Raw genomic sequence first — 281,436 nt, forward strand, 5'->3', positions numbered from 1 at the left:
CCACCAGATCCCCCTTCCAAATGTGGCCATAGATGTGAGCTGATGGAAGGTTGCAGATTTCACAGTGGTAGAGTTATTTCCACACAGTCAAAGGCTTTGGCATAGTAAATAAAGCAGAAGTAGATGCTTTTCTGGAACTCTTGCTTTTTTGATAATCCAACAGATTTTGGCAATTTGATCTCTGGTTCCTCTGCCTTTTCTAAATCCAGCTTGAACATCTGGAAGTTCATGGTTCACATACTGTTGAAGCCTGGCTTGGAGAATTTTAAGCATTACTTTACTAGCATGTGAGATGAGCACAATTGTGCGGTAGTTTGAGCATTCTTTGGCATTGCCTCGCTTTGGGATTGGAATGAAAACTGACCTTTTCCAGTCCTGTGGCCACTGCTGAGTTTTCCAAGTTTGCTGACATATTGCGTGCAGCTTTTTCACAGCATCATCTTTTAGGATTTGATATAGCTCAGCTGGAATTCCACCACCTCCACTAGCTTTGTTTATAGAGATGCTTTCCAAGGCCCACTTGACTTCTCATTCCAGGATGTCTGGCTCTAGGTGAGTGATCACACCATCGTGATTATCTGGGTCATGAAGATCTTTTTTTGTACAGTTCTTCTGTGTATTCTTGCCACTTCTTAATATCTTCTGCTTTTGTTAGGTCCATACCATTTCTGTCCTTTATTGTGCCCATCTTTGTCTGAAATGTTCCCTTAGTATCTCTAATTTTCTTAAATAGATCTCTAGTCTTTCCCATTTTATTGTTTTCCTCTATTTCTTTGCATTGATCACTGAGGAAGGCTTTTTTATCTCTCCTTGCTATTCTTTGGAACTCTGCATTCAAATGGGTGTATCTTTCCTTTTCTCCTTTGCCTTTCACTTCTCTTCTTTTCGTAGCTGTTTGTAAGGCCTCCTCAGACAACCATTTTGCCTTTTTGCATTTATTTTTCTTGGGAATAGTCTTGATCACTGCTTGCTGTACAATGTCATAAATCTCCATCCATAGTTCTTCAGGCACTCTGTCTATCAGATCTAATCCCTTGAATCTATTTGTCACTTCCACTGTATAATCATAAGGGATTTGATTTAGGTCATACCTGCATGATCTAGTGGTTTTCCCCACTTTCTTCAATTTAAGTCTGAATTTGGCAGTAAGGGTTCATGATCTGAGCCACAGTCAGCTCCCAGTCTTGTTTTTGCTGACTGTATAGAGCTTCTCCATCTTTGGCTGCAAAGAATATCATCAATCCGATTTCAGTATTGACCATCTGGTGATGTCCACGTGTAGTCTTCTCTTGTGTTGTTGGAAGAGGGCGTTTGTTATGTCACCTCACATAGTTGGCCATCTGTATACCTTCTTTTGAGAAATGTCTATTCAAATCCTTTGTTGTTCAGTCGCTCATTCACGTCTGCCTCTTTGCGACCCCACAGACTGCAGCACACCACGCTTCCCTGTCCTTCTCTATCTCTCAGAGTTTGCACAAACTCATGTCCATTGAGTTGGTGATGCCATCCAACCATCTCAAGCTCTGTCATCCCCTACTTCTCCTGCCTTCAGTCTTTACCAACGTCAGGATCTTTTTCAAAGAGTTGGCTCTTTGCATCAGGTGGCCAAAGTATTGGAGTTTCAGCTTCAGCATCAGTCCTTTCAATGAATATTCAGGGTTGATTTCTTTTAGGATTGACAGGTTTGATCTCCTTGCAGTCCAAGGGACTCTCAAGAGTCTTCTCCAGCACCATAGTTCAAAGGCATCAATTCTTCAGCCCTCAGATTTTTTCCTGTCCAGCTCTCACACCCATACATGACTACTGGAAAAACCATAACCTTGACTATATGAACCTTTACCCATTCAGATTCAGATCCTTTACCCATTTTTCAATAAGCTTATCTGCTTTTTTGTTATTGAGTTGCATGAGTTCCTTGTATATTTTGGATATTAATTAACCCCTTATCAGATATGTGATTTGTAAATATTTTCTCCTATCCTATAGTTTCCTTTTCATTTTGTTGATTGTATCCCAGGAGAGTACTCCCAAATTGATAAGCTCTCCTTTATCTGACTTCACGTTCCACACCCTTCATCCAGCATCCCATCCACACCCCATCATCTGAGAACTGGCTTCCTTCTGTTCTTCTGCTTCTGCCAGCACGCATTGGCTAGGTCCTACAACATATGGTTGCATTGCTCCCTTATTCAGACCAGCACTTCGCCAGCTATGTTATGTTGTGACTTAATCCTAGCTACTGATCTCTTGGCCAGGAGGGGAGGTTGGACCAAGGCTTCTGCATCGTGCCCAAATGAGGAAATTGTTAGCCCTTAACAGGGGGATGAGACCACAATAGTAAAGAAAAGTGAATCCTCCACTGTCAAGATGGATGTGAAAAGTAAAAGAAATGCAATATATGTGGAGAAAACCATATTTTCAAAAAGATACTTGCACTCCAATGTTAATTGCAGCACTATTTACAATGGCCAAGACATGGAAGCAAACTAAATGTCCATCCACAGAGAGGTGCGTTTTAGATTCCACATATAAATGACAGCCATAATACTCAGCCATAAACAAGAATGAAATAATGCCATTTACAACCACATAAATGGACTTAGAGATTATCATATTAAGTGGAGTAAGAAAGAGCAAGGCAAATACCATATGATGTAACTTATATGTGGAATCGAATATATGACAAAAATGAACATATCTACAAAACAAAAACAAACTCACAGACCTAGAGAACAGACTTGTCGTTGCCATGAAGTGAGGGCAGATGGATTAGGAATGTGGGATTAGCAGATGCAAACTATTAAGTATGAAACAGACAAACACAGCTCAGTTCAGTCACTCAGTTGTGTCCGACTCTTTGCAACCCCATGAATCACAGCATGCCAGGCCTCCCGGAGTTTACCCAAGCTCGTGTCCATCGAGTTGGTGATGCCATCCAACCATCTCATCCTCTGGCATCCCCTTCTCCTCCTGCCCCCAATCCCTCCCAGCAGCAGGATCTTTTCCAGTGTGTCAACTCTTCGCATGAGGTGGCCAAAGTATTGGAGTTTCAGCTTCAACATCAGCCCTTCCAATGAATACCCAGGACTGATCTTCTTTTGGATGGACTGGTTGGATCTCCTTGCAGTCCAAGGGACTCTTAAGAGTCTTCTCCAACACCACAGTTCAAAAGCATCAATTCTTCAGTGCTCAGCTTTCTTCACAGTCCAACTCTCACATCCATACATGACAACTGGAAAAACCATAGCCTTGACTAGACGAACATTAGTTGGCAAAGTAATGTCTCTGCTTTTGAATATGCTATCTAGGTTGGTCATAACTTTCCTTCCGAGGAGTAAGCGTCTTTTAATTTCATGGCTGCAGTCACCATCTGCAGTGATTTTGGAGCCCAAAAAAATAAAGTCTGACACTGTTTCCCCTGTTTCCCCATCTATTTCCCATGAAGTGATGGGACCAGATGCCATGATCTTCGTTTTCTGAATGTTGAGCTTTAAGCCAACTTTTTCACTCTCCTCTTTCACTTTCATCAAGAGGCTTTTTAGTTCTTCTTCACTTTCTGCCATAAGGGTGGTGTCATCTGCATATCTGAGGTTATTGATATTTCTCCCAGCAATATCCTACTATATAGCAGAGGGAACTTTGCTGTACAGCCAAAATTAACACATATACTATACTTCAATAAAATTAATTTTTTTAAGTAAAAGAAATGTGAAAACTAAATGCTAGTTTTAGATCAAAAGCAGAAAACATAAAATACAAACCAATCTCAAAAGAGAATCAATAAAAAATATTCACATTAAAGCGTATACAAACAAATCTAAATGCATAATAGCAAATTCTGAGTCCAGCCTTGTACCAAAAATGTAATAAAAGATTTTAATGCATTCCACCTTAATTAAAGTCAAAATTATAGCTTCTTTGGTGATACAGTACAGTGTGCAAAAGAAAACAGGCATAAAAATAAGGTTGTGGGGGCTAATCTATGGTGTGCCTTCCTGAATTTCAAGAGAATGCTGAAGCCTGCCAAGGAAGAAAGTCCAGGCACCAAGGTAAAAACAACTCCATGGGAATGTTCTGAGAAAAAACACTGGGGTTTTTTCCCATTTAATACACAGAAGAAAAGAAATGTGACATGTCATTGATGAGCTGGGATAGGAATGTATTTCTATTTTCATTTACTTATGCAATTAATGAGTTTCTAGACTTCCTGGGGTTTCTTTCCTTCTAGTTTTATCGACATATAGCACTGTATAAGTTTAAGGTGTACAACATAGTTCAGTCAGAGATCATGATTATGGCAATAAATTTCATGAACATCCATTGTTTCACATTCACGTAAAATTAAACATTAAAAATTTCTCATTTCTTTTTTCTTTTTTTTTAATTTTTAATTTTTTTTTTTTACTTTACAATACTGTATTGGTTTTGCCATACATCAACATGAATCTGCCACTGGTGTACATAAGTTGCCACTCCTGAACCCCCCTCCCACCTCCCTCCCCATTTCTCATTTCTTGTGATGAGAGCTCAGCATTTACTCCCTTAACAACTTTCATATATAACATATGTGTGTGTGTGCGCGCTTCAGTCGTGTCCGACTCTTTGCAACCCCATGGACTGTTGCCCACCATGTTCCTCTGTCCATGGGGATTCTCCAAGCAAGAATACTGGAGTGGTTTGCCATGCACTCCTCCAGGGGATCTTCCCAACCTAGGAAGTGAACCCCAGTCTCCTGCACTGCAGGCGGATAACTTACTGTCTGAACCACCAGGGGAGGTGAAAGTGGTTAAAAAGGATAAAATTCCAGTTATCAGATAAGTAAGTTCTGAGGATGTAAAGTAGAGCATCCTGACGGTCATCAACAATACTATGTTGTACATTTAAAAAGGGCTAAAAGAGTAACTCATACTAAGATTCAAAATTGTAGCTATATGACATAATGGATATTAACCAAACTTACCACAGTAATCACTTAGCAATATATACAAACATCAAATCATGATGCACAATATAAACTAATAAAACCTTAAATGTTAAATGTTGATTATATTTCAAAGTAGGGGGAGAAAACTACTATATATCATTTTATTTTTTATCTAAAAATTAGAAGCCTTTTAGTATTTTATTCCACCAACGATGTTTGCTCTAACAGACATGAGCAGATATGGATTTTACAGGTTATCTCCCTGATACAGTTGAAGTAGGTGGCCATCGCACTGGCTCACTTCAATATAAGATACTGTGAAGCCAAATGATTCATAGAATGTGCACCTTTTAGCATGTAGAACGCACAGTACAAGCTTAAGGAGAGCTTGATTATATACAGATGACCAATCGTAGATGCAGCTAAAACAGCATCATGTGGTGTGACAGCCAGTTTCTTTATTCTGCAACTCTAGTGAGACTGCAAAAGTTAGATTGTGCATCAGGATAACACCCACCATTAATACAACGAGAGGTGTGCCACCACGGAAAAGACAAGATGGTCCACAACCAGATTATAACTCATAGAACACAACTGTGTTCTAAGAGATGAAATGTCATATCGCTATCATAAAACTGAAAACTGAAATCATCTCTTTGTGTTCATCTAGGCTCCGGGTTTTTGTTCAAGCAAGTTTGCAAGTCATGCAGCACAAGTAATTTGCTCCAGTGACGTCTCTCACCCTGCAATTTTCTCTGCTACACAGAACCAAGATGAATTGGTTTGCAGGGGGATCCAATTACTAGGGACACATTTCATTTTCAAATCTGAACATTTTTGCAAAGATGGCTATTTTTAGAAAGCCTCTTGAGATTTCTTTTCAGAAGCACTCCTGATTTTATGGGAATTAAAAAAAAGCAAAAGTCATAAAGATCAACATTTAGAAGAGATAAAAAAAAATACATGCATGCTTTATTGTTTTAAAGACAAGAAATCTCATTTAAAACTTGCAAGTGCATGAACCTAGAGTCTGTCATACAGAGTGAAGTCGGAAGGAGAAAAACAAATATCGTTTATTACTGCATATATATGGAATCTAGAGAAATGGTATAGATGATCCTATTTGCAGTCAGCGGTAGAGACGCAGACATAGGGATTGGACTTGTGGGCAGTGGGGAGAGGAGAGGGTGGGGCAAATGGAGACAGCAGCGCTGACATAGGCGCATTACCAGGTGTAGAGTGGACGGCGGGTGGGAAGCTGCTCTATAGCACAGGGCGCTCGGCTTGCCTCTGTGGCGACCTAGAGGGATGGGACGGGAGAGGGTTGGGAGGGAGGCCCGAGAAAGAGAGGAACGATGTACGCGTATCGCTGATTCACGCTGTTGTACTGTAGAAACCAGCACAATTGTAAAGCAATTATACTCCAATTAAAGCAAAACCATGCAAGGATGATTTTGTTAACTCTTCAGGTGCAGTTCCTCAGAAAAAAGGAAAATCATAATGTAGGAATATCTGTGAAAGATCTTGAAAACGTGCTTACCTTCTGACCCACAGTGTTGCTTCCAGGAATTTATTCTGAAAAGAAATCTCAAAAGACATATAAAGACATGCACACAAATATGTCTATTGCAGACTTTGCTTATAGCAAAATATTAGGAAACATTCAATTGTCCAGCATTAAGGCTCAAATGTGTTAAATATGGTACCTCTGAAAATGCCATATTGCATGCATGCGTGTTAAGCCACTTCAGTCTCTTTGAGACTCTATGGACTGGAGCCCACCAGGCTCCTCTGTCCATGGGATTCTCCAAGCAAGAATACTGGAGTTGCCATGCCCTCCTCCAGGGGATTTTCCTAACCCAGGGATGTCTTACTTCTCCTGCATCAGCAGGGAGATTCTTTACCACTAGCACCACCTGGGAAGTGTGGGAGAATATTTATGGACACAGAAAAGGTTTAATATTAAGCAGAAAATATTATAAGGCTAGCGTCCATGCATTGAAAAAAAAATAGCAAAGGCATATTTTAATAGTGATTATCTCCAGGTAGTAAAATAAGGGGGATATTTCTTTCACATGGCTTGAGCTTTCTGTTTGTGCAATCAACAAACATTTGTTGTTTATCTTCTGTGTGCTGGGACTGTGTTAGCTGCTGAGTGTATATGAGATGGTTTGAAAACGTCATCTTAATTTTTTCTTCAGCCTTATTGAGATATATCTGATTTTCAACTTTGTGTAAATTTAAGGTATCCAACATGATGATTTGATATGTGTATATATGGTGAAATTATTACCACAATATGGTGAGTTAGTACATCTATCATCTCACATAGTTGTTGTGTGTGTGTGTTTGGTGAAAACATTTAAGGTATATCTTCCTAGCAACTTTCAAGTATACAACTTTTACCTATAGTCACCATGCTGTACCTTAAAAGCTCAGAACTCACTTATCTTTTTTTAATTTTATTTTTTATTTATTTTGGCTGCACCCAGCCTTAGTTATGGCATGTGAGCTCTTTAGTTGCAGCGTCTGGGAGTCTAGCCCCTGACCAGCGATGGAACCCGAGTGCCCTGCGTTGGGAGAGCAGGGTCTTAGCCACTGGGGAAGCCCGGAACTTACTCATCTTACAGTTGGAAGTTTGTTGGCTTTTACCAGCTTCACACGTTTCCTTGCCCCTCCCCTGTAACCACCAAGTTAAGCAAGTCTCTTCCCCCAGTGCATTCAGAATGCTCATCATCCGGATGCTCCCACCCTGAACCCAGTTACTGTGCCATGAGACACCCTAGTCATAACCAAGACATGTGGAGGTGCTGGGCTCTACAGTCCCAGTGGAGCCCAGCTCTCAGCGAGCCCGGCTCAGGCCCCAGGCAGGTCAGGGAAGGAGCCACCCAGATGCGCTTCCTGCAGCCTTTGCTCTTTCTGCTCCAGCCTGGAGTCCTGCCAGCTGACACCAAGCCATCACGCAGCAGAGAAGACTCATCCACACAGTGCCCTTTCCGAATACCTCACCCACGGAAAGTGTGAGCACGATCAAGTGATTGCTGCTAAATGCCACCCAGGAGCTTCAGCTCAGTTCTCAAGAATCTGCCTGCCGACGCAGGAAACATGGGTTTGAGTCCCTGATCTGGGAAGATTCCACATGCTACTGAGCAACTGAGCTTGTACGCTGCAGCTACTGAATCTGCTCTAGAGCCCAGGAGCCGCAACCACTGAAGCCCGAGTTCCGTAGAGTCCTCTCTCCATGTCAAGGGAAGCCCCTGCAATGAGCATCTCATGCGCCGAAACTCACTCTAGTATGCTTGCCGAATACCCAGCCCCGCCAAAAATAAAGAAAGAAATAAAATTAGTTTTCAAAATGCCACCAAGTTTGGGGTGCTTTGTTACACAGCACAGATAACCGGAACAGTGTGTCACAGTGACAAACACACTGGCAGACCAGGCAGACAGCAGAAAACTTCTCCAGCAAGCTGTCTGCCTTCTCTCCCAGTGGGTCTCTGTCACTCATGGGTTCTCTAGTTGGGGCGGGTGGCGGCTCCTCGCTAGGTGCAGTGCTCCAGCTGCTCATTGCAGAGCCTTCTCCTACTGCAGAGCACGGGCTCCAGGGTGCTCGGGCTTCAGTAGTGGCTCTAGGTGTCTTTCCAGTGGGAGGCAGATGGCCCACCTGGAAGGGAAATGGGAGCTGATCCAACGAAGGGACTTGTTGGTCAGTCACTCGGTCGTGTCCAACTCTGCAACCCGGTGGACTGTAGCACTCCAGGCTTCCCTGTCCTTCACTATCTCCCAGAGTTTGCTCAAACTCATGCCCATTGAGTCAGTGATGCCATCCAACCATCTCATCCTCTGTCGCCCCCTTCTCCTCAGGCCCTCAATCTTTCCCAGCATCAGGGTTTTTTCCCTGAGTTGGCTCTTTCATCAGGTGGCCAAAGTATTGGAGCGTCAACATCAGTCCTTCCAATGAACACCCAGGACTGATCTCCTTTAGGATGAACTGGTTGGATCTCCTTGCAGTCCAAGGGACTCTCAAGAGTCTTCTCCAGCACCACAGTTCGAAAGCATCAGTTCCTCAGTGCTCAATGTTCTTTATGGTCCAGCTCTCACATCCATACATGACTACTGGAAAAACCAGCAGAGGATAAGCCATAAAAGCGTGGGCTGCTCTGGGGGGAGCCAGGAGAGAGGGGAAGCCCTCTGAGACTTAGGAAAGCAGAAGCAACTCTCAGCCTGGAGAAGTGAGAGGAGGCAGGGATGTCAAGCTGTGAACAGCAGCCCTTCCTGTCCATGCTCCCCTCCGCTGGGGCCTCCTGATGCCCAAACCCAGTAGGAAGCCAGAGGGCAAGGAGTTAAGTTGATGTCATTTGGGAAATTGCTTCTGTGATGCCAGGAGGGTAGAGGGGCTGAGGGCAGTCCCAGGGGGAGAACTGGGGGGCCACCTCCCCTTGCCTCACAGAGCAGCAGCAGATCCTTGAGTTTAAGATTTTTCTGGAATGAGTCAAACACCAGCCAACAGGTTCCCCCCTCCACAGCTGTGGGACACAAAGAACAAGTGCTCTGGGTGGGCCCACGGGATTACCTTTCCCTAAACTTAGGAAGAAGAGCAAGCATCCCTTCCTCCCTTTTAGGTTGGAGAGACTCCAAATTCATTAACCACTCTCTCTCAGGAAAATCATCCTCTAGCTTCATGGAAAAAGTGACAGAATTTATTTTCTTGTTTTCAAAAATCACTGCAGATGGTAATGGCAGTGAATGAAATTAAAAGACACTTGCTCCTTGGAAGAAAATCTATGACCAACCTAGACAGCATATTAAAAAGCAGAGACATCACTTTGCTGACATAGGTCCACATAGTCAAATCTATGATTTTTCCAGTAGTCATGTATGGATGTGAGAGTTGTATCATAAAAAAACCTGAGCGCCAAAGAATTGATGCTTTTGAACTGTGGTGTTAGAGAAGATTCTTGAAAGTCTCTTGGACTACAAGAAGATCAAATCAGTCACTCCTAAAGGAAATCAACCCTGAATGTTCTTTGGAAGAACTGTTGCTGAAGCTGAAGCTCCAATACTTTGGCGACCTGATACAAAGAGTCGACTCATTTGAAAAGATCCTGATGCTGAGAAAGATTACAGGCAGGAGGAGAAGGGGACAACAGAGGATGAGATGGTTGGGTGGCATCATCAACTCAATGGATATGAGTCTGAACAAGCTTCAGGAGATGGTGAAGGACAAGGAAGCCTGGAGTGCTGCAGTCCATGGGGTTGCAGAGTTGGACGTGACTGAGCGCCTGAACAGCAACAAGCTTCACTCTTAATTCTTTTGTGCACTCTATATGTCTGAGAAACAGGTTCATAACACCTTTCTACCAACCTTGCCTGGTACTCCCACATGAAAAGTGGGATGTGGAATCTCTTGAGAATCCAGGTTAAAACTAGATAAGACAGCTCCATTATCACTTCCTGTCAGCCATGTAGAGGTGGCAATTTAATGTTTGACACAATGGGTATTTAAATAAGGAAAAAAACAGCCATTCAATAAACGAGGATGCGATACCCGATTATCAACGAAGGGCAAGACTTAAATCCCCACTTCACACCATTCATACAAATAAATTGCATCAGGATTACAGCTCCATTTTAAAGTATTAGCTGGAAATAGAGGATAATACATTCATCCTCAACCTTCTTAAGGTTGGAGCCATGGGGACAGCCTGGATCCAGCAGCATGTAAAACCAAATCCACCTCTGGGCTCTGCAGCTTTGAAAGCCAGTATTATTTCCTTTCACTAAAAGTTCAGTTCAGTTCAGTTCAGTCGCTCAGTCGTGTCCGACTCTTTGCGACCCCATGAACTGCAGCACGCCAGGCCTCCCTGTCCATCACCAACTCCCGGAGTTCACTCAAAGTTATGTCCATTGTGTCGGTGATGCTATCCAGCCATCCCATCCTCTGTCGTCCCCTTCTCCTGCCTTCAATCTTTCCCAGCATCAGGGTCTTTTCCAATGAGTCAGCTCTTCGCATCAGGTGGCCAGTCCCTCCAATGTGTGAATCAAGTAATTTTTGCCACTTGCACTGCAGAGTAGTCATAGCTTCCCTTTATGTATCTTCTTGCACAGATAAGCATCTTTATTCCAGCAAGAATATCTGTATTTTTTCCTTCATATTTTTGCAGAAAGGGGGAACCCATAGATTCATACAGAGCATGATATGATTCTCTTAATCCAGAGACTTACAGAATTCTGTAAGTCTATAAGTTGGTCTCATTTCAATCAAGAAAAGTTGTCATGGTAGTCTAGAATCCATTTCATTTCTTCATTCTCAGCAACCCCCTTTGAGACTTCCTCCTCTTGGTGGACAATTAGTTTTACATAGGATGGCTCCAGATTACTTTTTAAGCCCTGTTTTATACAATCTGGCTCCGGAACTAAGCTCCTCAACTCCATGGGATTTACATCCTGGCTTTCTGATGATGTGAATTTCTTCTAAATCCTTAGAAGTGCTAGGCCTTTTTACCTTCTAATATTTTAGAATGCATTTTGAAAAGACACAATCAATGTGGGGTTAAAGGAATGGATGTTGTGATTTCTTTACCCAGTAATGGAGGGAAGTTTTTACTTAGTTGTGGTAATAAAAACCTTGAGATTATCCTAATCTCATCTCCGCTTAACTCATAATTTGAAAAAGCACACAATCATGGACTTCTATTCAGAGAGAATGGTTTAAAGGGTTGGAATTTGAGAATGCATTGGGACAAGATTATTTATTATATAGAATTGTTTAATTGACAAATATTTACTGAATACTATGAGGATGAGACGGCTAGAGGGCATCACGGACTCGATGGACATGAGTTTGAGTGAACTCCGGGAGTTGGTGATGGACAGGGAGGCCTGGCGTGCTGCGATTCATGGGGTCACAAAGAGTCAGACACAACTGAGTGACTGAACTGAACTGAACTGAACTGAACTGATGGCACTTTGCATAATTATTCTCAAATATTTGCTGTCACTAGCTATGGAAAGATAATATTTCCCCGTGCCTGAGACATCAGGCAAAACTGTACGACTTGTTTTAGCCACTGAAATGTCCAAAGCAATTACATGTAATTTTCAAGCCTAAGCTGTAAGAGGCGATGTAAGTTTCACCACGTTCTGCTTTGACCCCTGCCATGGGCCAGTGACGTTTTAGTTCATGGCTGCTCTGTCAGCTTGAGTCCCAAAGTAGAATGATATGTAAACAGAGCCACGAAAGATGAGCGAAGGACATGCAATACAAGCAAGAAATAAAGCTTTTGTATTGTAAGCCATTGAGATTAAGGGGTTGTTTGTTATAGCAGCTTAATATAACCTACCCCGAATAATACACAGTACCCACTTGTGCTTATCATTGTGTTGGATGAAAAATCAACGTATACATACAACTAAAAGCCCCTGGCACCCAAATATCATTGCTTAATAGGAACTTCTTTTAAATAAGAGCTCTATGTCACAGAAGATTTCAAACATTCTCTAAGCAACGGAACCCCCTTACGCAGAACACCAGCTATTAAACTGATACCAGCAGAACTGCGCTGGTTGAAAGAGTGGGGGCCAGGAACTTGGCAGGTCCATCTCCCCAAAGACCATACTCAAGCCAGTGCCAGACATCTGGCCGGCACTCTGTGAATATTTGCTGAATAAATAAACAGATAGATTATTTCCTGCAGAACTCTTTGAAGACACTCTGGGGAACTCTATATAGGTCCATAGAACAGAGCTGAAGTTTTCCATAGTAACAGTACGGTCCTGTAGGAGGTTTCAGATTTAGTTGTCACATTTCTATATGTAGACTAAGAGAATAAGCATAGATGGTAAAAAATTCCGATTTTATTTCAGCCGATTGTTCCTACATCTTTCCAATCACAGTTCTATCAGAGATGCCAACGACAGTTATTCAAATATTGAGCTGACAAAAGCATTTGCTTGGATTTTTCCATGACATCTGGTGGCTCAGACAGGAAAGAATGTGCGTGCAATGCGGGAGACCTAGGTTGGACCCTGGGTTGGGAAGATCCCCTGGAGAAGGGAATGGCTACCCATTCCAGTATTCTTGTCTGGAGAATTTCATGGATAGAGGAGCCTGGCGAGCTACAGTCCCTAGGGTCACAAAGAGTTGAACACGACTGAGTGACTAACACTTTCACTTACAGAAAAACTTGAGCCAACTCTTTGGCCAACCCAATAGTTTTGTTAAGAGTTGACATCTTTTCCATGATCCAGTCAACAGAAGAGATGCTAATAAATAGAGGGGAAAAAAACAAAAAAGATCTAATAATTCGCTCATTGGATTAGTTCAGTTCAGTTCAGTTCAGTTCAATTCAGTCGCTCAGTCGTGTCCGACTCTTTGCGACCCCATGAATCGCAGCACGCCAGGCCTCCCTGTCCATCACCAACTCCCGGAGTTCACTCAGACTCACGTCCATCGAGTCCATGATGCCATCCAGCCATCTCATCCTCTGTCGTCCCCTTCTCCTCCTGCCCCTAATCCCTCCTAGCATGTAATTAGTCCTAAAACAATAATCAAGCCCCTGTTCTCAGACTGCATGTGAGGGAAGATGCTAAAAACCTGGTAAGCTTAGAGAAACGGCTCAGCATTATACACTCAATGTAACAAAGATTCCTTTCCTTACCAAATCTCTCTCTTCTCATGAGTGTAGCCTGCTTGACATAGGAGCCCAACGCTCATTTTACTCCAGTAACAGTGTGTGCATGTGTTCACTTGGTCAGTTGTGCCCGACTTCTTGCGACCCCGTGGACTGTAACCCACCAGACTCCCCCTCCATGGGATTTTTAAAGGTGAGAATACTTGAGTGGGTTGCCATTTCCTCCTCCAGGGGATCTTCCCAATCCAAGGATCAAACCTGACTCTCCTGCATCTCCTGCACTGGCAGGCAGATTCTTTATCACTGAGCCAACCTGGGAAGCCTGCCAGTAACAGTGATCTCCTAGTAAAAGACTTTTTAAAAAGAATCATGTGGTGAGGATGGGGGGTAAAGTCTACCAGCAAGATGATAGGCTAAGATAAGATAAACCACCCTCAACAAACTCTTAGACCTGCTGCTTAAAATATAGTTTCTAAAAATCCTTTTAAATGTTATACCTGAGCTCACAAAAAAGAAAGAAGAAATCCCAGGGCCATGTAGAAGAGAGAACTGAAAAAAGTTATGTGAGTTGACACTGTAGATACGAGGTTGGCAAGGGGTGGGGTCGAGGGGGAGGTCTCCTCCAAATGACCAAATGACTTGAGTTTCAATGTTTATGTGGGGATAGAAACTGAGGCCAGGGTGAGATGAAGAAGGAAGAGTCAAAAACCACACGGAGAGTTTACCTGTCAAATAGCAACAACCTCAGCAAAAGAGTAGACCAGGAACATTCATTCACCAGCACAGGCAGTAGTAGGGAAGAAAGCTCATCTGTTTTCTGCTCAGGCTCTGGGTAAAAAAATAAAAGGAAATCAAAACTTTAAGTCATTGCCTCATGTATCTGAGATTCTAATTTATACTAGTAGAGTCCAGAAAACATCAGACTGGAAATTAATATAAAAAGTGGTCCTGAACCAGGGAGGGGAAAAGCAGGGGAGAAGAAAATACAAGATGATTTCTCAGATTCTCTGCAGAGAGTCACACTAGACTGCCATAAAATAGAAGCCTTGCTAAGGCGAACTTGCATATGTATTACATTATATGGTATATACACATTTGTTCACATGGGGCTTTCCTGCTGGTTCAGATAGTAAAGAATCTGCCTGCAATGCAGGAGACCTAGGTTTGATCTCTGGGTTGGGGAGATCCCCTGGAGGAGGGCATGGCAACCCACTCGAGTGCTCTTGCCTGGACAATCCCATGGACAGAAGAGTCTGGAAGGCTAGAATCTGTCCAGAGTAGCCCTGTCTAAGGTTGCAAAGAGTTGGACATGACTGCTGACTAAGGTCCGTTTAGTCAAGGCTATGGTTTTTCCTGTGGTCATGTATGGATGTGAGAGTTGGACTGTGAAGAAGACTGAGCACTGAAGAATTGAAGCTTTTGAACCGTGGTGTTGGAGAAGACTCTTGAGAGTCCCTTGGACTACAAGGAGATCCAACCAGTCCATTCTGAAGGAGATCAACCCTGGGATTTCTTTGGAAGGAATGACGCTAAAGCTGAAACTCCAATACTTTGGTCACCTCATGCGAAGAGTTGACTCATTGGAAAAGACTCTGATGCTGGGAGGGATTGGGGGCAGGAGGAGAAGGGGACGACCCAGGATGAGATGGCTGGATGGCATCACGGACTTGATGGACATTAGTTTGAGTGAACTCCGGGAGATGGTGATGGACAGGGAGGCCTGGCGTGCTGCGATTCATGGGGTCACACAACTGAGCAACTGAACTAAACTGAACTGAAGCACCTTATCATGCATGCACACATACATATATTCATGCATTTGTATTTATGTAAACACACACCCACACCATCCACAGGGACCATTTGTTGTTCTGTCGCTCAGTCATGTCTGACTCTTTTTGACCCCATGGACTGCGGCACACCAGACTTCCTTGTCCTTCACTATCTACTGGAGTTTTCTCAAATTCATGTCCATTGAGTCAATGATGCCATCTAACCATCTCATCCTCTGTCACCCCCTCCTCCTCCTGCCCTCAATCTTTCCCAGCAGCAACAATCATAAGACAAAACAAATAAGAGGATTAGAGACCCTAAGATTTTAAAAATCAAGAATCTGGAAAATAGCACAAATTAAATATGCTAGAAATCAGTAAAGAATTAAATAGGGAACATGAAACCCTACAAAGTGAACAAACAGCTATAAATGACAACAAGGACAATAAAAAAATACACAGATTCCAGACATGCCAAATATATTAAATGACATCGTCAATAAGTAGAAAAGCAACAGATTAGACACAGCTAAAAGGAGAACTGGTGAAATGGAAGATAGACATGATGAAATTACTTAGGATGCAATATAGAAAAACAAGACAAAACATGATGCGGTCACTGTGGGATACAGTATGGAGGATCCTCAAAAAATTAAAGACAAAACTACTACATAATCCAGCGACTCAACTTCTGGGAATATATCCAAAGGAAATGAAAACACTAACTCCAAAGGATAGCTGCATCTCCACGTTCACAGCAGCATTATGTACAATAGCCAAGACGTGGAAACAACCTAAGTATCCAGCAACAGATGAATGGAAAAAAAATTGGGTAAACAAATTATACATATCTATGTATAATGGAATATTAATTAGCCATAAAAATGAGAAAATCCTGCCACTTTAGATAACATGGATGAATCGTGAAGGCATTATGCTGAGTGAAACAAGTCAGACAGAGAAAGACAAATATGGTATGATATCACTCACATATGAAATCTAATATTAAAAAATAAAACACATGGAAAAAGATATCAGACTTGTGGTTACCAGAGGAAGAAAGTGGGGGAAGGGGAAATTGAAGGAAAGTAGTCAAAAGGTACAAAGTTTAGTTACAGCATAAGTAAATGCTAGGAATGTAACAGATGGCATGAAGACTATAGCTAATATTGCTATATGATAAATAGGAAAGTTGTTAAGAGAGTAAATTCTGAAAGTTCTCATCACAAAGAGAATTTTTTTTGTCCTCTTTATTTTTCTTGTTATTGTATCCATGAGAAAATGGATGTTAGTTAAATATATGATGGTAATCATTTCCCAATATACATAAATCAATATATACAAATATTTAAATATCAATATATGTAAGTATTTACACAATATATGTAAACCATCATGCTGTACACCTTCAGTTCAGTTCCGTTGCTCAGTCATGTCCAACTCTTTGTGACCCCATGGACTGCAGCACGCCAGGCCTCCCTGTCCATCACCAACACCCAGAGCTTGCTCAAATTCATGTCCATAGAGCCAGTGATGTCATCCAACCATCTCATCCTCTGTCGTCCCCTCTCCTCCTGCCTTCAATCTTTCCCAGCATCAGGGACTTTTCAAATGAGTCAGTTCTTCGCATCAGGTGGCCAAAGTACTGGAGCTTCAGCTTCAGCATCAGTCCTTCCAATAAACACCCAGGACTGATCTCCTTTAGGATGGACTGGTTGGATCTCCTTGTAGTCCAGGGACTCTCAAGAATCTTCTCCAATATTACAGTTCAAAAGCATCAATTCTTTGGCGCTCAGCTTTCTTTATAGTCCAACTCTCACATCCATAGATGACTACTGGAAAAACTATAGCTTTGACTAGACAGACCTTTACTGGCAAAGTAATGTATCTACTTTTTAATATGCTATCTAGATTGGTCATAGATTTTCTTCCAAGGAGCAAGTGTCTTTTAACTTCATGGCTGCAGACACCATCTGCAGTGATTTTGGAGCCCCCTGAAATAATCTCCCACTGTCTCCATTGTCTCCCCATCTATTTGCCATGAAGTGATAGGACCAGATGCCATGATCTTAGTTTTATGAATCTTGAGCTTTAAGCCAACTTTTTCACTCTCCTCTTTCACTTTCATCAGGAGACTTTTTAGTTCTTCTTCACTTCCTGCCATAAGGGTGGTGTCATCTGCATATCTGAGGTTATTGATATTTATCCCAGCAATTTTGATTCCAGCTTGTGCTTCCTCCAGCTCAGCGTTTCTCATGATGTACTCTGCATGGAAGTTAAATAAGCAGGGTGACAATATACAGCCTTGATGTACTCCTTTCCCGATTTGGAACCAGTCTGTTGTTCCATGTCCAGTTCTAACGGTTGCTTCCTGACCTGCATACAGATTTCTCAAGAGGCAGGTCAGGTGGTCTGGTATTCCCATCTCTTTCAGAATTTTCCACAGCTTGTTGTGATCCACACAGTCAGAGTACACCTTAAACTTCCACAGTGATGTATATCAATTATGTCTCAGTGAAACTGGAGAAAGAAGTGAAAGAAAGAAAGAACAGCAGATGGGAGAGTGGTTAAGAGACTTTTAGGATAAAGTCAGGATATCTAATACAGCTCCTCAGAATTTCATGGAAAGAGGAAATATTGGAATGTAAAATCGATGAGAATTTCCTAGGACCTTTGTGTCTTAAATATGACACTAAAAGCGCAAGCAACTCAAGAAAAAATAGATAAAATGGACTTCATCGAAAGTAAAATCTTTTATGCCTCAAAGAACACCATCAAGAATGTGAAAAGACAGGGGCTTCCCTGGTGGCTGAGCAGTAAAGAATCCACCTGCCAATGCAAGAGATGTGGGTTTGACCCCTGGTCAGGGAAGATCCCACATGCCACAGGGCAACTAAGCCCGAGTGCTACTACTGCTGAGCCTGAACTCGAGAGTCCATGCTCCGCAACAACAGAAGCCGCTGGGCTGAAGCCCACGCCCCACAACTAGAGTAGCCCCTGCTTGCTGCTGCGAGCGAAAAGCCTGTGTGGCAAGGAAGACCCAGCACAGCCAAAAACACAAATAAACAGAAAATTTTTTAAAAAGAATGTGAAAAGACAATCCACAGAATGGGAGAGAATTTTTGCAATTCATCTATCTGATAAGAGATTTGCATCTACAATATAAGAAACTCACAACTCACAAAATAAAAAGACAATTCAATTAAGAAATGGGCAAATGATTTGAGTAGGTAGTTCTCCAAAGAAAACATCAAAATGGACAATAACTACATAAAATCATGTTCAACAATATTAGTCATTGTTAAGTTGCTTCAGTTGTGTCTGACTCTTTGAGACCTCACGGACTGTAACCCAATAAGCTCTTCTGTCCATGGGATTTTTTCAGGCAAGAATACTGGAGTGAGTTGCCGTGCCCTCATTCAGGGGATCTTCCCAACCCAGAGGTCAAACTCACATCTCTTACGTCTCCTGCATTGGCAGACAGGTACTTTACCACTAGGGCCACCTGGGAAGCCCATTACATATATACATATATTTTTTTTTAATTTTTTTTTTTCTGCATCGTGCAGTTTGTGGGATCTTACTTCCACTACCAGGGATTGAACCCAGGCCCTCGGCAGTGAAAGCACTGAGTTTTAACCACTGGCAATGCAAATCAAAATCACAAGCTACACCCACTAGTATGACTACAATAAAAAAGACAGACAATAACAAGTGTTGGTGAGGATGTGGAGAATGGAATCCTCATACATTGCTGGTGGGCACATAAAATGGTACTGCTACTTTGGAGAGCAGTTTGATAATTCCTCAAAATAAGCACAGAATTACCATCTAATTTACTAATTCCTCTTCTTGATATTCATCCAAAAAAACTGAAAACAGATGTTTCAAAAAAAAAAGCCTTGTACATGAATATTCACAGCACTATTATTCATAATAATCAAAAAACTGAAATAACCAAAATGCTCATCCACTGATGAACAGATAAACAAAATGTAGCATATTCATACAATGGAATGCATTTTTGTCCATAAAAAAATATTAATACATGCTACAACCTGGATGAATGTTGAAAGTATTATTCTATATGAAAGAAGCCAGTCACAAAAGACTATATAATGCATAATTTCATTTATATGAAATATCCAAAATAGGCAAATCCATAGAAAGAAATAAAGTAGTGGTTGTCAGTGACATAGAGAAGGGAGGACTAGGGAGTGAGTGCTTAATGGGTGTGGGATTTCTTGGAATCACCAAAATGTTCTGAAATTAGACAGTGGAAATGATTGCACAATTTAAAAATTTTTTTTAATTTTATAAAAAGTGACCTAAAGTCAATGAATTGTACACTTTAAAAGGGTGAATTTCAGGATATGCTAATTATATCTAAATTTTTTACAGGTTAACTACTACAAACACAGAAATAGACAACCCTAAATACAATAATGTTTTGATTGAAAAATGTTTGCCAAAAAAAGAAAGAAGTTATGAGTTAATCTTGATGTTTAAATGCACACCACAACTGCAGAGCTTCCAGTTCTCAACTCACACCGATACTGGTTTTCAAGGAGTAGTGATCAGGACTGCCACTCTGTGGTGGTACTAAACTGGAAAGAATTTTTTCTTTTATTTTTGGCTGTGCTGGGTCTTTGCCGCTGCACGCAAAGTTTCTCTAGCTGTGGCCAGTGGGGGCTGGGTCTTTTCCGCTGCACGCAGTTTCTCTAGCTGTGGCCAGTGGGGGCTCCTCTCCAGTTGCAGTGTGAGAATTTCTCATTGTGGTGGCTTCCCTTGTAAATGCAGCTTCGGTAATTGCAGCTGGTGGCGGGCTCAGAAGTTTTGGCACGTGGGCTTAGTTGCCAGGAGGCATGTGGAACCTTCGCGGACCAGGAATCAAATTCATGTGCACTGCATTGGCGGGCAGATTCTTCACCACTGGACCACCAGCGAAGTCCTGGAAAGAAATTACTGATTTCTAGGAGCTGAGGCAATGGTAAAGGGAAACAGCCAGCCCAGTGCCTGACAGGGAGGGAAAAAGATGAAAAAAGACCCCAGGTTCACCCTTCTTCTGCCTGCTGGCCTCCTGCAGGGCATTCCAGTGGCCAAACACAAACGGAATCCAGAGGTCAGGAAAGCCCACTGATGGACTCTGTACAGATCAGCTTTCTAAGACACTGAGCAGTGTGGATGGCGGGAGGAGGTTAACTGGAGGAGGTTAACTGTGAAGAGTGCACAGTGCCCACTCTAACTTCGTTCAACATAAAATTCAAGTTAGAGGAGAATCCAAGTTGCCCGGTTTGGACCTGGTTCTCACCTCTTGGGTAGGGAAGGGCAGACCATCTTGATTTGCTATGACCTTAAGACTTTAAGCAAATCGAGTTACTTTTAGAAAAATAAGGCAACATTGTAACCAGACAGTGATATCTATCATGGAAAGCATTTGAAACTTAAAAAAAAAAAAATAGATTTTAGTACTTTTGTAATCCCAAACAACTGGCTACAACACAAAAATGAAAATGAAATGGATTGTAAAACTAACTGGCACTTGATCACTGGGTCTTCCATATTTGTGAGAGGTGAAAAATTCAGTGCAAGGTTAAAAATGAATCTCTGCAAACAATGATAAAGGAATTGCTTCCCTCATTGGCACAGCTCTGTGATAGCATCTGCAGGGGAGGAGCAGTGTCTGACAGCTCAAGTCTGGGTCACAGAGTTGTATTTCTTCATGCCATCCAAGGAACAGACTCCCAGGTTCCCTCTATCAAGCACTGGCTAAGAAAGTACGGCACATGGTGGTCAAAGTGAGACAGGCCTGGGACCTGGGACACTGCAGCAGCACCGCAGTGCTTGCACCTGGACACAGCTCTCCTTGAGCAACAAAACACACAGAAACTATACGGGACTAAAAATAACTGTGTGCATGCGCCATTGGGGCAAATTCCGGACCAAAAAGACAAAAAAGGAAAAAAAAATCCAACTGCCATTTCTGAGGAACCAAGAGCAAAAATGGAGTGTTGGAAGCAAATGTAGAGTATTGTGCCTGCCCCGCTGCACGAAACACCACAGAGAGAGAGGTGAGCAGACCACGTAAGCCACCCCTCCAGCCCAACCCCTGGGCACACTCCCACCCTGCCCCATACACGATACAAGCTTGCCCGCACTCAGGGAGTCAGCAAGTAACGGAACCTGTTATTTATTCTAACTCCCCCTTGCTGCACAGGGGCCCCAATAAGTCTTGCCTGAATTTCCCTGTTTGGCCTCTAGTTAATTTCTATCAATCGGGGAAGGCAAGAACCTTGGTCAGTATCAAAGACAAGTTGTCCAAGATGACTCAGCTGGTATGTGGTTGATCCAAAATCAATTCTTCACCATGCCGGACTACCTAGAGATAACCTCGTCAACAGTAAGCTCTAATGGCTAATGAGGCAACTAGGGACGAGAGAGAGGAGAGTTGCCCAATGTCACATAGCTAGTTACTGAGAAAGCCAGAATAAGCTGGTCTTCGGATTCCTCAACCAATGTATTTTCCATTACACAAGGGAGAATGGAGAGAATTTCATTATTTCACGATCGCCTGTTCTTCCCAACATGAAATGGAAGCAAAAGGGATGAGTGAGTAAGACCCAGAAGAAAATGTAACTGAGCTCTCTATTTTATCTAAATCCCTCTAGTTTCTTTGGGGAGGCATGAGCAGACCTGACATGAATAGCTTTCCACGTGCTTCAAATACTGGAGGGCACCATATAGAACAGTAAGTGTATGCACCGTCAGAAGCTGTATGCAAATTCGGGCGTGGGGAAAACTCATTTGATTCTCCATCTGTCTCCCTGTTTAATTACTTAGCCATAAATTAACATTTTTTACTAGCTAAATTCAGTGACTGTGGATCAATTCATTGATTTTAATGTCAAATATGGAATATTTTTGACTTTCAAGTATTTAGCCTTTTCATTCACGTTCACATTTGGAAATCTAAATGAACTATCAAAATCTCCCCAAATACAATATTGGGATTTTTTTTTCCCTATTTGTCTTCTCATTAAGGTATTTTCTAGTTTGAACAGTAAATGAGATGTTTTCTTGGAAATACTGCTGTTACCCCTAAAGGGTAAGAAAGGAAAGTGTTTCTAATATTTAAAGGATATAATTAGGAAGGCTATCATGGATAGTGTGAACTCAGGGCCTTAAAGACACAAGAGTCTGTAACTCCGCTTGAATTTGTTTACAGCCTGACAAGGTGAGCACAGACTGCCTTCCCTACCTTATCAGACTTTCATCAACAGAAAAGGAATAGCACCTTCCAGCCCCATCTTGTGCATGTTTTCTTAAAGAGGGCAACCTTCCAGCTTGTCTGTTGGTGAGATCATCCCTTATTTACTGTTCAATCACAATGAATCAAGCCATTATGTAAGCCCAACAGAGAAATAAAGAGGAAGAGATGACTTCTGGTATTAGAGCATCAGGATGAGAACAAGCCGATATGAGTCAAAAAATGTTAAGGAAACATAATAAAATAACTATAAATATGTATATTCATGTACTGGGCGTCCCTGGTGGCTCTGTCAGTAAAGAATCCATCTGCAATGCAGGAGACGTGGCTTCAATCAGTGGGTCCGGAAGATCCCCTGGTGGAGGTCATAGCAACCCACTCCCATTCTTGCCTGGGAAATCCCATGGACAGAGCATCCTGGTAGGCTACAGTCCATGGGGTCACAGAGTTGGACATGACTTAGTGACTAAACCACCACCACATTTGCATGTACTAGTATACACTGTATTGATATCCTGCTCCTTCTTATTCCTTGCCCACAGAATCCGAGTTCTGTTTCGGAAGATAATGTACCCGGCTCTGAGAAATGGATCAGGATTGGTTGAAATCAGTCATGACAACCCTGCTCCCTAAATTCCCAGATCTCTTGCAACTACAGAGAGCCAGGCGATGCAGGTCTAGCTGACAAAACAGAATAGGAAGACTTCTGTGGGCTTCTAGAGAAGCTTCTGTCTCCTTGATATAAGCTCTGAGCTGCCTCTCCCACCCTTTCCTGTTATGAATGTAGATGTGATATTTGGAGTGATGAAGCCATCTTGAGATTGTGAGTGAAAGGCAGAAAGAACTGCCAAGATGCCAGCCCTGAAATCTTTGAATGCCTGAATTAATGCCAGGAACCACCTACCTTCGGACTTCTCATCGTAAGAGAAAAATAAATCTTTTGTTACGTGCAACTGAATGCATTCCTAACCAGTATGTACATACGTTGCAAAATATAAGTACAAAAGTACTAAAACACATTCGTAAAAGGGGAAGAGTTACTGGAGAGCCAAGAGTCTATTCAAAGTCTGCTATCCAATTAGCCTCAGAACACCCAGCTGGTCCAGTTTCAGTTCCTCAGTTGGGTGCTGATTCATCAGCCCACTGAGACAGTGGGTTCTAAAGTATGGTCTCCAGGTTGGAACAGTGCAAGAGAAAGACGTGGTGGTATTTTGAGTGACGCACTCAGACAGTCACTGAATGTTCTGACTGGCTACACCGTTCCAAACTCACCATCTCACCATGGACAGAGTGCTGGGAAGTTGCTGAGCCCTCTGGCTAAGAAGTTCCAAGGTTAACCCTCTGGAATCTGGTGAGAAGCTTCTACAAATTCAACACAATTCCTATCAAAATTCCAACCGCCTTTCTTTTCAAAAAGAAAAAGATCATTTTCACATTCTATGGAACCTCTGGGGGTGTGGAATGGGGCTCTAAATAGTTAAAGCAATCTTGAAAAAGAATCAGGTCAGAAGACTCAACACTTCTGTTCCAAAACTTACTACAAAGACAAAGTAATCTAGTATTGGCATAAGAATAGACACAGAAACCAGTGGAAGAGAATTAAGAGTCCAGAAATAAACCCATATATATATACATGGGCCAATTAACTCCAGACAAGGATTCCAAGACCATTCAATGGGAAAACAACAATCTCTTCAAAGGATGGTGCTGAGATAACTGGATTTTCATATGCAAAAGAAGAAAGCTGGGCACGAATCTCATACTATATGCAAAAGTTAACTCAAAACAAATGACCCAAATTAAATAGTTAAAACCATACAAGTCTTAAAAGAAAACAGAGGTAAATCTTCATGACCTTCAATTGGCGATTCTCAGATATAACACCATAGCAAAGGCCACAAAAGAAAACATAGATTAAACTGAACTTGATTAAAATGAAAAAAATTTTTCCATCAAAAGACAAAAAGACAACCACCTACAGAATGAGAGAAAAGATTTATCAATCATATATTTGATAGAAATTTAATATCCAGAATATATAAAGAACTCCTACAACTCAACAACAACAAAAAAAGACAAACAACACAGTTTCGAAATGAGCAAAAGACTTGAATAGACATCTCTCTAAAGAAGACATATGAATGGCCAATAAACATATGAAGAGATGTTCAGCATCACTGATCATGAGGGAAATGTCAATGAAAACCACACTGAGATACCACTTCACACTTAATAGGATGACTGTAAGACAAAAACAGAAATTAACAAGTGTTAGTAAGAACCTGGAGAAACTGGAAGCCCCACACATCGATGCTGAAATGCAGACTGGCGTGGCTACCGTGGAAAACAGGTTAGTATTTCCTCCAAAACTAAGCATAGAAAGAATTACCACATAACCCAGCAACTTCACTCTTGTACCCCTTAAAAATGAAAACAGGGATTCAAACAGATTCTTATACACCCATCTTCACTACAGCAGTATTCACAATAGCCCAAAGGTGGAAATGACCCCAAGTGTCCATCAACAGATGAATAAATAAACAAAATGTGATCAATCCATGCAATGAAATATTATTGAGCCATTAAAAAAAAATGAAGTTCTGGCACATGCTACAACCCAGTTGAGCCTTGAAAACATTATGCTTAGTAAAATAAGACAGACACTTGTACAAATATTGTATATGATTCCATTTTCACGATGTGCCTGACGCACAGAGACAGAAGGTTGATTAGAGGTGAATGAGGGCTGTGGGGGGCAGAATGGACAGTTATTGCTTAAGGTACTGGTTCAAAACCTCAGGGGTCTCCCAGGTAAAAGCAGCCTCTGTACACACAAGACTGGGTGAGACCAAGGAAGAGGCAGACCGCTTGAGATCGGTAAGGGGCAGTTTTGATAAGCAAGGTTTTTCTTGGGCATCTACAAGATAAATAGATCTCTGCACTTGTCCACCAGACTCTTAAAAGTTTATACAGAGGCTTCATGGGGTGCAGTCACACATAAACCATCCAGATGGTCTCAACAACACATTGCTCTTCTAATTCTGTGTCCTTCAAAATCGTTCCCATGCTGGAAGCAGTGAACAGAATGTGCATTCCAAGGAGAGGACAGAAGGCAAGGAGCCTCTAACTGCCGAGGTCCAGCTCACGGGGCAACAGGCGGGCACATCCTCTCAATGACCTCCTCCAACAAATGGGTACGAAGTGTCTGTTTCAGGTGATGAAAATGTTTTGGAACCAGAGAGTAATTATTGTTGCACAACACTGTGTATGTACTTAATGCCCACCTTAAAGTGGTTCTGTTCAGTTCAGTCGCTCAGTCGTGTCCGGCTTTTTGCAGCCCCATGGACTGCAGCACACCAGGCCTCCCTGTCCATCACCAACTCCCGGAGTTTACCCAAACTCATGTCCCTTGAGTCAGTGATGCCATCCAACCATCTCATCTTCTGTCATCCCCTTCTCCTCCCACCTTCAATCTTTCCCTGCATCAGGGTCTTTTCCAGTCTGTCAGTTCTTCGTGTCAGGTGGCCAAAGTACTGGAGTTTCAGCTTCAGCATCAGTCCTTCCAATGAACATTCAGGATTGATTTCCTTTAGGATGGACTGGTTGGATGTCCTTGCAATCCAAGGGACTCTCAAGAGTCTTCTCCAACACCACAGTTCAAAATTATCAATTCTTTGGTGCTCAGCTTTCTTTATAGTCCAACTCTCACATCCATACATGACCACTGGAAAAACCATAGCCTTGACTAGATGGACTTTTGTTGGCAAAGTAATGTATCTACTTTTTAATATGCTGTCTAGGTTGGTTATAATTTTTCTTCTAGGGAGTAAGCATCTTTTAATTTCATGGCTGCAGTCACCATCTACAGTGATTTTGGAGCCCCCCCAAAACAGTCTCTCACTGTTTCCATTGTTTCCCCATCTATTTGCCATGAAGTGATGGGACCAGATGCCATGATCTTAGTTTTCTGAATGTTAAGTTTTAAGCTAACTTTTTTACTCTCCTCTTTCACTTTCATCAAGAAGCTCTTTTGTTGTTCTTCACTTTCTGCCATAAGTATGGAATCATCTGCATATCTGAGGTTATTGATATTTCTCCCAGCAATCTTGATTCCAGCTTGTGCTTCATCCAGCCCAGCATTTCTCATGATGTACTCTGCATATACGAAGAAGGCAATGGCACCCCATTCCAATACTCTTGCCTGGAAAATCCTATGGACGGAGGAGCCTGGAAGGCTGCAGTCCATGGGGTCACTAAGAGTCAGATACGACTGAGCGACTTCACTTTCATGCATTGGAGAAGGAAATGGCAACCCACTCCAGTGTTCTTGCCTGGAGAATCCCAGGGACAGGGGAGCTTGGTGGGCTGCCATCTATGGGATTGCACAGAGTTGGACACAACTGAAGTGACTTAGCAGCAGCAGCAGCACTCTGCATATAAGTAAAATAGGCTTGGTAACAATATACAGCCTTGATGTACTCCTTTCCCAATCTGGAACCAGTCTGTTGTTCCAGGTCCAGTTCTAACTGTTGCTTCTAGCCACCGGACCACCAGGGAAATCCTGATCTCTTCCTTTTTTAGCCTTGGTTTGTGTTTTGATGTGTTTTGTAATACTGATATTAGTATAGTAACACACATCTATTATTGACAAAAATAGATATACATATATACTAGAGGGGCATACTTACCATCTTTCTTTATTGATAAACATATTTGCTCAAAAAATAGGTAGGACACCAGAGATTTAGGACCTTTTGGGGGAAGATTTGTTGCTAATCCCTTCCGAGCTGTAATTTGCTATGGACAGGTATTTTGTGATTCCATTCATATGAGGACTCTAGAATAGGCAACTTCACAGAAAGTGCATTTTGTGCTGCTTCCAGCCTGCTAACTCTCGGTCCACTTTCCATGCTGGTCCTTGGGCTGGGTTTCTTCTTTATCCACAAATGACTAATGGCACAGACCAGTTTGCAAAACAGAATTTCGGAGGGTTTGAGGTCAATAGAAGGGGATTAATACCCATAATCGTAAGCAACTTAAAATTAAATATTTGACATTAATCTTCTGGAATGTTCCTTGTTTATTCTCACCACTGGGAACTTTGCTCCACCCATCTGGCCCTAGCCTCTTATCAAGTGTCTGGGCCCATCCTCCCAGGAGAAAAGCCCTTTCCATCTTTCTAGAACCTCCTCCCTTATAGGCTTCCAATAATTTCCAGGCCCCTGACACTTGATTACACCTAACAATGCAGCTCCATCACTGCTCACATCTCCTCTTCCAGACTATGTAAAGACTTTACCAAGGACACCCTCACTCTGCCTATGAGAGTGGTTGTTTTCTTAGGCAGACTCTGCAGTCTTCCCAAAAGGGGATTCCCAAAGCGTGAGCCACAAGCATCCAAATCACATAAGCAGTTATTTAAAATGCAGATTCCCAGCCAAGAAGCCAATGTTACTGAATCCAGTGGTTGGTGGGGGTGGCCTGGGAAGCTGCTCCCCCATGATTCTGGTGCACAATGAGTTTTGAGAACCACTGGCCTCTCAAGTAGATGATTCAACCTGCAGATACCTGAACAACACAGGGGTTGGGGGACCCACCTTCCGTTTATAACCAGACCTCCATATATGTGAAGAGGAACTAAAGAGCCTGCTGATGAAAGTGAAAGAGGAGAGTGAAAAACTCAGCATTCAAAAAAAGAAGATCATGGCATCGGATTCCGTCATTTCAAGGCAAATCGATGGGGAAATAGTGGAAAGAGTGACAGATTTTATTTTAGGGGGCTCCAAAATCAGTGCAGATGGTGACTGCAGCCATGAAATCAAAAGACGCATGCTCCTTGGAAGAAAAGCTGTGACCAACCTGGACAGCATATTAAAAAGCAGAGATGTTACTTTGCCAACAAAAGTCTGTATAGTCAAAGCTATAGTTTCTCCAGTAGTCACGTAAGGATGTGAGAGTTGGACTATAAAGAAAGCTGAGTGCCAAAGAATTGGTGCTTTTGAACTGTGGCGCTGGAGAATATTCCTGAGAGTCCCTTGGACTGCAAGGAGGTCAAACAAGTCCATCCTAAAGGAAATAAGTCCTGAATATTCATTGGAAGGACTGATGCTGAAGCTGAAGCTCCAATCCTTCGGCCACCTGATGCGAAGAACTGACTCCGGCAAAGACCCTGATGCTGGGAAAGAATCAAGGCAGGAGGAGAAGGGGACAACAGAGGATGAGATGGTTGGATGGCATCTCCAACTCTATGGACATGAGTTTGAGCAAGCTCCAGGAGTTGGTGATGGACGGGGAATCCTGCCGTGCTGTAGTCCATGGGGTCGCAATGAGTCGGACACGACTGAGCGACTGTACTGAGTTGAACATATATGCGGGCTTCCCCAGTGGCTCAGATAGTAAAGAATCTGCCTGCCATGCAGGAGATCCGGGTTCAATCCCTAGGTCAGGAAGATCCCCTGGAGAAGGGCATGGCAGCCCACTCCAGTATTCTTGTCTGGAGAACTCCATGGAAAGAGGAGTTACAGTTCCTGGTGAGCTACAGTCCATGGGGTCAAGAAGAATCGGACACCATTGAGAGACCAACATCTTCATTTTCACTCCATATACATGATTCTTTTTATCCACGGTTCAACCAACCAGTGGATCTTGTTGTACTACTGGAAAAGAAAAGCCCTGTTTAAGTGGACCTGCTCAGTTCAAACTCCTATTGTTCAAGGGTCAACTGTATTTGTTCTTTCTGTTAGAGCTGACTTACTACTGAATGTATTAAGACAAAGTTGTCTTTTGCCCTGTTACCCATCCCACACCTGTGTTCAGACTACTTCTCCAAACTGTACCTGGGATAAGTATTTAAATGTGCCCTCCAGGTATATGAACCCAGTTCATATGAACACTGTTTACAGGGGCCCGTGAAAAAATTAGCAAACAGCGTCACTCACTCTGAGAATACAGCCCCACGCAAGGGTGAGGCACTTGCCAAGGAGATGTAGGCTGTGTTTCAGCTGGGAACTCTTTTTTTTTTTAAAGAATATAATTGCTTTATAGTGTTGTGTTAATTTTGCTGTACTATGGTGTGAATTAGCTATATGTGTACATATACCTGCTGCCTCTTGAGTCTCCCTCCCACCCATCCCCCATCCCAGCCCTCTAGGTCTTCACAGAGCACTGAGCTGAGCTCCATGTTCAGCTGGGAACTCTTATCAGAAAGCAATTTGGACACCCCTGCTTTGGTATAAACCCACCAACATAATAATTATCTTAGCTCTGCCTCTCTCAGATTTGGGCTCCCTGGAGCAAAGTGGGCAGGAGCTAGCGCCTATGCTTCCTGCGACCAGCACAGCAAACAGCTGAAGCATCTGCAAGCAAGCTGTTATGAAAGGCTTGTCTTCTTGATGACTGTTAACGAGTAAATTGTTCTGACACTTGTTAAAATGGTAAGGACGACTTTATTTGGGGTTATTGCAATGGGTGTCAGGACTGTCTCAACAAGAGAGAGAGACTGGGCTCACCTCTGAATGCAAAGATGGGTTGGAACTTACAGGCAAGGTGCAGGGTGAGGGGGCCAGTGGATGGGGAATTACTAAAGGAGACTTCAGTAGGATGTCTTGGGACTTCCTTGGTGGTCCAGTGGCTAAAACTCCTCACTGTCAATGCAGGGGACCTGGGTTCAATGCCGGATCAGGGAACTAGATCCCCCATACCACACTGCAGCTAAGAGCCAGCACAGCCAAAATAATTTTTCAAATAAAATAAAACCAGTTGCCTAAAAAAAAAGAGTAGGGGGTTCTTGCTGAAGGCAGCCAAGGTGAGCAGGTATCAAGTGTTGGGGTGAAGAATCTGATCACAGATGGGGGGGCAGATATTGAGGGGGGGTTCTCTTTAAATTACCATAGCAGGATTCTTGCTACATCTAGGCTATGCAGACCTGGAAAAGGAGAGAGGCCAAGGTGGAGGCCCAGCTGAGAAAGCTCAGAGAAGCCCGACTAAAGTTTGGTCAAAGCGAGAGTCCTTGTCATTACTCAGCAGAATCATCGTTTGTCTCCCTGATTACTCCATGGTGTCATTCTGGTCTGGAACACAGCCAGGGGCTACTAAGTTATGCTGGGAGGGATGGTCCTTCACCTGAGGGCCCCAGGAGATGGCTTCCCAAGACCTCTAGGCTACCTCTAATATTGTGGTTGTCACTATCCTTCTCATTCTGTTAGCTGGCATTTTTGCTCTTGTCATCACACTTGCCTCGCCAACTTGCTGCTTCCAGTCTGCTGTAAACTAGAGAGCCAGGCTGCCAGCTTTGTGTGAAATGTTTCTAATTACAATGGTGAGAACAGAATGCTAGGATTCCAGTTGCTTGTTCTGGGAGACCTCTGGTCAAAATCCCCTTTTGAAACCTGGCATTACTCATCTTCACCATTTATGATTTTTCTCCCTCCTTCTGGGAGAAAAAAGATTAATATACTTACGTGTTGTATTGGAGATATAAAAGTTGGGTGTATCTCCTTCAGAGTTGTAAATTTCACAGCATTGCAACAAATTAAACACATGGATGATCTCAAATCTTTTGCAAGAAATCTGTTCCAAAGAATGGAAAGAGGCAGGCCCATTAGGCCTGCCCAACTCAGGCAATGGAGATGTGATTGGATGCTGTTGCTGTCAGTCACATTTGCCCCAAGAAAGTCTACAAAAGGTCCCACAGGTTCCCCTTCCAAGCAGACCTCAGTTTCTGGATGCTCTGCTAGCAGGGCGATCCTGGTTTGCTCATACCCCTGCAAACACAAATCCTCTCATCAACAGAACAGAAGTCTGCTTGATTATCTCTAAAAGATATATCTTTTAATAGGAAATAAGGGGGTGCGAGTTCCCTTGTGGTCTAGTGGTTAGGTTTCCAAGTTTTCATTGCTGTAAGCCTGGGTTCAATCCCTGGTGGAAGAAGAGATTCAGCAAGCCACGTGGAGCAACTAAAAAAATTAAATGTTTTTAAAAAGATTTTCAGGGGAAAGCAAAATGACTCTTTGAGGATTCTAGGTGTCCTGAAGCATTGATTGACCTCACGACCTCATTGATTTGAATAAGGCTCAAATCAAAAGAGAGAATTTACTCTTGATTTTGGCTAACAAATGCAGTGCTTTTTTAATGTTTTAAAGTAAAACTTTTTTCCCCAACTATTAGGGCCAAAAATAAGAAGGGAGAGATGGAATGAGGACCAGAGGAGCTTTCCTGTGAACACAGTTGGTAAACTTTCGGGGATGGATTTTGTGAGATTAAAGCTTACTGACTTGTGAAGTGTGTCCAGCTCCCTGCCAGGCTTCTGGGTTGATTACAAATGGTTGAGCTCACCAGGTACTGAGTTGTTCCCTTTTGTTGTTTTTCAGTTGCTAAGTTAAATCCGACTCTTCACAACCCCATGGACTGTAGCCCGCCAGGTTCCTCTATCCATGGGATTTTCCAGGCCAGAATACTGGAGTGGGTTTCCATTTCCTTCTCTGGGGATCTTCCTGACACAGGGATCGAACACCTGTTTCCTGCAGCTACTGTATTAGCAGGTGGATTCTTTACCAGTGAGCCACCTAGGAAGCTCAGTTGTTCCCTTGAGGGGGAAAAAATTCAGTATAAATAATTTGCACTTAAAGAGTGTTGCATTGTTCTAACACACATTCTTTTGCCATGGTAAAATTCCAGGTAAGAGTAGATTTTCCACTGCCAAGCCAGGGGCTTCTCTTTGTTGCTGGTAGGGACCCAGGCAGCCTTTGCTGGCTCAGGTAGTGGTCTGTGCCCCGTTGTCAGCGCCCTCACCTGGATGGCCACAGATGGTCTCCATAGCTGACTCCCTGACTATGGAAATGAAGCCTCACTCTAACTCAGCGTTCTTCAATAATTCTAGGCTATAAATCCATATTCAGAGCGTAATTGTGTAAGTGTGTGATGAAATTAAAATTCCACAAAATAATACTTAAAGCCTTTGCTATTTTTGCTAGGGCTGCCATAACAAAATTCCACAAACTGGATGATGTAAACAACAGTTTATTTTCTCACAGTTCTGAACCCTGGAAGTTAAGATCAAGATGTGGACAGGTTGGTTTCTTCTGAGGCCTCTCTCCTGGCTTGCATGTGACTGCCTTCTAGCTGGTTCCTCACGTGGTCTTCCCTCTGTATGTCTGTGTCCTAATCTCCTTCTTATAGGCATACCTGCCTATTGGATTAGGACACAATCTAATGGTCTCATGTTAACTTAATTACCACTTTAAAGACTCCATCTCGAGGACTTCCCTAGTGATTAAGGCTCTGAACCTCTACTGTTGGGGCATAGGTTTGATCTCTGGTCTAGAAGCTAAGATCCCACATGCTGCATAGCTGAAAAAAAAAGAAAAGACTCTGTTTTTCCAGTGATGATGTACAGATGTGAGAGTTGGACCGTAAAGAAGGTTGAGCATGAAGAATGGATGCTTTTGAACTGTGGTGTTGGAGAAGACTCTTGAGAGTCCCTGGACTACAAGGAGATCCAACCAGTCCATCCTAAAGGAAATCAGTCCTGGGTGTTCATTGGAAGGACTGACGCTGAAGCTGAAGCTCCAATACTTGGCCACCTGATGCATAGAGCCAGCTCATTGGAAAAGACCCTGATGCTGGAAAAGATTGAAGGCAAAAAGAGAAGGGGGCGACAGAGGAGGAGATGGTTGGATGGCATCATCAACTCAACGGACATAAATTTGCGCAAACTCTGGAAGATAGCGAAGGACAGTGAAGCCTGGCGTGCTGCAATCCATGGGCTCACAAAGAGCTGGACACAGCTTAGGGACTGCACAACAATAACAATCTCTGCATATAGTCACTTTCTGAGGTACTGGGGTTTAGAACTTCCACACATGAACTTTGAAGGGAAACAGTTCCCTCATAACACTCTCTGCATGCATCCAGTGCAGTCAGTTATTTTCTATTCTGTTCTGTGTTCCAAAAATACATAGTGAGATGCTCTAAAATTTGATTTCATGACCCACTAATGAGACACAAGCCAGATTTTGAAAAACACCATTTAACACATTGGCGTTACTCTGTGGGCTGATGACTGGCAAATAAAACCTTGAAAAGGAATCAGAACACATAAACCCTCAGACCCTAATGGAGATCTTTGCCTGTCCTCAGGGAGCAGTGAAAAGAGCAAATGCTTTGAGTAAGTCACCCCCAAATAGAAATTCCAGCGTTATCACTCACCATGCAGACTTCATCCAACCAGAGAGACCGCTGAAACATTCAGGCTTCCTTTGTTCCCAATTTCATGAGTCCAAGATGGTGAACTCTGAGATCCTGATTCCAGAATTAAATGTTGGTCCTGCTATATCCTTTGATCTCCCCGGAAACAATCACACAGATTATCAGCAGAATGGGGCAGTACTTCATCAAGGGAAATTGTATTCCTCATCCACAAAAATTCTCCCATAAATCAGAAACTTTGTTTTCTTCAGGTCTCCTTTATAGCTATTCCTTTGCCCCATGCCTCAGAGAACTTGGTTTCCTGTTATATAAAGGAGTTCCTATAATTAGTCTTTCTAATTTGAATTATTTTTTAAAAGGATTGTTAACATCTTTGCCTTTTTTTCAATTTAATTCCCAGTGAATTAATTCTAAGTGAATTTCTTTTGTGCATAATTAGGTTTTTTTCTTTTGAAAATAAAGTCTTTAGGTATTAAAAAAAGATGAGCTGGTTATTAAATATGAATTTAAATTCTTGCCACCTACATCTCAATCTTCAGTGAAGTTTCTTGGGCCCTCCTCGACATCAAATAATCCTGCTCTCCAAGAAAGGTGGACCGGTGCGATGCATGAAGATGAAGCTGTGATGTATTCCAGGAGAAGTTAGGTGCACAGGATAGACCTGAACTGGAAACCTGCAGGTTAAGAGAAAAGGGCAATTCAGAGACAAGAACCCAGAAAAAGCAATGTACACAGGAGAACCTAAAGGAAGCTCTCATCTGGACAGAAAAGAAATATGGACTCCGTGGCACCCTGAGCTGCTAGGACAGCAGATACTTTCACCAAAGCCCACATTGGAGCATTTTCCACTTTCTGGCTGAGGAAGTGAGGTGAAAGGTGCATTTGAGGAGAAGATGATGCCAGCACCATTTTTAAGAACAGAAAGGCTACCTGTGGTAACCACGATAGAAAGCATTTCTTAGCCACCTTTTGATTATATGTACCTTCCTTCTTCTCCATCTTCACCCACTTCTTTTCTCTACAGTTCCACTCCATTCTCTCATTCCACTACCCAATTTCCAAAATTTTCTTTTCTTTCTCTCTTAAGTTTTCCATCTCCTTCTCCTTTTTAAAGGCGTCTTTAAGCGTTGTTACACTCCACCTAAGCCCTTAACCTTCATTCATACAGTTCTGCCCCATGATGTGGAATTTAAGGCATCAGAGGCGCTTGACTTGGATTCCAGATTTTGTGGTACACATACTGCTGTGCTATGCTACACATTGGTCCCTACTGTCTAAGAGCTTACATCTATAATAGACAATATGTAGTGGTCAGCTTTTGCTGAGCAACAAACAATCCCCCAAACTTCAGCGGCTTCTAGCATCAAACCTTGATTTCTCACTCCTGTTATAGGAGGCCTACAGGTCAGCAGTGCCCTTGCTCCAGGTGGCAGGATGACTTCAGGTCAGCTTCACGTGCCATCTCACTCCGGGACCCAGAAAGGAGGAACAGCCCCATGCCTCATGCAGTTCTCTTGCAAAGGGCAGGAACACAAGCTGCCAAGCCAAACCACATAACTGCACCTAAAGCTTCTGGTCTGAAGTGGCCTCAATCGTGTTCACTCACATTTCATCAGCTATAACAAGTTGTACAGCTGAGTCTTTCATATGTTCCACCTCCAGGGAGGGAACAAATAGTTGTCACCAAAACTAAACCTACAAGTGTGTGGACATATGAACAAGCAGAAGATTGGTACCATGCAAGAGCAGACATCCAGTAGCTGATGATTAATGAATCAGTATTTTCACCAACCTGGGTAACTGTCTTCAAAATTAAGGTGTTATGTTCTGGGTAAAAAAAAGAGAGAGATTAATTGCGGTTATTATAAAAAGTTTGGAAAGTATGGAAGTAAAAGAATAAACAGTATAGAAAAACTATAATTACCCAGACACAATTTTAGTGCATTTCCTTCAGGAATTTTATCTAGAAGTGGGTGTGAGGGAGAGAGGACAGTTAAACTGTGATTAAACTTTAGAGTCGGCTTCCCTTGTGGCTCAGCTGGTAAATGATCTGCAATGTGGGAGACCTGGGTTCGATCCCTGGGTTGGGAAGATCCCCTGGAGAAAGGAAAGGCTACCCACTCCAGTATTCTGGCCTGGAGAATTCCATGGACAGTATAGTCCATGGGGTCGCAAAGAGTCGGACACAACTGAGCAACTTTAGAGTATATCTCACTTTTCTTTATTAATACTGTGTGCCTTTCCTCATAACAGCAAAAATCTATCATAAATCTCATACTAAATAAATGTGCTATTTTTATAATGTAGAAACAGTTTGGGCTTTCCCGATGGCACCAGTGGTAAAGAACTCACCTGCCAATGCAGGAATCATAAGAGGCTCAGGCTTGATCCCTGGGTTGGGAAGATCCCCTGGAGGAGGGCATGGCAACCCACTCCAGTACTCTTGCCTGGAGAATCCCATGGACAGAGGAGCCTGGCGGGCTACAGTCCATCATGGGGTCACAAAGAGTCAGATATGCCTGAGCACACATGCAATGACTAACTATACTGAGCATTTTTTCCAAGTGTTTATTTTCCACCCATTGATCTTTTGGGTGAAGTATCTGGTCACAGTTTTTGCCCACCCAAAAATGGTTTACTTTCTTATTAATGAGTCTTGAGCTTTCTTTATATATTCTGTATACAAGTTCTTTATCAGAAATATGATTTGAAAACTTCTCCCCAGTTGTGAGTTGTTTTTTCATTCTCTTACAGCGACTTCTGAAGAACAAAAAATTAGTAATTTTTTAAAAATTGAGAGACTTCCCTGATGGTCCAGTGGTTAAGACTCCACGTCTCCACTGCAGGGGGCCCAGATTTGATCCCCGGTCAGGGAACTAACATCCCACACGTGTGAGGTGCAACAAGTGTGAGGTGAGTCCTCCTGTGGTTTTGATTTGCCCCCTCCCCCCCAATGATTAGTAACATTCAGATTTTTTTTTATCCACCTGTTGCACATTTGTTTGTCTTCTTTGGAAAAAAATGTCTATTCAAACCCTTAGCCTATTGTTTCATCAGGTTATTAATTTTTTCAGTATTGAGTTATAGAGGTTCCTTATACATGTTGGAGGTTATCCGCATATAAGATATGTGCTTTGCAAATATTTTCTCCAACTCCATGTGTTGCCTTTTACTTTGTTGATTGCTCCTTCTGCCGTGAAGAAACTTTTTAGCTTAATGTAGTCTTGTCTGGTTTTGGTTTTATTGTCTGTGCTTTTGATATCATTTTCATAAAATCATTGTCAAGATCTATGTTATGATGCGTATTCCTATGTTTCTTCTAGGAGTTTCAAAGCTTTTGATCTTATGGTTAAGTGTTTCATCCTAGTTGATTTTCTTACATTACGTATGAGTACATTTTCTTTCATTTGCATGTGGATATCCTGTTATTCCAATGATGTCGAAAAAACTAAAACATTCTTAATTTTGATGAAGTCTGACTTAATAATTTTTCTTTCATGGATCATATTTTAGGTGTTTTGTTCTTTTTTATTCTACATTATATAATACTTCCTTATTCTGTGAATTTTTATTTACTTTATTTTGTTTTATGATTAATTTGATAATGTAAATTACTTTGTTGATGTTCAGTGTGCAGTGTTAAATCAGCTTTGCATTTCTTGTAAATCCCATTTAGTCACAATATATTATTCCTTTTACATATTGTTGAATTCAATTTGCTAAAACTTTTTCCTATTTTCTTTTTTACTGACATACAGACAATTTACAATATTATATTAGTTTCAAAGTGTACAATATAGTAATTCAAAAATTTTACATAGGTTATATTCCTCTTAAAGTTATTATAAAGTATTGGCTATATTCCCTGTGTTGTACAATATATCCTTGTAGCTTATTTGTTTTATGATAGTACTTTGTAGTTCTTAAACCCTTAACCCTATCTTGCCCCTCCCCACTTCCGTCTCCCCATTGGCAACTACTAGTTTGTTCTTTATACCTGTGAATCTGTTTCTTTTTTGTTACATTCACCAATTTGCTTTATTTTTTATATTCCACATATAAGTGATATCATACAGGGCTTGTCTTTCTCTCTCTGACATTTCACCTAGTGTAGCACCCTCCAAGTCCATCCCTGTAGCTGCAAACAGCATTATTTCATTATTTTTATCCCATCGTATATCTGTACCACATCCTCTTTAACCATTCATCTGTTGATGAACACTGTGGCTGCTACTATATCTTGGCAATTGTAAGAATGCTTCTGTGGACGTTGGGATGTGTGTATCTCTTGAAATGAGTGTTTTCAAGGTTTTTGTTTTTGTTTTTAGACATATGCCCAGGAGTGGAATTGCTGGGTCATATGGTAGTTCTTTTTTTAGTTTTTTGAGGAACTTTCATATTGTTTTCCACAGTGGCTATAAATTTAATTCCCATGAACAGTGTATGAGAGTTTCCTGCGGGAAACCTTTAAACTGAATATTAAATTTCATTAATAGACATAGTGCTGTTTACATTACCTACTTCTTCCTGGATGAACTTCAGTATTTACCAATGGTGTCCTTTTCATCGAATTTATCAAATATATTGACATAAAATTATTCATAATATATCCCTTAAATATCTGTAGCATCTGTAGTGATTTAGACCTCTTTCATTCTTTATATTGGTATCTGTTTTTTAAAATAAACTTTTAATTTTACAATAGTTTCAGATTTACAGAAAATTTGTGAAGATAGTACAGAAGCTTCCATATGCCCCACCTCCTGTCTCCTGTTATTAACAACTTCCATTAGTATAGCAAACTTGTCAATTAATGAACACATGTTGAGACATCACTATTAGCTGAAGTCCATATTTTATTCTGTATATTGTCACCCTGCTTATTTAACTTATATGCAGAGTACATCATACAAAGTGCCGGGCTGGATGAAGCACAAGCTGGAATCAAAATTACAGGGAGAAATACCAATAAACATCAGAAATATCAATAACCTCAGACATGCAGATGACACCACCCTTACAGCAGAAAGCAAAGTACTAAAGAGCCTCTTCTGAAAGAGGAGAGTGAAAAAATTGGCTAAAACTCAACATTCAGAAAACTAAGATCATGGCATCTGGTCCCATCACTTCATGGGAAATAGATGGGGAAACAGTGGAAACAATGAAAGACTTTGTTTGGGGGGGGTGTCCAAAATCACTGCAGATGGTGACTACAGCCATGAAATTAAAAGACTCTTACTCCTTGGAAGAAAAGTTATGACCAACCTAGCCAGCATATTAAAAAGCAGAGACATTACTTTGCCAACAAAGGTCCATCTGGTCAAGGCTATGGTTTTTCCAGTGGTCATGTATGGATGTGAGAGTTGGACAATAAAGAAAGCTGAGCACCGAAGAATTGATGCTTTTGAACTGTGATGTTGGAGAAGACTCTTGAGTCCCCTGGACTGCAAGGAGATCCAACCAGTCCAGCCTAAAGGAAATCAATCCTGAATGTTCATTGGAAGGAATGATGCTGAAGCTGAAACTCCAGTACTTTGGCCACCTGATGTGAAGAATTGACTCACTGGAAAAGACCCTGATGCTGGGAAAGATTGAGGGCAGGAGGAAAAGGTGATGACAGAGGATGAGATGGTTGAACGGCATTACCAACTGGATATGAGTCTGAGTAAGCTCTGGGAGTTGGTGATGGACAGGGAAGCCTAGAGCACTGCAGTCCATGGGGTCACAAAGAATCAGACACGACTGAGCAACTGAACTGAACTGAACTGATACTTTATTCAGTATAATAACTTTTTTAAAACTCATCATTTTCCTGTTCCAAATTCCAACCAGGAAACCACATTACATTTCGTCGTCACTGCTTCTTAGGCTCCTCTTGCTGTGGCAGTTTCTCAGATATTCCTCTCTTTTGGTGACTCTGATACTTCTGCAGAGTACTCACTAGGAAATTTTTAGAATGTACCTCAGTTTGAGTTTGAAGTTTCTCTGAAGTTTGTCTCTGACTGGACAGGGGTTATGGATTTGGGGAAGAAAAACCAGAGAGACAAAGTACTGTTTTCATCACATTGTATCGGATGCACACCGTCAATATGACATCACTATTGATGCTCACCTTGACCACTGGCTAAGGGACTCTCCACTGACAAGTTAGCCTCATCTCCTCTGTTTCCACAGCTTACTCTTCAGAAGAAAGTCTCTGCACATTGCAAACTTGAGGAGTAGGTTGTTTCGCTCCATCTCTTTGAGGATACAGTAGCTACATAAATTATTTGGAATTTTTCTACACAGGAGATTTTTTTCCCTCATTTATTTATTCCACCACGTACTATATTAGCATGTACTCATGGATATTTATTTTATACTTTGGGTTATAATCCAAAGCACTTTCATTATCTTGTGCTCAGGTTGTCCGGCTTTGGCTATTGGGAGCTCTTGCAACAGTTTTTTGGTTTTGTTTTTTTGTTGTTGTTGTTTTGTTTGTTTGTTTGTTTGTTTTCACAAACCTCCATCATTGACGGGGTGGCAGTTGGAACACGAATGTTTGGTAAGCACGTCCTTATGTTCTAGCACCACAAGATGCTCCAGGTTCATCTTGGATATTTCCTACCTCAGCCTTAAAAGCAGATATCTTTTTCCACTTTATCAGTCTAATAATAACAAATTAAGTTCAGAAGGGAAATATCTCCAGATTTGGTTAATATGGAGGCTAAACAACATCAAGGACCTGAAACCACGCAGGGCCCTGTGGGACTTCCAGGCACTGAGACCCCTTCTCTCCCCACTTTCTTTAAGGCAAGACTCCAGCTTCCCCGACTTCCCTGAGTTCCAAAGGGTGGATTCCAACAGTTGCTAATCACGGGAGGAGCAGCCAAGAAGTCTCCTGAGGCTAGACTAAAGAGACCAGAGAAGCTCATCAAGATTAGGAGACCCAGCCTCCCGAGCTTTGTTGTTGTTCAGTCACGTCTGACTCTTTGTGACCCCATGGGCTGCAGCACAGCAGGCTTCCCTGTCCTTTGCTATCTCCTGGAGTTTGCCTGAACTCGTGTACATTGACTTGATGATGCCATTCAACCATCTCATCCTCTGAGATTAAGGGACTGCAAACTCTGTCACACCCTCAGCTTGTAAGAGACCCCACCTATGACTCACTGTTACAAAAGCCCTCATCAAGTTCTCTGGGATAGGGACACATACGTTTCCCAGGCAGAAACCCAGTGTGTCTCGCTTTGCCTGGCAGTAAAGCTATCCTTTTCTGTGATTGTGCAGTAGTTTGAGCAATTACACTCATCTCACACACTAGTAAACTAATGCTCAAAATTCTCCAAGCCAGGATTCAGCAATACGTGAACTGTGAACTTCCTGATGTTCAAGCTGGTTTTAGAAAAGGCAGAGGAACCAGAGATCAAATTGCCAACATCTGCTGGATCATGGGAAAAGCAAGAGAGTTCCAGAAAACATCTATTTCTGCTTTATTGACTATGCCAAAGCCTTTGACTGTGTGGACCACAATAAACTGTGGAAAATTCTGAGAGAGATGGAAATCCCAGACCACCTGACCTGCCTCTTGAGAAACCTGTATGCAGGTCAGGAAGCAACAGTTAGAACTGGACATGGAACAACAGACTGGTTCCAAATAGGAAAAGGAGTATGTCAAGGCGGTATATTGCCCCCCTGCTTATTTAACTTCTATGCAGAGTAGATCATGAGAAACACTGGGCTGGAAGAAGCACAAGCTGGAATCAAGATTGCCGGGAGAAATATCAATAATCTCAGAAATATCAATAATCTCACCACCACCCTTATGGCAGAAAGTGAAGAGGAACTAAAAAGCCTCTTGATGAAAGTGAAAGAAGACAGTGGAAAAGTTGGCTTAAAGCTTAACATTCAGAAAACTAAGATCATGGCATCTGGTCCCATCACTTCATGGCAGATAGATGGGGAAACAGTAGAAACAGTGTCAGACTTTATTTTTTGGGGCTCCAAAATCACAGCAGATGGTGATTGCAGCCATGAAATTAAAAGACGCTTACTCCTTGGAAGGAAAGTTATGACTAACCTAGACAGCATATTAAAAAGCAAAGATATTACTTTGCCAACAAAGGTCTGTCTAGTCAAGGCTATGGTTTTTCCTGTGGTCATGTATGGATGTGAGAGTTGGACTGTGAAGAAGGCTGAGGGCCGAAGAATTGATGCTTTTATAACTGTGGTGTTGGAGAAGACTCTTGAGAGTCCCTTGGACTGCAAGGAGGTCCAACCAGTCCATCCTAAGGAGATCAGTCCTGGGTGTTCTTTGGAAGGACTGATGCTAAAGCTGAAACTCCAGTACTTTGGCCACCTAATGGGAAGAGTTGACTCACTGGAAAAAACCCTGATGCTGGGAGGGATTGGGGACAGGAGGAGAAGGGGGTGACAGAGGATGAGATGGCTGGATGGCATCACTGACTCATTGGACATGAGTTTGAGTGAACTCCGGGAGTTGGTGAAGGACAGGGAGGCCTGGTGTGCTGCGATTCATGGGGTCGCAAAGAGTCAGACACAACTGAGTGACTGAACTGAACTGAACTGAACTTTCTCAGTGAAGTTGGTGAATCGTGTCCAACTCTTTGCGACCCCACGGACCATAGGCCACCAGGCTCCTCCATCCATGGAATTTCCCAGGCAAGAGTACTGGAGTGGGTTGCCATTTCCTTCTCCAGGGGATCTTCCAGACCCAGGGGTTGAACCCAGGTGTCCCACACTGCAGGCAGACGCTTTACCATCTGAGCTACCAGGGAAGCCCAAGGGATCCTTTTCTACATCACCCAAAACTCTTGGTTCAGCAACTGGTGCACAGAGAGGTCGAGCCTTTGGTAGTAGACTTTAGGTGGGCTCTTCCAATGGTCCCAAAAAGGCTACCATGGTTCCAGGCATCACCTTTTCACAATCCATACAAGAAGCTGAAGAAGGAGCACTCCTACCTCTTTCAAAAGCAAAAGAAAACTTCCCCTTGTAGCTCAGTCGGTAGAGAATCTGCCTGTAATGCAGGAGACCTGGGTTTGATTCCTGGGTTGGGAAGACTCCCTGGAGAAGGAAATGGCAACCCACTCCAGTATTCTTGCCAGGAGAATCCCATGGACGGAGGAACCTGGCAGGGTATAGTCCATGGCGTCACAAGAGCCATGGGGTTGCAAGAGTTGGACACGACTGAGTGACTAAACCACCACCACCAAGATCCCTACCAGACCTCTCCTCTCATCTCATTGGTCCAAACTGTGTCACCGACTCATTCATTAACCAAACCCTGGGAAGGGAAAACAAGATTTCCCTGTTCTGGATCTGGGGCCACTGCAAGGCCATCCAAATCTGAACAGCTTCACCATACTTTGGAGGGTAATTAAAAACGGGATTGTGCTCACATGGAATAGGGAAGGGGTTAACAGCTGTTTGTAGAGTCAGACACGACTGAGCGACTGAACTGAACTGAACTGTAGGCAGTCAAAGCGTCTGCCTGCAATGCGGGAGACCTGGGTTCGATCCCTGGATCAGGAAGATCCCCTGGAGAAGGAAATGGCAACCCACTCCAGTATTCTTGCCTGGAGAATCCTATGGACGGAGGAGCCTGGCGGGCTACAGTCCACGGGGTCGCAGAGTCGGACATGACTGAGTGACTTCACTTAACCGTGTCCACCATAGAAAGCAATGATAGATATCTCAGAAACGTCTCTGCTCTGAGAGAAGAGGCATCAGTCAGCTGCTGGGATTTAGGCAGAAAGAGTAACCTGGCGAGCTGCAGTCCATGGGTCACAAAGAGTCGGACACGACTGAGCGACTGAACAAGAACAGATGTGTTGGGTTGGGGAGGGGTCACAGAGTCTTTACTGGGTGCCGTGAAACTCCCGAGTGTTACAAAAAGCACTCTTTCATCCTTTCCTTCCCTTTCTTACATTGTCTTTGTCATTTTAACAACTGCCCTCCTCCACCCCTCCAAATTCTTTTATGACTTTTCTTGCTTGAGGTCTTTTTTCTTCAAGTTTCTAAATCACCAGCCTCCCTCTGGGCACAAACAAAATGGCAAGAAAGCCTCTGTAAAAGGCCCTCGGGAGCACAATGAAGGAGTTCAGGTCTCTGCCCTCTGTCCTGGAATATTTCTGATCACTGAGAAATACAATGAGACTCAACAAAGGAGAAATTTCTTTATTCCAAACCAATAGGCACGAAGCACGTGGGCTTAATGTGGGCTCAAGGAAAGTAGGAAGTGGGTAGGAGGGGGAAAAACAGGAAAGATGACTCTGTCTTCAAGATTTACAACACATAAAATAATTAGAGAACAAAGCCATGTTTCCAGTGGTGGCCACCACAACACATTACACGCCAGATAAGTTCCCTCTGCTTCCCGTTTTCTCCTCATTGTGCTTATTATAGCAGTGAGCATGTGGTCAGCTAGAGGCAATGAAAACCTAGGGGTGGCTTTTTTCCTATATTAAGAAACCCAGAGGGAAAGCCTTGCTGCCCTTAGTTCAGCTCGTTAAAAACACAACTCTTTCCACCCTGCCGCTCTCCATTGGTTCGCTTCTTGCCTCTGTTGCTTCACAGCTGCCACAGCACCTGCATTTACGGCTGCTTTCAGAGTCAGGATGCAGTGAGGCAGCCAGATAGAGAGGGCTGATCTTCCTGCCGTCCATCAAGGGACTCAAAATACTTTTCACAAGCCTTTTCAACAGACTTGCCCTTTGTCTGACTAACCAACTTGGTCACAGGACCCTTTACTGGCTGTAGCAAAAATGAGTGCCTAGCAAACAGTTTTAACTTAACCATGATTGCTTTAAAGCTAATCACGATTTATTTAGAGCTGGGCACATTGCTACCCTCAACAACAACAACAACAACAAAAGCAGAGAAATGGCAGGTAACCAGGTCTGCCAAGCCCATCTACGCATGTGCCTTGCATCCTGTTCACCTCATCTGTAGAGGCTTCACGGACCTCCTCCTCTTAGGATCAGTTCATACTTCAAGACCGCAGCTGACTGTCCTGCCTTTAGGACACACCAAGCACCTACAGCCCCACCCCAAGAGGAGGGCTCAAGCTGAGCCAGGCCTCTGGCCCAGTGTTGTTGTTCAGCCGTTCAGTCAGGTCTGGACTTCCCTGTCCTTCACTGTCTCCCCCAGTACTCATGTCCATTGAGTCGATGACGCCATCCAACCATCTCATCCTCTCTTGCCCCCTTCTCTTCCTGCCCTCAATCTTTCCCAGCATCAGAGTCTTTTCCAATGAGTCAGTTCTTTGCATCAGGTGGCCAAAGTATTGGAGTTTCAGCTTCAGCATCAGTCCTTCCAATGAACACTCAGGACTGATCTCCTTTAGGATGGACTGGTTGCATCTCCTTGCAGTCCAAGGGACTCAAGAGTCTTCTCCAACACCACAGTTCAAAAGCATCAAATTCTTCGGTGCTCAGCTTTCTTTATAGTCCAACTCTCACATCCATACACAACTACTGGAAAAACCATAGCCTTGAGTAGACAGAACTTTGTTGGCAAAGTAATGTCTCTGCTTTTTAATATCCTATCACTATCTTGCTTCAAAATTTTCAGTTGCTTCAGTCACCCTCATAGAAAAGGGTCAAGTCCAACCTGCTTATGCAGTCTGGCCTCTGCTACCTTTGGGACTCAGCTGTTTCCTGCTTGTGGCTGCAGTGACCCTTACTCACCAGCACACCTGCTTCTCCCACCCATTCATCCCTGCCCTGGTCCAGAACTTTCTTCCTCCCAGGACCATCCTCTCTGCTCCTCTTACAAGCCAGGCCAGGTAAGTTTCCCAGAGCGACGAGAAGTTGGAACATCTGAGAACTCGCTCAAGGAAGACTTTTCGGAGCTGGCCAGCAAGAAGGCATCCTCTCAGATCTGCACCGCCAAGACTACCTTACTTAGTATTTGCTTGCTGCTGCTGCTAAGTCACTTCAGTCGTGTCCGACTCTGTGTGACCCCATAGATGGCAGCCCACCTGGCTCTGCTGTCCCTGGGATTCTCCAGGCAAGAACACTGGAGTGGGTTGCCATTTCCTTCTCCAATGCATGAAAATGAGAAGTGAGAGTGAAATCACTCAGTCGTGCCCGACTCTTAGCGACCCCATGGACTGCAACCCACCAGGCTCCTCCGTCCATGGGATTTTCCAGGCAAGAGTACTGAAGTGGGGGTGCCATTGCCTTCTCTGAGTATTTGACTAGTATGTGAGTATTTGTAGGAATTCCCTGGTAGCTCAGTCGGCAAAGAATCTGCCTGCAGTGTCAGAGACCTGGCTTCAATCCCTGAGTTGGGAAGATCCCCTGGACAAGGAAATGCCAACCCACCCCGGTGTTCTTGCCTGGAAAATCCCATGGATAGAGGAGCCTGGCTGGCTAAGTCCATGGGGTCGCAAGAGTCAGACACAACTTAGCAACTAAGCCACAGTACCCCAGGCTAAATAAACTCCAGAGAAGTTCTGTGTCTGGGAAGGAGTAGGAAGCAGCGCTGCAACTCAGATTGTGATACCCTGCACAGTGTGGAACTGTTTACACAGAGGAGCAGGTTCCTACAGGAACCAAGCCCTTAGAACCTGGAAAGACCTCACAATTACCCAGAGTCTACAACGTGCCAAGAATTACACGTGCAATCTCCCGAGATTCCTCATTTAGTAATGAAGTATTTTCTTATATTCCTATGTATATATGCAGAGCTTCTCTGATAGCTCAGTTGGTAAAGAATCCGCCTGCAATGTGGGAGACCTGGGTTAAGTCCCTGGGTTGGGAAGATCCCCTGGAGAAAGGAAAGGCTACCCACTTCAGGATTCTGGCCTGGCAAATTCCATGGAGTGTATAGTCCATGGGGTTGCAAAGAGTCTGACACGACTGAGCGACTTTCACTTTCACTGTGTATATATGCAAGGTTAACCTGTTCACCTCTGCTTTCTTCCAGCTCCTTCTCGCCCACTCTCTCTATCTCTGCCCATGCCTGTGCCACCGCCCAGCCTCCCAGGCATCTTTCCTCCTCCTCGAGCTTCCTTGGGATGGTGGTCCTTACACCCTTCACACCATACCGCCCCTCCACCGCCCCACGGTGCATGCTCAGATTCTGTTCCCACTCCAGGCTCTGTACCTTGAGCCCCGCTCCCTGCATTCGTAGTTCCTGCCTGCGGAGCCCAGACCCCTTCGTAACCCACCACGTTCCCACTCTCACCAGCCTGCTCAGCCACCTTCACTGGCTCCCCAGCGTCTTCCTTCGGTGCAGACGTCCGACCTGAACCTCTGGATCCTGCAGCCAGTGTCCAGGTGCCTTTCAGTCCATCTCTCACGTGGCCTCCACCTGCCCCCTTCTCCTTTATTTAGAAACATGTCGTACATTCTGGAGTGCTCCTAAGAGATGTCCGAATTGATCTTACAGAGATCACACCTGTGAAACCACCATTCACGGTAAGACTCATGGGGGTCGTCGTGGCCGCTGGACGGCCACTCACCTCTCTGCTCCCCGCTCCCCCTCCTGACTGCAAGAGCTGACCCTCTCCTGACACCTGCAGAACCATTCCCTTGAATTCTTTACAGGTTTGCCACCTAGTCCTAAACGCCGTATTTATTGTGCTATGACTTCTGCATGGCCTTTTGCTAAGATACGATTCATATACCATGCAGTTCATCCATTTAAAGTGTGCAATTCAGTGGTTTTAGTATATTTAAGTTAACCATCATCTCAATCTAATTTTAGAAAACTTTATTATCCCAAAGAAAAGCTCTGCCCCCCAACCCTGAACAGCCCGTAATCAACCTGCTATCTCCATAGACTTGCCTATTTTAGGCTATTTCATATGAAAGGAATTATGCCCATTTACCCCCGCCCTCCTTTTTTTTTGGCATGTGGGATGCTAGGTCCCCACCCAGGGATGGAGCCCACACCCTTGCAAGTGGATGGGCGGAGTCTTAGCCACAGGCCGCCAGGGAGGCCCCTCACTTGGCCTTTTGCACACTCTGCGCTCTCAGGGGACTGGGCCCCTTTGCTCCCCTCTTGGGCGGAAGGAGCACTTCCTCATTCTGTCTGGAGAGCCTCCCTGCCCATTGCTACCCAGCCAGGACTGTCAGCTTCTGCAGGACCCAACCCCAGACCTGTCATCCGTGAAGGCATTCCTCTTCCCTCCCCAACCCTGGGTGGTGCTTCCCTCATCAAATTCTCAAAATACTCTGCGAGTCCGTTTGTCTAGGAGGGCAGGGAGTCCAGTGTCTCCCCATCAGCCGGTCAGCCCTGGGAAGGCTGAGGGCCTTGCTGGCTCAGCTTTCTGTTGGTCCCCAGAGCCAACTCTAAGCCTGGCACATGGCAGGTGTCCAGTGGGTGTGTTTGCAGAGAGTGAAGGACATGTATGTCACTCTCAGATCATTGTTCTGTGTGTGTGCGCACACTCAGCTGTGTCCAACGCTGCATTCCCCATGGACTGCAGCCTGCCAGCCCCCTCCATCCATGGAATTCTCCAAGCAAGAATACCAGAGTGGGTTGCCATGGCCTCCTCCAGGGGATCTTCCTGACCCAGGGGTCAAACCTGTGTCTCTTGCGTCTCCTGCATTGGCAGTCGGGTTGTTTATCACCAGGGAAGCCCGGATCATCATCAAGCATGCGTATAACCCGTTCTCCAGAGAGACATTCACGAGATACAATCAGGAGATGTTTTCTTTCCCTGCCTTGCTCTGTGGTTGGCTCTGCTCTGTGTTGACTCGTCTCCTGCTCCCAGATGAAATCTCAGGTAGTCCTAGTGCTTCCTGCTCACTCTCCGAAGATGAATCCCCAGTGTCCACTTCATACAGGAGTCCAATCACCATTCCAAAGTTGAAACTCCTGCCTAGCTCAGTTGGGGTCTCCTCTACCCAGCACGTGGAGGCAAGTGGTTGGTTTCTTCACTCCTTCCCTCACCTTGCTGACCGCACCTTGACCTCTCCAAGGTCAGAAGCAAGAGGAGGCAGAGGTAAACCTCCACTGGCCAGGGCCCCTTGTGACACCTGCTTTGTCTCTGAGCCTCTCTCCTGCTCCCCACCCCCCAGACTGGGGATATTTCCTGCCTGTCACGCCCTCACCTCAGGCAAACGCATCTCATCTAGTTCTTTACCTAAGAGCCTTGGTCTCTGGAAACCTAGCAGTACCTCTCGATTCCCCTGCTGCTCTTGGAATTCTCCAGTACAGTCCCACAGGGGTCTCTCTCACGTGGTTCACCCCTGCTCTGCAGTGAACTTGCATCTTTGTCTCATGGTCATTGGAAGTGCAGGCACACAGCCGTCTTCTCTGTGGCTTCAGCCAACCCCCTACGTGAGAATCCATATGGCCGAATCTGACTCTGGTCCCTGAGTTACCTAAGTTCGCTGTGAGAAACCTTGCCAAAAGGCATCTCTGAAGCTACCCTTATAGACCGAGAAAAGAAGATAGCATCCCACCATCCTTCCTTGAAGAAATAAAGCTTATTGCACAAGACCTATTGAAGAAACCCTCTCTGTAATCTCCAGCCCCTCTCTCAGCCTTGCTGATGTTTTGTATAGGCTTCAGCTTGACTATAAAAAAAGGTCCATATAGTCAAAGCTATGGTTTTTCCAGTAGTCATGTATGGATGTGAGAGATGGACAATAAAAAAGTTGAGTGCCAAAGAATAGATACTTTTGAACTATGGTGCTGGAGAAGACTCTTGAGAGCCAGGAGATCAAACCAGTCAATCCTAAAGGAAATCAGTCCTGAATATTCACTGGAAGGACTGATGCTGAAGCTGAAGATACTTTGGCCACCTGATGCAAAGAGCCGACTCATTTGAAAAGACCCTAATGCTGGGAAAGATTGAAGGTAGGAGGAGAAGGGGGATGACAGAGGATGAGGTGGTTGAATGATATCACCAACTCGATGGACATGAGTTTGAGCAAAGTCTGGGAAATAGTTCAGGACAGGGAAGCCTGGTGTGCTGCAGTCCATGGGGTCACAGAGTCGGACATGACTGAGCCACTGAATAATGATAATAGGTATCAGCTGAAGGGCTCAAAGCTTGTTTCCAACGACCTCCTTTGCCATCCTGCCCAGAAACCACACACCTCACTTTGGAATGTGATTGTTCTCACCACATACTAACTTGGGACCTTGGTCAAAAATGAGACTCCTCCCTTTTGAGGGGTGGCCGTGTAGAGTCTTAGTTGCGACATGCAGGATCTTTTGTTGTGGCACTCAGCACTCAGGTTTAGTTGCCCCATAGCAGGTGGGATCTTAGTTCCCTAACCAGGGATTGAACCCAAGTCCTCTGAATTGGAAGGTGGGTTCTTAACCACTGGACCACCAGGGAACTCCCCAAGGGTCCCCTTGGGTTGTCCCAAGACATCCCATCCTTGTCTTATCCTCGAATAAGACTGTACGCTCCTGGAAGCAGGCGCTCTGCTCATCTCATCTGTTCTCATCTCCATTCCCTACCCCCCTTGCCTCGTGCTTGGCAGTGCCACACTCCAGGTACTGGGAGGTATTTTAGAGAAGAGTCACTGAGGTGATGAGCCAGCAGCACGATGGAGCATGGAAGAAGGAAAGCAAGAAGAGGCCAGTGCTGGGGTGATGACTCAAAGGGAAGGCTTTAGAAGTTATGTTTTAGAAGTTACTCAGGCTGGGGATCTATTTTTCAATGAAATCAGAGATCTCACCGGCCCAGCTGCCTCTGGCACTGAGTCAAAAGCAACTCTGTAGTGTAAATAATGTCATACAGCGAGGCCTTGTGATGCCAAGCACATACAAAATGGGAACACTGAGCTTTAAAAGGGAACAAAGGCGCATTCTCACTGGATCTAGTTCCCCCCAGTGATTTTTCTAGATAATCTTGTTCCTGAACATCAGATCTATCACCCAGGGTTTCTTTGGGATATTAGGAAACATATTGGTCCATGTGTTTAGCCCTAGAAAAGGTATGTGCTCGATCTTGAGCCCATAAAAAGGCAGAATTTATAAGCAGGAGAAAGAGTTCTGGGATAAGACACAAAAAGTGTCCAACTCTTAGCCTCATCCTGGGCACTATGCTGAGAACTGGGTCTCATTACTCTGCAATCAAGGTCTCTGTTAACATGCTAAACTTAAGTGGGTTACGCTCATTTGTTTTTTGGGTATTTATTGACACTAGATTTGGAGAAACCTGTCCTTTCCACTAAATTCCCTGCCTGCGTGTCAGCCGTCAGCCCTTTGTCAAAAGGTCCACTGTAGATAAGTCCAGAGTTATGACTCACCTCTCCTCCCCTCGTTGGAATCTACCATCCAAATACCTTCCCAATCTACCACTGCCTCTCTATCCCCACCATGGCCCCCAGTCAGGTCTTCACCATCATCTACTGAGTGGACTTGTACAAAAGAGCTTTACCGGCCTTCCCCAGCAGCACAGTGGATCAGAATCTGCCTGCCAGCGCAGGGAACCAGGTTCCATCCCTGGTCCAGGAGGAGTCCACATGCCACAGGGCAACTGAAGCCTGCGCTCTGTGACTACTGAAGCTGGCGCTCTAGAACTCAAGCTCCACAACAGGACACCGCAACCAGATGCCTGCACACCATAGTCAGGGAGTAGAGACCCCACAGCCAGGGAGTAGAGCCCCCCACCGCAGTTGCAGAGAAGAGCCCCCCACCACAGCTGGAGAGAAGAGCACCCCCCCCCAGCTGGAGAGAAGAGCCCCCCCCACCACAGCTGGGAAGTAGAGCCCCCCACAACTGGGCAGAGAGGCAACGAAGAGCCCTTTGTTCTACAACAAAGACCCAGGGAGGCCAAAAGTAAACAAGAAAAGAAGCGATAATGGAGTGCTTCTCTCTCTCTCTATCGCCCTCCCTGCCTCTTTCTTTCCCTCTGTTTCCCTCCCCACCCCTTCTTCTCCCTGCTTCCCTTACCCCCATCCTGCCATGTAAGGGCACAAGAAGCAGCCATCTGCCGATCAGGAAAAGAACTCTCACCAGCAGCCAAATTGACCAGCACCCTGCCTCCAGAACAGCAAAAAAAAAGTTCATATCTGGCGTTTAAGCCGTCTCGTGTATAGTGTTCTGGCATGGCAGCCCAAGCTGACAAAATCACCTGGGTGGCTGAATGTTGCAGAGGCGACCTCCCACTGTTTTAACCAAGGACAGTGGTTTCCTTATGCAACCGCTGTCTGACACCCTGTCTCGGGCGATCCCCATCTATCTCGTGTTCCTGACACTGATGAGCTCTCTTGGGTCCTTAGAGCTTTTCCAGGTGTATAGTATCATCTGAGCTGTAATGCCTTTCAAACCACTTTCTCCCTTAGGGGCTTCATAATTGCATCTGACTTTTACTCAAAAGTATGCTTTTTATTTTTTCCACCCTGGAAATTCCTTGGGCCTGTTTTTTGCCAGGAGCCTGTTTGTGTAAATCAACCTTCCCAGTCCCCTCCCTCCCTTGTCCTAGGTCTTTGCCAGTATCACTGGATTATAGTCAGATTATTCTGTCCTAGGGCTTCTCAGATGGTGCTAGTGGTAAAGAACCTGCCTGCCAATGCAGGAGACATAAGAGATGCGGGTTCCATCCCTGGGTCAGAAAGATCCCCAGGAGGAGGGTATGGCAACCCACTCCAGTATTCTTGCCTGGAAAATCCTGTGGACAGAGGCGCCTGGCAGCGGTGGGGGGCGGGGGGGGGGTCAGGTGGAACGGGCTACAGTCCATGAGGTCACAAAGAGTTGTAAACAATTGAAGCAACTCAGCATGCATGCATGCAGAGAGATGGTACCTTACACAAAACTTAAACCCAGCCTGACTGCCCTCCTGCATGCAAACCCAGGGCTCTCCAAATTCTTCTCTGGTTATGTAATTGTAATTCCCACAAGCTTTTTCCCAAAATGTTTGTAATACTGTACCTTCAAGCACAGATAACTCTTAATAACTTGCATTAGTTTAAACATACATGAAACCGGAATAGAAATATAACCCACCTGGGATTCAGGCACTTCATTTCAGGGCTGGCCGTCGCCTCCCCCTCCACGTAAGCAGATAAACCTGTTGTGTCAACAGAGAAAACGCTTGGCAAAGAACTGAAATTTTCTCACCAGTATCACTCACATTTCAGTAAGCCTTTCCCAACCCACCTTCCCACTCACCTTACAAAGGAGTCTGAGAGCTTGGGAGAAACTGCAGGACAATGAACCGAGTCTTTGCTTATTTTCTCTGGTGTCAAGGAGCCTAGAGAAGGGTGATGAAGTGAGCCTGGATCACCTGAGGAGGAAAAAAGTCAACTGAATTGAGATTTGGAGGAGTAGCGGGGGAGGAGAACACGGGTTCTACAACTGTGGCTTCAGCACCAGAGCCACTAGCCACGTGCCACTCTTTAAACTGACGTTAGTTAAAGTGAACCAAAAGAGAAGATGCCACCTTTTCAGCCCCACTAAGCACATTTGAGTGCTAAATGATCACCTATAGTGGCTACTGTATTCGACGGGGCAGGTATAGAATATTTCCAACATTGTGGCAAGTGCTATTGGGCAGCCAGAGCATACAGTGTAAGTAATGCTTATAAAGAAACCCAAAACTCAAAGTTCCTATCACTGAAATGAGGGTTGGGACACTTTCCTGGTAGCTCGGACTCTGTGCTCCCACTGCAGAGGGCACTGGGTTGATCCCAGGTCCGGGAATTAAGATCCCCATAGGCCTCGCAGGGCAGTCAAAAAAAAAAAAATGTGTTGGAAAAACATGAAGTGGACTTGGGTGACTGAGTTGAGTAAAATATAATTTTTTTAAAAAGGCACTCTTAGGTTTTCTGTCCACAATGGTGAAAGATATAACTGTAAATAGAATGGAGCCTTTAAAAATGCATAAACTATTAAAAGTTTTTTAAAACAAAAAATATTAGGGTTTCCATGGTGGCTTAATGGTTAAAAAAAAAAAATCCACCTCCCAATGCAAAAGACACAGATTCGACCCCTAATCTGGGACAATCCCAAATGCCACAGAGCAACTAAGCCCATACCCCACGTCTACTGAGCCCGTACGCCACGTCTACTGAGCCCGTACACCACGTCTACTGAGCCCATACACCACATCTACTGAGCCCAAGCACCACATCTACTGAGCCCAAGCACCACATCTACTGAGCCCAAGCACCATGTCTACTGAGCCCAAGCACCACATCTACTGAGCCCGTACACCATGTCTACTGAGCCCGTACACCACATCTACTGAGCCCGTACACCACGTCTACTGAGCCCAAGCACACTGGAGCCCATGCTCCGCAACAAGAGAAGCCACTAAAATGAGAAGCTCCTACGCTCCGCAACTAGGAAGTAGCCCTCACTCGCTGCAACTAGAGAAAAGCCCATGGAACAATGAAGACCCAGCACAGGCAATATTAAATTTATTATTTTTTTAAAGAAGTTTTTTCTTTTTTTAAATTTTTTTTAATGATGAGAGAAAGATGAAGGGCAGGGAGAAGAAAGGAAGATCTATGGTTATGAACACTAAGGTGTCTCACTGCAGATCAAGAGAATCCATCATCCCCATAGCACAGGAAACCCAGTGTCCAGGGGCCAATTTGTCTGAAGCCTCATCGGGAACTGACAGGCACTTCCCCATCTGAAGACACAGTTTCAAAGGTGTGACCATGCAGGCATGGTCATGGGCCATTCGAGTGTTTGATGTGGCTCTTGAAAACCCTAGTATGAGGGATTGGACTATAAAGAAAGCTGAGCACTGAAGAATTGATGCTTTTGAACTGTGGTGTTAGAGAAGACTCTTGAGAGTCCCTTAGACTGCAAGGAGATCCAACCAGTCCATCCTAAAGGAGATCAGTCCTGGGTATTCATTGGAAGGATTGATGCTGAAGCTGAAACTCCAATACTTTGGCCACCTGATGTGAAGAGCTGACTCATTAGAAAAGATTTGAAAGATTGAGGGCAGGAGGAGAAGGGGATGACAGAGGATGAGATGGCTGGATGGCATCACCGACTCGATGGACATGGGTTTGGGTGGACTCCAGGAGTTGGTGATGGACAGGGAGGCGGGGCGTGATGGACAGGGAGGCGGGGCGTGCTGCGGTTCATGGGGTCGCAAAGTCGGACACGACTGAGCGACTGAACTGAACTGAACTGAGTATGATGGAGAAAGATAATGTCGTCTTTAAATAGCTCCCAAACCCTGCTTACACGTCACTTCCTTTTCTTAAGGCCATGTTAGATGCCTCACCATTTGTGCAGTAACCTATGTGGGTGCCACCGCTGGGGAAAAAGAAACACCCACAGGCAAAGAAACTCACTGCACTTGTTTAAGATGCCAGGAAAGAAACCCCAAGAATCTGTAATCCCAAGGAGTCTTGGTAGTCAGATTCGGGCTCATGACAGTGAGCGGCCCCTTTGTTCCAGGATCGTTTAACCTCCCAGGTCATCTATCTGTATTTTTCAGCCTTTGTTCTGTTTAGCAAAGCTCCATCCCCTTCACTGCCAAGCAGTTAGTGTCCATTCTACCGCCATATTGATTTTTCGAGACTCCTTAACAGCAATCCTCCAAGAGTCCCCTTGACTTCAGGGCTCTGTAAAGTCTAAAGAAAATCAGCTTTGCTGACTCCTCACTCAGTTCGCCCTCTCTGGTGGTCCGGCCAAGAATGGAATTATCCGACAAGCCCTGGAACTGGGCAGGCAGGACCACTCACGTGTACTTTTTTATTCACGAAATCCTCGCCAAGTGTGGGGCCTCAAAGAGCTGTTCCTACTCTACTGCTTAGCAACAATGGCTAGGTGAACCGTTTCTAGGAGTTCCACAGATTGGCAGGATGTCGTAAGACCAGTTATTGTTAGTGGTGAAACCCGGCTATAATCCCATCTGCCTCTCACTCTGACCGGGAGAGAGGCGCTGGCGAGAGGCAAGCCCAGGCCTGGAAACCAGCCCCCCTCCCAGCCTGGGCTCTGCGCCTGCACACAACCTCCTTCCCTCCCCTCCCTCAGCATCTCAGCAAAGCAAGGAGCAGGGGGACGTGTCTGCACATTCAGGGCCGGCAAGCTTTTTCACCACCCGAGGTCCAGGGTATAACCATCAACTCTCAGGGATCTTTCAAGAAGGCACGCACACACACAGCATAGCCACACTCATATTTGCACCCATTCCCCAAACACACCTGTACATGCATACATGATCATATATACATGTACACACATATGTATATAAACACATTCTACACCCACACACATACACAGTACCAACTCGCACACATATATACACATGCATGTATGCATACGTGCAACACACACCCTTACACACATGAAAACAATGTACACCCCCACACATACGTACACACAACACAAGCACACAACTACATACAGACATGCTCTTGAGAGTTCAGCCACTGCCAGCGCTATTTTGCTTGGCTAACCAAGCTTTAAGCTGCCCAAGAATAGGAAGCAGGCTCAGGAAGTGGGACCCCAACTCACCCTTTCCCTTTAGAAGCAGCTCTGGAAAGGGCAGAGGGGAGCTTGTACCTTTCCCACTTGTGTCCCATCCCAGAGGCACTAGGAATCAGCTTGGACTCAGGGCAGAGCGTGGGCTGTCATGCAGTGTTTTCAGCTGTACTGTGGAGTCAACTCCATCTCATTACAGGACCTGCGTTATCTACTGATAGAGTGTCATACGATTTATGATATTACATGTAGATAACAATATAAGAAAGATTAAAGGATGTCTATGAACAGGTCAACCAGAGGAGAGGCAGGGAGGAGAAATTCTCTCTCCAACAGGAAGTGGACAGCCCACTTAGAAATTGACCCTGCAGTAAGTCAGACACAGAGAGACAAATCATATGTGATATCATATGATGTCACTTACCTGGAATCTAAAAAAAAAAAAGGGGGTACAAATGAACTTGTTTACAAAACAGAAGTAGAGTCACAGATGTAGAAGACAAACTTATGTTTACCAGAGGGTAAGGGAGGGAGGGATAAATTGGGAGATTGGATTGACATATACACACTACTGTATACCTAAGATAGATAGCTACTAAGGACCTACTGTAGAGCACAGGGAATTCTACTCAATACTCTGTTGTGGCCTATATGGGAGAAGAATCTTCAAAAAGAGTGGATATGTGGGTATGTATAACTGATTCACTTTGAATCTGATTCACACCTGAAACTAACAAAACATTGTAAATCAGTCGTGTTTGTGCATGTGTGTCTGTCTGTTAGTCCCTCAGTCGTGTCCAGCTCTTTGCAACCCCGTGGACTGGGCTGGATGAAGCACAAGCTGGAACCAAGATTGCCAAGAAAAATATCAATAACCTCAGGTACACAAATGATACCACCCTTATGGCAGAAAGTGAAGAAGAACTAAAGAGCCTCTTGATGAAAGTGAAAGAGGAGAGTGAAAACGTTGGCTTAAAATTCAACATTCAAAAAACGAAGATCATGGCATCTGGTCCCATTACTTCATGGCAAATAAATGGGGAAACAGTGGAAACTGTGAGAGACTTTATTTTCTTGGGCTCCAAAATCACTGCAGATGATGACTGCAGCCATGAAATTAAAAGAAGTTTGTTCCTTGGAGGAAAAGCTATGACCAAACTAGATAGCATATTAAAAAGCAGAGATGTTACTTTGTCAACAAAGGTCTGTCTAGTCAAAGCTATGGTTTCTCCAGTAGTCATGTACAGATGTGAGAGTTGGACTATGAAGAAAGCTGAGCACCGAAGAATTGATGCTTTTGAACTGTGGTGTTGGAGAAGACTCTTGAGAGTCCCTTGGACTGCAAGGAGATCAAGCCAGTCAATCCTAATGAAATCAGTCCTGAATATTCATTGGAAGGATTGATGCTGAAGCTGAAACTTCAATACTTTGGCCACCTCATGCAAAGAGCTGACTCATTGGAAAAGACTCTGATGCTGAGAAAGATTGAAGGCAGGAGGAGAAGGGGATGACAGAGGATGAGATGGTTGGATGGTGTCACCAACTCGATAAACATGAATTTGTGCAAGCTCTGGGAGTTGGTGATGGGCAGGGAATCCTGGTATGCTGCAGTCCATGAGGTCTCAAAGAGTCAAGACACAACTGAGTGACTGAACTGAACTGGACTGTAGCCCTCCAGGCTCCTCTGTCCATGGGATTCTCCAGGCAAGAACACTGGAGTGGGTTGCCATTCCCTTCTCGGGAGATCTTCCCAACCCAGGAACTGAACCTGGGTCTCCTGCATTGCAGGCAGATTCTTTACTGTCTGAGCCACCAGGGAAGCTCTAAATCAATCATACTCCAATTAAAAAAAAAAAAAGCTTTAATGTAGTAATAAAAAAAAAGAGAAGAAATTGGCCTGTTCCCTGCCAGTGATGCCAGCTGGGTCCTGGGCTGTTTTTATGTAATCCCTTTCACACACAGGTCAGGCCTTGTAGCCTCTTCTACTCCACTGAGTGTCTCAAGCTAAAATCTGCAGGAATCCAGTGATTTCAAAGGAATGGAGAAAAAAATGGGATGAAAGGGCAGAAGTGTGAATTTTGAAAGGTGGCACACACTGGCTAATGATACCTGGGTTTTGGGCTCTGCTGTGTGCGCTCTGAGGTTTCTGCAAACATGAGCTAATCAGCCTGTTCTCAGAGGTGGGTGCGCATGTGAATTGTTACCATTCACGCTTGCAGAACCACTTAGCTCTGTCACACTTCTTGTAGCAACATGCCAAGTAAAAACACCTGGGGTTTAAAATACCTGGATCTGAACTGATAGAACTGGGCAATCTGTGAAGGCACTTGCGAATTTGAATTAGAATTCTCCCTCTTCTCTGCTAGCTCTTGGCCGCTGTACATCCTTCTAGACTGTGATGCCCATTCAGTTGTCTCCCTCCTCCCCAAAGGAGGCTTCCCCAACTACGCTTGCTTGAAAATCAAGCTTTCTCCATAATGATCAACTGTCCTGGTTTGCCCAGGACTATCTCAGTTTTAACACTGCAAATCCCATGTCCCAGGAAACTCCTTAGTCCTGGGCAAACTGGGATGGCTGGTCACCCTGAGACTCTCACTACCCTGCAGGATGGGTAACAGGTGATTTTGCTATTAATTACACTGCATGCTGTCTGACTGAGGCTTCCCTGGTGGCTCAGTGGTAAAGAAGCCACTTGTCAATGCAGGAGATGCGTGTTCGCTCCCTGGGTGGGGAAGATCCCCTGGAGAAGGAAATGGCAATCTACTCCAGTATTCTTGCCTAGAGAACTCCATGGGCAGAGGAGCCTGGCGGGCTACAGTCCCTGGGGTCATAAAAGAGTCAAACACGACTTAGTTACTAAACAACAACCACAGCAACAACACTGTCTAATAATAAAACCTACTGGTTCACAAGCTGAGTTTGTCTCAGGTGCTCAAAGTGTCTTTTCTTTCTTTTTTAAATATTTATTTGCTTCTTTGGCTGCATTGGGTCCTGATTGTGGCATGCAGACTCTTCGTTACATCATATGGAATCTTCCATCACAGCACATGGGCTCTCTCTCTAGCTGTGGCATATGGGCCCTGGCACTCACCGGCTCAGTAGTGGTGGCGCACGGGATTAGTTGCTGGGCAGCATGACTTAGTTCCCTGGCCACGGATCAAACCATTGCACGGCAGATCCTTTACCACTGGACCACCAGGGAAACCCTGTCCTTTCCTAATCTCCCTGGTATACCTAATTTGGGCACCAAGAATTGGCATCTTGATTTCGTTTCTTTAAATAACAAGTCTCTACTATGACATACTACAAAATAAGACTCCCCAAAGGTTTCACCTCTAATGACAACATGGAGCCTCCCCACTAAGAAGTGTCTTGAGCTATGAGCCTCAAGATCGAAGGTCCAAACCAATAAGATTCCAGACCTAAGGATTTTGTCCTGATTTGTAGAAGAGCCCTGAAAGGTCAACCCTCTCAGCTGGCTCCAACTATTGTTTAAATGCAGGTTCCTATAGTCCATCCTTGTCACCCTGCTTATTTAACTTCTGTGCAGAGTACATCTTGGGAACTGCCAGGCTGGGTAAATCACAAGCTGGAATCAAGATTGCCAGGAGAAATGTTAACAACCTCAGATATGCAGATGACACCAACCTAATGGCAGAAAGCAAAGAGGAACTAAACAGCCTCTTGATGAAAGTGAAAGAAGAGAGTGAAAAAGCTGGCTCTAAAACTTGAAGAACTAAGTTTATGGCATCTGGTCCCACCACTTTATGGCAAATAGATGAGGAAAAAATGGAAACAGTGAAACTTCATTTTCTTGGGCTCCAAAATCACTGAGGATGGTGACTGCAGTCACAAAATTAAAAGATGCTTGCTCCTTGGAAGAAAAGCTATGACAAACCTAGACAGCATATTAAAAAGAAGAGATATCACTTTGTCAACAAAGGTCCATGTCGTCAAAGCTATGGTTTTGCCAGCTGTCATGTACGGATGTGAGAGTTGGACTGTAAAGAAGGCTGAGCACTAAAGAATTGATGCTTTTGAACTATGATGCTGAAGAAGACTCTTGAGAGTCCCTTGGACTGCAAGGAGTCAAACCAGTCAATCCTAAAGGAAATCAATCCTGAATATTCATTGGAAAGACTGATACTGAAGCTAAAGCTCCAATACTTTGGTCACCTGATGTGAGGAGCTGACTCACTAGAAAAGACCCTGATGCTGGGAAAGATTGAGAGCAGGAGGAGAAGTGGACAACAGAGGATGAGATGGTTGGATAGCATCACCGACTCAATGGACATGAGTTTGAGCAAACTCTGGGAGAAGTGAGGGACAGGGAAGCCTGGCATGTTGCAACTCATGGGGTCGCAAAGAGTCAGACTCAGCTGGGCAATGGGACAGCAACAATAGTTGATTAACAATGTTTTGATAGTTTCAAGTATAAACCAAAGTGATTCAGTTTTAAATATACATTTATCTAACTAAAAAGCCTCTTGATGAAAGTGAAAGAGGAGAGTGAAAAGGTTGGCTTAAAGCTCAACATTCAGAAAACGAAGATCATGGCATCTGGTCCCATCACTTCATGGCAAATAGATAGGGAAACAGTGGAAACAGTGTCAGACTTTATTTTGGGGGGCTCCAAAATCACTGCAGATGGTGATTGCAGCCATGAAATTAAAAGACACTTACTCCTTGGAAGAAAAGTTATGACCAACCTAGACAGCATATTGAAAAGCAGAGACATTACTTTGTCAACAAATGTCCATCTAGTCAAGGCTATGGTTTTTCCAGTGGTCATGTATGGATGTGAGAGTTGGACTGTGGAGAAAGCTGAGCACTGAAGAATTGATGCTTTTGAACTGTGGTGTTGGAGAAGATTCTTGAGAGTCCCTTGGACTGCAAGGAGATCCAGCCAGTCCATTCTAAAGGAGATCAGTCCTGGGTGTTCATTGGAAGGAATGATGCTAAAGCTGAAACTCCAGTACTTTGGCCACCTCATGAGAAGAGCTGACTCATTGGAAAAGACTCTGATGCTGGGAGGGATTGGGGGCAGGAGGAGAAGGGGACAACAGAGGATGAGATGGCTGGCATCACCGACTCGATGGACATGAGTTTGAGTGAACCCCGGGAGTTGGTGATGGACAGGGAGGCCTGGCGTGCTGCGATTCATGGGGTCGCAAAGAGTCGGACATGACTGAATGACTGAACTGAACTGAACTGAACTGAATCTTTTTCAAATTCTTTTCCCATTTAGGTTATTATAGAATACTGAGCAGAGTTCTCTGTGCTATATAGTAGTTCCTTGTTGGTTATCTATTTTTAGATATTGTAGTATATGCATGTCAATCCCAAACCCCCTGTCTATCCCTCACCCCACACACCCCCTTCCCCCTTGTAACCATAAGTTCATTTTCTAAGTCTATGAGTAAAACAGGACTTTTAGACTCTGACAACTTGAGTAAAAATAGAGATTATATTTGGTCTGGAAGAAGGTTCACAAGATCTTATTACTGTGTTTCTAAGTTTCCACTAAAGTTCTTCCCTTTTGGGCAGAAACCTCTTTCTTGTTTTGTGTGTTGTTGTTGTCGTTGGGTTTTTTGGTTATTGTTTTAATTTCTTGGCTGCACTGCATGGCATGTGGGATCTTAGTACTCTGATCAGGGATTGAATTGGAAGCCGGGAATTTTAACCACTGGATCGCCAGGGAAGTCCCCTCATTTGATGTTTTTGTACTAGTTTACACTCTTCCCTCCATTATCTGACAGCCTGGCTTGATAGCTGCAGGTTTTGCTACAGAGAAGTGATTAGCTATCCTCCTGCGCCCAGATCCAGAGCCTCAACACCTGTTCCCCTGCCTCTGCAGGGCCTTCAACACTGACACTGTGCTTCCTCAGTCCTTATACATTTCCAGGGCTCTAAAGGTAAACTCAGACCTTCTGCTGAGACTAGAGGTGTTTGAGGAACACCATCTAATATCAAGTGGCACTAGTGGTAAAGAATCGCCTATCAATGCAAGAGACACAAGACTTGCAGGTTCAGTCCCTGAGTCAGGAAGATCCCCTGGAGGAGGAAACGGCAGCCTGCTCCAGTATCCTTGCCTGGAGAATTCCATGGACAGAGGAGCCTAGCAAGCTACAGCCCACGGGGTTTCAAAGAGTCAGCTACGACTGAGTGTGCACACACACACACATCTAATACCACATCAAACATACAGGTCACAACACCTGACCAGGAACCCCAGGACATCTCAGGCAATCTCAAGCCATTTTCCCCATCTTTTGGAAACACCCAGATACCTACTGATCACAGCCAAAGTGAGCTGGCTTTGCCTCCCTGATTTGAGCCAAATTTCTCGAGCAGGTATTTTTGAAGCTCAACTGTAAATCTCAGGGATCTCTTTACTATTTCTCTAAGGATATTTGGAATCTCACACAAGTAGGATTTCTGATTACCTCTGGTATCCCAGTATTTCCAGGTAGACAGACAGGTTGGGCCTACGTGTTGACCCTCACATGCCATGAGACAAGCTGTGTGGTCAGTCGTGAGGCAAACTGTTCTGCTTGGCCGTGGACAGTACCAGTTTTAGCACTGACAGTCTTACACCCTAGAAGAATCCTCAGGCCTGGGAAAACTAGGACAACTGGTCACCCAAGCAATCAGTCAAAGTGAAAACAAAAAGACTGTCTACAAGTTGAGATCAACTGCAGGTTAAGCTACAATGATCCAGTGCTCTTAGGGTGGCACAAGTGGGGTTTCATTCCCCCTTTGTGTCTAAACACAGTGCACTTTCTCAGATCTGCCAAAATGCTGAAGTAATTAAGTCCCCTCTTTGTCACAGCTTGAAAATATTCATAGGCATCCTGGAGCCAGCTTTCTTCAAGCCAGTTGATTGCTTAGTGAAGCATTCCCTGCTTAGCTGCTTCAATCTTTCTTCGCATCATTTTAGCTGATCTCTTCCGAACTGCTGCCAATCTGTCTGCATCTTCTTGGTGCCATGGTACTCTGGATTGAACACCAGGTATATGTATATAGACTCTCACCTCCTTGTCTCATTAGATGCCTTTGGCAACAAATACACCACAATCAGGTAAGCATCTTATCCAATTGTTGTAATCGCTTTTAGGACACATACACACAGGTGGATATTCTGTCAAGAGAATTAAGCACCTCTGAAGGTCAAAAACCACATCTCTCTTGGTGAGAAAAGGCAGAGCAATAATCTCGGAACATTGATGAGCATAACAATAGGAAAAGAAAGGGATGGAGTTCTGAGAATCTTGTTAGAGGTCCAGTTCTGCTGGGAAACCCTAGAGAAATCGCTTCACCAGCCTGGCTCTCCATTTCCTCATGAATGAAAATGAAGTGTTTAGAGAGGTCACCACAGAAGTCCTGAAGTGCTGTTTGGGAAAAGACAGATACTGCTTCAAGATAACATTTCACCCACTGGATCTCAGTGAGGGCAGAGCTGAATCAGTTTTGCTAAATATACCAGCTTCTCCAACCCACTGCCTGCCGACCTCCAAGGCATGTCAGCATTTGGAGAAAGGGGAAAGAGGCATTTCCGCTTTGTGAAAGCTTTATCTACAGGTGATGCAGGGGACTGTGGTAGGCTAAATAATGTCTCCCTCTTAATCCCTGGAACCCATGAATATGTTAGTTTAGGTGGCAAGAAGGAATACATACATATATATATAACAACATATAGATAGAATTAAGGATAGAATTAAGATTAAGAATTAAGAAGGATAGAATTTTTTGCTAATCCACTGAGTTTTTTTTTATAAAATGTAATTTTGGGGGGAATATAATTGGTTTTTTTGGAATATAACTGCTTTTCAAGCAATTTCTGCTGTACAGTGCAGTGACTCAGCTGTGCGCATGCCCGTGTCCGCCCTGTTGAATCCCGTCCGCTGGCCCCGCCCTCTGTCGTCACAGCAGGCTCCCACTGGCTCTGCCTCGCGCCTGGCAGTGTATAGATGTCAGGGCTGCCCTCAGCTCGTCCCAGCTCTCCTCGCTTGCTGTGTCCACGTCCCGGTTCTGTGTCTTCAGCTGACCTTAAGGTAAATTATCCTGGATAATCCAAGTGGACCTGATGGAATCACAAGGATCCTTAAAAGTGGAAGAGGGGTGGAAGAACAGGTCAGAGTATTTGATGTGAGAAGGCCCCCGCCTGCCATTGCTGGCTTTGAAGATGGAAGAAGGGTCGCAGACCAAGAAATGGGGGCAGCCTCTGGAGACTGGAAAAGCCAAGGGGTGGAGTCCTCCTCCTAGAGTCTCCAGAAGGAACCCCTTGATTTTAGGTCATTTGTGAACTCACTTTGGAGCGCTGACCTTCAGAAACAGAAGATAATACGTTTGTGTTTCAAGCCACTGCATGCAACTCATCTCTGTTACACCTGCAAGGCACAACAATTACAGGGACCTCTAGGGCCAAGGTGCAGACACATACACTCACTCTCACATAGAAACACACACTCTCACACACATTCACACACACTCATGTGATCACAGTCACATACGTATTCCCACCAACCCACACTCTCTCTCATACACACACTCATGTACACTCTCTTGCACACTCACACACGCTGACACACACATTCCACACACTCCCATGTACTATTCAATCACACACTCATGCACATACACCCTAACTCCTCACAAACACATCCCTCACATATGCTGCCTCACAAACACACACTCATTTACACACATACTCACACACTTGTCCTGAAGAATGAATTCTTTCAACTGCCCTGGACTCTCTGGAATAACACCTGTGGACTCTTCAGTGTCCCCAGGAGAACATTTTTATCTCTTAACCATCATGCTCATTTGCTTGTGCTCCATCAGTTAACCATGTCTGACTCTTTTCGACCCCATGGACCAAAGCCCGCCCGGCTCCTCTGTCCATGGGATTTCCAAGGCAAGAATACTGGAGTGGGTTGCCATTTCCTTCTCCAAGGAATCTTGCTGAGCCAGGGATCAAACCTGAAACTCCTGCATTGACAGGCAGATTCTTTACCACTGAACACCATGGGAGCCATCTTTTAACCACACAATGTGTTAATCACTCAGTCATGTCCCATTATTTGCAATCCCATGGACTGTAGCCAACAGGCTCTTCTGTTTGTGGAATTCTCCAGGCAAGAATGCTGGAGTGGGTTGCCATTCCCTTCTCCAGGGGATCTTCCCGACCCAGGGATCGAACCCATGTCTCCTGCATTGCAGGCAGATTCTCTACTGCCTGAGCCACCAGGGAAGCCCTTTTAACCATACAAGAAGTAATTTGCAGTGAAACAAGCTATGGGACTTGAGGGGTTCTGCCAACCCTTACTTCCGCCAGCCTCACTCTTGGTGACTATGCACGCTCCACCCACACTCTCCCAGGGGAGAAACTCTCTTTCCTCTGATTTCCACTCCAGCCCCCTCCCTACTTCACCACCTCCCAGTCCTGCCTTGCCAATCTCCCTCTCTGGGCCTGAAAGCAGTTCCCTACTTTCTGTGCCACTCAACACAGCAAACTGTTAGATTACGAGGATAACCAGCCATAAAACTGGTGTAGAGCACTCCCCCTGCTCCTTTCCTCCCTGACTCCTGCCTCCTCCAAGATGCACTTGACATGCTCTTCCTTAAACACCAGGATCTGATTTCTTTTTTTAATTTGCTTAAAACTCCCCAGGCATTTAGTGCACAACTTAGTACTGCAGCTGGGGGCACTTGTTGGGGTTGGTGGAGGGCTGATCTGATGGGGAAAGTACTGGGCATGGAGTCAGGGGGCTACAGCTAGTCCTGGCTCACACCATTATGCTGTGGTCTCTTAATTACAAAATATGTCACTCTCCACCAAATAAATTAGACTGCTGGTCTCTAAACCCCACATGAAATGTGTCATTATGGGTGTGTTTACATTCAGTGGGAATGTTCTGAGTCCCCTAGAAATTAAAAGTTCCTTCGGGGCATGATTTGAGCTTCTATTTATTTTTAATTCAGCCCCACAGCTAGTAAAATGTGCCACACCCTGTGAGAGTCCAGTAAATGTGGGTTGATTGACTGCTGGCCTCAAAGGAAGAAAGAATGACTCAATTCAAATACTGCAAATACGAACCTTTTAGGAAAGGAAACTGCTCTGTGGGCGTACATTTGGATCCTCTTCACATCACCAGTGACATTTTGGGAATCTATGTCTAAATGTGTAAAACAACTTTTAGCATGCTATAAAATAATTATTAGCATCATTGTAGCTTTGGGCTGTAATTATGTTTTTATAGCAGAAAGTATTTCATGTGTGAAAATTAGAGCTTATTTTATTTAGAAGGCAAGGGTTATGGGCTAAATTGTGACCCCCCCCCCCTTCATGGATCACAGCATTGTCATGGCGAAAGGGCTGCGTAACTCAGCGAAGCTGAGCCATGCTATGCAGGGCCACACAAGATGGACGTGTCATAGTGAAGAGTTCTGACAAAACGTGGTCCACTGGAGGAGGAAATGGAAAACCACTCCAATATTCTTACCACAAAAACCCCACGGACAGTATGACTTGGAAGGGCTGATGCTGAAGCTCCAATACTTTAGCCACCTGATGTGAAGAACTGACTCATTGGAAAAGATCCTGATCCTGGGAAAGATTAAAGGCAAAAAGAGACAGGGGCCACAGAGGATGAGATGCTTAGTATCACTGACTCAATGGATGTAAAACTGAAAAAACTCTGGGAGCTAGCAGAGGACAGAGGGGCGTAGCGTGCTGCAGTCCATGGGGTCACAAAGAGTCAGACATGACTTAGTGACTGAACAAATTCATGTGCCGAAGGCCTGATACCCAGGACCTCAAAGTGTGACTGTACTTAGAGATAAAGTCTTTAAAGAGGTAATTAAGTTGAAATCAGATGATTAGAGGGGCCCTAACTCAGCATGACTGGTGTCTTCACAGGAGGATGAGATTAGGACACAGACACATACGGAGGCAGGACCCTGTGAAGACACAGGGGGAAGACAGGCTTCTATAAGCCGAGGAGAAAAGACTCAGAAAAAACCAACCTTGCTGATATCTTGATCTCAGACTTCCAGCCTCCAGAATCGTGAGAAAATTAATTTCTATTAAGCTACAAGTCTGTGGTACATTTTTATGGCAACCCTAGCAATCGAACATAGCAAGTATACAGATGAATTTTGTGTATTTTAGATGCTTGTGGAAAGTATATTCACTTTGAAATTACATACTTAATACCTGATTGTTGTAAAAAAATTTGGAAACAGAAAAGAGAATGAGAATTTCATGAAACTTCAGTTTCACCCTCCCTCCCCGCTGGTGCATATCTTTCCAAAGCTTCTTAAAAAAGAAAAATATACACATATATATATATACATATAAGTTTTTGAAGTGGATAATACACAGTCTATAATCAACTTTTTCATGAAATATATGTCACTTTTGCTCTTCCATTTTAATAAATATAAATTTAACATCGATACTGATGTAGTTCTCTGATATACAAAGGTATAACTCAAGCAGTCCTCTGTCGTTTAACAGCTAGACCTTTTTCCTGGTTTTTACTAGTCTAAAAAAGCTAGACTTTTTTAGAGTAAAAACCAGTTAGACTTTTTTAGAGTGAAAACCAGCTAGACTTTTTTAGAGTAAAGACCTGCTAGACTTTTTTCCTGAAGCCTAGCTGTTAAACAACAGAGGACTGCTTGAGTTATGATACCTTTGTATATCAAAGAACTACATAAGCATTAAAGTTAAATTTATATTTCTTAAAATGGAAGGGCAAAAGTGACATACATTTTGTGAAAAAGTTTATTATAGACAAAGAATGCTCAAACTACTGCACAATTGCACTCATCTCACACGCTAGTAAAGTAATGCTCAAAATTCTCCAAGCCAGACTTCAGCAATACATGAACCGTGAACTTCCAGATGTTCAAGCTGGTTTTAGAAAAGGCAGAGGAACCAGAGATCAAATTGCCAACATCCACTGGATCATGGAAAAAGCAAGAGAGTTCCAGAAAAACATCTATTTCTGCTTTATTGACTATGCCAAAGCCTTTGACTGTGTGGATCACAATAAACTGGAAAATTCTGAAAGAGATGGGAATACCAGACCATCTGACCTGCCTCTTGAGAAACCTATATGCCGGTCAGGAAGAAACAGTTAGAACTGGACATGGAACAACAGACTGGTTCCAAATAGGAAAAGGAGTATGTCAAGGCTGTATATTGCCCCCCTGCTTATTTAACTTCTATGCAGAGTACATCACGAGAAATGCTGGGCTGGAAGAAACACAAGCTGGAATCAAGATTGCCGGGAGAAATATCAATAACCTCAGATATGCAGATGACACCACCTTTATGGCAGAAAGTGAAGAGGAACTAAAGAGCTTCTTGATGAAAGTGCAAGAGGAGAGTGAAGAAGTTGGCTTAAAGCTCAACATTCAGAAAACTAAGATCATGGCATCTGGTCCCATCACTTCATGGCAAGTAGATGGGGAAACAGTGTAAACAGTGTCAGACTTTATTTTTCTGGGCTCCAAAATCACTGCAGATGGTGATTGCAGCCATGAATTTAAAAGATGCTTACGCCTTGGAAGGAAAGTTATGACCAACCTAGATAGCATATTCAAAAGCAGAGACATTACTTTGCCATCAAAGGTCCATCTAGTCAAGGCTATGGTTTTTCCTGTGGTCATGTATGGATGTGAGAGTTGGACTATGAAGAAAGCTGAGCACTGAAGAATTCATGCTTTTGAACTGTGGTGTTGGAGAAGACTCATGAGAGTCTCTTGGACTGCAAGGAGATCCAACCAGTCCATTCTGAAGATCAGTCCTGGTTGTTCATTGGAAGGACTGATGCTAAAGCTGAAATTCCAGTACTTTGGCCACCTCATGCAAAGAGTTGACTCACTGCAAAAGACTCTGATGCTGGGATGGATGGGGGGCAGGAGGAGAAGGGGACGACAGAGGGTGAGATGGCTGGATGGAATCACCAACTCAGTGGACATGAGTTTGAGTAAACTCTGGGAGTTGGTGATAGACAGGGAGGCCTGGTGTGTTGCAATTCATGGGGTCGCAAAGAGTCGGACATGACTGAGCGACTGAACTGAACTCTCATCTGATAAATAATGCATACCTGTTCAGCCATCTTTGCATTTTCCTATTGGTTCCCATAGGATAAATAGCTAGGAGATAGTTGTATCAGAAAGAAATGCAGTTTTCAGACTTTTTTTTTTTTAACTTTTTGCCTGTTTTAGAATTTTTAAATATTTATTTATTTGGCTGTGACAGGTCTTAGTTGTGACTTGGGGGATCTAGTTCCCTGACCAGGGATCAAACCTAGGCCCCCTGCATTAGGTGTTTGGAGGCTTCCCACTGGACCAACAGCAAACTCCCAGTTTCCAGACTTTTGATACTTTTTTTAAGGAATTAATTTTGTTCTCCACCTTATCCCCCATACCTCAAACAAGGCTCAGCCCAAAATACAGGCAAATCAATATCTGTTGAATTAATTAATTTTGCCAAACAAGGTAGATTCACTCTTGACATGCCATTTCTAAATCTCTTTTAAGATTCCAGGCCAATTCATGTCTATGTCTGGCAAAAACCACAATATTGTAAAGTAAGTATCCTCCAATTAAAATAAATTAATTTTTTTAAATAAATAAGTCTATTTTAAGATTCTATAAAATTAAAAGTTGTTTAAAGACCCAGAATCCATGCTTGGTCAGAGACTGGTAAAAATGAGGGTCCATTGGTGCCTTCAAACTCATCGGGGAATCTTGCCAGAGAAACATCTCTCCTAGGTGATGCTGGTCTCAAAAATCTATTCTTTTGGCAAGGTATGGACTTGGAAAGAGTGGAAATGGATGGGCTCAAATCAGTTGTCACGATTAGAAAAACAAACCAATAAGCTACAAACACATATACACATGCGCACACACCCTACCCAAGCTCAGCTTACTACAAGGCCAGCACATAATGCCTCGGCTTAGCCTGTTCAGGCTGCTGTAACGAAACACCAAAGACTGAGTGGCCTATACATGATGGAAATGTGTTTCCCACAGTTCTGGAGGGTGAAAAGTCCAAGACCGAAGTGCCAGCCGATGCAGTGTCTGGCGAACCTGCTTTCTAGACTGCTATCTTTCCACTGTAACCTCACACGACTTGAAAAGTTGAGAGAGCTCTGTGGGTTCCCTTTTATAGGAACACGAATACCATCATGGGGGGGTCTACCCTCATGACCTAAACACTTTCCAAAGGATCTCCCTTCTAATGCCATCATATAAGGATTAGGTTTCAACATATGAATTCTTGGGTGGCATATTTAACTCATTGCAACCCCCTCTTCAACAGAGATAAGAAAAGCAACCCTTTGTCTATACCAGTAAGTTATCTTCATATTAAATATTCCACTCATCTATTTCACTGTCCTGAAATCCTCAGATAGCGTGGTCAACCCATATCTTAATAAATGCTCATGCTTGCCTACAAGAGAAGACATCAGTAAATCTGATGTGAAAATGCTTGCCTTCCATGTATTAAAACTCCAGGAACAGGACAGTTAATACTGCAGACTAAAATGGGTGTGTTGGGACTTCTCTGGCCATCCAGAGACAACTCAGCACTTTCACTGCAGGACGCACAGGTTCGATCCCTGGTCGGAGAACTAAGATCCGTCAGGCTTTGCTTTGCAGCCAAATAAGTAAATAAATAAAATGGGTGTGTTGCACTGGCAACTTAAATCCCATGAGAATGTTGCCACCAGTGATGGGATTCTCAGAAATGGTGGCAGTTGTTGGTAATGCTCTCACAGGAGAACGTGATGTCCTTTCAATTTACATGGTTACTCAAATAGGATTCATTGCATATTCAGTTCAGTTCAGTCGCTCAGTTGTGTCCGACTCTTAGTGACCCCATGAACCACAGCACACCAGGTCTCCCTGTCTATCAACAACTCCTGGAGTCTACCCAAACCCACGTCCACTGAGTCGGTGATGCCATCCAACCATCTCATTCTCTGTCGTCTCCTTCTCCTTCTGCCCTCAATCTTTCCCAGCATCACGGTCTTTTCAAATAAGCTCTTCACATCAGGTGGCCAAAGTATTGGAGTTTCAGCTTCAGCATCAGCCCTTCCAATGAACACCCAGGACTGATCTCCTTTGGAATGGACTGGTTGGATCTCCTTGCAGTCCAAGGGACTCTCAAGAGTCTTCTCCAACACCACAGGTCAAAAGCATCAGTTCTTCGGCATTCAACTTTCTTTATAGTCCAACCCTCACATCCATACATGACAACTGGAAAAACCATAGCCTTGACTAGATGGACCTTTGATGGCAAAGTAATGTCTCTGCTTTTGAATATGCTGTCTAGGCTGGTCATAACTTTCTTTCCAAGGAGTAAGCGTCTTTTAATTTCATGGCTGCAATCACCATCTGCAGTGATTTTGGAGCCCAGAAAAGTAAAGTCAGCCACTGTTTACACTGTTTCCCCATCTATTTGCCATGAAGTGATGGGACCAGATGCCATGATCTTAGTTTTCTGAATGTTGAGCTTTAAGCCAGCTTTTTCACTCTCCTCTTGCACTTTCATCAAGAGGCTTTTTAGTTCCTCTTCACTTTCTGCCATAAGGGTGGTGGTGGTGTCATCTGCATATCTGAGGTTATTGATATTTCTCCCTGCAATCTTGATTCCAGCTTGTGCTTCTTCCAGCCCAATGTTTCTCATGATGTACTCTGCATATAAGTTAAATAAGCAAGGGGGCAATATACAGCCTTGACATACTCCTTTTCCTATTTGGAACCAGTCTGTTGTTCCATGTCCAGTTCTAACTTGCTTCCTGACCTGCATACAAATTTCTCAAGAGGCAGGTCAGGTGGTCTGGTATTCCCATCTCTTTCAGAATTTTCCAGTTTATTGTGATCCACACAGTCAAAGGCTTTGGCATAGTCAATAAAGCAGAAATAGATGTTTTTCTGGAACTCTCTTGCTTTTTCCATGATCCAGCAGATGTTGGCAATTTGATCTCTGGTTCCTCTGCCTTTTCTAAAACCAGCTTGAACATCTGGAAGTTCACGGTTCATGTATTGCTGAAGTCTGGCTTGGAGAATTTTGAGCATTACTTTACTAGCGTGTGCTGCTGCTGCTGATAAATCGCTTCAGCTGTATCCAACTCTGTGCGACCCCATAGATGGCAGCCCACCAGGCTCCCCTGTCCCTGGGATTCTCCAGGCAAGAACACTGGAGTGGGTTGCCATTTCCTTCTCCAGTGCATGAAAGTGAAAAGTGAAAGTGAAGTCGCTCAGTCATGTCCGACTCTCTGCAACCCCATGGACTGCAGCCCACCAGGTTCCTCCATCCATGGGATTTTCCAGGCAAGAGTGCTGGAGTGGACTGCCATTGCCTTCTTCACTAGTGTGTGAGATGAGTGTAATTGTGCAGTTGTCTGAGCATTCTTTGGCATTGTCTTTCTTTGGGATTGGAATGAAAACTGACCTTTTCCAGTCCTGTGGCCACTGCTGAGTTTTCCAAATTTGCTGGCATATTGAGTGCAGCACTTTCACAGCGTCATCTTTCAGAATTTGAAATAGCTCACCTGTAATTCTATCACCTCCACTAGCTTTGTTCGTAGTGATACTTCCTAAGGCCCACTTGACTTCACATTCCAGGATGTCTGGCCCTAGGTGAGTGATCACACCATCATGATTATCTGGGTCGTGAAGATCTTTTTTGTATATTAAAAGTGTGTAAAAAATAATTTGCATTGCATATAATGTGGAATTCGGGTCTATGACTTGATCATTATCCACAAATTTTTCACCTATGTGAATGATCAACAAGATAATCAAAAATAATGCAGGCTGGGGGCCAATTCTTCATTTTGAAGGAAACCTCACTCTTTGCAGGGTGGCTAGCAATCCAGGCATCTACCTACTAAGTGCCAGGTATGTCCCTAGTCATTTTGTATGTCCCTAGTCATTGTGACTAAAAAGTCCCACAAAGATATGAAGAAATTGGAACCATGGTGCATTGCTGGTGAGAAAGCACCATGGCAGTTGCTTGGAAAACAAAACAAAACATAGAATTACCATATGCACCAGCAATTGTACTTCTGAATATATATCCAGAATAATTGAATAGCTCAACTGGAATTCCATCACCTCCACTAGCTTTGTTCGTAAATTTTGTATAACGTGTGTTTTACCACACACACAAAAACGAAAGACAAAAGACAGTGATGACAGAAAAAAAATAACAGCGAAAAAAAAAAAAAGGTCTCGCAGATTTCCAAAACACTCCAAGAGTGGAACTGCCCTGTTAAGCATCACTGCACAAATATGCTTCTTAAAATAGAGGCCCAAACGCTATACTTTGAACAGGGAGTGATAAAAGTGTGAAGAACATTTCAGGGATACCAGTTGGTTTGCTCTCAAGTGCCATTGATTGCTGGAAGTTGACTGAAGTGCTGTGTTGAGAAGGCATCCAGCCTGCCTTTGAACTCAGCAAGGAAGAGCACCTCAGTCTATCAGCTGTGCCTTCCAAGGGCAAGAGACTGGGACAAGGGTGGCCCCACGTCACATCTGTGCAGGCTGAGAAATGTAAACCCTTTTGCTCTGGACTTCTGCCCGCAACTAAAGCCTAAATCAAAGTAGCTTTTTGGCAGGAAAAAAGTGCAATTGACATATCAAACTCTGTTTCCCCATATTTTGCAAAACATTTCAAAATCTAGAGCAAAGAGGGAAACACTGGGTTCAAATACAGTAAAGAAACCTTGCAGCTGCAAGCTTTCAAAGGTAAGATCGGGCCCCTGTGTACTGTGCCAGTTGTTGTAGTGTTGTTAGCTTAGCCCCTAAGTCGTGTCAGACTCTCTTCATGGACTGTAGCGCACCGGGCCCCTCTGTCCATGGGATTCTCCAGGCAAGAATCCTGGAGTGGATTGCCATTTCCTTTTCCAGGGGATCTTCCCAACCCAGGGATCGAATCAGTCCCCTGCATTGGCAGGCAGATTCTTTACCACTGAGCCATCAGGGAAGCCCAATACTACTGTACATTTCAAAGTACTGTCCTGTAAGATTAAAAATGTTTTCTTGGACTTCCCTAGTGGTCCAGTGGCTAAGGCTCTGCGCTCCCAATGCAGGTTCCTGGTTTCAAACCCTGATCAGGGAACTAGCTCCCACAGGCAGCAACTGAGTTCACATGCTACAACTAAAGGCCCAGTGCAGACAAATGAATAAATACATAGATTTTTTAAGGTTTCTTTATATTTTGCTTGTTTTTCATGTATTATTTGGGTGAAAAGTATTATAAACCTATCATAGTACAGTACTATATGCACGATTGTGTTAGTTGAGTTAGGACCTACTAGGCTAACTTTGTTGGACTTGCGAAAAAATTGGCTTTACAAAAGCACTCTCAAAATGGGACTCATTTGTATGTAGGGGACTTACTGTATTCCAAACCATATGTATTTAACTCAATGAGAGAAACTCACTGTGACAAAGAAAGAAGAAAAAAAAAAATAGAACTGCTTTAGCAGTCTATAAAGCATGGTTTGGGGAGCTGTCTAGAGGCATTTATACTCAGGCAACTCCAAAATTTAAAAAATCTAGTAAAATTCTTCCCTGTAGTAACTTTGATCACAGTTTCCTTCCATAGTCTGCCCTCTGGTGATGTTACTAGGCAGCAAACTCATCTGAGATTGAATTGACTGAGGGAAAAGGGGAGGGTAAGGAGAAACTAATCAAATTCTGCTTGAGGATCTTCGCAGGACAGAGGGAAAATTCCACGGCTGCTCCCGCTGCCAATGCTGGTGACGATGCTGGTGGTGACAGTGATGGGTGATGGCATTAATACCTAATCTTTATATGAGCTGAGAATTTGGTTGCTCAGGCCTGTCCAACTCTTGTAGCCCCATAGACTGCAGGCTGCCAGGATCCTCTTATCCATGGGATTTCCCAGGCAAAGATACTGGAGTGGGTTGCCATTTCCTATCCCAGGGGTTTTCCTGACCCATGGATCAAACCCAGTCTCCTGAATTATAGGCAGATTCTTTACTGACTGAGCCACCAGGACTTGCCCCTGAAGTGTGTCCAATTCTTTGGACTATAGCCCACCAGGCTCCTCTGTCTATGTAATTTCCCAGGCAAGAAAACGGGAGCGGGTAGACCTTCCCTTCTCCAGGGGATCTTCCCGACCCAGGGATCGAACCCAGGTCTCCTGCATTGCAGGCAGGTTCTTTACCCTCTGAGCCACCTTCTGGAGGCTCTAATCTATATATAGTATTTCTCTATGCCTGGTTCTATTGCAAATGCATTACATAACGTTCATTAGTTTCATCATTACAACTATCTTATGGGGCAGATACTTTGCATTACCTACTAACACGTGAGGAAACTGAAACACAGAGAGGTTATGTCACTTGGTGAAGCAACACAGCTAACAAGCAGAGAGAGGCTCCTAATGTGCAAGCGTGCTTAGTCACTCAGTCGTGTCCTACTCTTTGTGACCCCATGGGCAGCAGCCTGCCACGCTTCTCTGTCCAGGGGATTCTCCAGGCAAGGATACAGGAGTGGGTCGCCACTTCCTTCTCCAGGGGATCTTCCCAACCGAGGGATCAAACCCACATCTCCTGCATCAGTAGGAGGATTTTTACCACTACAAAGACTATATATTGGTTAAAGTTGTCACCAGAAATTATTACCATGAACGTTTCAACTGCCTAGTAATTGCAGCAGGCTCCCAAATAACAAATACACATATTTAGGAACAGGCTTAGAAATGTTTGTGTGAGTTTATGTATTCACCTACTATGTTCTTAATAAAAGGGAGAGGAGGTGGAGATGGGACGGTGGAGAATACTATAAAGTTGTCCTTGGGGGAGTTGATTTGTCATGATTTCCTCAGAATTTGGCATAGTGTAGGTGTTCAGTGGAGGCGTCCCAGGTGGCGCAGTAGTTAAAAATCCTCCTGCCAATGCAAGAGACTCGGGTTCAATTTCTGGGTCAGGAAGATCCCGTGGAGTAAGAAGTGGCAACCCACTCCAGTATTCTTGCCTGGGAAATGCCATAGACAGAGGAGTCTGGCACACTACAGTCCATGGGGTCACAAAAGAGTCAGACACATCTTAGTGGCTAAACATCAATGAGTACATGAAATATACCAGAGATATTTCTAAAGTAGGAATTCTGAAGGCTACAGGTGTTGCAAAGAGTCGGACATGACAGAGTGGCTGAGCATTTGTACACATGTGCAATGAATGCTTTCTGACAATTAATGAAAGGAATGAACACATGAAGCGCTTCCCAGGTGGCTCAGTGGTAAAGGATTTGCCTGCCAATGCAGGGTACTTGGATTCGATCCCTGGGTCAGGAAGATCTCCTGGAGAAGGAAATGGCAGTCCACTCCAGTAGGCTTGACTGGAAAATCCCATGGACAGAGGAGCCTGGTGGGCTATAGTCCATGGGGTCACAAAAGAATCAGACACAACTTAGTGGCTAAACAACAACAATGAACACATGAAATATACCAGGGATATTTCTAAAGTAAGAAGTCTGGTTGTACGTTGGTGATATCACCATCAACCTCTTTCAGTTTCCCTGGATAAAACATTCACAGTCCTATTTTGCATGGATTCCTCACCCTGTTCTGAAATCATTGCATCTCTGAGTGGATCAGCAATACTAAGGGTTTGTGGATGACATTTCCATTGCACAATCACATGTGACTATTGCTCTGATATGGTTAATGGAATTATATCAATGGGTGGGATTTGAAAGTAGATGCTTTATTAGGGGCACAGTGTGGTTTGTAGGTAATACCAGCTGGTGGTAAGTCATTCATAGAGAGTTCAGGTAGGGTGAAAAAGAGTGCCTGGCTCACGGCTTTAGACTGGGAGAGCCGAAGGGCTTCCTTGAGCAGACGCCATTTAAGTTGAGAATCGGGTGCATCAGGAGATGATGAAGATGGGGAGCCTACTTGTGTAGTATCTACAGGAAGAAGGTGTGGCCTGGAGTATGAGAAGAAATATGTAAGAAGATGAGTCTGCAAAGGTAGGAGAGGCATCAGGTGGGAACTTCTAAGCCAGGGAAAGGATATTGGCTTTTGTTTTAAGTGCTGTGGGAAAGTTTAGGTGGGTGATGGTGGATTAAGGGAGTGGAATGATGTGATGTTGCTTCCCTGGTGGTTCAGACAGTAAAGAGTCTGCCTGCAATGTGGGAGACTTGGGTTCAAGCCCTGGGTCAGGAAGATCCCCTGGAGAATGGACTGGCAATCCACTCCAGTATTCTTGCTTGGAGAATCCAATGGACAGAGGGGCCTGGCAGGCTACAGCCCATGAAGTCACAAAGAGTCGGACACGACTGAGTGACATCACTTTCACTTTTACAGTGCGACTGTTTTTAAAGAATACTGGCTGTGTTTGAGGAATTGGTTGAAAAGGATGAGCTAGGGAGCAGAGGAACCACAAGGAAGGTTTCTGGCAGAAGTCCAGGCCAGCAATCATGGCGGCTTCACTAGGTCGGAAGCAGAGAGGGTGAAAGAAGGAGGGCATGGTGGGGATGTTCCCCAGGAAAGTGGGCAGGACCTTTTCAGGGATTAGAGGAAGAGGAGACAGAACAGATTCAAGGATTTGATTTTTGGTCTGATCAGCTCAGGCCAAATGATAATGGTGTCGTGCATGGAAATGGGAAGACCAGGGATGGAGTAATTGGTTATTTTTCTTTTGGAAGTGGAGAAGAATCAAGAGTTTATTTTAGCCCCATTAATCTTAAAATGCCTGTTTGACATCGGGGAGGAATTCCAAGCAGGACTTTGGAGATTCAGGCCCGGAATTCTGGCGAGGGGTCGGGCCCAGAGAAGCAGTGGAGCACCCCATCTGCACAGCATCGTCCAGCTCTCAGAGCCCCTTGTGCATTAGCCATTAACCCCATAGCCGCTCCATGGCAAGGTTATTATCTCTGCAACCTTACTGATTAATAACAATACCTGGCCTGTATATCTCCCTTGAGTTTCCTAAACACTTCCCCATAGACTGTCCCTGTCACACTTTGCTCCTATTCATCACACTGGGAAATAGAAGGCCTGGGTAATGAGGGTTGTAAAGACAGGAATTGTACCTGTCGGAACTTATACCTGCATAGGCACACAGGTGACGTCATAGGGTATGAACACCTGGGTGTTGTTTCGTTCAGTGGCTAAATCCTGTCCGACTCAGTGTGACCGCATGAACTGCATGCAGCTCGCCTGCAGGCTTCCCTGTCCTTCACTGTCTCCTGGAGTTTGCTCAGACTCATGTCCCTTGAGTCGATAATGCCATCCAACCATCTCATCCTCTGTCACTCCTGTCTCCTTTGGCCCTCAGTCTTTCCCAGCATCAGGATCTTTTCCAATGAATGGGCTCTTTGCATCAGGTGGTCAAAGTATTGGAGCTTCAGCTTCAGCATCAATTGTTTCAATGAATATTTAGTATTGACTGGTTTGATCTCCTTGCTGTCCAAGAGACACCTATGCGTATCCTCTTTAAAAAAGCAGTTAGTTTTTTATGATGGACATGAGAGCCCTCTGCTGTTCAGACTGGGCATATCCACTAAAATATGATTTTTTTCAGCTGAACGGACTGGAAGTCCATTATCGAATCAGAGTTCTCTCTTATTTTTGTAATATGCTCTTGGGACAAAAACCCCACAGATGACCACTAACAATGTTTAAAACAATTTAACTTGTCATAGCTAATAATACCCCTGTGGTATGAAACCCCATATTTTATTTTTCAAGAAAGCAACGTTGAGTGAGAGAAACAAAGAGCTTTATGTTTGAGACAAATTTCTTCCCACTGCCAGTTACCCAAGCCCAGGTACGGTTCTAGAATAAAAGCAGCAATTTCATGGCTAAAAGAGGAATGAAGAGCACCAAAACCTCTGGAATGTCTGCGGCACAGGACTGCCACGTGAAAGCAGTAATTGCATATTTCAAACAAAATGAGAAACCTGCCCATATTTACCTGTATATTGTATCAATACATGGATAGAGTGGTATCTAAAGACTGTAGATGTGTTGGGTTGGCCAAAACGTTCATTCGGGTTTTGCCGTAAGATGGTACGGAAAACCTGAATGAACACTTTGGCCAGCCCAGTATAAAGGGAAGGGTATGAATTCTCTTTGGTGAGGTTGGAAGTCGCAGAAACAAGTGGTGAATAGTGTGCTAGACAGAAGAAATACCCTGAAACCAAGAGAATCTTAGACGCTGGGCTGGGACATAAAACTGCACAAGAACCCCAGCTGGGCTGACTTCAGCATCACTGGGTTTTACCTTCCCTGAGTTGATGGTGGTTGTTATTCAATCGCTCAGGCATGTCCTACTCTTTGCAACCCCATGGACTGCAGCATGCCAGGCTTCCCTGTCCTTCACTATTTCCAGGAGTTGATGGTAGGGACCCCAGAACGCTCATTAACTGGACAGTGACATTCATGATCAGGTTTGAGCTTTAACAGAGGTTTTGAAAGATGCATGTAAGGCATTCAGAGGCAGGAAAAGGCAGGATTAAAAACAGCCCTTTAGGCAGCTCCTGAAGCTATCAGGAGCTTCCGTGGTGGTCCAGTGGTTAAGACTCTGAGCTCTCACTGCTGGGGACACGAGTTCCATTCTTGGTCCAGGAACTGAGATCCCTGCATGCTGTACTGTGGGCCAAGAGGGGAAAAAAAAAAAAAAGCCATCAAAGAAATCACAAGCTCCTTAGCCAGGGTAGTGATAATGGGGAAAAGGAGGCAGAAGAAAACTGAGGTGAGGGAAGGAAAAAAGAGGAAAGATGGTTGGGAGAATGGAAGAACACTGTATAAACTATTTACAAAAAAGACTTAGAAAATAATTTCCATTTTTATCAATGACAACAAATAATCATGTCCTTCTCAGGTCTACCTCTATACACTCCATCTTCTCACTCCTAGGGCTAACTGGCTTGTTTTCCCAGGCTCCCAGCTGTCCCTAGTCCTAGGACCTCAAGACCTAGCCTAACCCTACACTGAGCCTATTGAAATATCAACTGAGAGCATTACCACCCTGTCGGGGAACATTTGAAAATGCATGAGAACATTTTTAATTCATGAAATGACCTAGGGTGGTTACTGACATTTACGAATAGGAGATGTTAAACATCCTGAAATATTCAAGGAAGGCCTACACAATACAGAGTTGACCCACGTGTAATCCAGTAGTCCCATCCCTGAGAAACACTGCCACGCCACCCCCACCGCCGAACCTCAGTTTGATGAACAGGTATGTGCTGTGTTCTCTGGAGCCTCTCTCAGAAGATGGGACATATCCAGAGACCTCTGAACACAAAGCTTCAGCACCCAATTCCTGTTATAAACATGTGATAGTCTTCCAAGATCACTCTAGTCACTACCTTCTTTCTCTGTATTTTGAGAAGTTACCAAGTGCCTAGCACTGTAGTCACAGCTGGTGGCCTAGACAAGCAGAAAGATAACCCACAATAACCGCACTGGCTCAGCAGCAAAGACTCTGCCGGCAATGCAGGAGACGCAGGTTCAACCTCTGGGTCAGGAAGATCCCCTGGGGAAGGAAATGGCAACCCACTTCAGCATTCTTGCCTGGGAAATTCCACGGACAGAGGAGCCTGATGGACTTCAGTCTATGGGGTCGCAAAGAGCTGGACACGACTTATTGACTAAACCATAACAAAAAGAAGCCCAAAATGTAGTCCCTGCCCACAAGAATTTAATACTCCACTGAGGAATAAAAGGCTAGCCTACAAGAGAAATTCTTAAACTGACTTGGTATGTATCTGTATATAAATCAGAGCTAAGGTTCCTAATACAAACCAGGATTGTAGGGTTCAGAGAAGAAAGGACAAAATAAAAGCTGGAAAAGCAGAGGGATGATTAGGTTAGTGCTCATCTGTATTTCCCAAAGTCAGTTCCTTGGAGCACTGGTCCAGTGGAATAGCAAATATTGTTACTGGGAGAAAAAAGGTTCTGGGGTTTTAAAAGTTTGAAAATTGCTAGGCTGAGCAAAGTTAATCAGCCAGGACCCCTTAGATGGTCTAATAACTGATAACCACTGTAATTCCCTGAGAGTGGGCTTTCCTCTTCAAAGTTTGCTCCATTTATTTGACCATGGCACTCTCTCTCTCTCTCTCTTTTTTTTTTTTTGAAGCGAGGATTTCACGGTCCCGGGTCCATTTCATATTCTCGGAAAAGATCAAAGCACCCAACACGTGAAGGCATGGGTGGGAAAGGGGCCACATATGAAATAGTGAGAAGATGGGCACAAGCAACAAGAGGGGAAAGCTGCGGGTGGGGGTGAGGGGCTGGAGGTGGGGGGTGTGGAATCAGCGACATTTAAACTCTGACATCAGACTGTAAAGGTTCTAGTACTACCTCTGGCATCTCCTAGCCACCTGAACTTGAGCACGTTACTTCCTCTCTCTGGGCCTCAGCTTCCTCACACAGAAACTATGGTTGATCACAGCATTTGTCTTGTAGAGTTCTTGTCAGGATTAAACACAGTAAAACAATGGAAAGCACTTGGGATTCTCCCTAGCCTAAAGTGATGGTATTGTACGCTAATGTGATAAGGCTGGAGGGCTCAGACTGTGAATGGCCTTTAAATTGGACAAAGAAAAGTAGATGCTATGGAAGTGACAGTCTCATAGAGGTAGTTTATTTGCATATTTTTCTATCACTATTAATAAATGTTTCATACAAAATAAAGAATACATGTTATGTATATGTCGGGTGTGTGTGTGTACAGCAGATGCAAGACTTTAAGATTCAAACAACTTAGGAAATTGAACATCACCCATGTAGTGGAAACCCTCACCAACCTCTCCCCAGTCTCTCTCGTTCCCTCCCCATCGAAGGGAGCCGCCGATCTGATTTGGAAGTTTAACTACACTGGCATGTTCCTCTCTATATATTGCTTACTTTACTGATTAGTGAACGTTATATCAATGTAACCAGGCTGTACTTATTTTTCTGTGACATTCTTTTTTCATTCAACTTCATGTTTCGAAGATCCGCCCATAATGATACATCAGCTCAAGTTCATATATCTTCCATAATGATACATCAGCTCAAGTTCATGTATCTTTGCTGCTCTTTCCTGCCGTGGTCCATTGAATGAACATAGCCTGCACTTTTCCATCCATTCTCTTCTTAATGAACATTTGGGTTAATACTTATTTTTTTCCCTAACAAAAATGTTGACAAGAGCATTCTTATGCCTGTTTCCTGTTGGACCTGTGAGAACATCTGGATGGCAATATGCCTCCAAATTTTCTAGATGATCCCAAATTGCTTTCTGAAATAATGAAATGGACTCCCTGCCCCGGCCCCCTGCCAGTTGAATATACAAATTCCTTTTCTTCATGTCACTTATCCTGCAGACTTTGGGCATAGGTCTGACCACACAAAACTGGGTTTAGGAAATTTGTCTGGCAGTGACAAGAGGGGGCAGCAGGAGAAGCCCTTGGTACAGTGAATATGAAAGCAGAGGGTGTCAAAGATGCATCATGGACCTAGCAAGAAGCCGGCTTTTCAGGGGGCAGAATGCCTGTAGTGTGTGTGTGTGTGTGTGTGTGTGTGTGTGTGTGTGTGTGTGTGTGTGTATGAATTGGTATCCACTGAAAAGTTCATGACCCTTAAATGTGCCTAACTGTCTGCATGGCTTGTAGAAAAAGCAAATAATCAAAAACTGGAAATTCTAATACATTTCCCTGGCTCTGGTGGAAAATCATCTGGCCCCAAGACTTCCCCTGGTGGTACAGTGGATGGGAGTTCCCCTGCCAATGCAGGGGACACAGGTTTGATCCCTGGTCCGGGAAGAGTCCACATGCCACGGGACAATGAAGCCCATGAGCCACAACTACTGAGCCCGAGCACCCAGCACCTGTGCTTTGCAACAAGAGAAGCCACGACCGTGAGAAGCCTGCACATCACAGTAAAGCCCCCCTCGCCGCAACAACAGAAAGCCTATGCAAAGCAACAAAGATTCGGTGCAGCCAAAAATAATAAGTAAATAATTTTTTAAAAAAGCATCTGGCCCCAGGCTAGAGATTTTGCATCTTCAAATCTCATCTCCTCATCATTACCTGGCCTGGAGAATTGTCACGAGGCATAAGAACTAGTGAGTGGCAAAGAGCTCTTGGCACTATCAATCCAGATGTCAGTGAGTTTAGTAGCAGAAACAGGTGATGCAGTGACATTGACATTCATTAGGTTAGAAGTGAGACTGAATACGATTGCTCCAAATAGTGGGACTCCCACAGACTTGTAAACACATTAGGTTTGTCTCAACAGGACTTTCCCCAAACCGTTAGTTTCCTTGGCTTCCTGCACAAATAAACGGGATAGTCCCGTGAGAGGTAGGCAGGTTTCTTGAGAGGTCACATCTTCCTGGGCAGGTCAGGCCCCCCAACAGGAAAGCCAAGGTCTCATCTTCATCAGTCTTCTAATCTTGCTTAACCCAGGACCCACAAGACCCAAATGTATCCCTCTGGCTGCCTTCCGCCTCCTGTGTTGAAAAAAAGTCCTGACCCTCTGCCCTAGGTGACTGAAAGAATTGTAACAGTAACGCTCTTCTCATCAGAAAATAAAATGTGTTGCAAAGCCATTCTTGTAAATCATGAGGGGTCCAGATGCAGAAAACTGAGGCAGGTAGGTGTTCTGACACAGCAAGTTGGGCTGCTTTCGGAGTAGCAGTGAATCTTTCATTTGTGAATCACTGCAGAGCAAAAATGAGGACCAGGATTGTGACTGCATGCTCAAGGAAAGCTGGACCAGGAGGCTCACTGCAGTGGTGTTTGTATGTCCAAAACCACCAGGAACAGTCTAAACATCAGTACAGACACAGGAAAATAATATTTGGTATGTCCATAGGACAGAATTCTAGAAAGCAATAGAAAGCCATTAGCTAGATTGATCTTTCTCTCTTTCTGTCTCTCTCTCTGTGTGACTGGCTCTCAAAAGTGTAGTATTGGGGCTTCCCTAGTGGTTCAGTGGTAAAGAATCCACTTGCCAATGCAGGAGACACGACGGGTTTGATCCCTGATCCAGGAAGCTCCCACATGCCGCAGAGCAACTGAACCTGAGCACCACAACTACTGATTCTGTGCCCCAGAGCCTGGGAGCCACAACCACTGAGCCTGTGTGCCACACTACTGAAGCTAGTGTGCCCTAGAGCCGGAGCTCCGGAACGGGAGAAGCCGCCACAGTGAGAAGTCCGCACACCACAACTCGAGAGAAGCCCACGCAGCAGCAAAGACCCAGCACAGCCGAAGGGAAAGCCATTCGGTCGTGTCAGACGCTTTGCAGGCCCATGGACTATGCAGTGCATGGCATTCTCCAGGCCAGAACACGGAGAGGGTAGCCTTTCCCTTCTCCAGGGGATCTTCCCAACCCAAGCATCGAACCCAGGTCTCCCACAACGCAGGCAGATCCCTTACGAGCTGAGCCACAAGGGAAGCCCAAGAATACTGGAGTGGGTAACCTATCCCTTCTCCAGGAGATCTTCCCGACCCAGGAATCCAGCTGGGGTCTTCTGCATTGCAGGTAGATTGTTAACCAACTGAGCTATCATATATAAGTAAAATTATATTAAAAAATTTAGTATTGAGTGAAAGCACATTTCTAAATGAACATCCAATATGGTATATTATGTTTTATCAACACATAAAATAATGTTATATTTTGTTCATGGAGAACATATATAAAAGTATACAATACATATTTTTGATGGGCAGGAGGATACTTGGCAAATTTATACCACAGATTATCTTAGGAGGAGGAGAGGGAAGGATCAATGGGACTTCTATTCAACCTGCAAAATTTTGTTTCTTATATATATGTGTGTGTGTGTGTGTGTGTGCATGTGTGCTAAGTTGCTTCAGTCATGTCTGACTCTTTGTGACCCTGTGGACTATAGCCCACCAAGCTCTTCTGTCCATGGGCTTCTCCAGGAAAGAATACCAGAGTGGGCTGTCATGCCCTCCTCTAAGGGATCTTCCGGACCCAGGAGTCGAACTCACAGTTCTGACAACTCCTGCATTGGCAGGTGGGTTCTTTACCACTAGCGCCACCAGGGAAGCCCCATCCCTGCGTGCATGCATCCTTAGTCTCTTCAGTTGTGTGTCCAGCTCTTTGCAACCCTATGGACTGTAGGCCTCCAGGATCCTCTGTCCATGGAAAGCACCATAGTCAATGTGAAGTCACTCAGCCGCGTCTGATGTTCTGTGACCCGGTGGACTGTAACCTACCAGGCTCCTCCATCCATGAGATTTTCCAGGCAAGAGTACTGGAGCAGGTTGCCATTTCCTTCTCCAGTGAAGAACCCAGGGATCAAACCCAGGTCTCCCGCATTGTAGGCAGACGCTTTACCATCTGAGCCACCCGGAAGCCCTAGAAAGCACCATATATACGTATATATTTATATAAAACCAGGCTCCTCTGTCCATGGGAGGCACCATATATATATATATATATACACACACACACACATATACATATATATATAGGTATATATAAAACCAGGCAAATAAGTTATGATTAACCATTGTTCATCCTGATGGTGAGAGAAGAAGGGCAGGCGAAGGAGAGACAGGAATAAGCAGTCAACCACTTTCGTTTGGCAAACAAACCACAAGGAGCCCCTTCCCGCCCTCCCCGCTGCCCTGTGACGGGAGAGGAACCTGCCCTCCCTAGCCCGCGGCCTCCCTGCCTCACACCCAGGTGGGATGCTCGACGCAGCTTCCACTGTTTCTGCACAGGCTGAGAAGCCTGGCTTCTACCATCTCCCTCCTCGAGGCCACAGACGCCAGCCAGCCTTGGAGCAGGGACACCTGTGATCCCACCAGGGGAGCGACGTCGCAGGACAGATGTGTCCCTAAGGCCAGTGCCACGCCCCTTCCTGGGAGCGCGCGATAATAAAAGCTGACATTTTACCAATAGAAAAGAAAGGCGACAAACCTTGATTATCAGACCCAGGGCAAACTGTAGCCCTTGCGTCACATGTGTGGCTGGGTCCACTAACCCGGCGCAGAGGGAGATTCCCTCAGTTGAGCTCAACCTTGGTCAGGAGAGGGTGGTCTCTTCCCATTCCGCCCATCTCTTGTCATTAAAAAGAGCTAGAGTCTCAAGTGTTTGTCCGACGTTGTTGGGACTGTGGGAGGCTAAAGAGGTGGGTCCTTCCTGCTCCCCACCACCCATGATCTGGTCTAGGGACTCTGCTTCCCCCCACACCTTGCCCTAACATCCCTCAAGATCTTAAGCATCCAGATCATTCTTTCATTGGTGTCAGCGGTATCCCTTTCTGCTTCTATCCTGGGGGCAACCGCAGCAGAGAGGAAGGAAAATACACAGAAAACTGTTTCCTCCGTTTTGATGGAGATCCCTGCTCCCTGCGCGTTTGCTCAGTCGATCCTTCCACACTTCTGGGAGGTGGGTTTTGCTGTTATTCCCAGGTGAGGAAACTGGACTTCATGCCTATGGTCCCTAAGGGAAAGTTCCATCTTTTTCCTTCCTTTTTCCTCCAAGACAAGACTTTTGAGCTAGAGGATTGGGGAAAGGAGAAGGAATGCAGGAGGCGTGCAGGGGAGGGACCAGGGGAGCATTGTAGGTGGGGTGTTCTTGAAAACTGCACCTGTGTTGTATATCTGCAGTGAACAGGAGAGGAAAGGAGGATTTTGAGAGCTATGGTGATTATGGGTTTCCTGGAGTTCAAGAAATAGATGAGACAGAACTGAGTTACGTTGATATGATTTTGGTTACTTGGACCGTTTACCACTTGGGGGCTTCCCTGGGCTTCCCTGGTGGCTCAGAGGGTAAGGTGTCTGCCGACAATGCGGGAGATCTGGGTTCAATCCCTGAGTTGGAAAGATCCTCTGGAGAAGGAAATGGCAACCCACTCCAGTGCTCTTGCCTGGAAAATCCCATGGACGGAGGAACCTGGTAGGCTACAGTCCATGGGGTCACAGAAAGTCAGGCAGAACTGAGTGACCTCACTTGATTTCACTTCAAACTGTCTTATTTTGAAGACAACAATATATCATAGATGATCTATAAGAGTTATACCTTTATAAGCTTTGTAGAAATTAAATGAGGGTCAGGATACAACCAGAGGCCTCTGGGCTCTGGACAATGTCCTTTCCAATGACACTGGGTGCCTGTCCCACTGTTCTTACAGCTCTGACTCAGACCCGGGGCAGCTGGACTAAAGAGCCAATCGGTTAATGCCTCACCTCTGATATACTGAGGCCTCTGGTGACTTAGCCTTAGCTACAGCATCTTCTCTGCTGGACCCTGAACCTCTGCCTGCAGCTGAATTGCTCTACTTCCTCCTCATGGCCACCACTGACCAGGGAGGAGCCATGGAACCAGGATGGGGTAAGGAAATTTCTCACTGAGACTATGGGTAAGCCAAAAAAAAAAAAAAAAAAACACAGAGGAAAAAGTAGAACCCAGAAATACAAGGAAAAGGAACAAATTGAGGTCATTTAGAGAGATGTGGATGGACCTAGACACTGTCATACAGAGTAAAGTAAATCAGAAAGAAAAAAACAAATCTCATATGTTAATGCATATATGAAGAATCAAGAAAAATGGTAAAGATGAACCTGTTTCTAAGGCAAGAAGAGAGATGCAATGGACTTGTAGACTCGGGAGTGGGGGGGAGGTGAGGGAAGGGTGGGATGAACTGAGAGGTTAGGATTGACATCTTAATATATATACTGCTGCTCCTGCTAAGTTGCTTCAGTCATGTCTGACTCTGTGCTACCCCAGAGACGGCAGCCCACCAGGCTTCCCCATCCCTGGGATTCTCCAGGCAAGAACACTGGAGTGGGTTGCCATGTCCTTCTCCAATGCATGGAAGCGAAAAGTGAAAGTGAAGCTGCTCAGTCGTGTCCAACCCTCAGCGACCCCATGGCCTGCAGCCTTCCAGGCTCCTCCATCCATGGGATTTTCCAGGCAAGAGTACTGGAGTGGGGTGCCATTGCCTTCCGCATGCATAAAATAGCTAGCTAGTGAGAATCTGCTGTAAAGCACAGGAAGCTCAGCTTGTGATGACCTAGATGGGTGAAATGAGGGGTGGGGGTGGTGTGGGAGGGAGGCACAAGAGGGAGGGGATACATGTATACATATAGCTGATTCCCTTTATTGTATAGCAGAAATGAACACAACACTGTACAGCAATTATATTCCAATTAAAAAAAAAAGAAACACATGGAAATAAGAGGCCAAAGATGACAGGGGGCAATCTGAGGAACCAGAAGTGGATCCAAAGCTTCAGTCAGTTCAGTTCAGTAGCTCAGTCGTGCCCGACTCTTTGCAACCCCTGAACTGCAACACACCAGGCCTCCCTGTCCAGCATCAACTCCCGGAGCTTGCTCATATTCATGTCCATTAGGTTGGTGATGCCATCCAACCATCTCATCCTCTGTCGTCCCCTTCTCCTCCTGCCTTCAATCTTTCCCAGTGTCAGGGTCTTTTCCAATGAGTCAGTTCTTTGCATCAGGTGGCCAGAGTATTGGAGTTTGAGCTATAGCATCAGTCCTTCCACTGAATATTTGTAACTGATCTCCTTTAGGATGGGCTGGTTGGATCTTCTTGCAGTCCAAGGGACTCTCTAGAGTCTTCTCCAACACCACAGTTCAAAAGTATCAGTTCTTCGGTGCTCAGCTTTCTTTATAGTCCAACTCTCACATCCATACATGACTACTGGAAAAATCATAGCTTTGACTAGACAGACCTTCTGATAAGCCTAGCATCCTTGCCCCCATCCATCTCTTCATTCATTCATCTGCTCATTCATTCATTCACTCTACAAATGTGTGTCAGGCACTGAACTACATCCCGAGGGCACCACGGAGAAACTCACAAAGCTCCTGCTCCTTGAGATGCTCACAGGCCAGTGGAGGAGACAGACGTCAAACAGCCCTGTTTATAGTACAAGGTCAAGTGGTGGTAAGCGCCACAAAGCAAAATAAATTTGAGCAGGGGGACAAAGAAAGCTGGGAGTGAGACTGGCTCTTTCAGTTTGGGTGGTCAGGAAATGTCTCTAAGAAGGTGACATGGCCACTTGGATAAAGGGAGAGGGTGTTCCAGGCAGAGGAAACAGCGCGAGCAAAGGCCCTGGGGCGGCACCCTGGTAAGGAATCCTGAGAAACCAGCGTTGTTGGCCCACAGGGAGCATGGGAAAGACTGGCAGAAAACAAGATGAAGAAACAGCAAAGCTTAGACCAGGGAGCCTTTGTCAGCCAGTATAATGACGGATTCTTTTATGTTTAAGTGAGACAGTAATCCATTGAAGAGTTTTACGCAGGGGAGTGTCATAATCTAACTTTTCTTTTAAAATATAGTCCTAACTTGGCCACACTCAAGTCAGCAGTGCTGTCTTTGAGTCCCAGAGCCAGAGATCTCTGAAACTAACCCATTTCTCAGCCCTCCTTCAAAATTCAAATCTTCTTTCCTCCTTGTCCAGCTATTTGCCCCATTTTTCTTGTGAGGTGATTCACACGTCTTGCCCCCATAGCCTGCCAGCTCCAATATGTACTTCTACAACAGTTCTATATATATATTTGTCAATTTCCGGCCAGGAGCCCCAGCAAAAATTGCAGGAAGCATATTTGCATCTCACCTGCATCAGTAGAGCAAAAAGGGGGCACAGATGCAATAAAAAATAGTTGAGGGTAGGAAGTTCTAAAGCTACCAAAAAAAAGGGGGGGGGGATGATCCCACTGCAACTAAATATAGATTCCACTGCAGACCATGTTGCTGAGATGCAAACTTTTACAGACGATGTGCAGTTTTGCTTAAGACCCTTTGCAGTCACTCTTAAGCTGTACAGCAAGGTACCCTTAGGGAAAGAGCCCCACCCATTGCCTTACAGATGGGGAGCTTGCAGTAGCTTCTGACCATCATCACAAGGCTGCTGAGTGTCAAGGCTCAGCTCCAGGCTGGGCTTGTGACAACCAACCAAGGCCTCTTTCAACAACACTATGAAAGATTTATGAAAGGCTGGGCAACAGTAAAATGAGCTTATGCAACACTTCCCCCAATGCAAATTAAGAAACTGATTTGAGGAACAGAAACTTGGTTAAGGCTTGCCTACCTGCAAACAGCACCGCAGAGAAAGTTGAAAACTTAAAAGAGAAGAAAATGGTCTCTCAGGGGACTGGGAGCATTATTTCTGCTCTAAATAACTGAGAAGTTGCGTGTGAAAGAGCTTCTACCCAAATTAAGAAATTTCAAAATCTGACGTTAAGTTTCTCCAGTGTTGTTGTTGTTGTTGTTTAGTCACTAAGTCATGTCCGACTCTTACCGACCCATGGACTTTAGCCCTCTAATCTACTCTGTCCTTGGGATGTCCTAGGCAGAAATACTGGACTGGATTGCCATTTCTTTCTCTAGGGGATCTTCCTGACCCAGGGATTGCGTCTCCTGCATTGGCAGGCAGGTTCTTTACTGCTGAGCCACCAGGGAAGCTCAAGTTTCTCCCGTACACCACAAAATAAACAATATTTTTAGAGCTTAGTAGTTTGCAAAACACGGTCATCCTAAACATCCCCTCATTTAGTTTTTGCAATAATCCTGCTAGGAGGTGAAAATCAGTATTGCTGTTATCCCCATCCTACAGCTGAGGAGACTGAGGCCCAGAGAAATTAAATGACTTCCTAAAACCAAGCAGCTGTGCCTTGAACATCAGGCCACTGATTTCTTTTCATAAGCGATAGAAGTCTCAGTTGCGTACATGCCTACCAAGTTGCTTCAGTCATGTCTGACCCTGCAACCCTATGCACTCATCTGCAAAACAGGGAGAATAATACCCACATGGTAGCTATTGTGAGAATTAAATGAATAACTGTATAAAAAGCACCAGCTCAGAGCCTGACACAATGCAGAGCTTTGCTATTATTTACAGCTTCTTTCCATTAGTCTCCATCTACAGCTTTTCTAGTCACTCTTTGGATAACACATGATTAAAGATACAAATTTGTTTCAGTTGCTCAGTCATGTCCAACTCTTTGCAACCCCATGGACTACAGGTTGCCAGGCTTCCCTGGCCTTCACCATCTCCTGAAGATTGTTCAGACTCATGTCCATTGAGTCAATGATGCCACCCAACCACCTCATCCTCTGACACCCCCTTTTCCTCTTGCCTTCAATCTTTCTCAGCATCAGGGCTTTTTTCCAATAAGTCAGAAAGTTAAGAAAATAATTTAAGTCCTCAGTGAGTCCCATCACTGCCACTCACATGCCACTGCTGAGAACTAATCACATGACTCTACCAGGATGTAGCCCTTTACTGGGCAGTCACCTTCCATAATGGGGAATGGGGAGCATGTGGTCAACTGGTCACCTCTGTCACTACCAGAAAAAAGGCAAATATATCAGTTATTATAACACCTAATGAAAATGACCCAAGAAAGTCAAATAGTAAGCTATGGGTAAAAAATACAGAAAAGGCATGCCAGGTACACATTCATAATCATTTTTCACAGAAGGAGATTCAGACTGAAAAGCATTAAAAGGAAAGTATCATAGTTAGAAAAACACCACCTACCAAATATCTCATAAACATTTCTGAGCCTAAAAATCTTAGCTTCAAAATAGATAAAGTAAGCCCTAATAGTGCTGTGAGGAGACACTGACAAGTGCTTATAATGGGTGGCTTAAAACACATCTTCAGAAATTGGCTGGCTAATTATTACAAAAACAAATAAGGCTTGAGAAGTTCTAACTAATACAATTAACAATGATCCTTTAATAGATATCTGGAGAGGAATAGTTTTTTGCCCAACAGAGATTACACAGTTTTTCAAAATCTCATGAGACATTCTCCAGGTACATCAGGTCACAAAAAAACTCATAACAAAACCCCAGAAGGAAAACTCTGACAGTCCTTATTCATGAACTATAAGGAAATAATTTAGAAAATAATAACAGAAAGGAAACCAACAAAAATTCATCCTATTGGATATTTTACAATACTCTGCTAACTAAGTCCTGGAAAAAAAAACTGGAAATTTAGAACCACAAGAGCACTACATACATATCAAAGCCCATGGCTTTGATAAGGCAGCATTCTGAGGGAAAATATGTAACCTTAAATACATATGATAGAAAACCAGAAAGGTTGAAAATGAATGAATCAATCAAGCTTTCAACTCAAGAAGCTGGGAGGAGAGGTGAGGAGAAGAGAGACAGAAAATAAATCTGAAGAAAATTGAAGAAAAAAACCAGGGAAGATAAAAGTAGACAATAATAATAATAATAATAAAGACAATAGAATTAACTTGTTCTTTGGAAGAATTAATGGAAAGACAAACTGTTGACATGCTTGTTAAAAGACAGAAAAAAGACAAAATATTAAGTCAAAAATTGTAAAAATGTTACCCTCATGGCAAGCATTTCGAAAAATCTGTAGATAAAATGATTAAATTCCTATGGAAATAACATCATAAAAGTTCATCCAAAGAAAGGTAGGAAATGTGAATAGAATGTCAACCATAAAAGTGAAGAGCTATTCAGAGATCTACCTAAAATAGGCATCTATTCAGAGGGCTTTTCAGGTAGATACTACCAGACCTTTAGAGAAAATTCTATAAAAACTGTTTCCAGGGCCTAAGGAAAGATGAGAAGCTCTGTCATTTTATAAGTTCAGTATGACACTGATACCTCTAGTTCTCTCTCCGCATGTATATATGGAATACATATGATATATACACACACACATATAACATATATAACTTTTTTAAAAGATAAAAAGTTCCACATCCAACAGTGTATTGAAGGAATAATAATAATTTTTTAAAAAAAGGATCATTCTAGGAATGAAAAGCTGTTTCAATATTAAGAATCTAAGGATTGCCCTGGTGGTCAAGTGGCTAAGACTCTGTGCTCCTAATGCAGGAGGCCCAGGATCCATAAGACTTTCTCTGGTGGCTCAGATGGTAAAGAGTTTGCCTGCAATGCAGGAGACCTGGGTTCGATCCCTGAATCGGGAAGAAGATTCCCTGGAGAAGGAAATGGCAACCCACTCCAATATTCTTGCCTAGAAAATTCCATGGACAGAGGAGCCTGGCAGGCTACAGCCCATGGGGTCGCACAGAGTCAGATACAACCGAGCGATTTCACTTTCTTTCAGGATCCATCCTTGGTCAGGAAGTTCAAGTCCACATGCCACAGCTAAAGATTCCTTACGCTGCAATGAATATTGAAGATCCCCCAAGTAGCAACTAAGACTTGGTACAGCCAAATAAATAAATAAAACTAAATATTTTGTAAAAAGAATCTATCAAAGAGTTTAAAGTAGAGAAACCACATGATTGTATTAACAAATGTTTCAGAGGCCTTTGTTAAAATTCAGCACTCATTCTTGACAGCAAACCAGGAGGAGAAATGTCTTAATCCTGACAAAGTGTGTTAGTAACCTAAGTAAGTACTATTTTGTGGGTCAAATATCACAAATCCCACCCATAAAAAGTCAGAGATAAGACAAGTTTCCTCTTGTGCTGCAAGTACTAAATAATACATCAAGACCAGGAAACATGAATACCATTCACTGACAAGTCTAATTCCTTTGAGTCAATGGAAACAATTCTCAGTATCTGTTTGCATTGTACAGTTTATAAAAGAGTTCCATAGGCACTGTCTCCTGTGACCCTGACACAGTCCAGGTGAGATGAGGACAAGGATTGTCATCCCAGCTTTAAGGATCATCCCAGGACAGGGATCCTGAGAGTCATGGCATTTTGAGATTTCCCTAAAGACATGGGCCAGGTGGCGCTAGTGGTAAAGAACCCACTTGCCAATGCAGGAGACATGAGACTCGGGTTCAATTCTTGGGTTAGGAAGATCACGGGGTCACACAGAGTCAGACACAACTGAACTGACTGAGCATGCAAAAATACAGGGGTTGCTCAGCTGGTAAAGAATCCGCCTGCAATGAGGAAGACCTGGGTTCGATCCCTGGGTTGGGAAGATCCCCTGGAGGAGGGCATGGCAACCCACACCAGTGTTCTTGCCTGGAAAATCCCCATGGACAGAGAAATCTGGCAGGCTGCAGTCTGTGGGGTCGGAAAGAATCGGACCCAGCACAGCACAGCACAAGCAGTGGTGAAGCAACAGATCCCAAATTTTCTGATTCTGTATCAAGTTCCTCCTCAATGCCGGGGAGACTCAGTTAAAATATAACGGATCTCACTGCTATCAGTGACTGACACTGGCCAGGCCTCTGTCCTCAGAACAAGCTGGGAGCAAATTGGGGTGAAGATTGGGGGGACACTGCCTGGCGACTGAGTTGGAAGGAAGAGAGCGGATACTGAGGACAAGCCTTCTTGGTCCCTGGTGTATAACCCTAGATGCTGTTTGACAGGTGATGCTGGCCAGTGCTTCCAAGTACCTGTCTGTGTCTATCATTTAATCCTCAGAACTCTCTTGAAGTTGGCATTATTAATACCACTCCCATTTTACAGATGACAATGCTGAGTCATCTGTGCTACTCACATACTCACACTAGCTGACAGATAGCTAGGGTAGTGCCAGGATTTGAACCCAGCCTGACTCCAGTCTTTGCTCAAAATCACTACAGTAGTGTCTTGAAGCCAATGCCCTGGTTTTGGAAGTAAGACCAGAAACCAACCTGCCATGCACATGTGCTAGATATAAAAATGATATCATCAAAGTATCAATTTGCTCATTCCATTTTTCTGATATTGCTGAGGCCAGAAGGGAGAATGTTCTAACATACAATCTGCTTAGAAACATCTTATTTTATTAAGTGTCTGTTTTGTCACCTCCTAAAATTAGAGCTAGCCCAGAGAAACCATATACCCCTCAGTTTGCTCCTTTCAGACTACAACCTGCACACGGAGTCTTACTCAATGAAAGCCATGCAAGAAAATCAGAAAAAAAAAAGTATTCCCCGTTAGGACCCTATAAATGTTATTTTAAATAATTACCCCCCCCCAAAAAAAAAGAAAGAAAGAAGGAAAGAGTGGGTGTAGGGGATTGGGGGGGAAAAATAATTATCTATGTAATTATAATTCATTGCTCTAAGTTTCTTTTTTAATTTTTTTAAATTGAAGTACAATTGATTTACAATCTTGCTAGTTTCTAGTGTATAGCAAAGTGATTCAGTTATACATACACATATATATGTATAAATGTATGTATATATACTTTTCAGATTCTTTTCCATTACAGGTTATTACAAGATATTGAATATAGTTCCCAACTTAAAACTTCTTTTATTTACAGCTATACTCTCTTATGTCAAAGTTACTTGATGTCTTTCACATACCCCTAACCTGGGCTTCCCTAGTGCCTCAGCTGGTTAAGAATCCGCCTGCAATGCTGGAGACCTGGGTTCGATCCCTGGGTTGAGAAGATCCCCTGGAGAAGGGAACAGCTACGCACTGTAGTATCCTGGCCTGGAGAACTCCATGGACTGTATAGTCCATGGGGTTGCAAAGAGTCAGACACACCTGAAGGACTTTCACGTCACTTCAAGCTGTTTCTAGACCTTGTTGCATTTCCCGGAGAGAGCCTGTTAGCACTTAGGTTTAGTCTAGTTTTTCCCTGAGCACATATATTTATAAGCATAGTTAGATAATCTCAACTCTATGTTCACATGGACCTGCTGGAAATTATCCAAACAGAATTACTTTACTTTGCACAACCTGTTCATCCTGGAAGGACATTCCCAACCAAGCGACATACTATGCTTTCTTTAAAAACTTAGTTCACCTCTTCCAGGAAGTCCTCCCTGAAGACATTGCATGGGCTCCAGTAAAACTCACACAACCCACCACAATAGTAGCTCCCTTAGCACTTTCCACATTAAAATACTTTTTGTTAACTTGTCAGACTCTCACCTGAAATTGTAAACCCTGTTTGCAAAGACACTGTTCAGATCTATGTCTATTCAGATCTGTGTCTCCACTGCCTTTGGATTAGGAAATCAATTAGTATTTCAGATTTATCAATTTGTCATGAAAATTGAAGATCATTGCTTTCAAATATATTAAATATGTATTATAATTTAATAGATATTTATAATAAATAAATATTTTAATAAATAGACTTTAATGTTTTAAATTTTCATATTTATTAAACTTTAGTGGTAACTTAGAAACAAGTTATAATGTCTCCAATAAGGACATTATCAAGAATGTTTATAAGGAAATAATAAAATAATGGTCCCTTGTCATTAGCAATGTATATGGACACTTTCTTGGGAGTTTTGTATAAAACGCCCATAATCTATCTCAATAAATGAGAGTTCAGACAGAGATTGAGACAGCTACTGTCTTTTAGGCAATAATATTTCTTTACCAAAGTAATAAGTGAAGAAAAATATCCAAAGATATGTAGGATACAAAGAAAACTTTTTGAATTTATACTTTGCATAGAGGGAGGGGAAAGAAAGACTTATGAATGATTTTGATAAATGGATGGAGGGAAGATAAGGTATTAAGTTTTACCCAGACTGGGATGGAAATAATGTCACTTTGCAAAGAAATCAATGAAAATGTCATAGATATAAGTACAAAATCTGTCAATCTGAATAGTAACATACATTAAAGATTTAGGAAGTGATGTCCTTGAATTATACAATGACAGGAGTTATGTCTAGGGGAGACAGATTCTTAGAGTGGCAGGTATTATAGAAGAACACAGGGAAATTTTCAGACGCTTTAAAGACAAATTGCCAAAACTGATCTGTGAAAAGCAATTCCACTCAAAGAATCAGATATGAGATAACTCTCACACAGTCACAGTCTAATAGATCGCTTTAAGCTGCAAAAAACATCAGGACATCCGGCCACGAAAACTGGATCTGTTTATGCAGGAGACATATGTCATGGGCCTGAAACTATTTTCCCAAGGGAGAAATCATAATGAATTTGATCTGATTCATTCAAATTCTTCTCCCTAAATCTCTTGTAGGAACAGATGTAGAAGACGAGTATCTGAGATTAAGAGGATGACAGGCAATCATGAATGAGAACTGCTCTGCTTCAGGAAGTGTATGTTAGATGAGGGGGAGGGGCAGGGGACAGCCCAAGACCTAGGCTCCCACTCTGCTTTAATCTGATCTCAGGGGGAGATGAATCACTCCTTTGATTGAAAGGGGAACCTCAGATCATAAGACATGTTTGAAGAAGGACATGAATCTCCTCAAATACAGAAAAGCAAAATCCACAACTTCTTGGCAGCATAAGGTAGGCAAAGACAATCTGCACTTGATGTAATAATAAAAATAATATTAATAATTGCCTTTTATTTGTGACAGAGGAAAGGTAGGTGAACAGTTTTATAGGGATCATTTATATCTGTAAACCAAAAGAGACAAGAAGGAAACAGTTATCTTTTTTGAATATAAAAAGTGTGAGATTTACTCTCTCTTAAAGATCTTAAAACTCCAAGTATGTCTCTAAAGAAGACGCATCTAAAATAGCAGTCAACAAACATTTTTTGTAAAGGGTCAGATAATAAATATTTTAGGCTTTGTGGGCTGTAAATTCTCTGTTATAACTTCAAAACTCTGCCATTATAGTATGAAGCAGCCATAGGTGATGTGCAAATGAATGGATGAGGCTATGTTTCAATAAAACTTTATTTGTAAAAACAAGCAGTGGGCCAGATTTGGTCCACAGTAGAACTCTGGGAGTTGGTGATGGACAGGGAGGCCTGGTGTGCTGCGATTCATGGGGTCGCAAAGAGTCAGACACGACTGAGCGACTGAACTGAACTGAACTGAACTGATGCCTATCCCAATCTAAGACATTGTTCAAGAAGTAACAAATAACACACTTTCACATAAAACATTTTTTCATGTGGTTAATATCAAGACTACAAATTAAAGTATCTGTAAAAAAAATTAAAAATAAAATAATAGTATTTGAGGAGAAATACTCAAAAATAACAATGGTGATGATGAAGGTAATAAGAAAGCAAGAAAAAAATATGTCTATTTATTATTCAACAACTGATTATACTGTGCTTACTAAGTTTCAGGCTCTAGCCCAAATGTTTTATAAATATTAGCTCATTTAATTCCCCAAACACCCCTATTATTACCATTATTACTAAGACATAAGAGGCTATCACTTGCCCACCAGCAAAAAGCTAGTAATCATGGGAAGACAAGAAAGTCAAATTTAAAAGACTCTCAAAGGAATATTATTATCAGAAGACTGAATTAAAATTCTCCTTCCATAGCTAACTAGCTTGACCACATAACTAGCTGGTGTGCACTCCTCTCTAAGTACCTTGGAAAGCTGTGGCCAGAATGCTTCCCTCCCTTTTGACTACACAAAGTTCCTGCATCTCTCAAATACATTGGAAAGGGGTTCATTACTTCTTTTTGCTTCCACAGAATGTTAGTATCACTACTCAGTTATCTAACAAATATGTGTGTGTGTATATATATATATATATATATATATATCCAGTTATGAAGCACTAGGAGATACAATTAATTTTTTCAGATCTGAAAATCAACAACCAAAATAGGACATCTGGTATTTATACTAGAACTAAAATTCATGAATGACCAGTGGGGCTATTCTCAACCTTGCAGAATTCAGACAAGCATAAAACTCGTCTCTTCGCTGTCCTAGGCTCTATAATGATTTTCCCCCTATATGCATAAATCTGATATTAACAACAATTGTTTTGCAGACTAGAAATCTAAAATTTAGAAAATTAAATTCACCCGCATAAGTTAATATTAAAAACCAGTTCCTTGGATTCTTTCCAAGGCTTCATAAGTATAAAGTAGTTCAAAGTGAGGAAAATGGCACAGTGACGCCTGCTGCTGCTGCTGCTGCTAAGTCGCTTCAGTCGTGTCCGACTCTATGCGACCCCATAGACAGCAGCCCACTAGGCTCCTCTGTCCTTGGGATTCTCCAGGCAAGAATACTGGAGTGGGTTGCCATTTCCTTCTCCAATGCATGAAAGTGACAAGTGAAAGTGAAGTCGCTCAGTCGTGCCCGACTCTTAGCGACCCCATGGACTGCAGCCCACCAGGCTCCTCTGCCCATGGGATTTTCCAGGCAAGAGCACTGGAGTGGGCTGCCTAAGTTGGGTTTATTGTTTTACTTGTGTAAGCATTTTCTTAAATGTTTAATAGTTCATTCTGGAGGATGCCATTAAGAGCTATAAACACAGATTGTATATTGAATCAATTAGGATATTTTCAGTCACAAATAACAGAAAACCCAACACAAACTGGCTTCCATAATAAGGAAATATATTGGTTTTCATAATTCCAAGTCCAGAAGTAGATTCAGGGTGGTTTAATCCAGCATTCTGTTCAGTTTTCCTGGGATTCTCTTGGTTCTGCTCCTCAGCCTTTGGCGGCTTCATTCTCATGCTGGTATCAGGATGGTTGCACACAGACCGAATTCAGAAGATGCTACTGTCTGTCTTTCTGTCACTTTCTGGATCATGAGAAACTTTCCCCTAGCATCACCTAGAACATGTCATCTTGCATCTCTTTAGACTAAAATCTGTCAGATGCCTCTTCCTCGGCCAATCTCTGAGGTCAGGGGAAGCACCTAACTGGTTTTGCTGTTGTTCAGTTGCTCAGTCATGTCCAACTCTTTGTGACTGCAGGGACTGCAGCACTCCAGGCTTCCCTGTCCTTCACCACCTCCCAGAGTTGGCTCAGACTCATGTCCATGATTCGGTGATGCCGTCCTACCATCTCACCCTCTGTTGCCCCCTTCTCCTCTATTTCTGAACAGATCAGTAGCAAGGGGGATTGCACTGTTAAATTTGTCTTGAATAAAGCACAGGTTACCTTTGGAGTTGAGATTAATCTTAACTTCATAGTTGTTAGACAACAGAGGGATGAGATGGATCAGGAAAAGCATTTGTCGCTGTTTTTGGCTGAGCAGCTCTGAATCTCCTTCTTATGCTGGGGATAAGAATCTGGATTTATTTCTCCAGATTATAAATCCTAGTGGAAAGCAGATTCTAATTCCCATCATTAAAAGTGAAAAACAGATTTTGTCACTCCTCAGATGCTTTTGTAGCTAGGAGGTGGGCAAATGACCTAGATTTAGCCAACCAGACCCTTTCCCTTCCTTCAGCCATCTCCAGAGAGCGTATCAGGAGCAAGTGACCCAAGGAAGCAGGGCCAGAATAGAATCTGAATGGTCTGGCTAGCAAGGCTCTTTCATCATGGCTAACTGACCATGGAATTTCTAAGGTCCAAAATCATAAGGAGCCCACTCATGTCTGACAAATCAGAGGACTAGTCTGAGACACTTCAATAGACCTAGACCTGAAGTAGTTTATAGACCCAGAGCCTCTTGAATGAAGGAACTACTGATGAATAACTACAATTTCATTGTTGTTGTTTTAGTCGCTAAGTCATGTCCGATTCTTTTGCCACCCATGGACTGTAGCCCCTCCAGGCTCCTTTGTCCACGGGATTTCCCAGGCAAGGATACTGGAGTGGATTGCCATTTCCTTCTCCAGGGGATCTTCCCAACCCAGGGATTGAACCTTAGTCTCCTGCATTGACAGGCAGATTCTTTACCACTGTACCACCTGGGAAGCCCAGATCTACAAAAAGATCATAAATATGTATTGAAAATCCTCATCCTGATCTTCCTCTAAAACAGGTATCATCGTTAGTCAGGGTAAATGTGTACTAAAGAAGGGGAAGTACCTAGATCTTCAGAGGATTATTACAAACTGGTCCATTACTAATGCTAATTCCTATGGAAACCGAATGCCACTGTTGTCTACCAGTCAGAGAGAAGATTATGGGCAATAAGGTAATAAATTGATTTGTTTGTCTTCATTAGGCTCAATGAGCCCCCAAATCTGTGTTCATTTCCTCAGCTTATGAAGTTATAACTGGAACTGATACATACAGCAAAGAGCAATTCTCCACACTGGCTCTCTAGTCCATGAAGTAAGGGCTATTATGATAGGAATGGTCAAGTGCAAACTCTCCATAGATAAAATCATAAGCGACATCACATCCCTAGAAGAATTTCAGAGATTAAAAGGTCTGAAAGACCAAAGATGATGACTGCTACCACATTCCAATTTAACTTTCTAGATTGGTCAGTGAAGAAAACCAGGTGGGTCTTAGAGAGTGACAATAGATTATTGTAATCTTTATTTAATTACATCTACATCTCAGCAGGCTTCATTTGACAGAAGCAAACATACAGACCCTGGCACTTTGTATGCATCGATGGATTTGCAAAAGTGTGTTTTCTCTATTCCAGCACACAAAGAAAACCAGAAGCAAGTGTTTGCTTGTTTGTTTTACCCGGCAAGGACAACAGTTCACTTTTATTATCTTACCTCATTAAGTTACTTCTCTGGTTTTGTGTCACAGTTGGGTCTGAAGCAACCTCAATTGTCCAAAGGACATCAAGTTGACAGAATCTAGGAAGCTGAAGTAGCAGATACCCAGGATGATTGGATTAGACAATTTACATCAAAGGGTGAGACATAAGTCTCAAAAAAACTAGACTGGATTTAGGGCAGTGGATTTTAGGAAGAGGTGGGGGAAAGGGTCTAATAATGGAAGACATATAGGGCTCTGTCTCCAAAATGAAGAGTAAGTTGTTATACCTTGCAAGCCCTATCACTAGGAATCAGGAGCCGTGTTTGTGGACTTGAGATTTGTACAATACATTGCCATCTGACTCCATGGGTGACTCAGCTCTCAGCTGGTCCAGGCTATAGTTAGTACCAGCTACTCTGCCATTTAGCACTTGTGATCGAGCTGATCCAATGAGGCCTGACATGTCTCTGGCCAATTGGGATGCAATAGAGTCTAGGATGAGATGGATGGCATCACCAACTGAATGGACATGAGTTTGAGCAAACTCCAGGAGACAATGAAGGACAAGGAAGCCTGGCGTGCTGCGGTTCATGGGGTTGCAAACAGTCGGACACAACTTAGGGACCGAACAACAACAAGTTTGTGGCAGGCCCTGATAGAAGAACCAAAATAGACAACCGTATGGATCTAAGAAAAGCTAAGAACTCTGAGCAAATAACAAACCTTTAGAGAGCCGGCTCTAGGGTTAATACGCTACAAGGCAACACGACGTAGTGAGTGAGCGAAAGCTTGCCTGGCTCCAGGCTGCCAGAGTTTGAATCTCATCTCTGTCACTCACTAGCTGTGAGACTGTGGACCACAGCTTATGTTCCTTTTGTCTCAGTTCCCCACCCATAAAGCTGGCTTACCAGTAGGGACTTGTTGAGAGGATTAAATATGCTCACGCATGAGAAGTGCCTGGCATGGTATCTAGTACACGTGAGTGCTCTATAAGTATTAGTTATCACATCCAGTATGTTGAACAAGCATGGATCGTGCCACAAATAAAACCTTAGTTGTGGGTTTCCCCTCAATCCTTCAAGCTCTTCTCAGTGGAATTTATCTTCTCATCGAAAGAGCCTAGATGAAATTCTAGGAAGTCCCATAGCTTTTCTACTCATTTCTAGGTAATACATGAGTCATATTAAGTCACAGTTTTATTAGTTAGAATGTCAGAAAACTCAACTTGACAGTGTTAAGCCTTTACCCTCCCTTGACTTTTTGGCTGGAAGCTTCTGCTCCCCCTCTTCCCCTGCTCACGTCCTCCCCAGATTGCCAGTTGTTGCTGTGGTGCCACTGGGGCAAAGCAGGGGTGGGCAAGGAGGAAGCAAGGGGTCTAGACCAGCTCTCATTCAGCTGCGCCTTCACACTGAGTCTCAGGGCTGACAGATGGTTAGTGCTGGCTCTCTCTCTTGGGTTCATTTGTGGACTCTTTAAAGGTTTTCTTCTGGACCCTTTTCTCCCCTTCTTCCGTTGACCATGAAGGATGTACCTATTCTGTGTGGTCTCTTATATGATCTTCTTTAATCTCTGGGCAAGCAACACCTGGTCAACTCTGCCTAGGTCTCCAGGTGGCCTATCCAGTAAGACCCCAAATGAACCTTATCATTGCTTTCTGCCTCCCATTCAGTCCTGACTGGTCCTCAGGAAACACTGAGTCATTTCCCCTTCCCATCCTGGATCCAGGAGTCACAGGATTGTTTCTTCCACCAGAAAAGGGCTCACCCTCTAGATTTCTTAGGAGTCAGATCCCAGCCCACGGGTTACCTTTGTTGCCTGAGACGTGGTTTATACCTGTCTCCAATGTCCATAGATCATTTCAATATTCTCCCATGGACCCCTGAAGTCTTCCTCATGAGGCATGAGATTAGAACAGAGGTCAGCAAACTTTTCCTGAAGAGAGCTGGGTAGTATATTTCAGACTTTGTAGCCTCCAGCTCTGTGTCACAACTACTCAATTCTGCATTGTAGCTTGAAACACAGTATATAGACAATACATAACCCAATCAGCGTGACTGTGTCCCAGTGAAACTTTATATATGAAAAGGTGATGCTGAAGCTCCAATACTTTGGCCACCTGATGCAAAGAGCCGACTCACTGGAAAAGACCCTGATGCTGGGAAAGATTGAGGGCAGGAAGAGAAGGGGGAAACAGAGGATGAGATGGTTAGACATCGCATCAAGCATCACTGACTTGATGGACAGACTCCAGGAGAGGACAGGGAAGCCTGGCATGCTGCAGTCCATAGGATTGCAAAGAGTCGAATATGACTTAGCAACTGAACAACAAGGACAACCAGGTTTGGCCTGCAGGCAAAAGCTTGCCGATCCCTGGGTTAGAGGTAGCATTCCTCCATTCTTCATTTCACTTCCCAAACAGATGGGGTGGAAGCCTGAGAAAGACAGTCACTTAAAAAAAATTATTTATTTATCTATTTATTTAATCTGGCCATGCCAGGGCTTAGTTGCGGCAGACTAGATCTGGCCGGACTTGGGCGCCCTGCACTGGGAGCAGAGGGTTAGCCACTGGACCACCAGGGAAGGCCCGACAGCCACTTTCTTATTTCCAATCCTTACACCAAACCCTCTCTCTTTGTACCCTGACCACTTTTATCACCTCAAAGTGGGGGAGGGTGTTTAAGAGTTTAAGAAACACTTTCTCAGACATTTCCCTTGAAAATGTTCATACATGGACTTGTTTCACAATCACTTTGGTAATTGATATAAAACAGGCACCTTAATTGAAAATGAGGTGGGAAATGTTTCAGATGCACTGAGCTGGAAGTGGCTGCAGACTCCAGCTGGCATGTCCAGTAGGCAGCTGAAGGTTGTGCCTTGAAAGTCACAATGAGCTGGGCAGAGTTCCTTTCTCAAGAAAGACATAGCTATTCTAACATATGCTGTCTTGCTTTCTAAAAGAATGTGGCATACACCTTCAATTTCCTTGTTAACTGGGGTCTGACATCACAGCAACCTTGTTGTGACTTACTGTGAAAAGGATGCCAGCAGGGGTTGGGGGTGGTGGTTATGGAAGTGCCTAGAACCAGTTTCTTTTAAAATGAATGGCTCTGACAGTTTTGTCTTGATGAGTTCTTGTGCCTGCTTTCTGCAGATTTTTCTGTCTCCTTCCTCACTATGAGCCCTGCCGGCAGCCACTTGGTGTTGCTGTGTTTACCATTCTCCAGCAGCCTCCTTCCCTATTTCAGTGCTTTTAATGTGCTTGGACTTAAAAGACTCAAGGTAAGGTATTATAATTGTTGGATAATCGTAAGAGTGAGGGCTGAGTGACTGTCCAGTCGGTGGCAGGTATGATCTTTATATGTGGACAATAAGACATCTATTTTGGTTGTTTGAAGACTTGTGTTTGTTTAGCTGGAACATCTATTGGGGCTGCTTCCAGATATTATTCATTCACTCGCCCTTCATTTACTTATCTTTTGGTTGAATGCAGGCGCTCAGCCATGTTGATGATTTGTTTTGAATGAGGTTGGGGCCACTTTTTTAATCTTCCAATTGATTTATGTAAATACATATAAATACAAATATTCATTTATATAAATATTCTATGTATTTTTAGAACGTGTGTGTGTGTGTGTGTGTGTGTGTGTGTGTGTGCGCGCTTTCTTCCTCTCCTGCTTCATCCACATTAGGGCCCCTTTCCCAACTGTGATGTAGCATGTGCCAACAACTGTATATATATCCTTCCATATTTCCTGCATGTGTATACAGTCATACAGCGCACACTCACACACCGAGTGTCTTTAGGTTGTTCATTCAACAGCCATACTTTAGGGCTCTTCCTCACCCTTCTTTTTTAAGCTTTTTTTTAATGTGGACCATTTTTAAGGTCCTTAATGAATCTGTTACAATATTGCTTGTGTTTTATGTTTTGTTTTTTTGGCTGCAAGGCATGTGGGATCTTAGCTCCCAACCAGGGACTGAACCCACATTCCCTGCATTGGAGGGTGATATCTTAACCACTGGACCACCAGGGAAGTCTCTGCACCTTCTTCTTCTTCTCTAAAGAATTATTATTTTTTTAATTTTTGGTTGTGCTGGGTGTTCATTGCTGTGCATGAGCTCTTCCTTCTTCCTCTTTCCTTTCCTCATAGCTCATTGCACTATTTTGGCGCCAACCACATAAAGAGCTCGGAGACAGAGGCTGACACAAAAAGGAACCAGGTGGGGATGAAGGAGGATGTCCACATGGAGTTTTCTAGTGGCTAGCTGGAAATATAGTTGTCAACCAGGGGAGATTTCAGATCTGTAAGTGGGGAGGGACAGCAATCTCTGAGATGTCAGGTGAAATCTCAGGAAGGGGAGGACGCAGGCCAGAGTAAGCATGCAGACCAAGAAGAAAGGAAGAGTCTTGTGCAGTATCATTAGTTTATACTTGCTCCGAAAGCATACAGCCTAAAGCATTAGAAACAATGCTGTTTCCTCTTGAACTCTTTACCTATGAATGTTTTTCTGGGCTCTTCAGGAGTGAGCTGCTTTCTAGTTTCCACTCCTACAGACTGTAGCCAGCATTCAAGAGAATGTGTTGACATGTGAAGGGCACAGAATTAACCGGAATATTGCTTTCTGAATGTCATCTTTTCTTTCCTCTGAATTGATTTCGTCTACTCTTTTTAAAAACAAGTTTGTTTGGAATGGCTTTTAAGAACTATTTCCACACCCACATTATGAACACATGAATCTAAGTCAATGTTCTTTGAGCGAAGGGAAGTCTGCAGGTGGATAAAATGTCTTGCTGACTTCTGCAATTACAGAATTACAATTCGCCAGCCATCTTTCTAACAGGCTGCATTCCGACTGCTTCAAGGTCTGCTCACAAAGGACGGTCCTCGTGAATTTTTGTTATTTGCCCAAAATTTCCTTTTGGAGGATTTGATTTGTGTGTCTGGAGAGTCAGAGATGGAAGTCTGGCAGTAGCTCTGCAAATGGTTGCCAGGCTTACCTGGTGACTGAGATGGTAAAGAATCTGCCTGCCATGCAGGAGACCCAGGTCTGATCCCTGGGTTGGGAAGATGCCCTGGAGAAGGGCATGGCAACCCACTCCAGTATTCCTGCCAGGAGAATTCCATGGACTGAGAAGCCTGGCAGGCTACAGTCCATGGTGTTGCAGAGTTGGACACAACTGAGCAACTAACACTTTCACTTCCTACGGGAGGGTTTGATTTGTATGCCTGGAGAGACAGAGATGGAAGTCCAGCAGTAGTTCTGCAAATGGTTGTCAGATATCCCGAAGCAAACAGAGGTGCTGCCATCTTCTGAACAGAAAATTTGTAGTAAATGTTGCCAAGGCACCCAAAGCCTAGCTGATAACACATATTCCCTAAACACCTTGTCTAAAAGACCTCCCAAATACTATCAACATATAAACCAAACAACCCTATTCAGAATAGCACCCCCTGCCTCTAAATTATCTACTTCAAACAGAAGGATGTGTGCTCAGTCTCATCTGATTCTTCGCAACCCCCTGGACTGTACCCTGCCAGGCTCCTTTGTCCATGGAATTCTCCAGGCAAGAATACTGGAGTGGGTTTGCCATTTCCTTCTCTAAGAAATATTCCTGACCTGGGGATCGAATCACATCTCTTGCTGTCTGCACCACTTAAAAAGCCCTCAAATTTAAGGATGGTGCTGGGTGCTCAGATGTGCCCGACTCTTTTCAGCCCCATGGACTATAGCCCGCCAGGCTCCTCTGTCTCTGGGATTCTCCAAGCAAGAATACTGGAGTGGGTGGCTATTCCCTCCACCAGGGGATCTTCCCAATCCAGGGATCGGACTCGTGTCTCTTGCGTCTCCTGCATTGGCAGGCGGATTCTTTACCACTGCGCCACCTGGGATAGCTAGTGGGAAGTTGCTGTAAAACATAAGGATATCAGATGTCAAATCTTGTTCCTTATACATTCAAATCTCAATAGAACGGTACACAGAAAATGTTTTCCTCTGGGCCATCATTCTCTCAGTTCTCATGCAGACTTCTCTGGTGGTCTATTGGCTAATACTCCAGGCTCCCAGTATAGGACGCCCGGGTTTGATCCCTGGTCAGGGAACTAGATCCCAATATGCTGCATCTTAAGACCCAGCACAGTCAAATAAAGAAATATTTTTTTTAAATAGCACTGAGTCCCAAATGCAAAATATGTGAAGCTGAAGTCACCACCTTCCCCCCAGCTCAAGACTTCAAACTTCCCTGGCCAAATCTACTTCCCTGAATCAGAGGAGGAAAGGAGACTGCACTTATGAACTGAAGGAGAAGGAACTCCATTAGACTTTGTAGATTCCTTTTAAAATTCTGTTGCTGTTCACAGAAAGAGGGAGAGGAAGGCCGAGGGCACAACAGACCTTTTTTCCCCCCCTTTTCAGATAATAGCAATATAAGGTAAGAGGTGCTCGGGTCATGGAAGCATATGGTGGGAGATGTTGAGTCTGGCTGGGAGAAGAGGGAAGCTGTTCAGCACAGTGCCTGACACAAAATAGGTATCTGAGAAGTCATTAATAATTGAAAGGAAGTATCATCTCAATGGGCTTCCCTGGTGGCTCACACAGTAAAGAATCCACCTGGCAGTGCAGGAGACCTGGGTTCAATCCCTGGGTTGGGAAGATTCCCCTGAAGGGAATGGCAACCCACACCAGTATTCTTGCCTGGAGCCTGGAGAATTCCATGGACAGAGGAGCCTGGCGGGCTACAGTTCACGGGGTTGCGAAGAGTCAGACACGACTGAGTGAGTAACACACACATACACAATGTCTGAACATCAACCAGGTGCTAAATCGGCCTGCCTATACCAGACGCAGGGAGGGACTTTACGTAAGTGCAAAGGTGTGTCCAGCGAATGACCAACCTTGGGTTGGGCCCCTGGCTGTAGGCTGGAAACATGGTGTGGGAGTCTTGGATAGGCTTTGGTAGACAATGGAATATCCAGAAAAGCCAAGAGGAAGATCTTCTAAGAACTGTATTTTCTAACACAATAGCCCTATGGATAACTACTTCTACAGAAACCAAATGGGTTTAAAAAAACATAATGGTAGTTCAACTGAGAGATAAAAAAGGGAGTGAAATGAAGTAGAGGCCAGATGGGCCCTGAAAGAATATCCTGCTTGTTCCTTCAACAAAATTAAGAGTGCACTTCTCACAGCCTACAAGAAACAAGCACAGTCCTCATTCTACAGCTCTTTCCTGAGACCCTTACAAACTTGCTTTCATAGTCAAGACTGTCAAATACCTCCTGCTGCCTCCCGCCGAGTGCACCTCGGTTTGGCTTCGGCTCGCCACTCTCACCCACATTCCTGCTGAGGTCCCCGTTGCTCTCAGGTACTTTCCAATCTTTACCTTGCTGACTTCCAACTCCAGCATCAGAGGAGGCTGACCTCTCCTGCAGTATTCTTCCTCCGCCTTTCCTCACTCCAGCTTTTCTCCTCTCACACAGCTCAGTTCCCAGCCTCCTTTCCCCTTGTCTGTTTCAGTGAGCTGTCAGTTTCAGTTCCTCCTATCACTATGTGCACTAATGACTTCCTGATCTCCACCTCCTCTCAGCATCTCTCCTGACTCCACTATTTACCCAGCTGCCTCTTAGACATCTTCACTTATTTGCCCCAAGTGGCAGGTCAAACTCCACAGGCCCTGGAAGGAAATCATCTGGCCTTGGGCCTGGTACTTAACTGGGCCTCACTGCCTCAACTCTAAAACAGGGGAATTACCTATAGTCACATCATACAGAAACCCATTAAGCAGATTAAATGAAATAACACAGACTAGCATGTCAGATAGGGCTTCCCAGGTCGTGCTAGAGGTAAAGAACCCACCTGCCAATGCAGGAGACATAAGTGACGCGGGTTCAATCCTTGGGTCAGGAAGATCCCTTGGAATAAGAAATGGCAACACACTCCAGTATTCTTGCCTGGAGAATCCCATGGACCAGAGGACCCTGGTGGGCTACAGTCCATAGCATCACAAAGAGTTGGACACAACTGAAGTGACTTAGCTCACACGCTCCTTCTAATTGTATCACACAATACCTGGGATGGGAAGATCCCCTGGAGGAGGGCATGGAAACCCACTCCAGTATTCCTGCCTGGAGAATCCCAAAGACAGAGGAGCCTGGAGTGCTGTGGTTCATAGGGCCATAAAGAGTGGGACAGGACTGAATCGACTTAGCATGCAGGCATACACACATGAAAGATAAACAATAAAGACTAGAAAGCAAAAAGAATCCACCTTCCAATGCAGGGGACACAGGTTCGATCCCTGGTTGGGAACTATGGTCCCACATGCCGCAGCACAACTAAGCCTGCATGCTGGAATGAAGACCCTGAATGCCAATAAATAAATTAACATATATACATATATATATGATAAATTAAAAATTAAACCCATGCACTTCATTGAGCCAGAACCTACAGCATCCTCCTTCATGTCAACTGTTCTGCCCCAGCCCATCCATTCCCCCTTCTTAAGGTATTTGACCTTGTCTCTCCACTCCATTGCCTTAAGCCCTCAGCATCCCCTGGGGCTATTCTTTCCTGACCTCACTCTCCTACTCTACACAGTAGTCTTGAAAGAGCTCACTGGACACCATCCTCCTTTTAAAAACCTTTAAATGGCGCCCTTGGGGACAAAACCCAGACTCCTTGGAAGGGCACAGACTGCTCAGGGCCTGGTCACAGTCCTTGGCACTCTCTAAACTCCAGCTGGTTCTCCTTGAGTTAATGCCACCGTGCTCAGCAAGCTCAGTCCGGCCAGAGTGCCTTCTTCAACCACTCTGGCCGCTTCTTCCAGATACAGGAAGATGCCACTTCCTCTAAGAAGCCTTCCTGGACTTCCAGTCAGACGAGTATCTTTGTTCCCCAGGGTCCCTGCCCTAACACTTACCATGCCATCGTTATTACCTGTTCATTTGCCTGTCCTCTCCCACTAAAACGAGCTGTCTGCGGAAACAGAAATTATCCTTTAATTTCCGTATTCCCAGAACCCAGCACAGCGCCCGGCTGACAGTAAGGTTGCGAGGGAAGTGAATCAGAACAGTGTGGCCACCGACAAGGAAACAACGCGGTTGTAAGCGAATCCACTCCTCCCGCGGCCAGCAGTACAGGGCTCCCTTTAGGCCTGCGTGGACGTCCAGGGCCTGCATGTCCTTCTCGGGGCTTCAGCTTGAGCAGATTTAACCCGCACCATCAGGGCAGACAGGGGACGGCATCAGCAGAGGCTGCGCGGGGAGCCCGCAAATGCACGCCTAGCGGGCTGAGGTTGAAAAAAAAAAAATCGTGAGCCCTTTGTTCCAGGCGGCAGAGGGTAAGCGGCTCCGAGTCCCCCGACGGGTGCGGGGCCTGCCTGGGCAGGATGGCACACAAAAACGTACCGGGCAGCGCCGCGTCCGGTAGGGGCGCGCGTATCCGCGGGCCTTCTCCGTGCCAGCTTCCCGGCCCTGAGATTTCCCCGCACTCTCCAGCGCCCCTCGCGGGGACCCGGTGTAAGTGCCTGGCGGTCTCCCCGGCCTGAGGCGGCAGCAGGCGGGAAAGGGCTCGGCGTTCCGGCGTCACGCGCCAGCGGCTGGGCGGGCGGCGCGCGCACGCGCGCGGGGCGGGGCGGGCGCGGGGGCGTGGCCGGCGTGGGCGGGGCGGGGCGGGGCGGGAGCCGGGCACAGGAAGCGCTGGGAGGCCGGAGCCGTCCCAGTGTGCCCCGCGCGGCGTGGACTCGGGTCGCTGCCGCCATCCCGCTGGCGAGAGGCAGAGGAGAGGCCCGCCCGCTTGCCGGTCGGGCCAGTGTGGGCCAGTGCGTGAGGGCGCGGGGGGCCGTGTCAGCGAGACGCAGAGCGCAGCCGCCGCCACCGAACGGACATGTTGGAGCCCAGCGCCGCCGCCGCCGCCTCTTTTTCCTCATCCTCCGAACGGGACTGAGAGGGGCCCGCCACCCCTCAGCCTCCTCAGCCTCAGCCGCCTGTCCCGCCGCCTCGGCCGCAGCCTCTTCCTGCCCGGCCTCCGGCTCCGCCGCTCGTTGCGTCCGCCGGCCCCTCAAGGCCCGGCCGGTTCCCCAGCTCCTCTCCGCCGCGGCGCGAGGTCTTATGTGACCGGCGGGCCCGGAGCAGCCGCCGCCGCCGCAGCGCGAACATGGACGCCGTCAACGCCTTCAACCAAGAGGTGAGGGGTGATCGGGACAAGGGGGTGCCGGGGCCCTTCCAGGGGGAGCCGGACCGTCGTTTCTCCCGCCGCCTGAGGTTTAAAGCTTAGGTCGGGGTGGGGACGCTTCCTGCCCCGGTTCCGGGGCGGCGGGCCTGCGCGGAGCGGGCCTGTGTGGCCCGGGGAGGTCGCAGCGGCCCGGGCGCCGACCCCCACACCCCTCCCCCACCGCCCACCCCCGGGCGGCGACCTCAGGCTGCCCCCTCTCGCCCCCTTCCGGCCTCGTCCAGCTCAGCGAAGGCCGCCGGTGCCTTTAACTTCGCCCCCCACCTCCCCCCCACACACCCTTTTCAGGTCTGGGCGCTCTCGCCCTCTGCTCCCGTTATTGGCTTCGCGGTGCCGGGAGCCCGCAAGGGGCTAAGAAAGAAACGTGGGCGGGCCTGGGTTGGGGGGGTGGGGGAGCCGGGAGCATCTGCCGGTCGCGGGGCCGGCAGAGCGGTGGCCTGGGCTTCTCCTGTTGCTCGGGCCTCGCGGCGCGCCGGCTGCTGGACTCTGATCTCGGGTCGGGGAGGAGTTGGTGAGGGTGTTCATCCCCCCTCCCTTCGGGATTCCTGCACTTGGGAAATGAGTTAATAGACGGGGCTCTATACCCTCCCGAGTCGTGAATTCAGCCCTGTTAAGGGCTCAGTGGCCCCAACGTGACACCTAAAAAGTTGAATGGGAGAGGACAGCATTTGCTCCGCCTTAGACCGCTAGAAAGCCGGCTTTGGCCTCCAGTCTTCCCACCCTCGCACCCTCCTCGCGGTTGGTTAATCCTTGGCTCCCTTCTTTGGGAACATTTACATGTGAAAAACCTCCCAAAACCGGGAACAAAGCTGCCTGCCGCCCTAAAGCTCTCTGGTTTTATCTCAAAACCTTCCAGGTGCTGTTTTTGAAGCGTCGAGTCCACAGATTCTGTTTTTCAGAATCCGTTTCAGGGGAAGGGGTCTTGACCATTGATATCAAACGTACCTACAAAATGGAAACAATTGGCTATGTTGAGTTGGATTATCTTCCTTTTCCAAATACCGCAGATCAACCCACACTGAAAAAAACAGATGTAGCAGTGCTAGATGCCTTGGGACCACGTTGATAACTTGGTGCACCCTGCACAACGTGATTTTGTAGTTTCACTTGTAACAATTAGGGTGCAGTAACTTTCACTTTGTAGCGCCTCCAGTAACACTGCAGTTAGGACCGTTCATTGCCTTGTCAGTTATCCTAGAAATGATTTGTCTTTAACTGATGGATACAGAAAGTTGGACAGTGTCTTTTAAAGTTCTGTATTGCCTATTTTCAAAATGATGAAATAGTATTTCCTGATTTTTTTTTTTTTTTTTTGATGGCTAGGGAGTTTGTGATAATGCTCCAAAGATTTCAGGATTGGAAGTTGACTTTGTTTCCTGAAGGCAAAATATACTGGAATGTTGGCTTCATGAGGGTGGAGAGTTTCTGTCCTTTGCTTCCTCATAGCACATGCTTGGAAAAAACTTGTTGAATGAATGAGAACTTATACAAATGACACATTGTTTTAAAAGATAGGTACATTTCTTTCTCAAGATGAAAACTTTCTGGATGTTTTCAATGAACAAAGAGGAGGGGTTTTAACATATTCTTAAGACCAGAATTATTTAATTATGATTGAGGCATTATGGACATTAAGCACGTTATTAAATAAAGTATCACATTAATTCTGGGAAAATGTGATCAGTAGTTTTTGCTTTGAAAACCAAGATTAGGAATGATAGTGTCTTCTTGAAAAAGGAAAATGGCATTTTAATCTTTTAAAATGTACAAAGTAAGAATTTTCCTATCATCGATTGTTTTCCTCTTTAAATAATTTTTATTTCTGTTCCTAGTCTTTATGAACTGCATTATGTTAGGTGTACGTTACCAATTCCAGCTCTTTTCTGCCAAACTTTCTTCCCCAAAAACTTTGTTCTGGAGAAATTAGTCTGACTTCAAAATCCATCTCCGTGTCCCTGCTTGATGTAGTGCTTCTCAGTTAATTCTCCCCATTCATAAAATGTTAGTGATTAGTTCCTTGTAACCTTAAATCTCCCAAATCTTCATTTTACAAATATTTGAGGGCCTGCCTAGCTGTAAAGCTGTGTCCTAATTAGGATGGCACTGCTACTAAGGATCTCTGCCTGCTAGGAGCCTAAACTAATAGAGGACACAAAACTTAGACAAGTAACTTTAATGTATGCTGGAACAATTTCCTTTGGGGTCCTTTTAAAGTACTGTGGGATGGCCATGGGGCATTAGACTTGGGAGAAGAGAGTGTCAGTCTAAGAATTTCCGGAGGTGTAGGAAAAGTAATTCAAAGGCAACATTGGTGTGAAATAAGGGACAGTAGTTTGACTCCTGAGGCTACTGAAAGCGTGGTTAAGGTAGTTTGGGGACTGACAAGTTTCAAGTCTGTCTAATGTGTTTGAATTCCTTTTTCTTTTTTTCCCAGTCTGTGGATAAATTGAAGGTTTTAGGTAGGGGAGTAATACAGTCAAAATACTGCTTGATTTATAGTGTGTATTGTAGAAGGCAGAGGTTTGGGGAAACATGGCAGGTTGGGGACTGAGGTGGGAGAAGAAACTAGAATCTGAACTTGGCATATCTATAAAGGGAATAGAGAGGAGGAGAAGGATGTGGACCTGAAGAATCTGTGGATTTGACATCTGGTAGATTTATAAGCACCTTTTGCCCTGGACATCTAAGCTCTGGGAGAGGGGTGACACATCAAGCAGTCTTCAAAAGTATATTTAGTGGAGGGGGAAATATGTTTGATTTTGAACAGTTTATGTTTGAAACAGTCATGTGGAAACTTTTGGCCAGCAGTTGATCATATTGGACTCAAACTTGGAGGCAACAAAGAGATGGAGGAAGACATCAAAGAGTCACCTCAGATTGCCCTAGAGAAAATTGAGAGGGGGAGACAAAATGAATTAATAATAAGCATCTATAGCATATGAGGTGCTTTGTATCTACATATTGAAGTTAATACTCCTTCAACCTTGCGTAGACATCCATTTATAGATGAGAAAGCTGATTTTCTATTTCAAAGAAATCAAATAGTAATTCACCCAGGGGCATACTGCTAGTTCATGGCAGAGCTGAGGTTTAAATACAGATGGTCCCATCTTAATTACTGCCTGAAAATAATATTTTATATAATACCAAGGGAATGATCATAGGTTAAGTAATACAAAGACCACAAAATTTTTTGAGCATATGGGATCTGTAGTTTAAGATTGAATGGTGATGGGAGAGATACAGATAAGAGGTAGCAAATATAAAGTGGCTGGGTGTTTTGGGATTTATTGTTTTAGAAGTTTGGTTGTAAGGTGTTCTGGGGAAAAGTCTCTTCAACGATAAAGGGAAGAAAGAGCAATTGACAATGTAGTAGACACTGGTGCTAGCCTTTTGATATGTTTATGTATATATAGTGTATATATAAGGTCTTAACCTAAGTAAGTGGTGTTCAAGCCCTGGTCTTTATTAGATGGGCGTAGATGCTAGAGCATATTGAGGGAGGGGGTGTGCAAAAAAGCATAGTTCAAGTGGCTAGAGGGATTGGTTATCTTAGAACAAAATTGTGGATAAAAGGAAGGGGGTGGATTGGAAGCATAGGTAATAGTATGTATCTGTGATACAGAAAAAGAGGAAGATAAAGATAAGGTTAAAGACCTTTTAAGAGAACTTTCATGGCAAGACACTATTAAGTGTTGTAAAGAATGGAAAGATGAGTTTAAAAATCAGTGATCACTTAATTGTGTTCTATATTGATATACTCCTTATTGTGAAGGTTTGTTACATGGATAAAGGTTATAGATTGGAATTTTTAAATCCATTGATTGCATTTTTAGCCTTTAATCAGTCTTCTCTAAATCAAAAAGAATAACTCTTCCCTCATCCTCACTTTTTTTTTGCAGCATCTGTGATTGTAAGATCTTTAATTAAAATACAAAAAAGTGCAGAGGATATAACAAAAATTGACAGTTGTTATTAGATGTTTTTAATTTAAAAATAAAATATTATGTCTTCCGTTCCTCCCTTTCCCACCCCTCTACCCCCCCCCCACTGATCCCCCAGTCAGAAGCAATCAGGTAATGAATTTAGTATCAATCTCTGTGGTCCCTAAACTGTGTGTGTGTGTGTGTGTATAAAATATGTTTTGATACATATTCCCTCATGTTTTGTGTGTAAAAATTACTAATGCTGTATATTAAGAACTGTATAGTTCGTTCTGATCATTGTGTAATATTCTATTATTTGAATAAACCGAATTTTATCTGGTTCCCCAGTTGATGAACGTTTGTTTCTCATTTGTTACTGACAGACACTGCAATCAATGAACTTTCTCAGACATGTCTCTGTGTAAGAGTTTCTCTCAGACAGCTGGTCTCAAACTTTGGATTTTGACTCCTTCAAGCTCTAGAAGTTAAGGACCACAGAGACTTTCTGTATCTATGGGTTATATCTTGATATTTACTGTATGAGAAATTCAGACCAATAAACAGATTTATTAAAAATAATAAACTTGTTACATGTTATCATAAATAACATTTCTAATGAAAAATAATATTTCCAAGACAAAACCTAGTGAGAAGAATGACATGGTTTTTTCTGTTTGCAGATTTCATTTAAACTTAGGTTTAATAAAACTTGAATTCTTGTATATACTTCATTCACTTTCCAGCTGTTACACAAGTCAAGTAGCCTTTGGAAAACTTCACTGTATACTTGTGAGATTAAGGATAAGGAATGTCTTAGCATTAATATGAAAACAGTTTTTACCTCACAGACCACTGAAAGGAAGTCAGATACCCCTGACCAGCCCCCTCCTTTCTAGAGTTACTTTTTAAGAACTACAACATAGAGATGGTATGCATATAATGATACTTTAAAGTGCAGGAAGAAAACAGGAGTACTTCTATATTTTTATTTATTTTGGGGGGCTGCTCCTGGTTTTACTGACAAATGGGATCTTTTAGTTTCAGCTTGTGAATTCTTAGTTGCATTATGTGAGATCTGGTTCCCTGACAAGGGATTGAAACTGGGCCCCCTGCAGTGAGAGCACAGAATCTTCGCCACTGGACCACTAAGGAAGTCCCTTTTGTTTATCTTTAAAATCAGACAAATTAAACTTTATGAGTACTTTTAACGTATGAGTTGACACTACTGCCCTTAACCACTTAGGTTGTCAGTCTTGAACCATGTTACTCTGAAGAAGAATTGAGTTCACATCTCATTAGGGAGCTTGTCACCCTTCCTAGTCCCAGGGGAAATTGTTCTGTATAAACTGTTCTGTATTTTACCTCTTGATTACTGCTATGATTATCTTCTAGACTTTAGATCATATGATGACAGTACCTTGTTAACTTTTTTTTTTTTTTAACCTGTAATGTTAATCTGGTTGTTTTTGATCATTCCCTTGTTCTCTGAGAGGTCTGTCTAAAGAAGTGGACAAAGATTTGAAACAAGGTTCTTAACTGTATGGAAGAGACTTATCGGACCAGGGCAACAGAAGTAAATTTTGAGGTTTCTCATGACTGATCTGACTGTGTTATGCTATTTATAACAGGAGTTGGAATATTAAAAGTTAGTTGTAATTTTGTTCCTCTTGACTTGCAGAGATTTGCTTATCTCTGACAATAGTAGAAGTCTGGCTTTATTATGGAATAAAGCTGGCTCTTCAGAGCTTTCTGTAGCAGAATTTATCACTGATGTTCTTGTTGAAAACATCCCACTCCCTAGTCTATCATTTTGTTTAGAATTTTGTTTCAGAAGAAAAAAATACGTGGACATATGATAAGGAACTGATTCAGAGAATAATTGGAATAATGGAAAAGTTGGCTTGTAAATCTTGTGGAACAGAATTCGCAGACAAGATGGCCGTTGGTTTTTGTGGGAGTGTTTTGTTTTTGTTTTTTATGTGCTCAGTCGCGTCCAGCTCTTTTCGACCCCAAGGACTGTAGCCCACCAGGCTCCTCTGTCCATGGGGGTTCTCCAGGCAAGAATACTGGAGTGTGTTGCCAAGCCCTCCTCCAGGGGATTTTCCCAACCCAGGGATCGAACGCACGTCTCCTGCATTATGGGCGGATTCTTTACCATCTGAGCTACCAGGAAAGCCGAAGAATACTGGGGTGGTTAGCCTATCCCTTCCAGTGGAACTTCTTGACCCAGGAGTCTAACTGGGGTCTCCTGCATTGCAGGTGTATAGTGGATTAACAATGTTGTGTTAGTTTCAGGTGTACAGCATAGTGATTCCAGGCTTTTCTTTTTTTTTTCAAATTCTATTCCATTGCTATTGCTGCTAAGTCACTTCAGTCATGTCAGACTCTGTGCGACCCCATAGACGGCAGCCCACCAAGCTCCCCCGACTCTGGATTCTCCAGGCAAGAACACTGGATTGGGTTGCCATTTCCTTCTCCAATGCATGAAAGTGAAAAGTGAGAGGGAAATCGCTCAGTCGAATCCGACTCTTAGCGACCCCATGGACTGCAGCCTACCAGGCTCCTTCGTTCATAGAATTTTCCAGGCAAGAGTACTGGAGTGGGGTGCCATATTATTATGTTATTACAGAGATACCTTGTATCTTGCAGTATCAATTGTCCCTTCCCCTCTCCAGCTCCTTTTCTGTTAACCATAAGTTTGTTTTCTATGAGTCTGTTTCTGTTTTGTATATAAATTCCTTTGTGTTATTTTTTAGATTACATATATGTGATATCCATACTTTTCTATTATTTCACTAAGCACTCTAGATTCATCCACATTGCTGCCAATGACAATATTTCAGTTTTTATGTCCATGTAATGTTCCATTACAGAAAGAGTCAGACACAACTGGGTGACTGAACAACAACAAAGATCCATTGTGTATATTTACCACATGTTTTTAAGCCAGTCGTCTGTTGGTGGGCACTTAGTGCTGTTGTGGAACATTGGGGTGCATGTATCTTTTCAAATTAGAGGGGTGGTTTTTCTTCCTAGATACATACCCAGGAATAGAATTGCTGAATCATGTGGTAGTTCTATTTTTGTATTTTAAGGAACCTCCATATACTGTTTTCCATAGTGGCTGCACCAATTTACATTCCCACCAACAGTATATAAGAGGGTTCCCTTTTCTCAAAACCTTTTTCAGTACTTATTATTTGTAGACTCTGATGATGGCCATTCTGAATGATGTGAGGTGATACCTCATTGTAATAGTTTTTATTTGCATTTCTCTGATCATTGGCGATGTTAAGCATCTTTCCATATGCCAGTTAGCCATCTGTTTATCTTCTTCGGAAAAAAACATCTATTTAAGTCTTTTGCCCATTTTTTGATTTTTTTTTTTTTTAGTTGTATGACAGGTAATTTTTCTGTAGATAATCTGCATGTGTTTAAAACTCATTTCAAATATACTTTGATAACATAGGGAAAACATTGTTAGGTAAATGATCAACCTTTAGAAGTTTGTGATAACGTTTGTTGAGATAATATGCAGAATCTTTTCAGAGCAACACCATACAACTTTTTAACAATAAGCTAAAAATAAGCTGTACTATGTTATTAGGTAGTGTATAGGATAAGCAGCTATTAACAATTGAAGTTTCAATAGAGTTGGTAATAGTTAAATTTGGTTAATACCAAGTTCCGTTGTGAGTTTAGTCTAAAAGAGACATGTCAATATTTCTGTGTTAATATTAAGTGTAATTAACAATGTACTGTTCGTGATTTTTTTTTGTGAACTAGAAGATTGATTGCTGAAAAGGTATTAAAATTTATTATGCTTCAGTCACCTTCATCCTTTTCAATATTTGCATGGTTTATCAATTAACATTTTATTGTATTAGGACTCTTTACTGGTGCTTTACTGAGGCCAGAGGTATTTATAGAAACTTTGATAATATTGAGAAAGCATTGTATAAGTTAGTAGTGAATTCAGCAAGAAATCCAGTGAAACTCTGAAGGGGATTTAAGAATTAGAAGCCAAGGTTCAGATGGGATGGGGGAAATACCAGGGCTCTTGAAAAGTGGAGGGCTATACAGGTACCCCTTAAAAGTTATAACTGGTGTTTGGATAATTCATGATTTTTGGTATAAATCCAGTGGGTCATGTGGAGGAGATTGTAGACAGTAGCATACCTAACATATTTGACATCCTGAGAACATCTGTCTTCTTTCTTTTTTTTTTGAGCTTCATTCCTCTTTTACAACAAAATTATTTTCAAATATATTCATGAAATTAGCCAAGAAATTTGAACTTCATGTCACTTACAAGTAAATATTACAACAAAGAAATAATTGATTAATGTATTAAAATTTCATTAATACTTCTTTCTGTTATATGTAGAAAATCTTACCTACATACTGCTATCACAGTAATGAGTAATAATATTCAGGTTCTTTTAAGTCTTAACTTCTGCATATTTGTCAAATGATTGTCAGTGTTGATCTTCACAGTATTTGAGTTCAGTAGACAATTATAGTCAGATTTACCAGTGTTATCTCCACCTGTAAGTGGTTGAAGAACACTTTTCATTAATTCTATTTACTAAAGGTTGTATGTGTAGCAGCAGATACACAATAGTTGGGAAATCTTAAACATAAAGTTACCTTTGGCAGAAATTTAAGAAAATCTCACTTCACAATAAATTCTGGAAATCAAAATACTACCCATGTCTTTTTTGACATCGATTCTAGTGACTTTGCCTGGCGACTCAGTGGTAATGAATCCATCTGCCAGTGCAGGAGACATGTGTTCGATCCCTGGGTCAGGATGATCCCCTGAAGAAGGAAATGGTAACCCATTCCAGTATCTTGCCTGGGAAATCCCACGGACAGAGGAGCCTAGCAGGCTTTAGCCCATGGGGTCGCAAAGAGTCAGATATGACTTCTCTGCTAAACAACAACTAGTGACTTCCAAATGTACTATCAGTCAAAACAATTTCACTAAAATATTTTCACCCACAGTTACTATGTAGGTCTCTTTTGTAATTGATGAACCTCTTTAAAATTATATGTAATGGCATTCTCCATATTTTTATTCACGGATCATCAAGCTTTGTGTTTTCTTTAAGACTCACTCTGCTGTTTATAAATATTTATACCACACACAAAAAGATATATCAGGAATGAAGAACTGCAAACAGCTATCATACGTTAAATGTACTGTTTAAACATTTGAATATATACACTTAGGAACTGCAGAATTGGAGATACAAAATGAGCCTGAGGAGACTACAGGCTATCCTGAAAAACAAGAATCTCGGTCAACCAAATATTTTAGGGAAAGGAATATTTTATCCCTGATATCATTTAGAATTGCTAGTATTTGCTGATGATAGAACAGTTTTCAAACAGTTTGATTATTTTGTAAGTCAGACAATTCACCCACTTTTTGCCTGCTCCTGGGTGGACTTCTCCCATTGTTCAACTCTAGGTGTGTTACTACTCTGGAGAGCAGTAATTATCTAATGCTATAGTCTATAAATCTTGTGCAGTATCCCCTGTATATCTTTATGCCCTTTATTGTGAATACTCCACTTTAATCCTTCTTTTGTCAGAGTTTAGCCTTAGCTGATGTAGAATTAGAATACCCTATAGGAAGCCTGTAATAGGGAAATTTATGGTAATACCCTTTTAAGTTTTCAGAAAGCATAAAGTATTCTTTAAATAACCATGTGACCATATTACCTGGTCCACTGTATTTACAAGTTGCTGATAAATCACTTTATCAAGGACAGCCGAGTTTGGGGTTCAGTTGGAGATATGTTCAAATCTTTATGAAGACCTTAAACATTGTTGACTAATGTAAGAGCATATTTTATAAAGTTGGGGGTTTTGTTTTAATATATGAAGTAGTCCAAAATGGGCAAATCTGTATAGAGAGAAAGTAGGTTATTCATGAGGGGATGGAGAAGGAATGGGGATGACTGCTAGTGGGTATGGAATTTCTTTGAGGTATAATGAAAATAATTCTAAAATTACATAGTGTTGATGGTTGTAACTCTGAATATAGCAAAAACTACTGAGATGTACACTTTAAAGAGGTGAGTTTTATGGTATATGAATTGTATCTCAGAGCTCTTTTAAAAATAACACAGAAAAGTTATGTTTTAACACCATTTTCATTATTTTATTGCTTGATTTGATTATCAGATCGAAAACAATATCTATTAGCTGCTGACTGGCTCTGCAAGTTGTTTTGTTGATCCTGAATCATAAGTTTGTTGAAAGGATATCTTTAGTTTTTACATGCTATTTTAAGAAGTAATCCAGCAGAGACAGTTCAAGGGAAGGACAGTAAATGAGTCTTGCATTTGCTTATTCCCAACTAGATACTAGCATATGGGTTCTTATATACCTTTCTTTCTATTTTATATATTCTATATATTTCTTATATATACCTTTCTATTTTAGAGGTAAGGAAACTGGAAGAGATGGTGTTATTTCACCGAGAACTGTTAAGAGGCTGCTTGAGTCCAATCCACAGCCCCACAGTACTGCTCTGAAGTTTTTTGAGCAGCTCATCTTTGACTGTTGTCTTGTTCATGAAGGAAGAGAGCTTCCCAAACAACTTTTGTATATTTGACTCAAAGTAGCAAGGGCACTGTAATGTATATTTGTGGAAGGATTTGCCAGAGTTTAAGAAGGATGAAGTTTGGAAGTTTTTAAGTCATCTCCAGTAATGCAGTAGATGCAGTCAGTGTTGTGAACTTAAGATATGCTTTTTAGATGTTATATTTCATTTGCTAATTTATATTCACAATTAAAATTTTTAATTGGGGATTTTATAAATGTTAACCTTTTCAGTTTTAATCCCATGCTTGTTTGTAGATCTAGTCATTACAACTCTGGGGGGAGAAAAGTAGATATGGATAAAACATACAATGTATAGGGTAGTGTTTTTCTTCTAATCAAATGATTTTATATCCTGGAACCAGTTTTTATTTGTTCAGTTAGTCTGGAAGGAGCTGTTTAATTCATTAAAATGTTTGATAGCCAGCTTTGGGTAAACACAGAGTTTACTTAGTGAGGCACAATAAAAGCAATTTTGAAACCTGGCAGCTATGCTAGTAAAATGGGGAGTAATGGCATGGGTACAATATTTGGCAGTTGCAAAGATCAAATCCTGGCCTATTTCATGAGCAAGTGAAGACAAAGGAGTTAAGGATTGATTGCAGTTCAGTGAATCAAAATGGAGGAAAGGAATAAAAAATCATCTAGTAAGTGGAACTGAGGGGGTTAAAAGGCCTGACGGCAGGGGGTGCAGCAGCCTTGGTTCTAAAGTAAAAGGTTTAATTGAAGGATAGACCCTTGGAAATTGTAAGGGAGTTAGTCTTACATGAAGAATAAATTAGGGCATACTTTGTGGAGTGAGTCATCAGAAATTAACTACTTAGAAAATTAGTTCTGGCACATGGTAACAGAATTAGGGATTGGTGATATAATTAAATAGGGAGGAAGTTTAAACTACTGTTTGCTATATTACTATATTCTATTTTCATAATGGACATAGAAACATAAGTAGTTAACTTGAAAGTGGTTTCATATATAATTTAACAGTATATGTTTGCATTTATATGTGTGTATTTTGTAAAGCATTTCCCTTGGTTCTGGAACCAGGAGAAAAATTGGTGAGTTTGTGGGTAAGTATAGTAAGGTATAGAAGTGTAGAAAGGGGTAAGTATGAAAAATTTTAAGACTCTCTAAACTTGAGAATAGTATATGCAGCTTTGCTGTTCGTAAAAATACCTGGTTTATAACCTTATGGAGAAATAAGTAGAACTGATTTGTAGTGTTTAAGTAAAGACCCTCCTCCATAGGAGCAGAGGAACTGTGTAGTTTCTTTTTTTCCATCTTAAGAGCCATGTAAATTTGCCCTGTTATTAGACATACTGTGTATTAGTGCCAGACCTGTCTTATCTCCATACATTCCTTTAACCAGGTGGAAAATTGATTAAATATTTGGGTTTCAAAGGATTTGACTCTCTGGAAAGTAAATATAACTTACATGGGAGTAAATCCCTGGGTTGGGAAGATCCTCTGGAGAAGGAAATGGCAACCCACTCCAGTATTCTTGCCTTGGAAATCCCATGGGCAGAAGAGCCTGGAGGGCTACAGTACATGGGGTCATAAGAGTCAGACACAAGTTAGTGACTAAAACAAAACAACAAAAATCATATATCAGTAATTAAAGGGATGCTTTCTTTAATGTACAGATGTCAAAAAATATACTTAAGTGATTTTTCAGTTTGGGGTTTTATGCACAAAGACTTCAGTTACAAAGATTTTAAATGGCAGATTTTATGTTTATTTTAAAAATTTTGTTTTAGCAGTTTTGAAAAGTTATATTAAAGATTTACAAGGCATTAATTTAAACATATGTGTTAACTTCAGAGACATGATTTACTCCGCAGACAAGTTGTACCTGGTAATGATGATCTCATATATTTACAATCAAGTTGGAGAAATGCATTTCTGTGTCTCAGACACAAATGTAAAGTTTTCCATTTTTAACCCATGAATTCTAATTTATTTATTTTTGAACTAATGCAAATTAGGTAAATTTAAGTAAGAAAATATCCCACCAAATATCTTTAACATTTTAGAGTATGTCAGTCTTTTTTCCCCTTCCACTTGTGTTTGGATGTGGTTACCAGTGATAACATGAATTGCTTTCTGATTTTAAAAGCCATCTTGGGAATTTGGGGAACATCTAATTTAGATAAATTTCTAAAAGTGGAATTGTTGGTTTAAAAGATACGGACTTTTTGAGTTCTTGATATATATAGCTTTAGATTTCTCTCTGAAATTGAAACTTGCCCATTAGTTCTCATCTGCAGAGTGCTTTCTTTGCTTTTTGCTAATCTACACTCATGCCCATTAGATACATAAGTGAACTGTTATCTCATTGTCTTAATTTGTACCTTTTTGACTATTGGTAAGACTGAATATTTTTTTCCATGTTTGTTAATTAGTTTCTGGCTCTATTTATTATACTTTGTACAGTTTCCAGTTTTATTGTTTTTCTTAGTGTTTGTTATTAACTCATGCACAATATTCTGCTTTAGGGTAGAGTGGTATAATGGTACTTGTCTAACATGCTTGGCTTGCAGCTCTTCTTTCCTTCCCTGCCCACCCACACCCCCAACTCTCTCTCTCTGTCTCTCTGTCTCACATACATACACACGGTCACATTAAGTGCCCAGTATTAAAGAATTAGCTCAGACAAAGCTTTGGTAAAGGCATAAAATGAAATGCCAGGTTAGAAGAGACTGTAAAGTATCTCTTTATCTGATTGTTCTAGCAGTATTTTATAGAGCTGTCTTCAGGCTATAATTAGAGGGACAAAGCATCTTTGTGGAGATGACTTTAAGATTTCCCCCCTACGTTTTCTTTTGTTAAATTTAATGTGTGCTTTTATAAAGTATATTTTACCAGTAAACATTTAAGTTGGCTTTAACTCTTGATTTGGTTGAAGCCAGTGTATCAGATTTGATGAGACAAATGAACAAAAGACGGAGGGAGATTGTAGACTTGAACACTTTGATAACTTGATCTGTCAGAAGGGAAATTTGAGTACCAGCCTGTTACTGTATGTGTATGTATTTTTGAAAACATCCAAATTTTTTATTTAAATTTAGTAATTATTAATAACAGGAGCTTAAGGCAGAATTTGTCATCATGGAGATCATAATAGCAAAGGAAGGAATACTAGGTATCTTAAGTATAATTCATTATAGTAAGTTTAAGAGGATAAGATGGGGTAAGTATCCCATTGAAAGAGATTCTGCCTAAAGATTTCTAGTCACTTGGAGCTAGAACAGATTCTCACAGACCAAATCAAACATTTTTCTTTCATAAAGTGTGTTTGTCTAGTGAGGACTCCATATATTTCAGATATTTGTCATGATTTCATCTTGAATAAATTAGAAAAAATATTGATAAGTTGAGAATATTGTTAAGTGAATTTTAGCTAACTGTCAGGGTCCACGGATCATTAGATAAAGTCTTCCTACAAGTTGCAAGTATAGATCTTTCTAATTTTTAAAAAACCATGGTGTTGGAAAAAGCCATCTATATAGCAGATTCATGAAAGTTACAAACTAATTGGAATAGCTGCTTCGTTGAAAACAGAAAGTGATTTCTAGACTACCTAGGTAGATTGAAGGACTGTCAGAAACCAACATAAAATCAACATGAAGTTCTAGTTCTGATACAGGTTGCAGTGAAACAGTCTGAGGGTTTCGGTTGCTTATAAATATGAGTTAATAATGAATTGAGCACTATATATTTAAACTGCGCTGGATCTTGATTGCTTCATTGGCTTTCCCTAGTTGTGGAGAGGGAGGGCTACTGTTTATTGCGGAACGTGGGCCTCTCATTGCAATGGCTTCTCCTGTTGTGGAGCACAGGCTTATGGGATCTTTCAAGACCAGGGATTGAGCCCATGACCCCTCCATTGGTAGGGAGACTCCTATCCACTGGACCACCAGGGAAGGCCAAGCTAGGCAGTATTTTAAAAAATAATAATAATAAATGATCTCCCCTCCCCCAGAGTGACCATGTTCTGAATCCTAGAACCTGTGAATGTGTTACCTTACTTGGCAAAAGAGACTTTGCAGATGTGATTAAAGGTTTGAGTTAATTGTCCCGTGTTATCTGGATGAACCCAGTGTAACCCCAAGGGTCCTTAAATGAGAGAGACATGAAAAGTCAGGGAAAGTGATGTACAGTGAAAGCAGAGGCTAAGGAAGGACAGAAGATGCTATGCTGCCAGCTTTGAAGATGGAAGAGCCAAAGAAATTTAAGCACCCTTTGGCTAGAAAAGGAAAGAAATAGATTTTGACCTAGAGTGCCCAGAAGGAAGGCAGCCCTACCAATGCCTTGGTTTCAGACTAATGAGGTTGTGACTTCCAAAAGTGTTGTTTTAAGCTACTGAGTTTGTGGTAATGTGTTCCTGCAGGAAGAGGATACTGATACAAAAGACAACCCACTAGATTCTGCAGGAATATATCCAGGCCCTCTTTATTTTGTTTTTTCATACTTTTAAAAGGAATTAGCCAGTATAGTCAGATCTAGAAATCATATCATTTGGCTAATAATTGAAGCAGATAAGAAAACATGCTTAGTTATGTTTACTTTTTCAAATGAGAAAGATCACTATTGTTCTGTGCTCCAGAGACAGAACTAGAGCAGGAAAAGGGAGGGAAGGTTATCAGAAGGGAGATTTGGGGTCAGTACAAAGATGACAGCTGTAACCGTTGAAGCTGATTAGTTATGAGTTAGTAAGCCTGTGAACTAACATGGGACCTGCCAGATATATTGTGAAAGCAGGTCTGAGTTTAGTATGAATACTAAATTAGGTAGTAAGGTGCTATACAGCTGTAAAAGTCTTTGATACTGCTTTGTTTTCAGTATGGAGAAAATTTCTCCAAATGCAGCACTTGAATAGTAGATGTAACACAATAAAGTTTTTATGCTAAGCCATAATAAAAAATTGGGCTTCCCTGGTGGCTTACATGGTAAAGAATCCACCTGCAAATGCAGGAGACCTAGGTTCAATCCCTGGGTGGGAAAGATCCCCTGAAAGGAATGGATATCCACTCCAGTATTCTTGGCTGAAGAATTCCATGGACAGAGAAGCCTGGCAGGCTGCAGTTCATGGATCACAAAAGAGTTGGACACAACTGAACCACTAACACCTTCAGTTTCATGACAAAAACTTAAACTTGAGATCTATGTTAAGATTCCCAGGGCATTATGTACTTCTTTTTACCGAGCCATTTATGTGTCAGATCTAGGCCAAGATAATATACATTATCTCATTTAATCCTAACAGTTTTATGAAAGTGAAGTCGCTCAGTCGTGTCCGACTCTTTGCAACCCCGTGGACTGCAGCCCACCAGGCTTCTCCGTCCATGGGATTCTCCAGGCAAGAATACTGGAGTGTGTTGCTATTTCCTTCTCCAGGGGATCTTCCCGACCCAGGGATCGAACCCAGGTCTCCCGCATTGCAGGCAGATGCTTTAACCTCTGAGCCACCAGGGAATCCCAACAGTGAATTGAATATTACTAATCCTCTTTTTCATACATCATTGAAATTCAGAAAAGTTTAACTAAACTTGTCAAAGTTTATGCTGTCAATAAATAGCAGAGTATCATGTTATTTTGACTATCCCTCAAAGCTTATGAATTCTACAGGTGTCATGGGCCAAATTTAAAATTGTTCTTAATTGATATTAGGGATCATTGTGAGTGATTTTTTTTTTTCATAATTTTTAGAATACTTTGTATATCAGGCACCCAGCAGAACAGTGTTCATGTTTAGGTTTTCTAATAGTCATTCAACTGATGACAACAAAAAAACAAACTTGTGTCTGTTGCTGGCAAGTATGTTTTTCTTACTAAGGCTTTCTAAGGAGGTTTTGTACCTTTTGGGGCCTACTGCTGCTATTATCCTGTATAAGAGAATTGCATCATTTTCTGTGGCTGCATTGATACTTTTTTTTGTTTGTTTGTTTTTTGACAGATCACATTAATTCTGAATGCAGATGTGTAGTAGCAAAGAGAATGCTGCACCTAGAGATGTTCATTGAGCATTTGCCCAGTTGCAGATACTAGTTATTCAGTTCAGTCGCTCAGTTGTGTCTGACTCTTTGCAACCCATGGACTGCAGCACGCCAGGCTTCCCTGTCCATCACCAACTCCCGGAGCTTACTCAAACTCATGTCCATTGAGTCGGTGATGCCATTCAACCGTCTCATCCTCTGTCATCCCCTTCTTCTGCCTTCAGTCTTTCCCAGCATCAGGGTCTTTTCCAGTGAACCAGTTCTTTGCATCAAGTGGCCAAAGTATTGGAGTTTCAGCTTCAGCATCAGTCCTTCCAGTGAACACTTAGGACTGATTTCCTTTAGGATGGACTGGTTGAATCTCCTTGCAGTCCAGAGGGCTCTCAAGAGTCTTCTCCAACACCACAGTTCAAAAGCATCAATTCTTCGGCACTCAGCTTTCTTTATAGTCCAACTCACATCTATACGTGACTACTGGAAAAACCATAGCCTTGACTAGACAGACCTTTGATGGCAAAGTAATAACTCTGCTTTTGAATATGCTGTCTAGATTGGTCATAACTTTTCTTCTAAGGAGCAAGCGTCCTTTAATTTCATGGTTGCAGTCACCATCTGCAGTGATTTTGGAGTCCAAGAAAAGAAAGTCTCTCACTGTTTCCATTATTTCTCCATCTGTTTGTCATGAATTGATGGGCCTGGATGCCATAATCTTAGGTTTTTCGATGTTTTAAGCCAGCTTTTTCACTCTTCCTCTTTCACTTTTGGGCTTCCCATGTGGCTCAGCTGGTGAAGAATCTGCCTACAGTGTGGGAGACCTGGGTTTGATCCCTGGGTTGGGAAGATCCCCTGGAGGAGGGAAAGGTTACCCACTCCAGTATTCTGGCCTGGAGAATTCCATGGACAGAGGAGCCTGGCGGGCTACAGTCCATGGAGTCGCAAAGAGTCGGCTACTACTGAGCGACTTTCACTTTCATCAAGAGGCTCTTCGGGTCCTCTTTGCTTTCTGCCATAAGGGTAGTATCATCTGTGTATCTGAGGTTATTGATATTTCTCCCAGCAATCTTGATTCCAGTTTGTGCTTCATCCAGCCTGGCATTTCACATGATGTAATGCTAGTCAAGCCATACAAAAAAAAACTGTAGCATTAAAGGTTTAGTTTCTGGCATTTGTCCTGGTGTTCTTTTGTGTCGCCTCCTTGTCTGTGCTACATTGAAATATTTGGTATATTGTAGTTAGTTGTATCTTTGTTCCCTTCTTACTCGTCTTCATGGTTTTGATTCTGTAACCTCTCAATTTCTAGCAGGACCTCTGCTTTTTCAAGATCCATATTCCAGTCTGCTGAAATATCTGCCTGGATTTTCAGTAGGCATCCCAAGTTAAATTCAGTATGTCTCTTCATTATCCCTGAACCAATGCAATATATATATAGAGAGAGAGATGAGCAAAGATGCCTACTTGATATTTTGCCTGCATTCTCCATCATAGTTAATGGTCTTTGCATGTATTTACAACAACAGCGTTGTATAAGGAGTTGACTATATGGTTTTTCCAGTAGTCACATATGGATGTGAGAGTTGGGCTATAAAGAAAGCTGAGCGCCGCAGAATTGATGCTTTCGAACTGTGGTATTGGAGAAGACTCTTGAGAGTCCCTTGGGTTGCAAGGAGATCCAACCAGTCCATTCTGAAGGATAATAGGCCTGAGTAATCATAGGAAGCACTGATGGTGAAGCTGAAACTCCAATACTTTGGCCACTTGATGCAAAGAGCTGACTCACTGGAAAAGACCCTGATTCTGGGAAAGATTGAAGGCAGAAGAAGGGGACGACAGAGACTGAGATGGTTGGATGGCATCACTGACTCAATGGACATGAGTTTGAGTAAGCTCCAGAAGTTGGTGATAGACAGGGAAGCCTGGCGTGCTGCAGTCATGGGGTCATAGAGTTGGACACAACTGAGCAACTGAACTGAACTGATAATCTTAAGGATTGTGAGCTTTACAACCAACAAATTCTAGTCCAGACACATTCCCTGGGAATCATTTGAAAGCAGATGTAATCCTTTTTGGTATCAGCTGAAAACAGCTGTGACAATCTATGTTAATTGTTAATGTGATTAAATAAGATGGTGCACCACCTTATACTTAGGCACTTAGTGTTGCTCCCTTCCTCTTTTTCTTGAGTTGCACCTTCTTTAGTGGAGTAAATACTCTTCCTCTGTCTGTCTCTTAAATGGTAGCACTTAAATGCTCTCTTGCTGGTTTATTGCCTGAGTGATAGTTATACTGCTATATGGTATAGTCTGTATTTTAATTTTTTAAGAAAAATGATTTAAATGTAAACTGTAGAGCATTTCATCAGAATATAACACTAATCTGTCTTGTCTCCTCAGTTGGCTGGGTTGTTTTTTTTTTTTAATGGGGAGTTCCTTACTGTAGAAATAATCAAGAATGTGGGACATTAAATGAATATTCGTGCTGGCTTAGGCTTCAGAGAAATATGATTCTCTAAGCATTTAATGGCCGGAGAAGGCAATGGCACCCCACTCCAGTACTCTTGCCTGGAAAATCCCATGGACGGAGGAGCCTGGTAGGCTGCAGTCCATGGGGTCGATAAGAGTCAGACACGACTGAGCGAATTCACTTTCACTTTTCCCTTTCATGCATTGGAGAAGGAAATGGCAACCCACTCCAGTGTTTTTGCCTGGAGAATCCCAGGGATCGGGGAGCCTATTGGGCTGCCGTCCATGGGGTGGCACAGAGTCGGACACGACTGAAGCGACTTAGCAGCAGCAGCAGCAGCAAGTTTTTAATGGCCAGAAAAGTAGTTCTCGCTGTTACTCATTCTTAAGATCGTGTATCAACTTTTTGTATCCTGTTTCTCTGCTTTAAGATCCAGAAAAGGAAATAGAACTGTAGTAATAAATAACTGTCTCAATAGCTTTTATAACTTAGAAATGGGCAGAATATGCCCTTGTATAAACTGTGAGCTGCATATATTTTTCAGTTTATATTGGAGTTAAAATACTTTAAATCGTTTCTTAGCTTCTCATTGTTTTATATAGTTTTAAAGATTACTGTCTCTAGTTGTTTTTCAGTTAGTGAGCATTTATATTCACGGAAAATTTTTATTGTGCTGGAAATAAAGAATCATGACCCGAATTAGATAATGCCTTTTAAAAAAAAAATCAGTCTCTGTGTTAGTATCTTTGTTTTTCCCATTCTCTGTATTTTAGTATTGTTGTTCTTGTTCAGTCCTAAGTCATGTCCCACTCTTTGTGACCCCATGAGCTGCAGCATGCCAGGCTCCCCTGTCCTTCACAATCTCCCAGAGTTTACTCAAATTCATCTTAGTATTATTTATCAAAAAATTCTGCTTTTCTCTGCTTAAACAGAGTACATTTTTGGTTCTTAAATTGATCATATCTTGTATTGCATACTTTTTTAAAAAATTACTGTTACCACTATCTATAGTCCCATTGTGTCTGTAGTTTTGAAAAACTGCAAAAATTCTGTTGCCAGAGTATTTTGTTGACAGGTAGGGCTATTTATTCTGGAAAAGGAGACTTTTGTTCTTTAGGGTACCTTCTTAGTAGGTGTCTGGTAAAGATGGTCTGTGTCTTAGGGGTTCCATATTTGAAATTGGAGAGAAATGGAAATATGATTCATATAAGATTGATAATGCTTAGAAGACCCTGAAACTTATTTCAGAATGTATTTTTAGAAGAGTATGTATGCCTATGGTTAAAACAAAAACAAGATTTTAAGAAACTAGATATAAGCTTCTTAATGTCAGAATTTTATCATTATGAGTCTTTATGGGCTCTCATTATATCTTGGTTGGGCTTAAACTTCAGGGGAAAGGTGTGTGCCTGTGTGGTTTCATCTCCTGGGACTCCCTGATTGTTGGATTTACTGTAGTGAAATTTGTTAAATACGGTGTCATTTTTATTCCTGACTAATCAAGAAATTGTGAATTCAAGTTTTATAATGACATGTTAAATTTCTTACCTGATGTAATACATGTGTATCTCCAAGTGAACATCAGAATTATTTGAAGTCCTCCAAAATCTCAGTGAGGTTTGGATGTGAAATATTAAATATTGAATCACAATATTGCCATTTTCAGTATAGGAACATGGTGTGTTTGTTTCCATTCAAATCAGTTTTGAGTTCTTCAGTAGGGTTTTATAACCCTACTGTTACAGATTTTTGTCAATTTTTTTACCTTTTCCCCCTTTTTTGCTGATTTTAGCATAATCTTTTCCCATTCTGTTTTCAAAGTGATGACGCTAGCATATAAGAAAGCTTTTAGTTTTTCTTTACCAGACAAATTATTAAACCTGGTTTCAGAAATTTTATTATTCTTTTAGTTACAAATATATTTGTCAAAATGAAGGGTAAACCTCTAATTTTACTTTTAATTAAAACTTTTTTCCTTTTTTTTTTAATAAGCTCTTTTCACTTATGGATATGAAACCTCCCATCTCTCGAGCCAAAATGATTCTCATCACGAAAGCTGCTATTAAAGCTATAAAGGTAAGAGTAAAAGAAATATATTAATTTGGAAAGTGTTTTTAAAATGTTGAAAATATTATTGTTAAATTCGAGGTTTCATGTTGTGAAGTAGTTCAGGCCTAAGTCAAAGAGCGCTAACCAAGTTTTGCTGAAAGTAATTACGACTGTGTGATGTGTGTACATTGTAGCATATTTCAGAATCTGTTAATGTTGTATTTCCTCTTTATATTTTTTAATTTTATTGAGGTATAGTTGACAGATTTAGTAGTATGTAATAGAGCACGGTTTGATGCACATGTACATTGTGAAATGATTAGCTTATACTAATTGACACATCCATCACCTCACATAATTACCTTGTTTATGTGTGGTGCTAAAAAAAAGTTGAACTCATTGAGGTAAGGAAAAGAATGACTGAGGGTTTTTGTTGTTATTGTTTGTTTTATTCCATTTAATTCTTACCATAATAGATCAGTGGAGTATTAGCTTTATTTTTATTTAAAAACTTCAGACTTCATGAAATTGAATGTCTTACCCAAGATCACACTTTGAAGAAGTGAGTCTCTTTAAAAACTGCATTATTTAGTTCCAGTTCCATTGTTCTTCTCTCTCCCATAAAGTCACTTGATGAACTGTTTTATGAAGATTTATTGATTAAAAATGGAAGGAAAGAATCTTTTGGTGGGTTTTTGTAGTTTCTGTTTTAGTTAATAGTTTCTTTCTGATTTGTTAAGAATTTTTTGAGTTGTTGCTATGGATTATTTACCAGGGTTCTTTCAGTATTACCTTGAGAATTATTCAGATTGTACAAATTCTGAGGTTTTACGTATTTTCTAATTATAGGAAATGTATTGAACAGAAAAGTGTGTTAGCTGGATAATGATATTCTTTTTGTTCTTTTCAGCTTTATAAGCATGTGGTTCAAATAGTAGAAAAGTTCATAAAAAAGGTAACTATCCATTTTATTATTATCTCATTTTAGGTATGATCAGTATTGTACTTTGTGAGTTGTAATTTGAATAATTACTTCTAAAGTCACTCTACAGAAAAGTTGTCACTGGAAGTCTTGTTTTTTTGTTTCATAACAAAACAAAAATGTATAGCAGTACTGTTGATTGAGTACTTACTATGAGTCAGGATTTGAAATAGTTTTTTGTCTGCTTGAGCCTTCTCTCCCCATTGCCCTGACGACTCTGTTGACTTTTAACTTATCTTGGAGTACTTCAAATGAAATTACTCCGGTGTTTTCAACTTCCCTTTCTCCCATCATAATTAAATCACTTTTCACTTCTACAGTTGTAAGTTGTTTGATAATATATGTAACATCAGCACATGTCTATGTCAGTAAAGGACTGAGAAAGGAGACTTAGACATCATTGTCTTCTCCCCCAACCTAGAGTTGTACCTTTTTTTTTGAAAAAAAAAAAACTGTTTTGGCCATGCCATATGGCTTGTGGAATCTTAGTTCCCCAACCAGGGATCAGGCTGTGCCCCTTGCATTGGAAATATGGAGTCTGTTTTCCTTAGTATAAATTTCTAGAAATAGAGTTGTTGGATCAAACAAGGTTTGTGTTTATTGCTAAATTATTTTTCCTAAAGGTTGTACCACCAGAAATGTTTGCAGATATCTGTCTATTCATTTTATCTTGTCGGTTTGTAAGGCCAAGAATGACTTTGCCTTTTGGGTTTTGTTTCTCTGATACTGTACTTTATTAGGATTGAAATTAATATTTTGGTTTAAATTGGCTTTTTGATGATTTTAAAAGTTAAAAGTTATTTTTGTGAGCAGAATGAATGAGAGTAGATTTTTCCATAATAAATAGATCTGTATGGAGGTGGCTTAGGCATTGGTAAAGTAATGCTGATTCTAGGAAGCTGGAATGGGGGGAGGACAGAGGGATCAGAAAAAAGTAAAATATTGGGAGTCTGAAACATCAAGAGAATGGTAGTTCTCTACAGACCTGTGGGCTAGCCAATGAGAGAATTTAACATTTAAGTAGTTATTTAATTACTTGATTAATAACTTTAGTTATTTCTATAGAAATAACCTTGGATATATAGTTTCATAACAGTGAGATTAATGGGTGTCAGATTGTGATTTACTTTTCTTGTATTGACTTTACGTCTTTAATCTTTGTAGTGTAAACCAGAATACAAGGTTCCAGGATTATATGTAATCGACTCAATTGTGCGACAGTCCCGTCATCAGTTTGGAACTGATAAAGATGTTTTTGGGCCAAGATTCTCTAAAAACATAACTGCCACATTCCAATATCTGTATCTTTGTCCATCTGAAGATAAGGTATAGTTTATAATTTTTAAATTAAACTTGTATTCTTACCCTATTCTTAAATATATATTAGGTATTTAAAGCCTACTGTATTATTAGGAAATGGCAGCCCATTCCAGTGCTCTTACCTGGAGAATCCCAGGGATGGGGGAGCCTGGTTGGCTTCCATCTATGGGATTGCACAGAGCTGGACACCACTGAAGCGACTTAGCAGCAGCAGTATTATTAGAAAGGTTGATCACACAGTGATCTCTGTGAACTTGAAACAAAACGCAGTTTTTTTTCTGTAGTAGTCATATCTATTTTCTTGTGAAGTGCTTCAGAAATGTTGTACTATTGGAATTAAAAAAGAAGCATCAGTTCAATTCAGTTCAGTTGCTCAGTCGTGTATGACTCTTTGCGACCCCATGAATCGCAGCACGCCAGGCCTCCCTGTCCATCACCAACTCCCGGAGTTCACTCAGACTCACGTCCATCGAGTCAGTGATGCCATCCAGGCATCTCATCCTCTGTCGTCCCCTTCTCCTCCTGCCCCCAGTCCCTCCCAGCATCAGAGTCTTTTCCAATGAGTCAACTCTTCGCATGAGGTGGCCAAAGTACTGGAGTTTCAGCTTTAGCATCAGTCCTTCCAAAGAACACCCAGGACTGATCTCCTTCAGAATGGACTAGTTGGATCTCCTTGCAGTCCAAGGGACTCTCAAGAGTCTTCTCCAGCACCACAGTTCAAACGCATCAATTCTTTGGTGCTCAGCCTTCCTCACAGTCCAACTCTCACATCCGTACATGACCACTGGAAAAAAAGGAACATCATCTTTCTTTAAAGAAAACATTATTAGAAAGATTTCTTGTGATTGAATGGTAAAGAAATTCTGCAGTAGAGGAGGACAGTGCTTATGTCAAATTGTTGTTTATTCCACAAGGAAGGGACCAATCATTGACTTTCCCCATCATATAGAGATGTTGAAGTATAAATGATATTCATTAGCAATCAGACTACTGTATTTAATTCCTCACATTTATAGCTGGTTTTACTCTGTACTGTAAAAAGATAGAAAAACATAGACAAAAAAACTAGACTCTTAATAGATAGGAGAAATACACTGGTAAGCTCAGAATAATGAAGACTGGAGCCTGTATAATAAATGACATATAAATTTGCGTGTTTTGGATTCTCTATATTCTTGGAGGAATGCTCTTTTGGGAAAGATGTACAAGAGAAAAGTTCATTCCTAGAGTAGGAGATAAGAGTTGTAACCATGAATAACACATTTTCTCTGGATCTCCTTCAAATTTGGTAGCCCACAAAACAACTTACCTAACAATTAGAGGCCAGTTAATTGTGTTAAATATTTTAACTATTAAAATCATCCTGGATTTTACTCTTCTTAGATAACTGAATTTTTTGGTTTCTTTGTGATCATAAATATAAAAATTTCAAGTAATTCTAATGCATTTCTTCTGATTCTCTAGGTTGTTTGTTTTTTTCCTCTCCCTGTTTCTTACCCTGGATTACACTACTGAAGGAATGCCCATTAGAGTAGTTTAATGAGGCTGTAATTCTGATGATAGATTGTTTTCTATTTATGAAACAGATGTAGCATGGAAATGTTAGCCTGTGGTGTTTTGTTCTCTTTTCATAAGAGGTATAATTATTTATGCTAATACTTATGGTATATTTGTGTTTTTTCACATAACAGAGTAAAATAGTTCGTGTATTAAACCTTTGGCAAAAAAATGGAGTATTCAAAATTGAAATTATTCAGCCTCTTTTGGACATGGCAGCAGGAACCAGTAATGCTGCTCCAGTAACAGAAAATGTTACTAATAATGAAGGTAAGGTCAGGTGTGTCTGTGCACTTAGAGAATTGTATCATTTTTTGTACATGATATGTTTGGAATCTGTTTATAGTGATGGAATTTTTCTGTAAGAAGGAACTTGAGTTAACATCTTGGAAGATAAAGTTTTCTTCCCATCATTATTATTTCTAATAAAAAGTATTCAGTGCTTATTGCAGTATGGCTATAATACCATAATCTATATTTTTTACTGTGTTAAACTGAATGGATTATTGTTTTAGTAAAGAAGCTTAATGGAGCTTAAAGGAAATATTTATGAATTAAAAGTTTTTGAGGCCTTAATGATCTTTTCTTTTTTAGGTTCACCTCCACCTCCAGTTAAAGTTTCTTCTGAACCCCCACAAGCCACTACAAACTCTGTACCAACTGTACCACAGTTGCCCAGCTCTGATGCTTTTGCTGCTGTGGCCCAACTGTTTCAGACAACTCAAGGTCAACAGGTAAACTGTCTACCCAAAGATTAAATAGTTTGCAGTTAGGTACTATTGTCAGTTCTTATTTTACATTCCTGGTTACCGAGCACATTGTGAGGAGGGAATATATCTACTGGAAAAAGCCTTTGTGAGGAAGGTAAATTCACAAGGATACTGGGGGAAATGTGGGAGAGGTAAGCAAGGGACCAGCACACTGAGGAATAGTGTGCCCCTTTGGAGAGAACTGCAGAGCTCTAAGGGTGTTGGAGTTGCTTACAGTGCTAGTCACAAAGTTATATGGATTGATGCAGATGATTGTTTTACACTTTTTTAGAAAACATATATATAGTGTTCACAATTCAGTCTATTTTCTCTTCTCTCTGACCATCATTGTCTACCATTGGCTTTTAACCTTAAGTGACACACATTGTATCCCTGATACATTCATTCACGATAAACTTAACCATTACTAAAAGGTTGGTTCCTTTTTCCAAGTTCCTCCATGCCTGTGCTATTTTGATTCACCATTAAGATTTTTTTTTTTAGTGAATTAACTTTTGATACTATGATTATCCTTTGTTGTGTGGTTTATCAGTTTTCCCATTCTTTAAGCTTCAGCAGATCCTTCAGACTTTTCAACAGCCTCCAAAACCACAGTCTCCCGCCATTGACAATGCCGTGATGGCTCAGGTTCAGGCTATCACAGCTCAGTTAAAGACAGCTCCTACACAACCATCTGAACAAAAAGCTGCTTTCCCCCCACCTGAACAAAAAACTGCATTTGACAAGGTATGCTTCTCTCACATAACCCATCCCATTGTTTATATCACTCTGTAGAAGTTAACCCTTTTCTAACTTACCTGGATTGTTCATTTAGTTATTTGAGGGATTTTCCCCCTCGACATCAAAACATTGTTTCTTATTCTTGGTTATAAATGTGCTATATACTCATTGCAGAATTTTCAATATAAGAGAAAAATGAACAGTATAAAGGAAACAGAACATTCACCATTAACCTCCTTACTCAGGGATAAGTACTGTAACATTCTGCTATATATCTTTTCAGAATTGATTTCCTGTGGATATAGTCTTTTCTTTTTTGGTCATTATGTGTATCTGTGTTTGTGTGTACGTGTGTGTATATATATATATAAAAATAGGTATTTTGAATCTATATAAACAAATATATATACACATTGTTTTTAACTGGCTTATTTTTCATCTTAATCCTCACGTCTCTGGGTGGTTGTTAAGGTTAATAGATGTAAATATGTACTGAGTGCTCATTAGGGTTATTATTATTCCATTACATGGGCACATCAGTTTAACCATTCCCCCTGTTGAAAGACATTTAAGTTGCTTTCTGTTTTCTGTTGTTGAAAACATTAGTTCCCTTATCTATAATATGAGAATTTGGGTTGGTTTAGTGTCTTCAGACTTCTCTTTTGGGCCTTAGTTATTTTTAAGGCACTCCCACTAAGGGTATAGATGTGTTGAAAATGCACAGCTCAGAGCTTCCTGTTGAAATGTTTGCCTAAACAACCCCCGTCTTACCTGTTTGTGTCTTGTCTATATATGACTATATAAAATTTAATTTCATTTTACAAGTTGCAGTACAAAAAACACAGAAGTTTGATAATCCTAGAAAGAACTATCTTTTAATTTAATCATCTCTAAAATGTTTCTTTCTAGCATCCTAAGATACAGTAACTGTTGCTAGTAGTTAATTAAGAATCCATATGGAAATTACTGCTTGTTATTCTATCTGTATGATTTATGAGTGACTACTGATTAAAAGAAGGTTGTATTAAAATTTTTGAGTACAAAAGAAGTACGTGCTTTTAGGGGAAAGAAATGCAGATAAAAAAAAAAAAGAAATGCAGATAATACAGAAAGTTCTGGAGTGAAAAGGGAAATCAGTTCCACTGATTTGTGTATGGTTCTTCAGACCTGTCTCCTCTGCGTATGTGAATATAAAGTGTTAAGTGCTGTGGTTTTGTTTTTCAGTCTTCTGTTCTGTGTTGTGATTGGGAAAATTCTCCCCACTTGTATTAAAAATTCTCTATTTCTCCTAGTAGTTTTTTATTTGTGTTTTTTTATGTTTGTCTCAGTGTATCAAGAACTTATATTAGCATATAGTTCAAGATAGTTAAACCTTTATATTTTTGGAAATAGCCAATTCTCCCTCACAATTTTTGTCATACACTTTTTTCTGTGTCTGTCTCTAGATACCATTTTGTCCCACTAGTATCTATATTTGTTTTGGCATCATAGCAGTTTAAACACTTGCAACTTACAGTTCATTTCTGGATGTGTTTTCTGCCTTTATTCTTTTTCAGACATTCCTTGCCTATTCTTGGGCATGTGAATTGGTATGTTCCAGAGAAACAGAACCAGTTACAGGCACAGACACACAAAGGGAGAAGGGGGGGATTTTTTTTAAGGGATTGGTTCATGTAGTTGTTAGGTATAAGTTAGAGTGTCAGGCTGGAAATCCAGGTAAGAGTTAATGCTGCAGTCTTGAGTCTAAATTGTGCAAGGCAAAGGTTTTCCTGTTGTTGTCGTGAGAATGCCATCTTTGGGAATCCCTGCTATAAGGCCTTTGACTGACTGGTTGAGGCACACCGATATTATGGAAGGTGTTTCTTTATTCACAGTCCACTAATTTAAACGTTAGTCACTTTTCTTTTTCTTTGCTGCTCCATGCAGCTTAAAGGATCTTAGTTCCCCAACCAGGGATTGGACCCCAGGCTATTTGTTTCATTTATTCTTAGATAATTTACTCATTTTTCATGTTTAGTGTTTCATAACACTTCCATGTCCAACTCTTTGCAATCCTATGGACTGTAGCCCACTAGGCTCCTCTGTCCATGGGATTCTCCAGGCAAGAATACTGGAGTGGCTTGCCATTTCCTCCTCCGAGGGATCTTCCCAACCCAGGGATTGAACCGGTACCTGCTATGGCCCCTGCATTCCAGGCGGATTCTTCACTGCTGAGCCACCCTGGAAGCCCAATTGATGCTGTCGAGGGAAACTACTGAGTTTTTATGTTATCTTGTAAATTATCTTGTTTTTTCTAGTTGGTTCTCTCAGATTTTGTAGGCTGCTAAATTTGACTTTTCCCCTTCAACATCTAGACCTGTTTCTTTTTTTTTTTTTACTGTCTGATGGCTAGGACTTCCAGAGAAATAAAATATTGAGTAATAGCAGTGCTAGCAATGGCATTCATATTTTGTTGTTCATTTGAATTGCAACTAATTCGTCTAGTGTTTTATCTTAAGTGGATTGATCAGTGTTTGTTAGTTACATTAAATTTAGCAAAAGGAATTGTGCTTTGCTTTTGACTGAAAAGGTCTATTTTAAGCTAGTCAAACAGCTGACTGGGAACAGCTTGTCTGTTTCAGCCACTTCATAGATGTTCAGTTTCCTTAAAAGCAGCAGAAATATCTTTTTAGATAGTAGGGCTCAGTTAAATTTTTTAATTGCTTCAGATGTTTTCCCAAAGCAATAGGTATGAATTGTAAAACTTTTAAGGAACATGTCTATATGTGATAAACTGCAGAGAGTTCGTTTGTTTTTGTAGATAGTTTAAACCTAAGTTTTTTTGTTTTTTTATTTTATTTTATTTTATTTATTTTTGGCTATGCCGAGAGTTCGTTGCTGTGCAGGCTTTTTCTGGTTGCAGCAAGCAGGGGCTACTCTCTAGTCTCCTCGTGTTGGCTTTTCTTGTTGTGGAGCACAGGCCCTAGACATGCAGGCTGCAATAGCTGCAGCTCTTGGGCTCTTGAGCACAGCCTCGTTAGTTGTAGCACATAGGCTTAGCTGCTCCATGGCATACGGAATCTTCCCAGACCAGGGATCAAACCTGTGTCTCTTTCACTGGCAAGCAGAGTCTTCACCCCCTGAGCCATCAGAGAAGCCCTAGACCCGAGTTTTAATTTTGGCTCCTGTCATTGACTCTATTGATATTGAGTTACTTAAATATTCACTGTATACCTCTGTAAAAGAGCAATGGTAGTACCTTTTTTTTTTTTATCTGCCTTGAGGGTTAAATTAACCTCATGTGCAAAAAGCAACAAGGTGCCTGAGCCATGATGGGTCTCTCGATTATAATCAGAACTTTTAATCATGTGGCCCAGATTTATGAAGAAAGAAGCAATTTAGAAATCTGTCGTCCAGAATTTCCAGGCAAAACTATCACAGAACAATACAAATTTAGGAGTTTGAGATTGGAAATCCATGAACGGGAAGGTCATACCCTGAGAGGAAAAGACTGCCTTATTGAATGCCAGGGACTGAGGTTAAAAAAAGACTATTATCCACGTCTAGACTCTACTATATATAACTGTACAGTCTAGGTTATGTTTCTTAATTACCTGACCTTAGTCTCCTTATCTGTAAGAAGAAGAAACTGTATCTACATTGCATGCTTCTTATGATGAAGTATTATGTATAATCTACCAAAACACAGTAGTGGTTGTGTAACATTGTAAGGAAAAACCCAAACAAGCTTTTGGGCTAGCCCAATACTTTGATTCCTTATTCTGAATAAATGTAATTATATTTCAAATGACTCTTCTAGACATGTGATCCTGTGGAGTACACTGGTTGGTTTTTGCTTTCTGTTTTTGTTTTAATGGACGTTTCTGGTAAAAGGTGAGCTGTGAAGTTTTAAGAAAGAAGCAAGGGCACAGGTAGATTTTGCAGCCTTGTCTGTGCTGTTCTCTCTTTTTTTCATATTCTTGAGTAAGCAGAATTTATAAGATAGTTATAAGATTGGATAAGATGGTTTTTCTTTGTGTACATTTTACAAAGCCAACCAAAAATATATACCCATTTTAATGTGTGCAAAGTTTTTAGTCTAGGAAAATGTTTTTGTGAAATCTTTCTACTGCTAAATTAGTTAGAATATAGAAAATAGAAAAAAGGAAACACTGTATTTAGAATTGGAAGAAAAACTATTTTTAAAAGGGTCTTTTCAGAATGGCATTTGTGTAAAAATTGTCTATGCACCAGAGTCCCTAAGAGGCATGTGGGAAGATGAAATTGTACATCATAGCATAGCAGGATTATGCATGATGGTGAATGTCTGTTTTTATAAAGTTTTTTTGTGCAGTGAATCACAACCTGAATTTTAAAATGGAATATTGGCATACCTCTTGCAGAAGCTACTTGATAGATTTGATTATGATGATGAGCCAGAAGCTGTGGAAGAATCCAAGAAAGAAGATGCTGTTGCCGCCTCGGCCACCACAACACCTGCTCCTGCCGCTGTTGTGCCCACTACGCCTGCCGCTGCCGCTGCCGCCGCTGCCACCACACCTTCTGTGGCTGCGCCCACTGCCTCTCCTCCACAGGCACCCTTGTATGTCTCTTTCTTTTGATTCCTCAGAACTTTGGTAGTCATTACAAGGCATAATGCAAGTAACACTTAATAACAGTCAATTTTCATATAGCATCTTCTAAAATTCTTTTTTAAATTGTGGTATTTGGGGATTTCTTCTGAATGGGGAGGGGATCCTGTCAGATTTACAATAAAAAATGACTTTTATTTTGGGAATAATGCTGAGTTTTTAAGTTAATATAGGCAAATAAATAAATGATTCAGTAAAATGTTGATTGTTAACAACTCCTGAACAGCATTCTGTAAGTTTCTGTAGCGTAAATGTGGCCAAGAATGATGTGTTTTTGAATGGGTAAAAAGAAGACTGCTTATCTCTTTTAGTGGGTTTCCTGGCGATGGCATGCCGCAACCAACATATGCCCAACATCAGAACATGGACCAGTTTCCGCCTCGAATGATGGCAGTGCCGCAGGATCCAGTGCACCATCAGGTGGAGGCATTTCTGATTACTAAAGATGTGTTCATTAGCACATCTGGGTTGCACTTGCCAGAGTAGTAGTATTTACCTGTGTGGGTGGCTAAATAGTCCTTAAGCTGTACTAAAGGCTGTCAAGCACATAACTGGTTTGAGTTGCCTTTTTGCTTTAATTAAAAAAAGGATGCTAAATATTCATGCTAATAATTTAATAGGTATTTTTATTTAAATAGTTGAGAGAGAGATTGTTGGTTCTGTTTTAAGGAACTGACCTATTTACAGCATTTCCCCTTCTGAGAAGCCTTCCCCCGCTCCCCTTTTCCCTTCTATTAATTAATTTTTGCGGTATACTGTGTTATGCAGGATCTTAGTTACCCAGCCGTGGGTTCAACCTGTGCTGCCTGCATTGGGAGCACAGAGTCTTAACCACTGGACTGCCAGGGAAATCTCCCGTTTTTCTTTATTAATGTTGTGTGGCTTGTTGCTTTGGAGGGCTTTCAGCTCTTCAGCATTCAGGAATATTGTTTGAAATCTGTAGTATAAGATAAGGAGGACATCATACTGGAGAATTTCAGGAAGTTAGACTAAATTTGTTCATTGGATTTATTTTAATAAATCCTCTAATTCAGAGTTTTCTAAACTTGTCTGTACATCTCAATTGGAGAAACATACTACAAAATACATATCCTAGACTTCTGGTGCTGTAGTCAATCTTAGAGGATCTTTTTTTATTTTAATTATGTGATTCTGTTGTACAGCCAACCTTTGAGAAATGCTCCTTTTAGACTTAATTTAGAAAGTGTTCTAAGAAACCTTTTAGAATATATTCATTTTCTTATCTGTATCATGTTCAATCCATTAATATATAAAGGCATACCGTGTTTTTTTCATTTCTCACAGATCCTGCACTTTTTTTTTTTTTTAACGAATTGAAGATTTATGGCAACCATGGGTTCTCAAATGATTATTGGCTTTTTTTTTTAAGCAAGATAGTACTTTTTAGTTAAACCATGTACATTATTTTATTTGGATATATTGCACACTTACTGAACTGCAGTAAGTATGAGCATAAGTTTTAAATGCTGTGAAAACCAAAATATTCATGTGACTCACTTTATTGCAGTATTCAGCTTATTACAGTGGTCTGGAATCGAATCTATCATATTTTGAGATATGCTTTTATTTGGTCATATGAAATGACATTGTGATTCAGTGACTTGTTGATCAGTTCAGTCGCTCAGTTGTGTTTAACTCTCTGTGACCGCATGGACTGCAGCACACCAGGCCTCCCTGTCTATCAGCAACTCCCAAAGTTTACCCAGACTCATGTTTGTGGAGTTGGTGATGCCATCCAACCATCTCATCCTCTGTCGTCTCTTCTTCCTGCCCTCAATCTTTCCCAGCATCAGGGTCTTTTCAGATGAGTCAGTTCTTTGCATCAGGTGGCCAAAGTATTGGAGTTTCAGCTTCAACATCACTCCTTCCAATGACCCAGGACTGATCTCCTTTAGAATGGACTGGTTGGATCTCCTTGCAGTTCAAGGGACTCTCAAGAGTCTTCTCCAACACCACAGTTGAAAAGCATCAGTTCTTTGACACTAAGCTTTCTTTATAGTCCAACTCTCACATCCATACGTGACTGCTGGAAAAACCATAGCCTTGACTAGATAGACCTTTGCTGGCAAAGAAATGTCTCTGCTTTTTAATATGCTGTCTAGATTGGTCATAACTTTCCTTCCAAGGAGTAAGCGTCTTTTAATTTCATGGCTGCAGTCACCATCTGCAGTGATTCTGGGGCCCAAAAAAATAGTCAGCCACTGTTTCCCCATCTATTTGCTATGAAGTGATGGGACCAGATGCCATGATGTTAGTTTTCTGAATCTTGAACTTTAAGCCAACTTATTCACTCTCCTCTTTCACTTTTCATCAAGAGGCTCTTTAGTTCTTCACTTTCTGCCATAAGGGTGGTGTCATCTGCATATCTGAGGTTATTGATATTTCTCCTGGCAGTCTTGATTCCAGCTTGTGGTTCCTCCAGCCTAGCATTTCTCATGATGTACTCTGCATGTAAGTTAAATAAGCAGGGTGACACTATACAGCCTTGACGTACTCCTTTTCCTGTTTAGAACCAGTTTTGTTGTTCCATGTCCAGTTCTAACTGCTGCTTCCTGACCTGCATACAGATTTCTCAAGAGGCAGGTTAGGTGGTCTGGTATTCCCATCTCTTTCAGAATTTTCCACAGTTTATTGTGATCCACACAGTCAAAGGCTTTGGCATAGTCAATAAAGCAGAAATAGATGTTTTTCTGGAACTCTCTTGTTTTTTGATGATCCAGCAGATGTTAGCAATTTGATCTCTGGTTCCTCTTCGTTTTCTAAATTCAGCTTGAACATCTGGAAGTTCACGGTTCATGTATTTTAGCTTAGCTTGGAGAATTTTGACCGTTACTAGCGTGTGAGATGAGTGCAATTGTGCAGTAGTTTGTGCGTTCTTTGGCATTGCCTTTCTTTGGGATTGGAATGAAAACTGACCTTTTCCAGTCCTGTGGCCACTGCTGAGTTTTCCAAATTTGCTGGCATATTGAGCACTTTAACAGCATCATCTTTTAGGATGTGAAATAGCTCAACTGGAATTCCATCACCTCCACTAGCTTTGTTCGTAGTGATGCTTCCTAAGGCCCACTTGACTTCATGTTCCAGGATGTCTGGCTCTAGGTGAGTGATCACACTATCGTGATTATCTGGGTCATGAAGATCTTTTTTGTACAGTTCTTCTGTGCATTCTTGCCACCTCTTCTTAATATTTTCTGCTTCTGTTAGGTCCATACCATTTCTGTCCCTTATTGAGCGCATCTTTGCATGAAATATTCCCTTGGTACCTCTTAATTTTCTTGAAGAGATCTCTGTTCTTTTCCTCTATTTCTTTGCACTGATCACTGAGGAAGGCTCTCTTATCTCTTCTTGCTATTCTTTGGAACTCTGCATTCAAATGGGTTATCTTTCCTTTTCTCCTTTGCTTTTTGCTTCTCTTCTTTTCACAGCTATAAAGGCCTCCTCAGACAGCCATTTTGCTTTTTTGCATTTTTTTTCTTGGGGATGGTCTTGCTCCTTGTCTCCTGTACAATGTTAAGAACCTCCGTCCATAGTTCATCAGGGACTCCCTTAAATCTATTTCTCAGTTCCACTGTATAATCGTTAGGGATTGATTTAGGTCATACCTGAATGGTCTAGTGGTTTTCCCTTCTTTGTTCAATTTAAGTCTGAATTTGATAATAGAGGAATTCATGATCTGAGCTACAGTCAGCTCCCAGTCTTGTTTTTGCTGACTGTATAGAGCTTCTCCATCTTTGGCTACAAAGAATATAATCAGTGTGATTTCGGTGTTGACCATCTGGTGATGTCCATGTAGAGTCTTCTCTTGTTTTGTTGGAAGAGGGTGTTTGCTATGACCAGTGTGTTCTCTTGAGAAAACTGTATGACTTGTTGATAGGTGAAATTTAAAAAATATTTTATCATCCTGTTTAAAATACAGATGAAACCTATGGACTTAATTCCAAATGTTTAACAATTATTGATAGTTTATTAATAATTTAGAAAGACTGCTTTTTTATATTATAGTGATATTACAATTATACTTTCTATTGTATTGGCATTAGAATGTTACATGTATAAAATTGTTAGATTGTGACATAATACTCTCATTATTATGATATTTCAAACCCTAAATAAATTCAGCCATAGGCATGTTGGCTGAAACTCCCCTTGGAGTAAAACTTTTAAAACAAACTTAGAAGTCAGTGCTTCTAAATACTTTTCCTCCCCTAAAGCTTAGTTGCCTTCAAAGTTGAAGAGAGGAAATTTGCAGTCAAGAACCTCTGAATTTTAAGTTTAGTCTGTCACGTTGCTTCCTCATATAAATGAAGGTATGTTTTTAAATTATAAAACCTGACGTGTGTTAATTTTAAAATGAGTTGTAGGATTTTTAAGCTCTGTTCTTGGATATAAGCAGGTTTTTTTGGATAAAAATTGTATATGTAGAGATTGTCGGTCATGGTTGAATGTCATAGTTTTTTCTTGATCAAAATTTATTGAAGATGTTTTAGTTTTATATAAAGTTAACAAAAATTTTAAAAAATTATTTTTGGTAGCAGCTACTTAAAATCTACTCACACAATTTTTTTTGTTTTAAACAAACAAGGTTCCACTTCCTCCTAATGGACAGATGCCAGGCTTTGGCCTTCTTCCTACACCTCCGTTTCCTCCCATGGCTCAGCCCGTGATTCCTCCAACTCCACCTGTGCAGCAGCCCTTCCAAACTTCCTTTCAGGCACAAAATGAGCCACTTACACAGAAGGCACATCAGGTAAAGCTTCACTCTCCGGTTGCTGATTATTTTTTGGTTCCCTTGATTTACAAGCAGATTCCTGCCTGTTTGTTGGCTTTCTATCTTCAGTTTTGAATATGAAGAAAAACTGTTAACTGTGGGCACATACTCACCTTCTCTGTGACCTAACGTATTCTTTTGGGAAGCGGACATAATCTATAAATTTTCATAGGGTGCATGAGGATTGAGATAGAGTATGGAATGCTTAAACAGTGCCTAATTCACTGGCTTTAGGTGATGGTTTGTTAACACAGTATGTTAACCTTCACCAAACAATTTCCAGAAGTAGATGAGTATTTCTTCTAAGTTTGTGAGCCATATGAAAAAACTTTTTCCACTCATGCCCAGTCATCGTTAAGCTAGTAATTAGGTCTCAAGTAATCAAAAGAGAACTTTCCAGGTAAGAGATTTGTAGTTTAGCATTTTGTAAGTTTTTGGCCTCTTTTTTTCTGTTTATAATTTCCATTTTCTCCTTTAATGATGGGTTTTATATTTTGTTTTTCTTTTTAAAGGAAATGGAAGTAGAACAACCTTGTGTTCAAGAGGCTAAGCGGCACATATCTGATCACAGAAAGTCAAGATCTAGATCAGCATCCAGGTAGCTTATAGAAAATGTTAATCCAGATGTTCATGTTTTGAGAGACTTAGTATTTAAATCAAGTTGGATTGTTTCCAGATGTATGGGACTAATAAAATAACACTTGGTATGTTTGTATGTATGAGTGGAATGGGGGCAGGAGACTTATTAATTTTAAAAAACTAAGTCATCTTAACCAGTATTTTTTCCCTCTGAGTTTCTCTAATGCCTGTTTACAGATATGCATGGAATTGTAAGATTTATGTAGTCAAAGTTCCTTTACCAACTTATCAAACCAAAAAAAAGTGGAAAGAAATTAAGGAATACTATAATCAGATCAGATACTTTTAATTGCTACAGAAAAAAAGACTTTTCTGAGAAGATAGAGAATAGCAATCACAGTATATCTTTGTGATGACGTTAGCTTTTTAATTACAAAGATGTCATTTAAAATAGTACTAGAGGTATCGAAGATGAGAGATACTTTTTTATAAGTTAGCAAACTTATCTCGTTTATACTATATATGTGCTTTCTAACTTTCAGCATATTAAAAATCCTAAAAATGAATTCCCTACCGTCAAATTCTTACACATCTTACAAATTCTTACATATCTTACATTAAATTATCTAGTTGTATTTTTTTCTTCTTCCAATTAACATATGCTGAAGTTTTGTTTATTTCCGTATATTAATCCATTCTCCCTTGTCCTGAAAATATTAGGTCACCGAAAAGGAGACGATCTCGATCTGGTTCTAGATCTCGAAGGTCTCGGCATCGACGTTCTCGATCTCGGTCCAGAGATAGACGCCGACATTCTCCTCGGTCTCGATCCCAAGAAAGACGAGATCGAGAGAAGGAAAGAGAGCGTCGACAAAAAGGCCTTCCTCAGATCAAAGCAGAAACCGCCAGTGGTAAGTGAACATTTATATTCACATTTCCTGCATTTTTTTTTCCAATGTCATGAGTTTTAAATGCTTTGTAACCGGTTAGCAAAATACTGCTTTATTGGGTCTTGTCTGTTTGTACTCTGGCGTATACCTTTAGATTTGCTTTTGTACCTATAGCTGACTGTGAAGCAGCAATGAGAAGTGAGCCAAACTAACAGTGATGAGTAATACTGTGTCTTTTATAAAGATACACAATTTATAGGATGTGTTAGCTTGCATTATCTCCTGAATTTCATGATGTGTTTAGAATATGTTTAATAATGTATAGTAGATATTCTTGATATAACTCTATAGCTGTTAATGAAATTTTAATTGATAATATGATTTGGGCATATATAAAACTTCTGACTCTGCAGGGCTTCTTATCTAGGACACAGCATGAAACAAAAATCATTACCCTCGAGAGTTTAAAAGGGACAGCTACTCTGACTCTTTACATAGATAAAATCTTCAGATGTGTCTTCAAAAGATGAATTTTTTCCTACCTCATCTGTTTACCTTTCACTATCCTGGTTCCATTTCTGGAAGTACTACTGTAATTTTTTAAACTTATATGGGGTTTTGGGCTTTCCAGGTGGCTCAGTGGTAAAGAATCTGACTGTAGTTTCAGGAGACACAAGAGACCTGGGTCACGAAGATCCCCTGGAGGAGGAAATGGCAACCCACTCCAGTATTCCTGCCTGGCGGGCTACAGTCCATGGGATCAAAAAGAGTTGTATGGGACTGAGCAATTGAGCCATAGCACATATGGTGCTTTATACTTGTGGATATCATAATGTAACTCATGCATGTTTTCTGTAATGATTTTTTTCATGTGAAGTACAGAGCTGCTCAGTATGGAATGTGTATATTTTTATGATTATAATTTTATTTTAAGTTTGTAGTACTACACTCTGGGTGGGACAGCTGGACAAAAGGACTACTCAGCAGGATGTTGCCAGTCTTTTAGAAGAGTTTGGTCCAATTGAATCAATTAATGTGAGTATTTATTAAATTTCTTAATGACAGTAGATAGAAGTAGTTAATGTTATTTTGCGAAATTAAGGGCTTGAGACCTAAGTTAAAATTGGTCTAGGTTTGTGGAAGATGTGGCTGGAGTTGAGGTGTTCTCTAAGTTTTTGTTTAGCATTTAACTACATTTTTTTGATAACCAAATTTAATTTAAAAGCTTTTTCGAAAAAATGACTTTATATAACATAGCTTGGGGCTGTAGATTGTTGATGATTGGCAGTTGAGACTAAACTGGAACCACCAGTTTTCAAATTTTTTTAAACTCCAGTTATGGAACAGGCTCTAGAGGGTGCAGGGGGTTGGAGGTGGGGTGGGTAGAGCTGACTGCTTCATATTATGTCTTGTTACTGTTTGGTTTTGTTGTCATGTTTTATAATATTAAAATCTTTTGGAGCAGATGATTCCTCCCAGAGGTTGTGCCTATATTGTTATGGTTCATAGGCAAGATGCTTATCGTGCCCTGCAAAAACTGAGCCGAGGGAACTACAAAGTGAACCAGAAATCCATAAAGGTACTGTTTTATCACTGATGGTTCTTTTTTTTTTTTAATGTAACATATATTATGAGACTTTTAAAAACTGTAGTTTTGGACACTGGGGTATTATTACATGTGCATCTTTTTTAAAAGAGGTTATCTCCTAAGAGTTAACATAAAATTTTAAACGCTAGGTATGTGGTAGAATTTTGTCTTTTTTTTTTTTTTTTAAGTTTGCCATCTCAGAACTATGAAAAATAATCACTGAAGATAGAGGGAAAGATATAGGTGCATGGGTGTTCTTCCTCTGAGGGGCCAGAGTCAGTGTTTCCTTAAAGTCCCGATACCCTGTTCTACCCTTGGATTTCACTGCAAAAGGATTTTGTCTAATGTTGAGTATTTCTGATGTGCCCAAGACTTTTAAAAGTGCTCCCTACTTTCTTATGCTCAATCAGCCAGTCCCAGATAAATTTTTCCCTTTTCTCTTAGTTTTATGCTATCTGGGTAGGGGTGTTTGGAAGAGTGAAAAAGAAGATCATTGACAGTCAGATTTCCTTCTAGGACAAACAAGAGTGGGATGAAAGGGTAACCAGATTTCCTAGCACCAAAGATACTTTAAGTGAGCCCCACGGGTAGCCAGGCCAGATTGTTCTCTTGTTGACCAAGTCTGAATGATTGGAATCATGGGAAACAGTTATCTCTCAGTTTATGACATTCTTCTCCCTTCCGTTTTATATTTTAACAAATGTTGAACTAGATTGCCTGGGCCCTAAACAAAGGAATAAAGGCAGATTATAAGCAGTATTGGGATGTAGAACTTGGTGTTACTTATATTCCATGGGACAAAGTCAAGCCTGAAGAACTGGAGAGTTTCTGTGAAGGAGGAATGTTGGACAGTGATACACTTAATCCAGGTAAAGTAGTATTTAGTTTTTTTTAATATATTTATTTCCTTGGTAGTACTATGACAAATGTTTATTCTTTGCCTTAGGAACTGTTTTTTGAGATTTTTCAAATACCCACTAGGTGGGTGCTAATCTCTCCATTATAAACTAAGGGAACAATGGTGAATAAGACAAATGTAGCCTTTGCCCTTATGCAACTTGTATTTAGTGGGAGAGATGCAGACACAAATAATTACTGATTGTGGGATTCATTATTCATTATAATACTAAGTGGATCTTAAGTAGATTTTTTCAGTGTAAAAAACTTTACAGATCAGATGAATCTTAAACTGAACATTGTTAGTAAGGTCCACTGCCTTATAATAATTTCTTTGAAATGTTTAAATGTCCAGAGAAGCCATCAAAATTAAACATGTAAGATGAGATGCAGTTATTTGAAGCCTGGATATTAAAAATGCCAGGCTGATAGTGGAATTTTTATTGGGGAAAATGCCAGCCTGTGGGGACATGACCAGAATGATAGATAGCAGGACAAAGAGGAGCACAGGATGGCATGGCAAAATAGAGTAAATATTTCAGACATTACAGAGCTTCAGTCAGAAGTGCGGGGCTGGACTTGCCCCACACACCACCTCCCTGCGCGTGCACAGTGCCTTCACTTACGGATAGAGCTAGGCATTTCTGTTCAGGCAGACTGGTGTTGAAGGTCTGTGCTCCAGGTGTTCTGGGCATCTCTGGTCCAGGATAAAAAGAACTCTGCTCCTCCCTCCCAGGGTTTTTGATCCAAAGACCTCCTCCTCCACCATTGTGGTTAAGAACAGAGACTTAAGAGCCAAATGTATCTGGGTTGAATCCCATCTCTGCCTCTGCCAAGTGTGTGTGACTTTGTTTTCCTCTCTCATAAAACGGGAATAATAAAAAATAGAACTATTACATCTTTGTATATATGTATGTACGTATGTAACAAAGGCGTACCTTTTCAGTTTATAATTTTAAACCCAGAAAAGATTTTTTTTAATGTTGATGATATTAAAATCAGAGAGCTTTCTGATTATATTTCTTTAACTCTTCATAGATTGGAAGGGAATTCCCAAGAAGCATGAAAACGAAGTTGCTCAAAATGGAGGAGCCGAAACCTCACACACAGAACCAGTGTCTCCCATACCTAAGCCCCTGCCTGTGCCTGTGCCTCCTATTCCTGTTCCCGCACCGATAACAGTGCCGCCTCCACAGGTAAGAGCGCTGGGGCTGTTGTTGAAGCTTTCAAATGTCTGAAAGATACCTTTCTAAGTCTTACTGTTGATGTGTGTCTAGATTCATAGTCAAAGATGTGAGTACATAGATGTGCATATTAATTTCTTATATATTGGTATGTCAGACCTAATATTTATAAATGCTTTCAAAAACCAGAATAAATTTCATTTTGCCTTACATCTGCCCAGATTATTCAGTATCTTATTACCTCATAAACTTCTTGACTTGAAATGTGATTTTCCTGCTACATGTTAAGAGCTAAGTAACTACTGTGTTGGTAAGAATTAGAAGTACTTGATCCATACTTTCATGTGTGATTCACTAGATTTTTCTTTTCTTTCAGTACCTTCTTTCCTCAGTTTCTCACATTAAAACTGAATAAGATAAATCTAAGCTCTCTCAGGGCAGTTGCCTAGCTTCTTGATTTTTCTCAGTGTTAGGAGAAAAGTACATGCTTTGATAGCTGTGATATTTTATAAATGGATTCCCCAAATTGGCATTCTTTACGTGACCTTTTGGATATGACCTTCCAGTGTAGGTTTCAGTGTATGTCAGCACTCTCTTAAAGAAACTTGACTAATCTGTTAAGGTTGATACTTTTTTTTTAAAGCAGTAACTAAAGTGTTTGGTAGGTATTACATGTCAGGCATTAGCACTCAACATTTATTTATTCTCTAATCTCCATAATTATGTGAGGTTGGCACTTTTTCATCTTATAGATGAGTAAACTGAGGTCTGTGGAGTGTAATGTAAGTCGCTTTCTCAGGGTCACAAAATGACTTAAAAGGGGGAGCAGGCAGTTTGACCCCAGGAACTGTGATCTTAATCACAGTTAAAGTGCAAATTACCTGGTAGCTTTTCTTAGAGTTGTATTCCTCAAACTTAAGTGACCTGACTGTGAGACATTTTTTAACATTAATATTCTGGCAGAACACCAATATAGGTGATGGTGAATCACAGCGTGATATTTGCTTTGATAAGTAGAGGGCAGACTGTGATTTCTGGAAATTCCTTGGTAACTCAATGGTTAGAACTCCATGCTCCCACTGCAAAGTTGCAGCTTCAATCCCTGGTGGGGAAACTAAGATCCTGCAAGCCACATGGAGCAAGCAGCCCAGAATTTTTAGAAAGGGGGAAAAGTATGTAGTTTCCATTGTTTTGGAGTGGGTACAGATTACCACTGTTATCTAATAAGTGTATTCATATAATAAGCATAATTTAGAGATACTGGGTTTTTTTAGCAAGGTATTTTCTTTGTCTCTACCCACTGTATGAGTGAGAGGGTGGCTAGATACGTGGTTTCATTTCCCTTTCTTTCTTTCTAGGTCCCACCGCATCAGCCAGGACCTCCTGTAGTTGGTGCTCTCCAGCCACCTGCTTTCACGCCTCCTTTGGGAATTCCACCTCCAGGCTTTGGGCCTGGTGTTCCTCCTCCTCCACCTCCGCCACCATTTTTGCGCCCAGGATTCAACCCAATGCATTTGCCACCAGGTACACTTAAGTTATTTGAGAATATACTCTCTTTTAAGAGCCTGAAATAAAGTGACACAACTTAAGTTGGCATTGTTTTTCTTATTCTAGGTTTTCTTCCTCCTGGACCCCCACCTCCTATAACTCCACCAGTATCCATTCCTCCTCCTCACACTCCACCAATAAGCATCCCAAACTGTAAGCATGTTTTTCCTTTGTGTTCACTTGTCCTCTTGGAGTTGGGAGTAGGAGGGAGAATGGACCAGTAATAGGTTCTGTAGTATGGCAAAAGAATGTTAACCGGGGTGATAATTAATTATTCAGCTTCACATGTTGATGTAATTATATTCCTTAGCTACTATCGCTGGTATAAATGAAGACACTACAAAAGACTTATCTATTGGAAATCCCATTCCAACAGTGGTGTCTGGGGCTAGAGGAAATGCCGAGTCTGGTGACAGTGTGAAAATGTATGGCTCTGCTGTGCCACCTGCTGCACCCACGAATCTGCCTACCCCTCCTGTAACCCAGCCTGTTTCACTTCTTGGTAAGTTCATTTTTTTTATCATTAGTTTTCTTTCCCCTGCCCAAGTTAGTCTTTTTAGAAACAGTGTTCATTTTGGTAAATTATTCTCTGAGGCTGTTTTCCTTGGAGGAAGATCTTTCTTTTAAATATGTGTACATGGTCTTCACCAAGCCTACCCTTAAGAGACAGCCTCAAAAATGAAATCATGTTTGTTTCTCTGTCTTGAATAAAAGTTTGGATTTGCACATCTTAATTTGGTATAGAAAAGTGATCAGACGAATCTCTATGAACGGGAATTGGTACATAGTCCATGATTAACAAAACCCCAGGCATCCTGGCATAATAAGTAAGATACAGACTTTTTTTTAAAGTAACATAGGTTTTTTTTTCCTGTCTGGATTAATTTTTATATATTTAAAATTCCTGGACTTTGATAGCATTCTCTGTAGGCTGGCAAAGAGACTCTCTTTGATACATTGCAATAAAATGGCTTTGTTACCTGAGTGACAGTTGCACAGCCTGAGGCAATGCTTTTCCACTGACCCCTCAGTTTCTCTTACAAAACTTAACCTGTTGTATTCTTTACCCACAACTCAACTTCAGAGATCCAAGGAAGTGTGGTTTAGATTGTTCACATCTTTAAGAGGCCTTACCCTTGCTTTCTTGAATTTAAATGAATATGCCATATACTTGTTACAGTGATCATCCTATAACAAATTATTATATTTGAAGTGGTATTGCTAACTTTAATTAACACTTGATTCTGATAACGGGTAGTTAATTTATCCTTACTATTGTAATGTTTCAATCTGTGAACCCATTGTATTTTTTAAAGGTGTGTGTGCACAAATGTTTGTTTTCCTAATCTTAGATTTTTTTAAGGAAAGAGCCCTATACTCCTGGGATATAGGGCTGTGGGACATTGGTTTGTGATGTAGGACATTTACTTTTCACCTGCAGTTTTCAGGACTGTTGGAAATTTTACTTTGTTGCGTGTACTACATTTATAATAAAAATTAATTTGTTTTTAAATGGCATGCTGTCTTCTGCCCTCTCCAAGACTGAGGTTAGGCTAACAATAAACTTGATTTTTATTTCTTTTATTACACAGACTGGGTAATAGTAAAAGAGGATTTATGGTTAAAATTTGTCACAAGTAGTGTCCAGTGGTCATTATATAATGCAAAATGATTTGTTTGATGGGGAAGTTGCTTAAGAGGTCTGTGCCCTGATGGAAGTCATAGTAGAAGGAACAGTAGTAGACTGGGGGCCAGGAAACCTCAGTATCTTTGGATCTCAGTTTTGTTACAAACCCCCCCCCCCATATTTGTAATAAGATGATTATATAAGAATCACAGTGGCTCTGAGTTGGGTAGAATTTTCTGATCACCCTCTTTCCTTCACCCCATACCCATGCCCCTGATTACGAATTCTCATTGAAATGAAATTTCCTACTCTGGTGTCCATAGATATTAGGTCGCCTGAGACTGTTTGCTTGCATTTGTGCTTTTTTTCTGGGTTTAGTAAATTCACTAAATCAGTGAAAAGATTTCATCATCTCTAAGACTTTGATAACCACTGGTTTTGAACAGCCTTCAAGAATAAATAACCCAGGGAGTTCCCCTGGTGGCCTAATGGTTAGGATTCCAGGCTTTCACTGCCGTGGCTTAGGTTCAGTCCCTGGGCTGGGAACCAAGATCCCACAAGCCACATGGCACAGCCAAAAACAAACAAGAATAAACATCCTGCCTTTTATTTAACATTTAGGCTTTGGAAACTCTGCCCTTAATTTCTTATCACTACTGAAATGTGTAATTTAAACTCATGTGAAACAAAACAAATCAAAGCTAGTCAGTGCTAGAAAAATAATCATTTCTTAGCATTTTTTGTTATGCAACATACCTGCTTAGATGTCCATCTCCTCCCACCCACCAGACTGGAAGTTCCATGAGAGAGGAACATTTATTAAGTGGATGGATGGATGCTTTTCAGTGTAGGGCTGTTTATACTTCACCTCTGACGATGATCTTTGTCCTTAACTTTGAAAACAAAAAATTTAGGAAATAAAGGTTGTTCCGCATCTGGAAAGGTTAAAATAACTGATATAGCATAAAAATAAGAACAGTTTTGTTTCAAATAAGCACTTTTAAGTAAAATGCAGTAGCTTTATTTGAATCATGAAAAAAATATACTTCTGTTTCCCTTCAATTAAAAATCTTGAAAAGAGTATCCCATGAATTTTGACCTTTTATAGAAATGAGACTTTTTAATGTATATGCAAATAAAGGAGGATTTATCCAAAAGACTGATCACAATTCCATCATTTTGATAAGGGAATATAGTAATCACATGCAGTATTGTAGTACTGAAGGATCAGTAAGTAGGTTGGACATTGTTGATGTCAGCCACGAAACAGAAGACTAGAACTAAGATGCTTTCATGTTTTCTCTTGGTGCTCTAATGTTTTCTCTTATGATAATAAAAAGCAACATTACACTATACAGAAAAGTTTAAGCCTAGGAGGTGAGACTAAACTTCAGCTTCTTCATCTGTGAGAAAAGAAATAAAAATGTTAAACCAGGGTGTTGGGATGATTTAGTTGGACTAACATAAACATATATAAACACCTGACGTGGGGCCTGTCACAAAGTAGGCACTCAGTGAATGGTGGGTGCTTATTACAGGTAAGAAATATCATAGACAATATTTAGAATAAAGAGGAGTATTTATACTTGGAAATTCTAAAATTATATTACTGTAGCTATAATTTATTTTAAATTGTTCTAATTGTCAGCAGTAGAAGTAGCTTTTTTAGGAAAGTATGTATCTTGGCATGGTTGCCTCAGATATTTTTACAGTATATTAAACGAGGTGATAAGTTCACATATATAGAAGTTCCATCATGGCTTAGTGATAAAATGTGTATTGGTTATATAGTAGTGGCATTTCATTTTAATAGCATGATATGGTATCTGTATTTATCCTATTCATGATACTCAAATTGTTTTCTTACAATGAAAGGTAAATATGTCCTTGAGAGTTAACTGAGTTCTTGGATCTTAATTACTGAAAGGTGGCAATGATGTTTTTAAACTAGAGGGGCCAGTAAAATGTTCAACAGATCTTCCAAAGTTCTGTTGTTGCCCTTGGTTATGAAGGAGGCAGTGGGGTGCTTTAAGGATGGTTTGGTTTAAAGAGTTTTCTGAATGATCAGACTTAAGTGTAGGTGTTGGTTTAGAAGTAATGACTCTCTGTTTCTGGAATTGGGCTGAGGTAGCCCACACCACCAGATTTGTGGAGAACCACTTCCATCTTCTAGAGATTTTTTATTGTTTTAGTAACCGATAATCTGAAAACATAAAAACTATTTGATGCACAATAATAACTTATTACTTGATTTTAAAGGAATCTGTGCTTAATATCTCATACTTCCAAATAGCTTGCTAGAGCAGTGGTCATTTCATTAAAGTTAATAGTTTACAGTTGTTGACCATTTAGAAGAGAAGGAATATTAAAGATAATAGCAATTCAGTACATTCTCTTTACTGTATAAGTGTATGTATTTATTACTTTTCCAAACTTATGTATAACATGTATCTCTAATACAATGTACAACATATTCTTATTTAAAATTTCATTGTAATGTGAAATTTGGGTTACTTTCGTGTTCCAAACAATAAAAAAAATACACAAAAAAATGTTTGTTTGTGTTACATATCTATTGTGTTACCAGCATATCCAAAATATCTTTTCAAGGAATAAATTAAGCTAAGTCAGATTCATTCCTATTGTGGAAAATTGAAGTCTCTTCTCTTGTCAGGTACATGCATTCATTAATTATTATTATACAGAGATTCTCCCCAGTTTTGTCACAGTGCTATGTAAACTGATGGTAAACTTTCTAAGTAAGAATTGGGTATGTGTAAGATTCCATCTTATTGATAATATTTGTTACCAAAGATTTAAAGCACAAGTCACAGATCAGTGGCCTACAAGCTGAATTGCTGGACAGTAGTATGATGTATTTCGTGCTTGATTTTTCACACTTCCTTGCCTGGCGTTTGATTTTCCATAATTTGAACACATCAAGAATTATGTAGACCAAATTGGTTTGTAAATTAATCAGGTATATTTGCTTTTATGCTGTAGCTGTGACCTTAATACTCTCTTGAAGATGAACAATTTTATTGTCAACTTCTGTAATTTCACCTGATTCTTGAACAGTGCTGGGATTAGGGGCTTCAACTCCTGTGCAGTTGAAAATCCACTTTTAATTTTATAGTTGGCCCTCAGTAACCAAGGTCCCACATCTGTAGATTCAACCAACCACATACCCTGTAGTACGTATTTACTGGGAAAGCAGTCTGTGTAAGTGGGTCCGTACAGTTCAAATCTGTGTTTTTCAAGGGTCAACTGTACTTTAAAATTAATATTTTGAGTTGTGATTTCACTTAGATTTAGAGTTTTCTCCCCAGAATTTTAATTTTTCTGTAATTTTTAATATTTTATATTAGAACATTAGAGCACCAATCTACTAGTATGAATAACATTTAAAGGAATCCTGAAGAAAATTCTCAATATTTTTTTTAATGGTAATGTCTAATTTTTAAAACACTTTTTGCATTTTAATTTTTTTCTTATTGTAGATTTGGTTATGATATTGGTTATATTCAATTATAACCTAGAGGGGTCTACCAAATGTCCCTTTGTCCTATAAAAGTGTTCTTTGAAAGCTTTAAAATATTTGAATTGGTACTCTAAATATTGTATTTTATTATTCCACTAGTGTTTTATACTTAGAAATGCTTCCAAAATACTCATCACAGTGCTTCTTTCAACTTTGTATAAAAACATTGTTCATTGAATGATTAATAGTGATCAATCCACAACAAATACTTACTTTGGGTATGAATTTATACATGAGTATACTGTATTTTCTCAGAAGGTGAAGCACTTCAAACAAAAGCTTGGGAAAGTCTTGCACAAAAACGTGAAAGGTGCTCATCACATTGTCTCCATCTCTGTCTGCACCTTCTAGGCTGCAGAACTCCAGCCTAGAGAGTCTCTTTTTAATTTAAACCTGACAGCTTTTGGGGCGTAAGGTAGGTAGGAGGGACAGAAGCTCTGGGCTCTAGATTGATTTTTGGTAGACAAGGATAATGCTGTGAAGAATTGCAGGTAAGATTTTTTCCAGATAACACTGAAAATTACGGATGATCTCATTCAGTGATGGATTACCAGTATATCCCAGACTTCTTGAGTCCAGTAATACAACTGTTAACTCTAAGTCACACCTGTTATGCTTTTGTATACAAACTGAAATTCTAAAAAAAAAACTATAAAAGATCTATAGGAAAATTGACCAAACCTTATTGTAGATTATTTTGTGAAAAAAAAACAAGAAGTCATTTTTAAGAGATAATGGTTTCTGGTTTTTTGTTTTGTTTTGTTTTGTTTTTTCATTTAAAATTAGGGTTTTCATGTCCTATGCCATGCTAAAAATAGATATACATCTTAGTGTACTTACACTATATATTATTGAAACTCAAATTTCTTTTAAGTCTTTGCTACCATTCCTTTTTTTTTTTTGGTGTAGTAATGTATAATGCAATCTAACGTGCTTTCTCTCTCATTCTTTGTAAACTAGCTCATTTTTTTCATTCTCCCCAGCTCCCAACACAGTACCTGCTAGAAGAATCACCTGGGAGTCTCTTCAGAATAATTACGCCCTAATTATTATTAATTGGTGAATCTAGGCAAAGGTACAACATGTTTGGGTTGTACTATTATTTCAATTTCCTGAAGGTCTGTAGTTTAAAAGAAAAAAGACAGCTTTCAATGGTTCAACAGACATATCTGTATGCCTAGAGGCTCTCAGGGCGTTGATGGGAGAGATGAGAGTGGCTGGTATATCTTTTTCCTTGTGTGAACAGATTTCGAATTAGGTTCATGCACAGTGCCACAGTGGCATTCTTTTGGAATCATAAAAGGTGAAACTGCGACTGGGAGCGGAAAAGGAGGTTGTGAAAGAACATTGCAGCTTTCCTCAAAATAAATTTCAGGTCTTCATAGGTAAGGAAAGAGACCGCCCTGGGGAGAGACTGTTTTTGCCCCCTGAGAGGTATCTTGCCTATGAGTTTAGTTGTCAGTTTATGCCACCACCATACATTCATATGTTCAACATGTTTACTCCCAGTACCTACTGTGGACCAGGCACCGTTCAGGGTACTAGAGATACCTGAATGACAAGAGAAGGCCTATCTTCCTGGAGCTTACATTCTAGCAGGGACTTAGATAATAAGTAAACTAATAATTTCACATGGAGATATTCTTGTGAAGAGAGTAAAGCAGAGAACGGGACTGGAGGAATGTCGTGTAAAGTGTGCTGTTCTGAATAAAATGGCTGGAGAAGGCTTCTGAGGAGGTAATACAGAGAGAAATAATAAGAGGAAAGAGTCGTGTAGATGCAGAGGAAGAGCATCTCATTTAGACAAGACAGAAGGGGAGCTTGGACTGAGAACAAACTGCAGAAGGCTGTAGGGCTGGAACAAGGTGAACATAAGAGCAGCCATGATGAGTTCAGAGCCAGTTATCAAGGGTCAGTCGAGAGTGCAACAGCAAGTGTAGGTGTGAACACTGTTGTGAACTGGTTTTCATTTTTCAAAGGATTGTATATGGCCATTCTGGAGAAAGCAAACTGCAAGAGTTGGAAAGAGTGGAATGAGGGGACTATTTTGGATGAAGATAGAGCCTTCAAAGTGACTCTCTTACTTACATACGTGGGAGAAGAGCCAAGAATGACTACGTTTTGTTCTTTGTTTTTTTTAACCTGAGCATTTGGTAGTGTAATCGCCATTCCTGAAATGGGAAAATCTCAAAGAGGAGTGGGTTTAGGGTGAGGATGTCAAGTTAAATTTGTTGGATGTTTTGAGATATAGATGCAGATGTCAGCTAAACAACTGGTAAAGATAAGTTCTGGTGTTGTCAGCAAATATAAATGACATTTACAGCCACCAGTCGTGAAATTACCTAGGGAGGGGATATAGTGCGAGGGATGAGCCCAGGAATACTGCAGCATTTAGCAGTTGAAAATACGGTACAGAGAACTAAGAGTTTGTATATATCAACCATTTAAGCCTTACAATCCTTTTGAAGTCAACAGTTATCCCCATTTCGTAGCTAGGGCGTAAGAGGCATAAAGAGATGAAGTAACCTGCCCGAGGTCACAGCTCTTTGTGGCAGTGCCTGGAATTGAAGGTACCCTTGTTCCAACCCCCGTGCTTTTAGCCACAGTCCTGTACTGTTCCATCCAGCAAAGGCACAGCCAGGGAGCTAGGAAACAGTAGAGGGAGGTACTCTGGAAGCTGAGTAAAGAAAGTTCCTACGGAGGAGGGGAGACAGCAACCATCAGAGGCCATTGTTGGGTCAAAGAGGAGTGCTGAGACTTGCCAACTGGTTTTAGCAAAATGAAAACTTCTGGGTGACTTTGGAAAATGTGGTTTTATTGGAGTGATGGGTTCAAAAGCCTGTATAAGGATATGTATAGGAGAGAATGAGCGATGAGGCAATGGTGCAGTGATTCTGGACATCTTACTCTGAGGAGATGTGCCATATGGGGGAACATTAAAATGGCGGTGAGAGCTGAAGGGAGATCCACAGTAAGGGAGGGTTTGTTGTTGTTTTTTTAATTTCTAAAAGGTGGACAGAACTCCAGCATGTTATTACTGGAAAACCCGGGAGGGGAAATTTTTGATGCAACAAAGAGAGATTTTGCTAGGTTGATATTCTTATATAGATGAGAGGGGGGCCTAGATTTGGGGTTTGAGTGTGGGGCTTCATTTAGCCTTTGGAACACATGTTCCAAACATGTTCACAGACGGAAGGAGCAATACGGATACAGGTGCAGGTAAAGGGTAGGTTTGGTGGTAGGTGGGTGGATGAAAAAGTCTTTCTAAATGCCTTTTTTTTTAATGCTATACCAACTAGGATAAATAAAACATATCCATTTAACATTACTTGGTAATGAAAAGAAATGAAGTACTCATACATGCTATAACATGGATGGGCCTTGAAAAGATAAGCTAAGTGAAAGAATCCAGTCACAAAGGGTCGCGTATTGTATGATTCCACTTACATGAAATGTCCAGAATAGCCAAGTCCATAGAGACAGATGGAATGTTGGTTGCCTGGAGGTTGGGGGAAATGGGGAATGGTAGTTAATGAATACAGGGTTTCTTTTTGAGATGATAAAAATTGTTCTAAAATTTATTTTGATGGTTGCCCAACTCTGAATATGTTTAAAAAAACATTGAACTACACCCTTTACATGGGTGAATTGTAGGCTATATGAATTTTACCTCCCAGAAGCTATATAAAACCAACCAGGCAAGAGCAGACAATTAAGGAAAAACAGGAACATTTGAAACATACCTAGAAGCATAAGAATGTGAATTGACTCCAGAAATTAGAATTGCTGGCCAGGATTAAGGGAGCATTTGTGGTTGTAGTTACAAATAAAATGAGGCCAGTCAGCATGTTGGGGGTGGTGCCCAGCCATATTCAGGGGCAGATTAGGTAGAAGAGTTCCATTTAAAACCAATTTCCAAGCAGCGTGGTGAGGGAGAACCATGGACTCCCAAGACAGGTAAGGAGGAAAGGAAAGATGTGAGTGGCATGGGGAACATGATCCTAGTGGGATTGATGGTTGTTTGGGGTACTTGAAAATGAGAATTCGGAAGTAACGAAGTTGCTACTGATGAAAAGTCCAGGACTTCCCAGAGGCATTGGCTGTGGTAGATGAAAGACGAGATGATTGGTGGAGAAGAGGCAGAACCACCATCCTTTCTGCTGATTGGCCTTTTCAGATGTTCCCTCTGCCCTTCCTCCCCTTGCTCTCCCCCATTTCCTTCTTCACATAGCAAATCCTTGCTTTTTTAAAAAAGAAAAAATCCAACTTAAATTTACATCATCTGTGAAAGAATACAAGTAACACATTCAGCTGGGCTCTGCCACAGTAAATAAGTCAAGCCTTATTCTTCTGAGATTTCAAGGTCCACACTGGTCTCCAACCATATCAACCTTCCCCTCCCACACCACCCCTTTAGCCTTTTAACATACTTGTTTCTTATTTCCCATGATTACCAACATCTTTGCTATAGAAAGCAGTGGCATCTCTCTAATCTTGATACTTGTTTTTTAGTTGTGGAACAATTGAGGGCTTTTTGACTCATAGGAAATAGCCTTGGCTATTTAAACTCCAATGAGTTTCTTCCCCAGTAGCTTGGACGGTAAAGAATCCACCTGCAATGCAGGAGACCCGAGTTCGATCTCTGGGTCAGGAGGACCCCCTGGAGGCGGGTATGGCAACCCACTCCAGTATTATTGCCTGGAGAATTCCATGGACAGGGGAGCCTGGCGGGCTACAGTTCATGGGGTCGCAAAGAGTCTGACATGACTGAAGTGACTTAGCACACACGCACGAGTTTCTGCTACTTGAATTTAAATAATTTGTCTGCCTTAAAATCTTGCTGTATTAGAAAATTTGGAGTTTTCTATGTACTGTGCTGTTTCCCCAGGTCTGAATTCCTCCCTTTTTTGTTTCATCCATATTCTGGATGTTAGCACCCTGACTGCTAATCTTCTGAGCTCTATATATTTAATCAATCTCTTGAGCACATTTCCATCAGGCGTAGCCCAGGCCTCTCCAACCCTCAGTGTTACCGTGTGAAGTTTGTCATCTGTCTCCAGAAATTGCTTCTGTTACTAAATTTCTGCATTGCACAGATGCCTCCATCCTCTCGTTCAAAGCAGAGAGCTGTTTGCTCCCAGCTCTTCGATTCTGCCTGTGCTGCTGTTGAAAAGCTTAAATGTTCCTCCTCCTCTATCACCTTTTTCAGTCGTCTCTCACCTGTTTCCTGGATCCTTGAAATAAGAGCCTCACTACTCTCTAATATCCTCCCTCCTCCCCCTTCTTGCTTTCCTGAAAGATGGATCTTTCAAAAATGAACATAGGACCATCCCTGCTAAAAATCCCTTTGTGGTTTTCCCACCATTCTAGATCAGTCCAAGTTCCTTATTACGCATCGAAGACCTGGATTGCCCCAGCCTACCTTGTTCGGCCTCACACATCTCATCTTTTTTTGTTTTTCTAATTTTTAATTGATAGCGATTTATATTTGTACAGATTCTAGCTGCTTCAATAATAAACCTCACCTTCTCTCCTCGATTTTCATTCAAAAGACATTCTGCTGCAGTAACAGCATACTTGAGCTTGCTAATAGGCCTTTTCAAAAGCGCCATCCTCTTGATGGTTAATATCCTTCCTTCGTAATGTTGGCCTGGATATTTTTCCCGTCTGTTGACACCTAATTCAGACATCTCATGAGACTTCTGCTCATTTTCACACACACCGACTTTTATCAGGTTTACTCTTGTCACCATACTAGCGTGTGCCATCTCCTATAGCAATTAACATTTGTCTCTACTAGGCTATATTCTGTTTGAAGGAAAAGATTATTATTTTTAGTCCTTATATCCCCAGCACATGCTTCCCTGGTGGCCAAGTGGTAAAGAATCCACCTGCCAATGCAGGTTTGATCCCTGGGTCGGGAAGTTCCCCTGGAGAACGAAATGGCAACCCACTCCAGTTTTCTTGCCTGAGGTGCCTGGCAGGCAACAGTCCACAGGGTCGACACAGGTTGGGACACAACTTAGCGACTAAAGAACAACATCCCCAGCACAGTAAATGTGTTAACAATGTAAAAAAAGCTTCGATGTTCAACACATATATGGGTGAAATTTTTTTTTTTTAAGTTTGTAACTCCCGAAAATTTGTCCGTGGTATATTGCACATCAAACTTTGAAATAAAATGAATAATTGCTTTGAATGTCCTTAAGACCTGGGTAACTCACTGCATATTCCACTGGTATGTGTATAACATCAGCTTTCTTAATAAAAATGAAATTCAGCTGTTATCCCTATCAGGGGCTTATACCACCTGATATGTTTTTTTAATCAAATATAACTTTAATTAAAAGCAGTACTTTTTTGTTCACTGCAAACAACAGATGAGCAAAAGAAATCTGTAATTCTACCACTTGTGTATTTTGAAGGCCAACATTTGGTACTATGGAAATACTGTCAGGGGAGTTTGTACTTTGTTGGCCCATGAAGAGTTAAAGGGAAATCAGCTTATTTATGAAAGAGGAAAAGTATTTGAATGTATAATATTTTAAGTAAATCCCAAATACAAATATCCACATAGGTTGGATAGATAAATTAGGCTTTTTTTTTTTTTTTCTTTATAAAAATATGCTTTGGGCAATTTCCCTGGTGGTCCAGTTGTTAGGACTCTGCATTCACTGCCATGGACTCTGGTTCAATACCTTGTTGGGGAACTAAGATCCCAAAAGCCTCATGTTGTGGCCAAAAGTTTAAAATAATTTTTTTTTTAAGTGTCTGTAGGATGTTTCATTATATGGGACTTCCCTGGAGGTCCGGTGGCTAAGACTTCACTCTCCCAGTGCAGGGGCTTGGAGTTCAGCCCCTGGTCAGGGTGCTAGATCCCACATGCCACAATAAAGATCCAGTTAGACAAAATAAGTATTAAAAGATATATGTATGCATGTGCTGTGAAAGCTAACCCTGTTAAGTCAATATGTACCCTCAGATGCATGTTACAAAGAACTTAGAAATGCGTTCCTAGACATAGGTTTATATTTTACAAAGAATCATTGCCCATTTGATCTCTGTACAAAGATTGAGGTTGGCCTTTGGCAGTTGTCAAATTGGTAGTTGAGGAACCCATCAGTATTTCCATTGTCCTGGAAAGATGTTTCCTCTTAAAGATTCATCTGAACTTAATTCTTGTGTTATAATAAGATACTTTTAACCCCTTCCCCGTCTCTCAAGTATAATTTAAAACTTGCTCTTGGCCCCTTGAGCTTATAGTTTGCTACTAGAATGTGCCACACCAAGTCTTCTAACAGAGTAAACATTTATCATTTTTATCCTTGAGTAAAAGCTGGTGGGAAAGGAAAATTTTATTTCGGTGCTCCTGTATATGATAAACTATTGAAAGAGGCTGTACACGGGTACGTATATTTTATGTTGCTTGTTTTAAGTCCACAAGTGTTGGTACTGTATGATTTCTTTAAAAAGTGGGAGCAAGGAAATACCTCAGATGCCGGTTGTCTCACTATATGGTACAGTCTCAGTAAATGTACACTAAATGGCATCAAGAAAGTTTGCTGTGAATTTCATATCACTCTGAGGTAGAGTATAAGTGTGAAGAGTCTTTGAAGGGATGACGTCTTTGCCTCATTCATCCAGTTCATTTGTGGCTTTTCGTTATGGTAATTAACATTTTCTTAGGCCTGATAACATGGAAGCTTAATTTCTTTCAATTACCAAACTGCTTGACTCTAAACTGTGGTGGATATTGGGGGACCAAGAGAGGCTAACAAGATCTTAATGATCAGAAATACAAAACATGGTGTTTTTGCAAAGTGAAATACTTGGTGTTAGGATATTTACCATCTGTCAAAATAGATATATAGAATAATAACTTCAGCACTTAGCTATGTGCCAAGCTCTGAGCTCATGCTTATGTGTTTTATCCCATTTAATATCAGCAAAAAGCAGGTATTATTCCTATTTCTGAGGCACGTGTCCAGAGTCACTCCTGTGTGAGGTTTTTTTTCACCAAATGTTTCTCTTTAAGCATTTAAAAGAAGATACTCTAAGTAAAGCGATGAGTTACAACTTCATGTTAAGAGTTATAACTGATACACGTACATTTTCAGTCCACTCTTTTTAGTTCCTAAGTCTAGCAGAGTAGTATTCGACCATATGTTCGGAGGAGCAAAAACTGAAGTAGAAATTCTTGTCTTCCATGTTAGTAATAATTATGTATACAGAAAGTCTATTGTGAGGATTTAGTAGGACTTCCTTAAATGTTTGCTAAAGTGAGTGGGAGGAAGGGATTGAAACTGTAAACATAAAAGAACAAGATGTTGGGGGTGGGGGAAAGATGAGAAAGTGCTGGGTGTGCTTTCAGGTTATTTTCCTGTCAGCGTTGCCCAAGCGTTTCTCTCACCATTGCCACTTGAGTCACAACCTACAACTTGGCAAAGACATCTCTGCAGTGTGTGAGTAGGCGGCACCTGATCATACCTGAACATTTTCCTTTTTAGAGTAGCTTGTTGTAATGTTAATATTTGCAGAGAAATGAGAGAGGTGATGATACCTGTTACTTAATTAAGTTGTGAAACAAATCCTTCCTCCTTTTCTGTATCATACATGATGGGTTGAATTTGACTGTTCCACTAAAGCATAAGCAAAATGCCTCCTGTAAGTAGGAAATAAGACCAGTAGTTACTGTCACTTTCAGCGGCACTAACTTTTATCAGTCTTGCCATCTTTGGGAAAATGAATAGAAGGTGAATGGCTGAGCACTCGGCATAGTTCAGCAGTCATTTTGGCATAGCAGTTTACATGTTATGCTGTGCTTTAAAGAGAGACTTGTGAAAACAAACTCTACATTCTTGTATTGATCTTTATTTTACAAGCGTTAGTGTTTTCGATCCATGGGTTGGGAAGATCCCCTGGAGAAGGATATGGCAACACACTCCAGTATTCTTGACTGGAAAATCCCATGGACAGAGGAGTCTGGCGGGCTATACAGTTCACAGAGTCGCAAGAATTGGATACGACTTATCAACTAAACCACCACCAGTATTGCCTGAAAAATTCTAAGAGGAGCCTGGCAGGCTATAGTCCATGGGGTCACAAAGCGGCTGAGCATGTGACTATACATTAACTACGTAAAGCATTTTAATGTCATAGACTCAAAGAAACCTCCCTCTTCACTGGATTTTCTGGGTCATTGACTCAGTTTTTTTCCTAACAGAAAGTCAAAGTAAGACTTAGAGTAAAAAATTTCTAAGAGTACACCTGAAATAAGTTTCAGTTGGCTCAGCTAGTTTATTTCTTTATCTCATTAGGACATAGTGCGTTGTGTCTCTCAAGTATTTTGAGTGGTAAAACAACTGCTAATCAAGGCTGTGCAGAAGGACATTTTGATATACTTTTTCCAGAGTGTGGTATATTAGTCTCCTTATGTGACATATTTGGACCTCTGACTGTATTAGGTAGGTGTGTGCACATAACTTGTGTAATGTGTCTTTAGGACTGCTTGCCGTGGATTGTTGCTAGGACTTCACATTGAGCTTCTCCTGGGTAGACTGGCGAACAGTATGACGTTGGAAGATTGTGAATTTCATTTTGCTTCAAGCACCACAGGAAACGGCTGAAAACAGAATATGCCATCTCTGTGTTGCTTTATTTACAGTCTCATTTTTATTGCCTCATCAGGTACCCAAGGAGTTGCACCAGGTCCCGTCATTGGGCTCCAGGCCCCATCCACCGGTCTCCTTGGTGCCCGACCTGGCATGATCCCACTCCAGCGCCCGCCAGGAATGCCTCCACCTCACTTACAGCGGTTTCCCTTGATGCCACCTCGGCCCATGCCTCCACACATGATGCACCGAGGTCCACCACCAGGCCCGGGGGGCTTCGGAATGCCTCCACCACATGGAATGAAAGGCCCATTCCCACCCCATGGCCCCTTCGTCAGGCCTGGCGGGATGCCAGGGCTCGGGGGCCCGGGGCCAGGCCCAGGGGGTCCTGAGGACCGAGACGGAAGGCAGCCGCCACCACAGCAGCAACAGCAGCAGCCACCTGCACAGCCGCCACCGCAGCAGCCGCCGCCAGCCCAGCAGCCACCACCCGCTCAGCAGCAGCCACAGCCATTCAGAAATGACAGCAGGCAGCAGCAGTTCAATTCAGGTAGAGACCAAGAAAGATTTGGAAGAAGATCCTTTGGAAATAGGGTGGAGAATGACCGGGAACGGTACGGGAACCGTAATGATGATCGAGAGAATAGTAACCGTGAGAGGAGAGAGTGGGGAAGGAGGAGCCCCGACCGGGACAGGCACAGAGACTTGGAAGACAGGAATAGACGCTCTAGCGGGCATCGAGACAGAGAGAGAGATTCTAGAGATAGAGAGTCTCGTAGAGAGAAGGAAGAAAACCGAGGCAAGGAGAAGCCCGAGGTGACAGACAGGGCAGGCAGTAACAAGACCGCGGAACCTCCCATTAGCCAAGCGGGAAGCGCAGACACTGTTTCAGAACTTCCTAAGGGGGAGCCTGGGCCTGCAGTCGCAAAGCCTTCTGAAGAGTTACCTGCTGAGGCTACCTCATCCGTCAACCCCGAGAAGGACCCCGGCTCAGCAGCAGAGGCTCCTCGTTAAGAGAGACTGGGATCTGTCGGATATGACGGCGACACAGGAGGGTAGGGCTTGGGGTGTACAGATGCTGTATTATACGTGCTCCCGCTATGTCACAGCCCCGCAGTAGTTGGTGGGAGCTGTAAGCAATTTGATTGCTTCCCTTCTATTTAAAAATAGCCACAAAATAACAACAAAAAAATACTGAAAATATGAATAAATATTACCCTTTTTGCTGTAACTTTTTAAAAGTTTTGACTTTAAAAAGTTTACAAATCGTAATTAGAAGTGCTCTCTATTTTTTTTTTTTAATTTAAGACAAGGTAACGGTGAAAGCTCCTCAAAAAACAATAGGGATGTTTTTAATAAACTCTATTTTCGTAACAAACTTTAATGTGTGCTATTCTTCCTACACTGCATTAAGGTGGAAAAGGACTGTTCATCAAAGTTTGAGTGGTTAATGCTGTATTAGTCTAAATTAGACTTGTTAATTTGATGGAAACAGACATCTTTATGTAGTTATTTTCAAACACTTCATCTGTAATATTTTTGATTCTTAGCATTTCATTCAGAAGGCAAAGGTTAGTGGTTTTAATGTTAACTGAAAAGCTTGTGAGTTTTGGGATTCAATCAAGGTGTTCTCCCCCTCCCCGCCCCCCACCCAGTGGCTTTGTGGTAAATGTTGCCCTAAATAATTGATAAATTCTTTGCTAAGGGAACATTGGACCCCAACATTACCAATTGTACTATAAATTATTGCCTGGGTATTACTTCTTTAGAAGGCTGGTTTTTCTTTTCATCCCATTAAATTTTTCAAAAAGGTTAAAGAAAATCAAGGTTAGTGTCTGCAGCTTTAAAAGCTTTTTGTCTCATCTGTTTAAGAACTTATATGCAGCCCCCACTGTTTCTATAAGCCTTGCCTGTTGCCCCTCTTTTCCCCTGCTGAGCAGAGGTAAACTGAGCTTTTCACCCCTGCAAAGTACTCGCTCTTCTTTAAAATAATTGGGTTAACTAGGAAAAACAGTTGTGAGTTATCCCAGAACTATTACATGAAGACATTCAAGGGGAAATCAAACCTGTACCTGAAGTACTAGAGAAGCGGTTACATAAAGCTGAGCTAGTGCCAAGGAAAAGACCAGCCGTTAACCCAAGTATTTGTGGCCTTGAAGCTCTTTTCTCCTTAAATTATGTATCTAAACTCCTAGTTTGTGTGCTGAACAGATTCTTTACTCTCATCCCGAGGCAAAGCTGATTTGGTTTTGAGTTTTCTGCAGCAAGATCCTTAATGGGTGGTGGGGGAAAATGTACGTAGGGCAACCTTTGGAAAACAAGAGAAAATCCTGTTTCACATATGTAGACTTGAGTTACAAGCTTACCCTGGTGTATGTTGGCCCACTGAGTTTAAAAGTCCTAGCTGAAACTGCTTCTGGAAATACACATCTGATTAGTGTTCGGGTTTCAAGGAAACAGTCCAGTATTTCCAATCGAAAGTATTAAGGTCACCCTATTTGCTCATGACAAAACCCCAGAAGTATTAAGTGGTAGTAATTACATTTGAGGCTTTAAAGTACACAAGCAAGTCCATTTATGTAACAAACTGTACCTTATGAAATGTTAGTGTTGGTTTTTAAGTTCCTACCTGATGGTCATCTTAACTGTTAATTTGTGAGCATACTGTTATCACCAACTTAAAACTTTGAATACACTACATTTATTTTTCTAAATTAGCTTTTCCTCTCCAAGTGATCTTCACTTGCTAAAGTCCAACCAAACAGTTGCTTATTTCTGGCTTCTCTGTCAACTATCCTACAAGTTTCAATTAATAAACTATAACCCACAGTCAAACCTGCGTTAAGATCAACACTTCGTTTTAAAGCATTCTTCTATAGGCATACGTGTTTAGAGAAACAGACTTGAATTACTAACTGGGTGTAGAAATTCTTGTATTTAAACAGGCAGAACCCACAACCAAGTCATTTCTTTGCTTCCACCTTACAGTGGGTATAATGTATTTCTTTAAAGGGCATATGTGAAAGCAGGTTGTGCCAAACTCTACTGTTAAAAAAAATAAAACTAAGTGGTCAGTTCAGTTCAGTCGCGTCCGACTCTTTGCGACCCCATGAATCAATCGCAACAGGCCAGGCCTCCCCGTCCATCACCATCTCCCAGAGTTCACTCAAACTCATGTCCATTGAGTTGGTGATGCCATCCAGCCATCTCACCCTGTGTCATCCCCTTCTCCTCCTGCCCCCAATCCCTCCCAGCATCAGAGTCTTTTCCAATGAGTCAACTCTTCGCATGAGGTGGCCAAAGTACTGGAGTTTCAGCTTCAGCATCATTCCTTCCAAAGAAATCCCAGGGCTGATCTCCTTTAGAATGGACTGGTTGGATCTCCCTGCAGTCCAAGGGACTCTAAAGAGTCTTCTCCAACACCACACTTAAAAAGCATCAATTCTTAGGTGCTCAGCCTTCTTCACAGTCCAACTCTCACATTCATACACGACTACTGGAAAAACCATAGCCTTGATTAGACGGACCTTAGTCGGCAAAGTAATGTCTCTGCTTTTGAATATGCTATCTAGGTTGGTCATAACTTTTCTTCCAAGGAGTAAGCGTCTTTTAATTTCATGGTCATGGGTCTATAAAAATGGAGTATGTGCCATTTTGACAGGTAGGTAAATTAATCTTACTCTTCGCTAAGGCTGTAACTTGCCATTTACAATTTCACTAAGTTATCAAAAGGGCTCTCTCAAATTGTTAACAGCTACTTTTTAAAATAAAGTTACCACCTTAACGTCCCTAAAGCTAACAAAGAATGGCCTATTTGAGATTAAAATTCAGCTTAGTCTTAGCTAAATATACCAGTTGCTAAAATTTTAACATTTTAATGATCGCATTTAAAAACACTTTCCAAAAAAGTTCTAAGATAGTTAATACCCATCAACGTATCACTAAATCTCTTCCATTCACGCTCTATGTATGAATATCAAGTTAATTTAGAATTTCAATTTAAATACTTCAACAGGCTCAAAATACAGTGCCACAGAGAATGTTTATTGCAGGCTTGAGAGAATCGAAATTCAGACAAATAATATACATGTGATTAAGTCTGGCAAAATATAGAGATCAATGAAACAGACATTTTAATTGCGTATGAGTTTTATAAAATAATACAAATCTTTCAAGTGATCATAAGTCAGTTCTCATTACAGGTACTTAAAGCAATTTTTAAAAAGTCACACAAATTACACTTTTTAAGTTTACAGTGTTAAATGCTTATCAAGTTAAATTTCTACAACTAGCAAGATAACACGAGTTACTAGGACTCAGACCATGTCCCAGGGAATGTTTACGGGGCAATTCCAATTACACCACAGGCCAAACGACTTCCAGCGTTTCCAGTCTTTGTACTTTCTTCATTTCCACCTCTGCCCAAGTCATCTGGTTTTTCATGGACCTTTAAAAAATTTTAAGAACAAATTAACTCAGGCTATCAAGCAATTACCATCTCAACAATACCCAAAAGACTTAAGAACCACTGAATACTAGAAAATACCATGTTAAAATAATCCTACTAGTAGGAAAGCACACAAATATTTAATCTAGTAGTAAAAAGTAGAAGCTACTATTCTGAGCTTTTTCTTGATGATGCAGACATAATAAAACACGAGGTTAGCAGTACTATCTCAAAAAAACACGAGAAACCCATAGAATTAGGTTACAAAGCATCCACATGCTAAATAAATCTATCATGAGAAATTTTAGTAATATCAGGGTAGACATTCTTTCACAGTACAAACTGGTTTGGGGGGAAAGGTGAACCAAAAAATATATATAAACTTATAAAAACTGTGCCTAATTAGCTACAGACCCATAAGTAAGAATCCTAAAAATATCTTGAATATTCAGATGAGAATACTGGAGTGGGTTGCCATGCCCTTCTCCAAAGGATCTTCTAGATTCTGGAATCAAACCCAGGTCTCCTGCATTGCAGGCAGATTCTTTACCAACTAAGCCATGAGGGAGGCCCTAAAAATATCTTTAATATTCAAGCAGTAGCCTTTTAAATTTTGCTCATAAAACATTAAGCCACCACTTGGTGGCTCAGATGGTAAAGAATCTGCCTGCAATGCAGGACACTTCGGTGCAATCCCTGGGTTGGGAGGATCCCCTGGAGGAGGGCATGGCAATCCACTCCAGTATTCTTGCCCAGAGAATCCCATGGACATAGCCTGGCAGGCTACAAGTCCAATGGTAGCACAGAGTCAGACACGGCTGAGCGACTAAGCATAGCACATCAAACACTGGTAAGTGACTTTTCTGCTTCATAACTACAAAAGGAAATTCTAAGGATAAAAAGGTGAACTGATAGGAAGTGTCTACTGAAAGTTAACTGTCCTCTGGGGGCAGGCAAAAGGGAGCCTTCAGGAGGCATTCCGTAGGAACCAGATGCAGTATGGGACAACGGCCTCCCACACGTTGAACAAGTGAAAACAACCTGCAGACATGAATGAATATTGGTACCGAGGTCCACCCCAGATTTTAGATTTCAAATGCTGTGGTTAACTGTGAGGGGGAAACCCAGTAGTGACAGAAACCCTGGCCATTTGAAAACCAAATAAAGACAGCTTCTGTTTCCATAACACAGATCTAATTAACATGATCAAAGGTAATCTGCTTTATTACTGCATCTTAGCAAAACTGGTCTTAACTGACCTTGATCATTAAATCACCTTCACTGTAACTGTCCAACAAAATAACTGCTTTTCCTAATCTGAACAAAAAGTACAATTTATATGGAAGCTTAGAAGCCAGGATTAACAATCGTGAAGTCATGAAAACATACATGATCATGTGTTAGAAGAAATTTCATGCATATCCTTATCATATGAAAACTTACCACCATCGTGCGGCCAATGATGGAATATTCTCCTGAGAGTGAGATCAAGGGATCTACGATATCCACAATGGCAACACCATTTTTGTCAGCCTTCACATTGCCCAGGTCTCCAACATGCCTAACATTTAAAAAGCAGAGGGATCAGGACTGATTTCTATCTATCTAACTTTAGTTCATAAGCTAAATTCAAAATGGATGTGTCAGATATATAAGGGTAGCTTCAGAGAGTGATACAGTCTGTATCAAATAGAATCTACTTTTCCATACTGACAAAACTTTGAAAACATACAAATTTAAAAACAAGTAACAAGATGTTTCAGACACACAGCTCTTCAAGCAAGGCTTCAAGTCTATAAAGCAACGCTCTGGAAAGACTTGGGGTGCACCCCTAACTTCAGAGGTAAAATAAACTTAGAGGATAAACTCTAAGTTACTGAGTTATGCCTATTATTACCTGGCATGGCTAAGAGAGTTATGCCCCTTGCCCTTTAATATAAACGTAAATTAATCCTTGTCCTTGAGATTTAATATCTTCCTGAAAGGCTTTCAGAAAACGAACACATACAAGGGGAGTCTCACTGAATTTTCAACATCAAATTTTTATCTACAAAGTTTCCAGTGTTTCACAATCATGTTTTAATTTTGCTAGTAGTTGACAGTACTGTTATTCATGACATTTCCTGTATTAGTTCCCTTTGACTCTTGTATTAGTTCTTTATTCAATAAACGCTACAAAACCCAAATCGTTTGCAGTGTCCCCATTTGTCAATTCCTTAGCCCAGGGAGTAATGCCATTCCAGAACTCAGGGGCAAGGGGTTACGTGGAGCAACAAATTCAAGAACAGAAGTGCAATTATCTTAGCATACAATCTGCAAGTAGTAAACCATACTGACCACCCCTGCCCAAAGCCAGCGCTAATATTTCAAAAAAGAATTAAAGTCACTTACCTCTCTTCATCCTTTGGCCCACCGTGTTTTTTGGACAGAGGGTTAAAGTGAGGGCCTGCACTGGTACAGCCTATTTACAAAAAAAAAAAAAAAAAGGCAGCTAAATTATGAATCAAAATTCCAAAATAAATTCTAAAAGAGAAACTGGTCATTGCTAAAAGCCTCAACTGGAGAAAAGTACTGACCCCCAAAGTGACTTCTGGGCTAGTAACAACAGCAGCGAAGGGCAGGGAGTAGGGACAAATTCTAACCACTGCGACACCTGTCAAGGTAACACCATTCTCGGCTTGGCTGCTTCTGCCCCGACTTGCACTTCAATGGTCCTTCTATTAAAATCCCATGATTATGATCCTACTTCCGAAGACGACAGGATACCTCCACGACAAAACACGCGTCTCCCCAGCAACACACTGCCAGACAGCTACTGTCTGGGTCTTGGTGCTTGTGGAATATAAAGCAGCATCCTAATCCAAGGGCTGCTGCCCTGCACGACTCTGGGCCTTCAGGCTGTACTCTGTAAAAACGGCACTCCTGAGCACTGAAGAGCATTCCCATAGAACACAACTGTGGAGGCGGCTCTCTTACACGGGCCTTCATTCGCTGGCTGTCAGGTGGGGTCGGGGATGGATAAAGGCTGTGAACAGCCCCCACCCTCCCCACTCAGGGAGACGACACGCAGGTTACAAAGGTGTGGCAGAGTAAATCGAAGCCAAAGAGCAGTCACCTCCCACCACAGAGGCGGGAATGTTTTTCCTTTGGCTGCGCCAGGTCTCAGCTGCTGCACACCTGATCTCTAGTTGAGGCACACAGGGTCCTTAGGCGGCAGCATGTGGCCGCTGGGTGGCGGCCTGCACGTGGGGACTCCTCTCCCTGACCAGGCATCCAACCCAGGTCCCCTGCGTTGGGAACTAGGGGGAGACCTACCCACTGGACCACCTCTTAGTCCCAGCAATTTTTATATTGTTGAAGTGGATCACATCTGACCCTTAAATCACTATTTAAAGGAACCAAATTATGGGTCATTAAAAACAGGTTCCAGCAAAATGAATTAAGTTCTCATCACAGAAGGTCGAAACACTAAGTTTACTCAAATATAGCAACTTAACCCATAAATTTTGTTAACTTGCTTCTGATCCCAAATTGAGAAAATCAAACTCAATCCACAGGACCAACAGTTCACAGGCTATCATCAGTCTGTCTCTCACTGGCCCCCACCCCTGCCACCCCGTCCCAACTAAGGCTCTTGTGTTGGAGCTGTGGAGCTGTTCTTCCAGGGTAATGATAAATGTACGCCCTGCCTGTCACAACCACCCTCAACCCCCAGCTCACCAGGACCAAAGGCCACGAAGGTCAGAAAGCAGCAGTACTGTTTTCTATTGTTAAAAACATCTGAGACTCTTACATAATCAACCCATAATAACAAAATAAAAACATCAATTCCCCTTCCATTTCATTGAGTCAGTCACTTTTATCCGAGGCTGACGTGAGTAGTGCTATCGACTTTCTAAGAAATTGTTGCCAATTTTTAATGTGTGGAGGTGGCTTCCTGGATGGCTCAGCAGGCAGACAATCCACCTGCAGTGCAGGAGACACAGAAGACACGGGTTCGATCCCTGGGTAGGGAAAATCCCCTGGAGGAAATGGCAACCGCTCTAGTACTCTTGCCTGAAAAATCCCATGGACAGAGGAGCCTGGAGGGCTACAGTGCAGAGTCAGACATGACCGAGCACCTAAACACACACCCACACACTACTAGGTTTATCCCACTAGGTGAGGTGACTGTGAATCGATCATCACCAGGACCACACCCACCTTGTGTATTGTCTCCAAACTGATGGACGTGGAATCCATGATCACCTTCAGTCAGCCCTGTAATGGATCCAGTTACGACGACTTTATCTCCCTTCAGCCAAAGAAAAGAGAAGTTTGAGAGGGCGAATGCTTCTGAGCAAAGAAAACGACTGAATTACCTTTACCACTCACCGGAAAAGTGAAAAGAACATCAACTCAGGAGTCAAAAAACCTGTGTCCAAGGTTTTTGGCTAGAAAGGCCCACCACATTCTAGCAATGAACCCCCAGGTAGCTGCTTAACCATTCATGTGTAATGCAAGGAAGTTCTTGCTTATTATGTAAATACTTCAAATAGGTTGTGCTTGTGCGTGGCTAAGTATATGTGCACTTATCAAACTTGTGAACCCAACTGTTTGCATGTCATACACTTTTCAGCATAGTCCTTTCTTCATGCAGACACTCTGCTGTATTATTAAACACACAGATTTGTCTTAAAAAGAAAAAAAAAAAAAAGGTTCGCTGGAAATACTCAACATGCTATCCCATGGTCCCTCTTCTCCACTCCCCAGAAGAGGAACGTTTATCAGTTTCCCACACGGATATTTTTGGTTTGTACCCAAAAAAATATCCTCCTCACTCCCACTGGGAAGCTGATCCTAATCTAACCAGAAGTACTGCTTTCTGGAGGCTTTTCAGGCACTGGAACCTAGATAACCTTTCCACTCCTGAGATCAAAAAGAAGGGACAATAAAACACCCAAACAGGTGAAGAAAAAAAAAGAAAACCGCACTGCAATCCCGGCAAAGGTGATGGGCAATGGTACTGCACGCTACATGGACAAATCAAAGAAGTTCCTTCCACAGCTAGAGAGAGATCTTAGCAACTAAAATAAAACATAACACAGCAACCACACCATACAGGAATATGAGATAGTGTTTCTGTTTTTTTAAAAAGCCAGGGCCGACAATTACAAGAGGTGTCAGGCCTTGAAGATCTGATTTTCCACTGGCTAGGTATCACCGCTCCTGGAAAGTAGTGTGGCGACTGCTGCCTCTTGTACTTCTTTTTGAAGACAGATACATTACGATTTCTCTAGATAAAGAAAAACCCAAAATTTAATGGAAAATTCTGGAAAGAACCAAATGTGACTGTTATCCCCCAAACATGCCATGTTATCAAGAGCACAGAGAGGCAAACACACAGGCTCTTTCACACTCCCACTCAACCAGTAATACACAGAACAGGAGAAGTTCAAGGGTAAGCGGCCTGGTACACCCTGCGGGACCCGGGCTATTATCTCAAATGGGTGAAACAGGTCAGGGAAGCAGGAGGAAGGGAAACAGGCTGCAGTGTCACCCTAGGCTAACGAAGGCTCAGTAGGGGCCTTCTCCAGATAGATGATTTTCAAGATGAGCTAGGACTTAGGACCTAAGAGGTGAAAATTTCCGATTTTTGAAAACTGGAAACTAATCCAAAAATTTTAAACACTCAAAAAGCCAAAAAATACAGTTGATGGTTTATTGACAGTTTAATACATCCGCATACCCAAGGGTCTTTTACCAGGTTCAGAGAGCACCACCAAAACGGAGGTTCAGAACCCAGAAGAGGGTGCCATACAAGCTGCTCAGGGAAGCTGCAGAAACTAAGGGGGCCCGGGCTGCGGCAGGTTTCACAGTTTGGCTGCTGAATCTAAGTAACACCAGGAGCTGGCTCTCAGTGGCCGGAGGGAAAGAACTCCTCAGAGGCTTCTGAGGTTCTCTAGTGGAGAGGCAGGAGAAGGCAATGACACCCCACTCCAGTCCTCTTGCCTGGAAAATCCCATGGACAGAGGAGCCTGGTGGGCAGCAGTCCATGGGGTCGCTAGGAGTCGGACACGACTGAGCGACTTCACATTCACGTTTCACTCTCATGCACTGGAGAAGGAAATGGCAAACCACTCCAGTGTTCTTGCCTGGAGACTCCCAGGGACAGGGGAGCCTGGTGGGCTGCCGTCTCTGGGGTCGCACAGAGTCGAACACGACTGAAGCGACTCAGCAGCAGCAGAGCAATGGAGGCAAGAGGAGAGACAAAACAGAGTCTGGCAAAAGAAAAGAGGAAAACTTAGTCTAATGTCAAAAAGCCTTTTCGGAAAATTTGGAAACCACCAAAAGGAAAAAAATTAAGCTCAAATATTTGTTTTCCTTGTATAAATCTCACATATAACACTTTGCATATCCTTTCATGTTTCCATAAACCACTGTAAATCTCACTGGTACCTTAAATATTCCCTCAATATTAACAAGCCAACACAATCTTCCACCCACTGGCAACCTAAGATCTGGGACAGTCTTTTCACAACATCTGTGAAAAGATGTTTCACACTCCTCACAACATCTGTGCTTCAGTATGATCACTGAGTGTTTCTGTACACTTTATTTTACATGATTTGTGCAGAGGTTTGTCCAATACCCTCTCAGTAACAGGCCTACCTGTAAAGAAATTTCAAAGTCACCTGACTGAAAATTTGTTTACAGGAATGCTCCAAGCACAGAAATGACAATTCGGTGCAAAGGAAATACTCTAGGCCTCCTCGAATTCTCAATCCTCCATGCACTGTTAAGAACCACTTTGGAGGCTTTAAAAACTGCAAATCTCAGACTGCACCGCACCAGGTTCTGACGTAATCGATCCTGAGTTGAGCCCTGGAATGTCTATTTTAAAAAGCTCAGCCAGTGACTCTGGGGCTTCCCTGATGGCTCAGCGGGTAAAGAATCTGCCTGCAATTCAGGAGAGCTGGATTGATCCCTGGACTGGGAAGATCCCCTGGAGGAGGAAACGTCAACCCATTCCAGTTCCTTTTGCCTGGAGAGTCCCATGGACAGAGGATCCTAACGGAGTACAGTCCATGGGGTCGCAAAGAGTCGGACACGACTAAAGCGACTTTGCACCCACGCAGTGAATCTGAGTCTGCCGTGCACCCGCTCGGCAGTCTATCGCTCTCTAGAAAACCCCCCAAACAACGGAGTCTGTTAGAGCTCTGGTTTTTTTGGAGCTCTGACCAGGGCCGTTTTCTCTGTCCTCACAGAGCCTGACCATGACCTAGGGCAGGGTGTGTCAGCAAACTTTTCTGTAAAGGGTCACTGTTGCATACTCGTGTTTTCCTTTAAACACAAACATTAAAACAAAACTACAAAGACCTGAACAGATAAAACCACTCAGCTCGAGGGCTGTACAAACACCAACCCCGGCACGGACTGTGCGCGTGGTTTGCAGAGCCCTGAGCTGGAGCACTCGAACCTTCAAGGGAAGCCCCAAAGGGATAACGGATGCCACGAGAATCCTGAAGGCCCGGCCGCACCCCGCCACTCCCGAGATCTCAAGGACGGGTCAGGCCTCTGGACTGCGCAACTCAAGAATCGGCGCGCAACTCAAGAATCCGCAGGATGCCAGGACCCTGACACTGACCCCGCCGAGAAGGGGGGGGGGGGCGGAGGCGGAGGGGCATAGCCTCACGGCCTCCTCAAAGCAAGGCAGGTCTCCGTCGGGGCCTGCGGACGTCGAAGGGGCGCCGCGGCAGCCGGTTCTCCTCCTCCCTCGCTTTCTCTCCGCCCTCTCGGGCCCGCGGTTGTCGGCCTTCCCGCCCCCCCACACACAAAGGGGCCGACCGGGTGTTCCCTTCCCGCACCCCCGCCCAGGCCTCGCCTCGCACCGCCGCCGGGCTCGCCCGGTGACTCAGCACTTTGCGGCCGCAGGGGCGCGGGGGGCGGCCCGGGAGGGGGAGTGGACCGCGGACCCGCCGAACCGCGCGCCGGGGGAGGGAGGCGTGGCGAGGGCGGCACGAGGCCCGGCAGGGCCGCCCTGCCGCTCCAGGGCACAGGTTGGCGCGCACGGCCTCGCCGCTGGTCTCCCCCCTCGACCCCGCCAGCCCTTGCCTTTGCCTCGAAGCGGATGGTGCCCTGCACCGGGCCGTCACCCTTGAGCACGCAGACGGCCTTCGTCGCCATGACTCGGGGGAAAGGCTCTCCGGCCCGGACCGCTAGGGACACCCCCACCAAGCAGACAAGGAAACGCCGCAGAACACACGCCGACGCAAAACCGAGGCAAGCGCGCCGCCGCACGTTTATAGGGCTGGACCGCCGCGCCCCGCCCACCCTGGCCCTCAACCAATCGCCGGCCGCGCTCTCAGCGCGCTCCCCCGCAACGGGGAGGCCTCGGGGGGCCCTGACGGACCGGGGGGCGGAGCCAAGGGGCGGCGTGAGGAGCCCGTCACTCAAGAGCTGTTGGCCCCCTCTAGCCTGTTGCTGTGTGAAAACACGCAGTAAAACCTGGATGCGTGGGAAAAAAAAAAAAAAAAACTCCCCCCAGCCTTTCTCCTCGAACGGGTGTGATCTGCGGATTGCAGTACACGAAAGTGGGACAGGGACGTGGCACGCCTTGAAGATATGAAGTCCCTTTGTCCGCAAATGTTAGTGAGTGATAACTGACTTTGGTCCTGACGTTGTCGCCTTTGTGTTTCACAAGTTGAGACTCTCATGCTGGGTGTTTGTGATAATTTCCATTTTTTTAAATTGCGTTGTGGCTTTCCGAGGGTCTGTAAAGACGGTGGATCTCAGTCCCGGGTCTCACCTTTTCTTCTCTGCAGTTTTCTTCGTCCTAAACACATAAGACTTACGTATTTGGTTGTCAGAATTACGTCTTTTCGAATATTTCCTGTGTGGCAAGGCCACAAACCCGAAAATGCAAAAAAAAAAAAAAGCCAACTGATTGATTTCTATATCCCTCTGTGTTTTGTCTGCTGCCCCCAACAGTCAAGGAGAGGGGGAGAATGGGTGAATGATACCTCCATACATTTCTTAACCTTCAAGGAAGACGTTTCATGAAACTAGCTAACAGCACAATCCACTTCTGAGGGTTTTTATTTAAAAGTATAAACGTTTACTTGTGTGCTCAGAAATCTCTAGAAAGATGTACAGGAGACTGTGGGTGGATACCTTTGGGAAATGCAAATTTAACTTTACTAATGTTCTCTCAAAAATATATATATATTTTTTACAATGACTATGCATTTGCTTCTCTCCTGGCTCAGATGGTAAAAAATCTGTCTGCAATGCAGGAGACCTGGGTTCACTCCCTGGGTGAGAAGGATCCCTTGGAAAAGGGAAGGGCTACCCACTCCAATATTCGTGTTTGGAGAATTCCATGGAGAGAGGAGCCTGGCCAACTGCAGTCCAGTGGGGTCTGCAAAGAGTAGGACAGGACTGAGTGACTAACACTTTCACTTTTTACTGTGCATTTGTTTGCAACAGTTTGGCTCAGAAGGAGAATCCCCACCACCACCACCACCATCTGGCCCCACCCCCACAAACATGCTTTTCTTGGCAAAATAGTTTGATAACCATGGGATTGCCAGGGGGCATCAAGAGAAGAATCTTCCTCTTCCCTCCTCAGCGGGCTGCCTGAGTAACAAAGATGAGTGAACTGTTTTCAGAGCTGAGTTTAATTTAATCTGGAAGCACGCTTTTGACTCATCTAGAAGGCTCGTTAAACCACAGATTACTGTGTTTCTGACCCAGTGGGTCTGTGGTGGAAACCTGGAATTTACCTTCCTCCCTTGTTCCCAGGGAGCTCTGATGTTGGCAATTTGAGAAATTCTGACCTGCAGGTGTTTTTTTTATGCCCAGTGAACTAGGCAAGTTGAGGGCAAGAGCTGGACCTACTTGACTCAAAAGAGGAGATGGGAAAAGTATACTGAAAAGAAACAGGGATTCAAGGAGACCCAGACAGGGGCCGATGAGGGACACACCTAAGGGAGGAGAGCTCTGGCTGCTAGGGATTTCTGTTTAAATCCTCCGGTCTCCCAGTGAACTCCCAACACAATCTGCCTTTTCTTCTAATGTAGGGAGGATTTAGCTGTGGCGCTAGTGGTAAAGCCTGCCAGTGCAGGAGATGTAAGAGACCCGGGTCAGACCCCTTGGTGGTGAAGATTCCCCTGGAGAAGGACATGGCAACCCACTCTAGTATTCTTGCCTGGAGAATCCCATGGACCGAGGAGCTTGGTGGGGTACAAGCTTGCTACAGTCCATGGGGCAGCAAAGAGTCAGACACACTGAAGTGACTTAACATACACACACAGTTGTGGGGATGGTGAAATGCTGAGTGAGACCTAGTTCAAGGTCAGAGTGAAACAAGGCAGAAACTACTTCAGCCACGTGTTGGCTGCACGTGACTTATTTAATTCTACCTTTGGGCTCAAATCGTCATCTGTCACAGATACACAGTTCACTTTTTTTTTTATCATCCTCTTGAAAGTATACATATTTGTAATTTTGCTTGTTGTACTCAACTAGCATTTTCTAGTTAGCCTGTAAGTTGCATAAATGTGCAGATCACAGCCAAAAGGCCTTTGCCCAAGGCCAAAGTTTCTTTGGCTTCCAGGAAGTTGGAATCAGATTTCAGTTCACATGCCAACAAGCTACCCCACGTGCAATGGTGCTGGGATCCGGGTTCCTCCTCTTTCGAGATAGGCAGGCAAAGCCTGGGGTAGTGCTAGGGCTGTGTCATGCAGGATTCGAGGGCCCCTGAGGTTCATTCCTAGAACTACCCTCACGCACGGAGTCCCACACTTCAGAGGGCCCTGTTCTGTTCCTCCTTAGGCCATATTTCCCCTGGGGAGAGGTGTGGAACTGAGAAGATGCTCCCACAAGCGTCTTACCCCTCCTTCTAGAACAAGGTTGTGTGTGTGTGTTAGTTACTCAGTCGTGTCCAACTCTGCAACCCCATGGACTGTAGCCCACCAGGTTCCTCTGTGCATGGGATTCTCCAGGCAAGAATACTGGAGTGGGTTGCCATGCCCTCCTCCTGGGGAATCTTCCCGACCCAGGGATGGAACCCATCTCCTGCATTAGCAGATGAATTCTTTACCACTGAGCCACCAGGGAAACCCACCCAGTACGTTGGACTGACTTCAAAGAGTTAATGATCAGGAAACATGAAGATGGAGAAACAAAGACTAGCCATTGAACCGAGGAGCTGCTAGCAATTTAGACTATAAGGCAGCCACAAAGCAGTGTCACCCAGCTCCCAGGTCCCTGAAGGATGAAGGTCTGACACGCATTCCTAACTTATTTTGTAGGAAGGAGATCCATGTGGTACAAAGGCCTCCCTTTATGCCCTTGCCCCTGTCCTGTGTTAGGGCAGGCCTATTCATTTTGACCTGGAGATTCCATGATTCTATGGCTTTGGGGTGCTCCTGCCCGCTAATCTAGTCCCAAAGGTCATGTGTGTGATCAGAGAACTCAGGTGGTTTTGAAAAGTTCAAATCCCATTGAGAGTCATTATCTCCAAGAAGTCAAGGGAATCCAAAAGGAGGTTGGGTTGTCTTGAGCCCGGGAATGTGGCTGGCATCTGACAGTCAGGATGAGGCATGCTGACGCAGAGAGACTTGAATTTTGTAGGGAATGGTGAGGACTGGGTGCCTCGGACCAGATTGCCTCATGTCCAGATGACTCAGCAGTTTACTGTGTGTCCTTCTGGCGTTCCTGAGCATGAAAATCAGTGTTTGGTTAAGAAGTGAGAAGGTAGACCAGCTGTTCAGTCTTGCATTTCCACCCCTTTCCTCTTTTCCTTTTTTAGGATTCATTCCTCCCTTTTCTCACTTAGTTTGGGCTTCCCTCCTGGCTCCAACAGTAAAGAATCTGCCTGCAATTCAGGAGACCTGGGTTCAGTCCCTGGATTGGGAAGATCCCCTGGAGGAGGGCATGGCAACCCACTCCAGTATTCTTGCCTGGAGAATCCCCGTGGACAAAGGAGCCTGGCGGGCTGCAGTCCACAGGGTCACAAAGAGTCAGACACAACCGAGCCACTAAGCACAGCACAGCACTCCTTTATTTCATCTCCCTTTTTCCCAAAATCATTCTTTTTCTCCTGAAATCCTAAGGCAGTTCCTCCTTTGCACCTTCATGGTGCTCAGTAAATAAGTAGTTTTCTTTTCATCTGCTTCACATCACACATCACAAAGGGATTATCACCAAAGTTTTTGCTGATGAAAAATATGTCTTTATATATGTGCTTAGTTGCTCATTTGTATCTGACTCTTTGTGACCCCATGGACTGCAGCCTGCCAGCCTCCTCTGTCCATGGGGATTCTCCAGCCAAGAATACTGGAGTGGGTTGCCATGCCCTCCTAACCCAGGGATCGAACCCAAGTCTCCTGCATTGCAGGCAAAATCTTTTACTGTCTGAGCCACCAGGGAAGCCCATGAATACTGGAGTGGGTAGCCTATCCATTCTCCAGGGGATCTTCCCAACCCAGGAATTGAACTGGGACCTCCTGCATTGCGGGTGGATTCTTTACCAGCTGAGCTACGAGGAATGCCCAATGGTAAGCCAGAGGCCCCTAGGTTAGGTACAGTGCTTGTTGACCCTTGCTGCACCTTAGAACTAACTACCTGGGAGATTTTTGAAAACAGTGTGCTTGGGCCCGATTACCTTCACATCTTCAAATTGTGTTTATTTAAACGGTAGATGCACCTGACATTGCTGTAAGTTACATAAGAAACTGTCGATGGCGTTCATTGGAAATGGGCTGCTTACCTTGGCACGTTCTATCCTACGAGGAAAATAAACTTATATTTGGTTAAACAAGCATAACCAGGCTTCTGTTACATGCAGTTCAAAGTAAGTTCCAACTGAAAGAGCCACTGGGGGAGTTTTATCAGGAAGGGACTTGGTTATGTGCATAAGTAAGATGGGTCCTGGGATACTCAAGTGGGTAGATCAGAAGACAGTGAAGTGAAACAGGGCAGAAAGGCTATTTGGGAGTAGCGATATAAGGTCCTGGTCGGAGGCCACTGCTAGAAAATAGGGGAGAGAGAATGAAAAAGGAACCTTCAGCCTCAGAGCCTGACCAAACCTGCAGGGGGAGGGAGAGGCAGGGCAAAGGGTAGCTCCCAGATGTGGGGCTCAGATGCCAGAGTGCAGGATAGAGCTGCCACTTACTGATACCAGATTAAGACCTTCATTCAGGACAAGGGTACATCTGGGTGCCTGAGGAAGCTGGAAGTGCTGAGGTGGATGCATCCTTTTGAACACAGATATGAACCTCAGGGTGGCCCTGCACGGCATGGCTCAGAGTTTCATTGAGTTAGACAAGGCTGTGGTCCATGTGATCAGATTGGTTAGTTTTCTGTGATTGTGGTTTTCAGTCTGTCTGCTCGGAGAAGGCAATGGCACCCCACGCCAGTACTCTTGCCTGGAGAATCCCATGGACGGAGGAGCCTGTTCAGCTACAGTCCATGGGGTCACAAAGAGTCGGACAGAAGCGAGCACACACACATGTACACACACAGGAACCACTGCCGTTTTCTCAAGTTCATCTGGTTAAATTCCTTAGAGCAGTGATTCTCAAATGTTAATATCCTGTTTTGTTTTTGTTTTTGTTTTGGCTGTGCCACATGGCATGTGGGATCTTAGTTCCACAACCAGAGATGAACTTGTGCCCCTGCACTGGAAGCATGGTGTCTTAACAACTATACTGCCAGAAAGTCCCTCAGATGTTAGTATACTTTAGAGCTGGCTAGAAGGCTTGTTAAAATTCAGATTGCTGGTCCATCTGCAGAGGTTTGTTGGGGTTTTTTTTTTAACTTAAAAAAAAAAAGTAGCCTTATTACTATATAATTCATGTACTATAAAAAAATTCACCCATTGTAAGTATACACTTCAGCAGTATTTTTAGTAAATTTTTGTAGTTAGCAACCCTTTCCAAAATGCAGTTTTAGAACATTTCCTTCAGCCCAGCAAGTTTCCTCATGCTGGTTTTCGCTTAAGCCCTTCTCCCACTCTAAGCCCTAGGCAACTACTAATCTGCTTTTTACCCTGTAAATTTACTTTTTCTGAACATTTCTTATAAATGGAAACAGTATGTAGTCTTTTGCATCTGGCTTATCAGCATAATGTTCAGAGCTTAATCTTGGTTGTAGCATCTGTTGGTAGTTTGTTCCTTTTTATGTCTAAAGAGTATTCCGTGGCATGGAAACACCATAAATTGTTTTCCAGTCACACATTGGTGGACATTTGGATTTGTTACGTGTTGTTGAATTGTGAACCTCCAAAATACATATGTTGAAGTCCTGCTGCTGCTGCTAAGTCTCTAACCCCCATGAAATGTCACCTAGTTTGGAAATTGGATTTTTGAAATTGGTTACTATAAGATCATGCTGGAATAGGGTGGACCCCTTATCCAGTACGATTAGTGACCTTATAAAAAGGAAATTTGGACACAGGCAGAGAGAACACCACGTGAAGATGAAGGCCGAGATAGGATGATGCTTCTACAAAGCCAAGGGAAACCCAACATTGCCAGAAGCTAGGGGAGGGGCATGAGACAAATTCTCTCTCAAAGCCCAGAAGGAACCAATCCTGCTGACCCCTCCATCTCAGACTTCAGGTCTCCAGAACTGTGAGCCAATCAATTTCTGTTATTTAAGGTACTTTGTTACAGAAGCCCTAGCAAACCAATACAAGATTATTTCTGAGTTTTGAATGTTATAAATAGTGCTGCTAAGAATACACATGCTGCTAAGTATACACATCTGTGTGGACTTACAATTTCATTTCTCTTTGATTTGCTTTTTAACTTTGGCTCAAAAAAAGTGCTAGGCAATATTTCAATGGGCTACATCAACAACGCAAAGATTTCACTTTCTCCACATCCTTGCCAACTCTTGCTGTTTGTTTTTTTTTTTTTTTAATTATAGCCATTCCAGTGAGTATGTAGTATCTTATTGTGGTTTTAACCTGCATTTCCCTAACAGCTAATAATGTTGAGCATCTTTTCATGTGCTTATTAGCTGTTTATCTTCTTTGATGAATTGTCTCTGTGAGTCTTTTCCCATTTTTGGCCTTATAACACTGTTTAGGGGAGAAGGCAATGGCACCCCACTCCAGTACTCTTGCCTGGGAAATCCCATGGATGGAGGAGCCTGGTAGGCTGCAGTCCATGGGGTCGCTAAGAGTCGGACCCAACTGAGCGACTTCACTTTCACTTTTCACTTTCATGCATTGGAGAAGGAAATGGCAACCCACTCCTGTGTTCTTGCCTGGAGAATCCCAGGGACGGGGGAGCCTGGCGGGCTGCCGTCTATGGGGTCGCACAGAGTCGGACAGGACTGAAGTGACTTAGCAGCAGCAGCAGCAGCAGCAGCAACACTGTTTGGAACCTCCAGGACAATGTTGTAGAAGTGGTAAGGGATGGAGATCTTTGGGTTGTTCTCAGTAGCTGGGGGAAGAATTCAGTCTCTTCCTCTTAGGTGTGATCTTAGCTGTAGGTTTTTCATAGATGCCCTTTATCCAGGTTGAGGAAGTTCCCATCTGTTTCTAGTTAGTTGACATGAAGGGTGTTAGCTTTTGTCAGATGGTGTTTCTGCATCTGTTAACACGATCATGTGGTCTTTGTCCTTTGTTCTATATACCTAGTGTATTACGTTGAATTTCAGATGTTTAATTGACTGTGTATTCCAGTAATAAATTCCATTTGAACGGAGTGTATAATCCTTTGTATATGTTGCTGAATTTGATTTGTTAATATCTATAATGTTATTTTCTTGTGCTGTCTTTATTTGCTATCAGGATAATACTGGTGTCATTGAATGAATTGATAAATCATCTAGATTTAGGCTTTTCTTTGTGGGAAGATTGTTAATTTCTAATTCAGGTTCTTATTAGAATTCACATCAGATTTCCTATTTCTTCTTGATTCTGTTTTGGTCATTTCTGTCTTCTAAGGAATTTGTCCACTTCATCTAAGTTGTGTAGTTTGTTAATACAGAGTTGTTCATGATATTTTATAAATTTTAAATTTCTATAGGGTTAGTAATAGTGTCCTGGAGAAGGCAATGGCACCCCACTTTAGTACTCTTCCCTGGAAAATCCTATGGACAGAGGAGCCTGGAAGGCTGCAGTCCATGGGGTCGCTGAGGGTCGGACACGACTGAGTGGCTTCACTTTCACTTTTCACTTTCATGCATTGGAGAAGGAAATGGCACCCCACTCCAGTGTTCTTGCCTGGAGAAGCCCAGGGACGGGGGAGCCTGGCGGGCTGCCGTCTATGGGGTCGCATAGAGTCCGACACGACTGAAGTGACTTAGCAGCAGTAATAGTGTCCCCTCTTTCATTACTGATTCTGTCTATTTATTTGTCACTCTAATCTTCTTTTTCAGCCTAACTAAGCAGTTGTCAGTTTTGTTAACTCATTTTGAAAGAAGCAGCTTCTGTCTTTGTTTTGTTTCTTGGCTGTGTCACAGGGCTTAGGGGATCTTAGTTCCCCCTGCTGCTGCCGCTGCTGCTAAATCGCTTCAGTTGTGTCCAACTCTGTGCGACCCCTAAGACAGCAGCCCACCAGGCTCCCCCGTCCCTGGGATTCTCCAGGCAAGAACACTGGAGTGGGTCGCCTTGCCTTCTCCAATGCGTGAAAGTGAAAAGTGAAAGTGAAGTTGCTCAGTCGTGTCCGACTCTTAGCGACCCATGGACTGCAGCCTACCAGTCTCTCCCGTCCATCGGGATCAAACCCCAGGTGGGGTCCTAACCACTGAACTGCCAGGGAATTCCCCCAAAGTACTGCCTTTTGGTTTCATTGATTTTTTCCACTGTCTGTTTTCTGTCTCAGTGATTTCCAATCTAATCTTTATTATGTCTGTCCTTCTGCTTACCTTGGGTTTATTTTGCTTTTCTTTTGTCTAGTTTCTTAAGGTGAAAGCATTGTTCATTGTGTATTATTTGAGATCTTTGTTCTTTTCTAGTGTGGATATGTAAAACTATAAATTTCCCTCTAAGCCTTGTATGTTGCATTTTTGTTTTCATTTAGTTTGATATATTCTCTAATTGCTCTCATGACTTCTTTTTTCATGCATGCATTACTTTATAGTGCTTGCCTTCCAAATATTAGGGTTCCCCAAATTTCCTTCTGTTATTGCATCCTAGTTGAATTCCACAGTAAATTGAAAGAATATACTTTGTGTGATTTCATTCCTTTTAAATATATCGAGATTTGTTTTATGATCTGATACGATCTATTCTGGGGAATATTCTATCTGCTATTGAAATGAATGTGTATTCTGCAGTTGTTTGGTGAAACAGTCTACATATATCCCTAACTTGCATTGGTTGATAGTGTTTCTTAAGTTCTCTGTACCTTTGCTAATTTTCTGTCTGGCTTTTCTATGAGTAACTGAGAGTGGGATATTGAAACCTCCAACGGCTATTGCTGTCTTGTCTACATTTCCTTTTATAACTCATTGAAGTACAGTTGATTTACAGTGTTCTGTTAGTTTCTGGTACATGGCAAAGTGATTCAGATTCATTTCTTTTATAGTTTATTACAAGATATTAAATGCAGTTCCTTGTGCTGTACAGTAGGACCTTGTTGTTTTATCTATTTTATGCATAGCACTTCATATCTGCTAATCCCAAAGTCCTATTTTATCCCTGCCCGCGAACCCTTGCCCTTTGCCCTTTCCTCTTTGGTAGCTGTCAGTTTTTTTCCTGTGAATCTGTGTCTGTTTTATAAATAGGTTCATTTGTGTCATTTTTTAGATTCCATATATAAGCTGTATCATATGATATTTGTCTTTGACTTACTTCACTTAGTATGATCATCTCTAGGTCCACCCATGTTGCTGCAAATGGCATTATTTCAGTTTTTTATGGCTGAGTAATATTTCATTGTGTGTATAAGGTCCGTCTAGTCAAGGCTATGGTTTTTCCAGTGGTTGTGTATGGATGTGAGAGTTAGACTATAAAGAAAGCTGAGCACCAAAGAATTGATGCTTTTGAACTGTGGTGTTGGAGAAGACTCTTGAGAGTCCCTTGGACTGCAAGGAGATCCAGCCTGTCCATCCTAAAGGAGATCAGTCCTGGGTGTTCATTGGAAGGACTGATGTTGAAGTTGAAACCCCAATACTTTGGCTACCTCATGCGAAGAGCTGATTCATTTGAAAAGACCCTGATACTGGGAAAAATTGAAGGTGGGAGGAAAATGGGATGACAGAGGATGAGATGATGGGGGGGCATCACTGACTCAATGGACATGGGTTTGGGTGAACTCTGGGAGTTGGTGATGGACAGGGAGGCCTGGTTTGCTGCAATTCATGGTGTCACAGAGAGTTGGACACGACTGAGCGACTAAACTGAACTGAACTGATACACACACACACACACACACACACACACACACACACATACACACACATCACATCTTCTTTACCGTTCATCTGTCAATGAGCATTTAGGTTGCTTCCATGTCTTAGGTATTACAAATAGCACTGCCATGAACATTGAGGTGCATTTATCTTTCTCAAATTGAAGTTTTCTCTGGATATAGGCCAGGAGTGGGATTGTTGGATCATATAGTAACTCTGTTTTTAGTTTCTTAAGGAGCCTCCATGCTTTTCTCTGTAGTGGCTGCAGCATTTCGCATTCCCACCAAGAGTGCAGGAGGGCTCCCTTTTCTTCATACCCCCACCACATTTATTATTTGTGTCTACATTTCCTTTTAATTCTGTCCCTTTTGTTTCATGTTTCTGAGGCTCTGGTAGTAAATGCATATACATTTATAACTGTTATGCTTTCCTGTTCGAGTGACTCTGCTATCATTTTAGAGCATCTCTCTTTGTCTATGGGAATTTTTTTGCCTTACCATCTATTTTAGCTGCTATCCACAGAGCTACTTCAGCTCTCTCACGGTACTGTTTTCATGGCATGTCTTTCTCGGTCTTTTTAGTGTCAGTGTATTTATGTCTCAGAATCTAAGGTGTTCTCTTGCAGACTCTTGCTTTTTTCTTGTCTTTTTGTATATCCCTGCTCTTTGATTGGATTGTAGACCATTCACATTTAATGTAATGAATATCTGTTTGGGTTTACATTTGCCATTTGTTTCCTCTATGTCTCCTATTTTCTTTGTTTCTCTGTCCTTCTTTTACTGCTTTCTTTTGTGTCAAAAAAATTTTAGTATAGCATTTAAATTCCTCTGTTAATTTTTTTTTACTATTTTAAAATTTACTCTGTAGACTGCAACATCTTAACTTAGCAAAATCCAGTTCTGATTATTACTGTTCCAGAATCACTGTAGATGGTGATTGCAGCCATGAAATTAAAAGACGCTTGCTCCTTGGAAGGAAAGTTATGACCAACCTAGATGGCATATTCAAAAGCAGAGACATTACTTTGCCAACAAAGGTCCATCTAGTCAAGGCTATGGTTTTTCCAGTGGTCATGTATGGATGTGAGAGTTGGACTGTGAAGAAAGCTGAGCACCAAAGAATTGATGCTTTTGAACTGTGGTGTTGGGGAAGACTCTTGAGAGTCCCTTGGACTGCGAGGAGATCCAACAAGTCCATTCTGAAGGAGATCAGTCCTGGGATTTCTTTGGAAGGAATGATGCTAAAGCTGAAACTCCAGTACTTTGGCCACCTCATGAGAAGAGCTGACTCATTGGAAAAGACTCTGATGCTGGGAGGGATTGGGGGCAGGAGGAGAAGGGGATGACAGAGGATGAGATGGCTGGATGGCATCACTGACTTGATGGACGTGAGTCTGAGTGAACTCCGGGAGCTGGTGATGGACAGGGAGGCCTGACGTGCTGCGATTCATGGGGTCACAGAGAGTCAGACACGACTGAGCGACTGAACCAAACCGAATTCTGGTAAAATACAGAAACCTTGCTCCAGGGTAGCTCCGTTCTCTCCCCTCACCTTTGTGTTATTGCAGTTATATATAACATACATTTGTATGTGGTATAAACCCAGCAATATAGTGTGACAATTATTGCTTTATACAATTTTATGTCTTTTAAAGACATCAGGAGAAGAAATGAGGAAAATATATAGAGTCTTTTATATTTACCCACACATTTGCCATTTTCAGGACTTTTCATTTCTTCCTGTGTGTTCAAATTGTGATCTGATATCACTAACTTTCAATCTGAAGGGGTTTCTGTAGTATTTCTTGAAAGGAAAGGCTGTCATCCCTTCTATTAACAGTGCCTCTGGACGTGGGCATTACCCACTACACCAAATCAACCAAGTCCCCTTCAGTAACAGCACAGTGCCAGTCCTCATGGCCTGGCCAGCACTGGCAGGGCCTCCACACCCAGTGGGTTGGAGGAAATGGAAGCAGTCCTCGCAGGCATGCCTCAGGTGTCCACTAGCCTTACCCAAAGTTCAGCAGTTTTCAAACATAAACACACCTCAGACTATTGTACCTCTTTGTTCACCTTCTAGAGCCCTTAATGTTGTTCATGTCAATTTTATCTAGCTTTATAGTTGCTTTCTGGGGAAAGGATTTGCTAACCATTTCACTTGGCCCTACCCAGAGGTCTGTTTCCTCCCCGCTATGTTTCTGATTCATTAACCCTGAGATGTAGCTGGGAATTTTAAATTCTAATGAGTTCTCAGGTAATACTAATGCTGTAGGCCCAGGGCCCACACTTTGAAACCTACTGCTTTAGGTTAAATCAATCTCTTTTTGATGTGAAAACAAGTTTCTCAAGTATGAATTCATTATGAGCACACACCAAATTTTATTTTAAACTTGCTGCAGGAGAACAAGGCAGCCAATAAAACCAGTTCAGATGTTTCTGTTTTATAGAAACTTTCAATCGCAATAAAGGTGACTAGATAATGCTGTTAACATTGGGTTCAAGAAAGGCTTGTCTGTTCAGCACAAGCCTGCTGGTCTGGTCAGCAATTTGGGTGATTCATAACAAGACCGTTCAAGTAAATCTAACAGCCCATGAGGGCTCTTAATCTCATCAAAGTCTGTAAGAAAACTGCTCAATTATTTTATCATGAATGCCAGACACTCTCCCCGGGAGGCTGTTGATTATCCCAAGCCCCTCCAGTCTTCTCCAGGCCGCCTTGCTCAGACAGTGGCAGTGCTCTCTCACCTGAGTAAATCCAGTTGCCCCGCTTCCCTGCTGTTGTGCCCTAGGAGGCACGCCGGGCATCTAGTTGGCAGAGGTCAGGCAGCAGTAGAGGCGGGCACTTTCTGTCCACGTGGTGTCGTCAGGGTCCTCATTGGTTTCTGCCGCACAGCAGCTGGTCCAGTCTGGTTCTGGACTGGTGACAGCTATAGCATGACTGGTCCTCCACTGTCATCTGTGGTTCTGACTGTTGCCAACTTGTCACCAAACCCCTACTTCTTTGCATTTGCCCCAGTCTTCTGCTGGTCCACGGGTCAACTCAGCCTTTTCATATCCCAGCAGTGGGGCCCGCAGGAACATCAGGGGCTCTAGGTACCAAACAGAGGTTACATTTTGCTGTTCTGACTTCTCTTTCCTGACAGCTCCCTCTGCACCGACTGCCCGCCCTGGCGCCCTGTTGGAATGTCTCCCCGTGGACCCTCTGCGCCCCACTGCCCACCCTGTCCATGTTGGAATGTCTCCACACGGACCCTCTGTGCCCACTGCCCACCCTGGCACCATGTTGGAATGTCTCCCCATGGACCCTCCGCACCCCACTGCCCACCCTGGCCATGTTGGAATGTCTCCACGTGGACCCTCTGCTCCCACTGCCCGCCCTGGCACCATGGTGGAATGTCTCTCCGTGGACCCTCTGCACCCCACTGCCCACCCTGTCCATGTTGGAATGTCTCCACACGGACCCTCTGTGCCCACTGCCTGCCCTGGCACCATGGTGGAATGTCTCCACACGGACCCTCTGTGCCCCACTGCCCACCCTGGCACCATGTTGGAATGTCTCCCCGTGGACCCTCCGCACCCCACTGCCCACCCTGGCCATGATGGAATGTGTCTATGCGGGCACTCTGTGCCCACTGCCCGCCCTGGTGCCGTGTTGGGATGCCTCCACACAGGCCCTCTGCGCCCACTGCCCGCCCTGGCGCCGTGTTGGAATGTCTCCAAATAGACCCTCTCCTAAAGCTTTTTCCTCCTCCACCCGCTGTGATATGAATGCCACTAGCATTCATGGGCTGCCGTCCATGGGGTCGCACAGAGTCGGACACGACTGAAGTGACTTAGCAGCAGCAGCAGCATTCGTAAAGTTCTCAGGATCTTCCATTTCGTCTAGGCGTTCCTACCTCAGCACTCACAGGGAGAGAGAGAGTGAGGACCCGAGGGGCTCACGCCGCTTGCTTCGCTTACGGCCCTCTCTCCTTTCCGTCTCTTCCCATCATGTGAAGGACAGCATGTTTTACTTTCTCCACTTCAGAGGATCTCTGACTTGAGCTACATCAAAATCCCTTGAAGGGCTTGTGAAAGTACAGATGACTCAGCCCCATCCCCAGCGCTTCTGATTCAGCAGCTCTGAGATGGGGCCTGAGAAGGTGCATGTCTTTTATCTTTTAATATTTCTTATTTATTTATTTGGCTGCACCAGATCACAGCATGTGGGATCTAATTCCCCGACCGGGGATTGAACCCAGGCCTCCTGCATTGGGAGCACGGGGTCTTAACCACTGGACACCCAGGGAAGTCGCGAAGATGTGCGTTTTTCCCTTAAATGTCGTGTGTTTATTGTACGTATTACTTTTTGGCTGTCCTGGGTCTGTGTTGCTGCAGGGGCGTTTCTCTAGTTGTGGTGAGGCGGCTGCTCTTCACGGTGGTGCACAGGCTTCTCCTTGCAGCGGCTTCTCTCGTTGTGGAGCGCAGGCATCAGCAGTTGTGAGCTCAGTGGCTGCAGCTCCTGGGCTCTAGATCGAGGGCCCAGTAGTTGTGGCGCACGGGCTTAGTTGCTCCCAGGCACGTGGGATCTTCCCAGAGCAGGGATCGAACCCGTGTCTCCTGCATTAGCAGGTGGATTCTCTACCATTGAGCCACCAGGGAAGCCCAAGAAGGTGCATTTGTTACAGGCTTCCTGGTGATGCTGTTGCTGCTGGTCTTCTAACCACCCTGCAAGAACCACGGTTCTACCTTCTACCCTGATTTCTTGTTCCCCTCAATTTAAAGTGAAATTCTAGAATCTTTTCAGAAGACCTGATACGTGAGCTGTTAATGGATGCTAAAGGAACTTAGAAAATCCTTTTTCTCAACAAAAATCTTTCAAACTATTGTCCTGTAAGGTGGGGGTGACTATAATTTATTTGTCCAAATGAGGATACTTTTAATGGTTAGGTGCATTAATATTAATAAGATTAATGCTAAGATCACAAGAGTCTTTGGGACTGCCCTAGGCAAACCAGGATGCCTGTTTACCCCATGCTACAGCTCAAGAACCTAGATAGCATATTCAAAAGCAGAGACATTACTTTGCCGACTAAGGTCCGTCTGGTCAAGGCTATGGTTTTTCCTGTGGTCATGTATGGATGTGAGAGTTGGACGTGAAGAAAGCTGAGTGCTGAAGAATTGATGCTTTTGAACCGTGGTGCTGGAGAAGACTCTTGAGAGTCCCTTGGACTGCAAGGAGATCCAACCAATCCATTCTGAAGGAGATCAGCCCTGGGATTTCTTTGGAAGGAATGATGCTAAAGCTGAAACTCCAGTACTTTGGCCACCTCATGTGAAGAGTTGACTCATTGGAAAAGACTCTGATGCTGGGAGGGATTGGGGGCAGAAGGAGAAGGGGATGACAGAGGATGAGATGGCTGGATGGCATCACAGACTCGATGGACGTGAGTCTGAGTGAACTCCAGGAGTTGGTGATGGACAGGGAGGCCTGGCGTGCTGCGATTCATGGGGTCGCAAAGAGTCGGACATGACTGGGCGACTGAACTGAACTGAACAGCTCAAGAAAATCATCTTTGGAATGCAAAGCCATGACTTCCTTGTTCTAGGAGTAAATGGACTCTCCTGGGACAAAGAGGCTGGTGGCTCAAACTTGGAGTTGGAAGGCTGCCAGGGAATGTGATTCAAGAGGGAAACAAAAGTATAAAGGTTTAATATCTTCAAAACATCATCCCGATTGCATTCATTTGAGTTTCCCACCTATAGCAACAAGGTGACCCAGTGGTAAAGAAAACACCTGCAGTGCAAGAGACACAAAACTCAGGTTCGATCCCTGGATCGGGAAGAGCCCCTGGAGAAGGGAATGGCTATGCACTCTGATATTCTTGCCATGGAGAATCCCACGGACAGAAAAGCCTTGGCGGGCAATACCGTCCCTGGGGGTCGAAAAGAGTCAAACATGACTGAGCTACAAAGCACGCACCTATAGCACCAAAGAGCCTGACTATCCTGCAGCCACAAAATAAAGGCCGTTTGCACTTCCTTCCAGGCACAAGGGCCATCAGCTCTGGTGGGCTCTTCTCCATCAGCCAGTGTCCTTAGCTATTTCTGAGCATGCCCCAAGTAGCAGCTCACAGGTGCCCACAAACCAGAATGTCAGTTGCAGTCCCCCACAAGGCCTGGTCCTTCCTCTTCTGCTCTGGCTTCTTGTTCCCCTCCGTGGTCCCCAGAGCCACCTGGAGCAGTTTCGCTTCTGCAGCTTCCCGTCACAAGTGCCCCCAGTTCCACGCCAGGATGCTGCCTCCAGATGCTCCCTCATCTCTGGTACCAGAGTGTGGCCTCTCAACTGCCTGCCACTCTTTGTTTCCCGGGCCCCAAGGTGGATGTGTTTTGAAGGCAATGCCAGTAGGAGTTGCTTGACGGTTGGAATACTATGTGCAAGAGGAGAGAAGTTGAGGATGATTCCATGGTTTCAATTCGATGCATGAGATTGTGGTTATTTAGGATGGTTTGGAAGACTGGAGGACTATGGGTGGAGTAGGGTTTTTTTGTGAGGAAAAGGAAAGATCAGGAGTTTCATTTTGTTCACAGTAAAGTCTGTGATGTCACTTGGATATCTAAGATAAGAAAGGGAACAATGGACCTTCCCTTTCAACTTCTACAGTGTCGAACCGAACTATAAAGGTTATTTTTCGGTTCTAGCAGGCACTGTTGCCTGCCTGCCTGCCTGCCTGCCCTGCTTTCTTTTCTCCATGCAGACTGGCAGAGTGTAGATTTTGCTCCAGTGTCTGATGTCAGCTGTGTGACTGGAGGAAACACTGTCTAAACCAGCCAGGCCACCCGATTCTGCATGTCACTGAGAAGTAGAGGCGTAAGTCTGACGCTCAGCTCTGGTCAGTGAGACATGGTGGGCGGGGGGCAGACTCTGGGGAATGTTTGCTTTCTTTAAAAAAGATTCACTGATAGGAGATGATAAGGCTATTGGCACAGATACCCCTCACAGTGTGAACTGCTGTGAATGTGAAGTTGAAGTTGAAAGGGAAAGTCCATTGTTACCTTTCTTATCTTAGATATCCACGAGACATCAAGAACTTAGCTGTGACCAGGACTGCCCTGGTGGTCCAGTGGTTAAGAATCTGCCTCGAAATGCAGGGGACGCAGGTTCAATTCCTGGTCGGGGAACTAAGATAGAACATGGATCTAACGGTGTCATGCTGCAGGGCGACTAACCCAATTGCCACAGTCACAGAACCTACACACTCCCAAGTCTGTATGCTACACCTAGAAAGTACGTGCACTGCGACGAAAGATCCCACATAACACAACTAAGACCCAACACAGCCAAATAAATAAATATTTTTTTAAAAAAGAAATGACTTTATTTAAAAAAAAAAAAAGATATATGAAAAGAATTTGGCTTTTCCTCCTGAATGTCCTAGGGCAACCATCCTGCAAACATAATGTGGGTAAAAACAAGCTAAAGATGGTCAAGCTGAAAGCTAGCGTTTTCTAGCCCATTGGTTAACTAACTGGAGCCCACCCCTTCTCTGGATCTCTTCTGTAAGATAATGCACTCTGTGACCAGATAAGCCATTCTGAGAAGTGTTTACTTCACTTGCCTGCGAAAGCATCCTAACTGGCACACAAAGCCAGGAGAGAAAGTCAGCCCGAGGAGAACACCTCAGAACCTTCAGGGCAGTAATGAAGATGCCCAGGTGGTCACTAGCAACATCAAGCCGGACCATCTCCAGTGCAAGGAACTGACTTGGTTGTGAACGTGAGCTTGCAGCTGCTTGTTTTGTGATAGGTCTGTACTTTCTTTGGTAGAGAGGGCTGGCATTTCACACTGTGAGGGTATCCATGCCAACAGCCTTATCATCTCCTGTCTACCAGGAGCTCCTCCCTCCTACTGGACAGTGCCAAAATGTCCTTGGCACGGAGAGTCAAGTCCATGAATTGCCCTCACACTTCCTGTTCCGCTTTGCACTCACAAGCACATGCTAGGAGGCCAGGCAAGTATCATCCCCAAACTGCAGACTGAGAATTAATACTCGGAGGTGATCACAGCCTAGAAATGGCAAAACCCGGACGAGCACCAGGGTCCATTCCAGGCCAGCAGTCTTGGAAGCACACCGTGAAATTTGTTTTAAAGTCTAAAATGACGTCTTATCGTTGTCCTCACTTGGTTATTCTAATTTTGCAGGTTAAGCCTGATTAAAGTGACTAATCGCTGTAAGACTCTGACATGTCTTGATTCAAACAAAACACATACTAAGTACCTAAGGTCTCTCAGGTCTGTTTGGCTTCCTATTACTCAAAACAGTAATTTTCCTTCAAATGCCACTTGATCAGGATGGTTTTTCCCCTTACAGTTTTCTTTTTTCTTTTTTTTTTTTTTTTGATATTTTTTTTGGTTATTTATTTTTTTAATTTTAAAATCTTTCATTCTTACAGGCGTTCCCAAACATGAACCCCCCTCCCACCTCCCTCCCCATAACATCTCTGTGGGTCTTACAAGCGTGTTTTGAGTTTACTTTTAGTGCCATATAACAGGACTCAGAATCACAATAATTCCAGAGATGATCAGGTATTTAAATTAATAGTAGCCCTGCTACATATGCAATTAGTTGTGCGTGAACCAACATGGTATATAGATATTTTTTTCTCGTAAAGCTCTTCATTTGCATGGGAATAAGAACTCTGAACTGGTTTGAAGTGAGAAATTCAGTCCAATTTTACCAGGAAGACAAGTCACCCCGGTTCAGCTGGTGGGAGAGTGCTTCAGTCTGGTATTGTTGGGAACTAGGTATTTTACCAGGAAGAGGAGTTTGTTTGGGTAATAGCAGAGAAATTAACAATTCAATTTAGGACAAGCACACTATGGCGAACCATAGGCAAGTTCTGAAAAAGTGGTTCTTAATAAGTTGGGTTGAGAGTGACTGGGGAATGTCCTTATTGTTTACTTTTGTTTTTGAGATAAAATGTTCCAGCAATGTTAACCAGCTGGATTTTTCAAAGAGCAAGTCATTTTTTTTTTAAAACGTTCTAGGAGTGTTTGATTTGCAGCTAAGAGTGGTGGGGAAGCGGGTAGATTTTCACCCCGTTTCTCACATCAGGTGCTCATGCCCCCACCCCTTCCTAGCTTTTCGCCTCCGCGATGCTGTGCCCCAAATGTCTGGATCAGTGTCGCACTCAGGAGCGTTTGGCAATGAGTGCCTTCCAGCCTCACCTAAACAGCTGGTTAGATATGTGAATCCAAGGCCTTTCTTGGGGCCTGGGGACTCATCTCATCCCCACCACCACCCTCTCCAGCCAGCAAGCCCGACACCTCTGGTCCAAGGATCTAGAACAGGCCTGAGAAGAAAGGAGAGCTTACCAGGAGACCCCTCCCCCTCACCCAGGCCCTAAACCAAAACTTCCCCTATCAGCTCTGGGGAAGGGAGGTGCTGACTTACCTGCTCACCATTTTGGGCCATTTGAATTTACCATGCTCACGTATTTTCCAAAAATACTTTATTACATATGTCTTTAAATGCTTATCTATTAAAAATACCACTAAGATAAATTTTACACCCCTGGCCGAGGCTGTTAAAAACAAGACAACAGGGCCCCAGTGGAATCGCTTGTGCTAAGCCCCGTGTTACCAAGCTGTAATTTAATTACAGTTTCCGCTCTCCCAGAAATGGAATCTTTAACTAGTCAATCAGGAATTGTCAGATTCCTACACTGGTTAGGGTAGCACTAGTGTTGTGTGCAGAGGGCCTGTGCAATACCCTGCTTTTGCTCCAGCCAACGCTATGCTTTTTCCAGTAGTCATGTGCAGATGTGAGTTGGACCGTAAAGAAGGCTGAGTGTTGAAGAACTGATGCTTTTGAACTGTGGTGTTGTAGAAGACTCTTGAGAGTCCCTTGGACTGCCAGGAGATCAAACCAGTCAATCATAAAGGAAATCAGTCCTGAATATTCACTAGAAGGACTGATGCTGAAGCTGAAGTTTCAATACTTTGGCCACATGGTGCAAAGAGCCAACTCATTGGAAATGACCCTGATCCTGGGAAAGACTGAAGGCAGGAGGGGGGATGGCAGAGGATGAGACAGATAGCATCACTGACTCGAGAGACATGGATTTGAGCTGACTCCAGGATAGATAGTCCAGGAGAGAGGAGCCTGGTGTGCTGAAGTCCATGGGGTCACAAAGGGTCAGACCCAAATTATCAATTTGACTTAGCAACTGAACATGGCACCCCACTCCAGTACTCTTGCCTGGAGAATCCCATGGATGGAGGAGCCTGGTAGGCTGCAGACCACAGGGTCGCTAAGAGTCGGACTCGACTGAGTGACTTCACTTTCACTTTTCACTTTCATGCATTGGAGAAGGAAATGGCAACCCACTGCAGTGTTCTTGCCTGGAGAATCCCAAGGACGGAGGAGCCTGGTGTGCTGCCGTCTGGGGTTGCACAGAGTCGGACACGACTGAGGCAACTTAGCAGCAGCAGCAGCAGCAGCAACAACAACTTTAAAAGTGGCAGTTGTGGGTTTTGTTTTTTTTGTCTCTGTATCTTTTCTCCAAAATTTGCCCCAACTGCTCATGCAGGCAGTTATTTTTATTTTTAGTCCCATACAGCTTCTTTGTATTTTGTTGCTAGAGGAGAGGTGTGTCCAGGTACAAGCACTGCCACAAAGGGCCCCAGGTCCTAGCCTGTCTCGCTGCCTCCTTGCTTCTGCTCCCTTCTGCCTTTAGGACTCTCATTTTGTACGGCTCCTCAGAGATGCTTTCTGTTTCCTAGACTGGACAATGACCGACTCAAATTACTCTTTGCTCAAATAAACTCTTAAAACATTTAATATACCTCAGTTTATCTTTTGACAAGACTGGGGTAAGGCTTTCAGTGCTCAGAAAGATTTTTCCTCCCAGAATTGAAAATAATGGGAAGCCATCTCTGAGTGATGCCTTTCTTCAACTTTCACCTTGCCTCCTTTGCTCATCAGCAAGCCTCTGGTGCCAGTCTAGTGCCCGGACACAGGTTCAGTTCAGTTCAGCTCAGTCGTGTCCGACTCTTTGCGACCCCATGAACCGCAGCACACCAGGCCTCCTTGTCCATCACCAACTCCCGAAGTCCACCCAAACCCATGTCCATTGAGTCAGTGATGCCATCCAACCATCTCATCCTCTGTCGTCCCCTTCTCCTCCTGCCCCCAATCCCTCCCAGCATCAGGGTCTTTTCCAATGAGTCAGCTCTTCGCATGAGGTGGCCAAGTATTGGAATTTCAGCTTCAACATCAGTCCTCCCAGTGAACACCCAGAACTGATCTCCTTTAGGATGGACTGGTTGGATCTCCTCGTAGTCCAAGGGACTCTAAAGAGTCTTCTCCAACACCACAGTTCAAAAGCATCAATTCTTTGGTGCTCAGCTTTCTTTATAGTCCAACTCTCACATCCATACATGACCACTGGAAAAACCATAGCCTTGATCAGATGGACCTTTGTTGGCAAAGTAATGTCTCTGCTTTTTAATATGCTGTCTAGATTGGTCATAACTTTCCTTCCAAGGAGCAAGCGTCTTTTAATTTCATGGCTGCAATCACCATCTGCAGTGATTTTGGAGCCCAGAAAAGTAAAGTCAGCCATTGTTTCCACTGTTTCCCCATCTATTTGCCATGAAGTGATGGGACCAGATGCCATGATCTGAGTTTTCTGAATGTTGAGCTTTAAGCCCAGACACAAATAAGCCCTTAAATATTTGATGAGTAAATCAATTGGTGTCAAAACAAAATGCAGGCTGCTTATGTTCCCCAATTCTGCATTTCCCTAAAGAAAGCATGTTTGTGACGTGGTAGCGTTGGCACAGCTTGGCCTATGTTCTCTGGTGCCAAATAGAAACTCGGAGACAGAGTTTTGGGTAAAGTAGAAAAGAGTAGCTTTACTTGCTTTGCCAGGCAAAGGGGGCCACAATGGGCTGATACCCTGAAGACCCTATGACCCACATGACCCGTAGACATACCCCTACCCTCACCCCATATAAGGAACAAGCCTGCTCCCCAACCCAACCCCAGCTGTTCCCGGTCTGGGAGCCAGCAAGCAAGGGAGCCTGTGCTGTTTTCACTGCCACAGCAACAGCCCTAATACACCTTGCCGAAATTTCTTGTCTGGCCTCTAGTCAGTTTCTATTGACTAGGGAAGACCAAGAACCCTGCTCAGTAACAAAGCCTCCAGAAAACCTCCAAGAGATAGAATCTGGAGAGCTTCCGAACTGGTGAACACGTGAAGGTGGGGGAGAGAAGGATGCTTAGAAAGGAAGCTCCACGTCCCTTCCCCATGCCTTTGCTTACACGTCGTGTCCATCTGGCTGCTCATATCCTTTTAGGCATGCGTACTAAGTTGCTTCAGGCGTGTCTGGCTCTGGGTGGACACCCTGTGGGCTGTAGCCTGCCAGGCTCCTCTGTCCATGGGATTCTCCAGGCAAAAATATTGGAGTGGATTGCCATGCCCTCCTGCAGGGGGTCTTCCCAACCTAGGGATCAAGCCCTTGTCTCTCATGTCTCCTGCACTGGCAGGCGGGTTCTTTACCACGAGCGCCTCCTGGGAAGCCTTTCCTTTATAATACACTGATGATCTAGTGAGTTCAGTATTTCTCTGAGTTCTATGAGCCACCCTGAAAGTGAAAGTCGCTCAAGTCTTGTCTGACTCTTTGTGACCACATGGACTATACAGTCCATAGAATTCTCCAGGCCAGAATACTGGAGTGAGTAGCCTTTCCCTTCTCCAGGGGATCTTCCCAACCCAGAGATCGAACCCAGGTCACCCACATTGCAGGTAGATTCTTTAGCAGCTGCGCCACAAGGGAAGCCCACCCTAAGCCACTAGGCTTAGCCACCCTAGTAAATTAATTAAACCCAAGGAAGAGGGTTGTTGGAATCAATCTGCAGCTGATAAACTGGCCTTAAGATTGACTTCCCTGATGGGTCAGCCAGTAAGGAACCAGCCTGCCAATGCAGGAGACACAGGAGACTCAGTTTCGATCCCTGGCTCAGGAAGAGGCCCTGGAGGAGGAAACGGCAAGCCACTCCAGTATTCTCGCCTGGAAAATTCCATGGATAGAGGAGCCTGGTGGGCTACAGTCCATGGGATCGCAAAAGAGTTGGATGTCACAGCACGGATGCACGCAAGATGTGCTGACGCTTAAATCTGGAGAAAGATGGGAGGTATCTAACTGGAGTCATGGAAGCTCACAGTGCTTGGAGATCCCCTTTAGGGAGGCCAGAATGGCCCACGTGGAAGGAAATCATTGACTGAGTCACAATCACACTGAAGAAATGGAGAAAGAGAGCCATGAAATGATGGGTGAACATATCAGGTGTCTGCGATCAATCTGCAGAAATTCAGATTTGGAGGACTGTAGCAGACCTCCATCTGGGAACATTAGCTGAAGCCCCAAGCCACGGATGTGAATGATAGATGACAGGTCCCTGACATTCTAAAGAGAGATGTAAGTACATAGCCTCATACTTTGCTAAGAGGATGCTGGACCAATCTTTTGACCTGGAGTGCTCCTGTAAATGACATGAGAGAAAGTGAAGAATCTATCAGCCAGATCAGAGTGAGCATTTCTTTGAAGAGCATGGTTGGCTTGGGGAGAAAGGGTGTTTTCTACTCCCACGCCCCCCAAACTCAAGGCAAATAACAGAGCTTCAAGAGAAGCCTGACTAACTTTGAAAGGATATATGTACCCCAATATCCATTGCAGCACTGTTGACAATAGCTCAGACATGGAAGCAACCTAAATATCCATTAACAGATGACTGGATAAAGAAGATATGGTACTATAAGCAATGGAATATTATTCAGCCATTAAAAAGAATGAAATCACGCCCTTTGCAGCAGCATGGATGGACCTGGAGATGATCATACTAGATGAAATAAGTCAGACAGAGAAAGATGAATCATATTATTGTATCACTTATATGCAGAATTTTAAAAAAATGATAGAAATGAACATATTTATAAAACAGAAACAGACTCACAGAGTTAGAGAACGAATTTATGGTTATAGGGAAAGGGAGAGAGGGGAGGGTTAGATTGGGAGTTTGAGCCTGACATGTACACACTGCTGTGCTGCTGCTAAGTCGCTTCTGTGCCACCCCATAGACGGCAGCCCACCAGGCTCCTCCATCCCTGGGATTCTCCAGGCAAGAACACTGGAGTGGGTTGCCATTTCCTTCTCCAATGCATGAAAATGAAAAGTGAAAGTGAAGTTGCTCAGTTGTGTCTGCCTCTTAGCGACCCCATGGACTGCAGCCTACCAGGCTCCTCCATCCATGGGATTCTCCAGGCAAGAATACTACAGTGGGGTGCCATTGCCTTCTCTGACACGTTGCTATATTTAAAATTAAATGCCTTTCCATGAAAAAAAGAGAGAGAGGCCTGACTGGAGTGTGGATGGGCTGCCAGGAAGAAAGAAAGGCTGAACATGAGGTTGAGCTTGGAGACGTTTAGAGAATGGTTTTTGGAAGGCAGGAGCTGAGGGGTGTTGTGGATTGAAGGGGAGTTCTGGGCTGAAAAAGGACTTTGCTTTTCACTTTCACTGTCTTGCTTAATGTGTTTCTTTATGATTATATGTTTCTTATCTTCTAAAAAGCCAGTTGTACTTACATTCAATTCATTAAAAATGCCACTCTGGCCCCTCATTTAGGAGAGAAAGTCTCAGAATATTAAGTCAATGCTTCTCAAGGTTCAAAATGCATCAAATCCCCTGGAGATCTGGTTAATGGTGTAGGCTCTGATACAGTAGATCTGGGGTGTGGCTGGAACTCTGTGTTTCCAACAAGCTCCCCAGTGCCCAGACTGCTGATGTGTGGACCACACTTTGAGTAGCAAGGGGTAAGTGACTTGTGCAAGCCTCCCCAACCAGGACTAGAATTCTGATTACCTGCCTTCCCAGAGAAGATGGGCTTACTCTTGCCATTTACTTTCAGTTTATATTAACTGCCACCATTAATCAGAACTTCATAGGTGGTGGGGAGGCACCTGCACTGACTGTTAGGCTTGCTCTTTCTGTGTTGGTGTGGGGAAATGGTTTATTATTTTTTAACTATTATTGTTATTATTTTGGCTACACCATGCAGCATGTGGGATCTGAGTTCCCTGACTGTGGGTCGAACCCAGGCCCCCTGCAGTGTAGAGTCTTAGCCACTGGATCTCCAGGGAAGTCTGGAAATGGTTTATTTTAGATCAATCACAGATGATCCTGTTAAATCTCAGACTTCAGTAGAGCTATGCTTCCCTTAAGCAGTTACATAAGCAGTTGTGTAACCGTAGTCCGAGAACGTGATGTTTTTCTTTTGCCAGAAAGAGCGTGCTAGAAAAGAGCCCTTAAGGTAGTAAAGGCATTTCCTCTTTTCTGAGGCCTGGGAACACCCGAGGGAACCCTGTTTATCCCACTGAGCTGTCGGTCCCCTGGGCCACCAAGGACTTTGCTGTGTGTGTTTCCCCATCCTCTGAGGTCCTTGGTGCCTGACTCTGTGACAACAATCTCCACAGGCCATCACATCTGGCCCTCCTGACCTCAGTGGGAGGGTTCGTTAGACCCCTTTTACAGATGAGGAAACCGAGGCTTCAATGCATCAAGTATTTGCCTGAAATCACACACCTAGGATTCAAAGCTTTGTCCCTCTGACTCTGGAGTCCTCATTGTCACCAGCCCACCATGCTCAACCTGATGTGGGTCACCACGAGGGTTAGTTAGCCTTGGAGGAAACCCTGGAGCAGTCAACCCAAGGCCTGGTTCTTTCCCCAGCCTTCCCCTTCCATGATAAGGATTCTGCATACATGCTCAGTCGTGCCTGCCTCTTTGCGACCCCGTGGACTGTACCCCGCCAGGCTCCTCTGTCCATGCGATTCTCCAGGCAAGAATACTGGAGCGGGAGAAAGGACCCCAGTCGGACGTCATCTAATTACCCTTGGAATTTTCCAAGGTATAAAGTGGGGTCTGATGCAAAATTCCAAGCTACCATGCAACATATTTTAACTCTAATGAGGAGGAGGAATTGTTCCTAACCTTCTTTACATGTTGTGCTTTTTGGTTCACAAATGCCGAATTTTTCAAGAGATGGTACAACTTTGAGTCCTTGGCTTGACTATATAACTTTGAGCTTCATGGCATGTCAGTTTTGCGATATTTAAAGGAGAGCTATTCTGTGTATAACAGCTTACAGTTGCAAGTACCACATGTGAACGATACGGTAACTTTAAAAAATGTTTGTGTTGTATTTGAAGACTGTTTGCCATAAATCTGAAGTTTGAACTTAATGTATTTCAATTTGGTATGCTAAGAAAAAGTACTGAATTAGTGTAACAGCCTTTAAAAAAAAACAACTCAATACTGTAAGTTCAGAATTTAACTGAAAATATAAAACCCAAATGATTTCTATATAGTAAATTGAAATGTAAAGGTAACTTATGTGTGATTCTGAATACACAGATAACATGCTTTTAATTCCTCCTTAAAGAAAAAAAAATACTGGAGCGAGTTGCCATTTCCCTTACTCCATTTCAACCCAGGGATCAAACTGGCATCTCCTGTATCTCTTGCGTTGGCAGGTGGATTCTTTACCACTGTGCCACCTGAGAAGCACAGTGAAGATTGTAGCTTTATTAATTTCTCTGTGGCTGAACTTAATTTCTGCTTTGAACACTTACATCACAAGGTGTAGAAGCAACATCTCAGCCAGTTCAGTTCAAGGCTTACGTAGTCCAATCAAGGTTTTGTTCCCCTCTTCCTTCTTAGCTTTGCTTGCTCCTTCTCCTTTTTTTGGTGTGTGTGTGTGTTTAAAGTCTTTATTAAATTTGTTACAATACTGCTTCTGTTTTATGTTTTGGTTTTTTCGCCCCAAGGCATGTGGGATCTTAGTTTCCCTGAGCAGGGATCAAACCTGCAACCCTTTCATTGGAAGGCGAGGTCTTAACCACTGCCAGGGAAGTCCCCTGGGGTGTGTGTGTGTGTGTGTGTGTGTGTGTGTGTGTGTGTTTAATTAATTTATTTGGCTGCACTGGGGCTTTACTGTGGCATGCAGGATCTTTAGCTGTGACACGTGGGATCTAGTTCCCTGACCAGGGATCAAACCCTGGCCCCCTGCATTGGGAGCGCAGAGTCTTAGCCACTGGACCACCAGGGAAGTCCCTCAACATCACCTTCTTTTTCTTTTTCTCTTTTTTCAACGTCACTTTCTTAAAGACACAGTTCCTGTGCACTTGGAAAACATTCATCCAGTCATTCCAACACTCTTTTACTCAGTGTTTATTTTTATCAGCTGTGTCTCTCTGTCATCACTCCCACTAATGCTTGGCAGTAATGGATGCTCAGTATTAATAAGTACATGTTCAGTTCAGTTCAGTCGCTCAGTCGTGTCTGACTCTTTGTGACCCCATAAATCGCAGCATGCCAGGCCTCCCTGTCCATTACCGACACCTGGAGTTCACCCAAACTCATGTACATCAAATTGGTGATGCCATCCAGCCATCTCATCCTCTGTCGTCCCCTTCTCCTCCTGCCCCCAATCCCTCCCAGCATCAGGGTCTTTTCAAATGAGTCAGCTCTTCTCATCAGGTGGCCAAAGTATTAGAGTTTCAGCTTCAACATCAGTCCTTCCAAAGAACACCCAGGACTGATCTCCTTTAGAATGGACTGGTTGGATCTCCTTGCAGTCCAAGGAACTCTCAAGAATCTTCTCCAACACCACAGTTCAAAAGCATCAATTCTTCAGCGCTCAGCTTTCTTCACAGTCCAACTCTCACATCCATACATGACTACTGGAAAAACCATAGCGTTGACTAGGCAGAACTTTGTTGACAAAGTAACATCTCTGCTTTTTAATATGCTATCTAGGTTGGTCATAACTTTCCTTCCAAGGAGTAAGCGTCTTTTAACTTCATGGCTGCAATCACCATCTGCAGTGATTTTGGAGCCCCCCAAAATAAAGTCTGAAACTGTTTCCATTGTGTTCCGTTCTGTTCTCCATCTATTTCCCGTGAAGTGATGGGACCAGATGCCATGATCTTCATTTTCTGAATGTTGAGCTTTAAGCCAACTTTTTCACTCTCCTCTTTCACTTTCATCAAGAGGCTTTTTAGTTCTTCACTTTCTGTCATAAGGGTGGTGTCATCTGCATATCTGAGGTTATTGATATTTCTCCCGGCAATCTTAATTCCAGCTTGTGCTTCTTCCAGCCGAGCGTTTCTCATAAATAATTAAAATATCCCCAGGAGGAAGCCTCTGGGTCCTCTAGGAATGAGGCACAGGAAGGAAAGTGGGGGGCGGGGGGGATGAGCAAAAATCCACCCTTGTCCTTATAATAGACCCCCACGGAGGCTTTGGTCGTCCAGGCCTTGGGGTTGGGTGGGATTTTTTTGCTGCTTGTCCATGTTATGAAGGAATACAGCATCTGTCTGTGGTCCTGGCTTCCTACTGGAGGAAAGCTGGAGGAGAATGGAAATCCTGAGAGGGACCCTGGGGGGCTGGAAGACCTCGGAGAAAAGAGACCTCTCCCCTCCTCCTTTGGGATAGCCCAGGGTGTAGAGAAAGCATGTGAGGTCAAGTGAAAAGGTTTTCTCCTTCCTTCTAGTCCCCTTCTCACCCCTTCCCCATCCCCTGCATCCTCAGGCCCGAAGTTCTCTTCCTTTTCTCTCCCCACCCCCATCCATAACGAGTAAGGCCGGCGGCCCGCCATCTGTTGACCTTTGTCTGTGGTGCAGGCGAAGACTTTTTCAAGTGTCAACAAGGTCCCGGAATGAATAAAGATGGGAACTTCCCCTCTTGTACAGATTGCAAGGCAGTCTTCACGGTAACATTACCTCACTGGGAAAGGCAACCTGATAGAGGCAAGAAGCTTGTTAATCTTCGGAATTCCACCCCTGCCTCCTTTTTAAGAAAAAATGATTTGCTGCTCCAACTGAAAATCGATGCCAACTATGGGTTCTGAATGCAACCAAATCAGAAATGAGGCCAACCGGGCCTGACGCAAGAGCCGCGTGGGGTCAGACTGACATTTCTCTTCCATACTGGATGAATAGAGAAAAACGCTGGGGGTGATTTCTCAACAACCAGAGCCTGTTGCACATTCTGTTGCAGACTGGCTGTCCGTGTCCGTTTCTCAATCCTGCAGTCTGGCCAAGTGGCATTCCTCTTCATGCCGATTATGTGAGCACAGAGGCTGGCTCTTCCTCCAAGGTCATGAGCAGGTATGAATGTATCACAAGAAAAGGGCCCTATATAATAAACAATTTACCCTTGCCCAGAGAGAGATCTGGTCTTTGCCTTCAGCTCCCCAGAGGTGGTCTCTACGCTGTTAGACTCTTGTGCGTGATAACAGCAAACATAGGTCCATTAACCCACAGGCAGTAAAGCCAATCTACCGACCCCGCTTGCCATGAGGGAGTTCAGTATTTATTGTAAGCTGCCAAACAGGGACTCCAGGGCAGCGAATACACAAAATACTCCAACTCAGGGAGGCATTTTTAAAAAATTATTTATTTTAATTGGAGGCTAATTACTTTACAATACTGTAGTGGTTTTTGCCATACACTGACATGAATCAGCCATGGGTGTTCATGTGTTCCCCATCCTGAACCTCCTTCCCACCTCCCTCCCCATCCCATCCCTCTGGGTTATCCCAGTGCACCAGCCCTGAGCTCCCTGTCTCATGCCTCGAACCTGGACTGGTCATCTATTTCACATACGGTAATATACATGTTTCAATGCTATCTCTCAAATCATCCCACCCTCACCTCCTCCCACAGAGTCCAAAAGTCTCTTCTTTACATCTGTGTCCCTTTTGCTGTCTCGCATACAGGGTCATCATTGCCATCTTTCTAAATTCCATATATATGCGTTAGTATACTGTATTGTGTTTTTCTTTCTGGCTTACTTCACTCTGTACAATAGGCTCCAGTTTCATCCACCTCATTAGAACTGATTCAAATGCATTCTTTTTAATGGCTGAGTAATACCCCATTGTGTATATGTACCACAGCTTTCTTATCCATTCATCTGCTGATGGACATCTAGGTTGCGTTCATGTCCTGGCTATTATAAGCAGTGTTGCGATGAACATTGGGGTACACGTGTCTCTTGTCAATTCTGGTTTTCAGGGAAGCATTTTTAAAGGCCGTGTGAGGGAGGGGAGTTACAGGCCTGTAGTTAGCTCACGTGCAATTCTCTGATTGGCCGATTGGTAACCGGGCAGCGTGCCACGGCGGGTGGTGGTGCGCACGTCACCTGCTGTGAGGTGTAAGTAGGTCTGGGGGCTGAGTGCTCATGGTCATCAAGGAGTTAACATATTCCGTTTGGTGGGGGGTTTTCACATCTGTAAAAACAACTCCATAAATGTGTATCAAATAATGTTACCTTAGTGCTTCAGAGAGGAGCTGAAGCAGAGGACACAGAGGGAGGGGCTCTGTCCCCGGAAAGCCCCAGAGTCCTGCTCAGTTACATTTGCTTCCTTGGACGCCAAGTAGGGACCTCTCCTGACTCCACCCTGTGTGTCTCTTCTCTTGGCTGATTTTCACCTTTATCTGAATGTAATCTAGATTTACATTTAAAGGAGATCAGTCCTGGGTGTTCATTGGAAGGACTGATGCTGACGCTGAAACTCCAATACTTTGGCCACCTGATATGAAGAGCTGACTCAGTGGAAAAGACCCTGATGCTGGGAAGGATTGAAGGCAGGAGGAGAAGGGGATGACAGAGGATGAGATGGTTGGATGGCATCTCAAATTCGATGGACATGAATTTGAGTGAGCTCTGGGAGTTGGTGATGGACAGGGAGGCCTGATGTACTGCAGTCCATGGGGTCGCAGAGTCAGACATGACTGAGTGACTGAACTGAACTGAAACTTAGCTGGTAACTTAGCTGGTTAGTTGGTCATTATTTTCGCCAACTTTCAACTGAAATTGAGCAACCTCTTTGATTATGAATGAGACCACAGACCATAGCCGCACCAATGGCCTTGTTATTCCTGGAAATTCCAAGTGTTTTATGTCACATTGCATCTGATACTGAATACTGTTTATACTTATCGCTCCCTTGAAATCATAGCAGTTAGTAGATTCATCACTAGAGCTTGTAATGCATTAATTAGAAAAATATATATCACAAATTTTAAGTGCATTTGGGTAGTAGAGTTCAACAATCTTCCCTTTGTAATCCTATGTATTTCACTTTATGCACCTGCCTTTGTTTGGGCTGCTGTAACAAAGTGCCTGTAGTATCTGCTTCAATTCTGAGTAATCTTCAGTGTGCTTTGACTGTCCACCTTCATAGTCCTGATCAGTGTCTGGCTGGCTTGGCTTCTTTTTTTTTTTTTTTTTTTAATTTTGGCCATACCTCACAGGTTGTGGGATCTCAGCTCTCCAGCCAGAGATTGAACTTGGGCCATGGCAGTAAAAATGCTGAATCCTAACCACTAGACCCTGATGCTGGGAAAGATTGAAGGCGGGAGAAGAAGGGGACGACAGAGGATGAGATGGTTGTATGGCATCACCAACTCAATGGACATGAGTTTGAGTCAGCTCTGGGAGTTGGTGATGGACAGGGAGGCCTGGCGTGCTGCAGTCCATGGGGTCGCAGAGAGTCGGACACGACTGAGCGACTGAACTGAACTGAACCGCTAGCCCACCAAGGAATTCCCTAGTTTGCCTTTCCTGTCTGTCTTTCCTACTGCCTTTTCTGTTTTTTCTACAAATGAGAAGCCTCATAGGATCATTCTTCATCTCAGAAGCACCTAACCCAGTGCTGGAACACTGTTCATGGCTAAGAAATGCTCCTGGAGTTGAATAGATGCAGATTCCCTGCTTTGGAACAAGAACAGTCAGGCTCAGGTTAGAAGAAATAACAGTTGGCAGCCCCAGGGCCAGAACTCAAGGCTTCTGGTCCCTGGTCTGACCCACTCTTGAGCACCAAGGGCCTGACCAGTTTGCTGTCATGACCCTGAATTTCTCTCAAGCAGCTGTTAAGTTTTTGTTGTTAGTGGTGGATTTTTATTTTTATTTTTTTGATTGGATAAACAGTCTTTTGGAGACAGGCTTATTGCAAAGTTAAGTGTATTAGTAACTATTAGTAACTATTATATCCATCAATTTCTGTTTGAATGTGACTTCTCAAATATTAAATGATTCCTGAAACCTCTGAATTTATTCTTCCTAGGAGCCCCACGGAACCCTTTTAACTTTTGTATAAGAAGATTTTTAAATATTCAGAAAAGTACAAAGAATTACTTAATGTACCCATCACTTAGATTCAGCAAGGATCGTTTGCCCTCTTTTTGCTTCTCATTTTGTTTTACATAATTCCCTGAAACATTTTAAAGTAAATTACAAACATCATAGCATCTCAAACCTAAATAAAAAGGACAGCATCCTTCAGAACCATAATTCTTTTGTCACACATACGAAAATTAATTCCCTAATACCATTTTACACACAGCCTCTATTTGAATTTTCCCAATTGTCCTTAAAAAAACCACTTTATTACAGTTGATTTGAGTTCGTGTAGAACAATTCCATGCTTTCTCTTTGTTAAATGCCAGTGTTTTATTGAGACAGCCAAATCAGTCTTCCTGCAAAATGTCCCACATTCTGGATTTGGTTGGTTGCTCCCTCATGGAGTCATTTAACCTGTCCTTGGGCTTCCCAGGTGGTGCTAATGGTAGAGAACCTGCCTGCCAAGGCAAGAGACATAAAAGACACAAGTTCCATTCCTGGGTCGGGAAGATCCCCTGGAGGAGAATATGGAAGCCCACTCCAGTATTCTTGCCTGGAGAATCCCATGGACAGAGGAGCCTGCCTGGCAAGCTACAATCCATAGCGTTGCAGACACAACTGAAGAGACTTAGCACAGACACAGTTCTACCTCTTGTAACCTGTAATGTAGACCTAAAATCCTGCTCAGGCTTAATAGAAAATTAAGCATTTTTGGTAAGAATACTTGAAAGATGATGTCTTCTGCTTTGTGTTTCAACATACCAGGATGCTCAAAATATCTGGCTGCCCCATTACTAATATGATGCTAAGATCTGATGAGTTCCGGTAATGAAAGCCCAGTTCCTCATGGAAGAACTCTTTCCCTCTTTCAACCAGCAGGTAATCTCTGGCATGGCGCTTGACACTCTGTTCCCCATCGGTCTTTCACCCAAAGTTTTTCTCATCTAATGATGAATGTTGCCTGAACCAATTATTTTATTAGAGTTTGCAAAATGGTAATTTTAATACTGTGATTTTTCTGCATTTATTAACTGGCCTTGTCTCATCATTCAGGCCTATTTGGTCACTCTGAAATATAGTTTCTAAAGTAAAGGCAAGATAAATGTTCCATTATTTTCCTTCAATGATCAATTTTCAGAGTATGGAGCTGGACCCGTAGCTACCTCCAATGGTGACAGACACCTTATTCTGGAGGGCAGGGAGGAGGACTTCCTCTTTTGATTGAATATCATAGTGAGTTCATGGTTTGGGAAGGCAATTATTTTAGGTCTCATTATAGGGTCTCAAATAAAAATAGGATGACAGTTGGCCTCTGCATCCTTGGGTTCTGTATTTGTGGATTCAAATAACCATGGATCAAAAATATTCCAAAGGAAAGAAAATTCCAGAAAGTTCCAAAAATCAAAACTTGCATTTACTGTGCAACAGCAACTAACATTTACCTTGTACTTGCAACTATTTACACAGTGTTTACATTATATTAAGTTTTATAAGTGGTCTAAAGTAAAAGTGAAGTCTCTCAGTTGCGTCTGACTCTTTGTGACCCCATGAACTGTAGCCTACCAGGGGGTTTTCCAAGCAAGAGTACTGGAGTGGGCTGCCATTGCCTTCTCCAGGGGATCTTCCCACCCCAGGGATCGAACTTGGGTCTCTCGAATTGCTGACAGGTTCTTTACCATCTAAGCCACCAGGGAAGCCCGATCTAAAGATGAATTAAAGTACATAGGAGGATGTGGGGAGTTTATATGCAACTACTACCCCATTCTGTATAACTGATTTGAGCATCCTTGGATTTTCATATCCGTGGGAGGTCCTGAAACCAGTCTCCTGCAGGCGCTTTGGTTCCGCTTCTCTGGAGAACTCTGATTCTCTTTGCTAACCAGGATGTACCTTCTCACACATAATATGTTGTGCCTCTCTCCAAAGTGAACTTGATACGCAATTGGCTACCTGCACGCTGAACTTTCCAGTGTTCGGAGGCGCTCTCCTCTAGACTGGCTGAACTTGGAGCACTAGTCTGTGATTCTACACATCCTGACACTTTATTTTCGGGTTTTAAATTTACAGCACCCCTTCTCTGCCCCGTGGCTTTAGTGGCTTCCTGCCTCACTCAGCAGAGAGGCCACAGGAGTCCACGTGTCCCACCCTCACCTTCCCACGGGTCTGCTCTCTGCCCCACCCACCTCTTACCCTCCCACCATTCTCTCCTGCTTCCAATCAGTGGGCTTTCTGCTGCTCCTGAGCCTCACCATCTCCCTCCCACCTCAAGCCCTTTCCCTTTGCTGTTTGCTGTGGGCTCACTCCACAACTGCCCCTCGAATGTTTCTGCAATATTGCGGTTTATAATAAGAAATATATGTTTGGTCTTTGTCCTCATCCCTGGGACAAGCCTCCTAAAACCCTTGGAATTTCCTAAGTGATAAGAGTGATAAAAGAAAGAAAAAAAAGAAAGTGAAGTCGCTCAGTCGTGTCTGACTCTTTGCGACGCCGCGGACTGTAGCCCACCAGGCTCCTCCGTCCATGGGATTCTCCAGGCAAGAATACTGGAGTGGATTGCTGTCTCCTGCTCCAGGGGATCTTCCTGACCCAGGGATCAAACCTGGGTCTCCTGCATTGCAGGCAGACGCTTTACCGTCTAAGCCAGCAGGGGAGCACCAAGAGAGATAAAGGTGTCTTGCTATTAATAACAAACCCATTTCAACCCTGACCGAGTTAATGAGGTGACGTTTGGAAAGCCCCCAAGGATGTGGGCTGGATGCCAGGGGAACCAACCACGTGTTGGGAGGTTGTTAACTGTCAAGTTCTACCTCCCTGACCTCCTGGGAGGGGAGAGAGGTTAAAGGTGACATCAATCACCAATGGCCAGTGGTTTAATCAGTCACACCTGTATAATGAAACCTCCATAAAACCCCAGAAGGATGGTGTTTGAAGAGCTTCTGAATCAGTGAACACGTGGAGAAGCTGGGAAAGTGATGCGCCCGGGGGAAGGATGGAGTCTACAGCCCTTCCTACGTGCCTTGCCCTCTGCAGCTCTTCCATCTGGCTGTTCCCGAGTTATACATCCTTCCGTAATAAACCAGTCATCTAGTAAGACTACAGATGTTAGTAACTTATTATTATCAGTATTATGCTATCAGTAATATATTAGGAATTAACATATACAGATGTTAGTAATTCCTAAATTCAAATCTTGGACTGAAAAACGTTTTTATAATTGTACGTAGTCTTCAATATCAAGAAATGTATCCAGGCATGAAATTAAAAGACGCTTGCTCCTTGGAAGAAAAGCATGACAAACCAAGACTGCGTATTAAAAAGGAGAGACTTCACTTTGCCAACAAAGGTCTGTCTAGTCAAAGCTGTGGTTTTTCCAGTCGTCATGTATGGATGTGAGAGTTGGACCATAAAGAAGGCTAAATGGCAAAGGATTGATGCTTTTGAACTGTGGTGTTGGAGAAGCCTCTTGAGAGCCCCTTGGACTGCAAGGAGATCCAACCAGTCCCTCCTAAAGGAAATCAGCGCTGAATGTTCATTGGAAAGACTGATGCTGAAGCTGAATCTCCAACACTTTAGCTTGCTGATGCGAAGAGCCGATTCATTAGAGAAGACCCTGATGCTGGAAAAGATTGAGGGCAAGAGGAGAAGCAGGTAGCCAAGGATGAGATGGTTGGATGGCATCACTGACTCAGTGGATATGCGTCTGAGCAAACTCAGGGAGATAGTGAAGGAGAGGGAAGCCTGGCGTGCTGCAGTTCATGGGGTCGAAGAGTCAGACACGACTTAATGACTGAGCAACAAGTAAGACATCTTGCAGAGTAAGAGTGCAGAAGTCTATCAGTTACAGATCACAGGAACTGATGTCAGACATGGTTCGTTTCATCATCTTGCCACCACTAAAGTAACTTTAAAAATAAAATCATGACCGATATTATCTCTGCATTAGTTATATATTCCTGCTGTCAACTGAAAAAAACGCACCACCTAATAAGTTGAGAATCATGTTTTATTTGGTGGACTTTCTCAGGACCTGAAGCCTCTCAGATTACTCTGAGGGACTGCTCAGAAGAGATAAGGGAGGAGCTAGGAGATATAACGGTTTATGCAACAAAGACCAGGACTTCACAATGAAAAGCAAAAGATGGTTGTTAGTAAAGAAAACCAGATATCTCAAAGAATTTAGTGCTTTTCTGTGTATGGGAAGACGCAAGAGTCTGTGCTCACTGAAATCATCCCTCGGATCTGCACCTTAGCTGCCCAGGGCCAGCATCCTGTTCTTTCCCAGGACGCCCTGTGCTGAGTCCCCTCGGGCGCACGGGTGGAGTGGCCGCAGTGACGGAGCACTTAGCGGTGCCTCGTCTCCATCTTCAGGTTCCCCAGGACTCACTGTCCCCGCGGCTTCATGGTTGCAGATCCTTTGTTGACTGATCTGGCAGGGAGCCCTTTATCCTTCTCAGTTCTAACAAATCACCTCTTACTTAGGCAGTGGCTTAAGACAGCAATAATGATGATTTGTGATCTCTCGAGATTTCAAGAGTGGCTTGGCTGTGCGCTTCTGGATTAAGATCCCTCTTAAACTGGGGCTTGAGTTGCGCCTTGCCCAGAGTTACAGGATGGGCTTCCGTCGCGGCTTCTGGCGTGGCTGCAGGTCGGCACATTCTCCACTCCTCTGTGCTTGAGCCTCTGCAGGGGCTGCTGGGGCGTATCCTCAGAGCATGGCAGCTGGCTCCCCTGAGAGCCAGTGACCCAGGAGAGCAGAGCAGAGCTGCAGTGTAGCTTATGATCCAGGCCTGGAAGCCACGCACCGCCACACTCACGGTCGTCTGTTGATCACGTAGACTGGCCCAGGGTGGAAGGGGACTGCACCAGTGTGTGGACAGCAGAGCGTAAGGACTCGCAGAGAGGGCCCATCTTGAAGCTGGCTTCCAGCTTCATGTTATTATAATATAAGAACGTTACCAGAGTTAAACTAGACCTCCGATGATAACTCCAGAACTACTCAAAAAAGAAAAAGAACAATTAGCTTCATACAAAACGGTCTGAGAAGAAAAATAACAGGACATTTAGCAGAAGTTTCCAGTCTCTTTTGGTATGCACAGAACTGCACTTGAAATTTTCTTCAGATTCAGAAACGAGAGAAGCTAAGAAGAATGAAACTGGCTCTTCCCAGCTAATACCTGTATTGTCTGTATATTTTACGTCTCATGTGAGATGCACGTACCAGAAAGCTAGGTGGCTGTTAGGAATAGTGGCCAAACTTTTGCCAGTGTTATGAAAAGAAACATTAAGGATATTATTTTTTAGTATAAGCATAACTCCTTTTTCATCTCTACATTTGCGATTTTTCAGTCGTATATGAAGTATATATGCCTATGTGCTCAGTCGTGTCTGACTCTTTGTGACCCCATGGACTGTAGCCTGCCAGGCTCCTCTGTCCATGGGAGTTTCCAGGCAAGGATAGTGGAGTAGGTTGCCATTTCCTCATCCAGGGGATCTTCCCAACCCAGAGATCGAACTCATGTCTCCTATGTTAGAAGGTGGATTCTTTACTACTGAGCCACCTGGGAAATCACATACAAGGTGGTATGGTAGGGCTTCTGTTCACAAAGAGGTCAACTGTTTTATTTTCTTTATTCTTTGGAAGCATTTGAATGTAGGCTGATGGTTGCAGAGTCCAGTCTGCAGTTTTGTTGTTTTTTTTTTACCACACTGCATGGTGGCATGTGGGATCTTAATTCCCCAACCAAGGACTGAATCCATGCCCCCTGCATTGAAAGGTGGTTTTTTAACCACTGGCATGCCCGGGAAGTCCCCAGTCAGCAATTTTTAAGACAGACTTTCCATGGGGCTACTTATGCTGGCATTTTTGTGTCAAGATCAGAGAGGTCTCTTTCACATTTCTATCCAAACTTGATGACTCTTTGGGGGACAGATATAAAGAGGCCTTATAATGCAAAATCAGGCCACTTTAATAACACACCGTAGTCTCAGGGAATTTGTTCAGTAAATCTGATAGAAACCCAGACCATCACTGTTAATGTACAGTAAAGTCACATCCAACATGCATTTACATATAACTCACATCAATGGGGTTTCCCTCGTGGCTAAGTGATAAAGAATCTGATTGCAGTGAAGAAGATGCAGGAGACATGGGTTCGATCCCTGGGTCCAGAAGATCTCCTGGAAGAGGAAATGGCAACCCACTCCAGCATTCTTTCCTGGAAAATCCCATAGACAGAGAAGCCTGGGGGGCTACAGTCCATCGAGTCACAAGAATCAGACACAACTGAGCATGCAAGCACATAATATCAATTATTGGGGGCCGAGAGAAACAGAGAGAGAATATGAACTAACTCATGAAGATTTCTGCCTGCTATTCCCATCAGTGAATTTATGGCCTGAAGTAGAAAAAAGACTGGAGGTTTGACTTTAATATTCCTTCATAAGATCTCAGTTCCTAGGTAACTCTCAGTGCGAGGATCTCACCTTGTGAATGCGATCCTACTATTTTAAGTATATATTTATTTCTGTATACTAAGGCCCTGAATACCCAAGCAGTTACTTCCACTGAGGCTCAGTTGAAAACGAACACACAGAAGCCACAATTGGCTCATCTCTCGGGACAGGGCAAAGGACTGTTTTGGACAGCTGATGTATCACTCACCAACATACTGTGTCAAGCTGGGCTCTTATTAAGAACTTAAGTTCATGAGGGTAATCTTGGCAATACTAAATTCTAGCCTTCTACATAGCACTTGAAACTAAGTTCCTGAGAAAACAGACTGCTTGATTTTTTCTGCATCTTTTTTAAATAATTTTATCTATTTGTTGCTGTTCTGGGTCTTTGTTGCTGTCAGGACATTTTCCTATTTGTGGTGAGCAGGGGCCACTCTAGCTGCAGTGTGGGCCTCTCAAGGCCGTGGTTCCTCTTCTTGCAAAGCTCGGGCTCCAGGGCATGAGGGCTTTGGTAGTTGCAGCTCCCAGGCTCTAGAGCGCAGGCTCAGTAGTTGCGCTGCACAGGCTTCGTTGCTCCATGGCGTGCGGGATCTTCCTGGGCCAGGGATTGAACCCCTGTTGCCTGCATTGGCAGGAGGGTTGTTTACCACTGAGCCACCAGGGAAGCCCGGATTGCTGTTTTTATCCTGCAGAATGGCTGTATCAGGCAGGGTTCTCCAGAGAAACAGAAGCAATAGGATGTGTACATATACATATAAAGTGAAGTGAAGTCGCTCAGTCATGTCCGACTCTCTGCGACTCCGTGGACTGTGGCCTACCAGGCTCCTCCGTCCATGGGATTCTCCAGGCAAGAATACTGGAGTGGGTTGCCATTGCCTTCTCCAGGGGATCTTCCCAACTCAGGGATCGAACCTGGGTCTCCCTCATTGAAGGCAGACGCTTTAACCTCTGAGCCACCAGGGAAGCCTTATATATATATATATATATATATATATGTATATAAGTATTTATGTGTCTGTGTGTTATACATGAAACAGATTGATTTTAAGAAATTGGCTCATTTTTTAAAATGTATTTAACTTTTTAAAGTACTTTTTAACTGAAGTATAGTTGACTGCATCTCTTGCAATCCTGAATTGCAGGCAGATTCTTTACCACTACACCACTGGGGAAGCCTTATTTTATATATATATATATATATATATATATATATATATATATACACAGACACAGACACACACATAAATACATACGTATATGCTGTGCTTAGTTGCTCAGTTGTGTCTGACTCTTTGCAACCCCGTGGACTGTAGCCCACCAGGCTCCTCTGTCCAAGGGGATTCTTCAGGCAGGAACACTGGAGTGGGTAGCCTGTCCCTGGTGGCTCAGCTGGTAAAGAGCCCACCTGCAATGCAGGAGACTCTGGTGTGATTCCTGGATTGGAAAGATCCCCTGAAGAAGGGATAAGCTACCCACTCCAGTATTCTTGGGCTTCCCTGGTGGCTCAGACAGTAAAGAATCCACCTGCAATGAGGGAGACCTGAGTTCGATCCTTGAGTTGGGAAGATCCCCTGGAGGAGGGCATGGCAACCCACTCCAGTATTCTTGCCTGGAGAATCCCATGGACAGAGGAGCCTGGTGGGCTAGTGTCCATGGGGTTTCAAAGAGTCAAACACGACTCTGAGTAAGGACAGCATATATGTATGTGTGTGTGCGTACACACACGGCTTCCCCAGTGGTATAGTGGTAAAAAATCTGCCTGCAATTCAGGACATGCAAAAGATGCAGGTTCTGTCCCTGGTTTGAGAAGATCTCCTGGAGAAGGAAATGGCAACCCACTCCAGCATCCTTGCCTGGGACATCCCATGAGCAGAGGAGCCTGGCAGCTACAGTCTATGGGGTCGCAAAGAGTTGGACATGACTGACTGAGCACACAGGCATATGTGAAATTAATGCTTTATATGTGTATATAATTCTGTATATATGTATTAATATATACAACTCTGTAGTTGGGGTGCATGGGCTTCTCATTGTGGTGGCTTCTCTTGTTGCAGAGCGTGAGCTCTAGGGCTCTTGGGCTTCAGTAAGTGTGGTGCATGGGATTAGTTGCCCCACAGCATGGGGGTCTTCCCAAACAGGGAATGGAACCTGTGTCTCCTGCATTGGCAGGCAGATTGTTAACCATTGGACCACTGGGGAAGTCCCTTGTGGTTTTAATTTGCATTTCTCTGTTAATTAGTGATGTTGAGCATCTTCTGATGTGGTTATGGGGGCTGTCAAATCCTAAATATACAGGGCAGGCAGGCAGGCTGAAGACCCAGGAAAGAGGTCATGTTACAATCTTGAGTCTGAAGTCAGGTTGGAGGCAGAATTCCTTCCTCTTCTGGAGACCTCAGTCGTCTCTGTTAACATCTTCAACGGATTGATTAACACTCATCCACTTGTGCAGGGTAATCTACTTTATTCAAGGCCTACTGATTTAAATATTGGTCACAACTAAAAAAATAGCTTCACAGCAGCATCTAGACCGCTAGTTAAGGAAGCAACTGTTACCATACGCAAGTTGACACATGAAATTAACCATTGCAATGCCTCAAAGGGAATCTACTGAATGACAGTCCCTTCATTGACTGCCTTCCATTGTCTGTCATCAAAAGTGATAATCCCTTTTTTACACATTGTTGTTCAGTCACGAAGTCGTGACCCTGACTCTTTATGACCCCATGGTCACACATATCTGACTCTTTGTGACCCCTTCAGCATACCAGGCTTCCCTGTCCTTCACCATCTCCTGGAGTTTGATCAAACTCACATCCACTGAGTTGGTGATACCCCCTGTCATCTCATCCTCTGTCGTCCCCTTCTCCTCCTGCCTCAGTCTTTCCCAGCATCAAGATCCTGTCCAGTGAGTCAGCTCTTCGCATCAGGTGACCAAAGTACTGGAGCTTCAGCTTCAGCATCAGTCCTTCCGATGAATACCCAGGACTGATTTCCTTTAGGACTGGCTGCATTGACTTTTGACATACAAAAGTGAAATCCAAAAGATGGAGGAAAATACTAACTCCTTTCCCTTAGAGCCGTCAAGACATAGGCCTCAAAACTCTCCATGGACAATAGCTGGATCTTTGGAAGTAGGAACAGATGAATTGGGAGCCCCCAGAGAATTCTAAAACAGAACCAAAGGGCGTGATGTCTGCTGACACTTTCCTACAGGAGCTGAAGCTAGGGCCCTGTGGGGCTCCCGGGCATGAAGGCCTTTTTGTCCCCTATTTCTTGTAGGCAAAACTCCAGCCTCCATGACCTTCCCTGAGTTCCAAAGAGCAGATTCGAACAATTGCAGTCAAGGGAGGAGCAGCCACGAAACCACAAGAGGCAAGATTAAAAGGCCCAGAGAACTCATCAAGTCAGGAGACCCACCACCTGAGACCCTGCACACACCCTCATCTTGTCAGCAACTCCACCCTTTAGAGATGGTTGGATGGCGTCAATGACTCAATGAACCTGACTTTGAGCAAACTCCGGGAGATGGTGAAGGGCAGGGAAGCCTGGAGTGCTGCAGTCTGTTGGGTCCCAAAGAGTCGAACATGACTGAGCAACAGCTACCCTCTTGAAAATTTGTGGAAGGAAGAAGATTGCAAGACCGTTAGTTACTGCCTCGATCCTTATCACATACCCTTGCCTGGCTATATAACCTCTCGCTTATTCACCAGGGAGGGGAGCACAGTTCTTGAAGCCCTAGCCTACTCTGTGCCCCCTTTGCCTGGCAAAGAAATAAAACCACTCTTTCTTTCTCCTCTATAACTCCGTCTCTGTATTTCTGTTTGGCCTCAGTGCCCAGAGAACCAAGATTTTGGCAGTGCTAAGAGCAGCAGGCGGAGAAGGCAATGGCACCCCACTCCAGTACCCTTGCCTGGAAAATCCCATGGATGGAGGAGCCTGGTGGGCTGCAGTCCATGGGGTCGCGAAGAGTCTGACACGACTTCACTTTCACTTTTCACTTTCATGCATTGGAGAAGGAAATGGCAACCCACTCCAGTGTTCTTGCCTGGAGAATCCCAGGGACGGGGGAGCCTGGTGGGCCGCTGTCTATGGGGTCGCACAGAGTCGGACACGACTGACGCGACTCAGCAGCTGCAGCAGCAGCAAGGGCAGCAGGAGCAGAAAGCCCGAGGGAAGGAGTTTCTGCCAGATGACGGAGGCCAGGGAGCATATCGCAAGGGGGTCCTGAGGCCATCCTGCACAGAGCCGTCTGGGCAAAGGGGCTGCTAAGAAATCCCCAAATTGGCCCTATTCAATAGATTTGATCCTTTTAAAAACAGAAAATCTAGGGGGAACTCTAGGGTCTCCTTGTAAACTATTAACTACGGCTCAGCAGAATGCAGAGCAGGATGGGTGTGAAACAAATCTGATTCTGTATTTATTAATAATTTATATCTAACTCTGTGTTTGTTGTTTAATTGCTAAGGCGTGTCCCACTCTTTGAGACCCCTCTGGACTGCACCCTGCCAGGTTCCTCTGTCCATGGAATTTTCCAGGCAATAATACTGGAGTGGGTTGCCATTTCCTCCTCCAGGGGATCGTCCCAACCCAGGGATCAAACTCTCATCTCTCACGTCTCCTGCATTGCCAGGCGAATTCTTTTACCACTGAGCCACCAGGGAAGCCCAAAATTTTATATAAATATATTTATTTAACTTTACTTAATTTGTTGTGTGATCTCATGGTGGAATCAGCCTGGTCAGACTTTCACAGATCATAAGTATTTGACACCAAGCCAGGAACTCTGAGCAACCAATAAAACATTGATTTCACCTTTGCTGTAGGATTGGTGGGATTTGTCACACATTAAAGTATTTCTCCTCCACACTCACCACCCTCCTCTGAATCCATCTTCCTATTGAGCAGGCAAATGGAGAAGAATAAATGCATGGAGGAGGTACCAGCAGAGTCAGGCCCCCTCCAAGATCCACAGGGATCCGTCTTCTCTCCTATAAATGATTGGCATCAACAACATTCCAGTGTTAATGAGTATCCTGCCCTTACCCAGGAGCAGAGCTTTCTTATTAACACTTGGCTATAATTCTGAACTTCTATATAGTCTTGAGTCCCAGCAAGAAACTGAAGGTACACTCCCATGGAATTCTGAAATGAACTTTGTAGCAAAGCATTGGTTTTGAAGTAGCTACAGGGTTAATGGATGCTCAGAGGTGTGGAGGAACCCTGAGAGATCAGGAACAGTAGTAGAGCTAAGGCAAAGAAGAGACATCACTTTCCAGACCAAGGTCCGTGGAGTCAAAGCTCTGGTTTTTCCAGCAGTCGTGTACGGATGTGAAAGTAGGACCATAAAGAAGGCTGAGCACAGAAGAATTGATGCTTTCAAATTGTGATGCTGGAGAAGACTCTTGAGAGTCTCTTGGACTGCAAGGAGATCAAACCAGTCAATACTAAGGAAATCAACCCTGAATATTCATTGGCAGGACTTTGCTGAAGCTGAAGCTCCAATACTTTGGCCACCTGATGCAAAGAACTGACTCACTGGAAAAGACCCTCCTGCTGGAAAGGGAGAAGGGGGCGGCAGAGGAATGAGATGGTTAGATAGCATCACCTACTTGATGGCCATGAATTTGAGCAAACTCTGGGAGATAGTGGAAGACAGAGGAGCCTGGCATGCTTCAGTCCATGAGGTCGCAAAGAGTTGGACAGGACTTAGCTAGATGCTGAACAACAAGAAAAGGAAAGAAACAGTGTTACTAAGCCTTGTTGAGAGCTGGAGCCAGAGAGCAGGAGACACAGTTGCTGCAGAAAGTGGGACTAGGAAAGTGGGTGGGCCAGGAAGTACAGGAAAGAAATGCCCTGGCCCCTCTCTCCTCCAGGTCTGATCTCTTGATACCTCCCACTGGCCAAGCCCACAGGAAGCCAGAAGAGGGGGAAACTCAGATGAAACATCCACGGGGTTCAGCCCTAGGGCACAGTGTGGGGCTGAGAAAGGCAGAGAACAGGGATGGGCCAGGAGGGGCAAGTGGAGAATAACCCACACAACCCTGAATGTGTTTCACATGCTTAAAGTCCTTAACAACCAGGGTCTTAGTGATGCCAAGCAAAATCTTTTGAGACTTCTGGGCATAAAAGCCTTTCTTTCTGTCCCCCATTTCTTTCTTTCTTTTTTTTTTCTTCATTACTTTCTTTAAAAAAGAAATTTTTTTGGCTGCATTGGGTCTGTGTTGCTTCCTTGTGAGAGCTTTTCCCTAGCTGTGGTTTCAGGGTTCTTGTTGCAGTAGCTTCTCCGGTCCGTGGCGGAGCGTGGACTCTAGGGCACTCAGGCGTCAGAATTTGTGGTGCACAGGCTCAGTTGTCCCACAGCATCTGGGATCTTCCCCGACCAGGGAGCGAACCTGTGTCCCCTGCATTGGCAGGCAGATTCTTAACCACTGAACCACCAGGGAAGCCCCCCTCGCCACCACGCCTATTTCTTGATTATAGAAAATAGGCTTCATTCAGCCTCCATGACTGTCCCGAGTTCCAATGGAAAGGTTCAAGCCATTGTTAATTAGGAAAGGGAGAGAATGTGAGACAGGGAGAAACAGTCAAGAGAAGCAATAGTGCAGACTTGGGACAGGATCCTGGTTCCCCATCAAGGATGCACACAGCAATATCTCCGAGCTGTTTTGCAGATACTGAAACCGCCACCAGGTGGGAGAAGTTAACGGTATACAGCCCACAAGTATGTAGACCCCAGAACTGTTGGAACCAGAAGACTGATGTTGCCAAGTCCCCCTTACCTCACCACCAACCACTCAGAACAATGTCCATGGGATTTCCTGGGTGGTGCAGTGGCTGAAACTCTGTGCTCCCAATGGAGGGGCCCGGGTTCAATCCCTGGTCAGGGAACTAGAGCCGACATGCTGTAACTAAGACTCAGTGCAACCAAATAAAATAAACGAAAAAAAAATTTTTTTAACAAACAATGTCCATGAGCAGATCACGCCCTCTTTAAAGTATTGCTGTAAAACTACTCACTGCCCATTCCAGGGTGAGACAAACAGTTTTGAGGGCATTAGCCCATGGTGGACCCCCCCACTCTTTTTCTGCAAAGAAATAAATCTATTCTACTTCACTCAAAACTCTGTCTCTGGGATCTAATTTGGTGTTGGGGTGCAGAACCTGGGTTTGGGTTCATTAGGAAGCATCTCCCCTTCCCCCAACAAATCGGGTTAAAGTGGGTTGTCACCTGCACCTGGTCACCTAGGAACACCGGAATCTCCTAAGAAGGTGTGAGTCGCCCAGTGGCAGTGTCCTTGTAGAGACAGGTTTTGGTGGGGGGCCGTACCTTGGGGCCCATTGTCACTAAAAAGAACTATGGTCATGCTTCTTTATTCTGCCTGCACATCAAAGTCACACATGCAGGCTTTATCAGGGGTGGCTCTTGAGAGAAGAGGAAAAAGAAAAGCAAAATGGGGGAAAGGAAATATTAAATAGAAAAGGGATTCACCACCCCTTGAAGTGTGGGTAGCCTGGACCACTCAAAACCCTCCCCGTGGGGAACAGTGAGTGCTGCTGAGAATGCGGAGAAACTGGAACCCATGTGCATTGCTGGTGGAGGTGTAAAACGGAGCAGTCCTTGTGCAAGACTGTGTAACATGGCTTTACCATGTGATCCAGCAACTCTGCTGCTGGGTGCGCACCCAAAAGGACTGAAAACAGATCCTTGTTACCCCAGTGTTCATGGCAATGTTATTCACAATGGCCGAAGGTATTAATAGAAACACCCCGTATGCCCATGAGCAGATGATGGGTCCCTGCACTGGGAGCGTAGAGTCTTAGTCACTGGACCACTGGGGAAGTCCCTTTTTTTTTTTTTTTTTTAAATAAAGAGAGGACATTAAGCTTTTGAGCATTGAGGTATCTATTTTAGAAGACATCTTTTTGAACAAGCGTATTGCCTGCTGTGTGACACAGCTATTAGCTAAAGAACCAGATAAGGAACTAGACCCATGCAGGTCCCCTTTGAGAAAACCCTGGGCAACCTGGGTAACTAATTGCTTCAGGGACCTGCCTCTGTGGATGAGTGGATAAACAATAGACGATATATCCATACCATGGAATATTAGTCAACTTTTCTAAAAAGGAATAAATTCCGGATACTGGTAAAGCTCTGGGCTAAGAATGCATGCAGGCACTTGCCCCACAGAAACTTCCCCACTGGGACCAACCAGAATTTATTACTCATGGAGGGTTCACAGCACACCAAGGCCCATGCAGCAAGCTCGTGGGTTGAGAGAGTGCAAGAGGCCCTGAGTGCAGACCTGGGGTGCTGCCTTTATCAGGGTGTCTAGGGCTTTGCAGGTTCACTCATTGTTGGTTAATTTGAGCAGGAATCAGAAGCCGGCAGCACAGAGGCAGGTCCCTGAAGCAATTAGTTACCCAGGTTGCCCAGGGTTTTCTCAAAGGGGACCTGCATGGGTCTAGTTCCTTATCTGGTTCTTTAGCTAAGAGCTGTGTCACACAGCAAGCAATACGCTTGTTCAAAAAGATGTCTTCTAAAATGGATACCTCAACGCTCAAAAGCTTAATGTCCTCTCTTTATTAAAAAAAAAAAAGAGAGAGAGAGAGAGAGACTTCCCTGGTGGTCTGGTGACTAAGACTCCAAGCTCCCAATGCAGGGGACCCAGGTTCGATCCTTGATCAGAGAGCTAGATCCCCAACTTGAAGACCTGGCACAGACAAATAAGAATTACAAATAAATAAATTATTTTAAATCTCTCTTTATTTAAAACAACAAAAGCTTAATATCAGGTATTCACACTGCATGCCACAACATGGATGAGCCTTAAAGGCAGTACGCTCAATGCAATGAGCCAGTCGCAGAGGGACAAATACTGTATGATCCCACTTATCCAGGGTACCTAGAATGCGCCAGTTCGTAGACACAGAAAGTAAAACAGAGATTACCGGGGTGCTGAGGGGACAGGAGATTGGGGTATCAGGAGTTTCAGTTTTCGATGATGAAAAGTTCTAGAGCTGGATGGTGGTGATTGATGATGGTACAAGATGAATGTACTTAACGCCATCAAGTTGTACATTTAACAATTGTTAAAATAGTACCTTTTATAAAATGGACATTTTATCACACACATTAAAAAGAAATTAAAATGAAACCTGCCCAGCGGCTTCCAAGATGGATGTGCAGCCACGTCCTGTCTTCTGGGCAGAAGCCGCCCCAGAGTGGGCCTGCTTTACTCCAGCAGCCCCATCCCCCAATCCCCCACCCCCCACATTTGCAGTCTCTTCCTGGGACCTCTAGGCCCAGTCACTGAACCTGGCTTCCTTCTGCAGTGCCCAACTTGGGCTGAGTACACTGGGAAGTCATTAGATCAGCTTCTAAAATGGATACCTCAACACCTCAACACTCAAAAACTATGTCCTGTCTTTATTTAAAAAAAAAAAAAGGGGGGGGTACTTCCCTGGTGGTCCAGCAGCTAAGACTCCAAGCTCCCAATGCAGGAGGCCTGGGTTGAATCCCTGGGCAGGGAACTAGATCCCACATGCCCCAGCTAAGACCTGGCACAGACAAATAAAAATAATAAATTATTTAAAATCTTTGTTTAAAAAATTAGTTCCCACTTTCCCAAAGTCCTTTGCTTGCTTGCATTCCTGACCCCAGGCTTTTTCTGCTTCCCAGCCTTCCCACCTCCCTCTCGGCTCAGGTCCCCACCCTGCCAACCCAGTTGCCTAGCTGACTTTTTATCCCCCAAGCTAGAGCAGGGCTGCAGAAGCCTTAGCTGAGATTTTGGCAATACCTCTGCCCTGCCAGTTGGTAAAGAATCTTCCTGCAATGCAGGACACCTGGGTTCAATCCCTGGGTTGGGAAGATCCCCTGGAGAAGGAAATGGCAACCCACCCACTCCAAGATTCTTGCCTGGAGAATCCCATGGACTGAGGAGCCTGGTGGGCTGCAGTCCACGGGGTCGCAAAGGACAGGACAGACCGACCCACTAACACTCTCACTTTCACTATTTCCCACTGGATGCCCCGCCCAAGTGGGACTGTGCCTTCCACCTCACCCAACCCCCAGAACTCAGTGCCCAGCAGCCTGGGCCACGCTGCTCCTCCAGGACTCCACCATCAAGGTGAGCAGCTCAGCAGGGGAGGATCAGAGTGCCAACTTCAGAGCCAGGGGGCCTGGGCTCCACTGCTTCACAGCTGTGCAGCTTTGGGCAAGTTTAACCTCTCTGTGCCTCCATATTCTCATCTGTGACAAGGGCTAACACGCGTGCCCATCAGAGGCTCACTGTTGGGAAGCTGAGGGCCACTGTGTCAGTTGGTCCTCTCTGCCCATCCTTCCTACCCTCTGCAGTCTCTCATATGCGTGGACCGCCCCCCTCCACCAACCCCATCTCCTGTCAGAGCGCCTTACCAACTAAGTACAAACTGTGGGAAAGCACTGACCCACAGGGAGGCCTACCTCTCTCCCCTCTGATTCACAGGGAGGCCTCTCTCCCCTCAATCATCCAGAGCTTTCCTTATCATTGGAATGACAGCTCAAGTTCCTTTTTTTTTCTCTCTCTCTCTAGACCCTTCCCCAGGCCCTCTAGCAGGGCTGGGCTCTTCCTCTCTGAGGGCCTTGAGGGCCCAGGGGTGCTCCACGAGAGAACTTTCCCTCCCTTTATTTTACCTGAGCGAAAACGAAATGCCTGCATGGATTCTGTCCTCATTCACCTTTGCTTCTGCGCCCTCGACCAGAAAATAAAGACAAAGGACTATAGCAGATGCTGCGGGTTCCCTGCCCAGGTTCCCCTGGCAAGGAAAGTCACCCTGTGGGTGTTGACCACGGTCACATCTACAGCTTCTCCAGAGAAATGCCCTCCAGGCTCAGGAGTGCAGAGCAGGGAAGGCTGCGTCCCTTCAACCCCACCCCTGCTGCAGCCACTGACGCACCCACCCCTGCCGCAGGCGGACAAAAGGCCAGCCCCCTTGCTGTCAGTGGAACCACCTCTGGGGTGCCACTCACGGCAGAGCTTCCAGTGGGATCAGCCTGAAGTTAGTCTCTAGCTACAGCCACACTTTGCTTAGTCAACCATCTCCCTACCCCAACCTGCTTCCCTCGCCTGCTTTCCCTGAAAGCCACGCCCCAATAAATCCTAGAACAAGAATCCCTCTCAGGCTCTGCTTCTGAGAAGCAGCCGCAGACATTGACTAACCTGTGCACGCTTTGTGCTAAGCATTGTTCCAAGCACTTTACCTACTCTGCTGAATTCAAAGCCCATCCATTAATAACGAACAAGGTCTGCGACTTTGATTTCTCCATAACCCCTTCAACTCAGTGAATTCCTGCTGACTGACTGCAGCTATGAAATTAAGACGCTTACTCCTTGGGAGGAAAGTTATGACCAACCCAGACAGCATGTTAGAAAGCAGAGACATTACTTTGCCAACAAAGGTCCGTCTAGTCAAGGCCATGGTTTTTCCAGTGCTCATGTATGGATGGGAGGGTTGGACTATAGAGAAAGCTGAGCGCCAAAGAATTGATGCCTTTGAACTGTGGTGTTGGAGAAGACTCTTGAGAGTCCCTTGGACTGCAAGGAGATCCAACCCATCCATCCTAAAGGAAATCATTTCACTGCAAGGACTGATGTTGAAGCTGAAACTCCAATACTTTGGCCACCTGATGTGAAGAGCTGACTCTTTGGAAAAGACCCTGATGCTGGGAGGGATTGAGGGCAGGAGGAGAAGGGGACGACCAAGGATGAGATGGCTGGATGGCATCACCGACTCAATGGACATGAGTTTGGGTGAACTCTGGGAGTTGGTGGACAGGGAGGCCTGGCGTGCTGCAGTCCATGGGGTTGCAGAATCTGACGTGACTGAGTGACTGAACTGAACTGTACTGATAGCCATCATTATATCTATATATATGTATATCATTATTTCTAGCCTTATAATATATCTAGCCTATGTATTCACGGAGAAGGCAATGGCAAGCCACTCCAGTACTCTTGCCTGGAAAATCCCATGGATGGAGGAGCCTGGTGGGCTGCAGTCCATGGGGTCGCTAGGAGTCGGACACGACTGAGCGACTTTGCTTTCACTTTTCACTTTCATGCATTGGAGAAGGAAATGGCAACCCACTCCAGTGTTCTTGCCTGGAGAATCGCAGGGACAGGGGAGCCTGGTGGGCTACTGTCTCTGGGGTCACACAGAGTCGGACACAACTGAAGCGACTTAGCAGCAGCAGCAGCAGCCTATGTATTATATCTAGCCTTATATCCTGGCTCCTCCATTGTCCATTCTCTCCTTTGGTAAAATTCTGGTCTTTCTCAACCCGTTCACTCTCCCTACCTGTAGACTGAGTGGGACTGACCTGTTCCCCAGATTCAGTGGGCACATGATCTGGTCCTAGCCAATCAGGGCGTTCCATTTTGGCTGCAGTCATTGGCTCAGGGATGGGCACATGATCCCAACCAGACCAATAAAAATCAATTCCTGTCATTTCACTGGACCTACTGGGAAAGAGAAGTCGTCTTCCCACCAGGATTGGTTAATTGGGAGGATGGGAGGCCAGGGCTACCTGCCGCCATATTGCCATGAGGAAAACCTGCTGTTAGGTGAAAACATCCAAGAGGAAAGGAGAGCCAAAACAAGCGGAGAGATATGGATCCCTGTTACTAAGCATATGGATCAGCCACCTCAGCCTTTTACTTTTTAGGCCAATAAATTCTCTTTTCTGCTTGATCAGATTTTGGTCACTCCCACTGAAATTATCCTGATTAGTACAAATTGGTGTCTTAAGAAGATACCAGTAAACATCTATGGAACACTATTATGTAACAGAGCCGCCCGTATTTCTGTTACATTGATATCATCACCTCATAAATTTTCAAAATCGCTTTGCCAAAACCATTATGGTGGCAAATGAATCTCTTTGCTCACAGGGAAGAATTTTAAAAAACTATTGTGCCACCATATGCTTTTTCTGTTGCTGTTATTTCCTTAAAAAAATTTTTTTTCAATTGGAGTATAGTTGCTTTATAATGTTGTGTTAGTTTCTGCTGTACAATAATGCCATATGCTTTTTAAAGTTTTTAGCATTTAAAAAATCATTTTCATGCTGTTTTAAGTTTTTGCAAATGTAATTTCTCCCATATTGTTTTTGTTTAGTTGTTAAGTGGTACCTAACTCTTTTGCCACCCCGTGGACTGTAGCCCACCAGGCTCCTCTGTCCATGGGATTTCCCCAGCAAGAATGTTGGAATGGGTTGCCAGTTCCTTCTCCAGGGGATTTCCCAGACCCAAGGAGCAAGCCGGAGTCTCCTGCATCAGCAGGTGATTCTTTACCACTGGGAAGAATGACATTTTCAAATAAAATTCATACATTACTTTTTCAGGTATGAAGTTCCACTTATGCAAGATGAATACATTCTGGCAATCTGCCTGCTCTGCAACACTGTAATTATAGTTAACCATTCTGTATTGTACACGTAGATTTGTTAAGAGGGTAGATCTCACCTCAAGTGTTCTTACTACAAACAAAATCTCTCAGATCACTTTTATTTTTTTGTTATTATTGGCTGCACTGCATAGTTTGTGGGATCTGCGTTCCCCAACTAGGGTTCGAACCTGGGCCCTCAGCTTTGAAATCACCCAAGTCCTAACCACCGGACCGGTAGGGAAATTCCTCTCTCTGATCACTTTTAAAAGCATCTGGGCGATTCCCTGGCAGTCCAGTGGCTAGGACTCTGCACTTTCATTGCTAAGGGCCTGAGTTTGTCCCCTGGTTGGAGGACAAAGATCCAGCAAGCTGCAAGGCCTGGCCAAATAAATAAACAAATATAAAAGCTGGTGGAACCTTAATAGTAAAAGTGAAGTCACTCAGTCGTGTCCGACTCTTTGTGACCCATGGACTGTAGTCGGCCAGGCTCCTCCATCCATGGGATTTTCCAGGCAAGAATACTGGAGTGGGTTGCCATTTCTTTCTCCAGGGGATCTTCCTGAACCAGGGATCAAACTCGGGTCTCCCACATGACAGGCAGACTGTTTACCATCTGAGCCACCAGGGAATCCCGTAGTACCCCAGTGACTTAATAACCATCACGAATCATTTACAAAATAGGTAGCAAACTCTTTCACTAATGACAGTGAGAAATTTTGCTTCCTTTCCCCCTTCTGCTCCACACCCCCTATAGAGTTCTAGCGAGATATTTGAGAATCTTTGTTGAACACCCATCATTTCTCTCCAATGAAATGCATAAATTTAAATATCTTCCACTTCCTATGATCATAAGGCTATAAGGTTTAACTTTTCTTTAATTTGTATTACTTTACCATTACTGTGATCAGTAGTATACAATCAATTAAAACAATATACAAAATATTATATAAAACAATATACAAAAATATTGATAATTACGATATAAAACAAAAAATAATTTTATTAGAAATACATAGCTTAATGAAACAAGTGACTTCATTGGTAACAATGAATCCATCCCATTGGTGATAAAAATTCCTAACTGCTAGGGGACTTCCCTGGCGGTCCAGTGGTTAAGCTTCCACTGCAGATGACATGAGTTCAACCCCAATTCAGGGAACTATGTTCCCACATGCCATGTGGTGCAGCCAAAAATTTAAAAAAACATACTGCTAGAATGAATCAGGCTTTGGCATGAACTCTATCCCCACTTTTCATATAGAAAACTACTGTGGAAAACTACCCAGCAATAGAAAAAAAAATTGATTCATGCAACAACTTGGATGAATTTCAAGGGTAATGAAATGACTGGAAAAGCCAGTCTCAAAATGTCAGATACTGTATAATTCCATGTATATGACATTCTCAAAATGGCAGTATTCAGAGACGGGCTGCCAGGGGTTAGGGATGGTGGGGGTAGTGGCGGTTGTGCGGATAAAGGAGAAGCGTAAGGAAGTGCTTTGTGGTGATGGCGTAGTTCTGTACTGTGATCGTGGCGGTGGTGATGTGACCCACACACGCAAAAAAGGGTGTGAACTACCCCCACATACCGCACTGGCATCAATTTCCTGCACTGCAGCTACAGAAGTTTAACCACTGGGGGGAGCTGGGTGAAGGATGTGTTGAACCTCTCTGTATTGTCTTTGCAACTTTCTATGAATCTATATTAATAATTTTAAAAAAAAAGATGTAGGGACTCCCTTGGTGGTCTAGTGGTTAAGACTCCATTTCCACTGCAGGGGAGTGGGTTCAGTCCCTGGTCAGAGAACTAAGATCCCTAATGCCACGTGGTGCAGGCAGATTAAAAAAAGAAAAAGATGTATGCACTGAGAAACCAGCTTCACATTAATCAGGAGATGGTTTGGAAGAAGTTTTGTTACAGCCCTGTCATTCGATTCTTTAAATTCCTTCAGCGCTATTTGCCAGAAATCATTTAGTGATCTTCCATAAAAATCACTTTTAATGCTGTATTAATGGGCAGTTCACTTAGGTCCCCCTCTAATTTTGTGTAAAATAATGCATGAGGGACTTTCTTGCTGGTCCCATGGTTAAGACTCTGCACTTTCAATGCAAGAGACCTGGGTTCAGTTCCTGATCAGGGAACTAAGATCCCACATCCTGTGTGGCATAGCCAAAAAATTAAAAAAAAAAAAAGTTGAAAACAAAACTCAGGCATATTTTTTTAATTAAAATAAGAAACACACACAGTGCAGGGGAAGTGACCTGATTTGTCAGGACTTGTGACCCAGGCATCAGTCAGTTCTCTTGGGCCACAGAGACACTGCCGTTCCCCCTTGTTTGATGCCCCCGGGGACCCCTTGCTTCCGGGGATGGGACACTTTCGTGAGACTGAGAGTGGTTGACACACATGTTTCCTCTGTAAAGTAGGAGAGGAGTAATTGTAAAGGGGGTGAGAGACTGAAAACCAGCTTGCAGCTTCATCCAGATCAGCCTTGGAGGAGAAAGTTAATGGAAGTTGAAGATCTGGAAACTTTCTCCCCTTTGGAAGGTTACCAAGACACACCATCACCCCAGGGTAAAGTCAGATCCTATTCAAAGATCCTATTAATAGTCTTGTTTTTATATCAAAGGGAAAGATGTCCTTCTGTGTGTGTGTGCGCGTGTGTGTGTGTGTTAGTCGCTCAGTCGTGTCCGACTCTTTGCGACCCCATGGACTGACCGTAGCCCTCAAGGCTCCCCTCTCCATGGGATTCTTCAGGCAAGAATACTGGAGTGGGTAGCCATTCCCTTCTCCAGGGGATCGTCCCAGCCCAGAAGAAGTTATAACACGGGTAAGTGCAGAATCAGGCATTTGTCGGCCTCAGAAGTTGCCTTGTATGTTATAATGTCGAACACTGTTAGTACCACCTGCTGAGCACAAAAGTGCTGGAAAAGACCACTTGTACAAAAATACAAAGAAAACAACCATCCTTTTTTTACTTACCACTCCCACCCAGGGAAGCCTGCAGTCGTGGGGGTCTCAAAGAATCAGACACGACTTAGCAACCCCCACCCGAGAAATCCAACTTCAGTTATTGCAGGTTTGTGGTGCTGTGACCAGCAGGTGGCAGCACCACTTCACTGTTGTCTTCGTGGCCTTGTTGATGGCCGACTCATTGACTTGGGGAAAATTCCGTGTGTCCTCAGCTGTAGATTAAGATGAAATGGAAGCAAAGTTTGCAGCTCTTTCCTTTTCTCCCACTTTGTCTTCTTCACGTTTTTTTTTTCCCCCCTCAAAGGAGGGCAACCTCAACATCTAGCTCTAATTTCGTTTCCTTGAATAACAAGTCTTTGATGCCAAAGAGGAATTTAGCTTTTAGTTTTGGCCATGAAAAGGCGAAGAATAAATAGATGACTGTGAAAACTCACTGATGGCTCACGTGTGCCCAGCACTGAGCCTGTCGCCTGGATCACCTCATTCAATCCTCTCAGTAAGATAAGGAGGCAAAGCTCTGTTTTGACAACAGTGGTTCAGGCCTGGGGCACCTGGATCCGTTTTGTGGGTTTACTCTTTTAATAGCTAACCCAATGTGTTTTGCGAAATGTTCATAAAATGTTACATCATCAGTGTGTCTCGTTGGAAGTTTATTGTTTATAAACCTTTATTGGATAATGCCGTCTGTTCTGGGTGGCTATAATAAAATGGGATGAAAATCAAATGATCCATAACTCTTACGTATGACATTTTCATTTATAACTATTATACACACATATAATATTTATGGGTTTCCCTGGTGGCTCAGATGGTAAAGAATCCACCTGCAATGTGGGAGACCTGGGTTCTATTCCTGGGTTTGGGAAAGTCTCCTGGAGACAGGCATGGCAACCCACTCCAGAATTCTTGACTGGAGAATCCCATGGGCAGAGGAGCCTGGCAAGCTGCAGGCCTTGGGGTCTCGAAGAGTCAGACACGACTGAGCGACAAGCAAGCACGCACATAATATTTATATTTATTATATAAATATATACGTGTGTGTGTGTGTGTGTGTGTGTGTGTGTGTGTGTGTGGTATACACTGGCTGGGCGAGGCCAGTGGGTTCCAATCCTCAGCAGATGTGTGTGTACCTGGCTCCTTCCCAGATGAAAGGCCATTACCAAATATCACTGGATAGTAAAAGATTACCAAACCCAACAATTAGGTTCACTTGGTATTACCCAGCTAAACCCCTACCATGCAGATAAAGACATCATGATACAAAGAAGTGGAGACTTGGGACTTTCCTGGAGGTCCAGTGGTTAGGACTCCAGGCTTCCAGTGCAGCGGGCACAGGCTCAAACCCACTCAGGGAACCAAGATCCCACATGCCGAACGGCACAGCCCAGAAAAAACCAGAAGTGGTAATTTATTCAAGACACACAGTTGTTGTTCACTTGCTAGTTCATTGCAAAGTCTTTTTGACTCCATGGACTCTAGCCCACCAGGCTCCTCTGTCCACGGAAATTTCCAGGCAAGACTACTGGAGTGGGTGGCATTTCCTTCTCCAGGGGATCTTCCTGACTTAGGGATTGAACCCACGTCTCCCATATTGGCAGACGGATTCTTTATTGCTGAGCCACCTGGGAAGAAGCCCCAAGACACATAGTAACAGCCTAATTCCCTGTCCCTTCCAGATGTACAGCTCTGACCTTGTGGATTTAAGAAAAAAAAGAAAACTCTGAATCCAGGCTTCTCATTTATCTCTTGATAAATGTCATCTTTCTGATTTGGACTTTGTGACAATTTAGACTTCCTTATAACTATTAAATCTGTCATCTAACTGATAATCTATCAAATGCTGTGCTGCTTAGAAATTTAATAATGTCTTCTATGTCCTCTTCTTTGTGGCCAAGTTTAAGAACAGAGCTTACTGATCATTCACAAATTTCATTTACAATCATAAGTGAAAGTGAAGTCACTCAGTTGTGTCCGACTCTTTATGACCCCATGGACTGTAGCCTACCAGGCTCCTCCGTCCAAGGGATTCTCCAGGCAAGAGTACTGGAGTGAGTTGCCATTTCCTTCTCCAGAGGATCTTCTCGACCCAGGGATTGAACCCAGGTCTCCCACAATGTAGGCAGATGCTTTACCGTCTGAGCCACCAGGGAAATCCTATTTAAGATCATGCTGACCAATTAAATGCAGGGCTGGCTACATAATTTGTGGGGTCCAGTGCAAAAGGAAAATGCAGGGCCTCTTGTTAAAAATTTTCAGAATTTCAGGATGGAGACAAAAGAACTGTAAACAAAGGGTGGGCCCTTCTGAGTGTGAGACCCTGCAAGACTACACAGACCACACACCCATGAAACCAGCCCTGATTAAGCTTCTTTTTTAATGGCTTAAGCAAGTGAGATTTTATTCTTTCCATGTAATAAAAGATCCAGAGGCAAATAATGCAGGACATCTGCCCTTCTCTCTTCTTTCCCACTCTTTTTAACATCCAACTTTCTCCTCCTGACACAGAATAGCTGCAGAACCTCAAACCATTGTATCCACATTCCAGGTGGTAAGAATGAGGCATGACCAAAAACAAAGAGCAAAATGCTTCACCTTTTAAGCATTTGCCCTTTTAATTCAGGAAGCTAAAACCTCTTCAGAGATTTCAGCCTACATCTCTTTGGCCAGAACTGTTACATGGTCCCTTAGCTGCAAGGGAGGCTTGGAATAAGAGTGTCCCATTCCAGCAAAAGAGACACAGAGGTATAGAACAGTCTTTTGGACTCTGTGGGAGAGGACAGGGTGAGATGATTTGGGAGAATGGCACTGAAACATGTACATTATCACATGTGAAACAGATCGCCAGTCTAGGTTTGATGCATGAGACAGGGTGCTCAGGGCTGGTGCACTGGGATGACCCCGAGGGATGGGATGGGGAGGGAGGTGGGAGGGGGTTTCAGGATGGGGAACACATGTACACCCATGGTGGATTCATGTCAATGTATGGCAAAAACCACCACAATATTGTAAAGTAATTAGCCTCCAGTTCCTTGGACTGTGAGGAGATCCAACCAGTCCATTCTAAAGGAGATCTGTCCTGGGTGTTCATTGGAAGGACTGATGTTGAAGCTGAAACTCCAGTACTTTGGCCACCTCATGCGAAGAGTTGACTCATTGGAAAAGACCCTGATGCTGGGAAGGATTGAGGTCAGGAGGAGAAGGGGACGACGGAGGATGAGATGGTTGGATGGCATCACCGACTCAATGGACATGACTTTGAGTGAACTCCGGGAGTTGGTGATGAACAGGGAGGCCTGGCGTGCTGCAATTCATGGGGTTGCAAAGAGTTGGACACAACTGAGCAACTGAACTGAACTGAACTGAAAATAAATAAATTTATATTTTTAAAAGAGTGTGTCCCATTCTCCAGCCTCGAATTGAGAATGGAGTGCAAATGGCTGTGGGAAGTATTTCAATGATGTATTTTGCAGAACAAATTACCCCAAAGCGTCATAGCTTAAAGCAAGAATTTTATTTTCTATGACCTAGAAAGTCAAGCATTGGGGCAGGGCTCCGCTGGGTGATATTAATGAAGGTCATTCGGTCTGTGCAAGAGTCCGAAACAGCTTCCCCCATCTATCTGGCACTCTGGTGGGGACGGCGAGGGTCTATACACGGCCTTTCCAGCCTGGCACTCTCAAGTGCTCAGACTTCTTACACAGCAACTTGGGAACCCCAGAAGGTGTTCCCAGAGACTGTTCCAGTCTCAGGGCAGAAGCTGCACAGCCTTGATGACTGTGTTTTGCATTTCCAGAGGTCACTTGCACTGGGACTCTCTTTTTTTAAATTTTTCATTAGAGTATAGGTGATTTACAATGTTGCGTTAGTTTCTACGGTACAGCTAAGTGAATCAGTTATACATATACATATATCCACTCTTTTTTAGATTCTTTTCCCATGTAGTTCATTACAGAGTTGTTGTTCAGTCACTCAAGTCGTGTCCAACTCTGCATCCCCCTGAACAGAGGCACGCCAGGCTTCCCTCTCCTTCACTATCTCCCTGAGTTTGTTCAAATTCATGTCCATTGAGTCGGTGATGCCATCCAACCACCTCATCCTTGTCACCCCCTTCTCCTCTTGCCCTCCATCTTTCCCAGCATCAGGGTCTTTTCCAGTGAGTCAGCTCTTCGCATCAGGTGGCCAAAGTATTGGAGCTTCAGCTTCAGTATCAGTCCAGCCAATATTCAGGGTTGATTTCCTTTAGGATTGACTGGTTTGATCTTGCAGTCCAAGGGACTGTCAACATTACAGAGTATTGGGTAGAATCCCCTCTGTTATACGGTAGGCCCTTATTGAAAAGAAAAGTGAAAGTGTTAGTTGCTCAATTGTGTCCGACTCTTGCAATCCTGTGGACTGTAGCCTGTCAGGCTCCTCTGTGCATAAAATTCTCCAGGCGAGAATACTGGAGTGAGTTGCCATTTCATTCTCCAGGGGATCTTCCCGACCCAGGGATCGAACCCAGGTCTCCTGTATTGTGGGCAGATCCCTTACCGTCTGAGCCACTGTAGCTCTAGGCTCTTACTAGTTTTTATTTTATATATGGTAGTGTGTACGTGTCAACTCCAGTTTCCCAAATATTTCCTCTCCCCTACGCCCCTTCCCTCGCTTTCCCCCTTGGTAACTGTAAGTTTTTTTTCTATATCTTTGCACTGGACTGTTAATCAACCTGTCAAATCCAAGAGAAGACATAGACCCAGCAGTGTAATAAAGCCTGCTCAGACTGGCCAGCAACACTGTCAAAAATTTTGCAAATCAAACACTGACTTGAAATAAGTCACAGTGTAAGTATTTACACCACAGAAATTGGGAAACACTGCAAATTAGGACTCTTCCCTTTAGAAATCCGGATGTTAGGCATTTAATGGGATAACACTGCACGGACTTTATCTCTCTGCAGGAAAAGTAGCAAAACATTTTCAGCCATGTTTTATATCATCCACAGCAAGCCAACCTCAGTATCTTCCAGATAAGCTTTCTCTGGTCCAGCCCACATCTCTGTGCGGTCCATGGGGATAGCATGAAAGATCTTGTCAACTGCTTTCTACAATTCATGACCCACTAGTCTAGGAACTCCACACAAAAACAAAACTCAGCTGTTTGGGGCTCAACTTGTTCCAAAAGAACCATGCCAGCTCCGAGCATCACCACTGTCTTTCCATGTCCTCAGTAACTTGTTCTAGATTTTTTTTTTATTAGCTTGTTTATTTTTGAGTTTATTTACTTTTGGCTCTGCTGCCTCCTTGTCGCTGCACAGGCTTCTCCCTAGTCGTGACAAGCGGGGGCTCCTCTCCAGCTGTGGTGTGCAGGCCTCTCGTTGTGGCTTCTCTCGTTGCAGAGTGCAGACTCTAGGGTGCAGGGACGTCAGTAGTCGCAGCGCGTGGGCTCCAAAGTCGTGGCTCCCAGGCTCTAGAGCCCAGGCTCAGTACTTGTGGTGCTTAATCTTAGTTGCTCCTCGGCATGTGGGATCTTCCTAGAGCAGGGATGGCAAGTGGGGTCTTCCTAGAGCAGGGATGGCATGTGGGGTCTTCCTAGACCAGGAATCAAACCTGTGCCTGCTGCATTGGCAGGTGGATTTGCTACCACTGAGGCACGAGGGAAGCCCCTCGAGTTGTTTGTTTTTTTTTCAAGAATTATTTTGGTGTGTGATTCCTGAAAGCCTCTTCTTTAATTTCTCCTTTCTTGAAAATTAAGACAAATTATTTTTTTAAACTTTTAAGTATATGGTATAATACACATACCAAAAAAAAAGACATAAACTATAAATAATGAATAACCATACAAATCAAACACTCACAGCACTGCCTCCAGTCGGTAAGCTGAGTGCTGGGAGACTCCCAGAGACGCCCACGGTGCATCCCTCCCGAGAGGAGCCCCTCTTTCCCCCTGTGAACCACTTTCCAGGCTTTAGCAGAATTTATGCCTCTGTGTTCTTCCTGGTTCCAGCTATTTTCTGCGTATGCCTAAGTCACATCATTGAATAATTGGATGCTCGACAACTGGAACTAGACTCTGGATAACTGGGACAGACTTTGCCCACATCTGACCTTTCAGTGGCTCGTCCTTTCTCCACAGTTTGTCAAAGATTAACGAGACTGATTTCACAACCATCGTTGATATAATCTTTCAGAAAATTTTAGGCCCAAACTGTCCAAATCCTGTATGTGTTGTCGTGAGATTTCATCAGTACTCAACAAAAGGTTAACTTCTCAGGAAATGAGAGATTGAAAATTTAAATATGGTTTCTGCTGAGCTGAGTCTTGGGTTTCTTGATCACCAATCAAATCTACTTAGAGAAAAGAAAAATAATTGTCAAAAGTATTAGAGTATGTATAAAACCATTATCTATAAATATGTATTATGTATCACACATAACTACAGGTATTATACAACACTGCTTATATTTGCATTCTACCCATATTCAGCCCTCTAGTTCCCACCCTGCATTTTTGTTTTGAGCTTTTGACTGTACCCCACAGCATGTGGGGCCTTAGTTCTCTGGCCAGGTATCGAACCTGCACCCCCTGCATTGGAAGGCAGAGTCTTCACCACTGGACCGCTAGTTTTCTGTGCTTCTCAGTGGGGCTGTGTTGACAAAATGCTCTCCTTAACCAAACTTTAGTTTGGTCAAGTTTCTCTGAGCCCTCCTTGCAACGAGGTGTTTACCTTGGTCCCCTCCAGCCCTTCAGTTTTAGCAAGAATCCTACTAAGCCTGCTTGTAGGCTTGCTCCTTGGAAGAAAAGCTATGACCAACCTAGACAGCATATTAAAAAGCAGAGACATTACTTTGCCAACAAAGGTCCTTCTAGTCAAGGCCATGGTTTTTCCAGTGGTCATGTACGGATGTGAGAGTTGGACTGTGAAGAAAGCTGAGCACCGAAGAACTGATGCTTTTGAACTGTGGTGTTGGAGAAGACTCTTGAGAGTCCCTTGGACTGCAAGGAGATCCAACCAGTCCATTCTAAAGGAAATCAGTCCTGAATATTCATTGGAAGGACTGATGCTGAAGCTGAAACTCCAATACTTTGGTCACCTGATTCGAAGAACTGACTCATTGAAAAGACCCTGATGCTGCGAAGGATTGAAGGCGGGAGGAGAAGGGGACGGCAGAGGATGAGATGGTTGGATGGCATCACCGAATCGATGGACGTGAGTTTGAGTAAGCTCTGGGAGTTGGTGACAAACAGGGAAGCCTGGCAATCCATGGGGTCACAAAGAGTCAGACACAACTGAGCGACTTTCACTCACCACTCTAATAGGACCTCATCTTGAAGTGAAGTTGCTCAGTCATGTGTGACTCGGTGATTCTATGGACTGCAACCCACCAGGCTCCTCCGTCCGGCAAGAGGACTGGAGTAGGTTGCCATTTCCTTCTCCAGGGGATCTTCCCGACCCAGGGATCGAACCTGGGTCTCCCATACTGCAGGCAGACGCTTAACCCTCTGAGCCACCAGGGTCTTAATTTACATCTTCTTCCTTTTCTTTTGACTACGGTCATGTGATTTGCAGGATCTTAGTTCCCTGCATGTGTGCTAAGTCGATTTAGTTGTGTCTGACTCTTTGCGACCCTGTGGACTGTAGCCCGCCAGGCTCCTCTGCCCATGGGATTCTCCAGGCAAGAGTACTGGAGCGGGTTGCTGCACCTTTGTTCCCAAGATCCACCCTGGGCCACTGCAGGGCAAGAGTCCTGATCACTAGACCGCCAGGAAATTCCCTTAATTTACATCTCAGTTTCACAGACAGAGACTGCGTTTCCACAAAAGGTCACATTCACAGACACCCATGCCCAAATCTGTGTTGATGCCCTAGAGCCACCACCACAAAAAGACCATAAACTTGAGGCTCAAAGACCAGAAATGTATTGTCTTCTGGTTCTGGGAGGCTAGAAGTCCAAATTCACGATGCCCATAGGGTTGGTTCCTCCTGAGGGCCGTCAGGGAGCAGTCTCCACGGCTCTGTTCTTGGCTTGTGTTGGTTTGGCCAAAAACTTTGGTTCAGGGTTTTCCATAACACCTTCCAGAAAAACTGGAACGAACTTTCCTGGCCAACTCACTAGATGGCCGTCTGCTCCCTGAGTCTCTTCACATGGTCTTCCCTCCACGCCTGTCAGGATTCAACAGTAACCTTTTTAAAGATAATAAGAACGCTTGTATGTATGCACTCTGGGCTGTGCTGGGTCTTCGCTGCCTTTCTCTGGTGGTGGTGCGTGGGTGCCACTCTTTGCAGTGTGTGGGCTTCCCCCTGCGGCGGCTGCTTGTGTTGTGGAGCTCAGGCTCCAAGGTGCGTGGGCTTCCGCAGCTGCAGCTCCCAGGCTCGATAGTTGTGGTGCGCACGGGCTTAGTTGCTCCGAGGCGTGTGGGATCTTCCTGGATCAGGGATCGAACCAGTGCCTCCTGCATTGGTAGGTGGACTCTTCACCTCTGAGCTTCCAGGGAAGCCCCAGCATAGCCTTTTGCAGGGGATCGATTCGAGCCTTAATAGTCCTTTGGCGTGGCCTTTTGAGCTAAGGGCTTGCCTGGTGACTCAGCTGGTAAAAAAATCCGCCTGCAATGTAGGAAACCTGGGTTCGATCCCTGGGTTGGGAAGATCCTCTAGAGAAGAGAAAGGCTACCCACTCCAGTATTCTGGCCTGGAGAATTCCATGGACTGTATAGTCCATGGGGTTGCAAAGAGTCTGACACGACTGAGCGACTTGCACGTTTCACGTTTGTGCGAAGAGGATGTTCCAAATGCCTACAGCTGACCATCTTGAGCGCTCTGTGAAGGCAGAAGCAGGGATTTATTGTAACATTCTATGCAATAATCATGAAAGAAGAAAGACTTGCTGCTTCTGTGCTACATAATGAGCTATCTTCTTGTTGCTTATTTTTTTATGCTGCACAACACATGGCACAGTTCACCATACGGAACAGGGTCTCAGTCGAGGTCCGTGACGTTCAACATGTTTCATTTTCTGTGTACCCAGGCAGCAGGGTCACTGTCTGGCCTTTATAACAGAGGATGTGGCACAGGCTGGTAACTGGGAGGTTAGACTTTTTCTTTTTTTAAATATTTATTTATTTGCCTGTCCCAGGTCTTTGTTGCAGCAGATTGTTGTGAACAAGGCCTTAGTTGTGGCAAGTGCGATCTAGTTCCCTGACCAGGGATGGAACCCGGAACCCCTGCATTGGGAGCACGGAGTCTTAGCCACTGGACCACAAGGGAAGTCCCTAGATTTTCATATTGAACAGACTAGGTGCAAATCCTGCTACTGCTAAGTCATTTCAGTCGTGTCCGACTCTGTGCAACCCCACAGACAGCAGCCCATCAGGCTCCCCCGTCCCTGGGATTCTCCAGGCAAGAACACAGGAGTGGGTTGCCATTTCCTTCTCCAATGCATGAAAGTGAAAAGTCAAAGTGAAGTCTCTCAGCCGTGTCCGACTCTTCGCGACCCCATGGGCTGCAGCCCACCAGGCTCCTCCACCCATGGGATTTTCCAGGCAGGAGTACTGGAGTAGGGTGCCTTCGCCTTCTCCGATGAATCCTAGCTTTGTCTTGTTTTGACTCAGTGGCCCTGGAGGAATCCCCCAAGCCTCTGTTTGCTCATCCATAGAATGACAACCATAAGGGTATTTACCCCACATGGTTGTTTTGAGGAAAAATTTACTTGGCGCAGACGCAATTCTCAGAAGTGTGCCTGGCGCCTGGCAGGTGCGTACTCAGTGCTGACCCCTGGTGGACACACGTGAAAGCGTTCCCAGTCCAGCGATGTGCTTGAAAGGATCAGTCAGTCGCTCAGTTGACTCTGCAATGCCGTGGACCGTAGCCCGCCAGGCTCCTCTGTCCATGGGATTCTCCAGGCAAGAATACTGAAGTGGGGTGCCATTTCCTTCTCCAGGGGCTCTTCTTGACCCAGGGATCGAACCTGGGTCTCCCGCATTGCAGGAAGATTCTTTACACTCTGAGCCACCAGCCAAGCCCTTTCAGCATTTGTGTGGATCATGGAACATGGTAAAGAATCTGCCTGCCAATGCGGGAGGCATAAGCGACGCAGGTTCGATCCCTGCGTTGGGAAGATCCCCTGGAGTAGAAAATGGCAACCCACTCCAGTATTCTTGCCTGGAGCATCCCATGGACAGAGGAGCCTGGCGGGCTTCAGTCCACGGCATTGCAGAGTCAGACACGACTGAGCAACTTGGCATGTGCAACATGGGGCAGTCCCTGGCGTTTCCTCGGCCAAGCCCAGCCCTCACTTACTTGCCTAGCCCTTAGGCACACTAGACAACTTTCTCACGATGGCTGTGAGCTTGAACGTCAGAGGAGGCTCCTCGCTGGATTCGTCTGAAGACTGTGATCATCTCATGGGGTAGTTCATTCCTGTGGTTACGAACTTTGGCTTGTTCGATCTTGGAATCCAGGTCTTTGTGACCTCCATGGTTTCACGATTTAGTGCAAAGAGAAAAAACATCCGAGGGAGGGAAGGAGGAGAGAGCCGTTTGGCAGGAGACACATTCAGGGAGAGTGAGTGGGTGGGGTCTTGTCTACCTAATAACCCCAAGGAGAGGGTGGAGAACCTTTGTTCTGCGTCTGTGGCAAGTCAGAACACAGAGGCGTGGTGCGGTTCCTTGGCAAGCTTCCACTGAGTGTGGCAAGGGGACTGGCTGGGAGTTAACAGATAAGCCGTTTACATTCCTGATGGGCTGAGTGGATTCCTCACCTACACCACCCCTCCACCCACACTCTGCAGGAGTCTGATGAGCCTGGATACACAGAGAGCCTGCCGAATAATTTTAGGGTCCACCTCAGATCAAAATGGATCTTGGCTTCCGAAAGGCAAAAGATGAAAGAGGCAGGCAAAAGATGAAAGAGGCAGGCAAAAGGGCGCTGGCTCCAGACCCTACGCTCATCACTTGCAGGTAGAACAATGTGACTGGGGCTTGTGGGGAGGATCTTTGCTACACGGGGTTGACTCTCAGACTTTCTGGAAGGGCTGTGGCCAGTGGAGAAAGGGTCAAGACTGATGGGGCGAAATATAGCTTTGGTGTTTAGTTGCTAAGTCGTGTCCGACTCTTTTGTGACCCCATGGACTGTAGCCTGCCAGGCTCCTCTGTCCAGGGGATTTCCCCAGGCAAGAACACTGGAGTAGGTTGCCATTTCCTTCTCCAGGGGATCTTCCCAACCCAGGGATGGAATGTGTGTCTCCTGCATCGGCAGATGGATTCTTTACCACTGACCCACCAAAATACAGCTAGTTGGGTACAGTCCTCTCACTTTATTTATTTTTTGGCTGTGGGGTTCTAGTTCCCCGACCTGGAATTGAACCTGGGCCCCTGGCAGTGAAAGTGCAGAGTCCCAACAACTGGACCGCCAGGGAATTCCCACCGTCCTCTCACTTGTTACAATGATCAAGGTAAGAGTTGCTGTTTCTGACTTGCTGCGTCAGGCCCTGAATGAGGTGATTTCATGTGTGATCTCTGGCCCTTACAGCTGGCAAGGTGGACCCCATGGGCCCGTTTATCTATGATGATGAAATCAACCAACCCAAAGTGACATAAACCCACAGTCACTTTATTATGCTCACAGATTCCCTGGGTAAGGATTTGTAAAAAGCAGCCTGGGGACTGCTAGTCTTTGCTCTGTGATGTCTGGGGCCTTCGTTGACATGTTCCAACACCAGTTCTTTGATAACAACTGGTGTCCTCAAATACAATTCATTTCTGACACTAACTACCTAGGTTGATCACAGATGCCATGAGTTAAGACCAAAGCCCTTCGCAGAATTGTCCTCACTCATCAGACGCCAGCCATAAAGCCACCTGCACTTCTGTTCAGCCAGCTACACGTTTGGTGCTTCCCACAACCTCCAGAGGTTTGATCATTTTTTTGAAGCATTTTGTTACTTTATTTATTTACTTCTTGGCCAACTGGTGTGGTCTTGCAGGACCACACCAGAGAACTTCTTTTCTCCATGAGTTATTTAGAAGCGTATTATTTAAATTCCAAATATTTGGGAATTTCTCAGATATATTTCTGGTATTGGTTTATAATTTAATTTCATTGTGGTCAGAGGTCATACTTCGTGTAATTTCAATCCTTTTAAACTTACTGAGGCTGAAATCTATTTTGTCTGAAATTGATATAGACACTCTAGTTTTTTATGATTAGCATTTGCATGACATATATATTTTTTCACTTTATTTTTAATTTTTTTTTAACAGCAAAAGTGTTTTGTATTGGGGTATGGCTGATTAACAACCTTGTGATAGTTTCAGGTGCACAGTGAAGAGACTCAGCCTTGTGTATATATGTATCCATTCTCCCCCAAACTCCCGTCCCATCCAGGCTGACATATACCATTGGGCAGTGTTCCATACGCTATACAGTAGGTTTTTGCTGGTTATCTGTTTAAATATAGCAGTGTGTGCATGACCTTCCCAAAGCCCCTTCTTTTCTCTTTTTTGCCTCTCTCCATGGCTCGTGGCATCTGAGTTTGCCCGAACAGGGATTGAAATTTGGGCCATGGCAGTGAAAGCTCCGACTCCTAATCCCTGGGGACCACCAGGGACCTCCCTATATTCAACAGCTTTCAGCCCAGCATTTCTGCCCCCTCCCAGCTAGGACACTCCTCTGTCTTCTTCCACTTGAAATCTCTAGGTCCTCTTTTATCCCTTCTTCCTGGCTTGTCCACATCGTCCAAAGCTGAAAGCCTCTTCAGGAGGCTCCCAATGAGGAGGAAGTTCACAAGTTCCTAGGAGCAGCAACTCAACTCAAAGTCCAGCTGTCCTCGTCTTGAAGGGCCGTCGTAACAGAATCCCACAGACAACGTGGCCCGAGCAACAGAAGTTTCCTTTCTCACAGCTCTCGAGGCTGGGGCCTGGCCTGGATTCTTGGTGAGGGCCCTCTTCCTGGCTTGCAGACCCCTGCCTTCTGGCTGTGTGCTCCCGTGGAGGGGGAGAGAGCTAACTCTCCATACAGCACATAAGGATGCCAATCCCATCATGGGCCCCACCCTCTCATGCCATTGTTGTTGATCAGTCGCTAAGTCATGTCCGACTCTTTGCAGCCCCAAGGACTGCAACATGCCAGGCTTCCCTGTCCTTCACTGTCTCCCAGAATTTGTCAAACTCCTGTCCATTGAGCTGGTGATGCCCTCCAACCATCTCCTCCTCTGCCCTCTTATGACCTCGTCTAAATCTCATCAGTTCACAAATGCCCTGCCTCCGAATACCACCACATCGGGAGTTAGGGCCTCATATACCAGTTTTTAGAAGGCAGAGTGTCGTCCACAGCACTGATGGATTCATCTTAGAAGCTGACCAAGCTTTTAAGCTGGAGCAATATCTCCTCCAGGACTAGCTGGCAATACAAATAGGGAAACACAATCAATTTTTTCAAAGAGCTTTCTATTCAGATTTCCCAATCTCCCATTTTTCCTTATGCAACGTAGAATAGCAGGGCTTGAAAGACAGGCTGCTGGTGGTTTAGTCGCTAAGTTGTGTTTGACTCTTGTGATCCCATGGACTGTAGCCCACCAGGCTCCTCTACCCAGGGGATTCTCCAGTCAGGAATACCAGAGTGTGTTGCCATTTCCTTCTCCAGGGGATCTTTCCAACCCAGGAATCAAACTCGGGTCTCCTGCATTTCAGGCAGATGCTTTACCTACTGAGCCACCAGGGAAGCTCTTACTGGCTGTTTGAACCCTGGTTTCTCTGTTTACTAGCTGTGTGACCTTAGGCACGTACTTAACCTCTCTGTGCCAATAACAGTACCTACCTTACAGTATATTGGAAGGAGGGGCCATTATATGACATAAGAAGGTTAAGTGTTTGGCATTTAACTAGTCTTTTAAAAAATGTTAGCTATTAATCTTCCCATCTAATAGTAGAAGTAAGCTGGTTGAAAAAATATAAAATGTAGTCCCTTGTTGAAAGAGTATAAAATGTAGAAAAACAAAGAGAAAGGGGAAGATTAGAGTGGGAAGGAGAAACTGGGGTGAAAGAGAGGTTAGGACACGTTCCTGGAAGGACTCACAGGCCTGCTCTGAAGCACTGCTATAGAAATACGATGCAACCCACACATGTGAGCATGAATCTAAATACACTTGTATAATGATCTTAATTTTTCTAGTAGCCACATTAAAAAAGCAGAAAGAGGGAATTTTCCTGGTGGTCCAGTGATTAAGACTTGGCACTTTCACTAATGGGGCCCAGGTTCAGTACCTGGCCGGGGAACTAAGATCCCACAAGCCACACGATATGACCAAAAATAAGTAAAAAGAATTTGGTGAAATTAGTTTTAATATATTTTATTAAACCCAATTTCTGTAACCCATTATATAATAATATATTTTATCCAACCGAATATTTAACCTTAACATATTGACTACTGTATGAAATCAATCTAAAAGTATTTATGTGTTATTTTACGTTCTTTCCTCATACTGTCTTTGAAGTCCAGGGTGTATTTTATGCTTACAGTACATTTTTTTTCTTTTCCATGACTGTACCATAGTGTATTTGCATATTTGAGCTGCTTCAGTTATTTTGCTATTATGAGTGGTGAACATATGGACATCCTTGTACATAAATTGGTCTGCTAATTTCCACAGAAGTGTACTTCCGAGGTCAAAGAGTAGAACATTTTCAGAATCTTTTAGACTAGGCAATGGCACCCCACTGCAGTACTCTTGCCTGGAAAATCCCATGGAAGGAGGAGCCTGGTAGGCTGCAGTCCATGGGGTCGCTGAGAGTCAGACACGACTCAGCGACTTCACTTTGACTTTTCACTTTCATGCATTGGAGAAGGAAATGGCAACCCACTCCAGTGTTCTTGCCTGGAGAATCCCAGGGACTGGGGAGCCTGGTGGGCTGCTATCTATGGGGTAGCACAGAGTTGGACGTGACTGAGGCGACTGAGCAGCAGCAGCAGCAGACTAGATGTACATTGCAGGCTGCTTTCCGGAAAACTTTCCTCTGTTACCTTCCCATCAGCTATGAATGGTTACCATCAAAAACCAAAACTTTGTTGAATTGTAGCAAACAGTTTTGAAACTTTGCCTTGTATCTGCTTACTAAGTCACTGTCCTGTCCGACTCTGTGCAACCCTGTGGACTGTAGTCCTCCGGTCTCCTCTGTCCATGGAATTCTCCAGGCAAGAATTCCGAGCGGCTTGCTGTGCCCTCCCCCAAGGGATCTTCCTGACCCAGGGATCGAGCCTGCATCTCCTAGGTCTCCTGCATTGGCAGGCGGGTTCCTTAACACTAACACCACCTGGAAAGCCCTAAAATTTGCCTTAATGTGATTCAATTCAAAACTTATAATGGTGGTTTTAATTTGCTTTTCTTTGATTATTAGTGAGAATGAACACTTTAATGTTTATTAGCCATCTGTATTTCTTCTGAAAATTGCCATTCTGTTACTGGAGTATTAGCATATTATCCATATTATCAATTTTGGCTGTATTTTATATATACTCATTATGGAAAATAATTTCCCATTTTGTGTGGCTTTAAATTTTATTTATATCTATGCTTCTTTACACAAGTCATTTTTATTTACTTCATTTATTTTTGATTGCAGTGGGTCTTCATTGCAACATTTGGCCTCAGTAATTGTGGCACGCGGAATGTGGAATCTTCCCGGACCAGGGACTGAACCAGTGGCCCCTGTGTTGGCAGGCAGATTCTTAACCACTGGACCACCAGAGAAGTCCCTATGATTTTTTTAAAAATTAAAGCTTCTTACAAACTTGCAGCTAGTAGATACATAAATCCTGAAGCACTAATCCACAGCACAGTGATCAGAGCCCACAAGACTGTTTTATAAGCTTCAAAGTTCTAAGAAGACAGAACCTAATTATTCCCACCACAAAAAAGCAAAATAATTATGTGACATGATAGAGGTGTTAGCTAACACTATGATGGTAATAATATTACAATATATCAAATCAACAATTTACCTTAAATCTGCACAATATTATACGCTAATTTCCTTTTTTTTTTTTTTGCCATACTACATGGCTTGCAGGATCTTAGTTCCCCCATCAGAGATTGAACCCACGTCCCTGGCAATGAAAATGCTGAGTCCTAACCACTGGACTGCCAGGAAGTCCCCAATTCAGTTCAGTTCATTCTCTCAGTCATGTCCGACTCTTTGAGACCCCCATGAACTGCAGCACACCAGGCCTTCCTGTCCATCACTAACTGCTTGAGTCCCCAGTTATATCTAAATAAAAATACATTTCTCAAAAAAAAAAAAAAGGCTTGTAAAAGATACCTAGCAGAGTATCTGGCATGAATATAATTTCTTTTCCTTTTAAAATTAACATTTGTCAGAAAAAAAGCTAAAGCTTTTACTTCTTTTTAATAAAGCTCTCCTTTTCTTTGTGATTTCTCCTGTTTGTATTTTTTGACTTAGGGGCCATCAGAAGGTCATATTTGCTCTTTCTTTTAACTGTTTCATCTTACAGGAATTAATTTTGATATGTGAGGGGAGGTGTCAATACTCGTGCCTCTACCCACTGCTTGTAGCCAGTTTCCTCACAGCGCATTTTCACTCACGCATGCCCAGTTTCAAGGGCTGGTGACCGCATGTGGTCAGCAGGGACCAGATTGGCTAGCAAGCACGGGGCTGAAGTTACAGACATCCTCTCTTCTGTCCCTGAGTATTTACCGTGACTTGCAAGCGCCTTGGAGAGAGGGTATTTTTAGCAGCTGTTGACACATCCAGGCTCCAGGCAGCGTCTTCATCATGATGTCACCTGATTTCTTTAAAGGTGTTGGAGCGCTTCTTTTAGCTCCCCGTTGAGGGCCGATATTTAAAGGCCTGTTTTGGTTCCATCCTCAGTTTTGAAGGCATGTAACCCATGGCAACCGTGAGGCTCCTGGAAGCTGACAGCTATGTTCGGTTTCCACAAGGCTGAGCTGAGAAGTTGGGGAGAAAAGAGTTGGCCACCACGTGCGAAATGGTAGCCGGGTCACGGGGAGACCATCCTCTGCAAACTTGATCAGGCTTGTTAACCACAACACCCTCTGAGGGGCACATGACTCCCCCCTCAGAGCTTTCATTAGGGTAAGTGAAGGCGGGAGAGCAGAGTTAATGAGGCCAGGATCGGGGTTGAGTGCCCCATGAGCCGCCTGGCTGCATATGGATAAACCATGTTTTCACAGTCACAGCCTACATCGCCCACAGGGCCTGCCTCTCAGAACCGTGTTCTTATAATTATGCCTAGGGGATGGCTTGAACACTGTACTGGGTACAGGGCCCCTGCCCAGCTCCAGGAGGTCCCATTTCCATTGCATTTTATAGAGATTGGTGCCCCCTAGAATACATGTCTTCTAGGAATACAATGAGAAATACACCCTTCCCAGTGTGTACAGCCTACATCCCCATTTGAGGAAACAGTTCGGAAAAGGAATCAAGAGACCCAGCTCCACCCGACGCCACCACTGACCAGCTCTCTGACTTCTCTCTGCAGCCATTTCCTCTTTTAGTTGATTTGGATTTTAAGGGATGCTTCCCATTGTAGTGCCCTCCAATTCTCTGTGTTCTTTTTTTTTAAATATATTTATTATTTATTTATTTGACTGTGCCAAGTCTTAGTTGCGGCCCAGGAATCTTCAATCTTCGTTGCTGCGTGTAGGATCTTTTAGTGGAATAGCTTGCGAACTCTTAGTTGCAGCATGTGGGATCTAGTTCCTTGACCAGGAATTGAACCCAGGCTCCCTGCATTGGGAGATCAGAGTCTGAGCCATTGGACCACCAAGGAAGTCCCTCTGTGTGCATGTTTTTGAGAATAAGTGACCACCCTTGGGAAGACAACAGAAAAGAGAACACTTTGGTAGCCGGTATCATCTTCATGTATGTCTTTACAGACTGCCCAGTGCCTACAGGGCTAAGTCCCAGTCTCACTAAGGTCCCTAAGATCCTTCACCATCTCCAGACTCATGCCCTGCAATTCTATCCCCTCATCCGGTGGTATAACATCTCTCCAAGGTGTCCGTATCTCCCACCTGCATCTCTATTATTCCTCCAGCTCTCTCCTCTTTGTGGAATGCCCTCTTCCCCTTTTCATTTGGGAAACCCTCTTAGAGATCCAGCCTCCATGCTGCCTCCTCCAGGGAGGCCTCTTTGACTCATTCTGGATGAATCAAAGCACCTAAGACACGGAACTTGAATATGATTCCCTCTGTTCCTGAGCATAGGTGGATGGAACGTGTCGGCAGAGCCTCATTCCTCATGTCCACATGCTTCCTAGCTCAACCCCTGCCTGTAGCAATGCTCCTGTGAATTCGTTTTTCCAAATCAACTCTGCATTACCTTTGTGTTAAACAAGAAAAGTGTGAATGAAGCAAGAAACTATAGGCTCAGTACAGATTATACTCAGCAACGGATGTCTAAATACCCAATCTCAAGTTCTCTTTGAGTTTTGAGAAAAGAACCCAGAAAATATGCTTCAAGCTGCCATTTTATTCAACCTGTTGTTTCCTTCACCTTAATCACTCACTCTAATCAGTTTTAGCAAGAGAGTAATGCTAATATTTGTTTTGTACTTACACATTTGAACACGGATAAGATGTTCAAGCTGGTTTTAGAAAAGGCAGAGGAACCAGAGATCAAATTGCCAACATCTGCTGGATCATTGAAAAAGCAAGAGAGTTTCAGAAAATCATCTATTTCTGCTTTATTGACTACACCAAAGCCTTTGACTGTGTGGATCACAATAAACTGTGGAAAATTCTGAAAGAGATGGGAATACCAGACCACCTGACCTGCCTCTTGAGAAATCTGTATGCAGGTCAGGAAGCAGCAGTTAGAACTGGACATGAAACAACAGACTGGTTCCAAATAAGAAAAGGAGTATGTCAAGGCTGTATATTGTCACCCTGCTTATTTAACTTCTATGCAGAGTACATCATAAGAAACGCTGGGCTGGAAGAAGCACAAGCTGGAATCAAGGTTGCCGGGAGAAATATCAATAACCTCAGATATGCAGATGCTGCTGCTGCTAAGTCACTTCAGTCGTGTCCGACTCTGTGAGACCCCATAGATAGCAGCCCACCAGGCTCCCCCGTCCCTGGGATTCTCCAGGCAAGAACACTGGAGTGGGTTGCCATTTCCATCTCCAATGCATGAAAGTGAAAAGTGAAAGTGAAGTCACTCATTCGTGTCTGACTCTGAGCAACCGCATGGACTGCAGCCCACTAGCCTCTTCCGTCCATGGGATTTTCCAGACAAGAGTACTGGAGTGGGGTGCCATCGCCTTCTCCCAGATATGCAGATGACACCACCCTTATGCAGAAAGTGAAGAGGAACTAAGGAGCCTCTTGATGAAAGCGAAAGAGGAGAGTGAAAAAGTTGACTTAAAGCTCAACATTCAGGAAACGAAGATCATGGCATACGGTCCCATCACTTCATGGCAAATAGATGGGGAAACAGTAGAAACAGTGTCAGACTTTATTTTTGGGGGCTTCAAAATCACTGCAGATGGTGATTGCGGCCATGAAATTAAAAGACGCTTACTCCTTGGAAGAAAAGTTATGACCAACCTAGACAGCATATTAAAAAGCAGAGACATTACTTTGCCAACAAAGTCCATCTAGTCAAGGCCATAGTTTTTCCAGTGGTCATGTATGGATGTGAGAGTTGGACTATAAAGAAAGCTGAGTGCCAAAGATTTGATACTTTTGAACTGCGGTGTTGAAGAAGACTCTTGAAAGTTCCTTGGACTGCAAGGAGATCCAACCAGTCCATCCTAAAGGAAATCACTCCTGAATATTCATTGGAAGGACTGATATTGAAGCTGAAACCCCAATACTTTGGCCACCTAATGCAAAGAGCTGACTCATTTGGAAAGACCCTGATGCTGGGAAAGATTGAGGGCAGGAGGAGAAGGGGACGACAGAGGATGAGATGGTTGGATGGCATCACTGACTCAATGGGCATGGGTTTGGGTGGACTCCGGGAGTCGGTGATAGACAGGGAGGCCTGGCGTGCTGCGGTTCATGGGGTTGCAAAGAGTCGGACATGACTGAGTGACTGAACTGAACTGAACTGAAGCCCTGCCCCCTTACATAAAAATAAGATATTAGCTTAGTTAGGTATCTTAAAAATAGGATTGCCACATAAAATACAAGACAACCAGTATAATTTGAATTAAGATATATGACAAATAGATTTCTTAGCTTGCATTAATAGTAAGATCTTATGGAAAAACCAAACAAACATTTTGGCCAACCCAGAATGACTATGTCCCAGCGTATAAGGTCCTTACCAAGGGACATACTCGCACTTAAGATGACTTTATTGTTTATCTGAAATTCCAATGTAACTGGTGTCCTCTATTTCTATTTGCTAAACCTGGCCATCCTGCTTGGAAATCATCTCCCCTAACTTCTCTCCAGCACAGAATCACCTTTGCCAACATCACTGATATGTGATCCTCTTGTCTTCCTTAAATCATCCTGCGAACCAGACCATATAATTCTGGACTTTTTCAGTGTTAGAAAGTTCTTTGTTATACCAATTCAGAGTCTGATTTCCATGGTTTTCATCCAGCGTTATTCGAGATTTGAAAAAAGCCTCATCATTATTCTTTAATAATAATTTTTAAAAATATGGACAGCAAGGTGATCAAACCAGTCCATCCTAAAGGAAATCAACCCTGAGTACTCATTGGAAGGACCGATGCTGAAGCTGAAGCTCCAATACTTTGGCCACCTGATGCGAAGAACCAACTCACTGGACAAGACCCTGATGCTGGGAAAGACTGAAGGCAGGAGGAGAAGGGGGCGACAGAAGATGAGACGGTTGGATGGCATCACTGATGCAATGGACATGAGTTTGAGCAAGCTCCAGGAGAAGGTGAGGGACAAGGAGCCTGAAATGCTGCAGTCCATGGGATCGTAAAGAGTTGGACCAGACTTGGTAACTGAACAACAATTTTGTTTACAGCAAAGTTTTTACTCAAAACAGCAGTTGCTTGCTCCATTCCTTCCTATTCTTGAGCACTTCTTTCTAAACTTTAATTCTTTCTCCTGGTAGATACTTAATACTGCTATTTCTTTTCTTATCACTATTTATTTATTTTGAATTGGAGGATAATTGCTTTACAGTATTGTGTTGGTTTGTGCCCTGCACCAGCATGAATCAGCCGTAGATATACGTACGTCCCCTCCCTCAAGACCATCCCTCCCACCCCACCCTGCTGTCTAGGTCATCGCAGAGCACCAGCCTTGAGCTCCCCGCGTCATACAGTGAATTTCCATGGCTGTCTAATTTCACCTATGGCAACGCATATGTTTCAGCGCTACTCTCTCAGTTCGTGCCCCCCCACCTCCTTCCCGACCTGTGTTGGCCAGTCTGTTCTCTATGTCTGCATCTCCACGGCTGCCCCGCAAATAGGTTCATCAACGTATGAGAGCAGGGAGAAAGTCATAATAAACCACATACACCCCTCACCCCTTTTCAGCCATGATCAGATCATGAACAGTCTTGTTTCACCTATATTTCATACCCTGTCCCTCCGCTTCCTCCCACCGCTGGCCCCAAGACATCGTATCATTTCATCTAAGAATGCTTCAAACACAGCTGCTTCTTCATTCAGCACTGTGGACCTTGCGTACTGAGTCTGTCTTCATCCCTTAGGGCTGCCATAACAACATAGCACAGACTGGGTGGCTTACAGTCGAAAGAAATTTACCTCTCAAAACTCTGGAAGCTGGAAAGTCCAAGATCAAGGCACCAGCAGACGCAGTGTCTGGTGGGGACACACTCTCTGGGCCAGCTCACTATAACCTCTCCAGGCAGGAGGGGCAAGGCAGCCGTCTGGGCCTCTGATACAGCACGAGGGTTCCAATCTTATTCATGAGGGTGGAGCCTTCATGACCTAATCATCCCCTCCAAGAAATAGCATCATATGAAGGGTTAGGATTTCAACATATGAATTTGGTTGGGGGTGGGGGGTGGGACATAAACGCTCAGTCTATAGTAGGTCCTAATACACAAGACCATTCAGCACCTTAAAGCCACCCGTTGTCCCTCATTTACTTCCTCTTACCCTCTCACAAGCTATGATGATTTTCAGTTAAACCAATATTTCAGAGTTTACTTATTATTATTACTAATTTAGCCTTGCCACATAACATGTGGGATCCCAGTTCCCTAACCACAGATCGAACTTGTTGCCCCTGCGATGAGTGAGGAGTCATTAACAGTGAGGAGACTTTTTGTTAAAAATTTATTATTTATTTTAAGTGAAGGATAATTGCTTTACAGAATTCTGTTGTTTCCTGCCAAATAACAGTGAGGAGTCTTAACCACTGGACAGCCAAGGAAGTCCCCAGAGCTTATTTATCATGATCAAATGCAATATCAGTCGCTGGGGAGCCAAGTAGAATACCGTGGCTACGTTTTCTTTCTTGTACAACATTTTGCTCTTCTCGGACTTTATAAGTTCTTTTTTGTAGTAGTCACCCAGCATCTGTCCTTCCCTTCTTCCTTGTCATAATAGAAATCCCCTAGCCCCTTTGTTACATGGCACACAGAGAAACAGAACCAGTAGGAGATATATATTAATATATTTCTGTTGTTGGTCAGTCCCTAAGTTTTGTCCAACTCTTTGCAACCCCATGGCCTGCAGCATGCCAGGCTCCTCTGTCCTCCACTATCTCCCAGAGTTTGCTCAAATTGATGTCAGTTGAGTTGGTGATGTTATCCAACCATCTCATCCTTTTCCACCCTCTTCTCCTTTTGCCTTCAATCTTTCCCAGCATCAGAATCTTTTCCAGTGAGTTGCCTCTTGGCATCAGGTGGCCAGAGTATTAGAGCTTCAACTTCAGCATCAGTCCTTCCAATGAATATTCAGGGTTGCATTCCTTTAGGATAGACTGGTTGGATCTCCTTGCAGTCCAAGGGACTCTCAAGAGGCTTCTCCAACACCATACTTCAAATGCATCATTTCTTCGGTGCTCAGCCTTCTTTATGGTCCAACTCTTACATCCATACATGACCACTGGAAAAACCACAGCTTTGACTATATGGGCTTTTGTCAGCACAGTGATATTTCTCCTTTTTAATATGCTGTCTAGGTTTATCATAACTTTTCTTCCAAAGAGCGAGTGTCTTTTGCTTTTGGAAAAAGCAGTCACTGTCCAAGTGATTTTGGACCCAAGAAAATAAAATCTGTCACTGCTTACAGTTTTTCCCATTCCATTTGCCGTAAAGTGATGGGACCGGATGCCATGATCTTAGTTTTTTGAATGCTGAATTTCAAGCTAGCTTTTTCACTCTCCTCTTTCACCCTCATCAAGAGGATCTGAGTCCCCTGATCGGGAATTTTACCCACATCCCCTGCATTGGAAGCATGGAGTCTTAACCACAGGACCACCAGAGAAGTTCCTAAATTTTTTTTTTTTAAATTAAGTTAATTTTATTGAAGTATAGCTGATTTACAATATTATGTAGGTTCATCAGTACCATTTTTCTCCATTCTGTGTTTATGTGTTATTATACAATGTTTGTTTTTCTGTGACTCATGCCACTATGTATAACAGGTCGAAAGTTTCATAGGTCCATCCACCTCACTGCACGGCTATCTGTGGGTGGACGTCTAGGTTGCTTCTGTGTCTTGGCTGTTGTGAATACTGCTGCAGCGAGCAATGGGGTACAGTCTTTTTCGACTGCAGTTTTCTCAGGGTGTGTGCCCAGTAGTGGGATTGCTGGGCCATGAGTCTGTGCTAAGTCACTTCAGTCACGTCTGACTGTTTGCTCCCCTATGGACTGCAGCCTGCCAGGCTCCCCTTGTCTCCAGGCAAGAGTACTGAAGTGGGTTGCCATGCCCTGCTCCAGGGCATCTTCCCGACCCAGGGGTCAAACCTGAGTCTCTTATGACTTCCGCACTGGCAGGCAGGTTCTTTACCACTAACGCCACCTCCGCGTTAGTATTTTAAGAAATCCCCACTGTGTGTGTGTGCTTAGTTGTTCAGTCATGTCCAACTCTTTGTGGCCCCGTGGACTGCAGCCTGCCAGGCTCTTCTGTCCATGGGAATTCTCCAGGCAAGGATACCACATTGCTCTGCCCTCCTCCAGGGGATCTTCCCAACCCAGGAATCAAACCCAGGTCTCCCACATTGGAGGAAGATTATTTACCATCTGAGCCATGAAGGAACAATAGTAGTGGTTTTATCAGTTTACATTCCCACCAACTGTTGTTCCCTTTTCTTCACACCCTCTCCAGCATTTATTGTTTGTAGACTTTTTGATGATGGACGTTCTGACCAGTGTGAGGGGACACCTCATTGTAGTCTTAATTTGCATCTAATAATGAGCATTTTTTCATGTGTTTGTAGGCCATCTGTATGTCTTCTTTTAGAAATGTCTCTTCAGGTCTTCTGCTCATTTTTTGACTGGGTTTGTTTTTCTATGTACGTTTTTATCAACTCCAATTGTGGAAACTTAAGTACTTTAAGCAATCAGTCTGATTGATGAATTTAGTTAGTTAAATTCTTTTAAGCAATTTAAACGGAATTTATAAAATTACCTGATTAGATTTTCCAAACTAAAAAGTAAAACCTCCCCAGATATTTAAATAACTCTCAAAAATCTAATAAATCAAGCTTCTCATAATGAATTCTCTTAGAAACGAATATTGTTTGCCAACTTAACCCAGTTCTCTAGTAACTTTATACTCGAAATCAAAAGGTGAAATCAATTACCAAATCATACATTCTCAGTTGGAATTGCAGCCTGTTTTGTTATACTCTAATACGCAAATACCCTTCAACAGCACAAACCTTTGAATACTTAATATATACAGATCATCTCAATGAATACAAAATCCTTCCTTTTCCTGACTGTAATAAATATGTATCATTATTAATAATTTGATGTATTTCATCTCCGTATTTAATTAGACATTTTTCTAGGAGTAGAATTGCTGGTTATAGGGTGTGTGTATGACCCAGTAATTCAACCTCTTGTTATAAGCATAACAGTAAGGCTTGCATTTGACCACCCAAAGCCATGAACCAGAAGTTCAGATCAGTATTACGCTTGAGGTCTTCCTACTGGAAACCCCAGAAATGCCCATCAGCAGTGGATGTGTGATACGCAGTGTCCAGTGGAGTACTACCAGCAACGAGGTGAATGGTCTACAGCCACATACCCTGTGGATGATGGCGCCAGAATTTACTGCATGATCCCATCTATATCAGGTGTGAAACAAATCTGTGTCATCGAAAGTCAGACAGAAGTTGCCCTGGGAGAGGGGTAGTGATGAGAATGGAGTGTGACAGAGCTTCTGTTCTGTTTCTTGATGTAGGTGCTGCACTCAGTCTGTGAAAATTCTCCAAGTCCTACGTGACGATATGTGCGTGTTTCTGCATGTAGGCTTGTTGTTTTTCAGTCACTCAGTCGTGTCCAGCCTTTTGCAGCCCCATGGACTACAGTGTGCCAGGCTTCCCCGTACTTCATCGTTTCCTGGAGTTTGCTCAAACGCATGTCCATTGAGTCAGTGATGCTAGCTAACCATCTCATCCTCTGCCGCCCTCTTCTCCTTTTGCCTTCAGTCTTTCCCAGCATCAAGGTCTTTCCCAGTGAATCAGCTCTTTGTCTCAGGTGGCCAAAGTATTGGAGTTTCAGCTTCAGCATCGGTCCTTCCAATATTATACTTTAGTAAATAGTAATTTTTAAAAACTTGGGCAGAAAGGAGTAGTTTTATCATCCCAGGGAAATTGGGTTACCTGCTTGAGGGCAGTAATATTGCACATGAGACCCAAGTTTTTCCTGAGACAGGGATCCAGACTACACGCATTCTGAGCAAATCTTCGCAAACTTTGGAAGAATTCACTGAACTATTTTTACTGTCATTGAAACAAGGGACTCTCAAGTCCATGCCTTTTATGAAATGGATTATATCATCTCCTGGGTCACTCCACTCCCCGGTTCTCACCCCACCCCAAGTTGACTTGTGACCCCCATTCCTGCCATACGCATGCTAAGTCACTTCAGTTGTGTCTGACTCTGTGACTCCATGGACTGTGGCCCGCCAGGCTCCTCTGTCCATGCAATTCTCCAGGCAAGAATACTGGGATGGGTTGCCATTTCTTTCTCCAGGGGATCTTTCAGACTCAGGGATCGAACCTGAGTCTTTTGCGTTCCCTGTATTGGCAGGTGGGTTCCTTATCACCAGCACCACCTGGGAGAATCCAGCTGTATAGAGTTTCCTCTCTGCCTGGGTGCCTTTTCTTTGGCTCAAGGTATCTTAAGGTCTTACCATCTGCCATTCCATTCCATCAACTCTATTACATTCTTATCAAGCCCTGGTTGAATTCTGGATTCTCTCATGGTCTTCCTTCCCTGCCAGGCCACTGCTCATCAGGCTGGACGCTGTCTTTCTCTCCCTTTTAAAAACATTTGTTTATTTGGCTGCTCCAGATCTTCACTGTGGCATGTGGGATCCAGCTCCCTGACCAGGGATTGAACCTCGGGGCCCCTGCCTTGGGAGGGTGGAGTCTTAGCCTCTGGACTGCCAGGGAGGTCTCTGTCTTTCTCTGTGGGGCTTGTCTGATTCCCTTCCTATCACTCCTAAAGACACAGACACGGCCTGGTTGTAGAATAGTGCACGCTGTCCTTCTCTGCTTGAATTAACTTTATTCAGCAAAGCTCACGCCATGTTTGCTTTGAAGCTGGGGAGGTGGTGGTGGTGCCAAGTGATCCTGTTGAGCCTGAGATTGTAGTAAATGGAACATTCTAGGCCTTTATTTTTTTTTTTCTCACAAGATCAGCTATTTCTGTGCACTTAGTATTCTGAACCCATGGGCCAGACTTTCCATTTATCCTGATTACATTTCAAATGTTAGATTTCATCCATTATTCCAGCCTGTCAAGATATTGTCCAAATCTTAATTCAATCGCCCAGGATCGAGTTTATCCCTCGGAGCTCCGGATAAGCTTCCACGGCAGCGTTCAGGATGACAGTGCCGCCGGGCCAGGACTAGCGCTGGGGATGACGCTTGCGGGCCAAGCATGGCTGCTCCGCACAGATAAAAACAGAGAAGATGGGTGGCAGCCCAGTCGAGGATTTGGTATTTAAAAAACAAACTCTTGGATCCTTTTCTCCTTGCCCTTCTGGCTTCCCGTTCAGTCACTTAATTCCTTGGACCTGCTCTCCAAAGGCTGTGGACCAGAGGTGGAAGTTGTAAAGGAAAGTTTCAAACCAGGTTCCTGATAAGAGCGAATGGGAGAGGTGGCTTTCTGGCCCCCTTTTTTTTCTTTTAAGCTTTATTTATGTGGCGGTGTTGGTTGCAATGCCGGGAGTCTTCCTTGCAGCTTGCAGGACCTTTCTCTGTGACTCTTGGGGCTCTCTAGGTATGGCATGGGCTGAGTTGCTCTGAGGTGTAGGGGATCGTAGTTCCTTGACAAGGCATAGAACCCAGGTTCCCTGCATTGCAAGGCAGATTCTTCACCACTGAACCACCAGGGATGTCCCTCTGGGCACTTCTGAGGATTCCCTTTTTCTAGTCCGCGTCAAGGATAACCAGAAGCTGCATTAAGAAGGTATACAGAAACCCGCCAGCTAACCGCCCGAGTAGGGAAAGAGCTGCAGTAAAATGCAACTCTTCACCTGGTCCTGGGCTGATTCCTGGACCATGGAGCTGGGACCGGAAGCTCAGTCCCTTTGCTCCAGACTGGACCATCTCAATGAGGCGACCTGACCCCTGCCTGCCTCCAGTCCCTAGAGAGCCAGTGTGTCTCCGGAGTTTGGGAGAAAATATTAAACAAACAAACAAATTATGTATTCATTTATTTATTTTTACTGTTTAAATTAAACATTTTTTAATTGAAGTATAATTGGCTTGGACTTCCCTGGTGGCTCAGATGGTAAAGAATCTGCCTGCAATGTAGGAGACCCTGGTTCCATCCCTGGGTCCTGAAGTTGCCCTGGAGAAGGGAATGGCAGCCCACTCCAGTATCCTTGCCTGGAGAATCCCATGGCCAGAGGAGCCTGGCGGGCTACAGTCCCTGGGGTCACAGAGTCAGACACAACTGAGGGACTAATACTTTCTGTTTTCATAGTTTGTTTACAACATTCTGTTAGTTTCTGGTGTACAGTGAAGTGATAAAAAAAAAATATATATATATATATATATATTCCTTTTTCAGATTCTTTCCCATTATAGGTTATTATATGATACTGAATATAGTTCCCTATGCTATACAGGAGGACCATGTTTATCTATTTGATATATACTAGTGTGTACATTGGAGAAGGAAATGGCAAGCCACTCCAGTATTCTTGCCTGGAGAATCCCAGGGACAGCGGAGCCTGGTGGGCGGCCATCTACGGGGTTGCACAGAGTCGGACACGACTGAAGCAACTTAGCAGCAGCAGCAGTGTGTACATGTTCATCCCAAACTCTAAACTTCCCCCTTCTTTCCCCACTTCCCCCTTGGATAGCCAGAAGCCTATTTCCTATGTCTGTGAATCTGTTTCTGTTTTGTGAATACCTTCATTTGGATACTTTTTTAGATTCTACATGTAAGTAATAATATATGCTGTCATAATTTGTATTATTTGTTTTTATTGAGGTATAGTTGATGTACAATATTATACAACTTTGAGGTGTACAACATAGTGACTCACCATTTTTAAAGCTTATATTCCCCTTATAGTTATACAGTTATTATACAATGTTGGTTATATCCCTTCTGTTGTATTATATATCCTGGTTGCTTATCTATTTTATACATAGTGTTTGTACCTTTAAATCCCCTATCCGTTTCTTGCCCCTCCCCACTTCCTTCTCCCCACTGGTTTGCTCTCCATATCTGCGAATCTGTATCTCTTTTTGTTATATTCACTAGGTTGGAAAACATTAGTTTCTTATTAAAATATACAAGAATGGGGCCTTCCCTGATGGTCCAGAGGTTAAGACCTCAGGCTTCTATTTCAGGGGGCACAGGTTCGAACCCTGGTTTAGTAATATTCAACCAGTAATATTCAACCTCACCTATATGTGGTGAGACAAAAAATAAATAAATACATGAAACAAACAAGGACAGATCATGGCACAGAACACAAAAACCACTTGCAGTTTAAAGATAAAACAAGCTCAGCAAAATGTGCATTTACTGATTATTTGTGCCATGGTTGCACCACGTAGGGGGTCTAAGTTCCTCAACCAGGGATCAAAGCCGGGCCCCCGCAGTAGGAGCGTGGAGTCTTAGCCACTGGACCACCAGGGAAGGCCCGTATCCCTGTATATTTTGATAAGAAATGAATATTTTCCAACAAAAATAGATTATCTGACTTGATGGAACAATTTTAAAGCAGAGAAATAAGACACAGCTGATGGAGATATCTATAGGAAGTGTCTATGGGGAGGGAGTGCCATCCTTATTTCCTGCCTGCTGTTGCCATCGTCACCCTCATTATCATTAGCAATTTGTAGACGGTGCCCAGCTAAGAAGGCTTTGTCAGGCTACGGGTATGTCATGGAGTTCTCTCTGTGACAGACAGTTTCATTCATTGAGCTTTATGGGGTCAGTCCTCCCAAATTGCAAGGAAGCAAGAAGGATCACCTGATTGACTCATTTCTCCTGGCCGTGGACTGACTTTATTATCTGCAGTTAACAGTGAGTAACTCTGGGTACCATCCTTTTGTAGGCATGATTTTCGAACCCAAGAATATCTTTAAGCTCTGAGCATTGTTGAACTCAATGTTGCTATGAGACTGCAGCTATTTATTCCCCCGAGATGTTTTTCGAACGAACTGTGATGGGACTCTGGTAACAGAATGTATTTTTCATGGCTACACAATCATTTTTATTTTCTCTTCTTTAAAAAAAAAGAAAAAAACCCGCACCATTTGTAAGACATTTCCTGTGAATACATTAGAATGTTAGAGGGGTGATGTACACCAGAAGTCTTGGCAGGCAAGAGCCCTTTCCACTGTTTAATTTCTGTTTTAATCTGATGATGTAGTAGAAAGTAGATTAGCCAAAGCTCATCAAGATTTCACTGAGTGCTCCAATTGTCTGCATAAGGGATTAAAAATATCCTCCTTCTCCTTAACCTCTGAATACCTCTTGGAGTAATACAGACAGACACATGGTTTTTAGAGCAGATATGTTATCAGCATCTTCTCCAATCCATACCTTGTGGGCGCATGTCTATTTCACAATAGAGGTGTATACCGAAAACCACATTTGGTTTTGCCTGGCAATTATCCATTCCTTCTTTTTCAGCTAAAACCCCTGTTTTCCTTGGAGACCAATCCCTTTGCAGGGGTGACAGTCCAAATATATAACAACTAGAATGACAAGGGTGTTACCATGCCCAACCAGTCACAGCAGATGCTGACTGTGAAAGTGAAAAGGGAAAGGCGCTCAGTCGTGTCCGACTCTTTGTGACCCAATGGACTGTATCCAGGGAATTCTCCAGGCCCGAATACTAGAGTGGGTAGCCTTTTCCTTCTCCAGGGCAGCTTCCCAACTGAGGGATCGAACCCAGGTCTCCCACATAGCTGGCGGATTCTTACCAGCCAAACCACAGGAGAATCCCAAGAAGATTAGTGGGTGGCTTATCCAGCGGATGTTCCGGACACAGGAATTGAACCGGGGTCTCTTGCATTGCAGGCAGATTCTTTACCAACTGAGCTACGAGGGAAGCCCACTGAACACAGCTTTCCTCATTAGATACTTGCTCAGTGAGTCTTGAAAGCAAGAGACTCAGGCTTCCTTCTCCAAGAGCCAGACTTGAACCAAGAGAGGTCAAACAGATTCTCCGTCTTGAGAATCTGCATTCTGATCAGCAATAGCGGCAAGGCCGAAAACAGTGGGCACAGGTGTGTCCCGAACGTGTCACCTTGGAAACGCCAGCTTCCTGTCCTTTCTCAGACCTCATTGCTCAGCTTTTTCTTTGATTCTATAAGCTACCATTGTATCCATCAAATACACATTTTTGTTTATAGTTCCCTGAATTCGTTTCTGTTGCTTGCAAGCAATTACTCTCTAAGACGATAATTCAGAAGATACAATAGTAAAAACACAATTTTTCTAGAATGGGAAGGAATTCTGCTTTCCAGGGTAATTTTATCATTATAAAATTATAGAAATAGTTCTGTGGAAGAAAAAAAAAGCCTTCAATAAGATTAAGTAGAAAATACAATGAATAAAATTAAGAAAATCAGAGTTGTGGGGCAAAGCATTCAGTTTACTCATTGGTGGTGACAGGGCTTGAACTAAATACAGCAGAAATGCTAAACTGAGAGTTCCCATCCCTACATGGGTTTCTTATTTTATTTTATCTAATGGCTTCTGTTACTGTTAGAATTCTTTGACCTTTCAGTTCAGTTCAGTTCAGTCAGTCATGTCCGACTCTGCAACCCCATGAACTGCAGCACGCCAGGCCTCCCTGTCCATCACCAACTCCCGGAGCCCACTCAAACTCATGTTCATTGAGTTGGTGATTCCATCCAACCATCTCATCCTCTGTCATCCCCTTCTCCTCTTGCCTTCAATCTTTCCCAGCATCAGGGTCTTTTCTAATGAGTCAGTTCTTCGCATCAGGTAGCCAAAGCACTGGAGTTTCAGCTTCAACATCAGTCCTTCCAATGAATATTCAGGACTGATTTCTTTTAGGATGGACTGGTTGCATCTCCTTGCAGTCCAAGGGACTCTCAAGAGTCTTCTCCAACACCACAGTTCAAAAGCATCAATTCTTCGGTGCTCAGCTTTCTTTATAGTCCAACTCTCACATCCATATATGACTACTGGAAAAACCATAGCTTTGAGTAGAAGGACCTTTGTTGGCAAAATAATGTCTCTGCTTTCTAATAAGCTGTCTAGGTTGGTCATAGCTTTTCTTCCAAGGAGCAAGTGTCTTTTCATTTCTTGGCTGCAGTCACCATCTGCAGTGATTTTGGAGCCCAGAAAAATAAATTCTGTCACTGTTTCCACTGTTTCTCCATCTATTTGCCATGAAGTGATGGGACCGGATGACATAATCTTAGTTTTCTGGATGTTGAGTTTTAATCCAACTTTTTCACTCTCTTTCACTTTCATCAAGAGGCTCCTTAGTTCTTCTTAGCTTCCTTGCCATAAAGGTGATGCCATCTGCATATCTGAGGTTATCTATATTTCTATGGGCAATCTTGATCCCAGCTTATGCTTCCTCCAGCCCGGCATTTTGCATGATCTACTCTGCATATAAGTTAAATAAGCAGGGTGACAATATACAGCCTTGATGTACTCCTTTCCCGATTTGGAACCAGTCTGTTGTTCCATGTACAGTTCTAACTGTTGCTTCCTGACCTGCATACAGATTTCTCAAGAGGCAGGTCAGATGGTCTGGTATTCCCATCTCTTGAAGAATTTTCCACAGTTTGTTGTGGTCCACACAATCAAAGGCTTTGGCATAGTTAATAAAGCAGAAGTAGATATTTTTCTGGAATTCTCTTGCTTTTTCGATGATCCAATGGATGTTGGTAATTTAATTGCTGGTTCCTCTGGCTTTTCTAAATCCAGCTTGAATATCTGGAAGTTCACAGTTCATGTACAGTTGAAGGCTGGCTTGGAGAGTTTTGAGCATTACTTTGCTAACATGTGAGATGAGCGCAATTGTGCAGTAGTTTGGGCATTCTTTGGCATCACCTTTCTTTGGGGTTGGAATGAAAATCTGACCTTTTCCAGTCCTGTGGCCACTGCGGAGTTTTCCAAATTTGCTGGCATATTGAGTGCAGCACTTTCACAGCATCATCTTCCAGGATTTGAAATAGCTCAACTGGAATTCCATCACCTCCACTAGCTTTGTTCATAATGATGCTTCTTATGGCCCATTGACTTCACATTCCAGGATGTCTGGCTCTAGGTGAGTGATCACACCATCGTGATTATCTGGGTTATGAAGATATTTTTTTGTACAGTTCTTCTGTGTATTCTTGCCACCTCTTCCTAATATCTTCTGCTTCTGTTAGGTCCCTACCATTTCTGTTCTTTGTTGTGTTCATCTTTGCATGAAATGTTCCCATGGTATCTCTGATTTTCTTGAAGTGATCTCTAGTCTTTCCCATTCTATTGTTTCCCTCTATTTGCATTTATCACTGAGGAAGGCTTTCTTATCTCTCCTTGCTATTCTTTGGAACTCTGCACTCAAATGTGTATATTTTTTCTTTTCTCCTTTGCTTTTCGCTTCTCTTCTATTCACAGCTATTTGTAAGGCCTCCTCAGACAACCATTTTGCCTTTTGGCATTTCTTTTTCTTGGGAATGGTCTTGATCCATCGATAGTTCATCAGGTACTCTGTCTATCAGATCTAATCCCTTGAATCTATTCGTCACTTCCACTGTATAATCGTAAGGGATTTGATTTAGGTCATACCTGAATGGTTGAGTGGTTTTCCCTACTTTCTTCATTTTAAGTCTGAATTTGGCAATAAGGAGTTCATGATCTGAACCATAGTCAGCTTCTGGTCTTGTTTTTGCTGACTGTATAGAGCTTCGCCATCTTTGGCTGCAAAGAATATAATCAATTTCATTTCAGTGTTGACCATCTGGTGATGCCCACGTGTCGAGTCTTACCTTATGTTGTTGGAAGAGGGTGTTTGCTTGACCAGTGCGTTCTCTTGGCAAAACTCTGTTAGCCTTGACCTGCTTCGCTTTGTACTCCAAGACCAGACTGGCCTGTTACTCCAGGTATTTCTTGACTCCCTACTTTTGCATTCCAGTCCCTTGTGATGAAAAGGACATCTTTTTTGGGGTGTTAATTCTAGAAGGTCTTGTAGGTCTTTATAGAACCGTTCAACTTCAGCTTCTTTAGCATTACTGGTTGGGGCATAGACTTGGATTACTGTGATATTGAATGGTTTGCCTTGGAAACGAACAGAGATCATTCTGTCATTTTTGAGATTGCATCCAATTATTGCATTTTGGACTCTTTTGTTGACTATGAGGACTACTCCGTTTCTTCTAAGGGATTCCTGCCCGCAGTAGTAGATATAATGGTCATCTGAGTTAAAGTCACCCATTCCAGTCCGCTGATTTCTAAAATGTCGATGTTCACTGTTGCCATCTCCTGTTTGACCAGTTCCAGTTGGACTAAATTCCTGGACCTAACATTCCAGGTTCCTATGCAATATTGCTTTGACCTTTAGTCACTAGAGTAAACCTTCCAGAACATGTTTCTTGAACTCCAGTGCACATGTAAATTGCCTGGAGGATTTTTTAATGCAGTATTTTTATTTGTTGAGGGGTCGGTATATCCTTCATTTCTTTTTTCTTTAATTGAAGTATTAGTTGATTTATAATGTGTTAGTTTCTGGTGTACAGCAAATTAGTGCAGTCATACATACACACACACATATATATACATACACACATATATATTTCATATTCTGTTCCCTTATAGATTGTTACAAAATACCGAGTATAGTTCCCTGCGCTCTGCATTGGGCCCTTGTTCGTTACTTTGTTTTAGTGTGTGTATGTTACTCTCAGATTCCTCGTTTACCCTTCCCCTTCCCCTTTGGTAACCGTAAGTTTGTTTCCTATGTCTGTGGTGGAGGAACTTATTACAATACAGTCTGAATCGACGTTTCCATCACGCTTCCAGTGATGCCAGTGCTGCGTGCTGGCCAGAGGACCACAGTTTGAACAGTGAGGCTCCAGGTCCGAAGACCTCCCTCCCGCCCGGGTTTCTCAGATTCCACTTAGGGGTTTTAGACAATCTCCCTTTGTCTGGGTAAAGCACACTTGTCATACCACTCCGAGCCAGCAGGTGGCAGAAGCGCCCTCTGAGAGTCCCTGCTGAACTGATTCCTTGCTAAGAGTAAGTTGATGTATTTCATCAGGATTCAGGGCAAGGGAGGGGGGAAATCTTCCCACGTGGCTCAGTGGTGGAGAATCCGCCTGCCAATGCAAGAGACGCGGGTTCAGATCCCTGGGTCGGGAAGATCCCTTGGAGGAGGAAATGGCAGCCCACTCCAGTATTCTTGCTTGGAAAATGCCATGGACAGAGGAGCCCGGTGGGCTACAGTCCAGGGCGTCCCAAAGAGTCAGTCAGTCACACGTGCATGCGTGTAAAGGGGACTTTAAGCGTATTTCATAGTATTTGGTTGTACTTTGAACCTTCAAGCAAAATTACCACTGAGGGGGGAATTCTTGCTGAGTATTTTCATAACCCTTTTTTTTCTTTCCGATTTAAAAATCATCAGCGCGTGCCTCACTGTGAAAATTGGGCTCTTCACATTTGTAATCAGAATGTAGGAAGTGCTTTAGCAAAGCCTGCTGCAGTCGTATTTTTAGAGGGCTTTCTCATGCATTGTCTTCCCGTTGAAAAATCTTTAACACCACTATTATTCTCAATTTGCAGATGATAAAACAGAAGCATAGAGAAGAGAATTTAGTGACTTGTCCACTGTAACAAAGAGAGGAAAGAACAGAAGAGATCCAACCTTGAGCTTATGCTCAAAACCCTCAGTCTTTACCCTACTGTATATGGAGAAGCAAACAAACCGAAAAAACAAAACAAAACAACACAAAACACCGAACAACACACCTGGGGTCTCTTCTCCATCCACCCTTGCTCTTCTCAGTCACACTGAGATTTAACTGAAGTTTTTCTATCAAGGGCTTCCCTGGTGGCTCAGTTGGGAAAGATTCTGCCTGCAGTGCAGGAGACCAGAGTTCAATCCCCCGTTTGGAAAGATCCCCTGGAGAAGGAATTGGCAACCCACTCCAGTATTCGTGCCTGGACAATCCCATGGACAGAGGAGCCTAGCAGGCTATAGTTCTTGGGATCGCAAAGAGTTGAACATGACTGGGTGACTTTCTTTTTCTTTTTTTTTTTCACTTTCTGTCAAGGTTAATGTTTTAAATTTTAAGAGTTCTTGGGTTCCTGATTAAAGCTGCTGGAAATCCAGAGTTCTGGGCATAACTCCGCCCCCACAAACAATGATACACTCTGGATACAATGATCTGCCCTTGGGAGGCTCCTACAAACTTAGTATCTGTATTTATTTACTATAGCCGTGGAGTGCCTGTCCCACACACGGCAGCCAAATTCCCTTTGAAGAATTTCCAGGGGCATTAGGCATTCATGAAAAGGGAACATTTTGAGAACATTTAGATTAAAGCACAGGCTTTTCTGTGTCTGCCTGGAGGGGAGTTTAGGGGAATGGATGGCTCATCTTGGAGAACCTCCTACAGGTTTTACAGCCACGGTAAACTCTGCGGGCTCCTCCTACCCCCTCTTTTGCCCCTCCCCTTGCCACCCAGTCTAGCAAAAGGAAGTGGCTGTCACCTCAAGGGCAAGCACAGCCAGTTCTTGAGCATCAAATCTCAGGGTGGGAAGGGCTGCTGTGGGTGACCTCAGGGAACCTCAAGGTCATCTAGCACTTCAAGCATTTTGCAAAATGGGTTCTGTGGGATGTTAACATGGAGTATTAGAGGGGTGGTGTTTCCGTGGTCAAGCCAGAATAAAATACGCTAGTATAAATGGAGTCACAGAAGCTTCTTTTCCACAGGACTTCTTGGAGGTGTTCATGTGAGTAGCGGATCTTTCCGAACAGGGTTTGTCCACTCATCTGTCAATGGACATCTAGGTTCCAATAGCCGTGGCTATTGGAAAAAGTGCTGCAGTGAACAGTGGGGTGCATGTTTTTTTTTGTTTAAGATGTATTTGTTTATTTTTGGTTGCTCTGGTTTCTCTAGTTGAGACGAGTGGGGCTACTCTTCAGTGTGGTGTGCGGACTTCTCATTGCAATGCCTTCTCTTGTGGAGCTCGGGCAGCGGGGCTGCAGGAACTGTGCGCATAGGCTTAGTTGCTCCGAAGCATGTGGAATCTTCCCGAACCAGGAATCGAACTTGGGTCCCCTGCATTGGCAGGCTGACTCTTAACCACTAGACCACCAGGGAAAGCCCGATGTGTGTCTTTTTCAATTATGGTTTTCTCTGGATACATGCCCAGGAGTGGGATTGTTGAGTCACATGGTAATCAGTCCTATTTTTAGTTTTGTAAGGAACCTCTCCATACTGATCCCCATAGTGGCTGCGACAATTTACATTCCCACCAACAGTGTAGGAGGGTTTCCTTTCCTCCACCACCTCTCAGGCAGGGGTTATATGTACATACATATTCGTACATATTTAGTTCGGTTCAGTCACTCAGTCTTGTCCAACTCTTTGTGACCCCATGAATCGCAGCAAGCCAGGCCTCCCTGTCCATCACCAACTCCTGGAGTCTACTCAAACTCATGTCCATAGAGTCGGCGATGCCATCCAGCCATCTCATCCTCTGTCATCCCCTTCTCCTCCTGCCCCCAATCCCTCCCAGCATCAGGGTCTTTTCCAATGAGGTCTTTTCAACGGTTCCCATGAAGTGGCCAAAGTATTGGAGTTTCAGCTTCAACATCAGTCCTTCCAATGAACACCCAGGACTGATCTCCTTTAGGATGGACTGGTTGGACCTCCTTGCAGTCCAAGGGACTCTCAAGAGTCTTCTCCAACACCACAGTTCAAAAGCATCAATTCTTTGGCGCTCAGCTTTCTTCACAGTCCAACTCTCACATCCATACATGACCACTGGAAAAACCATAGCCTTGACTAGACAGACCTTTGTTGGCAAAGTAATGTCTTTTCTTTTTAATATGCTGTCTAGGCTGGTCATAACTTTCCTTCCAAGGAGTAAGTGTCTTTTAATATCATGGCTGCAAGCACCATCTGCAGTGATTTTGGAGCCCAAACAAATAAAGTCTGACACTATTTCCACTGTTTCCTCATCTATTTCCCATGAAGTGATGGGACCAGATGCCATGATCTTCGTTTTCTGAATGTTGAGCTTTAAGCCAACATTTTCACTCTCCTCTTTCACTTTCATCAAGAGGCTTTTTAGTTCTTCTTCACTTTCTGCCATAAGGGTGGTGTCATCTGCATGTCTGAGGTTATTGATATTTCTCCCGGCAATCTTGATTCCAGCTTGTGCTTCTTCCAGCCCAGCGTTTCTCATGATGTACTCTGCATAGAAGTTAAATAAGCAGGGGGACAATATACAGCCTTGACGTACTCCTTTTCTTATTTGGAACCAGTCTGTTGTTCCATGTCCAATTCTAACTGTCACTTCCTGACCAGCATACAGGTTTCTCAAGAGGCAGGTCAGGTGGTCTGGTATTCCCATCTCTCTCAGAATCTTCCACAGTTTATTGTGATCCACACAGTCGAAGGCTTTGGCATAATCAATAAAGCAGAAATAGATGTTTTTCTGGAACTCTCTTGCTTTTTCCATGATCCATGTACATATTCATTGTACAGCAAAAACTAATACTACTTTGTAAAGTAACTATACCCCAAATGAGAAAAACAAAACAAAACAAAACAGAAAACCCTATGATTAAAAAGAAAAATGAATGAGGTTTGTGCTCTGCTTCCCAGATAGGAGATGAAGGAACGTTTTGTTCCTGGAACATCTGAGACTTACAGAACATCCCGTGAAAATCCTGATCTAGCTCACCTTGCCCTGCAGACAGCGCCAGCCTCCTGGCAGGCGACTGCACAGTCACAGAACCCAAGATTGCTTTCAGGCTCTGCCATCACCATCTTGAAACTCTTAGTAAGCTCTGAACAAGAGGACTCTGTTACTTGAAAACTGAGTTCGCCTGTTAGTAGGTGTTGAGCCAATGGGCACAACCAAGTCAAAGACAGGGGAAAGAAGGACTTATTACTTGGAGCAGGTAAGAATAATACCTGGGATCTTCCCCAAAGTAGAGTCTCCCCAAACAGCAACACTGGGGAAGTTTAAAGCAAAAGGGTATATGCATATTCATGAAGGAGGTTGGGCAGAGGAAAATTTAGCATAGAATTGGGCCAAAGGTTGACAGAGAGTCCTTTAGTTGAATGAAGCAAGGAGGGTCAACAACATCCTTCTTTCCCCCCTTGAGAGGAAGGCTTAGTTCCTACCGAATGCAAGGACACGTGTCAAATTGTTACAGACCTCTATCTACTGATCTGTCTCACTTGAAGAGGAATTAGCTCTCTGTTTTATTGCTCAACTGTTTCCTGACAGCTTTTCCTTCCTTCTGCTTCCCCTCACTTTCCTTAAAATCCTTGATTGCTGAGACCTGTTCAAGGGCAAGCACTGGGCCCGGCTTAGGTCACAAAACGGCTTAGATCAAAATGGCTTTTCTGATGTCAAGAAAGCCATGGCTGGTTCCCTTTCTCCAGGGACCACCCCCTCCTACCCTATCTACTTGCAGCTCCACACTTGGGCTTTGCATGTGTGTGCTCAGTTGTCTCAGTCATGTCCAACTCTTTGTGAGCCCATGGACTGTAGCCCGCCAGACTTCTCTGTCCATGGGGTTCTTCAGGCAAGAATGCTGACATGGGTACTGGGCCCCATAAATGATGTGGCTGTCCCTGCCCATGGAGGCCCCAGAGGAGGAGCTCACGGTTCGTTTTCTTTCCTCCTTATCTCTCCGCGTGCTTCTTAACTTCCTCGTCCCACCTGTGCTACCTCCTCCTCCCATATCTCCTGCTTCCCTGCTCTCTGCACCATCTTCCCCCTTTGCTCTCAATCTTTTCTCCAGCCCAGTTTTATTATTATTTTTTAAACTTTATTTATTTTGGCTGTGCATTGCAGCACATGGGCTTAGCTGCCTCTAGGCAGGTGGGATCCCCGAATGGGGATCAAACCTACGTCCCCTGCATTGGGAGATGGATTTCTTAATCCCTGGACCACCAGGGAAGTCCCTCCAGCCCAATTTTTTTTTTAAAAATCACTGGAATCAAGGTCTCTAATGCTTTCTTAGCTCTCTTTGCACTTTTTCTGTTGGGATGTGCTGCTTGCTTTAGCAAAGGTGCAAGCTCCGGAGGGTGGTCAGTTATACTGAATTGTGCTGTTGCGATAATCCTGGATGTTACTGCTCCGCTCCAGGCACTCTAGTTTGTATCTAGGAATTCAGGCAGAGGCGCAGAGCACACAGAAGAAAGCAGGAAGAGAACGCATTTTGATGACAATGGAAGCGGCCCTCTCCAAGACTAATAGCCTCTGTGTCTAAACGTATTACATTGATAGTTTGAAGTGAAATGTTGTTTCTTCCCTCGTGGCTCAGACGGTAAAGAATCTGCCTGCAATGCAGGAGATTCCTGAGTTAGGAAGATCCCCTGCAGAACAGAACAGCTACCCACTCCAGTATTCTTTGACTGAAGAATTCCATGGACAGAGGAGCCTGGCAGGCTACAGTCCATGGGGTTGAAAAGAGTCGGATGAGACTGAGTGACTTTCACTTTCACTTTTCACAGTTAAAGGAAAGGGTGCGCGCAGAAGCCCTCAGCGCATCAACGGAAGAGTCAGACTGAAGCTGGGTTACAGCACCTATTGCTAACAACTTGGGAGAACCTACTCACCATAACAAGGCAAACTTCCCTGCAGGTGTCCAAGCCTATTTCCATCTCGCTTCCTTACCTTTCATTGTCAATATGTTTGTTTTCGTTTCCAGGTAATATACATTTAAATCAAGCCAGTGTAAGGAAAGAAAAGGAGATATATTGTTTCCTTATAACTTCAGTTCAATTCAGTTAAGTTCAGTCCAGTCGCCCAGTCACTCTTTGCGACCCCATGAATCGCAGCACGCCAGGCCTCCCTGTCCATCACCAACTCCCGGAGTTCACTCAGACTCACGGCCATTGAGTCAGTGATGCCATCCAGCCATCTCATCCTCTGTCGTCCCCTTCTCCTCCTGCCCCCAATCCCTCCCAGCATCAGAGTCTTTTCCAATGAGTCAACTCTTCGCATGAGGTGGCCAAAATACTGAAGTTTCAGCTTTAGCATCATTCCTTCCAAAGAAATCACAGGGCTGATCTCCCTCAGAATGGACTGGTTGGATCTCCTTGCAGTCCAAGGGACTCTCAAGAGTCTTCTCCAACATCACAGTTCAAAAGCATCAATTCTTCAGTGCTCAGCCTTCTTCACAGTCCAACTCTCACATCCATACATGACCACTGGAAAAACCATAGCCTTGAACTGAGCAATATAAATAAAGGGTGGGATCAGACTGGATTCAGGAGTCCAGTTGATGTCATCTAGACTCCTTAACCCCCTCCTTTTCTGTGAACCCTTCTTTTCCTCTGGGACATGTTCTTTGTCCAGAGCTCTCCACATGGAGGCCAAGATTGCCCCTAACAGCTCTCAGTTTACACTCTTGATGGCTTATGATCCAGGGGAAAATGTCATTCCCCCAGGTGTTCCCTTAGCAGAACCAGAGGGGAGATTCTGATTGGTCCAGGCAGATTAGGCGTCATGGCTGAGAAGCCCACCTCTGAGCCAATCACAGTGATGCAGAGAATGCAATGGGCTGGGATTGGCCACTCAGGGTCACTGTGCCCACCCACCTGCTGCAGGTGGTGTGTAAGAATGAACTCTCCCGCAGTCAGACGGGATGGGTTCTCTTTAAGAAAGAGTTCCTAGTACTCGAAGGAGAGGAAATGTGCGCCCAAAATGGCAGCTCGGATGGCTGTCCCTTCTCAGTCGGTCCCGTGACTCCACCCTTCTCCTGCACTTCGCCTACATCTGCGTGATGGACTTTTCGTAGCTGTGGTGAGTCCTTTTCTCCACTTTAGCAAGCCCAGCCAGGCCCGTCAAGGCTGAACCCATAATGACCACTCAGAAAGTGCTCTATGGGTTCTTCGGGGAGCCGATGCAACACTGAAGAAGCTTACAAGGGCGGCAGATCTTTTGTTGAAATGAAAATAGGTATCCTAGCTATCTGTCTTCATCATGCCTACATGGGACTCTGCTGGTTAAGGCTTTTTAGTTGAAAAGATCAAATAGACAGGTGAGTTAGTACAAGTGACAAGGGGGTGGACTCTAAAGAGTGGAGACTATCTTCTAGAACCCAAGTACAGCTGGATCCAGGGAACTCGGGAAGACAGCGGGCACTGGGATGAGACCAGTCCCGCAGGCGCTCTGTCCCGTCTGTCCATCTGCTCCGTGCGCCTCATCTCAGCGGCTGTGAGTGTCTGATCGCTCATTGCTGTGCTCCATGGGAAAGACAGCTGTCCAGCCTGGCATCCGCACTTTTTAATTCCTGCTCCCACCATTAAGCCATGTTCCCTGGGCCCCTTTGCTCGGGTTTCTAGAAAGAAAGAAAAGACACATTTGGTCACTGAGCAGCCAACGTGTTGCTGTCTTTGGGCAACCCCCACCAGTCTGGTCCTCTGCTGACTAGGGCCATGTAGCACTCACCTGGTTGTCAAAGCCAACGGTGGGAGCGGGTCTCAGAGGAGGGGGTGTGGGCTGAGCAGTTGCCCCCAAGTTTGCCTCTTCTGAAGACTTGGAGCAGCTGTTTCACCGGCTAATCCAGTTACAGCTGAGACGTTAAATGACTCATGCAAAGCCGTCCAGCCAGGGAGAGGTGACCCAGGTGTCTGACTGCTGCTTGGCCGCTTCTAGTGAAGAGGGGTGCCCAACGCCCTTAGCATGGACCAGCTCTCTGAGGCCGCGAGGCTAAGGGACAGGTTCCAGGGAGGAGGCTGGACTCCGGTGGACCCCGTGATGAGCACTGGATGTAGACCCCGGAGTGGAGAGGAGTGAAGACCCTGAGATTCACTGGAAGGGACTTGGTGGCCTTCAGGGAAGCAGGTTCAGGGGTGCTGGGAACATGATAGTTAAGAGGAGGTGAGAAAGGATGGTAGGGAAAGGAATCAAAGGGAGACGCGGGTTAATGGAAAGTACAAACGCTGAAGCCTTGGTCCCTGTTCTGGCATTATGGACTGTGCTCTCTGCTCTGCTGTGTGATAGAATGTTCCAAAATAGTGACCTGTCCAATCATTAAGTCAAAAATGAGTGGGGGGAAGTCCTCAACGTGGTACCTAGGTAAGCATTAAGTCTGACATACTTCAGAGAAACCAGGAAGTATGTAGTTAGTAGGATTTGGGTTGAAAAGGTGCCTGAGATAGAACAAAGTTCATTATTAACACAAGATTGTTAACCCAGGCAAAGCCTTTTTCTAAGTTGTAGGGAATTATCTTATTTTTTGTGATACTAAATGAATTTTGCTATCCAAAATTCTTCATCAGTTAGGAATATTCTTAGCTGCTCATGATAGACAATCTAAATGAATAACAAGAAAAATAATAAAATATACATTTAATAAACTAGATAATATACCTCTGTCTCAGCAAAAAAGGCTGGACAGAGGCATTTACATATACAGAAATGGCTCAGATGCTCATCCATGACATCCAATATTCAGACTCTTATTTTTTATTTCACCCTGGTTGGTTTTTCATTTGTGTAACAGTCACCTACCTCATGCTCACAATATGGCTGCCACAGCTCCGAGAGAAAGGAGAGGAGAGGCGCCAGCAGGCTGTCTTCCTGTACTTGTCTCTTTTTATCAGGCAACAAATTATCTTTTTCAAAAGCATGCCAGCAGTTTTCCTCAAGTGTCAGTAAAGAGACTAGGAAACTTGGCTGATATATTTGCAGGACAAGTTGGAAGTCCATCAAAATGGACTGGTATCCTTGCCATGTTTAACTCAATCATGATCTAACCCCAGGGATGTGCCAGGGTTGGCTGCATTCCACCTGAGCAAAATCTGTGTTCCAATGTCCAGCAGGAAAGAGTAAAGGCCACCAAGAACATCTGTCCTCTCTGCTAGCGATGCTGTTTTCCTAGTAGGTCTCCTCACAGTGAAGGCAAATAATGCTGAAGGTTTTGCACCAGTGGTAGCTCACGTTTTGAGTTAAGTTGACTAAGATTGGGAATAAGTCACATCTCAACACAAATCACCAGGGAACACGTCAGAACGCCAACTTGCCTCTTACCTTGAGTAGCTTGACTTTGCAGATAGAGTGCTCTCTAGTAAAAGAGTGATTTTTAAATGTCATGTCTTACTCTTGGTTCATACGAAGGGTTTTGATCCACACAAATATGTAATTACTCTGTAACATGTCATGAGTGTCACTGATGTTGGTTTTTTAAGAACGGAAGTGTTACTCATACCCACTAATACCATTTGCTGGAGGATTGCTCTGGACGAAGTATGCCTCACTGGGCTTGATTTCTTTCCTCCTCATTTTCAAATTCATATTTACTACTTAGCAAGAATGTGTAACTGAGAAATTTGTTCACTTCAGGTTTCATAAAAGGTTAGCTGATTCATCGACATTAAAAACAAAAGAGGGTTAACGTAGGAGTCATGTTCAAATAATTGAATATGTTTCAAAGTCTAGGAGTAGCCCAAGCACATGCTCCCAGGGGCTGGAGGCCTGGTGAGAATCTTGGCACATCGAGGGGCTTGTAACATGTCCAATGACTGTGGCCTTGAAGGGATTTAGGCTGAATCTGGACAGATCTTCTGCTTAAAAAAAAAAAAAAAAACAATGCAGAAACGTGAATTTTGAAGAACTCTCTCAATTTTTTAAATATTGGCAACAAAGTCTCAAAATTTTAAAACACTGAGGGAAGAGGAATGGGCAACCCACTCCGGTGTTCTTGCCCGGGAAATCCCATGGACAGAGGAGCTTGGTGGGCTATGTAGCCCATGGGTCTACAAAGA

General features: G+C 43.4%; 2 protein-coding genes and 2 long non-coding RNA genes across 7 annotated transcripts; 2 read left to right on the forward strand and 2 right to left on the reverse strand.

The window, feature by feature from the left end:
- Positions 1-18,860: 18,860 nt before the first annotated feature.
- LOC138418272 (uncharacterized) lies at positions 18,861-109,016 on the reverse strand. Of its 2 annotated transcripts, XR_011248478.1 has the most exons (9): positions 108,862-109,016; positions 52,882-52,996; positions 52,717-52,780; positions 46,987-47,199; positions 35,591-35,625; positions 34,324-34,472; positions 33,799-34,099; positions 31,927-32,176; positions 19,616-20,277 (listed from the first exon to the last, which is right to left on the reverse strand). It is a non-coding gene; the product is annotated as an uncharacterized lncRNA (long non-coding RNA). The 2 variants fall into 2 exon arrangements; XR_011248479.1 differs by lacking the exon at positions 31,927-32,176 and having other exon boundaries at positions 18,861-20,277.
- Positions 109,017-111,142: 2,126 nt separating this feature from the next.
- On the forward strand, positions 111,143-170,368 carry SCAF4 (SR-related CTD associated factor 4). 2 transcript variants are annotated; one of them, XM_069549479.1, is made up of 20 exons: positions 111,143-111,665; positions 132,700-132,783; positions 133,667-133,711; positions 134,903-135,064; positions 136,750-136,885; positions 137,210-137,349; positions 137,935-138,111; positions 142,488-142,687; positions 143,048-143,156; positions 147,340-147,504; positions 148,038-148,123; positions 148,825-149,015; positions 149,929-150,029; positions 150,460-150,573; positions 151,295-151,451; positions 152,518-152,675; positions 154,022-154,187; positions 154,278-154,364; positions 154,522-154,713; positions 169,067-170,368. In XM_069549479.1, the coding sequence occupies exons 1-20, from the start codon at positions 111,636-111,638 to the stop codon at positions 170,002-170,004; spliced, it is 3,438 nt and encodes a 1,145-aa protein (XP_069405580.1). In that variant the 5' UTR covers positions 111,143-111,635; the 3' UTR covers positions 170,005-170,368. The 2 variants fall into 2 exon arrangements, with proteins under 2 accessions (XP_069405580.1, XP_069405589.1); XM_069549488.1 differs by having other exon boundaries at positions 154,588-154,713.
- A 2,645-nt stretch (positions 170,369-173,013) lies between these two features.
- Positions 173,014-181,900, reverse strand: SOD1 (superoxide dismutase 1). The gene is made up of 5 exons (XM_069549508.1): positions 181,532-181,900; positions 177,641-177,731; positions 175,829-175,898; positions 174,881-174,998; positions 173,014-173,437 (listed from the first exon to the last, which is right to left on the reverse strand). The coding sequence occupies exons 1-5, from the start codon at positions 181,601-181,603 to the stop codon at positions 173,330-173,332; spliced, it is 459 nt and encodes a 152-aa protein (XP_069405609.1). The 5' UTR covers positions 181,604-181,900; the 3' UTR covers positions 173,014-173,329.
- A 65,566-nt stretch (positions 181,901-247,466) lies between these two features.
- Positions 247,467-253,275, forward strand: LOC138418328 (uncharacterized). Of its 2 annotated transcripts, XR_011248509.1 has the most exons (4): positions 247,467-247,804; positions 248,190-248,298; positions 248,624-248,757; positions 252,467-253,275. It is a non-coding gene; the product is annotated as an uncharacterized lncRNA (long non-coding RNA). The 2 variants fall into 2 exon arrangements; XR_011248508.1 differs by lacking the exon at positions 248,624-248,757.
- The last annotated feature ends 28,161 nt before the right edge of the window (positions 253,276-281,436 follow it).

This window comes from Ovis canadensis, chromosome 1 (genome assembly GCF_042477335.2).
Source record: "Ovis canadensis isolate MfBH-ARS-UI-01 breed Bighorn chromosome 1, ARS-UI_OviCan_v2, whole genome shotgun sequence".
NCBI classification, from domain to species: domain Eukaryota; kingdom Metazoa; phylum Chordata; class Mammalia; order Artiodactyla; family Bovidae; genus Ovis; species Ovis canadensis.

Bases quoted from the DNA above. Each gene is read 5' to 3' on its own strand.
- SCAF4 (XM_069549479.1), top strand. From the start codon at position 111,636: ATGGACGCCGTCAACGCCTTCAACCAAGAG. The intron at 138,112-142,487 runs GTATGCTTCTCT...TACCTCTTGCAG, and splicing joins AAAAAACTGCATTTGACAAG to AAGCTACTTGATAGATTTGA. The intron at 150,574-151,294 runs GTACTGTTTTAT...ATGTTGAACTAG, and splicing joins TGAACCAGAAATCCATAAAG to ATTGCCTGGGCCCTAAACAA.
- SOD1 (XM_069549508.1), bottom strand. From the start codon at position 181,603: ATGGCGACGAAGGCCGTCTGCGTGCTCAAGGGTGACGGCCCGGTGCAG. The intron at 175,899-177,640 runs GTGGGTGTGGTC...TTTTGTAAATAG, and splicing joins GTTTGGAGACAATACACAAG to GCTGTACCAGTGCAGGCCCT. The intron at 174,999-175,828 runs GTAAGTGACTTT...TTTAAATGTTAG, and splicing joins GGGCCAAAGGATGAAGAGAG to GCATGTTGGAGACCTGGGCA.